A 288,358-nucleotide genomic window follows, 5' to 3' on the forward strand; every position below is an offset into this window, starting at 1 on the left:
TCTCGGAGGTACCGGGGATGGGCAGGGAGGCTGCGGAGCCTCCGACGGCCCCTGGGGAAGTAGCAGGCTCAGGCAGGGGTGAGGTATGGTGCTGATGGCTGCTGCTGCTTCTCTCCCTCTCCCAGAGGCCAGGCTGAGGATGTGGCCGTTCGCTCCCACCCCGGGGATGCCGTCGGCTGCACCTGCCTCAGGTGCAGAGAAACAGAGAAAAGGGAAACCATCTAGATGGAGGCAACAAAGGAAAGCCGAGGCATTATTGACGTTTGCTAGACAGAGACGGATTCACTGCGCTGACATTTCTCAGTTACATGAGAAGAAAGCTGAGCGGTAGATCGACCGGAGACATGTTCCCGAAGAGGGCACTTTGCGAATGAACAGCAGTGTGCGCGGCTTTCAGGAGCGTGCCTGAAAGGTGCCCAAACCAGCACAGCCTGTCTTCAAAAGCTAGTGCCTATGTGACTGCATTGATGCACGTTCCCGTGTCTGCGAGTGTATAGACGGCTGTTACGTGTTCACACAAAGGCAAATGGTCCGGTTCTTCTTCTGTGCGTGCACACGCGACTACGTTCTCGCTTCCCGACAGAGGTAGGTCTGTGCATGCAAAACTCCGTGGTAAAACGCGTCTGCATATGTTTTGGTAAACAGGCGAGTGTGCGCGTTCTGGCAGCGGCATCTACGCCGACGTCTCCACAGCTCCAGTTCTGAAAGCCCCGCACCCCAGGACTTGAATGTATAAAGAACCAATTGCACCGGTATGCGCAATCACATATTCAGAGGGATGTCTTTAATCTCACAGAAGCACGAACGTTTTTACGTTCAAGCGTATATCAGAAACAATGTGTGAACAGAGGAGCTGCTGGTATTTTCGCTGTTCGGCATGCTTCCTTGTAGCTCTCTTGAAGATCGCAGGCTTATGGGCTTGCTTTGCACGACTAGGTATAGGGAGAGAAAGAGAGAGCATCGGAAAACTTGCCTTTTGCCTTCTTCAGCACTGGAACCTAGTTGCTACGATTTCTGTTTGTCCACGTGCACACAGACTATTCCTCGCCGAAAACCACGCAGAAACCTATCCACAAGCACCCAGGTATGTGCAGCCACCACCACGGGTACGCACACGCAGCTAGAGAAAAGCACCCACCTTTTCACACACTGATGCGTAAGCAAATGCGTGGCCGCCAACGTGCACACATCCGCAAGCACGCCCACTCCCATCTATGGCCAGAAAGACGTAGGGGAAACGTGCTGACATGCCTGAGGGTAAACACATCCGTTGATGTAACGTGCACTGCACAAACGTATACGCAGCTGCACGAGAATACACATATGGAGGGTACCTGCAGATATGTGCTTGTTCTTGGACGACCCTCTGCGTGAAATCATTTGTGCCTACCAACGTTTGTCTGTCCACATGCGTGTGCCTTGATGCTGGCTCCATTCATGCTTAAGCTGGCGTGAGTGAGTGCACAGCTGCGCTGTTTTTTGGCGAGGTTCTGCGTGTTGCACACTGTTGCCCAGTCCTGCATATCTCATGCGGACCGATGCAAGGGAGCTCTGCTAGTAGGGGAACAAAGACAGTCGCATGTAGTACTGAACGCTGCTCCGTGGTGCAGCTCTCCTACGGTAAATGCTTCACAGTCGCCCGAGGAAAGACGCTTGGCAATCGATCTCCAAGAGAAACGAAACAGAGCATGCCATAACGCGAAAGAAGAGCACGGCATCTCTTCACAAGCTTATTCCCGATCCTTAGCTGAGGGCAAACACTTGTGTGCTTGTGGGAGAGCATGTGTCTTTCCTGTAAGCGTTTGGGAGTTTTGCGCAGGTCCATGTGGTGGGTTCGATAATCAACGTCTAGGATACCTGCAGACCGGTCCCTGTTTGTGTGGAGACAGTGTGCCTGAAAGTCTGTGTTCGTTAGCGCCTGCTGTATTTATGCGTCGCTCCACACGCGTGTGAGTCCATGTCTTTCTCTCCACGAGCATTTGGGTTGATTTCGTCACACAAGTGCGTCTGCACTAGTATTGAGCTCAGCGGAGTGTGTCTGTTGACACTTGGTGTGCGTTGGCTGTGCCTGTGTGTAACACAGCACAGTCATGACTGCTCAAGCGAACAGTGAAAAGGGAAACCATCTAGGTGGAGGCAACAAAGGAAAGCCGAGGCATTATTGACGTTTGCTAGACAGAGACGGATTCACTGCGCTGACATTTCTCAGTTACATGAGAAGAAAGCTGAGCGGTAGATCGACCGGAGACATGTTCCCGAAGAGGGCACTTTGCGAATGAACAGCAGTGTGCGCGGCTTTCAGGAGCGTGCCTGAAAGGTGCCCAAACCAGCACAGCCTGTCTTCAAAAGCTAGTGCCTATGTGACTGCACTGATGCACGTTCCCGTGTCTGCGAGTGTATAGACGGCTGTTACGTGTTCACACAAAGGCAAATGGTCCGGTTCTTCTTCTGTGCGTGCACACGCGACTACGTTCTCGCTTCCCGACAGAGGTAGGTCTGTGCATGCAAAACTCCGTGGTAAAACGCGTCTGCATATGTTTTGGTAAACAGGCGAGTGTGCGCGTTCTGGCAGCGGCATCTACGCCGACGTCTCCACAGCTCCAGTTCTGAAAGCCCCGCACCCCAGGACTTGAATCTATAAACAACCAATTGCACCGGTGTGCGCAATCACATATTCAGAGGGACGTCTTTAATCTCACAGAAGCACAAACGTATTTGCCTTCAAGCATATATTGTAATAAATTTTGACTTGAACTTAACTTGATGGATTTCAACGCAATAAGCAAAGACAGCGCAGGGCTGCTGAGGAGTCCCCGCTGCTCCAGTGGCGCGCGCGGGAAAATCTTATTCCGGAATTTTTATAAGGCCGGGTTCTTTGCTCAGGGTGCCATGTCACTCGTTCTTTCTGCGCATGTATCCTCTGTTGCCAGGCAGTTAATCTCCTATCTTCTCACCTACCCCTGCCCCCCCACCTTTAGAGGATCGAACATTTAAGGCAATTGCATAACAAAGGGCAGGGGCTTCCCGTGTTGCACAATAACCCCTGAGCGTTCCCTTTTAAGAAGCTTTAATGAACAAACATCTCTAACTCTTAGAATTGTTTATTACAACTCCCGCCTTTTCTTTTTCTACTTATTTTGTTCATTAAAGCGTTGTAATTCTTGACTACTTAATACAAATAACTCAGTATCATCTTGATTGGGTAACTGCTCATACTTTCCTTTAACTAATAATAAATGTGCTGCTTCTAGCCTGCTTCTCACAATATCTATTACTTTATTAAAAATACATGGTCCAAACATCAACACTAGCATTAAGAGAATCAATGGCCCTGCTATAGTAGAGAGGAGGGTTGTAAGCCAAGGTGATTGTCTAAACCAGGTTTCGTACCAACTCTGCCAAGATTCATATTCCCTTTTACGTTTTTCTATATTTTCTTGTAGCTTATTCATGGTGTTTCTTACTAGACCTGTGTGGTCTGCATATACACAGCATTCCTTCTTTAAAGCTGTGCAAAGGCCTCCTTCTTTGAAGAACAATAGATCTAATCCTCGCCGGTTTTACAAGACCACTTCTGACAAGGATCTGACTGATTTTTCTAGTGCAGTAATAGATTGCTCTATTCTTAGCAGATCCTCATCGACAGCTACTCTCAATGCTGCGAATTCTTGGTTTTGGTTGACTATTGAGGCAATTCCTCTTCCTGGACTTGCTACACTGAGGGCCATTATCATACCTAAGGTCAGAGCAGTGATCTGTTCCCTTTTAGTTAATCAGTGTGTAAAGACAGTTTCTAGTAGATATTCATATTCTTTCGGGTGATAAGTAATTTTAGGGATTACGACCACTTGTATACAAAATTCCTTCATGGTTTTTAGATAATTCATAGAAACACAAGGTGTAAGTCCGGTTTTTTAACATATCCACTTAGAATTATTGGCGGGTATTACCCAATCACCAGGCCTATTAGCTTTAAGGGTGCCATTTATACATAGATACCGTTTTCCAGGGGGTATTTGACCTATACATATTCCTTGCCCCTGGACTTGTTGCAACGATATTCCTTGAGTATTTTTTTCCCACCTACAAGACCCAGGATTTGATCCATTAGCGAGCTTTGGCATATTTCTTAGTCCAATAGCTTCGAAATATGGTGGTTTGGTGTTTAAGCATAACCAGCATTCTGCTGTTAAATTTGGGTGTGTTTTGTTAATCACCTGATAGCTCGCATTTATTAGAGTCCAAAGTGGGTTTACTTCTTCCGGTTGTGTAAATGCATCTATATCAGAGCTATCTGTCATTGTTATATTAAGTATCTTAGAAGTTTTATTTATCTCTAATTTCCCCGTTATTATCCCATTAGGGCCTATTGATTGGGATTTCCCTTCTGGGGCAGGTTCTTTTTGTATCTTTATAAGTGTCCCTTGATCAGTCCTAGTCTCCCAGATCCTTACACCCCAAGTTTTGCCAATTGACAACCCCTGGTCTTGCAGTTGCAAGACTGTAATTTCTAATGTTTTGCAATTCCCTGGGTCAGAACTACCATAAAGCGATGGGAGAGATTGTCGACAATCTCTAGGCCACCAGTTGACTTGGAGGTATTTATCCGGATTGGCAATGCTCCACGCTGTGGCTATTGTCTCACAACCCCAATAAGCACAATAATATTGATTAGGATAGTTGCAATATCCCTTTGCTGGATTGGAGCTAGGGCACCAATAAGTTGATACTGCACTTCCCCTTTTATGTGGAGGTTTGCAGTGATCAAAATTCCAGTCTTCCCCAGAACCTAAATGTCCTAATAAATCACAAATGGTTACGTTAAATGAGGATGCACCTACGGTTACATTTTCTTCAATCACACGACTTTCCTCTGCTTGAATTAAAGTCCACTTATACGGTCTATGTGCTGTTTCTCCATAGCTCAGCAATAATAGCAACAATAACATGGTGTACCAGATTGGGCTGCATTGACTCTGGCTCATGCCTCTTTGCTTTTTACTTAGTGCTTGGGTGTGCCGCTTAACATTGGGGTAGCTCGGCCAATATTTTGGCATAGTTCCACTCAGGCTCTTGTTTCCACTGTTTCTTATTCCTCCGCCTCGCCTGTCGACTCGGTTGCTTCGAGCCACGGGGTAAACCATCTTCTCGGCAGCAAGAATATTTTTCAGGAAACCCTGAATGCTTTTGCTCTCCATGCCTTTGTTTATACGCTTCCCAATTACAGTCTTTGACTATAGGAGAGTGGCACAGTATTTTCTTTACGGTAGTTCTACGGCACACCCTTGTTATTTGTATTTTAGAGGGGTTGGTTCATAAGGGTGAGGAGCAAAACCGCTCAGGCTATATTTCGTAGGTGTATATACACCACCAGTCAGGACTGTCGGGTTGGATCTCTTTTTCATGTGACTTTTTATTTCAATGCCAAACCTGTAATTTCTAATTCTATATTATAACATTGATTGCATATTCCTCTAGGGGAATACCGTCTATACAAAGCAACCACCAATTGTTTCGGCACACTATGCACCTAAAGCATATAAAAAGGTGTCCTGATTTTCTTAAAAACAAGATTCTCTTTCAGTGAATTTTGCCTGTCAGCTAAAGCCTTCATATTAACTGCATTTTCCTGGAGAACCAGACACATGTTTTGGTAAACCTAGCAGTGGAATGCAAACTTATTGATAAGCATGGATGGACATCTCACGAGAGGGGCAACGAGAAACCGGTGACCAAGAAACTGACCAACTGTGTATAACATTCCATTCACGTGAATACTTCATATAAAAGTGGGAGAACACGAGGATCTCGTCCCTTTTGCCTTTGCTTTTTCCCTTCTGCTTATGGCCGACATTAGGAGAGGACCTTGCTAGTTGTCCCTGTGAACTGAGGCCTAGTGAGAGACTGAATCCAGCTCCGGTTGGCTGCAGAGTCTAATCCAGGACTTTGGTTGACGGCTCTGCAGTTGCTGAGACTTTCAAGATTGGTTTTGTATATTTTGTATTATTTTCTCTATTCTTATTAGTAGCATTAGTAAAACATTGTTAATTTTTCCAACTCTCTTCTCTCTGTCCTTCTTTCCCTCCCAATCGCCTGTCCTGAGTGGGAAGGGGGGAGAGGGAGGGGCAAAAAAGGGGGAAGTGGAGGGGGAAAGAGGGGGTTAACAATACACCTGCCAGGGTTTTATTGTCACCCTGCAATCTTAACCCTCGACAGATAATTGGCGCCCAACGTGGGGCAAAGAGAAAGGGGTAAATTTGAAGATTTTTGGCTTTTCTACTGCTCTGACGTACCTTTCAAGTTTCTTGGCACGGTGCCAACTCATAGAGTTGTGATACTCGCACGTCTGTTTGCTTTGGATATTATTTAGTTGTATTAAGGCAAAGTGAATTACACTGATTTAAAGATGTTATGGCATAAGCTGTATCAGTTATTTTCTACATTGTGCTCACTGATACCATATCTGTGTTGGGCCTTCTTTTTAAATCAAATTATTCATTATATAACAACAAGGAACTGGACAATGGTCATGATGATACTGTTTGGTTTGGCACTGTTTTTTTTCATTATACTGCAGCTGCTAATGAATTTCTACTTGCCTCTGCTTTACCTTGAAAAGCCTCCAGGAGAGATTAAAGAGCAGTATGGCTCTGTGTTTGCTAATTGGTCGAGCGAATCTTTAGAAAGGCTGACTAACAATACTTTTGTTTTTTTGCTAGGACAGTTCGCAAATGTTTTAGAGAGTTTTGAATATCCTTGGAGTTTTGATAGAGCTGTGATGGTGTTATCTGGTTTGCTGAATGTGTGTCAGTTTGTGCTTCTGTTAAGAGAAATGGCGTTCAACAGGAGGTTTGCGTCTCTTTTTTGTCCTGAGATTTGCGGTGCATCTTCGGAAGCTTTAGCAGAAAGCACTCCTGGCCGCTCGAGAAAGAGCAAAACACAGAAAGCTGCCACTGCAGCCACTGCCCCCCCAATCGCAGCTTCACAGGCTGAAGCTACAGCTCCTCCGCAGAGTTCCTCTGCCAAGGTCACTGCAGATAACATTACTTCTCCAGCCAAAAGCTGTGCTGTTAAGAAAACCAGCTAGTGCAATTTACAAAGACATAGATTACAAATAAAATAAAAAAATCAGAATTAAATTTCACAAATGTTACATATATGACAAAAGGATCATGGCCTATTAAGACTTAAATTCATTCCCTGCATTTTCTTGATCAGAGTGACAATTGATACATAACAGTCAGTATATCAGTCTTCTAGCAATGTCATCATACTGTCCCACAATAGCCACAGGTTCTTTCATAGACAAATCTGCAAGTCCAGTCGAATGCAGTCAGCCTGTAAGGTTGTCATAAATTTATTCCTCAAAATTTCTAACTCCATTTTGGCTGCCATATTTATTGGATATTGTTTTCCCTTACCGGATCGAAGTCCTGTTTCAGATCTATCAGTGCAGTATTGGCTTTATCGAAACATTGGCTGTTAATACTAGTGGAAATACAGCATTCGAAATTTCCTTGGAGATTTCTCACTTGCAGCAAGCAGATCTGCACCATCCAAGCAGCTTCTTGTAGGCCATGCAACTAAACAGAATTCTCAGAAAGCATTATTTGAGCTTACAATTTACTTAACAAACCTTGACCCAAGAGAGGTATAGGACTTTCTGGCAACTACAAGAATTCATGTATCAAAACTTTGTTCCAAATTTGACATGCTATTGGTCCCAAAAAACAGCCTTTCTTTCATTCTCTCCCATGGCCTCAAAAACTAGTACGGTGAATTTACTGAGAAGTCTCTTACAACTAGTTACCACAGAATAAGTCTATTAAAAAAAAAAATTTGGTTTAATTTCCCAGCTTCATTAGAACTATGGATCCACTGGCAATGCCTTTAAAATTCAACCCTCAGACTCCTTCATGCAGTATGACAGTTCCCTAGCAGTAACATCGCTGGGGAGGGGGGAATAAAACCAACCTCTTGCCCCCATCTGAGATGGCAGGATCTCCAGCCCAGCATGAAAACGGATCAGTTTGAACTCCACATAAAACCAACCTGGCTCCACTCAACACCCAAATCAGTACCAGTATGACCCAGAGAAGCACTGAGCACTCTGACCCCCAAAAGCTGACCAGTGTGAAAAGACCGACCTCAGCAAGGAGGTAAAATGATGAGCTCTCTCCCCAGATGTGTCAAAACCTAGGAAAAAAGACAGAAGCAAAAAGAAACAACACCAACAACCCCTGATTCAAAGTCGAGAAGCAACACGGTGCCACAACCAGGATGGATGACAATGCTCTAGGAAAAAAAAAAAAAGAAAAGAGACAGAGCGGGGGGAGTAAAGCCCCCCTTTCTCCACTTAGCAGCAGGCAAACAGGTTTTTCCATATTTTTTTTTCTTCTTTCTCTTCTTGCTGCAGTTCAGATGTAGCCAAGGCCACGCAGCTGGCGTAATCGCTGGTACGAAGTGGGAGGCTCTGGCAAACTCCTCGATTGCAATGAGCTGAGTTTATCTTGCAGCTTCACACAGGCCCAAAATCCATGTTCAGGCACAGGCCTGGGATATGTTGCTTTTTTATTCTCCCATTTCACTCCAACCATAAACACACTGCATACACAATTCCAACCAGCTCAAGAGTTGCCACACACCTCAGCCCCATTTACCTTTTACGATTCACAGTTGTCAAAAAACAGTATATTAAGCATCAATCCATTATTCCATTTTCCTAAATCCAAATCAGTTCATATTCTAGCAGCTTTTAAATGCAACCTCATACAATACCAAGTTCACATCATAGCATTTAGGTGTTTGTTTGCTTGGTGGTTGTTTGTTTGTTTGTTTTTCTTTTTTGGGTTTTTTTTGGCAGTGGTTTTTTTTTTGTTTTAATGGTTTTTTTTGGTGTTTTTTTTTTTTTATGCAAAGGTGAGTTTAACAATTTAAGTTCTTTTCTGGTCTCAAAATTACTAGATAACAATATAAGCAATTACTTTAACGTGTAAGGATGCATCCTAAGGGGGAGCAAGGTGGAATTTTAGCAGTTTAACTGGTTCCCATTTTGTAATTATCTCCCCAAACAAAATTGTTTTGGTACCAAATAGAAATATGTGGGGATTTTTTTACACTGGCAGCATACCTCTGGCACATAACTTTAATGGTTCTGGACAATAAGGGAAGAATTTGCATGTTTCCTCATCTTTTTATTTAAATTACAAATATTTGACAAACTGCTTCTATCCTGGAGGATTTCAAAACACTTCAGATTTAAAATACAGCTCACTCTTTAAGAGAGCTTCTAACGCTTAGAGGAAATAGTTGAACATTGGTAGTTAAATAGTATACAGGATATAGTATACACACCCCCGTGGGAAAGGGGACAGAACAGGAAGAACAAATGCAAGAAAACTTGTGAGTCAAGATAAAGACAGCTGAGAAGGTGAAGGAAAGAGGGGAACAACAACAACAACAAACTCTACAAGAACACTGCAAAGGCAATGACTCCCTACCTCCTATAAGCAGAGCTTGCTGAGCAATGGTCAACATGGAAGGAAAAAAAAAAACTCATCTTCTTCTTCTGATATTTAATTATCAAAGCACTGAAAGGGGATCACAAACCACTATAACAAACACCATGATGACCCTAAACTCTAGAGTCAAAACAACAGAGACTTTATCATGCTTTTTTTTTTTTCCCACAAGTGACTTTATGATACACTTTGTTGAAAGAACTGAATAGTTCATTATCCAATACTTCTTTTGATACTTCTTTAAGTGTGGCACCTCAAGTTTTATTTATTACAGATCATGTAAACTTTGCCCTGAACAGGTACAGAATTACTTGTTTACTTATAAACTTAGTACTACTATTCTGACCTACCCAATATTTGATCATGTTGAAAGTATCACAGAATTCATTTTTCCAGTATTCAGGGGAGTAAAAGTAGTATTAGTATTCCTCTTTTGCCCATGGGAAAGATTACAGGGACTTGATTCAAACTACTACATGTGCACCAATTTTGTCAAGTCAATCTGAGCTACACAGAATCTGATTTATCAGGGTATTTACTTTTTTTTTTTTTGTTGTTGTAGAAAGTTTATATATGCTTTTATATATTCAAAGTCTATCTTCCATTAAAGTGAATAGCAAGAGAAAGTGCTGAGAGCTTCTGCAAATCTCCTCCCAAGTCGATATCAAGAAAATAAGGTGCTCCTCAGTGATGTTCCGGTTTTTAGATTATTTGTCTTGCATTCATCCCAGTGGGAGAAGAGTGACAAATGCAGGAGTGTGATCTAGTTCATCAAGATTTGTATTAAGACACTCGTCTTTTCTCATCCTGCTAGCTGAAATCAACACTTTGCTACTCTTTTAAATGTGATTTAACCACTGACCACAGGGGCCCATGCAGTGGTGGCAGAAAAATCGTACCTTGAAAAACAGTAAGTCCTTAATGCAGAACCAGAAAAAGGGTAAGACCTGCTAAAAACAGGGTGAGGCCTTAATGCAAAACTTGTCAACTGTGTCTCCTGATTTTGTTAAAAACCAAGTTTCTCTTTTAGTGAATTTGCCTGTCAGCTAAAGCTTTCATATTAGCTGCTTTCCCAAATAGCCAGATAGACACAGCAATGGAATGTGAGGTCATGGATGAGGATGGATGGATGTACATCTCACAAGAGGGGCAACGAGAAACAGGTGACCAGAAACTGACCAACAGAGTATAACATCCCATTCACGTGAATACTTCATATAAAAGTGGGAGATCACAAGGATCTCGTCCCTTTTTCCTTATGGCTGACATTAGGAGAGGACCTTGCTAGTTGTCCCTGGGAACTGAGGCCTCAGGGGGAAGGGGGAGAGGGAGGGGCTGAAGGGGGAAGTGGGGGGAGTTTTATTGTCACCCCGCAATCAAAACCTCGACACTGTGGAAATTTCACAACCACATAATAGTAAGAATGCTTAAAAATGGATGAGAAAAAGTATTTTTCTTTAGTTGTGTAATTTTAAAAAATAACATTTATTACAACTGAACACATAAAAAGTAAGTAGATAAGTAAAAGTCAGCTTTAGACAAGATGCCATTATGAAGATGCCATTCTGAAAAGATGCATCTAAGCCTTTATATTGGTGAAATAGAAAAGGTTTTTGGAATGGGAGGTTCCAGGCAACTTGATGTACTGATAGCAATTTTTAAAAATTAAATCTTTATTTATAGAAAACGGTTGGTTTAGGAATATTGGGAGAGGAATGGGATGATATCAAAAATACCAGTGCCAGCAGACTGGTAATGCTTTCGGTGGTGCCAGTTCCAGCCCTTCTCCTCAGTGGCCTCAGGCCTGCAACCCTCCAGGACCCAATGGAGAACAACCAGAAAGGGCATGAGTCGTGGTGGCCACTTAGAGTCCAGTTTTCCAGCCCTTGTTCCTCTGGCCATTTCTGCGGAACACAACAGGAAGGTTACATTCTGTATTGCTTTGCCCAGAGCTCCCCACTGGGAGCCACAGTTTGATATTAAGCCACTAGAGACTGTCCAGAAGAGGGCTGCAAAGTTGTGAAGGGTTTGGAGGGGAAGCTGTATGAGGAGTGGCTAAAGTCACTTGGTTTGTTCAGCCTGGAGGAGACTGAGAGGAGACCTCATGGGGCTACAGCTTCCTCACAAGGGGAAGAGGAGGGGCAGGCGCTGATCTCTTCTCTCTGGTGACCAATGACAGAACCCGAGGGAATGGCAGGAAGATGTGCCAGGGGAGGTTTAAGTTGGACATTAGGAAAATGTTCTTCCCCCAGAGGGTGGTGGAGCACTGGAACAGGCTCCCCAGGGAGGTGTCATGGCCCCAAGCCTGACAGTGTTCAAGAAGAGACTGGGCAAGGCCCTCAGACACATGGTGTGAACTGTGGGGTCGTCATATGCAGGGACAGTGTGAAAAATGCAGTTGTGATTCATGCTAAGATGTTTAATATTTACAGATATAACCAAATGAGGCACGGGCTCTGAACCTGGAAAAAGGTGGTTAAGTTCTATGTAAAAAGTTATGAAACTTGCTTATGAAGTTATATTGACAGAGGGAACTAACATTTGAAGGGTTAACTAAACTTATAATGGGTGCCTACTAACGAGCTAACACTTTAAGGCTTAGTCACACAATAAATGCTTAGTTTAGAGCTTTATGTTAAGAAGAACAGAACCCCATCGAATGCCAAGATAAGAAGTTTTACTGCACCTAGCTGTAAACTTGAGGAGACAAGATAACGAAGATTTACAGCAAAAGGGGGCGCCAGTCTGGTTTCATTCAACTTGGCAGCTTGGGTCCCAGTCAATTTAACATAATGAGCCAAAGGTAAAAAGTTCACTGTGATGAAGCTGAAGGAGCCTTCATCCAAAGACCCCCAAAGACCCCTCCTCAAATTCACCAAGTGGCACTGCGCAGGCGCAACAGGGGAGGGTCTATGAAAATGGTTATCTGAGACTCATTTTAATCAGAAGCGGGGAAAGGTTATGAATATGTATAGGCGTTCCTGGGGTCATTATGAATATGTAATACCTTACTGTATTTAAGCACACTTCTTATTGTTTAAAGGTGTGCGTGTTGGGCGGAGCGAATCCCCCGTGCACCCAGCGCTGTTTTGCTTATGCTCTAATGAACACGTGTTTAAGGAATACAAGGAATTGGATTAAATGGGGTTTTTTTATCCATAGAAAAAGCGTAAGTTATTTATTTCAATAGGAATTGCACTCTATGATCCTTGTGGATCACAGGACATTCTGTGATTCTGTGATTGCCCGGTCCATACCGCTCCCCAGCTGGGGGGCAGTACAGCCTGCAGATCCAGGGAGCCCCGGCTAAGCCTTGCTTAAAACAAACAAACAAAAAACAAAACAAAGTCAAAACAAACAAACAAACAAACAAACAGTTTTACATGAAGTGGCTCATGGTCTTCTTTTTTAAATATTGGCCTTTTGCCAATGGCAGGGCACCACCTTGCAGGGAAAGCAGAATTTCCTGGTCTCGGCACCCGCTTTCACAGCGGCCACCCGCGGGGCCCCTGGGCCGCCACGTTCACCCCAGCAGCGTTCCCGCTGGCAGAGCTCTCCTCAGAGCACCCAACCCCACACGGCCCACGACCACTAAGCAGCGGCTACAGCCCGCAGGCGGGCCACGGCTCCAGGACCCACCCGACAGGAGGAGCCAGCGGTCGGGAAACAGCCACAAGGCCGGGGCCGCCACCGCCCCCCAACCCAAGCACAGAGTTCGGCGGGCTGCGCCTGCGCCTGACCCCGTGGCCAATAGGAGCTCTAGAATCAGAATAAGAAGCGCTCCTGGCCGCGTATTCGGATGGGTTGTGATGCCTGTGCGAGACCCAGTCAGAGGCGGGATAGAGGCGGAGGGGGCGAGTCGGTGCGCAATTTGAATTGGCGTGGGGCGGGGTGGGAGTGTCTGACGGCGGTGGAAGTCGGGTTGGGGTTGAGGTGAGCAAACGTGCGTGTGCGGAGCGGCCGCTGTCATTCCCGCAGCGCCGCGGAGGAGCCCAGCCCGTGCGCCATGTCCCTGGAGGAGTCCCTGCGTCGGAGCAACGCCCGCTTCATGGCCACCATCAACAGCATCTTGGAGAGGGTGAGGGCCGCGCGCGACGCCGCGGACGTTGGATGGCGGGAGCCGTTGGCAGCGGCTTTTTGTTTCCGTCGCCGTCCTGAGGCGGGCTTGGCGGGGACGCTCTGTCAGCGGCGCGACCTTCAGGCTGCTGCCGCCCGGCCTCGCCCCTGCCTGTCTGAGGAGCGCCGTGCGCTTTTATGGTCCCTTTTGCCGAAATGGTGTGCGGCGGGGCCTGGCCGCCCTTGTGCGTCCCTCTGTCCGCCTCTGGCAGGCTGCCGGGCAGCGCGGCCCTCCCTGCCCGCCTCGCCTGGCGCGGTGGCCGGGCTCTCCACTCCGATCCTCCCTGGCCACCTCTTAAGTCCTGCTCTGTTAGTGCCGACACGTTCATTTTTCTTTCCGTGTGCTGATTTGCAGTAACTGGCACTGAACTCTCTTTGTCAATTAGTTACTTCTGGTGTCACAAGCTCCCGTTTTTCCTGGCTGCTGAAAGCAGCAGTCACCCGGGGCCTCACGCAGCTTCGCAGTTTGTGCTGAACTTTGGCGTGAGTAACACTTGCATCAGGGATTGCCAGTTTTTTTTTTTGAACTTATAAGTCCGAGTTGTCTTTGTAGTGCCCTTAATCCATTTTAGCTAGCATTAGATGAGGTATTTTCAAAAAAATTACAGACAGAAGTGAAACTCCCTCCACAAATCCTCCTTACTTCAGAGCTATTTTCTGCTAAAGATGTGAGAACCATACACCTCCATCCAGAGATGCACGTATTTATTCAGGGATGTCAGCTTTGCAGTTCAGATAAATGGTTTGTGTTAATGTCTAGGTGCTAGCATAAGGCTATATATATATATATTTATATATAAGGCCATATTTACATACAAAGCACCTATTACCATATCAATAAACATTCTTTGGAACCACTCTGACAGCAGAGGTAAGAACAGGAGTTAGCCTGTTAGTACCTCAGCAATGGTTTCCAACAACTTAAAAAAAAGCCACAAGACTCTGTTTCTAGAATGTTTTCCTCATCTCGCATTAGACTGGATGACATTTTCATATGTCATGACCTGTAGGTCTCTGGTAAGTGGCTGCTTCCAGTTACGACAGAGGGAGTTTAGAAGCTCTGTAATTAAGTAACTTAACCATTTTTGAGAACTCGCTGAAGCCTCATTTTGTCAGCAACTGGCTTATGCCTTGAGATTGAACAACTCATACATATGCTTAAAATATGTGTGTTTTTTCTAGGAATTAAAGTTTTGAGATTGCTAACTTCAGCCAATAGAGCAGCATGTGGATAATTTCATGTTTTGGTCAAAACAAAATTGTGTAAAAACAATACTTAAAATGCATGTTAAAAACACCACTGCAAGCATTTATTCTAATCTTTAATGGTCCTTTTTATTTAGTATAATCATCCTTTTGAAGATGATTTACTTATCTCCATGGAAACTCTCGCTTACAGTACGCCTGACGGTAAGAACTTCGTAAAGCTTCGATATTTACGTGCTGTGTATTTATACTTAGTCAAGCATGCAACTGGTGGAAGTTATATAACATTTGATGGCAGAAGATGCTGAATTTTGTACACTTTGGTGTGGCCTTACATATGTAAACTTTGAGGCATGCATGTAATACCTGGAGATTTTCTTTATATGCACCATTTTGGTCTATTGCGTGCTCTGTTTTAGACAACAGAAAAGAGTTATTAGCGTAGTTCAGGATAACAATGGTTAATATTTAGATGACTTGTAAGAAGAAGGATCAAAGTGAAGAAGACTGAGAGGAAACAAAGGAATGACACCTTCCTGTGTAACCTCATCTAGGTGTTCCTGCTCCGGCAGGGAGATTGGACTAGATGATCTTTTGAGGTTCTTTCCAATCCCTAATATTCTGTGATTCTGTGAATGGAGGTATTGGCAGGAAGTTGATACACATGAATGGACTGTGTAATTTCCTTTCCGCTTAGTATTCTGAAAGCTGCTCTGATAAGTTTCTCTTATGTCAAATGCCAGGGGGAACTGGGTGGATAGTCTCTTTAACTTTTCATTGAATGTTTCAGTGGTTAGCATAAATCTGTACCACATTGTGCTATGTCATATTTTTCCAGTGTTTCATTATAAACGTTGATCCGTTATAGAGTTGACAAGGCTTATGGAGAGTTTATTGGGGAAAAAAACCCTGTTGTTCTAAAACACTTTGCTTGGGGTTTTAGTAGGACTTATGACTTAGCGTCTTGGTGGCTTTACAGGGAAATGAAATGTTATACCAGTTTTTATTATCACTTAAGTGATAATTATGTTTCGTAAGTCACTTTATCAATTCTTGTAAAGCAGAACTTACCACACGTACACGTGATGTACTACCACAGTACCAAGCCTTATCTAGTCATTTCACCAAATATGATTTACCTTTTAAAGGCTTTTATAGACTGGGAAACTTGCATTTCATAGCATTTTGTATACGTTGTCCATCAAGAGAAGGAGAGGGTGGCATACAGCACTGTAATTCACAACCATTGATTTGTAAAGGCTGGTTATACTTTTGGTTTACTAACCTCTATTCAGTATGGATTTAATATGGATCTCAGTCCTGTCAAGCCTTAACTATGGCTTTAACTAACGTCAGAAACCATGTAGTCAGCATGCATTCAATAAAATTATAAGCGTAAAATAATTTGCTTTTTTTTCCCCTCTTCATGGCATGTGTGGCTGTAATGCTCCTTGGATTTTAGCTTAGTGTTGTTAGACTTAGCATGTGATTATTTAGTTGTTTAGTTTTGCCTGACTTCTCAATTAACTTAGAATTACAATTTTCTCTTGGCTTGTTTACCTGCGAGTTTTTGATTCTACAATTTTTTTGGAGGGTGTTCAGATTTGATAATGTGTTGTTACTATGTAATATCTTCTTCCTAAATGTTTATGTTTGTTAGAATGATACTGGGTATATATAGTGCTATAAGAAAAGCTGTGTTTATACTGATGTCTCTTGTTATTTCTAGGACCAAAATCATGGGAGGATGTGTCAACCGAGGACCTTAGAAAATGGCAGGAGGAAGTAGTTGAGGTAGCTATTAATGTAGTCCTACTATGCAGTTTGTAGTAATGTTTCTTTTTCCTTCATATATAATATCTATAGGAATAAATTCAAATCTTGCTGTGCCATATCATATTTGCAAGAGGTATTAATCAATTAATTCAACATCTGCCTTAAAACAGGGGTTTAGGATAAATTGGTTAAGACTGTCAGATGAGACAGACTAAAATAGATGACCATTTACCAGTGCTAAGCACCACTAGTAAACCTGGAAAAAATATATATGTTTTTTTTTTTTTACGTCCTGCCTGATGGGAATGTGTACTTTTGGATGTCATCAGAACATTGTCATTGAAGTTAACTGTTAACTGCAGTTAATTGTATTGAATCAATTTATCTTGGTTCAGGTAATCAGCTCTTCAATTCCAGAGGTTTTACTGGTTTCATCATTAGATTTGTTTTTTTTTTTCCTGCAAAATAATGCTACAGTAATTAAAGTATCTTTGCAGTCTCAGCACTTGCTGTCTTTGCCAGACTAAAGCCATTACTGTTGTGTGATCTGTATTTTTTTATTCTGAGTACTTACATTAAACAAGCAGTTACTTCTTTTACTATTTCCTGAACTCCCTCGTAAGAACTCAACAGTGAATTTATTCTAAATCTCAGTGTTTCTGCCGTAACTGCCAAAAGTCACCTTGTTGCTACGTTCCTAATATCTGCCTAAAAAGCTAAGTTATGTGGTGTGCCTTGGTAGTTAACACAGAAGCTGTTTTGAACCCCATAGAGTGAGGGGACAAGGGGTAAAATTCAGTCTTGGGAAACAAGAGAGTAGCTAATGGAGAGAGTAAAGGGGCTGTATTTCCCTTTCCTTTTCCACTCCTGGGTAATACCTTGTGCATCCTCTACTAATCCTTGCTGCACAACTTTACAGACTAAATACATTAAGGACTGTAAGAGGAATTATCTGTCTTAGCCTGGGCCAAGGTAGCTAAAGCTTACATCGTTGTAGCGATTTTAACAGCAATAGTATGACAAGAAGTAAGTGATCAGGTAACTTTTAACATGTATAGCATTTGTGGCTTTTCTGATCAGGCCGTGGGAAACCTGATGGAAACGGAATTATTATTTAGGAAGTGCCTAGTTGTGAGATGTACCAAAGTAAACAAAGGCATCCATTAATTACTATTCTAATATTCTTCTGATGTTTCTTCTTTTCCTGTTTCTAATTGCAGTGTAACAGAGGAAGTGAAAGGAATGCAGGTAAAGTGTTTAAGAAAATAAGTGCCATAGATTATCTTATCCAAAGAGTCTTGACTTAATAGAAGACATCCTGGTTTTATGCCAAACTCTCTAGGATACTCACTGTTTTTTGTGGGGGGAACCACACAAAGCCAATAATGTTCGTAATTAAAAGCTTCAGTAAATACATTATAATTGATATTGCTGCCATCACAAGTTGTTTAAAATAATCTCACCTGATCAATTAAACAGATAGCTTGTTGTTGTATATGTCAGTTTCGGCAGATGTTCATTGAATCTAAAAATTCCAGCCCTAAGTTACATGGATGTTCAGGTGGAGAGATTTGGAAGTTGCTAACTTTTTGAAATAATTAGATAAGCAGGCATATCAAAAAATGAGTCTTAAAAGAATCTCATTAAGTTGCATGATGAACTATCAAAAATTTAGCAGATTATTCTGTATACTGAATGAATCAGGCTGCCTGCAGGAAAAGGTTCATTAGAGACCAAGTATCACGATGAAAGTCAAATCAAGACTGCACAGCTAAGTGTCATTCTGATACTACTTAGGGTGATGTATGCCATATGAAGATTTTCTCATTGTTCTGAAAAGGTCCTGTATGTTCCAATAAAATACAAGTTTTTACTGGAATAAATGATTGGGGGGGAAAGCTGATGTGTAGTACAGCACAGATATGTTGGGCTTTATTTTCTTAAGGCTTTGCAGTCTTTTTTTTTCTTTGCTGTTGCTTATTTCATGACATTCATCTAAGAAACCCTTAGCTGAACATCTGAGGACAAAACACAATCTAGTGTCTCTGTCTCTCTATAATCCTACCAAAAAGGTTTTCCACACAGGCTTCAGGTATACTTTGAATCAGCGTATAATTAAAACGTTGAGCTGGGAAGGGTCTGATATAAAAAGATTCAGGTGGTCCAGGCCTTTGCCTCCAGCTTTTAGAAAATATATGCCGAAGGGTCTGAAAACTACAAAAAATGACTGGTTACAATCTGTGGTAAAAGTCGTAAAGTAAGCATCCAGCAGTGAACCCTTTGTTTAGTGACAGTCTTGAGTAGGGTAAACATAGCTGCTTAGCACATGTACTATTTTTATTATTTAAGTCACATGCATTCAATCATGCTGTATTTGACTAGAACATTGTTCTGTCACTTATCTGCTCTTTGTATCAGTCCTATGTAAGTTCTCCATTTGCAAAATGTCAATGTTAAATATTTTTCCAAGTAAGAGTATATACAAATGATCAATTAATGAGTTCGGGTATAATATTGGTCTGTGTCTTATCAAATTGAAATAGAATTATTTTGTTCCTCCTGTGCATGCTAAGAAATGTCAAAGCAAGATAACAGTGATTTTGAGGATGGACATTCAACGGGACATCAGGTATGGGCACCACATTCCGTCTACTGTTACAAAGCCTCTTCAGGAAAAAGTATTTATGTACTCAAAAGTTGAGAAAATAATCATGAACAGGTGATCCTGTACTATACCTACAGATTTTTAAAGGCCTGCTCATTGCTAAATTGAATCACTTTGTTCTCCTTAAGTAAGAACTTCTGAAAAAAAAAAAAAAAAAAATAAAATAAAAATGAGGTCTTAAAGTATTTTGCTGCAGTTCTACTGCAGCTCTTCAAATTTTTAGATACCTTATTAAACAATTGTTTTGTAGTTCCCCGCATGTAGTTGCATTATTTTAGGAAACATGTGTTTTTACTTGCTAGGTGTGCAGAATCATAGAATCATTTTGGTTGGAAAAGACCCTCAAGATCATTGTGTCCAACCATTAACCTAACTCTGTCACTAAACCATGTCCTTAAGAAGTTCATCTACACATCTTTTGAATGCTTCCGGGAATGGTGACTCCACCACTTCCCTGGGCAGCCTGACAACCCTTTCTGTGAAGAATTTTTTCCTAATATCCAACCTAAACCTCCCCTGGGACAACTTGAGGCCATTTCCTCTTGTCCTATCACTTGTTACCTGGGAGAAGAGACCAACACACTCCATGCAACAGCCTCCTTTCAGGGTTGTAGAGAGCGATAAGGTCTCCCCTCAGCCTCCTTTTCTCCAGGCTAAACAGCCCCAGTTCCCTCAGCCGCTCCTCATCAGACTTGTGCTCCAGACCCCTCGCCAGCTTTGTCACCCTCCTCTGCACTCTCTCCAGCACCTCAATGTTTTTCTCGTAGTGAGGGGCCCAAAACTGAGCACAGTATTCAAGGTGGGGCCTCAGCAGTGCTGAATACAACAGACTGGTTAATATAGCTTATGCTACCAGGTCTTAAAATTCCTTTAATGTTCTTTTAAGGAATCTCCTGAGACCTCTTGTGTGAATACATCTGATACAGGTGGGTGTTTTCATTTACTTTTTAGATATTTTTTTTTTGCTTTTTGAAACTTGTATTACTCATGATCTTTTTATTCTTGTGCATATGAAAACTTGCTATTTTGCATAAATTTAACTATGGCTAGGCAGTTACCAGCATGTAATGATGAACAAAGCAGCTGCAGTAAAATATGGTTAGCTGGTGTTTAAATACTCTGGTATATATTAGGTACTTCACACGCATAGCTGTCACCAAGGCAGATGATTGCTTCCTTCTTGAGGGAAAACAGAAAATAGCAATCATCTGAAATTTGTCCTCCTGTCATTTGAGAGTGTAATTTCAAATATGTATTTGAATGATAAAATAATTTCTGCAAAGTTAGAAAATGTAACCTTGTGTTTTCTCAACCCGTGTAGTGAAATACAGGAAACGAATTTCAGAGGCGTCTGTAGCTTAGCTTCTTTAAGTGTCCTTTGTGTCTTTTGCACTCATGGGATAAATGAGTGATGCAGTTCAGACTCTGGTAGCTTCATAGCAGTGTGCGATAATATGATTATCCACTCCTCCTCCTCCTCCTCCTCTTGTAAATGTTCTATGAAGAGACTGGAGAGGATTTATAGCAGCCTTGGTGAGTCCCAGCTATCTCCAAATGTAGTAGCTTCTTAGAGATGCTGGATTGGATTCCTCACTTAAAAATGGAATTCACCTAGGTGTTCTGGTTTGGGGGTTTGTGGAGTTTGGTTTGGTTTCTTTTTTTGTGTGTTTGGGTTTTTTTAATATACAAAAGGTTAGCAACAGGACATGCCAACTCTTAAGAAAAAAGAGTATTTCTAGCTGCTTTAGCTAAAATTTTAGTTTTAGCAGGTTTTTTCCATCTTTAGTATTGATTCAGAGACACTTTTTAGCGAAGGCAGTGTTTCTTCCAGGTTTTATACAGTACTTTTGTTCTGAAAGTATGCAAAGCCTATCAACAGCAGGTACAAATAAACCAAACAGCTCTCACCTGTACATGAAAGTATTGGTCTTCCCTTAATTGGGAAAATTATTAGGTCTACCTCCTTTGGTTTCACAGGAAGTAGCACAGCAAATTATAGTGATATCTGAACAATTCCCTGTATCTATTAGGGTAGTATCACAGAATAATTAATTTGGAGAGAAAGGGGAAAGTTCAATCTGCGTTGTGTATTTAAGTTCAGAAGATTGTATCAAAGTCAAAAGTTAATAATTACAGTTACCTCCCTACTAATATGTTCAACTCTTCTGTAAGATATCTCTTTTAGGTAGTGATATCTCTTTTAGATAACATTGTATTGAGTGCATTTCCAGTGAAATAACTTCCTGTATTATTGGTCAAATTTTTCAGAGAGAAAGGTGGAAGTTTTCATTTTTCCTCTCTCTCCTGCACTTGAGCAACAAAGGTGTTCCTGAATTTCCAGATTTGTGTGCCAGATTTGTGCCCAGTTCTACTGGATAAAGAATACTGAATGGCAGAAAGCGAGTATCAGCTGTTAGAGCAGCAATTGGAGGCTGAAACTTTTCCAGATGATAACATTAACATTTTCACTGCTTCCTCCACTATTGATGCTTGGTAACTGTTTTCCTGTGGATAAAGTGATAACTTTTTTTTCTTTTAGTCATGTGGGAAGAAACTTTGATAATCTGACAAGTATGGGTTTCAGTTCTAATAAAACAATTCTGCTGGGGTCAGGTAAACTGTCAAAGACGACCCTCCGTTTGCTCAACATTTTCACCAGATGATGTGAAATTGTGTTGTTTCCCACAAAGATACAGTTTCTTTCATATGTGTCTTTATTTTAGCTCTATGGCAGCAGGTGTCCACAAAGCTTTAGGTGACGACTGCAGTGACAGGGGACAAAAATGGAAGATGGGATAAGTTGGAATATATTTTCATTCGCTTTTTAATAATTTAGGGATAGTGTCAAGAGGCAGTGATGTCGTAGGTATCATAACCAGATCTTTCACTCTTTTTTTCCATTTTCAGGGGTATTCTCCTTTCCCCTTTCCCTCCCTGTGATGAACACGATCATGGGACAACGATATAACAGCCAGGGAATTTCAGAAATGAGAACTTAGAATGCAGCTACATGTTTTCTGGTCATGAAAGACTAAGGCTTTAGCTAGTGATGAATTGGAAGGCCTGATACACCTAGCAAAGAAATGCTTTATTGTGTTTCATTCACAAACATACCACATAGAATACCTAAAAACTAAGTTGGAAGATTTGGACTTGCTTTTTAATATTATTAAGTCTGTCTTATTTCTTGCCTTGGCAGTTCTAAGGCAGTCTTGACGAGAAGCAACTAGGAAAAGGAAGCATAGTAGAAGGTCCTCACTGTCTTTGTTGGGAAATTTAGGAATGTAGTAGGAAATAAGTGGGAATGATACCTTAATTAATAGTGAATCTTGCCGTTCAGTACTTAGAAAATATTTCCCATCTGAAATTGTTAGCGTAAATCTTGAAGAACTGGTTGCAAACAAGTTATCTCCACTCTTTGTTCCACTCATGCCACTTAGGACTCTATAAGCCATGCTTTTAAATTTGACTTGAAATGGAAAGGTAATACAGATAAACAGTTTTAGTGTAGAAAAGAGTTTTCTAAAATGAAACCTGTTAGCAAATGAGTCATACAGGGTGTGTTTAAAAACATTTCTGGTTTGGTTTTGAGTTCAACTAGGTTTTATGTAGTATTTATTTTCAAATTGTAGGTGAAGAAAGTGATACCGATACAGTTTCAGTAAGAAGAAAATTTCAAGACATTCACTTACAGGTAAAAATTTCTGATGTCTAACGCAACGGAATAATTTTATGTTCAATAGACGTGATTGAATTATTTGAATAGCTTACATATGCCTGTGGTGTTGATGCAGTCAGCAGAAGACTCCATGTAGCCTGCATATTAATGCGTATTTTCAGCAAGTATAACAAGAGAGAGGTTCAATAAATAATGTCATGAAGGCCAATATGAAGTAATATTTTGTCTTGGTATTATTAATATACCAGAGAAAGCAATACAATGTATTGCATAGAACAGGCAACTCTGAGAAAGGCTACGATAGGTATGGAAAAAGAATAACCACATGAATCACAAAATGAGAAAACTTATAAAAATATGGTCATTCACCTGAGAGCCTAACATAAAACAAAACACCATGTTACCTGTTTAAAAAAATAAATAAATAAATCTGAGATAATGGCTACCATAACAAAAGCAGACTGGAATATCCTGCTGTTGTTTCCCAAACTAGACTATGGGCTACCCAGAGTAGTTACACTGATGCGGAAAAGTACAACACACATTGTGTGTGTGCAGCCATACTAATCCTGTGTTCTGCTTGCTCAAATACCAATTACGAAAACTGAATTTACTGTCCTTGCTTGTTCAGCATAGTGCTAGGCATTGTCATGTCCCTGACAACAACTAATACAAACCACTTCAGAAAGCAAGAGTTTCACTAATGGAAAACATTTGCCGTTTATCACCAAATGCTTTTAGATTTTACATAGAGGTGAATTACAGAGTAGGCCTTAATTTGTATATGAACTCAGGGAATATTAATAATATATACAGAAAGATTTGCAGCTGTAATTACCAGTGATTTGTAACCTAACACTAGGACTCTTTTTTTTTTTTTTTTTTTTTTCTTTGTTGTTTGGGGTTTTGGGGGTTTGTATTTATCAGTAGGTCTTCTGAGGCAATGTGTGCTTTTTGCTGCATCAAGAAACTAGCTATTTATCTCTTTTTTTTTTAAATTGTCTTCACATACGGTTCCCTCTTGGGCTATTTTTAGCATAAAATGTCTTCATTAAAAATAAGTTCATGCAGGTTGGGTATCCTCATCTGAATAACAGTAGTTTGAAACAAATCTAAGTAATGTTGTTTGGGTTTGTCAGTGTCAGGATCTTCTGTGTTTTGAATTTAACTTTTTTGTTTTTTCTCCTCCCCCACTAAGAATGTGTATGTACGTGATGGGAAAATACAAGAGAAAGTAAAAGTGGATGTGATAGTTCAAGACAATGTTAGAAAAATTCCTGGATGGATTATGGTAACATATTTCACCTGTTCTAAGTTATTAGCTAAGTAGAATAAAGTAAGAGCTCTCTAACTGTGCAGCACCATGAATTCTAATACAACTTCTCTGCTGTTCTATCATTGTTCCTCTCTTGCTTGCTAATTACATAAATATCACAGCATCTCAGGTCTCTGACAGCAATGACTTGTAAGAAACAGTGCAGACTATATCCATTTTTTTTCTTTTTTTTCTACTTTGTTCTTTGAACCCTGAGGTGTGAGTTGATCCTCACTTCAGTAAGTTTTCTGAAAAGCCTAAATTTGAAGGTTGTAGAGAAAAAGAGAGTTTTAGCTTTATTTTGGGTTTGGGGATAAGGGAGGTTAGGGGCACGAAGGATTCTGTTACATGGTATGGCTTCTGTTTCCTACTCAAGTTGCCAGGGATGTATAAATTATCCAGGTGTATATATACATATATGTATATATCTCCATGTATGGATTCTCATATTTGGGAAAGGGATTAAACTATGACACATAACGTAGAAGTTGCAAAAATAAATAGCCTTTCCAAGATTAAACTGCTAACTCTTAAAAATTGTTACTGAAGTCTGACTAGACATTTTCTTCCTTGTCTGAAACTTACGAAGGCCCTTAGGACCATAACTATACAGGACCTATTATAGTAAGGAGAGAGTAGGAGAAGTCACACATAAGGTTTGGTTGTTACTTCTAATGTGCAAAAAATTGAGGATATTAGATTGTGTCTTCTGTTTGTTTTTCAGAGAGAATGTCAAGGTTCGTCCAAAGGTCTGCATTTAGCTTCACCAGTGCAAGAACTGATTGGTACAGCTAAATCTTTTGGAGGTTGGTCAAATATTTTAGTTACAAAACATGTTTCTATTAAAATTTATTAGAAATATTTAATGTATTGAAAACACAGAGGCACTGTTTATCCAACAGTAAAGTTCAACGGACTGGATTCTTGAAGAGAAGACAGACATGATTTTGCTTATGGCAAAATGTGTTTGAAAAAATAGAAAATAAATAACTTGTATACATAAAAGCAGCTTTTCTTAAATAGCCCCAGGAAAAAAGAAAATGCATAGTTACAAAATTCAGAAGCATTATGCTCCATTAAATGAAAGCGTAGTTTTTTGTTTCTGGAATGTCATGAATGGCTTTGGGTTGGCTGGTAACTGGTACTCAAAGTGGTACTTTACTAGTAAACTTCCTTTTTTCAGAAGTTCTCCAGACTTGATGCAAACCTAAAATAGAAGTTTGGTGTAAATACTTCAAGCCTAACAACTACAAAAAGCATTATGTTAATCATGCTTTATGGCAAGCAAAGCTGCGCTGGTACTAGCCAACTACAATGCTTTAAAGTAATATAAAAATAGAGTAACAAAACCTGTTGGATAAGGCTGTTCCTTCTGATCAGAAATCACGAAGAGCAAAGCAGTCTTCCTCTACAATGAAAACATTTTAGATCTCTGTCTATCTATCTATCAAGCTATTTTAAGATGGGGGGAGGGGCTCCAACACATCTCTTTTTTTTCTGTCTTCTGTAGTCTGTGAAATCAATATGGTTAGGAAAAACCTTTTATTTTTTTTCTTCCTAATAGATTGTATGTTAATAATCCATTTAGCCTGGCAAAAAAGCTTAATGAAATATGCTATTACAGTAAGGCTTGTTTCTAAGTCATATACATTAGTGGAATTGCCCTAGTAGATTTGGGGCTTTTTTTCTTCTTGTTTTGTTTTGTCATTAATTTGGTTGGGGTTTTTTAATAGGCAACCAAGCTGCTGTTTGCAGAAGGAAAGTAGAATTGTCAAATGAATGTTCTTCATCCAGACCTCCACAGTTAGGATTTTCTGATGTTCCCATATCAACAAAGACAATCACCATACCCAGGCATCAGACTTCCCCAGAACTGAATAAAACTTGGTGTGATAGTATCTTGGAAGAATACCAGTCTGCAGATGAGGGATGCTCCTGGAGCAATGTAACTCTTGCAGACTTGTATCCAGGGATGTTAGAGTTACTTACAAGGCTCATGACAAAGCAGACTTGGAGAAAAGAGTCAAAATACATGTTTGGACAATTAAGGCACAGAAGACACCCTTCTGGAAGACCAAAGCTCAATGTCACCTTAGTCAAAATAAGAGGGTTCAGACCTCCTAAACTGAAGCGAGCACAGCCTAGCATATGCAGCAGTAGACATGAAGACATCCAGAATCAAACTTTTGGAAATGAGAATAGAGAACTTCGTGATGACAAGAGGTCCATTAATAATTTGTCTGGTGTGGTACCTTATTCTTACATTGATACAAATGAAATCGAATTTTTCAGAGAGAAAGGTGGAAGTGTTCATTTTTCCTCTCTCTCCTGCACTTGAGCAACAAAGGTGTTCCTGAATTTCCCGTTTGGCCCTTAAAAACACTTCAGGGATCCCTGGAGCAGATACTTGATTTTTTTTTTCTGTTTTGTGCCGTGCCGTGATCCTCTGCTAATAACGTTCTAGTGATTTGAAGTATGATTGACAATACATTGAAAACATATTTAAAATTACACTTTTGTGATGTTTCACACCTAGAAGGATATTCAGTTTGTATGCAGATCAACTTGTTGTATGATACAACCTATTTCTAAGAACTTGTAATTGACATGATGGAGTCAACCATTCTTGGACACTTGAGTTACCTTTATACAAGAACCTCTCATTTCTATAGCAGTCTAGTAATTTCTGACCGTTTAGGGAGCAGTGTGCCAGATTTGTGCCCAGTTCTACTGGATAAAGAATACTGAATGGCAGAAAGCGAGTATTAGCTGTTAGAGCAGCAATTGGAGGCTGAAACTTTTCCAGATGATAACATTAACATTTTCACTGCTTCCTCCACTATTGATGCTTGGTAACTGTTTTCCTGTGGATAAAGTGATAACTTTTTTTTCTTTTAGTCATGTGGGAAGAAACTTTGATAATCTGACAAGTATGGGTTTCAGTTCTAATAAAACAATTCTGCTGGGGTCAGGTAAACTGTCAAAGACGACCCTCCGTTTGCTCAACATTTTCACCAGATGATGTGAAATTGTGTTGTTTCCCACAAAGATACAGTTTCTTTCATATGTGTCTTTATTTTAGCTCTATGGCAGCAGGTGTCCACAAAGCTTTAGGTGACGACTGCAGTGACAGGGGACAAAAATGGAAGATGGGATAAGTTGGAATATATTTTCATTCGCTTTTTAATAATTTAGGGATAGTGTCAAGAGGCAGTGATGTCGTAGGTATCATAACCAGATCTTTCACTCTTTTTTTCCATTTTCAGGGGTATTCTCCTTTCCCCTTTCCCTCCCTGTGATGAACACGATCATGGGACAACGATATAACAGCCAGGGAATTTCAGAAATGAGAACTTAGAATGCAGCTACATGTTTTCTGGTCATGAAAGACTAAGGCTTTAGCTAGTGATGAATTGGAAGGCCTGATACACCTAGCAAAGAAATGCTTTATTGTGTTTCATTCACAAACATACCACATAGAATACCTAAAAACTAAGTTGGAAGATTTGGACTTGCTTTTTAATATTATTAAGTCTGTCTTATTTCTTGCCTTGGCAGTTCTAAGGCAGTCTTGACGAGAAGCAACTAGGAAAAGGAAGCATAGTAGAAGGTCCTCACTGTCTTTGTTGGGAAATTTAGGAATGTAGTAGGAAATAAGTGGGAATGATACCTTAATTAATAGTGAATCTTGCCGTTCAGTACTTAGAAAATATTTCCCATCTGAAATTGTTAGCGTAAATCTTGAAGAACTGGTTGCAAACAAGTTATCTCCACTCTTTGTTCCACTCATGCCACTTAGGACTCTATAAGCCATGCTTTTAAATTTGACTTGAAATGGAAAGGTAATACAGATAAACAGTTTTAGTGTAGAAAAGAGTTTTCTAAAATGAAACCTGTTAGCAAATGAGTCATACAGGGTGTGTTTAAAAACATTTCTGGTTTGGTTTTGAGTTCAACTAGGTTTCATTTAGTATTTATTTTCAAATTGTAGGTGAAGAAAGTGATACCGATACAGTTTCAGTAAGAAGAAAATTTCAAGACATTCACTTACAGGTAAAAATTTCTGATGTCTAACGCAACGGAATAATTTTATGTTCAATAGACGTGATTGAATTATTTGAATAGCTTACATATGCCTGTGGTGTTGATGCAGTCAGCAGAAGACTCCATGTAGCCTGCATATTAATGCGTATTTTCAGCAAGTATAACAAGAGAGAGGTTCAATAAATAATGTCATGAAGGCCAATATGAAGTAATATTTTGTCTTGGTATTATTAGTATACCAGAGAAAGCAATACAATGTATTGCATAGAACAGGCAACTCTGAGAAAGGCTACGATAGGTATGGAAAAAGAATAACCACATGAATCACAAAATGAGAAAACTTATAAAAATATGGTCATTCACCTGAGAGCCTAACATAAAACAAAACACCATGTTACCTGTTTAAAAAAATAAATAAATAAATCTGAGATAATGGCTACCATAACAAAAGCAGACTGGAATATCCTGCTGTTGTTTCCCAAACTAGACTATGGGCTACCCAGAGTAGTTACACTGATGCGGAGAAGTACAACACACATTGTGTGTTTGCAGCCATACTAATCCTGTGTTCTGCTTGCTCAAATACCAATTACGAAAACTGAATTTACTGTCCTTGCTTGTTCAGCATAGTGCTAGGCATTGTCATGTCCCTGACAACAACTAATACAAACCACTTCAGAAAGCAAGAGTTTCACTAATGGAAAACATTTGCCGTTTATCACCAAATGCTTTTAGATTTTACATAGAGGTGAATTACAGAGTAGGCCTTAATTTGTATATGAACTCAGGGAATATTAATAATATATACAGAAAGATTTGCAGCTGTAATTACCAGTGATTTGTAACCTAACACTAGGACTCTTTTTTTTTTCTTTGTTGTTTGGGGTTTTGGGGGTTTGTATTTATCAGTAGGTCTTCTGAGGCAATGTGTGCTTTTTGCTGCATCAAGAAACTAGCTATTTATCTCTTTTTTTTTTTAATTTGTCTTCACATACGGTTCCCTCTTGGGCTATTTTTAGCATAAAATGTCTTCATTAAAAATAAGTTCATGCAGGTTGGGTATCCTCATCTGAGTAACAGTAGTTTGAAACAAATCTAAGTAATGTTGTTTGGGTTTGTCAGTGTCAGGATCTTCTGTGTTTTGAATTTAACTTTTTTGTTTTTTCTCCTCCCCCACTAAGAATGTGTATGTACGTGATGGGAAAATACAAGAGAAAGTAAAAGTGGATGTGATAGTTCAAGACAATGTTAGAAAAATTCCTGGATGGATTATGGTAACATATTTCACCTGTTCTAAGTTATTAGCTAAGTAGAATAAAGAGCTCTCTAACTGTGCAGCACCATGAATTCTAATACAACTTCTCTGCTGTTCTATCATTGTTCCTCTCTTGCTTGCTAATTACATAAATATCACAGCATCTCAGGTCTCTGACAGCAATGACTTGTAAGAAACAGTGCAGACTATATCCATTTTTTTTCTTTTTTTTCTACTTTGTTCTTTGAACCCTGAGGTGTGAGTTGATCCTCACTTCAGTAAGTTTTCTGAAAAGCCTAAATTTGAAGGTTGTAGAGAAAAAGAGAGTTTTAGCTTTATTTTGGGTTTGGGGATAAGGGAGGTTAGGGGCACGAAGGATTCTGTTACATGGTATGGCTTCTGTTTCCTACTCAAGTTGCCAGGGATGTATAAATTATCCAGGTGTATATATACATATATGTATATATCTCCATGTATGGATTCTCATATTTGGGAAAGGGATTAAACTATGACACATAACGTAGAAGTTGCAAAAATAAATAGCCTTTCCAAGATTAAACTGCTAACTCTTAAAAATTGTTACTGAAGTCTGACTAGACATTTTCTTCCTTGTCTGAAACTTACGAAGGCCCTTAGGACCATAACTATACAGGACCTATTATAGTAAGGAGAGAGTAGGAGAAGTCACACATAAGGTTTGGTTGTTACTTCTAATGTGCAAAAAATTGAGGATATTAGATTGTGTCTTCTGTTTGTTTTTCAGAGAGAATGTCAAGGTTCGTCCAAAGGTCTGCATTTAGCTTCACCAGTGCAAGAACTGATTGGTACAGCTAAATCTTTTGGAGGTTGGTCAAATATTTTAGTTACAAAACATGTTTCTATTAAAATTTATTAGAAATATTTAATGTATTGAAAACACAGAGGCACTGTTTATCCAACAGTAAAGTTCAACGGACTGGATTCTTGAAGAGAAGACAGACATGATTTTGCTTATGGCAAAATGTGTTTGAAAAAATAGAAAATAAATAACTTGTATACATAAAAGCAGCTTTTCTTAAATAGCCCCAGGAAAAAAGAAAATGCATAGTTACAAAATTCAGAAGCATTATGCTCCATTAAATGAAAGCGTAGTTTTTTGTTTCTGGAATGTCATGAATGGCTTTGGGTTGGCTGGTAACTGGTACTCAAAGTGGTACTTTACTAGTAAACTTCCTTTTTTCAGAAGTTCTCCAGACTTGATGCAAACCTAAAATAGAAGTTTGGTGTAAATACTTCAAGCCTAACAACTACAAAAAGCATTATGTTAATCATGCTTTATGGCAAGCAAAGCTGCGCTGGTACTAGCCAACTACAATGCTTTAAAGTAATATAAAAATAGAGTAACAAAACCTGTTGGATAAGGCTGTTCCTTCTGATCAGAAATCACGAAGAGCAAAGCAGTCTTCCTCTACAATGAAAACATTTTAGATCTCTGTCTATCTATCTATCAAGCTATTTTAAGATGGGGGGAGGGGCTCCAACACATCTCTTTTTTTTCTGTCTTCTGTAGTCTGTGAAATCAATATGGTTAGGAAAAACCTTTTATTTTTTTTCTTCCTAATAGATTGTATGTTAATAATCCATTTAGCCTGGCAAAAAAGCTTAATGAAATATGCTATTACAGTAAGGCTTGTTTCTAAGTCATATACATTAGTGGAATTGCCCTAATAGATTTGGGGCTTTTTTTCTTCTTCTTGTTTTGTTTTGTCATTAATTTGGTTGGGGTTTTTTAATAGGCAACCAAGCTGCTGTTTGCAGAAGGAAAGTAGAATTGTCAAATGAATGTTCTTCATCCAGACCTCCACAGTTAGGATTTTCTGATGTTCCCATATCAACAAAGACAATCACCATACCCAGGCATCAGACTTCCCCAGAACTGAATAAAACTTGGTGTGATAGTATCTTGGAAGAATACCAGTCTGCAGATGAGGGATGCTCCTGGAGCAATGTAACTCTTGCAGACTTGTATCCAGGGATGTTAGAGTTACTTACAAGGCTCATGACAAAGCAGACTTGGAGAAAAGAGTCAAAATACATGTTTGGACAATTAAGGCACAGAAGACACCCTTCTGGAAGACCAAAGCTCAATGTCACCTTAGTCAAAATAAGAGGGTTCAGACCTCCTAAACTGAAGCGAGCACAGCCTAGCATATGCAGCAGTAGACATGAAGACATCCAGAATCAAACTTTTGGAAATGAGAATAGAGAACTTCGTGATGACAAGAGGTCCATTAATAATTTGTCTGGTGTGGTACCTTATTCTTACATTGATACAAATGAAATCGAATTTTTCAGAGAGAAAGGTGGAAGTGTTCATTTTTCCTCTCTCTCCTGCACTTGAGCAACAAAGGTGTTCCTGAATTTCCCGTTTGGCCCTTAAAAACACTTCAGGGATCCCTGGAGCAGATACTTGATTTTTTTTTCTGTTTTGTGCCGTGCCGTGATCCTCTGCTAATAACGTTCTAGTGATTTGAAGTATGATTGACAATACATTGGAAACATATTTAAAATTACACTTTTGTGATGTTTCACACCTAGAAGGATATTCAGTTTGTATGCAGATCAACTTGTTGTATGATACAACCTATTTCTAAGAACTTGTAATTGACATGATGGAGTCAACCATTCTTGGACACTTGAGTTACCTTTATACAAGAACCTCTCATTTCTATAGCAGTCTAGTAATTTCTGACCGTTTAGGGAGCAGTGTGCCAGATTTGTGCCCAGTTCTACTGGATAAAGAATACTGAATGGCAGAAAGCGAGTATTAGCTGTTAGAGCAGCAATTGGAGGCTGAAACTTTTCCAGATGATAACATTAACATTTTCACTGCTTCCTCCACTATTGATGCTTGGTAACTGTTTTCCTGTGGATAAAGTGATAACTTCTTTTTCTTTTAGTCATGTGGGAAGAAACTTTGATAATCTGAGAAGTATGGGTTTCAGTTCTAATAAAACAATTCTGCTGGGGTCAGGTAAACTGTCAAAGACGACCCTCTGTTTGCTAAACATTTTCACCAGATGATGTGAAATTGTGTTGTTTCCCACAAAGATACAGTTTCTTTCATATGTGTCTTTATTTTAGCTCTATGGCAGCAGGTGTCCACAAAGCTTTAGGTGACGACTGCAGTGACAGGGGACAAAAATGGAAGATGGGATAAGTTGGAATATATTTTCATTCGCTTTTTAATAATTTAGGGATAGTGTCAAGAGGCAGTGATGTCGTAGGTATCATAACCAGATCTTTCACTCTTTTTTTCCATTTTCAGGGGTATTCTCCTTTCCCCTTTCCCTCCCTGTGATGAACACGATCATGGGACAACGATATAACAGCCAGGGAATTTCAGAAATGAGAACTTAGAATGCAGCTACATGTTTTCTGGTCATGAAAGACTAAGGCTTTAGCTAGTGATGAATTGGAAGGCCTGATACACCTAGCAAAGAAATGCTTTATTGTGTTTCATTCACAAACATACCACATAGAATACCTAAAAATTAAGTTGGAAGATTTGGACTTGCTTTTTAATATTATTAAGTCCGTCTTATTTCTTGCCTTGGCAGTTCTAAGGCAGTCTTGACAAGAAGCAACTAGGAAAAGGAAGCATAGTAGAAGGTCCTCACTGTCTTTGTTGGGAAATTTAGGAATGTAGTAGGAAATAAGTGGGAATGATACCTTAATTAATAGTGAATCTTGCCGTTGAGTACTTAGAAAATATTTCCCATCTGAAATTGTTAGCGTAAATCTTGAAGAACTGGTTGCAAACAAGTTATCTCCACTCTTTGTTCCACTCATGCCACTTAGGACTCTATAAGCCATGCTTTTAAATTTGACTTGAAATGGAAAGGTAATACAGATAAACAGTTTTAGTGTAGAAAAGAGTTTTCTAAAATGAAACCTGTTAGCAAATGAGTCATACAGGGTGTGTTTAAAAACATTTCTGGTTTGGTTTTGAGTTCAACTAGGTTTTATGTAGTATTTATTTTCAAATTGTAGGTGAAGAAAGTGATACCGATACAGTTTCAGTAAGAAGAAAATTTCAAGACATTCACTTACAGGTAAAAATTTCTGATGTCTAACGCAACGGAATAATTTTATGTTCAATAGACGTGATTGAATTATTTGAATAGCTTACATATGCCTGTGGTGTTGATGCAGTCAGCAGAAGACTCCATGTAGCCTGCATATTAATGTGTATTTTCAGCAAGTATAACAAGAGAGAGGTTCAATAAATAATGTCATGAAGGCCAATATGAAGTAATATTTTGTCTTGGTATTATTAATATACCAGAGAAAGCAATACAATGTATTGCATAGAACAGGCAACTCTGAGAAAGGCTACGATAGGTATGGAAAAAGAATAACCACATGAATCACAAAATGAGAAAACTTATAAAAATATGGTCATTCACCTGAGAGCCTAACATAAAACAAAACACCATGTTACCTGTTTAAAAAAATAAATAAATAAATCTGAGATAATGGCTACCATAACAAAAGCAGACTGGAATATCCTGCTGTTGTTTCCCAAACTAGACTATGGGCTACCCAGAGTAGTTACACTGATGCGGAAAAGTACAACACACATTGTGTGTGTGCAGCCATACTAATCCTGTGTTCTGCTTGCTCAAATACCAATTACGAAAACTGAATTTACTGTCCTTGCTTGTTCAGCATAGTGCTAGGCATTGTCATGTCCCTGACAACAACTAATACAAACCACTTCAGAAAGCAAGAGTTTCACTAATGGAAAACATTTGCCGTTTATCACCAAATGCTTTTAGATTTTACATAGAGGTGAATTACAGAGTAGGCCTTAATTTGTATATGAACTCAGGGAATATTAATAATATATACAGAAAGATTTGCAGCTGTAATTACCAGTGATTTGTAACCTAACACTAGGACTCTTTTTTTTTTTTTTTTTTTTTTCTTTGTTGTTTGGGGTTTTGGGGGTTTGTATTTATCAGTAGGTCTTCTGAGGCAATGTGTGCTTTTTGCTGCATCAAGAAACTAGCTATTTATCTCTTTTTTTTTTTTAATTTGTCTTCACATACGGTTCCCTCTTGGGCTATTTTTAGCATAAAATGTCTTCATTAAAAATAAGTTCATGCAGGTTGGGTATCCTCATCTGAATAACAGTAGTTTGAAACAAATCTAAGTAATGTTGTTTGGGTTTGTCAGTGTCAGGATCTTCTGTGTTTTGAATTTAACTTTTTTGTTTTTTCTCCTCCCCCACTAAGAATGTGTATGTACGTGATGGGAAAATACAAGAGAAAGTAAAAGTGGATGTGATAGTTCAAGACAATGTTAGAAAAATTCCTGGATGGATTATGGTAACATATTTCACCTGTTCTAAGTTATTAGCTAAGTAGAATAAAGTAAGAGCTCTCTAACTGTGCAGCACCATGAATTCTAATACAACTTCTCTGCTGTTCTATCATTGTTCCTCTCTTGCTTGCTAATTACATAAATATCACAGCATCTCAGGTCTCTGACAGCAATGACTTGTAAGAAACAGTGCAGACTATATCCATTTTTTTTCTTTTTTTTCTACTTTGTTCTTTGAACCCTGAGGTGTGAGTTGATCCTCACTTCAGTAAGTTTTCTGAAAAGCCTAAATTTGAAGGTTGTAGAGAAAAAGAGAGTTTTAGCTTTATTTTGGGTTTGGGGATAAGGGAGGTTAGGGGCACGAAGGATTCTGTTACATGGTATGGCTTCTGTTTCCTACTCAAGTTGCCAGGGATGTATAAATTATCCAGGTGTATATATACATATATGTATATATCTCCATGTATGGATTCTCATATTTGGGAAAGGGATTAAACTATGACACATAACGTAGAAGTTGCAAAAATAAATAGCCTTTCCAAGATTAAACTGCTAACTCTTAAAAATTGTTACTGAAGTCTGACTAGACATTTTCTTCCTTGTCTGAAACTTACGAAGGCCCTTAGGACCATAACTATACAGGACCTATTATAGTAAGGAGAGAGTAGGAGAAGTCACACATAAGGTTTGGTTGTTACTTCTAATGTGCAAAAAATTGAGGATATTAGATTGTGTCTTCTGTTTGTTTTTCAGAGAGAATGTCAAGGTTCGTCCAAAGGTCTGCATTTAGCTTCACCAGTGCAAGAACTGATTGGTACAGCTAAATCTTTTGGAGGTTGGTCAAATATTTTAGTTACAAAACATGTTTCTATTAAAATTTATTAGAAATATTTAATGTATTGAAAACACAGAGGCACTGTTTATCCAACAGTAAAGTTCAACGGACTGGATTCTTGAAGAGAAGACAGACATGATTTTGCTTATGGCAAAATGTGTTTGAAAAAATAGAAAATAAATAACTTGTATACATAAAAGCAGCTTTTCTTAAATAGCCCCAGGAAAAAAGAAAATGCATAGTTACAAAATTCAGAAGCATTATGCTCCATTAAATGAAAGCGTAGTTTTTTGTTTCTGGAATGTCATGAATGGCTTTGGGTTGGCTGGTAACTGGTACTCAAAGTGGTACTTTACTAGTAAACTTCCTTTTTTCAGAAGTTCTCCAGACTTGATGCAAACCTAAAATAGAAGTTTGGTGTAAATACTTCAAGCCTAACAACTACAAAAAGCATTATGTTAATCATGCTTTATGGCAAGCAAAGCTGCGCTGGTACTAGCCAACTACAATGCTTTAAAGTAATATAAAAATAGAGTAACAAAACCTGTTGGATAAGGCTGTTCCTTCTGATCAGAAATCACGAAGAGCAAAGCAGTCTTCCTCTACAATGAAAACATTTTAGATCTCTGTCTATCTATCTATCAAGCTATTTTAAGATGGGGGGAGGGGCTCCAACACATCTCTTTTTTTTCTGTCTTCTGTAGTCTGTGAAATCAATATGGTTAGGAAAAACCTTTTATTTTTTTTCTTCCTAATAGATTGTATGTTAATAATCCATTTAGCCTGGCAAAAAAGCTTAATGAAATATGCTATTACAGTAAGGCTTGTTTCTAAGTCATATACATTAGTGGAATTGCCCTAATAGATTTGGGGCTTTTTTTCTTCTTCTTGTTTTGTTTTGTCATTAATTTGGTTGGGGTTTTTTAATAGGCAACCAAGCTGCTGTTTGCAGAAGGAAAGTAGAATTGTCAAACGAATGTTCTTCATCCAGACCTCCACAGTTAGGATTTTCTGATGTTCCCATATCAACAAAGACAATCACCATACCCAGGCATCAGACTTCCCCAGAACTGAATAAAACTTGGTGTGATAGTATCTTGGAAGAATACCAGTCTGCAGATGAGGGATGCTCCTGGAGCAATGTAACTCTTGCAGACTTGTATCCAGGGATGTTAGAGTTACTTACAAGGCTCATGACAAAGCAGACTTGGAGAAAAGAGTCAAAATACATGTTTGGACAATTAAGGCACAGAAGACACCCTTCTGGAAGACCAAAGCTCAATGTCACCTTAGTCAAAATAAGAGGGTTCAGACCTCCTAAACTGAAGCGAGCACAGCCTAGCATATGCAGCAGTAGACATGAAGACATCCAGAATCAAACTTTTGGAAATGAGAATAGAGAACTTCGTGATGACAAGAGGTCCATTAATAATTTGTCTGGTGTGGTACCTTATTCTTACATTGATACAAATGAAATCGAATTTTTCAGAGAGAAAGGTGGAAGTGTTCATTTTTCCTCTCTCTCCTGCACTTGAGCAACAAAGGTGTTCCTGAATTTCCCGTTTGGCCCTTAAAAACACTTCAGGGATCCCTGGAGCAGATACTTGATTTTTTTTTCTGTTTTGTGCCGTGCCGTGATCCTCTGCTAATAACGTTCTAGTGATTTGAAGTATGATTGACAATACATTGAAAACATATTTAAAATTACACTTTTGTGATGTTTCACACCTAGAAGGATATTCAGTTTGTATGCAGATCAACTTGTTGTATGATACAACCTATTTCTAAGAACTTGTAATTGACATGATGGAATCACCCATTCTTGGACACTTGAGTTACCTTTATACAAGAACCTCTCATTTCTATAGCAGTCTAGTAATTTCTGACCGTTTAGGGAGCAGTGTGCCAGATTTGTGCCCAGTTCTACTGGATAAAGAATACTGAATGGCAGAAAGCGAGTATTAGCTGTTAGAGCAGCAATTGGAGGCTGTAACTTTTCCAGATGATAACATTAACATTTTCACTGCTTCCTCCACTATTGATGCTTGGTAACTGTTTTCCTGTGGATAAAGTGATAACTTTTTTTTCTTTTAGTCATGTGGGAAGAAACTTTGATAATCTGACAAGTATGGGTTTCAGTTCTAATAAAACAATTCTGCTGGGGTCAGGTAAACTGTCAAAGACGACCCTCCGTTTGCTCAACATTTTCACCAGATGATGTGAAATTGTGTTGTTTCCCACAAAGATACAGTTTCTTTCATATGTGTCTTTATTTTAGCTCTATGGCAGCAGGTGTCCACAAAGCTTTAGGTGACGACTGCAGTGACAGGGGACAAAAATGGAAGATGGGATAAGTTGGAATATATTTTCATTCGCTTTTTAATAATTTAGGGATAGTGTCAAGAGGCAGTGATGTCGTAGGTATCATAACCAGATCTTTCACTCTTTTTTTCCATTTTCAGGGGTATTCTCCTTTCCCCTTTCCCTCCCTGTGATGAACACGATCATGGGACAACGATATAACAGCCAGGGAATTTCAGAAATGAGAACTTAGAATGCAGCTACATGTTTTCTGGTCATGAAAGACTAAGGCTTTAGCTAGTGATGAATTGGAAGGCCTGATACACCTAGCAAAGAAATGCTTTATTGTGTTTCATTCACAAACATACCACATAGAATACCTAAAAATTAAGTTGGAAGATTTGGACTTGCTTTTTAATATTATTAAGTCCGTCTTATTTCTTGCCTTGGCAGTTCTAAGGCAGTCTTGACAAGAAGCAACTAGGAAAAGGAAGCATAGTAGAAGGTCCTCACTGTCTTTGTTGGGAAATTTAGGAATGTAGTAGGAAATAAGTGGGAATGATACCTTAATTAATAGTGAATCTTGCCGTTCAGTACTTAGAAAATATTTCCCATCTGAAATTGTTAGCGTAAATCTTGAAGAACTGGTTGCAAACAAGTTATCTCCACTCTTTGTTCCACTCATGCCACTTAGGACTCTATAAGCCATGCTTTTAAATTTGACTTGAAATGGAAAGGTAATACAGATAAACAGTTTTAGTGTAGAAAAGAGTTTTCTAAAATGAAACCTGTTAGCAAATGAGTCATACAGGGTGTGTTTAAAAACATTTCTGGTTTGGTTTTGAGTTCAACTAGGTTTTATGTAGTATTTATTTTCAAATTGTAGGTGAAGAAAGTGATACCGATACAGTTTCAGTAAGAAGAAAATTTCAAGACATTCACTTACAGGTAAAAATTTCTGATGTCTAACGCAACGGAATAATTTTATGTTCAATAGACGTGATTGAATTATTTGAATAGCTTACATATGCCTGTGGTGTTGATGCAGTCAGCAGAAGACTCCATGTAGCCTGCATATTAATGTGTATTTTCAGCAAGTATAACAAGAGAGAGGTTCAATAAATAATGTCATGAAGGCCAATATGAAGTAATATTTTGTCTTGGTATTATTAATATACCAGAGAAAGCAATACAATGTATTGCATAGAACAGGCAACTCTGAGAAAGGCTACGATAGGTATGGAAAAAGAATAACCACATGAATCACAAAATGAGAAAACTTATAAAAATATGGTCATTCACCTGAGAGCCTAACATAAAACAAAACACCATGTTACCTGTTTAAAAAAATAAATAAATAAATCTGAGATAATGGCTACCATAACAAAAGCAGACTGGAATATCCTGCTGTTGTTTCCCAAACTAGACTATGGGCTACCCAGAGTAGTTACACTGATGCGGAAAAGTACAACACACATTGTGTGTGTGCAGCCATACTAATCCTGTGTTCTGCTTGCTCAAATACCAATTACGAAAACTGAATTTACTGTCCTTGCTTGTTCAGCATAGTGCTAGGCATTGTCATGTCCCTGACAACAACTAATACAAACCACTTCAGAAAGCAAGAGTTTCACTAATGGAAAACATTTGCCGTTTATCACCAAATGCTTTTAGATTTTACATAGAGGTGAATTACAGAGTAGGCCTTAATTTGTATATGAACTCAGGGAATATTAATAATATATACAGAAAGATTTGCAGCTGTAATTACCAGTGATTTGTAACCTAACACTAGGACTCTTTTTTTTTTTTTTTTTTTTCTTTGTTGTTTGGGGTTTTGGGGGTTTGTATTTATCAGTAGGTCTTCTGAGGCAATGTGTGCTTTTTGCTGCATCAAGAAACTAGCTATTTATCTCTTTTTTTTTTTTAATTTGTCTTCACATACGGTTCCCTCTTGGGCTATTTTTAGCATAAAATGTCTTCATTAAAAATAAGTTCATGCAGGTTGGGTATCCTCATCTGAATAACAGTAGTTTGAAACAAATCTAAGTAATGTTGTTTGGGTTTGTCAGTGTCAGGATCTTCTGTGTTTTGAATTTAACTTTTTTGTTTTTTCTCCTCCCCCACTAAGAATGTGTATGTACGTGATGGGAAAATACAAGAGAAAGTAAAAGTGGATGTGATAGTTCAAGACAATGTTAGAAAAATTCCTGGATGGATTATGGTAACATATTTCACCTGTTCTAAGTTATTAGCTAAGTAGAATAAAGTAAGAGCTCTCTAACTGTGCAGCACCATGAATTCTAATACAACTTCTCTGCTGTTCTATCATTGTTCCTCTCTTGCTTGCTAATTACATAAATATCACAGCATCTCAGGTCTCTGACAGCAATGACTTGTAAGAAACAGTGCAGACTATATCCATTTTTTTTCTTTTTTTTCTACTTTGTTCTTTGAACCCTGAGGTGTGAGTTGATCCTCACTTCAGTAAGTTTTCTGAAAAGCCTAAATTTGAAGGTTGTAGAGAAAAAGAGAGTTTTAGCTTTATTTTGGGTTTGGGGATAAGGGAGGTTAGGGGCACGAAGGATTCTGTTACATGGTATGGCTTCTGTTTCCTACTCAAGTTGCCAGGGATGTATAAATTATCCAGGTGTATATATACATATATGTATATATCTCCATGTATGGATTCTCATATTTGGGAAAGGGATTAAACTATGACACATAACGTAGAAGTTGCAAAAATAAATAGCCTTTCCAAGATTAAACTGCTAACTCTTAAAAATTGTTACTGAAGTCTGACTAGACATTTTCTTCCTTGTCTGAAACTTACGAAGGCCCTTAGGACCATAACTATACAGGACCTATTATAGTAAGGAGAGAGTAGGAGAAGTCACACATAAGGTTTGGTTGTTACTTCTAATGTGCAAAAAATTGAGGATATTAGATTGTGTCTTCTGTTTGTTTTTCAGAGAGAATGTCAAGGTTCGTCCAAAGGTCTGCATTTAGCTTCACCAGTGCAAGAACTGATTGGTACAGCTAAATCTTTTGGAGGTTGGTCAAATATTTTAGTTACAAAACATGTTTCTATTAAAATTTATTAGAAATATTTAATGTATTGAAAACACAGAGGCACTGTTTATCCAACAGTAAAGTTCAACGGACTGGATTCTTGAAGAGAAGACAGACATGATTTTGCTTATGGCAAAATGTGTTTGAAAAAATAGAAAATAAATAACTTGTATACATAAAAGCAGCTTTTCTTAAATAGCCCCAGGAAAAAAGAAAATGCATAGTTACAAAATTCAGAAGCATTACGCTCCATTAAATGAAAGCGTAGTTTTTTGTTTCTGGAATGTCATGAATGGCTTTGGGTTGGCTGGTAACTGGTACTCAAAGTGGTACTTTACTAGTAAACTTCCTTTTTTCAGAAGTTCTCCAGACTTGATGCAAACCTAAAATAGAAGTTTGGTGTAAATACTTCAAGCCTAACAACTACAAAAAGCATTATGTTAATCATGCTTTATGGCAAGCAAAGCTGCGCTGGTACTAGCCAACTACAATGCTTTAAAGTAATATAAAAATAGAGTAACAAAACCTGTTGGATAAGGCTGTTCCTTCTGATCAGAAATCACGAAGAGCAAAGCAGTCTTCCTCTACAATGAAAACATTTTAGATCTCTGTCTATCTATCTATCAAGCTATTTTAAGATGGGGGGAGGGGCTCCAACACATCTCTTTTTTTTCTGTCTTCTGTAGTCTGTGAAATCAATATGGTTAGGAAAAACCTTTTATTTTTTTTTCTTCCTAATAGATTGTATGTTAATAATCCATTTAGCCTGGCAAAAAAGCTTAATGAAATATGCTATTACAGTAAGGCTTGTTTCTAAGTCATATACATTAGTGGAATTGCCCTAATAGATTTGGGGCTTTTTTTCTTCTTCTTGTTTTGTTTTGTCATTAATTTGGTTGGGGTTTTTTAATAGGCAACCAAGCTGCTGTTTGCAGAAGGAAAGTAGAATTGTCAAATGAATGTTCTTCATCCAGACCTCCACAGTTAGGATTTTCTGATGTTCCCATATCAACAAAGACAATCACCATACCCAGGCATCAGACTTCCCCAGAACTGAATAAAACTTGGTGTGATAGTATCTTGGAAGAATACCAGTCTGCAGATGAGGGATGCTCCTGGAGCAATGTAACTCTTGCAGACTTGTATCCAGGGATGTTAGAGTTACTTACAAGGCTCATGACAAAGCAGACTTGGAGAAAAGAGTCAAAATACATGTTTGGACAATTAAGGCACAGAAGACACCCTTCTGGAAGACCAAAGCTCAATGTCACCTTAGTCAAAATAAGAGGGTTCAGACCTCCTAAACTGAAGCGAGCACAGCCTAGCATATGCAGCAGTAGACATGAAGACATCCAGAATCAAACTTTTGGAAATGAGAATAGAGAACTTCGTGATGACAAGAGGTCCATTAATAATTTGTCTGGTGTGGTACCTTATTCTTACATTGATACAAATGAAATCGAATTTTTCAGAGAGAAAGGTGGAAGTGTTCATTTTTCCTCTCTCTCCTGCACTTGAGCAACAAAGGTGTTCCTGAATTTCCCGTTTGGCCCTTAAAAACACTTCAGGGATCCCTGGAGCAGATACTTGATTTTTTTTTCTGTTTTGTGCCGTGCCGTGATCCTCTGCTAATAACGTTCTAGTGATTTGAAGTATGATTGACAATACATTGAAAACATATTTAAAATTACACTTTTGTGATGTTTCACACCTAGAAGGATATTCAGTTTGTATGCAGATCAACTTGTTGTATGATACAACCTATTTCTAAGAACTTGTAATTGACATGATGGAATCACCCATTCTTGGACACTTGAGTTACCTTTATACAAGAACCTCTCATTTCTATAGCAGTCTAGTAATTTCTGACCGTTTAGGGAGCAGTGTGCCAGATTTGTGCCCAGTTCTACTGGATAAAGAATACTGAATGGCAGAAAGCGAGTATTAGCTGTTAGAGCAGCAATTGGAGGCTGAAACTTTTCCAGATGATAACATTAACATTTTCACTGCTTCCTCCACTATTGATGCTTGGTAACTGTTTTCCTGTGGATAAAGTGATAACTTTTTTTTCTTTTAGTCATGTGGGAAGAAACTTTGATAATCTGACAAGTATGGGTTTCAGTTCTAATAAAACAATTCTGCTGGGGTCAGGTAAACTGTCAAAGACGACCCTCCGTTTGCTCAACATTTTCACCAGATGATGTGAAATTGTGTTGTTTCCCACAAAGATACAGTTTCTTTCATATGTGTCTTTATTTTAGCTCTATGGCAGCAGGTGTCCACAAAGCTTTAGGTGACGACTGCAGTGACAGGGGACAAAAATGGAAGATGGGATAAGTTGGAATATATTTTCATTCGCTTTTTAATAATTTAGGGATAGTGTCAAGAGGCAGTGATGTCGTAGGTATCATAACCAGATCTTTCACTCTTTTTTTCCATTTTCAGGGGTATTCTCCTTTCCCCTTTCCCTCCCTGTGATGAACACGATCATGGGACAACGATATAACAGCCAGGGAATTTCAGAAATGAGAACTTAGAATGCAGCTACATGTTTTCTGGTCATGAAAGACTAAGGCTTTAGCTAGTGATGAATTGGAAGGCCTGATACACCTAGCAAAGAAATGCTTTATTGTGTTTCATTCACAAACATACCACATAGAATACCTAAAAATTAAGTTGGAAGATTTGGACTTGCTTTTTAATATTATTAAGTCCGTCTTATTTCTTGCCTTGGCAGTTCTAAGGCAGTCTTGACAAGAAGCAACTAGGAAAAGGAAGCATAGTAGAAGGTCCTCACTGTCTTTGTTGGGAAATTTAGGAATGTAGTAGGAAATAAGTGGGAATGATACCTTAATTAATAGTGAATCTTGCCGTTCAGTACTTAGAAAATATTTCCCATCTGAAATTGTTAGCGTAAATCTTGAAGAACTGGTTGCAAACAAGTTATCTCCACTCTTTGTTCCACTCATGCCACTTAGGACTCTATAAGCCATGCTTTTAAATTTGACTTGAAATGGAAAGGTAATACAGATAAACAGTTTTAGTGTAGAAAAGAGTTTTCTAAAATGAAACCTGTTAGCAAATGAGTCATACAGGGTGTGTTTAAAAACATTTCTGGTTTGGTTTTGAGTTCAACTAGGTTTTATGTAGTATTTATTTTCAAATTGTAGGTGAAGAAAGTGATACCGATACAGTTTCAGTAAGAAGAAAATTTCAAGACATTCACTTACAGGTAAAAATTTCTGATGTCTAACGCAACGGAATAATTTTATGTTCAATAGACGTGATTGAATTATTTGAATAGCTTACATATGCCTGTGGTGTTGATGCAGTCAGCAGAAGACTCCATGTAGCCTGCATATTAATGTGTATTTTCAGCAAGTATAACAAGAGAGAGGTTCAATAAATAATGTCATGAAGGCCAATATGAAGTAATATTTTGTCTTGGTATTATTAATATACCAGAGAAAGCAATACAATGTATTGCATAGAACAGGCAACTCTGAGAAAGGCTACGATAGGTATGGAAAAAGAATAACCACATGAATCACAAAATGAGAAAACTTATAAAAATATGGTCATTCACCTGAGAGCCTAACATAAAACAAAACACCATGTTACCTGTTTAAAAAAATAAATAAATAAATCTGAGATAATGGCTACCATAACAAAAGCAGACTGGAATATCCTGCTGTTGTTTCCCAAACTAGACTATGGGCTACCCAGAGTAGTTACACTGATGCGGAAAAGTACAACACACATTGTGTGTGTGCAGCCATACTAATCCTGTGTTCTGCTTGCTCAAATACCAATTACGAAAACTGAATTTACTGTCCTTGCTTGTTCAGCATAGTGCTAGGCATTGTCATGTCCCTGACAACAACTAATACAAACCACTTCAGAAAGCAAGAGTTTCACTAATGGAAAACATTTGCCGTTTATCACCAAATGCTTTTAGATTTTACATAGAGGTGAATTACAGAGTAGGCCTTAATTTGTATATGAACTCAGGGAATATTAATAATATATACAGAAAGATTTGCAGCTGTAATTACCAGTGATTTGTAACCTAACACTAGGACTCTTTTTTTTTTTTTCTTTGTTGTTTGGGGTTTTGGGGGTTTGTATTTATCAGTAGGTCTTCTGAGGCAATGTGTGCTTTTTGCTGCATCAAGAAACTAGCTATTTATCTCTTTTTTTTTTTTTAATTTGTCTTCACATACGGTTCCCTCTTGGGCTCTTTTTAGCATAAAATGTCTTCATTAAAAATAAGTTCATGCAGGTTGGGTATCCTCATCTGAATAACAGTAGTTTGAAACAAATCTAAGTAATGTTTGGGTTTGTCAGTGTCAGGATCTTCTGTGTTTTGAATTTAACTTTTTTGTTTTTTCTCCTCCCCCACTAAGAATGTGTATGTACGTGATGGGAAAATACAAGAGAAAGTAAAAGTGGATGTGATAGTTCAAGACAATGTTAGAAAAATTCCTGGATGGATTATGGTAACATATTTCACCTGTTCTAAGTTATTAGCTAAGTAGAATAAAGTAAGAGCTCTCTAACTGTGCAGCACCATGAATTCTAATACAACTTCTCTGCTGTTCTATCATTGTTCCTCTCTTGCTTGCTAATTACATAAATATCACAGCATCTCAGGTCTCTGACAGCAATGACTTGTAAGAAACAGTGCAGACTATATCCATTTTTTTTCTTTTTTTTCTACTTTGTTCTTTGAACCCTGAGGTGTGAGTTGATCCTCACTTCACTTTTCTGAAAAGCCTAAATTTGAAGGTTGTAGGAGAAAAAGAGAGTTTTAGCTTTATTTTGGGTTTGGGGATAAGGGAGATTAGGGGCACGAAGGATTCTGTTACATGGTATGGCTTCTGTTTCCTACTCAAGTTGCCAGGGATGTATAAATTATCCAGGTGTATATATACATATATGTATATATCTCCATGTATGGATTCTCATATTTGGGAAAGGGATTAAACTATGACACATAACGTAGAAGTTGCAAAAATAAATAGCCTTTCCAAGATTAAACTGCTAACTCTTAAAAATTGTTACTGAAGTCTGACTAGACATTTTCTTCCTTGTCTGAAACTTACGAAGGCCCTTAGGACCATAACTATACAGGACCTATTATAGTAAGGAGAGAGTAGGAGAAGTCACACATAAGGTTTGGTTGTTACTTCTAATGTGCAAAAAATTGAGGATATTAGATTGTGTCTTCTGTTTGTTTTTCAGAGAGAATGTCAAGGTTCGTCCAAAGGTCTGCATTTAGCTTCACCAGTGCAAGAACTGATTGGTACAGCTAAATCTTTTGGAGGTTGGTCAAATATTTTAGTTACAAAACATGTTTCTATTAAAATTTATTAGAAATATTTAATGTATTGAAAACACAGAGGCACTGTTTATCCAACAGTAAAGTTCAACGGACTGGATTCTTGAAGAGAAGACAGACATGATTTTGCTTATGGCAAAATGTGTTTGAAAAAATAGAAAATAAATAACTTGTATACATAAAAGCAGCTTTTCTTAAATAGCCCCAGGAAAAAAGAAAATGCATAGTTACAAAATTCAGAAGCATTACGCTCCATTAAATGAAAGCGTAGTTTTTTGTTTCTGGAATGTCATGAATGGCTTTGGGTTGGCTGGTAACTGGTACTCAAAGTGGTACTTTACTAGTAAACTTCCTTTTTTCAGAAGTTCTCCAGACTTGATGCAAACCTAAAATAGAAGTTTGGTGTAAATACTTCAAGCCTAACAACTACAAAAAGCATTATGTTAATCATGCTTTATGGCAAGCAAAGCTGCGCTGGTACTAGCCAACTACAATGCTTTAAAGTAATATAAAAATAGAGTAACAAAACCTGTTGGATAAGGCTGTTCCTTCTGATCAGAAATCACGAAGAGCAAAGCAGTCTTCCTCTACAATGAAAACATTTTAGATCTCTGTCTATCTATCTATCAAGCTATTTTAAGATGGGGGGAGGGGCTCCAACACATCTCTTTTTTTTCTGTCTTCTGTAGTCTGTGAAATCAATATGGTTAGGAAAAACCTTTTATTTTTTTTTCTTCCTAATAGATTGTATGTTAATAATCCATTTAGCCTGGCAAAAAAGCTTAATGAAATATGCTATTACAGTAAGGCTTGTTTCTAAGTCATATACATTAGTGGAATTGCCCTAATAGATTTGGGGCTTTTTTTCTTCTTCTTGTTTTGTTTTGTCATTAATTTGGTTGGGGTTTTTTAATAGGCAACCAAGCTGCTGTTTGCAGAAGGAAAGTAGAATTGTCAAACGAATGTTCTTCATCCAGACCTCCACAGTTAGGATTTTCTGATGTTCCCATATCAACAAAGACAATCACCATACCCAGGCATCAGACTTCCCCAGAACTGAATAAAACTTGGTGTGATAGTATCTTGGAAGAATACCAGTCTGCAGATGAGGGATGCTCCTGGAGCAATGTAACTCTTGCAGACTTGTATCCAGGGATGTTAGAGTTACTTACAAGGCTCATGACAAAGCAGACTTGGAGAAAAGAGTCAAAATACATGTTTGGACAATTAAGGCACAGAAGACACCCTTCTGGAAGACCAAAGCTCAATGTCACCTTAGTCAAAATAAGAGGGTTCAGACCTCCTAAACTGAAGCGAGCACAGCCTAGCATATGCAGCAGTAGACATGAAGACATCCAGAATCAAACTTTTGGAAATGAGAATAGAGAACTTCGTGATGACAAGAGGTCCATTAATAATTTGTCTGGTGTGGTACCTTATTCTTACATTGATACAAATGAAATCGAATTTTTCAGAGAGAAAGGTGGAAGTGTTCATTTTTCCTCTCTCTCCTGCACTTGAGCAACAAAGGTGTTCCTGAATTTCCCGTTTGGCCCTTAAAAACACTTCAGGGATCCCTGGAGCAGATACTTGATTTTTTTTTCTGTTTTGTGCCGTGCCGTGATCCTCTGCTAATAACGTTCTAGTGATTTGAAGTATGATTGACAATACATTGAAAACATATTTAAAATTACACTTTTGTGATGTTTCACACCTAGAAGGATATTCAGTTTGTATGCAGATCAACTTGTTGTATGATACAACCTATTTCTAAGAACTTGTAATTGACATGATGGAGTCAACCATTCTTGGACACTTGAGTTACCTTTATACAAGAACCTCTCATTTCTATAGCAGTCTAGTAATTTCTGACCGTTTAGGGAGCAGTGTGCCAGATTTGTGCCCAGTTCTACTGGATAAAGAATACTGAATGGCAGAAAGCGAGTATTAGCTGTTAGAGCAGCAATTGGAGGCTGTAACTTTTCCAGATGATAACATTAACATTTTCACTGCTTCCTCCACTATTGATGCTTGGTAACTGTTTTCCTGTGGATAAAGTGATAACTTTTTTTTCTTTTAGTCATGTGGGAAGAAACTTTGATAATCTGACAAGTATGGGTTTCAGTTCTAATAAAACAATTCTGCTGGGGTCAGGTAAACTGTCAAAGACGACCCTCCGTTTGCTCAACATTTTCACCAGATGATGTGAAATTGTGTTGTTTCCCACAAAGATACAGTTTCTTTCATATGTGTCTTTATTTTAGCTCTATGGCAGCAGGTGTCCACAAAGCTTTAGGTGACGACTGCAGTGACAGGGGACAAAAATGGAAGATGGGATAAGTTGGAATATATTTTCATTCGCTTTTTAATAATTTAGGGATAGTGTCAAGAGGCAGTGATGTCGTAGGTATCATAACCAGATCTTTCACTCTTTTTTTCCATTTTCAGGGGTATTCTCCTTTCCCCTTTCCCTCCCTGTGATGAACACGATCATGGGACAATGATATAACAGCCAGGGAATTTCAGAAATGAGAACTTAGAATGCAGCTACATGTTTTCTGATCATGAAAGACTAAGGCTTTAGCTAGTGATGAATTGGAAGGCCTGATACACCTAGCAAAGAAATGCTTTATTGTGTTTCATTCACAAACATACCACATAGAATACCTAAAAATTAAGTTGGAAGATTTGGACTTGCTTTTTAATATTATTAAGTCTGTCTTATTTCTTGCCTTGGCAGTTCTAAGGCAGTCTTGACAAGAAGCAACTAGGAAAAGGAAGCATAGTAGAAGGTCCTCACTGTCTTTGTTGGGAAATTTAGGAATGTAGTAGGAAATAAGTGGGAATGATACCTTAATTAATAGTGAATCTTGCCGTTCAGTACTTAGAAAATATTTCCCATCTGAAATTGTTAGCGTAAATCTTGAAGAACTGGTTGCAAACAAGTTATCTCCACTCTTTGTTCCACTCATGCCACTTAGGACTCTATAAGCCATGCTTTTAAATTTGACTTGAAATGGAAAGGTAATACAGATAAACAGTTTTAGTGTAGAAAAGAGTTTTCTAAAATGAAACCTGTTAGCAAATGAGTCATACAGGGTGTGTTTAAAAACATTTCTGGTTTGGTTTTGAGTTCAACTAGGTTTTATGTAGTATTTATTTTCAAATTGTAGGTGAAGAAAGTGATACCGATACAGTTTCAGTAAGAAGAAAATTTCAAGACATTCACTTACAGGTAAAAATTTCTGATGTCTAACGCAACGGAATAATTTTATGTTCAATAGACGTGATTGAATTATTTGAATAGCTTACATATGCCTGTGGTGTTGATGCAGTCAGCAGAAGACTCCATGTAGCCTGCATATTAATGCGTATTTTCAGCAAGTATAACAAGAGAGAGGTTCAATAAATAATGTCATGAAGGCCAATATGAAGTAATATTTTGTCTTGGTATTATTAGTATACCAGAGAAAGCAATACAATGTATTGCATAGAACAGGCAACTCTGAGAAAGGCTACGATAGGTATGGAAAAAGAATAACCACATGAATCACAAAATGAGAAAACTTATAAAAATATGGTCATTCACCTGAGAGCCTAACATAAAACAAAACACCATGTTACCTGTTTAAAAAAATAAATAAATAAATCTGAGATAATGGCTACCATAACAAAAGCAGACTGGAATATCCTGCTGTTGTTTCCCAAACTAGACTATGGGCTACCCAGAGTAGTTACACTGATGCGGAAAAGTACAACACACATTGTGTGTGTGCAGCCATACTAATCCTGTGTTCTGCTTGCTCAAATACCAATTACGAAAACTGAATTTACTGTCCTTGCTTGTTCAGCATAGTGCTAGGCATTGTCATGTCCCTGACAACAACTAATACAAACCACTTCAGAAAGCAAGAGTTTCACTAATGGAAAACATTTGCCGTTTATCACCAAATGCTTTTAGATTTTACATAGAGGTGAATTACAGAGTAGGCCTTAATTTGTATATGAACTCAGGGAATATTAATAATATATACAGAAAGATTTGCAGCTGTAATTACCAGTGATTTGTAACCTAACACTAGGACTCTTTTTTTTTTTTTCTTTGTTGTTTGGGGTTTTGGGGGTTTGTATTTATCAGTAGGTCTTCTGAGGCAGTGTGTGCTTTTTGCTGCATCAAGAAACTAGCTATTTATCTCTTTTTTTTTTTTTAATTTGTCTTCACATACGGTTCCCTCTTGGGCTATTTTTAGCATAAAATGTCTTCATTAAAAATAAGTTCATGCAGGTTGGGTATCCTCATCTGAATAACAGTAGTTTGAAACAAATCTAAGTAATGTTGTTTGGGTTTGTCAGTGTCAGGATCTTCTGTGTTTTGAATTTAACTTTTTTGTTTTTTCTCCTCCCCCACTAAGAATGTGTATGTACGTGATGGGAAAATACAAGAGAAAGTAAAAGTGGATGTGATAGTTCGAGACAATGTTAGAAAAATTCCTGGATGGATTATGGTAACATATTTCACCTGTTCTAAGTTATTAGCTAAGTAGAATAAAGTAAGAGCTCTCTAACTGTGCAGCACCATGAATTCTAATACAACTTCTCTGCTGTTCTATCATTGTTCCTCTCTTGCTTGCTAATTACATAAATATCACAGCATCTCAGGTCTCTGACAGCAATGACTTGTAAGAAACAGTGCAGACTATATCCATTTTTTTTCTTTTTTTTCTACTTTGTTCTTTGAACCCTGAGGTGTGAGTTGATCCTCACTTCAGTAAGTTTTCTGAAAAGCCTAAATTTGAAGGTTGTAGAGAAAAAGAGAGTTTTAGCTTTATTTTGGGTTTGGGGATAAGGGAGGTTAGGGGCACGAAGGATTCTGTTACATGGTATGGCTTCTGTTTCCTACTCAAGTTGCCAGGGATGTATAAATTATCCAGGTGTAGATATACATATATGTATATATCTCCATGTATGGATTCTCATATTTGGGAAAGGGATTAAACTATGACACATAACGCAGAAGTTGCAAAAATAAATAGCCTTTCCAAGATTAAACTGCTAACTCTTAAAAATTGTTACTGAAGTCTGACTAGACATTTTCTTCCTTGTCTGAAACTTACGAAGGCCCTTAGGACCATAACTATACAGGACCTATTATAGTAAGGAGAGAGTAGGAGAAGTCACACATAAGGTTTGGTTGTTACTTCTAATGTGCAAAAAATTGAGGATATTAGATTGTGTCTTCTGTTTGTTTTTCAGAGAGAATGTCAAGGCTCGTCCAAAGGTCTGCATTTAGCTTCACCAGTGCAAGAACTGATTGGTACAGCTAAATCTTTTGGAGGTTGGTCAAATATTTTAGTTACAAAACATGTTTCTATTAAAATTTATTAGAAATATTTAATGTATTGAAAACACAGAGGCACTGTTTATCCAACAGTAAAGTTCAACGGACTGGATTCTTGAAGAGAAGACAGACATGATTTTGCTTATGGCAAAATGTGTTTGAAAAAATAGAAAATAAATAACTTGTATACATAAAAGCAGCTTTTCTTAAATAGCCCCAGGAAAAAAGAAAATGCATAGTTACAAAATTCAGAAGCATTACGCTCCATTAAATGAAAGCGTAGTTTTTTGTTTCTGGAATGTCATGAATGGCTTTGGGTTGGCTGGTAACTGGTACTCAAAGTGGTACTTTACTAGTAAACTTCCTTTTTTCAGAAGTTCTCCAGACTTGATGCAAACCTAAAATAGAAGTTTGGTGTAAATACTTCAAGCCTAACAACTACAAAAAGCATTATGTTAATCATGCTTTATGGCAAGCAAAGCTGCGCTGGTACTAGCCAACTACAATGCTTTAAAGTAATATAAAAATAGAGTAACAAAACCTGTTGGATAAGGCTGTTCCTTCTGATCAGAAATCACGAAGAGCAAAGCAGTCTTCCTCTACAATGAAAACATTTTAGATCTCTGTCTATCTATCTATCAAGCTATTTTAAGATGGGGGGAGGGGCTCCAACACATCTCTTTTTTTTCTGTCTTCTGTAGTCTGTGAAATCAATATGGTTAGGAAAAACCTTTTATTTTTTTTCTTCCTAATAGATTGTATGTTAATAATCCATTTAGCCTGGCAAAAAAGCTTAATGAAATATGCTATTACAGTAAGGCTTGTTTCTAAGTCATATACATTAGTGGAATTGCCCTAATAGATTTGGGGCTTTTTTTCTTCTTCTTGTTTTGTTTTGTCATTAATTTGGTTGGGGTTTTTTAATAGGCAACCAAGCTGCTGTTTGCAGAAGGAAAGTAGAATTGTCAAACGAATGTTCTTCATCCAGACCTCCACAGTTAGGATTTTCTGATGTTCCCATATCAACAAAGACAATCACCATACCCAGGCATCAGACTTCCCCAGAACTGAATAAAACTTGGTGTGATAGTATCTTGGAAGAATACCAGTCTGCAGATGAGGGATGCTCCTGGAGCAATGTAACTCTTGCAGACTTGTATCCAGGGATGTTAGAGTTACTTACAAGGCTCATGACAAAGCAGACTTGGAGAAAAGAGTCAAAATACATGTTTGGACAATTAAGGCACAGAAGACACCCTTCTGGAAGACCAAAGCTCAATGTCACCTTAGTCAAAATAAGAGGGTTCAGACCTCCTAAACTGAAGCGAGCACAGCCTAGCATATGCAGCAGTAGACATGAAGACATCCAGAATCAAACTTTTGGAAATGAGAATAGAGAACTTCGTGATGACAAGAGGTCCATTAATAATTTGTCTGGTGTGGTACCTTATTCTTACATTGATACAAATGAAATCAAATTTTTCAGAGAGAAAGGTGGAAGTGTTCATTTTTCCTCTCTCTCCTGCACTTGAGCAACAAAGGTGTTCCTGAATTTCCCGTTTGGCCCTTAAAAACACTTCAGGGATCCCTGGAGCAGATACTTGATTTTTTTTTTTCTGTTTTGTGCCGTGCCGTGATCCTCTGCTAATAACGTTCTAGTGATTTGAAGTATGATTGACAATACATTGAAAACATATTTAAAATTACACTTTTGTGATGTTTCACACCTAGAAGGATATTCAGTTTGTATGCAGATCAACTTGTTGTATGATACAACCTATTTCTAAGAACTTGTAATTGACATGATGGAGTCAACCATTCTTGGACACTTGAGTTACCTTTATACAAGAACCTCTCATTTCTATAGCAGTCTAGTAATTTCTGACCGTTTAGGGAGCAGTGTGCCAGATTTGTGCCCAGTTCTACTGGATAAAGAATACTGAATGGCAGAAAGCGAGTATCAGCTGTTAGAGCAGCAATTGGAGGCTGAAACTTTTCCAGATGATAACATTAACATTTTCACTGCTTCCTCCACTATTGATGCTTGGTAACTGGTTTCCTGTGGATAAAGTGATAACTTTTTTTTCTTTTAGTCATGTGGGAAGAAACTTTGATAATCTGAGAAGTATGGGTTTCAGTTCTAATAAAACAATTCTGCTGGGGTCAGGTAAACTGTCAAAGACGACCCTCCGTTTGCTCAACATTTTCACCAGATGATGTGAAATTGTGTTGTTTCCCACAAAGATACAGTTTCTTTCATATGTGTCTTTATTTTAGCTCTATGGCAGCAGGTGTCCACAAAGCTTTAGGTGACGACTGCAGTGACAGGGGACAAAAATGGAAGATGGGATAAGTTGGAATATATTTTCATTCGCTTTTTAATAATTTAGGGATAGTGTCAAGAGGCAGTGATGTCGTAGGTATCATAACCAGATCTTTCACTCTTTTTTTCCATTTTCAGGGGTATTCTCCTTTCCCCTTTCCCTCCCTGTGATGAGCACGATCATGGGACAACGATATAACAGCCAGGGAATTTCAGAAATGAGAACTTAGAATGCAGCTACATGTTTTCTGATCATGAAAGACTAAGGCTTTAGCTAGTGATGAATTGGAAGGCCTGATACACCTAGCAAAGAAATGCTTTATTGTGTTTCATTCACAAACATACCACATAGAATACCTAAAAATTAAGTTGGAAGATTTGGACTTGCTTTTTAATATTATTAAGTCCGTCTTATTTCTTGCCTTGGCAGTTCTAAGGCAGTCTTGACAAGAAGCAACTAGGAAAAGGAAGCATAGTAGAAGGTCCTCACTGTCTTTGTTGGGAAATTTAGGAATGTAGTAGGAAATAAGTGGGAATGATACCTTAATTAATAGTGAATCTTGCCGTTCAGTACTTAGAAAATATTTCCCATCTGAAATTGTTAGCGTAAATCTTGAAGAACTGGTTGCAAACAAGTTATCTCCACTCTTTGTTCCACTCATGCCACTTAGGACTCTATAAGCCATGCTTTTAAATTTGACTTGAAATGGAAAGGTAATACAGATAAACAGTTTTAGTGTAGAAAAGAGTTTTCTAAAATGAAACCTGTTAGCAAATGAGTCATACAGGGTGTGTTTAAAAACATTTCTGGTTTGGTTTTGAGTTCAACTAGGTTTTATGTAGTATTTATTTTCAAATTGTAGGTGAAGAAAGTGATACCGATACAGTTTCAGTAAGAAGAAAATTTCAAGACATTCACTTACAGGTAAAAATTTCTGATGTCTAACGCAACGGAATAATTTTATGTTCAATAGACGTGATTGAATTATTTGAATAGCTTACATATGCCTGTGGTGTTGATGCAGTCAGCAGAAGACTCCATGTAGCCTGCATATTAATGCGTATTTTCAGCAAGTATAACAAGAGAGAGGTTCAATAAATAATGTCATGAAGGCCAATATGAAGTAATATTTTGTCTTGGTATTATTAGTATACCAGAGAAAGCAATACAATGTATTGCATAGAACAGGCAACTCTGAGAAAGGCTACGATAGGTATGGAAAAAGAATAACCACATGAATCACAAAATGAGAAAACTTATAAAAATATGGTCATTCACCTGAGAGCCTAACATAAAACAAAACACCATGTTACCTGTTTAAAAAAATAAATAAATAAATCTGAGATAATGGCTACCATAACAAAAGCAGACTGGAATATCCTGCTGTTGTTTCCCAAACTAGACTATGGGCTACCCAGAGTAGTTACACTGATGCGGAAAAGTACAACACACATTGTGTGTGTGCAGCCATACTAATCCTGTGTTCTGCTTGCTCAAATACCAATTACGAAAACTGAATTTACTGTCCTTGCTTGTTCAGCATAGTGCTAGGCATTGTCATGTCCCTGACAACAACTAATACAAACCACTTCAGAAAGCAAGAGTTTCACTAATGGAAAACATTTGCTGTTTATCACCAAATGCTTTTAGATTTTACATAGAGGTGAATTACAGAGTAGGCCTTAATTTGTATATGAACTCAGGGAATATTAATAATATATACAGAAAGATTTGCAGCTGTAATTACCAGTGATTTGTAACCTAACACTAGGACTCTTTTTTTTTTTTTTTTTCTTTGTTGTTTGGGGTTTTGGGGGTTTGTATTTATCAGTAGGTCTTCTGAGGCAATGTGTGCTTTTTGCTGCATCAAGAAACTAGCTATTTATCTCTTTTTTTTTTTTTAATTTGTCTTCACATACGGTTCCCTCTTGGGCTCTTTTTAGCATAAAATGTCTTCATTAAAAATAAGTTCATGCAGGTTGGGTATCCTCATCTGAATAACAGTAGTTTGAAACAAATCTAAGTAATGTTTGGGTTTGTCAGTGTCAGGATCTTCTGTGTTTTGAATTTAACTTTTTTGTTTTTTCTCCTCCCCCACTAAGAATGTGTATGTACGTGATGGGAAAATACAAGAGAAAGTAAAAGTGGATGTGATAGTTCAAGACAATGTTAGAAAAATTCCTGGATGGATTATGGTAACATATTTCACCTGTTCTAAGTTATTAGCTAAGTAGAATAAAGTAAGAGCTCTCTAACTGTGCAGCACCATGAATTCTAATACAACTTCTCTGCTGTTCTATCATTGTTCCTCTCTTGCTTGCTAATTACATAAATATCACAGCATCTCAGGTCTCTGACAGCAATGACTTGTAAGAAACAGTGCAGACTATATCCATTTTTTTTCTTTTTTTTCTACTTTGTTCTTTGAACCCTGAGGTGTGAGTTGATCCTCACTTCACTTTTCTGAAAAGCCTAAATTTGAAGGTTGTAGGAGAAAAAGAGAGTTTTAGCTTTATTTTGGGTTTGGGGATAAGGGAGATTAGGGGCACGAAGGATTCTGTTACATGGTATGGCTTCTGTTTCCTACTCAAGTTGCCAGGGATGTATAAATTATCCAGGTGTATATATACATATATGTATATATCTCCATGTATGGATTCTCATATTTGGGAAAGGGATTAAACTATGACACATAACGTAGAAGTTGCAAAAATAAATAGCCTTTCCAAGATTAAACTGCTAACTCTTAAAAATTGTTACTGAAGTCTGACTAGACATTTTCTTCCTTGTCTGAAACTTACGAAGGCCCTTAGGACCATAACTATACAGGACCTATTATAGTAAGGAGAGAGTAGGAGAAGTCACACATAAGGTTTGGTTGTTACTTCTAATGTGCAAAAAATTGAGGATATTAGATTGTGTCTTCTGTTTGTTTTTCAGAGAGAATGTCAAGGTTCGTCCAAAGGTCTGCATTTAGCTTCACCAGTGCAAGAACTGATTGGTACAGCTAAATCTTTTGGAGGTTGGTCAAATATTTTAGTTACAAAACATGTTTCTATTAAAATTTATTAGAAATATTTAATGTATTGAAAACACAGAGGCACTGTTTATCCAACAGTAAAGTTCAACGGACTGGATTCTTGAAGAGAAGACAGACATGATTTTGCTTATGGCAAAATGTGTTTGAAAAAATAGAAAATAAATAACTTGTATACATAAAAGCAGCTTTTCTTAAATAGCCCCAGGAAAAAAGAAAATGCATAGTTACAAAATTCAGAAGCATTACGCTCCATTAAATGAAAGCGTAGTTTTTTGTTTCTGGAATGTCATGAATGGCTTTGGGTTGGCTGGTAACTGGTACTCAAAGTGGTACTTTACTAGTAAACTTCCTTTTTTCAGAAGTTCTCCAGACTTGATGCAAACCTAAAATAGAAGTTTGGTGTAAATACTTCAAGCCTAACAACTACAAAAAGCATTATGTTAATCATGCTTTATGGCAAGCAAAGCTGCGCTGGTACTAGCCAACTACAATGCTTTAAAGTAATATAAAAATAGAGTAACAAAACCTGTTGGATAAGGCTGTTCCTTCTGATCAGAAATCACGAAGAGCAAAGCAGTCTTCCTCTACAATGAAAACATTTTAGATCTCTGTCTATCTATCTATCAAGCTATTTTAAGATGGGGGGAGGGGCTCCAACACATCTCTTTTTTTTCTGTCTTCTGTAGTCTGTGAAATCAATATGGTTAGGAAAAACCTTTTATTTTTTTTCTTCCTAATAGATTGTATGTTAATAATCCATTTAGCCTGGCAAAAAAGCTTAATGAAATATGCTATTACAGTAAGGCTTGTTTCTAAGTCATATACATTAGTGGAATTGCCCTAATAGATTTGGGGCTTTTTTTCTTCTTCTTGTTTTGTTTTGTCATTAATTTGGTTGGGGTTTTTTAATAGGCAACCAAGCTGCTGTTTGCAGAAGGAAAGTAGAATTGTCAAACGAATGTTCTTCATCCAGACCTCCACAGTTAGGATTTTCTGATGTTCCCATATCAACAAAGACAATCACCATACCCAGGCATCAGACTTCCCCAGAACTGAATAAAACTTGGTGTGATAGTATCTTGGAAGAATACCAGTCTGCAGATGAGGGATGCTCCTGGAGCAATGTAACTCTTGCAGACTTGTATCCAGGGATGTTAGAGTTACTTACAAGGCTCATGACAAAGCAGACTTGGAGAAAAGAGTCAAAATACATGTTTGGACAATTAAGGCACAGAAGACACCCTTCTGGAAGACCAAAGCTCAATGTCACCTTAGTCAAAATAAGAGGGTTCAGACCTCCTAAACTGAAGCGAGCACAGCCTAGCATATGCAGCAGTAGACATGAAGACATCCAGAATCAAACTTTTGGAAATGAGAATAGAGAACTTCGTGATGACAAGAGGTCCATTAATAATTTGTCTGGTGTGGTACCTTATTCTTACATTGATACAAATGAAATCAAATTTTTCAGAGAGAAAGGTGGAAGTGTTCATTTTTCCTCTCTCTCCTGCACTTGAGCAACAAAGGTGTTCCTGAATTTCCCGTTTGGCCCTTAAAAACACTTCAGGGATCCCTGGAGCAGATACTTGATTTTTTTTTTCTGTTTTGTGCCGTGCCGTGATCCTCTGCTAATAACGTTCTAGTGATTTGAAGTATGATTGACAATACATTGAAAACATATTTAAAATTACACTTTTGTGATGTTTCACACCTAGAAGGATATTCAGTTTGTATGCAGATCAACTTGTTGTATGATACAACCTATTTCTAAGAACTTGTAATTGACATGATGGAGTCAACCATTCTTGGACACTTGAGTTACCTTTATACAAGAACCTCTCATTTCTATAGCAGTCTAGTAATTTCTGACCGTTTAGGGAGCAGTGTGCCAGATTTGTGCCCAGTTCTACTGGATAAAGAATACTGAATGGCAGAAAGCGAGTATTAGCTGTTAGAGCAGCAATTGGAGGCTGAAACTTTTCCAGATGATAACATTAACATTTTCACTGCTTCCTCCACTATTGATGCTTGGTAACTGTTTTCCTGTGGATAAAGTGATAACTTTTTTTTCTTTTAGTCATGTGGGAAGAAACTTTGATAATCTGAGAAGTATGGGTTTCAGTTCTAATAAAACAATTCTGCTGGGGTCAGGTAAACTGTCAAAGATGACCCTCCGTTTGCTCAACATTTTCACCAGATGATGTGAAATTGTGTTGTTTCCCACAAAGATACAGTTTCTTTCATATGTGTCTTTATTTTAGCTCTATGGCAGCAGGTGTCCACAAAGCTTTAGGTGACGACTGCAGTGACAGGGGACAAAAATGGAAGATGGGATAAGTTGGAATATATTTTCATTCGCTTTTTAATAATTTAGGGATAGTGTCAAGAGGCAGTGATGTCGTAGGTATCATAACCAGATCTTTCACTCTTTTTTTCCATTTTCAGGGGTATTCTCCTTTCCCCTTTCCCTCCCTGTGATGAGCACGATCATGGGACAACGATATAACAGCCAGGGAATTTCAGAAATGAGAACTTAGAATGCAGCTACATGTTTTCTGATCATGAAAGACTAAGGCTTTAGCTAGTGATGAATTGGAAGGCCTGATACACCTAGCAAAGAAATGCTTTATTGTGTTTCATTCACAAACATACCACATAGAATACCTAAAAATTAAGTTGGAAGATTTGGACTTGCTTTTTAATATTATTAAGTCCGTCTTATTTCTTGCCTTGGCAGTTCTAAGGCAGTCTTGACAAGAAGCAACTAGGAAAAGGAAGCATAGTAGAAGGTCCTCACTGTCTTTGTTGGGAAATTTAGGAATGTAGTAGGAAATAAGTGGGAATGATACCTTAATTAATAGTGAATCTTGCCGTTCAGTACTTAGAAAATATTTCCCATCTGAAATTGTTAGCGTAAATCTTGAAGAACTGGTTGCAAACAAGTTATCTCCACTCTTTGTTCCACTCATGCCACTTAGGACTCTATAAGCCATGCTTTTAAATTTGACTTGAAATGGAAAGGTAATACAGATAAACAGTTTTAGTGTAGAAAAGAGTTTTCTAAAATGAAACCTGTTAGCAAATGAGTCATACAGGGTGTGTTTAAAAACATTTCTGGTTTGGTTTTGAGTTCAACTAGGTTTTATGTAGTATTTATTTTCAAATTGTAGGTGAAGAAAGTGATACCGATACAGTTTCAGTAAGAAGAAAATTTCAAGACATTCACTTACAGGTAAAAATTTCTGATGTCTAACGCAACGGAATAATTTTATGTTCAATAGACGTGATTGAATTATTTGAATAGCTTACATATGCCTGTGGTGTTGATGCAGTCAGCAGAAGACTCCATGTAGCCTGCATATTAATGCGTATTTTCAGCAAGTATAACAAGAGAGGTTCAATAAATAATGTCATGAAGGCCAATATGAAGTAATATTTTGTCTTGGTATTATTAGTATACCAGAGAAAGCAATACAATGTATTGCATAGAACAGGCAACTCTGAGAAAGGCTACGATAGGTATGGAAAAAGAATAACCACATGAATCACAAAATGAGAAAACTTATAAAAATATGGTCATTCACCTGAGAGCCTAACATAAACAGGTAACATGGTGTTTTGTTTTAAAAAAAATAAATAAATAAATCTGAGATAATGGCTACCATAACAAAAGCAGACTGGAATATCCTGCTGTTGTTTCCCAAACTAGACTATGGGCTAGTCATGCTTTTACACCTGTTGCAAACTGTTCTCTTGCAAGAGCATCAAATACTTTACTCATAAATCCTGAAAAAATAACTTCTGGAAGACAAATTCCTTTCGAGCACAAGCACTTATTTTTCTTGTTGTCTACAAAGCAGAGTCCTTCAAAGATGCCCCAGAAATACAATGATGCATTTGAAAAGCTCTACTACAAGCTGTGTCCCCAAGAAATCCAAAAGCCTTTCATATTGACAAGATCTCTTGCTAATTCACAGAACCTTGAAGGTAAAGGAAGATTAGTGAAGAGTAATTTAAGTCATTCTGTGAGGTCCCATACACAGTGTGATAGAGAATTTGACAGGATCTATGAGCAATTGTGTCGTGGGGGTGTTCCAAAACTTCCTGGGTTTCAGAGAGCTTCAAATTTAAAGAAGTATGGAGGAGTACAGATGTCTGAAACTGTAAATGCTCTGGTTAACTTGCCTGTTCAAACTTTATCTGCATCTCCCAGAGCTAAAAGACTGGGGTATTTCCAAAACGATCCTCTTTGTTCACCAGTAAAGCGACTGAGAGGTATACCGGAACGTTATCTATCTTCAACAAAATGTGAACAGATTGCTCACAGAAGAAACGCTGAACTTCAGACCGACGGCATGACGTTTTTGAACCTATACATTGTCAGTAACTCCAGCATTTTTGACAGTCACAACTGCCAGAGTCAGGTACTAAAGGACCTTGTAAAACTATAATATTGTGCAGTCTTTGATATTTGGAAAAGGGCTTAAAAATAGATTAGAGCTGGAAGCTGTTTAAACAAGTGGCAGCTTACTTCTTGTGCTATTTGGTCAGTAGAGTTGTTTTACATCTTTGGGGTTTGGGGGATTTTAATTTGCTAAAATATAAGTCGTATCAGGTCTCCTGGATCATGTGAGGAAGTTCACTATATTTAATAACCTTGAAAGTGGTTATACAATGCTCAATAATAGATTGTGTTTTAATGGACTGTGTCACTGGTTTAAATAATCTCAGACAGTGAGCCTGTTAATTAAGGTGGTGTCCTTCTGAAATGATAACACTTTGTAGGTGAACGAATTGAGGCGAACCAATTAAACTTTACCTGGTTCCACTGAAATCATTAGACTTGTGGATTTAAATATTAAATCCAGCCCTTATTTCCAGGTTCCCAGTCATTTCTTCTGAGGCAAGCTGTGACATAATACATGAGTTTTTCCATCGATGTAATCTGTTAATGCTTTATTCTCAGGGCTCTGGATTTCATGCTGTGTCAGATAAAACTTTTCTTGGTGTTCCTGGTACTTCCTTGCAAGGTTAGTTTCAGAGACTTTATGAATTACTGCTTTAGCAATCACAAGCTCTTCTTCAAGGGTAGATCTACAAATCTCAATAGACCGCTGTCTAGGTGACAGCTCTTCTTCCTCAGTAACAGTTGGGTATGTTCAAGTGTTCCTTTAAGGAATCTATACAGAAAAGGGTTTTCTGAATCACATGTAAACAGCAATTTAAGAAGCTTTTCTTTAGGTTAACTGGGACTTTTCCTGCTAAAGTGTTGCTTATACCCATTGGTTTTCTCCCTTCCTTTTTTCTATTTTATTTAAAATTTGCTGTTGCTTTTACTTTACATATCTACCTGTTCAGCAGGAAATGCATACTTTAATAATCCTACACTTGAGTAACCACGTGCTTTTGTTTGGATTCTTCATCTTTACAAAAACTTGCAATTGAGTTGTTGCATGCTACTGTCACTTGCTTAGGTGAATTAGATTGTTAGCCTGGATAAAAAGGCTTTTGCTAATTCAGGACAGTAGAGTTTTAGAATTTTCAAAACACACCACCAAAACTAGCTTAGTTTAAGATTCAAAAATGCTAATATTCTGATTTTCTTTTTAAAATCTAATTTTGGTTTAAAGCATGTCTGTAACATGACATGAACTTTTTTCCTACTAAGTAAAATGTTTGTTTTATTTTTATGAACCTTGTCATCAAGATAACAACTAACATGTAAAGGAAAATACTGAAGAAGATGCCTTGAAATATTGTCAACTGGTATACAGGAAGAGAATAGCAGAAGAAATGTACTTCTTTGCATGTTTCTTGCCTTGTTGCGTTTTCATTGATGGTTAATTGTAAATCATTTGTTTATTTGAGGTGGACATCTGTTTGTTTTGCCTTCCTCACATTTTAACTAATACTTTATGTATTATGTTTTTTTTTCTGGTATCAGCAGTTCCTTCTACGTTTTTCTAATGGCATAAGCATTTTTGCAGAAATATAGCTTATACTTAAGTACAGTGTGCAAAATGTATTGGAAATTAAGTTTTGCCAGCACCTTTTGCATTAGAATATTTTTGTAAGGAAACTTGCTCATTGAAGTATGCCAGTGAAGTATTACCCATGTCTTAACAGGCTAACATTTTAACAACATACAGTAGTGTCCATGCTACTCAGCATTGTTCTTACCCTTTTCATACTACTGTTTTCTACCACCAGAATCTGGGATTGCAGGTACCAACTCTGGTTGGCCTAGTGCAGTGAAGAATTACAGCAGTCCCAGAAATGCACAGTACTGTCGCAAAAGGTAAGTTCTTCCTCAAAAAGAAAATCCAAAAGAAATTCTTGGTGCTTTACATCTATATTAAAGGTGTGGAGGCTGTTGCTTACATGTGTCCTTCTAGAATGAAAATCAGATCGGATGCTTGGGAAAGCCCAAGCTAATCAGACCTGCAGACTCAAACACTGGGAAGCAAGTGTCTGGACAAAACTAGCCAGACTTCAGCATGGCTGGCCAGTGAACGTAAGGTAGTAAGATGGCTTGACTGAATAGTTACTCTAGTCCTTCTTTCTGTTCCTTGTAGACGCATTTATTATTTTAGATATAACTCAGATGGACTGTCAGCTGACAAGCTTCCTTGGGCCTGTAGTGTGTCGTTCTTGTATATGGTTCCAAGGAGTGAAGCTCTTGTTTAATGGCTACAGAGCCCTCAGAAGTTTTATGCTTAAGCCACGTGGCAAAATGCTGCATTTGTAAGGAATGGTGGTGGAAAGAAACCTGTATTGTCTTCCTGTCTCAAACTTGATAGACTTTCTGGAGAAGGTGATTATGAAAGACGTATTTCAGAAAAAGCAATGTTCATAACTAAAACTTTTCTTGAGCTCTGTGTGACTGCTGTTGTACAGCTATAGTGCTATACTGAATGGTCAGATGTAAACCAAAATGGTTCAAAATATGCCATTTCTTAAGTAATATGCAAGGAAATAATTACATTCTCACTTGTATCTTTCCTTTTTAGCTATTGGTGAATACATTCCGAGCTTACATCGGGAAGTTTAAGAGATACTTATGTAATTTAGGTTAAGAGAGTAGCGTTACGGAGACATTAAAAGGACATATGATGAAAAGTTTTCTCTCTAGCTGAGAGCACATAGGAATGTGGACAAGGAGTCCTGCTGCTGTTTACAGTCAAGATGTTCAGATATCTTGCTTTGATGATTTGTTTCAATTTCATTCTGTTCATCAGAGTTTTGGCAGGCATAGTATTTTTGTGTAATTTACTTTGTCATCTTAACAATTCTTTTCTATAGGGTATCCAGAAAATTAAGCTACACTGTGGGTAAAGATGACAAATCCCAGCAATCGCTTGGGTGACTTCCTGGTTGAAACCCACCAAGGAGCATTCATGGACTGCTACAGAAAAAACTTTGCTTTATAAAGTTTGGGTTTGTTTTGTTTTTCTTTCTTCTTCCAAGAATCAGGCATGTATTTTATGTACGTGTCATGCAGTTAGTCCTGTTTTATGCTTACCTGTAATGTAAGTCTTCAGGACTGGTTCATCCCTTCTGACAGGGTGCTTAGTCCTTTGGCTTCATCAGGTATTGCAGGGAATCAGGGTTCCGTTCTATGGCAAAGTTTAAATTTTGTAGTTAGTAGTGTTTGTTCTAACACTGTGATCAGTATTTTCTTGTTATCTGCTAATAAGCTTTGATTCTTAACATATTAGTCGTAAGATGAGAATCAAGCTCTTTTTGCTGGATTCCTGCCTCTTTGTGCTTTATAAGGGTATTGACACTACATGAAAATTTCTAAGCTGGGATGGATGATTGAAATGCAGTATTAGGCGCTATGACTTGTTATATGCCTGCTATGTTAAATTTTCTACATAGCTCACAGAGTGGATTGTTCAATAAAACTTAATATGTTTCAGTGAATTTGACAGTTATATTCTGTGTTCTGACAAAATATATGTTCTAAATAAAAACCCGTTCTCAACAACTATCTGCTTTCAACATTTTATTTCAGGTATGTGAATGCTCATGAGGAGTTTGTATCCCTACAGCAAATACATCAGAGTGATGTGGCTGGGTCCCACAGGTTTTCATTGCTGCATTGTTTGCCAGATAAACAGTGCCTCTGTGTTTTCAATAAATTAAATATTTCTAATGAATTTTAATAGAAACATGTTTTGTAACTAAAATATTTGACCAACCTACGTAAGATTAAGCTGTACCAATCAGTTCTTGCACTGGTGAAGCTAAATGCAGACCTTTTGACGAACCTTGAAAAACGAACAGAAGACACAATTTCTTGCACTTTTTTTCCTCAATTTTTTGCACATGAGAAGTAACAACCAAACCTTAGTTGTGACTTCTCCTAATCTCTCCTTACTATAATAGGTCCTGTATAGTTATGGTCCTAAGGGCCTTCGTAAGTTTCAGACAAGGAAGAAAATGTCCAGTCAGACTTCAGTAACAATTTTTAAGAGTTAGCAGTTTAATCTTGGAAAGGCTATTTATTTTTGCAACTTCTACGTTATGTGTCATAGTTTAATCCCTTTCCCAAATATGAGAATCCATACATGGAGATATATACATACATATATATATACACCTGGATAATTTATACATCCCTGGCAACTTCAGTAGGAAGCAGAAGCCGTACCATTTAACAGAATCCTTCGTGCCCCTAATCTCCCTTATCCCCAAACCCAAAATCAAGCTTAAACTCTCTTTTTTCTAACATTGTCTTGATCTATCACATCCACTTTTACTTTCTCTTGTATTTTCCCATCACGTACATACACATTCTTAGTGGGGGAGGAGAAAAAACAAAAAAGTTAAATTCAAAACACAGAAGACCCTGCCACTGACAAACCCAAACAACATTACTTAGATTTGTTTCAAACTACTGTTATTCAGATGAGGATACCCAACCTGCATAAACTTATTTTTAATGAAAATATTTTATGCTAAAAATAGCCCAAGAGGGAACTGTATGTGAAGACATATTAAAAAAAAAAAAAAAAAAAAAAAAAAGAGATAAAGAGCTAGTTTCTTGATGCAGCAAAAAGCACACATTGCCTCAGAAGACCTACTGATAAATACAATCCCCCAAAACCCCAAACAACAAAGAAAAAAAAAAAAAAAAAGAGTCCTAGTGTTAGGTTACAAATCACTGGTAATTACAGCTGCAAATCTTTCTGTATATATTATTAATATTCCCTGAGTTCATATACAAATTAAGGCCTACTCTGTAATTCACTTCTAGGTAGAATCTAAAAGCATTTGGTGATAAAAGGCAAATTTTTTCCATTAGTGAAACTCTTGCTTTCTGAAGTGGTTTGTATTAGTTGTTGTCAGAGACATGACAATGCCTAGCACTATGCTGAACAAGCAAGGACAGTAAATTCAGTTTTCGTAATTGGTATTTGAACAAGCAGAACACAGGAGTAGTATGGCTGTACACACACAATGTGTACTGTACTTTTCCGCATCAGTGTAACTACTCTGGGTAGCCCATAGTCTAGTTTGGGAAACAACAGCAGGATATTCCAGTCTGCTTTTGTTATGGTAGCCATTATCTCAGATTTATTTATTTATTTTTTTAAAACAAAACACCATGTTACCTGTTTATGTTAGGCTCTCAGGTGAATGACCATATTTTTATAAGTTTTCTCATTTTGTGATTCATGTGGTTATTCTTTTTCCATACCTATCGTAGCCTTTCTCAGAGTTGCCTGTTCTATGCAATACATTGTATTGCTTTCTCTGGTATACTAATAATACCAAGACAAAATATTACTTCATATTGGCCTTCATGACATTATTTATTGAACCTCTCTCTTGTTATACTTGCTGAAAATACGCATTAATATGCAGGCTACATGGAGTCTTCTGCTGACTGCATCAACACCACAGGCATATGTAAGCTATTCAAATAATTCAATCACGTCTATTGAACATAAAATTATTCCGTTGCGTTAGACATCAGAAATTTTTACCTGTAAGTGAATGTCTTGAAATTTTCTTCTTACTGAAACTGTATCGGTATCACTTTCTTCACCTACAATTTGAAAATAAATACTAAATGAAACCTAGTTGAACTCAAAACCAAACCAGAAATGTTTTTAAACACACCCTGTATGACTCATTTGCTAACAGGTTTCATTTTAGAAAACTCTTTTCTACACTAAAACTGTTTATCTGTATTACCTTTCCATTTCAAGTCAAATTTAAAAGCATGGCTTATAGAGTCCTAAGTGGCATGAGTGGAACAAAGAGTGGAGATAACTTGTTTGCAACCAGTTCTTCAAGATTTACGCTAACAATTTCAGATGGGAAATATTTTCTAAGTACTGAACGGCAAGATTCACTATTAATTAAGGTATCGTTCCCACTTATTTCCTACTACATTCCTAAATTTCCCAACAAAGACAGTGAGGACCTTCTACTATGCTTCCTTTTCCTAGTTGCTTCTTGTCAAGACTGCCTTAGAACTGCCAAGGCAAGAAATAAGACGGACTTAATAATATTAAAAAGCAAGTCCAAATCTTCCAACTTAATTTTTAGGTATTCTATGTGGTATGTTTGTGAATGAAACACAATAAAGCATTTCTTTGCTAGGTGTATCAGGCCTTCCAATTCATCACTAGCTAAAGCCTTAGTCTTTCATGATCAGAAAACATGTAGCTGCATTCTAAGTTCTCATTTCTGAAATTCCCTGGCTGTTATATCGTTGTCCCATGATCGTGTTCATCACAGGGAGGGAAAGGGGAAAGGAGAATACCCCTGAAAATGGAAAAAAAGAGTGAAAGATCTGGTTATGATACCTACGACATCACTGCCTCTTTGACACTATCCCTAAATTATTAAAAAGCGAATGAAAATATATTCCAACTTATCCCATCTTCCATTTTTGTCCCCTGTCACTGCAGTCGTCACCTAAAGCTTTGTGGACACCTGCTGCCATAGAGCTAAAATAAAGACACATATGAAAGAAACTGTATCTTTGTGGGAAACAACACAATTTCACATCATCTGGTGAAAATGTTGAGCAAACGGAGGGTCGTCTTTGACAGTTTACCTGACCCCAGCAGAATTGTTTTATTAGAACTGAAACCCATACTTGTCAGATTATCAAAGTTTCTTCCCACATGACTAAAAGAAAAAAAAGTTATCACTTTATCCACAGGAAAACAGTTACCAAGCATCAATAGTGGAGGAAGCAGTGAAAATGTTAATGTTATCATCTGGAAAAGTTTCAGCCTCCAATTGCTGCTCTAACAGCTAATACTCGCTTTCTGCCATTCAGTATTCTTTATCCAGTAGAACTGGGCACAAATCTGGCACACTGCTCCCTAAACGGTCAGAAATTACTAGACTGCTATAGAAATGAGAGGTTCTTGTATAAAGGTAACTCAAGTGTCCAAGAATGGTTGACTCCATCATGTCAATTACAAGTTCTTAGAAATAGGTTGTATCATACAACAAGTTGATCTGCATACAAACTGAATATCCTTCTAGGTGTGAAACATCACAAAAGTGTAATTTTAAATATGTTTTCAATGTATTGTCAATCATACTTCAAATCACTAGAACGTTATTAGCAGAGGATCACGGCACGGCACAAAACAGAAAAAAAAATCAAGTATCTGCTCCAGGGATCCCTGAAGTGTTTTTAAGGGCCAAACGGGAAATTCAGGAACTTCCACCTTTCTCTCTGAAAAATTTGACCAATAATACAGGAAGTTATTTCACTGGAAATGCACTCAATACAATGTTATCTAAAAGAGATATCACTACCTAAAAGAGATATCTTACAGAAGAGTTGAACATATTAGTAGGGAGGTAACTGTAATTATTAACTTTTGACTTTGATACAATCTTCTGAACTTAAATACACTTAGATAAATATACAACGCAGATTGAACTTTCCCCTTTCTCTCCAAATTAATTATTCTGTGATACTACCCTAACAGATACAGGGAATTGTTCAGATATCACTATAATTTGCTGTGCTACTTCCTGTGAAACCAAAGGAGGTAGACCTAATAATTTTCCCAATTAAGGGAAGACCAATACTTTCATGTACAGGTGAGAGCTGTTTGGTTTATTTGTACCTGCTGTTGATAGGCTTTGCATACTTTCAGAACAAAAGTACTGTATAAAACCTGGAAGAAACACTGCCTTCGCTAAGAAGTGTCTCTGAATGAATACTAAAGATGGAAAAAACCTGCTAAAACTAAAATTTTAGCTAAAGCAGCTAGAAATACTCTTTTTTCTTAAGAGTTGGCATGTCCTATTGCTAACCTTTTGTATATTAAAAAAACCCAAACACACACACACAAAAATAAATGCTCTCCAGTCTCTTCATAGAACATTTACAAGAGGAGGAGGAGGAGGAGGAGGAGGAGTGGATAATCATATTATCGCACACTGCTATGAAGCTACCAGAGTCTGAACTGCATCACTCATTTATCCCATGAGTGCAAAAGACACAAAGGACACTTAAAGAAGCTAAGCTACAGACGCCTCTGAAATTCGTTTCCTGTATTTCACTACACAGGTTGAGAAAACACAAGGTTACATTTTCTAACTTTGCAGCAATTATTTTATCATTCAAATACATATTTGAAATTACACTCTCAAATGACAGGAGGACAAATTTCAGATGATTGCTATTTTCTGTTTTCCCTCAAGAAGGAAGCAATCATCTGCCTTGGTGACAGCTATGCGTGTGAAGCACCTAATATATACCAGATCATGAGTAATACAAGTTTCAAAAAGCAAAAAAAAATATCTAAAAAGTAAATGAAAACACCCACCTGTATCAGATGTATTCACACCAGAGGTCTCAGGAGATTCCTTAAAAGAACATTAAAGGAATTTTAAGACCTGGTAGCATAAGCTATATTAACCAGTCTGTTGTATTCAGCGCTAGTGAGGCCCCACCTTGAATACTGTGCTCAGTTTTGGGCCCCTCACTACAAGAAAAACATTGAGGTGCTGGAGAGAGTGCAGAGGAGGGTGACGAAGCTGGCGAGGGGTCTGGAGCACAAGTCTGATGAGGAGCGGCTGAGGGAACTGGGGCTGTTTAGCCTGGAGAAAAGGAGGCTGAGGGGAGACCTTATCGCTCTCTACAACCCTGAAAGGAGGCTGTTGCATGGAGTGTGTTGGTCTCTTCTCACAGGTAACAAGTGATAGGACAAGAGGAAATGGCCTCAAGTTGTCCCAGGGGAGGTTTAGGTTGGATATTAGGAAAAAATTCTTCACAGAAAGGGTTGTCAGGCTGCCCAGGGAAGTGGTGGAGTCACCATTCCCGGAAGCATTCAAAAGATGTGTAGATGAACTTCTTAAGGACATGGTTTAGTGACAGAGTTAGGTTAATGGTTGGACACAATGATCTTGAGGGTCTTTTCCAACCAAAATGATTCTATGATTCTGTGCACCTAGCAAGTAAAGACACATTTTTCCTAAAATAATGCAACTACATGTGGGGAACTACAAAACAATTGTTTAATAAGGTATCTAAAAATTTGAAGAGCTGCAGTGGAACTGCAGCAAAATACTTTAAGACCTCATTTTTTTTTTTTTTTTTTTTCAGAAGTTCTTACTTAAGGAGAACAAAGTGATTCAATTTAGCAATGAGCAGGCCTTTAAAAATCTGTAGGTATAGTACAGGATCACCTGTTCATGATTATTTTCTCAACTTTTGAGTACATAAATACTTTTTCCTGAAGAGGCTTTGTAACAGTAGACGGAATGTGGTGCCCATACCTGATGTCCCGTTGAATGTCCATCCTCAAAATCACTGTTATCTTGCTTTGACATTTCTTAGCATGCACAGGAGGAACAAAATAATTCTATTTCAATTTGATAAGACACAGACCAATATTATACCCGAACTCATTAATTGATCATTTGTATATACTCTTACTTGGAAAAATATTTAACATTGACATTTTGCAAATGGAGAACTTACATAGGACTGATACAAAGAGCAGATAAGTGACAGAACAATGTTCTAGTCAAATACAGCATGATTGAATGCATGTGACTTAAATAATAAAAATAGTACATGTGCTAAGCAGCTATGTTTACCCTACTCAAGACTGTCACTAAACAAAGGGTTCACTGCTGGATGCTTACTTTACGACTTGTAGCACAGATTGTAACCAGTCATTTTTTGTAGTTTTCAGACCCTTCGGCATATATTTTCTAAAAGCTGGAGGCAAAGGCCTGGACCACCTGAATCTTTTTATATCAGACCCTTCCCAGCTCAACGTTTTAATTATACGCTGATTCAAAGTATACCTGAAGCCTGTGTGGAAAACCTTTTTGGTAGGATTATAGAGAGACAGAGACACTAGATTGTGTTTTGTCCTCAGATGTTCAGCTAAGGGTTTCTTAGATGAATGTCATGAAATAAGCAACATCAAAGAAAAAAAAAGACTGCAAAGCCTTAAGAAAATAAAGCCCAACATATCTGTGCTGTACTACACATCAGCTTTCCCCCCCAATCATTTATTCCAGTAAAAACTTGTATTTTATTGGAACATACAGGACCTTTTCAGAACAATGAGAAAATCTTCATATGGCATACATCACCCTAAGTAGTATCAGAATTACACTTAGCTGTGCAGTCTTGATTTGACTTTCATCGTGATACTTGGTCTCTAATGAACCTTTTCCTGCAGGCAGCCTGATTCATTCAGTATACAGAATAATCTGCTAAATTTTTGATAGTTCATCATGCAACTTAATGAGATTCTTTTAAGACTCATTTTTTGATATGCCTGCTTATCTAATTATTTCAAAAAGTTAGCAACTTCCAAATCTCTCCACCTGAACATCCATGTAACTTAGGGCTGGAATTTTTAGATTCAATGAACATCTGCCGAAACTGACATATACAACAACAAGCTATCTGTTTAATTGATCAGGTGAGATTATTTTAAACAACTTGTGATGGCAGCAATATCAATTATAATGTATTTACTGAAGCTTTTAATTACGAACATTATTGGCTTTGTGTGGTTCCCCCCACAAAAAACAGTGAGTATCCTAGAGAGTTTGGCATAAAACCAGGATGTCTTCTATTAAGTCAAGACTCTTTGGATAAGATAATCTATGGCACTTATTTTCTTAAACACTTTACCTGCATTCCTTTCACTTCCTCTGTTACACTGCAATTAGAAACAGGAAAAGAAGAAACATCAGAAGAATATTAGAATAGTAATTAATGGATGCCTTTGTTTACTTTGGTACATCTCACAACTAGGCACTTCCTAAATAATAATTCCGTTTCCATCAGGTTTCCCACGGCCTGATCAGAAAAGCCACAAATACTATACATGTTAAAAGTTACCTGATGACTTACTTCTTGTCACACTATTGCTGTTAAAATCGCTACAATGATGTAAGCTTTAGCTACCTTGGCCCAGGCTAAGACAGATAATTCCTCTTACAGTCCTTAATGTATTTAGTCTGTAAAGTTGTGCAGCAAGGATTAGTAGATGATGCACAAGGTATTACCCAGGAGCGGAAAAGGAAAGGGAAATACAGCCCCTTTGCTCTCTCCATTAGATACTCTCTTGTTTCCCAAGACTGAATTTTACCCCTTGTCCCCTCACTCTGTGGGGTTCAAAACAGCTTCTGTGTTAACTACCAAGGCACACCACATAACTTAGCTTTTTAGGCAGATATTAGGAATGTAGCAACAAGGTGACTTTTGGCAGTTATGGCAGAAACACTGAGATTTAGAATAAATTCACTGTTGAGTTCTTACGAGGGAGTTCAGGAAATAGTAAAAGAAGTAACTGCTTGTTTAATGTAAGTACTCAGAATAAAAAAATACAGATCACACAACAGTAATGGCTTTAGTCTGGCAAAGACAGCAAGTGCTGAGACTGCAAAGATACTTTAATTACTGTAGCATTATTTTGCAGGAAAAAAGAAAAAAAATCTAATGATGAAACCAGTAAGCCCTCTGGAATTGAAGAGCTGATTACCCCTGAACCAAGATAAATTGATTCAGTGCTTGTTAACTTCAATGACAATATTCTGATGAGATCCAAAAGTACACATCCCCATCAGCCAGGATGTAAAAAAAAAAAAACATATTTATTTTTTCCAGGTTTACTAGTGGTGCTTACCACTGGTAAATGGTCATCTATTTTAGTCTGTCTCATTGACAGTCTTAACCAATTTATCCTAAACCCCTAATTTAAGGCAGATGTTGAATTAATGGATTAATACCTCTTGCAAATATGATATGGCACAGCGAGATTTGAATTTATTCCTATAGATATTATATATGAAGGAAAAAGAAACATTACTACAAACTGCATAATAGGACTACATTAATAGCTACCTCGAGTACTTCCTCCTGCCATTTTCTTAAAATTTTATTGAATTGTCCTGGTTTTGTTAAAAACAAGTTTCTCTTTCAGTGAATTTTGCCTGTCAGCTAAAGCCTTCATATTAACTGCATTTTCCTGGAGAACCAGACACATGTTTTGGTAAACATAGAAATGGAATGCAAACTTATTGATAAGCATGGATGGATATCTCACGAGAGGGGCAACGAGAAACCGGTGACCAAGAAACTGACCAACTGTGTATAACAATCCATTCACGTGAATACTTCATATAAAAGTGAGAGATCACGAGGATCTCGTCCCTTTTGCCTTTGCTTTTTTCCCTACTGCTTACGGCCGACATTAGGAGAGGACCTTGCTAGTCGTCCCTGCGAACTGAGGCCTAGTGACAGACTGAATCCAGCTCCAGTTGGCTGCAGAGTGTAATTCAGGACTTCGGTTGCCGGCTCTGCAGTTGCTGAGACTTTCAAGATTGGTTTTGTATATTTTGTATTATTTTCTCTATTCTTATTAGTAGCATTAGTAAAACATTGTTAATTTTTCCAACTCTCTTCTCTCTGTCCTTCTTTCTCTCCCGATTGCCTGTCCTGAGTGGGAAGGGGGAAGTGGGAGGGGCAAAAAGGGGGAAGTGGGGGCGAAGAGGAGGTTAACAATACATCTGCCAGGGTTTTATTGTCACCCCGCAATCTTAACCCTTGACATAAATGCATGCTGACTACATGGTATCTGACGTTAGTTAAAGCCACAGTTAATGCTTGACAGGACTGAGATCCATATTAATTCCATACTGAATAGAGGTTAGTAAACCAAAAGTGTAAGCCAGCCTTTACAAATCAACGGTTGTGAATTACAGTGCTGTATGCCACCCTCTCCTTCTCTTGATGGACAATGTATACAAAATGCTATGAAATGCAATTTTCCCAGTCTGTAAAAGCCTTTAAAAGGTAAATCATATTTGGTGCAATGATTAGATAAGGCTTGGTACTGTGGTAGTACATCACGTGTAGGTGTGGTAAGTTCTACTTTACAAGAATTGATAAAGTAACTTACGAAACATAATCATCACTTCAGTGATAATAAAAACTGGTAGAACATTTCATTTCCCTGTAAAGCCACCAATACATTGCACACACAGGATGAGATTAATTACTTTCCTTTGTCATTCCCTAGCTTAGGAGTCACTCAGTTTACAACCATCTTCTAATTTCTTAATATGTAATTTTAAACTAGAAATAGAAGTAGCCTCAGACATTTTGTATTTGAGGTAATCACTAACCTGGAAAAATAAGGGTGTGTTCCTGTTATTTCAGTTTCATCGGGAGAAGATCAGTCTTTCAGCCAGTCTACCCAGTTGTTACTTTTGGCTGTTTGGAATTCCTGCAACACTTCACTAGACTGACAGGAGCCCTCAATTGCAAATAATTTCTTACACCACCCCTGTGAGAAAATGAGAGTGGCATTCAGCAGTTGCACATGAAAACTATCCTATAGCAGTAGTAACTGGTATATTTGATAGGGTATAACCAAAAATTTCAAACTCCATGACCTTAGGAATCACAAAGTCAATGAACGTTAGCTAATGCTTTTGCCCAGAGTATGCATTTATGCAGACTGCAAAGCAAGATTGTGCATCAAACTGTAAACAAGCAAAAGAAATGAAACAAGGAAAAACTATAATGTTAAAATGTTGATGTTAAGGAAACAGCAGCTGTCATTTGTCTTGTGTGACCTGAGAATGGCCTGTCTTTTCTGAGTGCTGCTCTGTACTTCTTTTTGGAAAGTACAAGTTACCCCATTGACTGGCAAAGCTCACCCAGCTGCACAGAGTGAGTTTGAAACCTGTGGTTCTTCTCAAGGTGAATATGGTGACAAAATCATTAGCCATTCTCAGTACACATCTACCTTAAATAAAACCTACCCCCCCTGTGATGATGATATAGGCAGCCCAGCTTCTCCAGACACTCACAGCTGGCATCTGCATCAATCTTGTTGACAAAGACACTTCTTGAGAGCAAGTGCTAGACTGTTTTTTTCTCTCCCAGGCGGGGCTTTGAAGCAAAAGCATTCCTGTGGGCTCTGGCAGTCCTCAGGATCAGCGGCTCAGCTCTGCCCCTTCACCGCTCGTATTTGCTAAGGGTTATAATGTAACATGAGCTAACATTAGGCTTTCTTTTTCTTTTTCTGCTGCCTATTAAACTAGCAAGAAGCATTCTGATAATCAGGTCAACTTACAATATACCTTCATGACTTCAAAGCACCTCCCCAACAACAAGTTGCAGCTTCACGTTAGTTAGAACAAGACTTTGGGGAGTCACACTTGAGAGTTTTTTTTTCATGTGCCACTTGTTTTCGCTGACACGCTTGATGAACACCTGATGAATTCAGAAGAATGACACCAATAGAAAATGGTGACCATAATGCATTTATCTCAAACAGCTGTGTATCAAATGATGCTTAAGTAGTTAAAGGAAATTTATGTTAATCAACTTACAAAAAACGAGATAGAATCTTATGACTAGTCCCAAACACATGTGGAGTTACCGTAGGTAAATGTTTTTTGATATGATGTGCCAGAGTGTTTACATAAAGCAGTAAAGATATTTGCTTCTTAATTACACAGGTTTCTGCTAAATGATTTTAGATCAAAGTGTGGAAAATTACCATGTCAGCTACTTTAAAATTTAGCTTAACAAAAAATGGCTAGGAATTTCCTTACATACATAATTTTTTTTAATACAACACAACACTCCTCCTGAATAGGTAATTCACTTCATATAATTACAGTTAGACAGACAAATTAGACAAGTTTAAATTGAAATATTCTCTTTAAAATGCCTTTATAAAAAAGAGTCTGTGTAGATAGATAGTTTTCATTTTTTCAAAGCCCATGACTTCGTTAGTTTAAAAACCCAGTTTAAACTAGCAATATGCGTTAGATCTTGACTACATACTCAGAATCACAAATCAAATTTACAGGTTCCGCCTTAAAAAGCTCTAAGTAATTTAAAGCTGTGCCAAATTCTGCTAATTGGGTTGAACCTTCAGTAATTTTTACAGAATGATGCCAGTCATTATCTTCACACCAAACCACTACAGCTTTATGAGACTTCCCAGAACCATCAACAAAAACTTTGCAAGTATGTAGGATCAGACCAAATACAAGTATGGCCTATGACCTTGTGGCAGATTGCAACCCCCCTCCCTCCTTCAGTATGGCACATCTCCCTCTTCCTCTGCTACTTGAGGCTAACAGCTTCTTTTGTTTGGCCCAGATCACCCTGGCTCCTGGGACATTAGAAGAAGGGAGTGCCAAGGCACACTGAGCCGCGCCCAGTGTGGGGGATGTTTGGAGGCTTCAGGGGCACCCACAGCCAGTGTGGGGGGTGCAGAGAAGCTTCTAGAGTGCCTACAGTCATATCTGATCAGATAAAAATGGGCCTCTCGTCGAGACCCAGCCCCATTTTGTGTGGGGGTCTCTCGGAGTACGAGCTTAGCCACTGCCGCCAGGAGAGCCCCCTCCCTGGGATGGAGACTCTGCTTGCCTTGCTGCCACGTGTGTAAGTAAACTTCTCGCAGGATTGCGAGTATATTTATACTTTTTGTGCACATATGCACGTATAACTTTCCGCGCTCCATATGAGCGCGTGTAAAATTAATCCTCGCAGAAACGCGGGTGTATTTTCTTTCCGTGCACATTTGCACAAGTACTTTATTTCCTCGCGCAATCGCGAGTGGCCGCCGAGAGCCCCTCGCACAATCGCGAGTGTATTTTCCTCCCGTGCTTCCACATAAGCACGTGTAGGATTCCGTGCACATTTGCACGTGTAAAATAACTCTCGCAGGACTGCGAGCGTATTATAAATTTACTCCCGCGGAATCGCGAGTGCACACTTTCCGTACTCACTACGAGTACGTGTATCTCTTTAAAAATAATCCGGCACTGTGTTCAGGCAAGTGTGTATTCCTCCGGGACTCAGGGACGGCTTCGGCATTGTTTTGAGTGAAGCCACGTGCATGCACTCTGTGGACCGCCCCTCTCAATAATTTCCTCAACTGATATCCGAACCTGTATTTAAGTCACTTTTGGAGTGCTAAAACCCTGTTCCTTGCCGGTCTACTAAAAGTTGTTTTTGGACCTTGTTGTCCCTTAAATTGACCTGTGGGTTGCCTCCGTGACAGACCTGATGTTAAAGACTTGCAGGTTCTGCAGCAATTTACATTTATGCATGCCAAAAGCTGTGCTGTTAAAAAAAAAAACAGCTAGTGCAATTTACAAAGACATAAATTACAAATAAAAAAAAAAAATCAGAATTAAATTTCACAAATGTTACATATATGACAAAAGGATCATGGCCTATTAAGACTTAAATTCATTCCCTGCATTTTCTTGATCAGAGTGACAGTTGATATATAACAGTCGGTATATCAGTCTGCTAGCAATGTCATCATACTGTCCCACAATAGCCACAGGTTGTTTCATAGACAAATCTGCAAGTCCAATCGAATGCAGTCAGCCTGTAAGATTGTCATAAATTTATTCCTCAACATTTCTAACTCCATTTTAGCTGTCATATTTATTGGATATTGTTTTCCCTTACCGGACTGAAGTCCTGTTTCAGATCTATCAGTGTAGTATTTGCTTTATCGAAACATTGGCTGTTAATACTAGTGGAAATACAGCATTCGAAATTTCCTTGGAGATTTCTCACTTGCAGCAAGCAGATCTGCGCCATCCAAGCAGCATCTTGTAGGCCATGCAACTAAAGAGAATTCTCAGAAAACGTTATTTGAGCTTACAATTTACTTAACAAATCTTAACCTAAGAGAGGTATAGGACTTTCTGGCAACTATAAGAATTCATGTATTAAAACTTTGTTCCAAATTTGGCATTCCATTGGTCTCAAAAAACGGCCTTTCTTTCGTTCTCTCCTATGACCTCAAAAACTAGCATGGTGAATTTACTGAGAAGTCTCATACAACTAATTACCACAGAATAAGTCTATTAACAAATTTTTGGTTTGGTTTTCCAGTTTCATTAGAACTACGGGTCTGCTAGGAATGCCTTTAAACTTCACCATCAGACTGCTCCATTCAGTATTACATCGCTGCAGTGGGGGGGGAGATGATTCACGCCATGTTGGGACCCCGCTGATTGAGGAACACTCCTCTTTCTCACAGCAGATTCTGTTCTCAGCTTCTCAAAGCGGCCTAGAGATTCCTTTGAGCCAGACTAATTCAGCAACAAATCTTTATCCATCAAAACCCCTCCACAGGGTAGTGGCAGCTATTATTGGAAAGATTCACTGTGGGACTGAGGGTACTTTATATAATTGGTCCAAGTTCTTTGGGATGCAAGACATTATTTGATCTGTTTTTCTTCTTACTGTTTTTGTTTGGTTTTTTTTTTTTTTTAATTATCATCCAGTTACTAGTAACAGTTTTCATAGGCTTGGTCTGTGCAGAAAACTAAAGATGGGTGATTCTCGTCTGTAAATATGATCTCATTTGCAGTGCGAAATGTATGCCTCGTGTGTCTTTCCCCTGTTTTTCTCTGTGTTTTTCAAGCCAAATTATCAAACATTTTTCATATTGGAATTTTCATAGGTTAGTCTGTTTCTGTGAAGTTAATAAAGCAAATGTCTAAATTTAAAAGAGAAAAAAAAATAAATTTTCCACCACCTGGAAGTATCCTGAGAGAGAAGCTGGAACTCAACTCAGGAAATCGATGCTAGAAATGCTTCAATTACAGACAAATTTCAGCTGAAGGTTGCATGCTTTTAGGCATCCAGGTATCTCAACAAAATATAAATTGATACAAAACCAGGCATTTATTTAAGGCATATAGATTTTGTGTTGGGCAAGAGAGAGCCAGTCAAACTCATGATTATCACGTGATGCCGCTTGTGTTTTCACTTGAATGATGTCCAAAATAAATACAAGTAATTCTTTACATAAGCCATGGCATTAGATGTAGGCTCAATTCAGCCTGATCTGCATGCCTGTGACCGAGCTTTATTATGCCATATGGATGGAAATGAGCTGTCTATAATTCTCCTGCTCCCTCATTAATGTCCCAGATGGAACAAAGGGTCGAGTCCGTGCTTAAATTCCTTGATGAACTACGACACTAATGCATGGTAGTTTTCATGATGAGCAGTGTGAAAATTTTTGTTATATATTGTCATGGGATACACACAAAAATTCTGAGACAGACCACATTACCCTAATTCAGAAATCCAAAATTAAACTTAGAGATACCTGTAGCTGGTTAACTGGCCTTTGAGGCTGGGACTTCATCTGCTCGTAACAACATTCCTCTATAGTTTATCAAAGTAGAAAAATGTTTTAGTTATTAAGGCACACTACTGAGTCTTAAAAGATCAAATTAACAGCTCCTCCCTGTTACAGAACCAACTTTGCCCAGTTTACTTTGGTAGAAGTTTGTTTTGGTTTGAATTCACACACAGATCTCTTTCTCTATTAACAGAAGGGCGAATAGCTAAGAAATTCAGACATGCATACTGTGAAAATGAAAAGCATTTTCTGTTCATATGGATGGAAAGTTTCTCATTATTCACTAAGTGGGTGTCATTTTAGACTGCTAGGAGTACATCTTGCAATTAGAGCGTAACCACATATTAATGTATTTTTCAGCACGGGCAAACTTATACTGGGCCACAAAAGAGGCTGTGAGTTGCAGCAGCTGGTGATTAAATTGTATTCCTGACTCTACTTCCAGTTTTCTGAAAAATCTGGTGTAAGTCATTTTTTCATCACGTATCTCATTTTAGCCATCAGTAAAACAGATTATTTCCTCACAGTTTTCAGACTTGTTCCAGCATATTTGTCAACATTGCTGATGATCTGTGGACAGCCACAACAGAGAACTGGCCTGTGTCTCTTTCTACCAGCTTGTGTGGGAGCATTGACTTTGGGCAGGGAGTAATATGTGTCTTAGATTGCTGTAACTGCATGGATGAAGCTGTTATTTCTACTGGTGCAGCTTTACATGAAGAACAGCTCTTGGTTTTGAGATATTTGGCTGAACAGGATCATTTGGACTGCAAAAAATCCAATTCAGTATGAGACCTGGTCTTAAAAAGAGTAGTGCAGTATGATGGTTTGCAGTTCTATCCCAAGCTGGTATTCTGTGTTGAGAAACACAGAAAGCGTTGGTCAGTCAGTTTTTAACTACACATTTATCACAGCCTCTGAACAGACATGTGTTCTCAAAGTGAAGCTTACCTAAAATATCTTGATTGAGATTGCCATAAACTGGGTCATCTTCTGTGTAGTAGCCATCATAGCTAGAAGGGCAATGGAAAAATACTTTTAATTCACAGAATATGCTTGATTTAGGACTTCACTATTAGACTTTAAACATTTTACACGCATGTGGCAGTAGCAAGCAGATTGTATGTGATCCGAAAAACAAGACCAAAAATATCGGGGTGGGGGGGGAAACAAGTGTGGGGACACAGCACAGAAATGGCTATGTGCATGTTCTGGAGAGAGATTTGTTATCTAGCCAAGAATAGAACTCTTCTTTCCTGGAACTTACTTAAGTATAAAGCTAATCTCAAGACCACTAAGCTACCATTTGATGTAGTTCTAGAGGTATTATTGATCACTGAAATGAACCCACTTCATGTCCTCTGAGCCCGCTTTGCAATACAAACTAAAGCACTAAATGGGTCTCTTGGGGCAATGTTCTTAAAAACTCCAGTCTTGATTCAACTAAAATGTTTACATTGACCCAACTAGAGAAGACCAAGGCAAAGTTCAGCTTTGAATTTTGAATGGTTTTCTGTGTTTTATCAGCCCGTGTCGCTTGAAAATATTTTTAACCATGTTTGTAAAATGGGAATTGTTAGTGGGAAGCACTGAGCAACCTTGTTCCTTTTGCATCCATGTACTGTGCCTTGTCAAGGGAATGAAATAATGGAATCGAACACCACTTTTACCGTGATATTTTTCAACTGAACAGGCAGCAGTAGACAGAGACTTCCCAACTTCAGGTAAATCTGTAATTGAGGATTGGTTTGGGGAAACAGGTGAAGGCTTTTGTATTTTTGTTTCAAGGGCCTTTTATATTTTGGTTGACATGAGACCCTTTCCATCTCTGTTTCTTAGAGTTTGGCCTATTTTTTTTTCTTTGGGATAAGAGAAACAGACTTGTAACAGATCATTAGGTATCCAGCAGCTGTATACAGACTCCATTTCATTGCTTTTGAACATCATGTATAAAATAAGGGTATGAAATGTAAATACATGTTTTTATATATTGTAACTTATTGTTTTCTGATATTTATCTTAAATCATTATAGACTTATTGAGTTTGAGTGATAGTAAATATTGTTTTATCTCTATATCTTGCACTTCAGTATACAAAATTATCATATTAACATGCAATTATTTAATTTTTGATGAAATGACTGGAGTACATCACTTCCATATCATTTTTTTCCTGTTTTCTTCGGATTTTTCTTTTCCATAACGAGCGTGCTCTCTGGTGTTTCCAGGCGGGCTTCATGACATATACTGGATTTTTCCCTATGCTGTCCCTCCAAAGCCGTCTCTCATTATTTATTGCTTATTACAACCTTTCAAGAAAGAAATATTTTATCAGTCTTACCTTGGACTGTTGTCTTCATAGTCCTTATACTTTTTAGATGGAAAATTTGTTAAAAAAAACTAAAGAGCAAATTAAACACGCTATTTCTAGAACACTTCAGATAATTGTCCAACTGACATGCTTTTGATTTCACCGTAGACAGTAAAATGGAATGCTCTTGGCTCTGAGGACCTTCATTTGTCCCCCTGCTTTTCTCAAATACTTGTGACTAATACAAGAAATGTTGGTGTGCTACCCTGTCCTGTGGCTGCAAAGTCCACATTAGTTTACAAGTCCCCCAAAATGTATTGTAACACCTGTGATTAATTTCTTATTTCCTCCTCCTGCTTCTACTTCATCTTTTTCTCCGCCTAGGGAGGTGCATCATGTGTTTATATTACAAGGCGAAGGGTTTATTTATTTTGCTAGTTCTGCTGCTTATATCTCTGAAAGAGGGGTATATATCCTGTGACCATGCAGAAAAAGAAACTGAGGCAGAGAGGCATTGGCTCCAAAGAGATTTGTTACTAGAGCTTGATTAATAACTCAGGAACGCTTGACTTTCTATCTTCTGCTCCAGAACTCCCGAATTTAGCACAGTAAGCTCCGATTACATGAGCAATGCAACATCAGCCAACCTTACCACAACCTTGCTCAGCATTAGTTTTGTAAATGACTGTGATTTTTCATCGTAGAAATCTCTGCCTAGCAGCACTAAAAGACAAACCAAAAAGGCACTCCCTCATCCCACAGCTCTCCAGCAGCTCTTTTAATATCCTGTCATATTCTAATTCTCTTGTACTTGGCGAGTTCAGTTTATAAACATAGGCGTGTTTATGTAGGTTATGTACGTATGTGTGTTTAACGTGATTGAACCCGCTAGTGTTTGCGTGAGCACCCATGTGCATATAGCACAGGTGCAGTTTTCCCTGTGGAAACGCACTTTTTCTCTGAATGGGCGTGGTGAGTGTTATAAATAAGAGCCAATAAATCGATTCTGCGTCAATCAATCGATTTTATTTAGCAAGCGGTAATTAGGCAAAACAGCACTGGGTGACCGGGGGAAGCTCAGTTCCACCAACAGGCACACCAAATCAACCTTTTGTATGTGCTTATATACGTTATGCGTTCGTTTACGTGCTGGGAATTTCCGCCTCTGGAACTTTTGTTATCTGTTGCAACATCCGAGCGCTTTGTTATCTGTAACACCATCTGGGAGTCCTATTATCTGTGGCACCATCCGGGAGTCCTGTTATCTATGACACCATCCGGTAGTCCTGTTATTTATGGCACCACCTGGTAGTCCTGTTATTTATGGCATTGTCTTTAACTACTACTACAAGGTTCTACAAAACATAATCAAACTCGCACAAGCACAGTTACTGCTTACAATAATATGCATAATACAATTGAATCCTACTCGATTTGTTCAACATTAAAAATTTTGACCATCACTTATTACAATTCCCCCCCTTTTTTTTTTTTTTTTTTTTACTCATTTATTTGTTGATCAAATTGAGTTACCGCTTTTCGGGCTAGTAAGGTCATTTCAGCTTCTTCATCAGTTCCATGTTTCTGTAGCAGCATAAGGTGTACCCGCTCTACACGGTTTTTAACTAGTCCAATAAATCGATTTAGGATACATCACATCTTCTTGATGATATAATATCCTTGGAATGATAGTAACTGACATGCAATACTCTCGGGAACTGTTAAACACTTTTAAAGACACACATGGAGTAAGTCCCGTCCTGGAACATATCCATTTTGTTCTATTCGGGGGAATAATATATCCTGTGGTTTTATTAAGGCTTGGTATGATATTCCCACAAAGTGGTCTCTTGGAATTTGGTACTTTACCTGTACAAGTCCCTATTCCAGTTACATGTTGCATAGTTATCCCTCTTTTCTGCTTTTCCCAGGGACATTGAATAGGCATAGACTCCTTGTTTATGGTATACCGACGATTATCCCGTATAGCTTCATAAAAGGGTGGATTAACATTATAACACAACCAGCAACCCATGGTTAAGTTGGGTTGAGTATAGTTTAGAGTTTGATAAGCAGCCAGAATAATTCCCCATAGAGGATTCAAAGATTCCGGGGCTTCAATATTCAGAGATTTCAAGGCTTCAGTGACAGTTTCCTCTATTACTATTATATTCTCCTTCTCTACTGTCTTTGTCTCCCTACCTAGAGGGGTCGGTTTAACTTCTTCTTTCTTTATGAGAAACATGCTTCCTCTATCAGCACCCGGTCGATAATATCGCATTCCCCAGGTTTTTCTAACAAACCATCCACTATGTTCAGGGTTTGTTATGTTAAGGAATATATATTCATACTCGCCATCACTGTCCCGCTCGTTTCAGTTGCGAGGATAACCGAGTTTTAGTCGGCGGCCTTGGTTCGAAGGAGGAATGCATCCTACAGGTCCCCATCCAACCTTTAAGAACTTATCAGTATTTGCCGGAGGAATTGGCCAGCTTGAGGCAATCATTTCACACCCCCAGTAAGAGCAGTAATAGTGTCCTGGAGTATTACAATACGAGGGCCCTGTGCTGGGGCACATATAAAACCCCATTTTGTTAAGGCATGGCTCAATCTGAACTAATTGGCATAAGGTTACAGTAAAAGAAGGTGACCCTGATGTGGTCTGTTGTTGTATTATCGTTTGGTCCTCCCATCGATAGAGGGTCCATTTAAAAGGTTGGTGAGAACTCCCCTGCTTTATTGCTATTATTACCGGTAAGGTAAGGAGGATTAGGGAGAGCAACCCGGCCCCTGGCTGGCTGAAAATCAGCCAGTGGAGGTTCATTTTGTTGAGGGTTGTTCTGCTTAACGGAGCTGCTTTATTTTAGAAGTCTTCGGAGGCACTTGCCAATCCCCACAAGGATACCCCTCTGCCTTGCCCTGGGCCTACTCTGTTGCTTCAGAGTAGCCGGATAAGTTATCTTCTCGGCAGCAGTTGTAGTCTTCAGGGGACTGCCTCCTGAATTCTCTCCTTGTTCTGTCACAACCCACTTTCCAATATTGAACCCAATAGGGCTATTTTCAAATACAAGGGTTTGGCCACTGTCCCGAATCCTCACAGGGTTTGGAACACTTCCTGTATCTTTTCTTACCAAAACGCTTCTTACACTTCCTCTTGGTTATTTCCCAAATGTCTGGACTTATCAGTGATTATTAATATCCTAATGGTGTCTAAGGTTTTTTTCCCAACACTCATTACACCATCGTTCAACATAAGGAAACTTTTTTTCACTGCTGTATCCCGCACCCGTGACACACACGACATACCCACGGATTGCATTGCTTACATACAGGACATGCAATGTGCGACTTATGTAATTCCTTACAATTGTCCATAAAAAGCCTAGTATCCAGGGCTATGCGTCACGTGTCTGTTTCCTCTTGAAGGTCAGCTTCAACTCATACAGTTTCCCAGTGACTTCCCAGTCTGTGTGCAGTATAGGACCTTTTACTCGACTAGCGTGTGTCCATCCTCTTTCCACGGTGCAGACTGTGATATCTGTGGTGAGTAAAACAAGGAAAGGTCCCTCCCAGGACGGGTTAGCGATGATTCCCTCCATGTTTTTATGAGTACTTGATTTCCTGGTTTGATACGATGTATTGCTATATCTAAAGGTGGTCTCTAGACCACCAGACCTCGCTTTAACAGTTCTTACGAAGCCACACAAACACAAAAGGGCCCGCGGGACTTCACCACACAACGCAGGAAGAAAAAAAAAAAAACAAAGAACATATGTGGCAGGGACAACACCTCCCCCCCCACTCTGCTCGGTCCCCTGGACAGGAGAAACGGCACAGGAGCCACAAAGTGACCTTAGACAGGTGCCACTGTTCACTGATCAACCAACTGCAAGTCTGGTTCGTGCTGCCAGAGATGCACTTTGCAGACCTACAAAACCCAAGAATTTGCCCCAAATATTTCTGCATAGCACAGCATCAAACACATCTTAGTATCTTATTCAGTCTGGAATTCACACCTCAATCTATTGCGATTATGGAAGCTACTGAAAAGTCAATGAAAGGGGTTCTATGAGAGTTGGTCCCCACACTGAACACTAAAACACATGTAAAATAAAAGGGGGCAAACTTCCAAGTCACGATTAGGGACGGTGATAGGTTTGACTTTTTTTCAGATTCACCTCCCATTAAAGCAAGAGAAAAGTGCAACTTTGCAGCATGTTTGTTCACGTCAAGTTTTGACTCAAGAACACATTTTGCAGTAACAAAATATGGTCTATAAAGTTGCAAAGTGCACAAGCTGAAGGCACAGAGTACAAGCACATAGGAAAACAGATTTCAAAATACAATGTAACAAAAAAGAAATCTGGTATTTAAAACTCCCTGACAGAAGATACATTTATATGGGACCAACTCTTAAAGGTGACAATTTTTAAACTAATGAACAAATATTGCACAATAACAAAGTTTTATTCTTATTAAGTAAAAGCTCCCGAAAATACCTTGAAGTTTAAAAACTAATACACTGACGTGTTAACTAGTTTTAAGAATGTCCTTAATATTAAGAAAAGAGTGCAAAAAGGATTCTTCCATTCTAACACTTTTTGGAAACTGCTGATTCCAGCTGCCCATTTCTTTTATTACCAGCAATGCAGCTTTCTTAGCTTCCTCATCTGCTAAATTATTCCCTCTTATTTGCGCGGAGGTTCCCTTCCGATGGCCCTTTACATAAACTACCGCAATTTGTTTGGGCCCTCTTAATGCCTCCAAAGTTTGCGTTATTAAGGTCTCATGTATTAATCCTTTACCCTGAGAATTCATCAGTCCCCTCTCTTCCCAAATTTTTCCGAACGTGTGAACCACCCCATATGCATATTTAGAATCTGTAAATATTGTTCCTCTCTTATCTTTTAACAACTGTAATACCCTCAATACTGCGAACAGCTCACAAGCCTGCGCTGACCATCCTGAGTTAAGGGGACCTGACTCCTTAGTTGTCCAGCTGTTTCCATCTATTATAGCGTATCCTGACTTCCTTTTCCCATCCACTACCCGTGATGATCCACATAAAAACTCCTCTTCTTCTTCTAAATCCTCTCTTACCTTGGTATAGTTTTACTTTCAATTCCCGATCTTTTATTTCTAAACTAATTCCCAATTCGACCATTAAATCCCTTCCTAATAGGTTATATTCAGCTTCAGGCACTAATAAAAGGGACCCTATCCCTATTCGGGATGGGGATTCTATTTCTACCCCTTTAATTACTAGTACAGAAAAGGGGTCTCCTTTTGCTCCTATTACTTCTATTTTCTCCGAAGATGGAGCACATCCCCGGGGCACAGTTTGGACAATAGATCTTTCTGCCCCCGAATCTACCAGGAATTCCATTTCCTGGCACTGGGGACCTAACTTTAATTTTATCAAGGGCTCTGTTGTTTTAGGAGTCCCCAGCAGATAGAGCCCCTGACACCCCTACTCAGCATAATACATTTTCTCATCCTGTATACGTTTCCTACAGCTCCTTCGCATATGTCCCTTCCTCTGACAGTAAAAATATTCGATTTCCTTCAAATCCTTCAGTCCGACTTGACTTCCCTGAGGTGGCCCATTCCCACCTATGCGTGGTGGCCCTCCCTTCTGTGGAGCCATCCTCTGTACCTCTCGAACTGCCGCTACTAAAATTTTAGCTTGCCTCTTCTGAGTCTCTTCCTCCCTTCTCACATAAACCTTCTGTGCTTCCCTTAGCAACTCATCCAACCCTTTCTCTTGCCAATTTTCCAATTTTTCTAACTTTTTTTTTTTTTTTTTTTTTTTTTTTAATATCCGGCCATGACTTCGCCACAAACTGTGTTTTTAAAAGAGCTTGCCTGACCGGTGTCATAGGGTCTATACCGTAATAAAGCTGCAAGCTCTTTCTTAGTCTTTCTAGCCATTCTGTGGGAGTCTCATCTTTCTTTTGTTGTTCTTTAAAGGCTTTATTTATGTTCTGCCCCTGAGGGACAGATTCCTTAATCCCTTGGACGATTATAGTGCGGAGATCTCCCATATGGCCCCTGTGTTCCGGGTTTTGATTATCCCAGTTAGGGCGCTGCTGGGGCCACTTAATGTCAGCACCCGGCCCTTGTTGGTGCCGTTGGTAAAGATTTAGGGCCTGACAAATCCAATTCTCATATGACCCAAAAATTGGCCAAAATAAATGATCTGGTCTAATCTGCTGGTTTCCCCAGCCATGCATGCAATAGTAAACCATCTTTTCCCTATTTTTGTTTCGCGTGCTAGACCTCTCCGTGGGTCCCTTCCCAGTGAACACAAGGCCCAATGAGGATTCTCGGGGAATATCTGGCAACCTCTCTGTGGGTCCCTTCCCCATGAGATCAGAAGGCTTGCCCTTCTTCTGTCCCATCTTCCGGAGTGTCTTCTTTTCACACACACACACGCACCCCTCGTTCGTGGCTCACGCCCTCGCGGGCTATGAGAACCGCACTACTAGAGAGTCCCGCCCTGCCTTATGGCAGGGTCCACACTCACTTCGCTTCCTCCCCAAGCCGGGGGGGGCGTCTCGTTCATGTACACTCCAGGATACCCACCCCAACCGAACGGAATCGCTTTCTATACTTACCCTCCCTGGGGTCTTCGTCCGGTTCTTCGTGCACAAAGGTTTAAGGGGTTCAATTCTTTTGCCTAATTACCTAAATTTAGGGTTCGGAGGTTAAGGTTTCAGGGCAATCCTCTGTCCACTCCAGGGCCGTCTGAAAACGGGACGGGGCGCCTCCCTGAAGTTTAAGAGTCCCTCCCAGAGATCCTTAATCCGAGTCACGGCACCAAAATTTGTTATAAATAAGAGCCAATAAATCGATTCTGCGTCAATCAATCGATTTTATTTAGCAAGCAGTAATTAGGCAAAACAGCACTGGGTGACCGGGGGAAGCTCAGTTCCACCAACAGGCACACCAAATCAACCTTTTGTATGTGCTTATATACGTTATGCGTTCGTTTACGTGCTGGGAATTTCCGCCTCTGGAACTTTTGTTATCTGTTGCAACATCCGAGCGCTTTGTTATCTGTAACACCATCTGGGAGTCCTATTATCTGTGGCACCATCCGGGAGTCCTGTTATCTATGACACCATCCGGTAGTCCTGTTATTTATGGCACCACCTGGTAGTCCTGTTATTTATGGCATTGTCTTTAACTACTACTACAAGGTTCTACAAAACATAATCAAACTCGCACAAGCACAGTTACTGCTTACAATAATATGCATAATACAATTGAATCCTACTCGATTTGTTCAACATTAAAAATTTTGACCATCACTTATTACAGTGAGGATGTGCAACTGAAATCTACAGAATTGCATGCATAAGAGAGGTTGCAATGGCATCATCAAATCTGTTGAACATCATAGTTAATTTTAACCGAAACAAGAGTATGACTGTAGTCACCCTCTAACGTGAATTAAACAAACCAGTTCCTTATTGTGACACATTGATTTAAGAGCTACATTCCCGCGATTGAGAGACGGGGACGCAGCTTGATGCAAGCAAGGTGTCCGCTTTATTGTATGGCAAACATACATTTATATAGTCTAAGGCACACATGTTTCATGCTGATTGGCTAATCACTTTAACAGACATTAAGCTAGCTAAGGCGGGAATCTTAGTCAGGCAGTGTTCGCATGGTAACAAGATCGTTATCTCGTAGTCACAAGCTGTCCCCCACTCCAGGGCTCCAGGGCTCCAGGGCTCCAGGGCGCAGGCACCCCCACCGACCACAAGCTCCCCGCCTCCAAGTCGCCTCACAACTACCGCAACACTTAACTTTATTCACACAACAAACTAGCCTATTAACTCCAAATACAGAAAACTAACTCACCAACTCTAAATTCAGACAACCCACATCTCCCCCTTTTTGTTTTAATTAACTGACCCTCCCAAGGTCGGCAAACGACCAACTCGAGGACATCTTGTTTCAGTAACAGCTCCGTACTGGGGGTTTTTGTAATTTCTTTCTTATCTTGGTCCGCTCCTTGCTGCACGAGGAAAATCTTGTTCATTGAAGCAGTTATTGATTTTTGCAAGCATTGTAACACACATGGGATTACTATTAATAATGCACAAATCATTAAAAGAACAGAAACTCACAAGCCCCTTAGGTTGTAATTACGCCAGCTCCAGTATGAGCGGTTGAGATTGCTTTCCAAGTCTGACTCGTTTACGTACCCTACAAAATCCATCAAATCTACATACGGGTATACAATTAAACATGTCCTAAACGGGTCACCTACTTGCGCTAAAGACAAACAAAAATCTGTAGTCCCGGTACGATTAGCCCAGGTAAGCCACACATTAGTACGAGGATCAACGTGGTGCAAATCAAAGCCCATACCAGCAGCTATAATCACAAGTAAAACAACTATTCTTTTGCCCATTTTCGTAATTGTTTGCTCTTCCTCCGTATACACTCTCTTTTTGTCTGTTCCCACTTTCCGGGGGTGACTACCTGTCGAGGGTTAAGATTGCGGGGTGACAATAAAACCCTGGCAGATGTATTGATAGCCCCCTCTACCCCCCACACTTCCCCCTCCCTCTCCCCCTTTTTCACTAAGGAGAGGCGATTGGAAGGAAAAGAAGCACAGAGTGAAGAGAGTTGGAAAAAATTAAAGATGTTTTACTAATGCTACTAATAAGAATAGAGAAAATAATACAAAATATACAAAACCAATCTTGAAAGTCTCAGCAACTGCAGAGCTGGCACCCAAAGTCCTGGATTAGACTCTGCAGCCAACCGGAGCTGGATTCAGTCTGTCACTAGGCCTCAGTTCGCAGGGATGACTAGCAAGGTCCTCTCCTAAGGTCGGCCATAAGCAGCAGGGAAAAGGGAAAAGCAACACGAGATCCTCGTGATCTCCCAGTTATATATGAAGTATTCACGTGAATGGAATGTTATACCCAGTTGGTCAGTTTCTTGGTCTCTTTCTTCTCGTCGCCCCTCTCGCGAGATGTCCATCTGTGCTTATCATTAAGTTTGCATTCCATTGATAGGTTTACCAAAACATGTGTCTGGTGCTCCAGGAACATGCAGTTAATATGAAGGCTTTAGCTGACAGGCAAATTCACTGAAAGAGAAACTTGTTTTTAACAAAACCAGGACATTCCACCCCTTATAATATGCCATTCACTGAATGCTTAAACCTTATCAATACAATCTATCAATATAATCTAATTAATCACTACTACTATATATATACACATATGCACATATATACACAGGAGTAATTAATCAGTGGACCATCCTTTGAAAAGTTCATTAAGTTCATTTTGTCACGACAGTCTCCCAGGGCAGGAAAAATGGTACAAGTGCATCTCATGACCACTGTTTGTGGGTTAAAGACATCAACTTCGAAGAAGTTGTCAGGCGCCACTCGAAGAAGCTAGCTCTGGTTTCATCATCACTGTTTTGATCTGAAAAACACTTATTAAACACTGTTAGCATGGCAATTCACATTATGCAGTTCAGTATTGCATATTTTCACCTAAACTCAAATCCCCTTGAGGTACACACCGAACTTCTCCATCCTTAAGCATCACCCACCAGGTGCTGCCAGGTCCCTGGGCAAAAACAATCCCACGAATGGGCTTGCCTTTGCCTGAGGCAGGAGTAACCCAGACTGCCTTTCCTAACATGTTTTTCATGTGTACTACAGGGACTTTATCTCCTTCTACAGTCCGTAGAATTTCTGATTGGGCAGGCCCGGCTCGATTGGTTGATCCCCTGGTGTTGACCAACCAAGTGGCTTTTGCTAAATGTGAGTCCCAATTTTTAAAGGTTCCACCACCAAGTACCTTTAGTGTAGTTTTTAGCAAACCATTGTACCTTTCAATTTTCCCAGAGGCTGGTGCATGATATGGAATATGATATACCCACTCAATACCATGTTCTTTGGCCCAATTGTCTATAAGACTGTTTTTGAAATGAGTACCATTGTCTGATTCAATTCTTTCTGGCGTACCGTGTCGCCAAAGGACTTGCTTTTCAAGGCCCAAGATAGTATTTTGGGCTGTAGCATGAGGTACGGCATATGTTTCCAACCATGCAGTGGTTGCTTCCACCATTGTAAGTACATAACGCTTACCTTGACGTGTTTGTGGAAGTGTAATATAATCAATCTGCCAAGCTTCTCCATACTTATACTTTAACCATCGCCCCCCATACCATATAGGCTTTAACCGTTTTGCTTGTTTGATTTCGGCGCAAGTCTCACATTCATGAATAACCTGTGAAATAGTGTCCATAGTTAAATCCACCCCTCGATCGCGAGCCCATTTATATGTTGCATCTCTACCTTGATGCCCTGAAGCATCATGGGCCCACCGAGCTAGGAAAAGTTCACCTTTATGTTGCCAGTCCAAGTCCACCTCAGCTACTTTAATCTTAGCAGCTTGGTCCGCTTGTTGGTTGTTTAGATGTTCCTCGGTGGCTCGACTTTTAGGGACATGAGCATCTACATGCCGAACTTTCACAGGCAGGCTCTCTAGCCGAGCAGCAATGTCTTGCCACAGTGTGGCAGCCCAAATGGGTTTACCTCTGCGCTGCCAGTTGCTTTTCTTCCATTGCTGTAGCCACCCCCACAAGGCATTTGCTACCATCCATGAGTCAGTATAGAGATAAAGTGTTGGCCACTTCTCTCGTTCAGCAATGTCCAAAGCCAGCTGGATGGCTTTCACTTCTGCAAATTGACTAGATTCACCTTGTCCTTCAGTGGCTTCTGTAACTTGTGGTGTGGGACTCCACACAGCAGCTTTCCACCTTCGATGTTTTCCTACAAGACGACAGGATCCATCTGTGAACAGTGCATACTGCTTATCAGTCTCTGAAAGAGTATTATACGGTGGTGCTTCTTCAGCACGTTTTACTTCCTCATCTGGAGACATCCCAAAGTCTTTGCTTTCTGGCCAGTCTGTAATCACTTCTAAGATCCCTGGGCGATTGGGATTTCCAATTCGAGCTCGTTGCGTGATCAATGCAATCCATTTACTCCACGTAACTTCGGTTGCATGATGTGGAGAGGGAACCGTCCCTTTGAACATCCAGCTCAGCACTGGCAGTCGAGGTGCCAGGAGGAGCTGTGCTTCAGTACCGATCACTTCTGAAGCAGCTCGAACTCCTTCGTATGCTGCTAGTATCTCTTTTTCAGTTGGAGTATAGTTGGCCTCAGATCCTTTGTATCCTCGACTCCAAAAACCTAAGGGTCGACCTCGGGTTTCTCCTGGTGCTTTCTGCCAAAGGCTCCAGGTAAGTCCATTATCTCCGGCTGCAGTGTAGAGCACATTTTTAACATCTAGTCCAGTCCGAACTGGTCCAAGGGCCACCGCATGAGTTATCTCACGCTTAATTTGTTCAAAGGCTTGTCGTTGTTCAGGGCCCCACTCAAATTGGTTCTTTTTACGAGTCACTCGATAGAGAGGGCTCACAATCTGGCTGTAGTCAGGAATATGCATTCTCCAAAAACCTACAATGCCCAAGAAAGTCTGTGTCTCCTTTTTATTAGTAGGTGGAGACATTGCTGCAATTTTGTTGATCACATCCATTGGGATCTGACGACGGCCATCTTGCCATTTTATTCCTAAAAACTGTATCTCTCGTGCAGGTCCCTTGACCTTGCTTCGTTTTATGGCAAAACCAGCATCCAAAAGAATCTGAATTATTCTCTCACCTTTCTCGAAGACTTCTTTCGCTGTGTCGCCCCATACGATGATGTCATCAATATATTGCAAGTGTTCTGGAGCTTTACCTTGCTCCAGCGTGGTCTGGATCAGTCCATGGCAGATGGTAGGACTGTGTTTCCACCCCTGGGGCAAGCGATTCCAAGTGTACTGGATGCCTCTCCAGGTGAAAGCAAACTGCGGCCTGCACTCTGCTGCTACAGGAATAGAGAAAAATGCATTAGCAATGTCAGTTGTAGCATACCACTTAGCTGCCTTTGACTCCAGTTCAAATTGCAGTTCTAGCATGTCAGGCACAGCAGCACTCAGTGGTGGCGTAACTTCATTCAGGCCACGATAGTCTACAGTTAGTCTCCACTCGTCACTAGACTTACGCACTGGCCAGATTGGGCTGTTAAAAGGTGAACGAGTCTTACTGATCACACCCTGGTTTTCCAATTGACGGATCAACTTCTGGATAGGAATCAAAGAGTCTCGGTTGGTGCGATATTGCCGGCGATGCACTGTTGTGGTAGCAATTGGCACCTGCTGATCATCAACCATCAGCAGTCCTACAACAGAAGGATCATCTGAAAGACCAGGCAAATCAGACAGCTGTTCAATTTTCTCAGTGTCCACAGCTGCTATACCAAATGCCCACCTATACCCTTTTGGGTCCTTAAAATACCCTCTCTTGAGGTAGTCTATGCCAAGGATGCACGGAGCATCTGGACCAGTCACAATGGGATGCTTTTGCCAGTTTTTTCCAGTTAGGCTCATTTCAGCCTCTACAACAGTCAGTTCCTGGGATCCCCCAGTCACTCCAACAATGTTGATAGATTGCGTTCCTTTATAATTAGAAGGAATTATCGTGCACTGTGCACCAGTGTCCACTAAAGCTTTGTACTCCTGGGGGTGTGTTGTACCAGGCCATCGTATTTGTACAGTCCAATAAACTCTGTTATCCCTTTCCTCCACCTGGTTGGAGGCAGGGCACCTCTAATTTCTGTTTTGCACAGTCTCTGGGTGTGAATTAGAGGTTCCTTCAAGAGCATCAGAATCTCTTCTGCTCCTTTTATAAACTGGAGCAGCCACCTTCCTAGGAGTTTTTCCTTTTAGCTCACGTACTCGTTCCTGAAGTTCTGAGGTAGGTCTTCCATGCCACTTATTCATGTTTTCTCCCTGCTCATGTAGGAAGAACCACAGTGAACCTCTTTTTGTGGGCTGCCTCTGTCCTCTCTCTCGAGATTGGAAACGCCTTTTCCTAATAGCTGAAACATAGGTTTGTGCAGGTCGTGAATGGTATGTGTCTTCTCTGAGTTCTTTGATTTCTTGCAATATCTTTTCAAACCGGTCATCAGATTTTTCACACAGTTTCTCTACAGCAGAGACACAAGCCCGTAGAGAACCAGCAAGGCTGTCCTCAAAGTTCCGAAGCTGCTCAATCATTTCATTAATCTCTTGTTGACCTCCAGCTGACCAGAACATTCCTGCCAATGACCTAGCATATGCAGGGGGTGCACTTTGTACAAATCTGCGCCACAGAGATCGTGTACAATTGATTTTATCTGGGTCTGTCCCCTCTTGGTTGTCTGATCCAAAATAGATGATCTCTCGCACAGCTAATTCTCTCAGGAACTGAATACCTCTCTCCATAGTATTCCATTTCCCTAACTTGGATATACAATCTTCCTTGTAGGGAAATCTTACTTTCATAGCTGCCAGGAGTCGGGTCCAGAGACTAGTGGCATTAGACTCTCTTGAAATTGCCCTATCAATGGTGGAATCTCTTGACAGAGATCCCAGCTGCCTGGCTTCACCACCTTCCAATTCAATTGTTTCTGCCCCATTGTCCCAGCATCGGAACAGCCAGGTTAAAATATTCTCGCCTTCACGGCGACTAAAGTCTTTTCTCATATCTCTCAGCTCACCTGGAGAAAAGGACCGAGTGGTGGTCACTTCATCTCCTCCCTGTCCTGATGGTGCACCTTGGGTTGATGTTGGCCCTGTGCCATCATCTGCTGCACGGGTAGTCTTTCTAGTGACTTTCTTACAACCAGCAACTGATGCTGATATGGGTTTACCATCATTTGATTTATTTCCAGAGTCTGAATGACTGTCACAGTGGTTACAGCAGCAACAGTGCCCAGTGTGTGAAGAAGGGGGGGCTGCCTTGTTAGCCTTTGAGGCTGGAGAAGTAATGTTATCTGCAGCGACCTTGGCAGAGGAACTCTGCGGAGGAGCTGTAGCTTCAGCCTGCGAAGCCGCCGTTGTGGGGGCAGTGGCTGCAGCGGCAGCTTTGGCTGTTTTGCTCTTTCTCGAGTGGCTCGGAGTGCTTTTTGCTAAAGCTTCCGAAGACGCACCGCAAATCTCAGGACTAAAAAGAGACGCAAACCTCCTGTTGAACGCCATTTCTCTTAACAGAAGCACAAACTGACACACATTCAGCAAACCAGATAACACCATCACAGTTCTATCAAAACTCCAAGGATATTCAAAATTCTCTAAAACATTTGCAAACTGTCCTAGCGAAAAAACGAAAGTATTGTTAGTCAGCCTTTCTAAAGATTCGCTTGACCAATTAGCAAACACAGAGCCGTACTGCTCTTTAATCTCTCCTGGAGGCTTTTCAAGGTAAAGCAGAAGCGAGTAGAAATTCATTAGCGGCTGCAGTATAATGAAATAAACCAGTGACAAACCACACAGTATCATCATGACCATTGTCCAGTTCCTTGTTGTTATATAATGAATACTTCGATTTAAAAAGAAAGCCCAACACAGATATGGAATCAGTGAGCACAGTGTAGAAAATAACTGATACAACTTATGCCATAACATCTTTAAATCAGTGTAATTCACTTTGCCTTAATACAACTAAATAATATCCAAAGCAAACGGACGCGCGAGTATCACAACTCTATGAGTTGGCACCGTGCCAAGAAAACTGAAAGGTACGTCAGAGCACTGGAAAAGCCAAAAAAATCTTCAAATTTACCCCTTTCTCTTGCCCCACGTTGGGCGCCAATTATCTGTCGAGGGTTAAGATTGCGGGGTGACAATAAAACCCTGGCAGATGTATTGATAGCCCCCTCTACCCCCCACACTTCCCCCTCCCTCTCCCCCTTTTTCACTAAGGAGAGGCGATTGGAAGGAAAAGAAGCACAGAGTGAAGAGAGTTGGAAAAAATTAAAGATGTTTTACTAATGCTACTAATAAGAATAGAGAAAATAATACAAAATATACAAAACCAATCTTGAAAGTCTCAGCAACTGCAGAGCTGGCACCCAAAGTCCTGGATTAGACTCTGCAGCCAACCGGAGCTGGATTCAGTCTGTCACTAGGCCTCAGTTCGCAGGGATGACTAGCAAGGTCCTCTCCTAAGGTCGGCCATAAGCAGCAGGGAAAAGGGAAAAGCAACACGAGATCCTCGTGATCTCCCAATTATATATGAAGTATTCACGTGAATGGAATGTTATACACAGTTGGTCAGTTTCTTGGTCTCTTTCTTCTCGTCGCCCCTCTCGCGAGATGTCCATCTGTGCTTATCATTAAGTTTGCATTCCATTGATAGGTTTACCAAAACATGTGTCTGGTGCTCCAGGAACATGCAGTTAATATGAAGGCTTTAGCTGACAGGCAAATTCACTGAAAGAGAAACTTGTTTTTAACAAAACCAGGACACTACCCAAATCTGCGGTATTTTAATGTCTTTGGCGCATTCAATCTTAGAATATAAAATGTCCCCAGACCTTTGTGCTACAATTTTCCCCCAATCGTTAGAATAATAATCATACCGGGGAGAATATTCTGTCTCTCTACCTGTTATCAATAACACCTGAACTGTATTCCACTCAATTGTTAGGCAGTTATCACACCAGCGTCCTACTGTATGGTGATTTAGCCACTGTGATTTTCCACAATTAGCACAAATTCTACAAATCCACGGATTACATTTTTCACATTGGAGACATTTAAGCTCCCATTTGTTAACCTCTGGAATAGAGTTCATTCAATTATTGATCGGTAGTGTCTTCTATATCAGTCGCAGGATCAGGACCAGGAATGTCTTCAGGAGGCTGCTGCAGTGTCTCTCGAAAAGGTCTCACGTTTTTAGCTGGAATCCAGCGGGGACCTCTTTCTGTGGAAACACAAGCATAGCCTCTTCACCACGTGACAAGGGGATAGGGTCCCATTATCTTACCTGTTTCGGGGTCCCGGATCAATACTGGCGGCTTAATCTTGGGTTCAAAAAGGGTGTTTGTGCTAAAATGACGAACTACTGGAGGATTGCTGTCTAATAGGGAACAATTCAAAAAGTTAAAAACATACAAGGCTTTCTGTATTCGCTCCTCTGGTGTAGCGGCTCCTATTCCCCCTTTTTGTTTTAATAACAGGCGTTTTAAGGTTTGGTGGGAACGTTCTATTAAAGCTTGTCCCGTAGGAGAGTGAGGGATACCTGTAACGTGTGATATACCCCAAGAGGCAAAAAAGGTTGTTAAGGTTTTAGATACATATGCGGGGCCATTGTCAGTTTTAATTTGAGAGGGTACCCCTAAAGTAGCAAAAGCGCGCATTAGATGTTTTTGCACATCACGTGCTTTTTCTCCTATATGACAGGAGGCAAATAACATTCCCGAAAATGTATCAATAGAGCAATGAACAAACTTTAAACGACCAAATTCAGCAAAATGAGTGACATCTGTTTGCCAGAGTTGAAGGCTCTGTAGCCCTCTGGGGTTGACTCCTTCTGCTATAGAAGGGAAAGAGTGCCTTTGACAATCAGGACACACCACAATGATATTATGGGCTTGTTGTATAGTGAGGTCAAATTGACGCTTAAGGCCTGCAGCGTTTTGATGAAAAAAGGAGTGGCTGAGTTTAGCTTGCGCTAATCGATCTGGTAACACCTGCACCGGTAGCGTAAGCAAATCCGCTTGTCGGTTCCCTTCTGCAATAAAACCCGGTAGAGAAGTGTGAGATCGAACATGCATAATAAAATAAGGGTGAAGACGGGAGTTTAACAGAAAGATGAGTTCTTGTAACAAATTAAACAGTGCCGTATGAGAAACATCTCGTAGAACAGAAGCTTCTGCTCGGCTAACAATTCCTGCAACATAAGCAGAATCAGTGATTATATTGAGAGGAATAGACCATTTTCGAAACACTCGAACAACTGCAGACAATTCTACTATTTGAGGAGAACCCTGTACAGTCTCTACATCTGAGTTCCACTGTTCCCGATGGTCATCCCACCAAAGGATAACAGACTTGTGAGATTTGCCAGACCCATCCGTGAATACAGTGAGGGCTTGTAAAGGCTGGTCACTCCGCTTTGGAATAGGTAAAAGGTGAAAATCAACGCTTAACAGTTTGTGAGAAGGCGGATGAGAAGTGAGTTGGCCTGCATAGCCAGTTAGAGCTATGCCTAGTGCATCTGATTGTTGTTGTAACCATTGCAGGTAAACACTTGTTACCGGCATACATATAAGGGCAAAGTCCGTGCCCGCCAGGGTAAGTAATCGCTGTCGAGCCCTGATGATTAAAGATGCAAACATCTCATGTTGGGTAGAAATCGTTTTTGTGGCTTGGTTAGGTAAAAAAATCCATTCAATGATCAGTAAAGGGTCCGTTTTCTGGCAGTCCCATTGGAAAATAAGTGCATGAGGCTGTCGAGCAGGGTTAAGGATGATTAATTGAAAAGGCAATTCTGGTTCCCATCGATGCGCTTGTCTGGAGGTAATCGCTGCCGCAGCTTTATGCAAGGAAGCTATGGCTTCAGGACTAAGAGTTTGCGGAGCGTTTAAGTCCGAGCTTCCTTTAAGCATTTCGAATAAGGGACGAAGATCCACGTTAGTGATTCCTAACAATGGTCTGACCCAATTGATTGTTCCTAACAGTTTCTGCACGTCATGTAAATTCTTTACATTCGCCTGTATTTGTAAAGGTTGCGGAGCAATAGTCTGAGCTCTTATACACCATCCTAAGTATTTCCAAGGTGGTATTTTTTGAATTTTTTCTGGTGCAATACAGAGGTCTGCTGATTTTACAGCAGCCACGACAAGGGCTACAGCTTCCTCCATGACTTCATGGTGCTGTGCTGCCACTAGGATGTTGTGGGTTATTTAGGCTTATAGGATATTAGCAAAAATATATATCTGTAGTCAATATGCTAGTTCTAGTTACTGGGCTTGCTGTGTCAGCATTACTGGGGGCTGTGGAAAGTTACAACATGTGGATGTAAGAACAAAGAACAGGAACTGGTGGTCGAGCAACAGGATCTTGTTACAGTGAGGAATGCAGAGCCTTCCCAGCACGTAGGGCACGTAGCCACAAGGAACTAAGATAAGATATGCATGCTCTCTTACTAACCTATCATGAGCTCAGCTTTTGTAATATGTATGAACTAATTAGTTGGTATACCAATCAGTATAATCCACGATAGTGATTGTAATGTATGTAACAGTATAAAAGGACTGTGTAAAGAACAATAAAGTGGACACTTTGCTTGCATCAAGTTGCGTCCCCGTCTCTCAATCGCGGCAAAATGGTGACCCTCGACGTGATCTTCGGTGAAGACTCCACCGGAGGCCGATAATCACCTATCTGGTGGCGTGCTGCGAGTCCCGCAGAACTGAGGACGCTGCTGAAAGAAGCAGGAAAAGCCGGCTACTGAAGTAATCACCCCCGTCTGGAACGAGAGGTGAGCTGCGGGAAACTTAACATGGGGAATCAGGCGAGTTCCCCTGAAAGAGACGTTTATGAACTAATGAAAGCTTTACTCAAGAAGCATGGGGGAAAAACCCTTTTGGGTCAGGACCTCAAGCTGATCCTTAAATGGGTCGAGGTTAACATCCCTACAGTTACTGCTTCTTCGATTTTTACCCGGGAACTTTGGGACGATGTGGGGGTGAAATTATGGGATGCAGCTACCTCTGGAGATGAGGAAGCGCAACATATGCTCCCACGCTGGAGAAAAATTTTTGAGACTGTGAAAGCGCAAGAGCAGAACCAACGAGGTTCAGAAGGGGAGACAAAGCCCTCTGCACCATCATTACCGTCACCACCCCCATTGGCCTGTGCAGCGGGGTATCCCCCGGAGGATGATCCCTTTGATCCCGGACCTGTTGATCCCGAAAAAGAACCCGATCTTTTCCCTCCTGATCCTCATAATGCCTGGGGAGAGATCAAACGCCAAGCATTAAAGGAGGGGGAGCTAGAAATAGCCAGAACTATAGTAGCCCCCGTTATATACCAAGGACGGGGGGGGGGCTCAGGCTCAGTGGGAAGCTCTTTCTTTTTCGGTCATTAAGGAGTTGCGTCGTACGGTTACTGAGCACGGGTTGTCTTCTCCTTATTTTGCAAGCCTTTTATCTTCTGTATTCGATACATATGTCATGACCCCACATGATTTAAAATCTCTCGCGCGATTGTTATTAACCCCAACGCAATATACAATGTGGGAATCTCAATGGAGGGCGGGGCTACAAGCAATTTTGTTGGGGTATGCAGGACATGCGAATGCTGCCCTAGCTGCCTTGACCTTAGAACATCTCACTGGGACTGGGCAACATGCAGACCCGGCTGGACAGGCAAGGGATATCCCCCGAGAAGCCTTAGAAGCAGTCCGGGAGGAAGCAAAAAGGGCCCTATTGAAAGTTCCTGATTCTCAAAAGCCTCAGAAAGCGTTTACTAATATCACCCAAGAGCCCCGAGAGCCGTATATGCAATTTATAGACAGGTTGAAACAAGCCTTAGATCGGCAGATAGATAATACCGAGGCTCGAGATATCCTATTACTTAAATTAGCAGTGGAAAATGCCAACGCTGATCGCAAAAAACTTTTAAAATCGCTTCCAAATCAAAACCCCACTTTGATTGACATGATTGAGGCGTGTAACAGAATTGGCACTATGGATCATAAATATGAGGCCATGGCTGCTGCTTTTGCGGCCATGCACGGCCCGATGGGCGCCGACCCACAGCGAAACTGCTATGGGTGTGGAAAGCCAGGACACCTTAAAAGAGATTGTCGCAACGCCGGGTTTGGGAGGAGACCCCCAGCACCTAGCGTTTGTCCCAGATGCCAGAAGGGACGGCATTTTGCAAACCAATGTAAATCTAAATTTGATGTGAATGGGCGTCCCATACCGGGAAACCGGCAGTTGAACGCGAACCCGCGGCGCGTGCAGACACAAGTTCCGCGGCCAGCCCCAGCTCCCCTGCAAGCGCGGGGGGAGGAGCGGGGGACCGGAGGGTTTCCAGTCTCTCTCCCGCAACAGCAGGGAGCGCCGGCCTGGACCTGGCAACCGCCCACACAGTAACGCTACTTGACTCCTCTGTTCACTTATTGCCTACCAAAGTTGCAGGTCCTTTCCCCCCCCGCCGCCTCCACTGACTGGCAAGTGGCGCTTGCTCCATGACCTCAGAAAAATTAATGACGCTATGGAAGATATGGGGGCCCTGCAGCCTGGGCTTCCATCACCTACCATGATCCCTCGAGATTGGCATTTAACCATCATAGACCTCAAAGATTGTTTTTTCAACATTCCATTGCATCCAGACGATGCCCCTAAATTTGCCTTTTCTGTACCAAGCGTCAACATGCAAGCTCCTTTGCAAAGATACCAGTGGGTTGTGCTACCGCAGGGAATGAAAAATAGTCCTACAATATGCCAATGGTATGTAGCAAAAATACTTAGTCCTGTCAGAACTGCAGTACCTGCTGCATTGTTATATCATTATATGGATGACATTCTAGTGGCAGCACAGCACCATGAAGTCATGGAGGAAGCTGTAGCCCTTGTCGTGGCTGCTGTAAAGTCAGCAGACCTCTGTATTGCACCAGAAAAAATTCAAAAAATGCCACCTTGGAAATACTTAGGATGGCGTATAAGGGCTCAGACTGTTGCCCCGCAACCTTTACAAATACAGGCGAATGTAAAGAATTTACATGACGTGCAAAAACTTCTGGGTACAATCAATTGGGTCAGACCATTGTTAGGAATCACTAATGCGGATCTTCGTCCCTTATTTGAAATGCTTAAAGGAGGCTCGGACTTAAACGCTCCGTGAACTCTTACTCCTGAAGCCATAACTTCCTTGCATAAAGCTGCGGCAGCGATCGCCTCCAGACAAGCGCATCGATGGGAACCAGAATTGCCTTTTCAATTAATCATCCTTAACCCTGCTCGGCAACCTTATGCACTTATTTTTCAATGGGACTGCCAGAAAACTGACCCTTTACTGATCATTGAATGGATTTTCTTACCTAACCAAGCCACAAAGACGATTTCTACCCAACATGAAATGTTTGCATCTTTAATCATCAGGGCTCGACGGCGATTACTTACCCTGGCGGGCACGGACTTCGCCCTTATATGTATGCCGGTAACAAGTGTTTACTTGCAATGGTTACAACAACAATCAGATGCACTAGGTATAGCTCTGACTGGCTATGCAGGCCAACTCACTTCTCATCCGCCTTCTCACAAACTGTTAAGCATTGATTTCCACCTTTTACCTATTCCAAAGCGGAGTGACCAGCCTTTACAAGCCCTCACTGTATTCACGGATGGGTCTGGCAAATCTCACAAATCTGTTATCCTTTGGTGGGATGACCATCGGGAACGGTGGAGCTCAGATGTTGAGACTGTACAGGGTTCTCCTCAAATAGTAGAACTGTCTGCAGTTGTTCGAGTGTTTCGAAAATGGTCTGCCCCTCTCAATATAATCACTGATTCTGCTTATGTTGCAGGAATTGTTAGCCGAGCAGAAGCTTCTGTGCTACGGGATATTTCTCATGCAGCACTGTTTAATTTGTTACAAGAATTAATTTTCCTGTTAGATTCCCGTCTTCACCCTTATTTTATTATGCATGTCCGATCTCACACTTCTCTACCGGGTTTTATTGCAGAAGGGAACCGACAAGCGTATTTGCTTACGCTACCGGTGCAGGTGTTACCAGATCGATTAGCGCAAGCTAAACTCAGCCACTCCTTTTTTCATCAAAATGCTGCAGGCCTTAAGCGTCAATTTGACCTCACTATACAACAAGCCCATAATATAATTGCGGTGTGTCCTGATTGTCAAAGGCACTCTTTCCCTTCTATAGCAGAAGGAGTTAACCCCAGAGGGCTACAAAGCCTTCAACTCTGGCAAACAGATGTCACTCATTTTGCTGAATTTGGTCGTTTAAAGTTTGTTCATTGCTCTATTGATACAATTTCCGGAATGTTATTTGCCTCCTGTCATGTAGGAGAAAAAGCACGCGATGTGCAAAAATATCTGATGCGCGCCTTTGCTACTTTAGGGGTACCCTCTCAAATTAAAACTGACAATGGCCCTGCGTATCTATCTAAAACCTTAACGACCTTTTTTGCCTCTTGGGGTATATCACACATTACAGGTATCCCTCATTCTCCTACGGGACAAGCTTTGATAGAACGATCTCACCAAACCTTAAAACGCCTGTTATTAAAACAAAAAGGGGGAATGGGGGCTGCTACACCAGAGGAGCGAATACAGAAAGCCTTGTATGTTTTTAATTTTTTGAATTGTTCCCTGTTAGACAGCAATCCTCCAGTAGTTCGTCATTTTAGCACAAACACCCTTTTTGAACCCAAGATTAAGCCGCCAGTATTGATCCGGGACCCCGAAACAGGTAAAGTAATGGGACCCTATCCCCTTGTCACGTGGGGAAGAGGCTATGCTTGTGTCTCCACAGAAAGAGGCCCCCGTTGGATCCCAGCCAAGAATGTGAGACCTTTTCGAGAAACATTGCAGCAGCCTCCTGAAGACATTCCTGGGCCTGATCCTGCGACTGATATAGAAGACCCTACCGATCAATAATTGAATGAATTCTGTTCCAGAGGTTAACAAATGGGAGCTTAAATGTCTCCAATGTGAAAAATGTAATCCGTGGATTTGTAGAATTTGTGTATTATTACTAACGATTCCATGTATTTTGCAGTGCTTACAAAAGTCGATAGCCGCTTCAGTAAATAAGATTTTTCTTGTGCAAGCACAAGACCTCCCAAAAACTCCCAGTACAGAAATGTTGGTGAAGCAAGACGTCCTCGAACTAGTTGGACGCCGACCGTGGGAAGAAGCAAATGTTTGAAAACAAAAAGGGGGAGATGTGGGTTATTTAGGCTTATAGGATATTAGCAAAAATATATATCTGTAGTCAATATGCTAGTTCTAGTTACTGGGCTTGCTGTGTCAGCATTACTGGGGGCTGTGGAAAGTTACATGTGGATGTAAGAACAAAGAACAGGAACTGGTGGTCGAGCAACAGGATCTTGTTACAGTGAGGAATGCAGAGCCTTCCCAGCACGTAGGGCACGTAGCCACAAGGAACTAAGATAAGATATGCATGCTCTCTTACTAACCTATCATGAGCTCAGCTTTTGTAATATGTATGAACTAATTAGTTGGTATACCAATCAGTATAATCCACGATAGTGATTGTAATGTATGTAACAGTATAAAAGGACTGTGTAAAGAACAATAAAGTGGACACTTTGCTTGCATCAAGTTGCGTCCCCGTCTCTCAATCGCGGCAGGATGTCATCCATGTAATGATATAACAATGCAGCAGGTACCACAGTTCTGACAGGACTAAGTATTTTTGCTACATACCATTGGCATATTGTAGGGCTATTTTTCATTCCCTGCGGTAGCACAACCCACTGGTATCTTTGTAAAGGAGCCTGCATGTTGACACTAGGAACCGAAAAGGCAAATTTAGGAGCGTCATCTGGATGCAATGGAATGTTGAAAAAACAATCTTTGAGGTCTATGATGGTTAAATGCCAATCTCTAGGGATCATGGCGGGTGACGGAAGCCCAGGTTGCAGGGCCCCCATGTCTTCCATAGCGTCATTAATTTTTCTGAGGTCATGGAGCAAGCACCACTTGCCAGTCAGTTTTTTAATAACAAAAACGGGCGAGTTCCAAGGACTCGTAGAGGGTACAATATGTCCCATAGATAGTTGTTCATTAACTATTTCTTGGAGGGCGTGAAGTTTTTCCAGCGGCAGGGACCATTGATCAATCCAAATAGGAGTATCTGTTTTCCAAGTTAACTTTAGGGTTTCACGCCCCTCAATGGCCCCACCTAAAAATGTGTCTGGATAGACATCCCCCACTGAGACAACACATCACGCCCCCACAAGACCATAGGTACTGGTAAGATAAACGGTTTGACTGAGGCAACTTGTCCTTCTGAATTTTGAACTTGTATTATTTCTGCGCTTTGGCGGCTAGCTCCATACCCCCCGATTCCTGCTAATGTCTGAGAGACATCAGCTAAAGGCCACCTAGAAGGCCACTTTGCTTGAGAAATAACGGTAACATCTGCACCTGTATCAATAATTCCACTTAACATGACTTGCTGACCTCTGCGAATGAGGGTGCATTGACATATAGGACGTTTTTGTGAGATAGCTTGAACCCATAAAATTAGTGGTTCTCCCGTAGATCCAAAACTTCCCTGTCTCTGTGGGAGCAATTGGTCAGGAATTGGGACATAGTCTTCCTTAGGGATCAGTATCAATTGTGCGATACGACTTCCCTCTGGCACTGTACAAGGAGGAAACGGGGTCCAGGCCATAATTTTAATTTCTGAATTACTGTCAGGATCGATTACTCCGGGCAATACAAAAAGTCCTGACAGAGTGGTGGACGATCTTCCTAACAATAAAGCTTGCGTTTGAGGGGGCAAAGGACCTGCAACTTTGGTAGGCAGTAAGTGAACAGAGGAATCAAGTAGCGTTATTGTGTGGGCGGTTGCCAGGTCCAGGCCGGCGCTCCCTGCTGTTGCTGGGCGGAGACTGGAAACACTCCTGTTTCCCCCCCCCGGCGTTTGTGGGGGTGCTGGTCGCGGAACTTGTGTCTGTGCGCGCCGCGGTCCCGCGCTCTGCAATCGGTTTCCCTGTATGGGGCGCCCTTGGGAATCATATTTAGATCTACATTGGCTAGCATAGTGGCGCCCTTTTTGGCACTTGGGACAAACTCCAGGTATTTGGGGTCGTTTCCCATCATTGGCACTAAAGCAATCTTTTTTAAGGTGTCCCGGTTTTCCACACCCATAGCAGTTTCGCTGTGGGTCGGCGCCCATCGGGCCGTGCATGGCCGCAAAAGCAGCAGCCATGGCCTCATATTTATGATCCATAGTGCCAATTCTATTACAGGCTTCCACCATTTCAATTAAGGTAGGGTTTTGATTTGGGAGAGACTTTAAGAGCTTTTTACAATCGGCGTTAGCGTTTTCCACAGCCAGTTTAAGGAGTAAAATCTCCCGAGCCTGTACGCTATCAACTTGCCGCTCTAAGGCTTGTTTTAATCCATCTATAAACTGCATATACGGCTCACGGGGTTCCTGAGTGATACTAGTGAATGCTTTTTGGGGTCTGCCAGAGTCAGGAACTCTCAACAAGGCCCTTTTCGCTTCTTCTCTGCCTGCTTCCAAAGCTTCCCGAGGAATGTCCCTAGCTTGGGCTGCCGGGTCCGAAAACTGCCCTGTTCCTGTGAGGTGCTCTATAGTCAATGCAGCTAAGGCGGCATTAGCATGTCCTGCATAACCCAGCAAAACTGTCTGCAATCCCGTTCTCCATTGAGACTCCCACATTGTATATTGTGTTGGGGTTAATAACAATCGCGAGAGAGATTTTAAATCATGTGGGGTCATGACATATGTATCGAATACAGAAGATAAAAGGCTTGCAAAATAAGGGGAAGACAACCCATGCTCGGTAACTGTACGGCGCAACTCCTTAATGACCGAAAAAGAAAGAGCTTCCCACTGAGCCTGAGCCCCCCCTCGTCCTTGGTATATAACGGGGGCTACTATAGTTCTGGCTATTTCCAACTCCCCCTCGTTTATCGCTTGGCGCTTAATCTTTCCCCAAACCTCATGAGGATCAGGGGGAAAAAGATCAGGTTCCTTTTCAGGGTCAATCGGACCCGGGTCAAAGGGATCACCCTCCGGGGGATATCCAGCAGCACAAGCTAACGGTGGCGCAGAGGGTTCCACCCCACAAGCGATTTTAGAAGGGCAGGGGGGAGGTGACTGAGCTCCCTCCTCGGAGCCTCGCTGATTTTGCTCTTGTGCCTTTATGGTTTCAAAGATTTTTCTCCAACTGGGGAGCATATACTGCGCTTCCTCATTTCCTGAGGTGGCTGCGTCCCATAACTTTACCCCCACATCGTCCCAAAGTTCACGCGTAAAAATAGAAGAAGTAGTCACCGCAGGGATCTTAACCTGCACCCATTTAAGGATTAACTTAAGATCTTGTTCCGAAAGAGTCTTTTTCCCATGCTTCTTAAGTAGAGCTTTCATAAGCTCGTAAACGTCTCTCTCAGGGGAAGACTCCTGATTCCCCATTTTGCTAGTTTCCCGCAGCTCACCTCTCGTTCCAGACGGAGGGATTGTTTGGCCGGCCGGCTTATCCTGCTTCCTTTCAGCAGCTCATTCCACGTTCTGCGGGACTCGCGACATGCCACCAGGTAGGTGGTTTTTCAATCCTCGGCGGTTTCGTCGCTGACGATCACGTCGGGGTCACCAATTTGCCGCGATTGAGAGACGGGGACGCAGCTTGATGCAAGCAAGGTGTCCGCTTTATTGTATGGCAAACATACATTTATATAGTCTAAGGCACACATGTTTCATGCTGATTGGCTAATCACTTTAACAGACATTAAGCTAGCTAAGGCGGGAATCTTAGTCAGGCAGTGTTCGCATGGTAACAAGATCGTTATCTCGTAGTCACAAGCTGTCCCCCACTCCAGGGCTCCAGGGCTCCAGGGCTCCAGGGCGCAGGCACCCCCACCGACCACAAGCTCCCCGCCTCCAAGTCGCCTCACAACTACCGCAACACTTAACTTTATTCACACAACAAACTAGCCTATTAACTCCAAATACAGAAAACTAACTCACCAACTCTAAATTCAGACAACCCACACTACATTAGCATCCCACGATGAAAAGCAATTTGGATTTTTTCAAAACAAACTAATTAAGCATAAAAAGTGTATGAAATCTGAAATTCAAATAAGCATTCAGGAATTTTGGGAAGATAAAATTTTCTCAAATGTATTTTGTATCAGTGCAGCTACTTAAAATTATTTTTAAACTAAAGTACGAATAATAACCAGTTACATGAAAAGTACACGTTAATAAAGGAAGTTACAGGTGTTAAAAATGTACATTAAAAATACAAATTTAGCCAAAACTTAATTCCTCAACTTGTACGTGTTCTGTTGGTTTTTCTTCAGAGAATGGACTCCGGTAGCTGTGTTTGGCAGTGGACTGGGCAGCTAGCAACCATTGTATAATCATACCTGGCTCCCCTAAACATGTTTAAAAGTTGCATGCTCTCTACTAGAATCATTCTTGCCGAAAGATAATTAATCCATTTGTTGGCTTGAAATCTTCAAGCAGTGATGGCTTTCTCTGCAAACACTTTAACCACTCAAACTCCATTCCTTACAGAGACAGTACTTACCTTGCTTCTTTTTCATATAGTGTGAAATGTTCAGTATCAACGAAACAACAAGAGCCAAACTCAGAAAGGCCAAAACTCCCCAGACAGAAAAATGGCAGTCCATTTCTGCAACCGAGAGAAAAGAATTCCATAGTTTGTGTTGTCAACAATTTTACTGTATTCTTTGTGGTGGGCTGATTTTTGCTTTCTGTAATTGAAGCTACTATTTTGTTGTTTACTCTGTGACAGCCATTGCTATACAAGCTAAATAATTAATATCAAACCCAGATGCTAAATAATAAGAGAGCAATGTCAATAAGCTGTTAACAGAACTACTATTTCATAGGAATTCGGCCAAAGGTTGGACTATTGGTTTACCTGTAAGATGCAGTAAAAGTCAGAAATCGATAAAGAAAAAAGTCAATAGCTTTGGAATTATTTTTGTAATTGTCTTTAACTTATTATTTACAGTAAATTTTGGGCTCAATTCTGGAGTTCGTGAATGTAGTTCTGAAGATTAATTCAGTCAAAACAACTTCACTGGAAATGTCTCTGAATAATAGCTAAGACCATCAGGATTTAAGAATCTCTGCAACAGATTTCAAAGGCTGGTTATGTCTTTTCTTGCATTTCCTATTAAAACCACTTGTACTCATATCCTTGCTCTCCTTCCTGAGAAAGTAGATGTTGTAGTGGCAAAGGAGGAGAAGTGGCTGGGAATCAGTAAACTACTACAGAGAAAAACCTGAACAGCTCCTGAAGAATCACTTGGGAAAAGGTGTGTCAACTTAAACAAATAAAGCCTCCTTTTGCACTGAGCTCGCCTCTCCTTGGAGCCATGTTAGAAATACAGGAAGGAACTCCCCCTGCACCAAGTGAATTTTGCCATTTAATTAATTCTTCGATTAACCTAACTCATACAGATTTTCCATCACAAACCATGCTGAAGAAAATAGCCTATTTGTGACAGTCTAGTGGCCAAAGTGATTGGCGTTGCTGCAAATGGCTTGTGAAAACCCTTCCTTTACAGAGGAAATGCTGAGCGAAATACATGAGTGAAAGGAGCTTGAAGCTAGATTTTTCACCTACCCTAGAGGCATGTTTTATATTTTTCTAGATTCATAGAGTTTGAAATAAAGCCCGGCCCCCAAAACTAAGGAATTCCACTAATATTGCATTAAAAGGTTTAGCTGGAACAGAGCAGTGAAGGGGAGAGACTAGATGGTACTCTCAGAATGAGATTAGAGCAGGTTCTTAACACACTTCTTTGGTTTTGCTGTAGCTGGATTCCTTCAGGGGGCTGATGTTTTGTTTGGTCCGTAAAGGAAAGCTGAGGTAAAAGAATACAGGAATACACGTTCCCGTGTTGCCAGCCACAGGTGGCGGAGGCAATGGATGTGCTCCTGCTGAGAAGACAGAGATTTTTTTCCCTGGTTGACTGGCTCCAGCTCATCTTGGGGACAGCCCCTTTATGGGCTTTGTTCCCTAATTATGCTGGGGTTGCAAAAGCTCTTTTACTTTTGTTTTATTTCAAGCCAGAGATGTATTTATGATGTTGAAACAAGAGAAGATAATCCTTGGTAGAAAAAAATCACAAATCACATGGAATTCTATGATGCAGGTTTCCTTCACGTCAGAACTCTCTTTTAAAAGGGACAAAACAGAGATGTAACTTTCTGACAGGCTTTTAGCTGTTTTTATCACATTGCACTTCCAGTGGCCATTTATACTTCCTTTTATATTAAACAACCAATTTCCAGTCCTTTCTTTTCTCCTAGAGTTCTCCCAAAGGTGTTTGAGGGTTCTCCATCACAGCAATACTACTTTTCATGTTGAGAGGCACTTTTTTACAAGGTACAGACATTCTTGAGGAGGGATGACACCTCCATGAAGCAGCTACATATCATTCTGATTTTTCAGAGAAGGAGTTAAAAGAAAGGGACATCATACCTTGAGAAGATGTTGTCAGGCCACGTCAAGAACCATCAGTGCTTGTAACGTGGTTAGTCTACAAGTAGTCACTCGGCATTTGCATCCTATGCAACCTGTCCAAAACTACGAGAAGTCTGTGTCAAAGGCAAGAGCTTTTAAGTCTCAAGTTAGTGCCTAAATAATAAGGGTCATCCTTGTCCTCCTTCCTTCTTCTCCTACAAAATCTCTTTATTTATTTTATTTTTTTATTTTTTTTCAGGGAACAAAACCGGTATTGTTGCATGAGAGAAGTGAAGCACGTGTAACTGAGATAGAAATTACAACCCTGCGATTCGTTTGAAAGAGAGTCAATACCTAAAATAAAGTTCTGATCTAAGTATATACCTTTTTCTGGATCCTGAATGCTGTCATTTATTTTTCTGATTCAGGAATCCATTTTTTCCCCTGGTGTTTCCAGGCAGAAGGAGAACTCTTAGTTTTACTTTTTTATTTTAATCTTTTCAGCCCTTAATTGAAGTGCAGGAGGAAAACAAATTTTTGATGACAAGTATTATTTTTGTGTTTCCGATTTTGAATTAAATTGGAATTCTTATCTGGAAAAAAGTAAAGGTTTGAAAAAAAAGTTGTTTTCTTTTTCAGTCTCAGGTTTAACATCTACAGTATTTGAGCAGTCCCACTTCTCTAGGACTTAAAAATATTCTAGCAAAACAAAAGGCATGAAACTTGTATTTCTAATACAACGTACCAATGTGTTGAACCTCACGATCTAGTTCTTTCTTAAACATGATTTAGGAAATTGCATAGGTGTGAGGAGATTAAGAAAACAATATTTATATGTATTCCTAGCTGAACACAACTGAGTTTATTTTTAAATTTATTTTCCACAACTCTGACTTAAACACCTGGTTGTATTTCAGGGGAATGTATACAAACATACGTGTGACTTCAGGTTGTTTTAGCTTTTGTCTTTGCCATAGGAGCTATTTGTTTGTCAGACAACACTAGTTGTATCTGAGAAACAACAGCAGTTTTCATTTACCCTATAAAACCATAGTAAAGGCATGATCAGAGACATACAGGTGCCACTCTGAGTTCTCTATGTTTTCCCAATGTCCGTTTCAAGTTAATCTTACTTTCCAAGTACAAAATACGCGAGATTTTGATTATATATCTTAGCTTTACAGATATACAACTCGCAGCTCTTTCCCACGTGTTCTTGTACTACCCTTACAGCTGTTGCCAGTTTGCTGTTTACATTTATAACTGAATACATTAAATATTTACTACTTTGGCAACAGCAGCAATAGAAGAAAAGCTGAATACCTGTGTGAAGAAAAAAATTCGCCTCCTCAGATAACTACACTGCTGTCCCTGTATGTATAATAGCAGATGCAACCCATGACGGTTAACTGGTTGTGCTGGTTGTTGATGGAGAGTGAGAAATAAACAGAAAGAGAAGTCTATTAGACTAATTATAGTCTGTTCTGAAATAGTCTCTTGTATTCTATACTCTAATTTTAATTATCATTCAAGTAATTTACTGTCAAATGTAGAAAAAGCAGATTATTATTTTTTATGTATTACATATTTCTTCCAAAGCTCCTGTAGCACTGTGTTCAGGGGCATTCTCACTCTATTGCAATCAAATTGCATATTTTTAAAAAAATTTGTTATATCTTTGAAAAAAAAAGTCCTAAGCAAAAATTAGGCCCCTGGAAATAGTACATTATGATTCTAATGGGATAAGCTCAAATTTCATCAGGGTTTTCTGTCATAGTCTATCTCCGATGGGGAAAAGCCAGAGCCATTGTAGTTTGTTCATAAGAAACTATATTGAAGCTATTCTTAGACTAATGCGCTCCTCTGTGAAAGAGTTCATCATATAGCCAAAGGTTTCATGAGAAGGACGATTCTCGTTTTATTGTTCCAAGCTGGGAAGTGTAAGTGGCAGAAGTACTATATTTAATCATTATAAAGGTGAGAGTGTTTTGACTATCTAATACCTGAATCTCTCTAGTATTAATTATATATTCCTGTTCTGCTGTTCTTTCACTTCTATTTGGAAACAGGGTCAAACTTGGAGTTGCACCCAAGTAAACACCTACCTTCGGTAATTTGCTCCATCTGGATGATGTTTTTACTTTTCTGAGCTTAGGGATGGAGTTACTCGTCTCCTCTTAGTATATTTTACAGTGCTGTAAACTATATTCAACAACAAAATACAGGCAAGTAAAAGACTTTCTAAAGACATAGTTACTTGTGCCTTTTCTCCTTTTTAAATCTATTATTGACGACTTTCTCTACCAACAGAGAAAAAACACGGGAACAAATAAACTTTTGGTCACTTGTCAGGTTTTCTCTTTGCAGGGCTCGTTATACTGTAATTGGAGGGGGATGGAGAGGAGGAAGCAAACCAAAAAGAATAACCAAACAAACAGAAGCCCCCCAGACATTCTAAACTTTCCTGGATTAGTTTATGCAATTCAATACTACTGCAACTCAAAGGAGAAGGTATAATCTTGTACTTACCTTTGGGGGCAGGGGACAGATTTAACAATTTGGGGCTAGAAATAGGTGTTTGTCCTCCTAACAGCATAAGAATAGGTAGCAGAAGTACTATGTTTGGTTCCTTCTTGTTCTAATGTATTTTGTTTAGAGAATCTCTCACAAAGGCTAACAGGAAGATACCATACTTCGACCAGTTTCTCCTACGGAAAAGGAACGTGAGGTGCGCAATATAGATACATGTCTAGCTGGACATGCCATCTATGGTATCGACTCATCATTCATACAAGCAGATTAATTACTTTGGTCGCTACCGGATTTAAAATGATCATCTGGAGCACAAAATTATTTGCTTCCTGTCCTTTCTGCAAATTTGTCAAGATGAGATAAAATTAGTGTTTTCCCCCCTCTCCAACTGAATGGTGAGATAAATAATATTACATACTAATGACCCTTAGATAAAGAAACCCATTAAAAGACTGATGAATGTTAAATTAGCATTAAACATGCTTCCACCTGTGTGAGTTTTTAAGGCAAGATTAATTCTCCGGAAAGGATTCCTTAAACTGCAATTAATTAGTGCATACTTCAGAAGGGAAGCGGCGCATTGTAAAATAAGCCTTCAGCACAGTAAATATATTAAGCACAAAACTAACACCAATCCTTAGTCTTCATTAATAAACCTTAATTAAGGAAGGTTTAAGCTGTCGATGATGACTCATCATCATCATGATTATTATTAATAATTTGAATTCAGAACCCTGACCAACTTGCTTGGAATGCTAGTGCTCTACCAGTGTGTTTTTACTGCTGATTTGTTCACAAGTTTATAATACTGAAAAGATAACACCCGTTTTTGTTGTTTCTAGGAATACTCCCCACCCTTTATCCAACAGACAATCAAGTTATGTTGGCAAACCTTGGATGCTCTTTTGTGTTGGACCTGGCAGCATGAATCTATCTCTACAGCTGCCACCAGTCTTTAAGGTCTCCAGCCTTTTTTTTTCCACCAGCTTTCTTAAAAACAGGAAGCGTGGTTCAGGCTTATGCAACCTCACTAGCAAACTGGCAGTCTCCTTCAGTGTTTGCCTCATTCAAATGTGTAATTTCCTTCAAAGGAATTTGAAATTCATTTGCATATGTAATTATGTATGTCTTTATTAGTGTATTTATTATCCACCTGCCTTGCCACAGAAGAGCATGTAGAGGAATATTAGTTCCATTTTATGTGATATAAACCTGCTTTTGTGATATTCACATGAGACCCACGCTCTAAGTCTTCCTGTTTGTGATGTTGTGTTGAATTCAACAAAAGTATTTAGATACCTCTTAAACTAAATTACAGATCTATATTACCTAGGTGTGCTATTTGACTCTTTATCTCTTGAGATTTCTAAACCAAGCCTGAAAGTTCATCTCCGAGAGAGACTATGGTTTAGCTGAAATAGGATTCAGAGGCATGATGCAAAAATGATACCATTGCCAGCTCTGGAAGGTCAGGTTAGGATATCATGATATGTTTCCTCTATTCTTTAAAGTCTATAAATCTGGACCCACAATCCAGAACATTTGTGGAAAGACAGGGTACATCAGCATGTGGCTTACGATGTGTATTTATCTTTAAAATTTAATGAAACATGCCCGTGTTTGGGTAGAGAAGCCATTGGAGTAGCTTCTTCCAGAGGAAGATTGCACTCTGAGCACCGTCAAAGAAGTTTTCTGTTAACTTCTGAGGCTATGTTTTTTTTCTGTTTTTTTGTTTATTTGTTTGTTTTTGCAGAGCAGATGATTTTATTTCCAATTGTGCACAATGTAGAAGGCGGAACGGTTTCTCAACAGAAAAAGTGAATCACATGACTACATTTATCTTTTTTGAATACCTACATTGAAATAGCCCTCAGTGTAGTCTAAGGAGCAATGTAAAACATTGTTCTTCAAGAAAAGTTCTTATGTGAGAATATAACCTGTGCAGTATACGCTTATTTCAGATGTTATTACTTTGGAAAATTATTTTTACATTAACTGCCTTAGATCAATGCTTAAGAAAAAATTTACTGGATTAGCATCCTATTTGAACATGAAGGAGCAGGTTAGTCTTGATTAATATAATATAACCTTCCATCTGAGTCCAAAGGTGATATAGACTCTTAACTATTTAGAGCTTTATCATAATGAAGAGAGTTGATGAGGAGAAATTAATATAAAAATGCTGAAAATTGTGGGAATTCTTCCGCTTTATACCGTTCTTGAGGTAGTAATTAACATGATGAAAAATCGCATGAAAATGACACTATTTTAAAGTGGACATAGCTTTGGCATCTGCCAGCAACTGAATTTAGAGACCACACTCATCAATACGAGTAGAATCAAAATTTCTCATCAATAAACCAAAAGGCATGGGTCCATCACATTTCACTGAAAACCAGGATATATAATAGAACTAGAACTCCTTTTGGTAAGTGATGCATTCTATCATCTGTAGTCTGAGCTGTGGCTTAAAGCAGGGAAGACATAGAGTTTTATGAAGTGGAGACTGCAATTCATGTGTTTGAAAGTAAAGGTTTTGTCACAAGCCCAGGGAAGGAGAAGGACTCAAGCAGTTATAAGGACTGGATTGAGTCATTCCATTTGTACGATCAAGTGAACAGAAGAGTCCTGGGGCCATCTGATAGGAGTCTGCACCTCAAGAGGAGGCCTCTTGTTAAGCAAAGAAGGATCTTGTACTGAAAGAGAAGCTGGGGAGAGTGGGAGATACGCATTGTAATACTGGAGACAGTTGCTTAGTTTCTCAGCTAAGAGCATGAGGAGAAAATCCGAGATCTGCAGAGGATTCAGAATGAAATTATTTGCTGCAGGCTGTAAAATCCATTGTGAATATAAAGGACTTCTTACTTTTCTTTCTTGTCCTTTATATCAGTGTTACATTAAAAAACTTAGTGAGCCAGTAGCGTGCTTAAAGTGCTGTTATTCGGGATGATAGAGACAAGGACAAATCAAGTCCAATTTTAGAAAGATGGGACATAAGGTAATATTATTCCATCCACATCTATTGTGCACAAAGACATTTCCTCTTCTTTTCAAAGTCCCCAAGCTATAAACTGCTGGGTGCATATTCTGGGAAAGTATCTCTGACTGCTTGGCTACTTATGTGATCTTTGGTAAACATATGCTGCTGATGTCTCCAAGGTAAGAACCTATGTCAAGTGGACATCTGACGTGGCTGGGAATAGCTGTTGGTATTTAAGTGCTTGGAGAAGGTAAATGGAGTATTATTAAATATTGACGTGCACAGCTGTATATGAAGGAGTAAGTCTGCTCAAATGGAGTCAAGCAAACAGTAGTGTTTGGCTAAAGGCTTACATGATTGAGTGAAGCTGACTGAGACAACACTTGACAAAGTAAAAAAAAAAAAAAAAAGAGCTTATGAGGTAGTATTTTGTTTGTTGTTTTAGAGAACGACAAGGAGAAGCATCCTAAAGTAGGCATGAAATACAGCTCTACCTTAGGGAGGAAAGGCATACTTAGAAAGAAGAGGGTAGGTCTCAAATTTCTTTCTTTGAGCTTAGCTAAGTCTTCCTAAGCTTGATATTAGTGTAGAGAAAGGGGGGCAGGGGAGAAGTATGTTATGGATGTAGGGGGGGGTGTTGCTTTTTTGTTTGTATGTTTTTGTCTTGAATATACATTGTGCCATCTACAGAGTGGAATAGTTAGAAAACCTGGAAGTGCCTGTGTTCAGTACTCATGTTCTAGTAGATGGTAACTCACACTTACTATGAAGTTCCTTCTACATGTGTGTTTATCCATCAGTGGTATATATGAAACTGGAAGGCTTACACTAAATTTTTGAGGAAGGAGATATGTGGCAGCAGCCAAACAGGTTAGATATCTGTATCTAACTTTTGTGATGAGATAGCAGAATGTTGCCATGGAGCATGGAGCTAAGTCAGTGGCTGACCAAGGAAAGATTATAATAGTGCTGAGATCCCAAGAGAGGAAGTGAGCCAGTTTCCAGAAGCAATACAGTTATCAGAATTTTTATATTTAAAGGGCTTTTCTGGTTGGGGATGAAGCATGGAAGGATGGAATGTTTTACTGTTGGTGTCTTAAAAAGGTAACAACACCCTTAGCAGTTGCCAGCAGGCTCTTCCAAGCCTGGAATTTGCTCTACATGAGCAGAAACCTCAAGGGAAAAGAATTTTCAGCCTTATTGACCTGAAAGCAGTTTCAGAGTTTTTTCCTTTCCTTTCCTCTACCCTAAGAAATCAAAAAGCTGTCTTGAATCCTTCCTCTCTGTTTTCAAAGAAGAAAGTGTTTTCTACGCCACTGCAAGAACTCTTGCTCCGAAAATGAGCGTTAAAACTAAATACTATATTTTTCAAGTGTATTTAAAGAAAATGCAAATTTAACAGGTAGCTGGCACAAGGCTTCAATGCATTGGACTTGATAAATCTGCATCTCTTATTTACTTAACAAGTAAATCTTGGGAGTTTTGCACAGGTCCATGTGGTGGGTTCGATAATCAACGTCTAGGATACCTGCAGACTGGTCCCTGTTTGCGTGGAGACAGTGTGCCTGAAAGTCTGTGTTCGTTAGTACCTGCTCTATCTATGCGTCGCTCCACACGTGTGTGAGTCCATGTCTTTCTCTCCACGAGCATGTGAATTGATTTTGTTGCGCATGTGCATCTGCGCTAGTATTGAGCTCAGCGGAGTGTGTCTGTTGACACTTGGTGTGCGTTGGCTGTGCCTGTGTGTAACACAGCGCAGTCATGATTGCTCAAGTGAACAGAGAAAAGGGAAACCATCTAGGTAGAGGCAACAAAGGAAAGCCGAGGCAGGATTGACGTTTGCTAGACAGAGACGGATTCGCTGCGCTGATATTTCTCAGTTACACGAGAAGAAAGCTGAGCGGTAGATCGACCAGAGAAATGTTTCCGAAGAGGGCATTTAGCGAATGAACAGCAGTGTGCGCAGCTTTCAGGAGTGTGCCTGAAAGGTGCCCAAACCAGCACAGCCTGTCTTCAAAAGCTAGTGCCTATGTGACTGCATTGATGCACGTTCCCGTGTCTGCAAGTGTATAGACGGCTGTTTCATGTTCACACAAAGGCAAGTGGTCCGGTTTTTCTTCTGTGCATGCACACGCGACTACGTTCTCGCTTGCCGACAGAGGTAAGTCTATGCATGCAAAGCTAAGTGGTACAACACGTTTGCATATGTTTTGGTAAACAATCGAGTGTGCGTGTTCAGGCACTTGCAGACGTCTCCACAGATCCAGTTCTGAAAGCCCTGCACCCCAGGACTTGAATGTATACACAACCAATTGCACCCGTGTGCTCGATCACATATTCAGAGGGACGTCTTTAATCTCACAGAAGCACGAACGTATTTGCGTTCAAGCGTATATCAGAAACAATGTGTGAACAGAGGAGCTGCTGGTATTTTCTCTGTTCAGTGTGTTGTAGTGCATTCTTTGTAGAAGGCACTAGATGGCAGCAAAGACCGTGAAATAATTAACCTCAGTCTAACCCTAGGTATTTGCAATTGTTTCTTACTATAGATGCATTGGATGTTAAAAATTCCCCCAAATTGTAATGAATCTGCAATAATTGTGTGAATACAAGCATCACAAGAGCATCCAGTTTTTGGAGCACTTATGGAGCGTGACAAAGCCAGACAGAGCCTGACAAAGCCCCACAGAGCCCAACAGGGCTTGGCAGAGCCTGATAGAAGTCGACAGGGCCCGACAAATACTGACAGCACTTGACAGCAAACAGTGGAGTCTGGCAGGGCCTGACAGAGGCTATCAAAGCACAACAGAGCCTGAAAGAGCTCAACAAAGCATTACAGAGCCCAACAAGGCCCAGGAAAGCTTGAAAGACCCCAACAGGGACAAACGGAGCCTGATGGAACCCGACCATACCCAACAGGGCTCCACAATATCCGACAGAGCCCTACAAATCCTGACATGGCCTAGCAAAGCCTGATAGACCCTGCCGAAGTCTGACAGAGCCCGACAAATCCTGCATAAGGGAAGAAAGCCTGACAAAGCCCGGCAAAGCTTGACAGAGCCTGACAGGTGTTGACAGAGCCTGACTAAGCCTCACAGTGCCTGACAACGCTCAACAGGGCCCACAGAGCCATGCAAATCCTGACAGAGCGCAACAGAGAACAACAGATTTCCACAAAGCTATATCGAGCAAGTCAAATCCTGACAGAGTGTGACAGGGCCCAACTGAGTAGGACAGAGCCCGTAAAGCTGGACACAGTTTCACATTGCCAAACAAAGCCTTACAGAGTCCCACAGAGACCAACAAAGCCTGACAGAGCCAGAGGATCCTGACAGAGCCCAGCAATCCCGACAGGGACAGACAAAGGCTGACAAGGCCTGACAGAGCCTGGGTGCTTGTGGAAAGGTTTCTGCCTGTTTTTCGGTGAGGAATGGTGTGTGTGCACGTGGACAAACAGAAGGCATAGCAACTAGGTTCCAACACTGCAGAAGGCAGAAGGCAAGATTTCCCACGCTCTCTCTTTCTCTCCCTATAACTATTAAACGTTGTAAGGAACTGATCTTTTACTTATGTGACTGTGTACTAGCTGCGGTTCCAGTAACATGGAGAGTTCGATCACCTGAGACATGAATCTCTGTTGCGCTTTGTCAGGCACTTTTTGGCTTAGTCGGGCCCTGTCAATACCTGTCTGGCTCTATCAGGCTTAGTCAGGCACTTTTGATCCCTGTCATACTCTGTCATGATTTGTTGGGCTTTGTCGGGTTTTCTTGCCATTATTCAGGCTTTGTTGGGCTCTGTCGGGCTTTCTTAGGGTCTATCGGGCTCTGTCAGGCCATGTCAGGATTTGTAGGGCTCTGTCAGATTTTGTCGGGCACTGTAGGGTATTGTCGGGCTCTGTCAGGTTCCTTTAGGGTTGTTGGAGTCTTTCAAGCTTTGTTTGGCCTTGTCGGGCTCTGTAATGCTTTGTTGAGCTCTTTCAGGCTCTGTCATGCTTTGATAGCCTCTGTCAGGCCCTGCCAGACTCCACTGTTCGCTGTCAGGCACTGTCAGGATTTGTCAGGCCCTATTGAGTACTGTCGGACTCTGTCAGGGTTTGTCACACTCCATAAGTGCTCCAAAAACTGGACACTCTTGTGGTGCTTGCATTCACAGAATTACTGCATATTCATTACACTTTGGGGGAATTTTTAACATCCAATGCATCTATAGTAAGAAACAATAGCATAAACCTAGGGTTAAACTGATGTTCCTTATTTCACGGTCTTTGCTGCCATCTAGCGTATTTTAGAGAGCATGCAGTCTGTTTCGGTGAGGCTTTTGAGGAGCTTCAAGTCTCAGCTGATCGACCTCTGCACGTTAGCAGCTCTCCTGGAACCGCAACTGGTACACAGTTGCATAAGTAAAAGATTGGTTTCTTACTTACAACGTTTAAGAGTTTTGCACAGTTACATGTGGTGGGCTCGACTATCAACGTCTAGGATACCTGCAGACTGGACCCTGTTTGTGTGGAGACAATGTGCCTGAAAGTCTGTGTCCGTTAGCGCCTGCTGTATCTATCCGTCTCTCCACAAGCATGTGACATGTCTTTCGCTCCACAAGCATGTGAGTTGATTTCGTCGCACATGTGCATCTGCGCTAGTGTTGAGCTCAGCGGAGTATGAAGGCCTACCTGTGAGAACGATGGAAGTAAAGGAGTATCCGGAGATGTTAAGGATGTACCCATGAGAGAGAAGGGAGTAGAAGAGTAACAATGATGATAGCAAAATCAGCCAGTGAGATGTTACTGCTGTAACTTGTAACCAATAATGAAGAGACACATTAATTGGTAAAACTGTATAAAAATGCACTTGTGGCAATAAAGGGCATCTACTACTTTCATCCTGGAAGAACTTGGTGTATGTCATTTGTCCGTCTCAACCACAACATATGGTGACCCCGACGTGATCCTGCATGAAGAGGATCTCGCATGAAGAAGAGACAGCAGTGAAGCTGTGACAGCCGGAGACGAGCTGTGGAGACGGAGCCCGGTACAGCTGATAGAGCAGCAGGGGGGAGCTGCCGAAGATCCGGATCCTTGAAAAGACACCACGCCAATAGTTGGTGAGCTACCGGGAACAGGGGGGGTGGAACTTATCTAAAGAAGATGGTATTATATTATCTACATGGAAGTTGCTTCTGAAGAAGCAGGGTATTAGCCTTCTGGAATTGACTTTTACGAAGGACTAAGTTACTATGGGGCAAAGCACTAGTGAAATATCCAAAGCAGCAACTGAACTGTTAATAACATGGCACTTGTTGCTAGAGACTTTGAGACGATTAAAAGAGCAACGGGAACATGCAGAGACAGTGGAGGGGGGTGGCTTCTCTGGACTAGATTTGTAAAAAAAAAAAAAAAAAAAAAGCACTGTTCCAAACCCCGAACCCACCTGTTACTAATGATTCTCCAGCACCGTTCAAGTCCACGTTATCTGATGACTTGGATGAAGATGAGGGTTTGCAGCATATTCTTGAAAAGTCAAAAGGAGTATGTATACAAGTTGCCCCGAGATCAGATAAAAACCATGAAAGACTCAAAGCAAAATTAGACCTATGCAATGTATCAGCTATAGATCATTTAGGACGGAACTATGGGGATTTGTTGAAAGGGGTGGGTATCCCACAGCTCTTGGAAGAGACACTAATTGGCACACCACAACTACAGGCACTGATAAGTTTCTGAAATCCTGAGGCAGTCAACAGACCTCGCATATCAAGCTATAGTAGAGGTGTCTGAAACCAACAAAGCAGCCAAATCGTTTATAACTACTATCAGGGTCCCAATGAGAATTACATGCAATTTATTGACCATCTTCAAGAGGCCATCAATAAGCAGGTTGAAAACTTAGAAGTTAAGGAAGCACGGGTGTTGAAATTAGCAGTAGAGAATGCTAATGTTTGCTATCAACATGTTATTTGCGAGTTTTACAGTACATATTACATGCTTCTGTGTATTGCCTCTCTGAAAATCAAGCAGCTTGTTAGGAATGTGAGTTAATTGTGTCACTGGTTGCTATTAGACTTGTTTCTTTGTGGTATAAGTACACCGTAAAAAACCTTCTCCCCACTTTTCCCACTCACACTGCAAGCAGCCCTGTGCTTTTCCCCCCTCCCTCCCTCTTCTCATGGCTTTTACTTACGAGATGGGGTCAGAAACTACTGTTTTCAGTTGTGTTCCTAAGAAATCGGTATTGGGAGGTGTTTTAAAACATAGGAAAGCACTTGGAAATATGAGGAAGGAAGACCTTGTGAGATGTTGTAATTAAGGGTGGCTGCTGTATAAGTTAAATGATTGGGAAAAGTGTTCAGAGTATAAAATCTTGAAGTATAACACTTTGTTGCAATTCATGTTGTTTTTAAGGCGAGAAGAGCAGGACAAAATAAATCTCTACAAGAGATCATTAAATCATTTCAGACAGTTTTACAGGTGGAACGGTTTGAACTTCAACAAGCTGAGACAGAATTAACTGATAACACACAGGTCAGAAAACTTGTTAAAGTCTGCAGGATGCTTTCCTTATTAACCTGTTTTCATTGTAGGTATCTGTTTAAGTATGTTACAGTTTTGGTAGGTCTTTGTTATATGGTACGATAAGTTCACAGACTGTTAAATCATGAGAATGCGTTGACTCAAAATGTGCATTTTGTGATAATACGGAAGATCATGAGTAATTTAGTTCTTTACTGCGTGAATGTGATGGTAAAATTTTTGTGTGTAGTAGCTGTTACTTTTCTTTCTAGAATGCTAGCTTTATTCAGGTATCCAGACTTGCGCAACTCTGTGATAGGCTATGTCTCATCTCGATGTGCTGGATTTGGCTCTTTTGTATGCACATCAAGTAAAGAATCCCGGTTTTGGAATAACAGTTGTAGCACACCAGATGAGACACTAATAAAAGCCTTGCCCAGTCCAGCTTGTTGCTGCGGGGGGGCGGGTGCCGATGAGGCTCCAGCGCACACTGACCTGTTTTGTCAGGGAGACCCAGCGGCACCTCTACCTGGCTGAGCAGTGATCGGCCCAAAGGTGCAATGCAAAAATCGAGATATTGTCTTGAATAAGTGTAACTGTGATCTATCTGCATATTTGAACTTGGTGTTTGGTTTTCATATCTGAGCTCAGCATTTTAATTTGCATATTTCTATTTGGTACTAAAAGAATTTTGTTTGGGGAGATAATTACAAAATGGAAACTGGTTCCACTGCTAAAATTCCACCTTGCTCCCCCTTAGGATGCATCCTTAGACATTAGAGTAATTGCTTATATTGTTATCTATTTAGAGCTTTATCATAATGAAGAGAGTTGATGAGGAGAAATTAATATAAAAACGCTGAAAATTGTGGGAAGTCTTCTGCTTTATACCGTTCTTGAGGTTGTAATTAACATGATGAAAAATCGCATGAAAATGACACTATTTTAAAGTGGACATAGCTTTGGCATCTGCCAGCAACTGAATTTGGAGACCACACTCATCAATACGAGTAGAATCAAAATTTCTCATCGATAAACCAAAAGGCATGGGTCCATCACATTTCACTGAAAACCAGGATATATAATAGAACTAGAACTCCTTTTGGTAAGTGATGCATTCTATCATCTGTAGTCTGAGCTGTGGCTTAAAGCAGGGAAGACATAGAGTTTTATGAAGTGGAGACTGCAATTCATGTGTTTGAAAGTAAAGGTTTTGTCACAAGCCCAGGGAAGGAGAAGGACTCAAGCAGTTATAAGGACTGGATTGAGTCATTCCATTTGTACGATCAAGTGAACAGAAGAGTCCTGGGGCCATCTGATAGGAGTCTGCACCTCAAGAGGAGGCCTCTTGTTAAGCAAAGAAGGATCTTGTACTGAAAGAGAAGCTGGGGAGAGTGGGAGATACGCATTGTAATACTGGAGACAGTTGCTTAGTTTCTCAGCTAAGAGCATGAGGAGAAAATCCGAGATCTGCAGAGGATTCAGAATGAAATGCTTATCAGCCTGAGCAAGAAGCTTACAAGGTGTTTCGGTGTTTTGTGCAGGTCCATGTGGTGGGTTCGATAACTGAGAAAAGTCAGCGCAGCGAATTCATCTCTGTCTAGCAAACGTCAGTCCTGCCTCGGCTTTCCTTTGTTGCCTCTACCTAGATGGTTTCCCTTTTCTCTGTTCACATGAGCAGTCATGACTCTGCTGTGTTACACACTGTGTTACAGCCAACTCACACCAAGAGTCAACAGACACACTCCGCTGAGCTCAATATTATGGCAGATGCACTTGTGCGACGAAATCAACCCACATGCTCGTGGAGAGAAAGACATGGACTCACACGCGTGTGGAGCGATGCATAGATACAGCAGGCACTAACGAAGACAGACTTTCAGGCACAACGTCTCCACACAAACAGGAACCGGTCTGCAGGTGTCCTAGATGTTGATTATCGAACCCACCACATGGACCTGCGCAAAACTCCCAAACGCTTACAGGAAAGACACATGCTCTCCCACAAGCACACAAGTGTTTGCCCTCAGCTTAGGATCAGGAATAAGCTTGTGAAGAGATGCCATGCTGTTCTTTCGCGTTATGGCATGCTCTGTTTCGTTTCTCTTGGAGATCGATTGCTAAGCGTCTTTCCTCAGGCGACTGTGAAGCATTTACCGTAGGAGAGAGGTACCACGGAGCATCATTCAGTACTGCCTGCGACTGTCTTTGTTCCTTTACTAGCAGAGCTCCATTGCATCAGTCCGCATGAGAAATGCAGGACTGGGAAACATTGTTTAACACGCGGAACCTCGCCAACAAACAGCGCAGCTGTGCACTCACTCACTCCAGCTTAAGCATGAATGGAGCCAGCACCAAGGCACACACATGTGGACAGACAAACGTTGGTAGGCACAAATGATTTCACGCAGAGGGTCGTCCAAGAACAAGCACATATCTGCAGGTACCCTCCGTATGTGTATTCTCGTGCAGCCATGTATACGTTTGTGCAGTGCGCTATACATCAACAGATGTGTTTACCCTCAGGCATGTCAGTACATTTCCCGTACGTCTTTCTGTCAAAAGGTGGGAGTAGGCGCGGTTGCGGATGTGTGCATGTTTGTGGCCATGCATTTGCTTACGCATCAGTGTGTGAAAAGGTGGGTGCTTTTCTCTAGCTGCGTGTGCGTGCACGTGGTGGTGGCTGCACATACCTGAGTGCTTGTGGATAGGTTTCTGCGTGGTTTTCGGTGAGGATTAGTCTGTGTGCACGTGGACAAATGGTCTTCACCAAATTTGCTTGCTAGCTGACGCTGCCATTAGAGGCTGAGCTGGTGAACAGAAGGGGGACTGACCTAATTAAAAAATAAATGAGGGTAAGGGAATAAAGATCCTCTTTTGATGTAAGCACCTTTAGTATAAAAAAGGAACAAGGAACAATAAAAAACTATTTAACTGCAAATGTTCAACTTTTTCCTCTAAGTGTTAGCAGCTCTCTTAAAGAGTGAGCTGTGTTTTAAATCTGAAGTGTTTTGAAATCCTCCAGGATAGAAGCAGTTGGTCAAATATTTGTAATTTAAATAAAAAGATGAGGAAACATGCAAACTCTTCCCATATTGTCCAGAATCATTAAAGTTATGTGCCAGAGGTATGCTGCCAGTGTAAAAAATCCCCACATAATTTTGCTTTGGGGACAGGGATAGAAAGAACATGTGAATGGATGCTAAGAATGAAAAGCTGTGCCTGAAGCCTGATGGGAGTTTAGTCAGAAAACTTGTTAAAGTCTGCAAGATGCTTTCCTTATTAACCTGTTTTCTTTGTAGGTATCTGTTTGTTACAGTTTTGGTAGGTCTTTGTTATATGGTACAATAAGTTCACAGACTGTTAAATCATGAGAATCTTTTGACTCAAAATGTGCATTTTGTGATAATACAGAAGACAATGAGTAATTTAGTTTTTTCTGTGTGAATGTGATGGTAAAATTTTTGTGTGTAGTAGGTGTTACTTTTCTTTCTAGCATGCTAGCTTTATTCCAGTATCCAGACTTGCACAACTCTGTGATAGGCTGTGTCTCATCTCGATGTGCTGGATTTGGCTCTTTTGTATGCACATCAAGTAAAGAATCCCGGTTTTGGAATAACAGTTGTAGCACACCAGATGAGACACTAATAAAAGCCTTGCCCAGTCCAGCTTGTTGCTGCGGGGGGGCGGGTGCCGATGAGGCTCCAGCGCACACTGACCTGTTTTGTCAGGGAGACCCAGTGGCACCTCTACCTGGCTGAGCAGTGAGCGGCCCAAAGGGGCAATGCAAAAATCGAGATATTGTCTTGAATAAGTGTAACTGTGATCTATCTGCATATTTGAACTTGGTATTTGGTTTTCATATCTGAGCTCAGCATTTTAATTTGCATATTTATATTTGGTACCAAAAGAATCTTGTTTGGGGAGATAATTACAAAATGGGAACCCGTTCCGCTACTAAAATACCACCTTGCTCCCCCTTAGGATGCATCCTTATACATTAGAGTAATTGCTCTTATTGTTATTTAATAATTTTGAGACCAGAAAATAATTGAAGTTGTTAAACTCTGTAAGACATTGCAAACGGTAAATGGGGCTGAGGAATGTAACTATTGCTCAGCTAATTAGAATTGCATATAGAGTGTATTATGGCTGGAATGAATTGGGAAAATAAAAAAGCAAAATATCCCAGGCCTGTGCTGTACTGTTTGAACATTTCAGGCCTGTATCAAGCTGCAAGATAAACTTAGCTCCCTGGCAGCTCCCACTTAGAACCAGCAATTAATGCCATCTGCGTGGCCTTGCCTGTATCTAAACTGCAGCAAGAAAAAAAGAAAAAATCAAAAAGAAGAAGAAAAACCTGGCTGCCCGCTTTTAAAGTGGTGAAAGGGGGGTTTTCTATCCCCACCCCCGCCACTGCAGCAATGTTATAATACTGAATAGGGCAGTCTGAGGGTGAAATTTAAAGGCATCCCTAGCAGATCCATAGTTCTAATGAAACTGAGAAATTAAACCAAAAATCTTTTAATCGACTTAGCTTGTGGTAACTAATTGTAAAAGACTTCTTAGTAAATTCACCGTGATAGCTTTTGAGATTGTGGGAAAGAAAGACAGACCATTTTTTGAAACCAATGGAATGCTAAATTTGGAACAAAGTTTTAACAGCTGAATTCTTCTATTTGCCAGAAAGCCCTATACCTCTTTTGGGTAAAGATTTGTTAAGTAAATTGTAATCTCAAATAATGTTTTCTGAGAATTGTGTTTATTTGCATGTCCCACAAGAAGCTGCTTGGATGGTGCAGATCTGCTTGCTGCAAGTGAGAAATCTCCAAGGAAATTTTGGATGCTGTGTTTCCACTAGTATGGGCAACCAAAGTATCGGTAAAGCAAACACTACACTGATAGAACTGAAACAGGACTTCGATCCGGTAAGGGAAAACAATATCCAATGTATATGACAGCCAAAATGGAGTTAGAAACTTTGATGAATAGAATTTATGACAACCATACAAGCTAACTGCGTTCGATTGGACTTGCAGATTCATATTGGCTGCATTTTTCTGAAGAACCAGATACACATTTTGGTAAACATAGCAATGGAATGCAAACTTATTGATAAGCATGGATGGACATCTCACGAGAGGGGCAGCGAGAAACCAGTGACCAAGAAACTGACCAACTGTGTATAACATTCCATTCACATGCATACTTCATATAAAAGGGGGAGATCACCAGGATCTTGTCCCTTTTCCCTTTTTCCTCATGGCTGACATTAGGAGAGGACCTTGCTAGTCGTCCCTGCGAACTGAGGCCTAGTGACAGACTGAATCCAGCTCCGATTGGCTGCAGAGTCCAAGCCAGGACTTTGGGTGCAGGCTGTGCGGTTGCTGAGACTTTCAAGATTGGTTTTGTATATTTTGTATTATTTTCTCTATTCTTATTAGTAGCATTAGTAAAACATTTTTAATTTTTTCCAACTCTCTTCTCTATGTCCTTCTTTCCCTCCCGATTGCCTGTCCTGAGTGGGAAGGGGGGAGAGGGAGAGGCAAAAAAGGGGGAAGTGGGGGGGGAGAGGAGGTTAACGATACATCTGCCAGGGTTTTATTGTCACCCCGCAATCTTAACCCTCGACAGGTAATTAGTGCCCAACATGGGGCGAGAGAAAGGGATAAATTTGGAGATTTTTGGCTTTCCTACTGCTCTGACGTACCTTTCAATTTTCTTGGCACGGTGCCAACTCATAGAGTTGTGATACTCACGCGTCTGTTTGCTTTGCACATTAGTTAGTGGTATTAAGGAAAATTGAATTACATTGATTTAAAGATGTTATGGCAAAAGTTGTATCAGTTATTTTCTACATTGTGCTCACTGATTCCATATCTGTGTTGGGGTTTCCTTTTGAATCGAAGTATTCATTATATAACAACAAGAAACTGGACAATGGTTCTGGTGATATTGTGTGGTTTGGCACTGGTTTATTCCATTATACTGCGGCCGCTAATGTATTTCTACTCATTTCTGCTTTACCTCGAAAAGCCTCCGGGAGAGATAAGAAGGCGGTACGGCTCTGTGTTTGCTAATTGGTCGAGCGAATCTTTAGAAAGGCTGAGTAACAATACTTTCGTTTTTTCGCTGGGACAGTTCTCAAATGTTTTAGAGAGCTTTGAATATCCTTGGAGCTTTGATAGAACAGTGATGGTGTTATCTGGTTTGCTGAATGTGTGGCAGTTTGTGTTACTGTTATAGAGAAATGAGGTTCAATAGGAGGTTTGCGTCTCTTTTTAGTCCTGAGATTTGCGGTGCGTCTTCGGAAGCTTTAGCAAAAAGCACTCCTAGCCGCTCAAGAAAGAGCAAAACACAGAAAGCTGCCGCTGCAGCCACTGCCCCCCCAATCGCAGCTACACAGGCTGAAGCTACAGCTCCTCTGCAGAGCTCCTCTGCCAAGGTCGCTGCAGATAACAGTACTTCTCCAGCCTCAAAGGCTAACAAGGCAACCCCCCCTTCTTCACACACTGGTCAATGTTGCTGCTGTAACCACAGCAATCACTGTGACAGTCATTCAGACTCTGGAAATGAATCAAATGATGGTGAACCCATATCAGCATCAGTTGCCGGTTGTAAGAAAGTCACTAGAAAGACTACCCGTGCAACAGGTGATGGCACAGGACCAACATCAACCCAAGAGGCATCATCAGCACAGGGAGGAGATGAAGTGACCACCACTCGGTCCTTTTCTCCAGGTGAGCTGAGAGATCTGCGAGAAGACTTTAGTCGTCATGAAGGCGAGAATATTTTAACCTGGCTGCTCCGATGCTGGGACAATGGGGCAGAAACAATTGAATTGGAAGGTGGTGAAGCCAGGCAGCTGGGATCTCTGTCAAAAGATTCCACCATTGATAGGACAATTTCAAGAGAGTCTAAAGCCACTACCCTCTGGACCCGACTCCTGGCAGCTATGAAAGTAAGATTTCCCTACAAGGAAGACTGTATATCCAAGTCAGGGAAATGGAATACTATGGAGAGAGGTATCCAGTTCCTGAGAGAATTAGCTGTGCGAGAGATCATCTATTTTGGACCAAACAGCCAAGAGGGGACAGACCCTGATAGAATCAATTGTACATGACCTCTGTGGCGCAGATTTGTACAAAGTGCACCACCTGCATATGCTAAGTCATTGGCAAGAATGGTCTGGACAGCTGGAGGTGTACAAAATATTACTGAAGTGATTGAGCAGCTCCGGAACTTTGAGGACAGCCTTGCTGGTTCTCTATGGGCTTGTGTCTCTGCTGTGGAGAAACTGTGTGAAAAATCTGATGACCGGTTTGAAAAGCTGTTGCAAGAAATCAAAGAACTCAGAGAAGACACATACCATTCACAACCTGTACAAACCTATGTTTCAGCTATTAGGAGAAGGCATTTCAAATTGAGAGAGAGAGGACAGAGGCAGCCCACAAAAAGAGGTTCACTGTGGTTCTTCCTGCATGAGCAGGGAGAAATCATGAATAAGTGGCATGGAAGACCTACCTCAGAACTTCAAGAACGAGTACATGAAATAAAAGGAAAAACTCCTAGGAAGGTGGCTGCTCCAGTTTACAAAAGGAGCAGAAGAGATTCTGATGCTCTCAAAGGAACCTCTAATTCACACCCAGAGACTGTGCAAAACAGAAATTAGAGGTGCCCTGCCTCCAACCAGATGGAGGAAAGGGATAACAGAGTATATTGGACTGTACAAATACGATGGCCTGGTACAACACACCCCCATGAGTACAAAGCTTTAGTGGACACTGGTGCTCATTGCACAATAATTCCTTCTATTTATCAAGGAACGCAATCCATTAATGTTGTTGGAGTGACTGGGGGATCCCAGGAACTGACTGTTGTAGAGGCTGAAATGAGCCTAACTGGAAAAAACTGGCAAAAGCATCCCATTGTGACTGGTCCAGATGCTCCGTGCATCCTTGGCATAGACTGCCTCAGGAGAGGGTATTTTAAGGACCCAAAAGGGTATAGGTGGGCATTTGGTATAGCAGCTGTGGACACTGAGCAAACTGAACAGCTGTCTGATTTGCCTGGTCTTTCAGATGACCCTTCTGTTGTAGGACTGCTGATGGTTGACGATCAGCAGGTGCCAATTGCTACCACGACAGTGCATCGCCGGCAATATCGCACCAATTGAGACTCTTTGATTCCTATCCAGAAGTTGATCTGTCAATTGGAAAGCCAGGGTGTGATCAGTAAGACTCGCTCACCTTTTAACAGCCCAATCTGGCCAGTGCGTAAGTCTAGTGACAAGTGGACACTAACTGTAGACTATCGTGGCCTGAATGAAGTTACACCACCACTGAGTGCTGCTGTGCCTGACATGCTAGAACTGCAATTTGAACTGGAGTCAAAGGCAGCTAAGTGGTATGCTACAATTGACATTGCTAATGCGTTTTTCTCTATTCCTGTAGCAGCAGAGTGCAGGCCGCAGTTTGCTTTCACCTGGAGAGGCATCCAGTACACGTGGAATCGCTTGCCCCAGGGGTGGAAACACAGTCCTAACATCTGCCATGGACTGATCCAGACCACACTGGAGCAAGGTAAAGCTGCAGAATACTTGCAATATGTTGACGACATCATCGTATGGGGCGACACAGCGAAAGAAGTCTTTGAGAAAGGTGAGAGAATAATTCAGATTCTTTTGGATGCTGGTTTTGCCATAAAACGAAGCAAGGTCCAGGGACCTGCACGAGAGATCCAGTTTTTAAGAATAAAATGGCAAGATGGCCGTCGTCAGACCCCAGCGGATGTGATCAACAAAATTGCACCCATGTCTCCACCTACTAATAGAAAAAAGACACAGACTTTCTTGGGCGTTGTAGGTTTTTGGAGAATGCATATTCCTGACTACAGCCAGATTGTGAGCCCTCTCTATCGAGTGACTCGAAAAAAGAACCAGTTTGAGTGGGGCCCAGAAAAACGACAAGCCTTTGAACAAATTAAGCGTGAGAGTAATCATGTGGTGGCCCTTGGACCAGTTTGAACTGGACTAGATGTTAAGAATGTGCTCTACACCACAGCCGGAGATAATGGACTTACCTGGAGCCTCTGGCAGAAAGCACCAGGAGAAACCTGAGGTCGACCCTTAGGTTTTTGGAGTCAAGGATACAAAGGATCTGAGGCCAACTATACTCCAACTGAAAAAGAGATACTAGCAGCATATGGAGGAGTTCGAGCTGCTTCAGAAGTGATTGGCACTGAAGCACAGCTCCTCCTAGCACCTCGGCTGCCAGTGCTGAGCTGGATGTTCAAAGGGACGGTTTCCTCTCCACATCATGCAACCGAAGTTGCGTGGACTGAATGGATTGCATTGATCACGCAACGAGCTCGAATTGGAAATCCCAGTCTCCCAGGGATCTTAGAAGTGTTTACAGACTGGCCAGAAAGCAAAGACTTTGGGATGTCTCCAGATGAGGAGGAAGTAAAATGTGCTGAAGAAGCACCACCGTATAATACGCTTTCAGAGGCTGATAAGCGTTATGCGCTGTTCACAGATGGATCCTGTCGTCTTGTAGGAAAACATCGAAGGTGGAAAGCTGCTGTGTGGAGTCCCACACGACAAGTTACAGAAGCTACTGAAGGACAAGGTGAATCTAGTCAATTTGCAGAAGTGAAAGCCATCCAGCTGGCTTTGGACATTGCTGAACAAGAGAAGTCGCCAATACTTTATCTCTACACTGACTCATGGATGGTAGCAAATGCCTTGTGGGGGTGGCTACAGCAATGGAAGAAAAGCAACTGGCAGCGCAGAGGTAAACCCATTTGGGCTGCCACACTGTGGCAAGACATTGCTGCTCGGCTAGAGAGCCTGACTGTGAAAGTTCGTCATGTAGATGCTCATGTGCCTAAATGTCGAGCCACCGAGGAACATCTAAACAACCAACAAGCAGATCAAGCTGCTAAGATTAAAGTAGCTGAGGTGGACTTGGACTGGCAACATAAAGGTGAACTTTTCCTAGCTCGGTGGGCCCATGATGCTTCAGGGTATCAAGTTAGAGATGCAACATATAAATGGGATTGCGATCGAGGGGTGGACTTAACTATGAACACTATTTCACAGGTTATTCATGAACATGAAACTTCCGCCGAATTCAAACAAGCGAAACGGTTAAAGCCTGTATGGTATGGGGGGCGATGGTTAAAGTATAAGTATGGAGAAGCTTGGGAGATTGGTTATATTACACTTCCACAAACACGTCAAGGTAAGCATTATGTACTTACAATGGTATTCCATATCATGCACCAGCCTCTGGGAAAACTGAAAGGTACAACGGTTTGCTAAAAACTACACTAAAGGCACTTGGTGGTGGAACCTTTAAAAACTGGGATTCACATTTAGCAAAAGCCACTTGGTTGGTCAACACCAGGGGATCCACCAATTGAGCCGGGCCTGCCCAATCAGAAATTCTACGGACTGTAGAAGGAGATAAAGTCCCTGTAGTACACATGAAAAATATATTACGAAAGGCAGTCTGGGTTACTCCTGCCTCAGGCAAAGGCAAGCCCATTCCTGGGATTGTTTTTGCCCAGGGACCTGGCAGCACCTGGTGGGTGATGCTTAAGGATGGAGAAGTTTGGTGTGTACCTCAAGGGGATTTGATTTTAGGTGAAAATATGCAATACTGAACTGCATGATGTCAATTGCTGTACTAACAGTGTTTAATAAGTGTCTTTCAGATCAAGACAGTGATGATGAAACCAGAGCTAGCTGCTTTGAGTGGCGCCTGACAACTTCTTCAAAGTTGATGTCTTTAACCCACAAACAGTGGTCATGAGATGCACATGAGATGTAACATTTTTTCCTGCCCTGGGAGACTGTTGGGACAAAATGAACTTAATGAACTTTTCAAAGGATGGTCCACAGATTAAGATTAATTACTCCTGTGTATATATGTACATATGTATATATATAGTAGTAGTGATTAATTAGATTGTATTGATAGATTGTATTGATAAGGTTTAAGTATTTCCGTGAATGGCATATTATAAGGGGTGGAATGTCCTGGTTTTGTTAAAAAACAAGTTTCTCTTTTAGTGAATTTGCCTGTCAGCTAAAGCCTTCATATTAACTGCATTTTCCTGGAGAACCAGACACATGTTTTGGTAAACATAGCAATGGAATGCAAACTTATTGATAAGCATGGATGGACATCTCGCGAGAGGGGCAACGAGAAACTGGTGATCAAGAAACTGACCAACTGTGTATAACATTCCATTCACATGCATACTTCAGATAAAAGGGGGAGATCACGAGGATCTCGGCCCTTTTCCCTTTTTCCTCATGGCTGACATTAGGAGAGGACCTTGCTAGTTGTCCCTGTGAACTGAGGCCTAGTGACAGACTGAATCCAGCTCCGATTGGCTGCAGAGTCCAATCCAGGACTTTGGGTGCAGGCTGTGCAGTTGCTGAGACTTTCAAGATTGGTTTTGGATATTTTGTGTTATTTTCTCTATTCTTATTAGTAGCATTAGTAAAACATTTTTAATTTTTTCCAACTCTCTTCTCTCTGTCCTCCTTTTCCTCCCAATCACCTGTCCTTAGTGGGAAGGGGGGAGAGGGAGAGGCAAAAAAGGGGGAAGTGGGGGGGAAGAGGAGGTTAACAAAACATCTGCCAGGGTTTTATTGTCACCCCGCAAACTAAACCCTCGACAACAGGTAATATACGGTAGCTGTACTACTAAAAATGTGGAGAATATACAGGAAAAATATGGTACATTAACCACTAAAATTGTGACGAATATACAGGCAAATAATGGTTGCTGTAGTGCTAAAAATGTGCCGAACATACAGGAAAAACACGGAAGCTACACCGCCAGAAATGTGGCAAACATACAGGTAAAATACGGCAGCTGCACCGCTGAAAAGGTGGTGAATGTACAGGAAAAATATGGTACCTTCACCACTGAAAATGTGAAAACATACAGGTAATATACAGGAGCTGCACCGCTAAATATATGGTGAATTTATAGGAAAAATATGGTACCTGCACCTCTAAAACTGTGACAAATATACAGGTAATATATGGCAGTTGCACCGCTATAAAACATGGTGACTATACAGGTAAAATACTGTACACGCACTACTAAAAATGTCGTGAACATTAGGGTAAAATACTGTAGCTGCACCAATAAAAAAGTGGGGAATATACAGGTAAACTATGGTAGCTGCACCACTAAAACTGTGATGAATATACAGCTAAAATACGCTACTTCCACCAATAAAAATGGGGAGAATATACTAGCAGAACACAGGAAACGCACTACTAAAATGCGGCAAATATACAGGTAAAATACGGTAGCTGTACCAATAAAAAACTGGCGAATATACAGGTAAAAAATGGCAGCTGAACGGCTTAAAATGTGAAGAACAAACAGGTAAAACATGCTAGCTGCATGGCTAAAATTTTGGCGAATATACAGGAGATATACGGTAAACGCACTGCTAAAAATGTGAAAACATACAGGTAAAAAACGTTACCTGCACTGCAAAATATGTGGCAGGTATACAGGCAATGTACGGTGTCACGGAGGCACCCCGTAGGTCAATTTAAGGGACAACAAGGTCCAAAAACAACTTTTATTAAACCGGTGAGAAACGGGGTTTTAGCACTCCAAAAGTGACTTAAATACAGGTTCGGATATCAGTTGAGGAAAATTATTTAAGAGGCAGCAACTAATACAACAGGCGGTCCACAGTGTGCATGCACGTGGCTTCACCCAAAACAATGCCGGAGCCGTCCCTGAGTCCCGGAGAAATACACTCTTGCCTAAACATGGTGCAGGATTATTTTTTAAAGAGATACACGCACAGGAAGCATACACTCGCGATTCTGCGAGGGTAAATTTATAATACACCCGCAATTCTGCGAGAGTTAATTTACTTACATGTGCAAGTGTGCACGGAATCCTACACGTGCTTATGTGGAAGCATGGGAGGAAAATACACTCGCGATTGTGCGAGGGGCTCTCGGCGGCCACTCGTGATTGTGCGAGGAAATAATTTATACACGTGCTCGTCTTGGGCACGGAAAGTTATGCGTGCAAGTGTGCACAGAAGGAAAATACACTCGCGATTGTGCGAGGAAATAATTTAAAGTACGCGTGCAAATGTGCACGGAAAGTTACACGTGCATATGTGCACGGGAGGAAAATACACCCGCGATTCTGCGAGGGTAAATTTTACACGCGCTCATATGGAGCGCGGAAAGTTATACGTGCATATGTGCACGAAAAGTATAAATATACTCGCAATCCTGCGAGAAGTTTTACTCACATCCGTGGCGGCGAGGCAAGCGGAGTCCCCATCCCGGGGAGAGGGGCTCTCGGCGGCAGCATCTTGCTCGTGCTCCAAGAGACCCACGACAACGGGCGGAGTCTTGACGAGAATCCTGTTTTTATCTGATCAGATCTGACTGTAGGCACTCTAGAAGCTTCTCTGCACCCCCACACTGTCTGTGGGTGCCCCTGAAGCCTCCAAACATCCCCCACGCTGGGCGCGGCTCAGTGTGCCTTGGCACTCCCTTCTCCTAATGGCCCTGGCCAGGGTGCTCTGGGGCCAAACAAAAGAAGCTGTTAGCCTCAAAAAGGCTAACAAAGAGGGAGATGTGCCCACTCCTTCCATACTGAAGGAGGGAGGGGGAGAGAGGGGGGGTTGCATTCTGCCACATACGGTACCTACACTGCTAAAAATTTCATGAAGATACAGGTAAAATACAGCACATGAACCACTGAAATTGTGACGAATATACGGGTAAAATACGGTAGTTGCACCGCTAAAAGTGTGATGAATATACTGGAAAAATATGGTAGCGTCAGCACTAAAAATGTGGATATGTACAGGAAATATACAGTAGATGCACCGCTAAAAATTTGGTGAATATATGGGAAAAATACGGTAGTTACACCACTAAAAATATGGTGAATATACAAGCAAAATATGGTAGCTGCACCGCTAAAGCTGTGACGAATATACAGTTAATATACGGTAGCTGCACCGCTGGAAATGTGGCGAATACACAGGTAAAATAGGGTACGTAAACCGCTAAAATTGTGGCGAATATACAGTTAAAATGCGGTAGTTACACTGCAAAAGATGTGGTGAATTTACAGGTAAAATACGGTACACACACTGTGTGTACACATACGCAGGCACGTTGCAAGAAGAGCCAGAGGCCATGAATGCATTGCAAAGAGCAAGTTTTATTTTAGTTACCTCTCTACTGGGGGATCTCCGAAGCCACACCTAAGCTCCCAGGCAGAGGTGACACAAGCGGGGAGGCAGGCGCTGGTGAATTCAGCCCTGCTGGAAGATCACTGGGCCACTGAGCTCGCCTGTATTTCAAGGCTTCAGGCAGGCGCAGCCTCCCGCTCTTTCTCAAAACAAAGCAGGAATCTCAGACATAGTGATTATCTGTCGAGGGTTAGGATTGCGGGGTGATAATAAAACCCTGGCAGATGTATTGTTAACCCCCTCTCCCCCCCTCCCCACACTTCCCCCTCCCTCTCCCCCCTTTTCACTAAGGAGAGGCGATTGGGAGGAAAAGAAGCACAGAGTGAAGAGAGTTGGAAAAAATTAAAAATGTTTTACTAATGCTACTAATAAGAATAGAGAAAATAATACAAAATATACAAAACCAATCTTGAAAGTCTCAGCAACTGCAGAGCTGGCACCCGAAGTCCTGGATTAGACTCTGCAGCCAATCGGAGCTGGGTTCAGTCTCTCACTAGGCCTCAGTTCGCAGGGACGACTAGCAAGGTCCTCTCCTAATGTCGGCCATAAGCAGAAGGGAAAAGGGAAAAGCCACACGAGATCCTCGTGATCTCCCACTTTTATATGAAGTATTCACGTGAATGGAATGTTATACCCAGTTGGTCAGTTTCTTGGTCTCTTTCTTCTCGTCGCCCCTCTCGCGAGATGTCCATCCGTGCTTATCAATAAGTTTGCATTCCATTGCTAGGTTTACCAAAACATGTGTCTGGTTCTCCAGGAAAATGCAGTTAATATGAAGGCTTTAGCTGACAGGCAAATTCACTAGAAGAGAAACTTGTTTTTAGCAAAACCAAGACACTCTCTACTGGGGGATCTCCGAAGCCACACCTAAGCTCCCAGGCAGAGGTGACACAAGTGACATAGCATTTAGGTGTTTGGTTGGTTGGTGGTTGTTTTTGTTTGTTTGTTTGTTTGTTTTAATGCAAAGCAGAGTTTAACAATTTAAGTTCTTTTCTGGTCTCAAAATTACTAGATAACAATATAAGCAATTACTCTAATGTCTAAGGATGCATCCTAGGGGGAGCAAGGTGGAATTTTAGCAGTGGAACCAGTTTCCATTTTGTAATTATCTCCCCAAACAAAATTCTTTTAGTACCAAATAGAAATATGCAAATTAAAATGCTGAGCTCAGATATGAAAACCAAATACCAAGTTCAAATATGCAGATGGATCACAGTTACACTTATTCAAGACAATATCTCGATTTTTGCATTGCACCTTTGGGCCGCTCACTGCTCAGCCAGGTAGAGGTGCCGCTGGGTCTCCCTGACAAAACAGGTCAGTGTGCGCTGGAGCCTCATCGGCACCCGCCCCCCCGCAGCAACAAGCTGGACTGGGCAAGGCTTTTATTAGTGTCTCATCTGGTGTGCTACAACTGTTATTCCAAAACCGGGATTCTTTACTTGATGTGCATACAAAAGAGCCAAATCCAGCACATCGAGATGAGACACAGCCTATCACAGAGTTGTGCAAGTCTGGATACTGGAATAAAGCTAGCATGCTAGAAAGAAAAGTAACACCTACTACACACAAAAATTTTACCATCACATTCACACAGAAAAAACTAAATTACTCATTGTCTTCTGTATTATCACAAAATGCACATTTTGAGTCAAAAGATTCTCATGATTTAACAGTCTGTGAACTTATTGTACCATATAACAAAGACCTACCAAAACTGTAACAAACAGATACCTACAAAGAAAACAGGTTAATAAGGAAAGCATCTTGCAGACTTTAACAAGTTTTCTGACTAAACTCCCATCAGGCTTCAGGCACAGCTTTTCATTCTTAGCATCCATTCACATGTTCTTTCTATCCCTGTCCCCAAAGCAAAATTATGTGGGGATTTTTTACACTGGCAGCATACCTCTGGCACATAACTTTAATGATTCTGGACAATATGGGAAGAGTTTGCATGTTTCCTCATCTTTTTATTTAAATTACAAATATTTGACCAACTGCTTCTATCCTGGAGGATTTCAAAACACTTCAGATTTAAAACACAGCTCACTCTTTAAGAGAGCTGCTAACACTTAGAGGAAAAAGTTGAACATTTGCAGTTAAATAGTTTTTTATTGTTCCTTGTTCCTTTTTTATACTAAAGGTGCTTACATCAAAAGAGGATCTTTATTCCCTTACCCTCATTTATTTTTTAATTAGGTCAGTCCCCCTTCTGTTCACCAGCTCAGCCTCTAATGGCAGCGTCAGCTAGCAAGCAAATTTGGTGAAGACCATTTGTCCACGTGCACACAGACTAATCCTCACCGAAAACCACGCAGAAACCTATCCACAAGCACTCAGGTATGTGCAGCCACCACCACGTGCACGCACACGCAGCTAGAGAAAAGCACCCACCTTTTCACACACTGATGCGTAAGCAAATGCATGGCCACAAACATGCACACATCCGCAACCGCGCCTACTCCCACCTTTTGACAGAAAGACGTACGGGAAATGTACTGACATGCCTGAGGGTAAACACGTCTGTTGATGTATAGCGCACTGCACAAACGTATACATGGCTGCACGAGAATACACATACGGAGGGTACCTGCAGATATGTGCTTGTTCTTGGACGACCCTCTGCGTGAAATCATTTGTGCCTACCAACGTTTGTCTGTCCACATGTGTGTGCCTTGGTGCTGGCTCCATTCATGCTTAAGCTGGAGTGAGTGAGTGCACAGCTGCGCTGTTTGTTGGCGAGGTTCCGCGTGTTAAACAATGTTTCCCAGTCCTGCATTTCTCATGCGGACTGATGCAATGGAGCTCTGCTAGTAAAGGAACAAAGACAGTCGCAGGCAGTACTGAATGATGCTCCGTGGTACCTCTCTCCTACGGTAAATGCTTCACAGTCGCCTGAGGAAAGACGCTTAGCAATCGATCTCCAAGAGAAACGAAACAGAGCATGCCATAACGCGAAAGAACAGCATGGCATCTCTTCACAAGCTTATTCCTGATCCTAAGCTGAGGGCAAACACTTGTGTGCTTGTGGGAGAGCATGTGTCTTTCCTGTAAGCGTTTGGGAGTTTTGCGCAGGTCCATGTGGTGGGTTCGATAATCAACATCTAGGACACCTGCAGACCGGTTCCTGTTTGTGTGGAGACGTTGTGCCTGAAAGTCTGTCTTCGTTAGTGCCTGCTGTATCTATGCATCGCTCCACACGCGTGTGAGTCCATGTCTTTCTCTCCACGAGCATGTGGGTTGATTTCGTCGCACAAGTGCATCTGCCATAATATTGAGCTCAGCGGAGTGTGTCTGTTGACTCTTGGTGTGAGTTGGCTGTAACACAGTGTGTAACACAGCAGAGTCATGACTGCTCATGTGAACAGAGAAAAGGGAAACCATCTAGGTAGAGGCAACAAAGGAAAGCCGAGGCAGGACTGACGTTTGCTAGACAGAGATGAATTCGCTGCGCTGACTTTTCTCAGTTATCGAACCCACCACATGGACCTGCACAAAACACCGAAACACCTTGTAAGCTTCTTGCTCAGGCTGATAAGCATTTCATTCTGAATCCTCTGCAGATCTCGGATTTTCTCCTCATGCTCTTAGCTGAGAAACTAAGCAACTGTCTCCAGTATTACAATGCGTATCTCCCACTCTCCCCAGCTTCTCTTTCAGTACAAGATCCTTCTTTGCTTAACAAGAGGCCTCCTCTTGAGGTGCAGACTCCTATCAGATGGCCCCAGGACTCTTCTGTTCACTTGATCGTACAAATGGAATGACTCAATCCAGTCCTTATAACTGCTTGAGTCCTTCTCCTTCCCTGGGCTTGTGACAAAACCTTTACTTTCAAACACATGAATTGCAGTCTCCACTTCATAAAACTCTATGTCTTCCCTGCTTTAAGCCACAGCTCAGACTACAGATGATAGAATGCATCACTTACCAAAAGGAGTTCTAGTTCTATTATATATCCTGGTTTTCAGTGAAATGTGATGGACCCATGCCTTTTGGTTTATCGATGAGAAATTTTGATTCTACTCGTATTGATGAGTGTGGTCTCCAAATTCAGTTGCTGGCAGATGCCAAAGCTATGTCCACTTTAAAATAGTGTCATTTTCATGCGATTTTTCATCATGTTAATTACAACCTCAAGAACGGTATAAAGCAGAAGACTTCCCACAATTTTCAGCGTTTTTATATTAATTTCTCCTCATCAACTCTCTTCATTATGATAAAGCTCTAAATAGATAACAATATAAGCAATTACTCTAATGTCTAAGGATGCATCCTAAGGGGGAGCAAGGTGGAATTTTAGCAGTGGAACCAGTTTCCATTTTGTAATTATCTCCCCAAACAAAATTCTTTTAGTACCAAATAGAAATATGCAAATTAAAATGCTGAGCTCAGATATGAAAACCAAACACCAAGTTCAAATATGCAGATAGATCACAGTTACACTTATTCAAGACAATATCTCGATTTTTGCATTGCACCTTTGGGCCGATCACTGCTCAGCCAGGTAGAGGTGCCGCTGGGTCTCCCTGACAAAACAGGTCAGTGTGCGCTGGAGCCTCATCGGCACCCGCCCCCCCGCAGCAACAAGCTGGACTGGGCAAGGCTTTTATTAGTGTCTCATCTGGTGTGCTACAACTGTTATTCCAAAACCGGGATTCTTTACTTGATGTGCATACAAAAGAGCCAAATCCAGCACATCGAGATGAGACATAGCCTATCACAGAGTTGCGCAAGTCTGGATACCTGAATAAAGCTAGCATTCTAGAAAGAAAAGTAACAGCTACTACACACAAAAATTTTACCATCACATTCACGCAGTAAAGAACTAAATTACTCATGATCTTCCGTATTATCACAAAATGCACATTTTGAGTCAACGCATTCTCATGATTTAACAGTCTGTGAACTTATCGTACCATATAACAAAGACCTACCAAAACTGTAACATACTTAAACAGATACCTACAATGAAAACAGGTTAATAAGGAAAGCATCCTGCAGACTTTAACAAGTTTTCTGACCTGTGTGTTATCAGTTAATTCTGTCTCAGCTTGTTGAAGTTCAAACCGTTCCACCTGTAAAACTGTCTGAAATGATTTAATGATCTCTTGTAGAGATTTATTTTGTCCTGCTCTTCTCGCCTTAAAAACAACATGAATTGCAACAAAGTGTTATACTTCAAGATTTTATACTCTGAACACTTTTCCCAATCATTTAACTTATACAGCAGCCACCCTTAATTACAACATCTCACAAGGTCTTCCTTCCTCATATTTCCAAGTGCTTTCCTATGTTTTAAAACACCTCCCAATACCGATTTCTTAGGAACACAACTGAAAACAGTAGTTTCTGACCCCATCTCGTAAGTAAAAGCCATGAGAAGAGGGAGGGAGGGGGGAAAAGCACAGGGCTGCTTGCAGTGTGAGTGGGAAAAGTGGGGAGAAGGTTTTTTACGGTGTACTTATACCACAAAGAAACAAGTCTAATAGCAACCAGTGACACAATTAACTCACATTCCTAACAAGCTGCTTGATTTTCAGAGAGGCAATACACAGAAGCATGTAATATGTACTGTAAAACTCGCAAATAACATGTTGATAGCAAACATTAGCATTCTCTACTGCTAATTTCAACACCCGTGCTTCCTTAACTTCTAAGTTTTCAACCTGCTTATTGATGGCCTCTTGAAGATGGTCAATAAATTGCATGTAATTCTCATTGGGACCCTGATAGTAGTTATAAACGATTTGGCTGCTTTGTTGGTTTCAGACACCTCTACTATAGCTTGATATGCGAGGTCTGTTGACTGCCTCAGGATTTCAGAAACTTATCAGTGCCTGTAGTTGTGGTGTGCCAATTAGTGTCTCTTCCAAGAGCTGTGGGATACCCACCCCTTTCAACAAATCCCCATAGTTCCGTCCTAAATGATCTATAGCTGATACATTGCATAGGTCTAATTTTGCTTTGAGTCTTTCATGGTTTTTATCTGATCTCGGGGCAACTTGTATACATACTCCTTTTGACTTTTCAAGAATATGCTGCAAACCCTCATCTTCATCCAAGTCATCAGATAACGTGGACTTGAACGGTGCTGGAGAATCATTAGTAACAGGTGGGTTCGGGGTTTGGAACAGTGCTTTTTTTTTTTTTTTTTTTTTACAAATCTAGTCCAGAGAAGCCACCCCCCTCCACTGTCTCTGCATGTTCCCGTTGCTCTTTTAATCGTCTCAAAGTCTCTAGCAACAAGTGCCATGTTATTAACAGTTCAGTTGCTGCTTTGGATATTTCACTAGTGCTTTGCCCCATAGTAACTTAGTCCTTCGTAAAAGTCAATTCCAGAAGGCTAATACCCTGCTTCTTCAGAAGCAACTTCCATGTAGATAATATAATACCATCTTCTTTAGATAAGTTCCACCCCCCCTGTTCCCGGTAGCTCACCAACTATTGGCGTGGTGTCTTTTCAAGGATCCGGATCTTCGGCAGCTCCCCCCTGCTGCTCTATCAGCTGTACCGGGCTCCGTCTCCACAGCTCGTCTCCGGCTGTCACAGCTTCACTGCTGTCTCTTCTTCATGCGAGATCCTCTTCATGCAGGATCACGTCGGGGTCACCATATGTTGTGGTTGAGACGGACAAATGACATACACCAAGTTCTTCCAGGATGAAAGTAGTAGATGCCCTTTATTGCCACAAGTGCATTTTTATACAGTTTTACCAATTAATGTGTCTCTTCATTATTGGTTACAAGTTACAGCAGTAACATCTCACTGGCTGATTTTGCTATCATCATTGTTACTCTTCTACTCCCTTCTCTCTCATGGGTACATCCTTAACATCTCCGGATACTCCTTTACTTCCATCGTTCTCACAGGTAGGCCTTCATACTCCGCTGAGCTCAACACTAGCGCAGATGCACATGTGCGACGAAATCAACTCACATGCTTGTGGAGCGAAAGACATGTCACATGCTTGTGGAGAGACGGATAGATACAGCAGGCGCTAACGGACACAGACTTTCAGGCACATTGTCTCCACACAAACAGGGTCCAGTCTGCAGGTATCCTAGACGTTGATAGTCGAGCCCACCACATGTAACTGTGCAAAACTCTTAAACGTTGTAAGTAAGAAACCAATCTTTTACTTATGCAACTGTGTACCAGTTGCGGTTCCAGGAGAGCTGCTAACGTGCAGAGGTCGATCAGCTGAGACTTGAAGCTCCTCAAAAGCCTCACCGAAACAGACTGCATGCTCTCTAAAATACGCTAGATGGCAGCAAAGACCGTGAAATAAGGAACATCAGTTTAACCCTAGGTTTATGCTATTGTTTCTTACTATAGATGCATTGGATGTTAAAAATTCCCCCAAAGTGTAATGAATATGCAGTAATTCTGTGAATGCAAGCACCACAAGAGTGTCCAGTTTTTGGAGCACTTATGGAGTGTGACAAACCCTGACAGAGTCCGACAGTACTCAATAGGGCCTGACAAATCCTGACAGTGCCTGACAGCGAACAGTGGAGTCTGGCAGGGCCTGACAGAGGCTATCAAAGCATGACAGAGCCTGAAAGAGCTCAACAAAGCATTACAGAGCCCGACAAGGCCAAACAAAGCTTGAAAGACTCCAACAACCCTAAAGGAACCTGACAGAGCCCGACAATACCCTACAGTGCCCGACAAAATCTGACAGAGCCCTACAAATCCTGACATGGCCTGACAGAGCCCGATAGACCCTAAGAAAGCCCGACAGAGCCCAACAAAGCCTGAATAATGGCAAGAAAACCCGACAAAGCCCAACAAATCATGACAGAGTATGACAGGGATCAAAAGTGCCTGACTAAGCCTGATAGAGCCAGACAGGTATTGACAGGGCCCGACTAAGCCAAAAAGTGCCTGACAAAGCGCAACAGAGATTCATGTCTCAGGTGATCGAACTCTCCATGTTACTGGAACCGCAGCTAGTACACAGTCACATAAGTAAAAGATCAGTTCCTTACAACGTTTAATAGTTATAGGGAGAGAAAGAGAGAGCGTGGGAAATCTTGCCTTCTGCCTTCTGCAGTGTTGGAACCTAGTTGCTATGCCTTCTGTTTGTCCACGTGCACACACACCATTCCTCACCGAAAAACAGGCAGAAACCTTTCCACAAGCACCCAGGCTCTGTCAGGCCTTGTCAGCCTTTGTCTGTCCCTGTCGGGATTGCTGGGCTCTGTCAGGATCCTCTGGCTCTGTCAGGCTTTGTTGGTCTCTGTGGGACTCTGTAAGGCTTTGTTTGGCAATGTGAAACTGTGTCCAGCTTTACGGGCTCTGTCCTACTCAGTTGGGCCCTGTCACACTCTGTCAGGATTTGACTTGCTCGATATAGCTTTGTGGAAATCTGTTGTTCTCTGTTGCGCTCTGTCAGGATTTGCATGGCTCTGTGGGCCCTGTTGAGCGTTGTCAGGCACTGTGAGGCTTAGTCAGGCTCTGTCAACACCTGTCAGGCTCTGTCAAGCTTTGCCGGGCTTTGTCAGGCTTTCTTCCCTTATGCAGGATTTGTCGGGCTCTGTCAGACTTCGGCAGGGTCTATCAGGCTTTGCTAGGCCATGTCAGGATTTGTAGGGCTCTGTCGGATATTGTGGAGCCCTGTTGGGTATGGTCGGGTTCCATCAGGCTCCGTTTGTCCCTGTTGGGGTCTTTCAAGCTTTCCTGGGCCTTGTTGGGCTCTGTAATGCTTTGTTGAGCTCTTTCAGGCTCTGTTGTGCTTTGATAGCCTCTGTCAGGCCCTGCCAGACTCCACTGTTTGCTGTCAAGTGCTGTCAGTATTTGTCGGGCCCTGTCGACTTCTATCAGGCTCTGCCAAGCCCTGTTGGGCTCTGTGGGGCTTTGTCAGGCTCTGTCTGGCTTTGTCACGCTCCATAAGTGCTCCAAAAACTGGATGCTCTTGTGATGCTTGTATTCACACAATTATTGCAGATTCATTACAATTTGGGGGAATTTTTAACATCCAATGCATCTATAGTAAGAAACAATTGCAAATACCTAGGGTTAGACTGAGGTTAATTATTTCACGGTCTTTGCTGCCATCTAGTGCCTTCTACAAAGAATGCACTACAACACACCGAACAGAGAAAATACCAGCAGCTCCTCTGTTCACACATTGTTTCTGATATACGCTTGAACGCAAATACGTTCGTGCTTCTGTGAGATTAAAGACGTCCCTCTGAATATGTGATCGAGCACACGGGTGCAATTGGTTGTGTATACATTCAAGTCCTGGGGTGCAGGGCTTTCAGAACTGGATCTGTGGAGACGTCTGCAAGTGCCTGAACACGCACACTCGATTGTTTACCAAAACATATGCAAACGTGTTGTACCACTTAGCTTTGCATGCATAGACTTACCTCTGTCGGCAAGCGAGAACGTAGTCGCGTGTGCATGCACAGAAGAAAAACCGGACCACTTGCCTTTGTGTGAACATGAAACAGCCGTCTATACACTTGCAGACACGGGAACGTGCATCAATGCAGTCACATAGGCACTAGCTTTTGAAGACAGGCTGTGCTGGTTTGGGCACCTTTCAGGCACACTCCTGAAAGCTGCGCACACTGCTGTTCATTCGCTAAATGCCCTCTTCGGAAACATTTCTCTGGTCGATCTACCGCTCAGCTTTCTTCTCGTGTAACTGAGAAATATCAGCGCAGCGAATCCGTCTCTGTCTAGCAAACGTCAATCCTGCCTCGGCTTTCCTTTGTTGCCTCTACCTAGATGGTTTCCCTTTTCTCTGTTCACTTGAGCAATCATGACTGCGCTGTGTTACACACAGGCACAGCCAACGCACACCAAGTGTCAACAGACACACTCCGCTGAGCTCAATACTAGCGCAGATGCACATGCGCAACAAAATCAATTCACATGCTCGTGGAGAGAAAGACATGGACTCACACACGTGTGGAGCGACGCATAGATAGAGCAGGTACTAACGAACACAGACTTTCAGGCACACTGTCTCCACGCAAACAGGGACCAGTCTGCAGGTATCCTAGACGTTGATTATCGAACCCACCACATGGACCTGTGCAAAACTCCCAAGATTTACTTGTTAAGTAAATAAGAGATGCAGATTTATCAAGTCCAATGCATTGAAGCCTTGTGCCAGCTACCTGTTAAATTTGCATTTTCTTTAAATACACTTGAAAAATATAGTATTTAGTTTTAACGCTCATTTTCGGAGCAAGAGTTCTTGCAGTGGCGTAGAAAACACTTTCTTCTTTGAAAACAGAGAGGAAGGATTCAAGACAGCTTTTTGATTTCTTAGGGTAGAGGAAAGGAAAGGAAAAAACTCTGAAACTGCTTTCAGGTCAATAAGGCTGAAAATTCTTTTCCCTTGAGGTTTCTGCTCATGTAGAGCAAATTCCAGGCTTGGAAGAGCCTGCTGGCAACTGCTAAGGGTGTTGTTACCTTTTTAAGACACCAACAGTAAAACATTCCATCCTTCCATGCTTCATCCCCAACCAGAAAAGCCCTTTAAATATAAAAATTCTGATAACTGTATTGCTTCTGGAAACTGGCTCACTTCCTCTCTTGGGATCTCAGCACTATTATAATCTTTCCTTGGTCAGCCACTGACTTAGCTCCATGCTCCATGGCAACATTCTGCTATCTCATCACAAAAGTTAGATACAGATATCTAACCTGTTTGGCTGCTGCCACATATCTCCTTCCTCAAAAATTTAGTGTAAGCCTTCCAGTTTCATATATACCACTGATGGATAAACACACATGTAGAAGGAACTTCATAGTAAGTGTGAGTTACCATCTACTAGAACATGAGTACTGAACACAGGCACTTCCAGGTTTTCTAACTATTCCACTCTGTAGATGGCACAATGTATATTCAAGACAAAAACATACAAACAAAAAAGCAACACCCCCCCCTACATCCATAACATACTTCTCCCCTGCCCCCCTTTCTCTACACTAATATCAAGCTTAGGAAGACTTAGCTAAGCTCAAAGAAAGAAATTTGAGACCTACCCTCTTCTTTCTAAGTATGCCTTTCCTCCCTAAGGTAGAGCTGTATTTCATGCCTACTTTAGGATGCTTCTCCTTGTCGTTCTCTAAAACAACAAACAAAATACTACCTCATAAGCTCTTTTTTTTTTTTTTTTACTTTGTCAAGTGTTGTCTCAGTCAGCTTCACTCAATCATGTAAGCCTTTAGCCAAACACTACTGTTTGCTTGACTCCATTTGAGCAGACTTACTCCTTCATATACAGCTGTGCACGTCAATATTTAATAATACTCCATTTACCTTCTCCAAGCACTTAAATACCAACAGCTATTCCCAGCCACGTCAGATGTCCACTTGACATAGGTTCTTACCTTGGAGACATCAGCAGCATATGTTTACCAAAGATCACATAAGTAGCCAAGCAGTCAGAGATACTTTCCCAGAATATGCACCCAGCAGTTTATAGCTTGGGGACTTTGAAAAGAAGAGGAAATGTCTTTGTGCACAATAGATGTGGATGGAATAATATTACCTTATGTCCCATCTTTCTAAAATTGGACTTGATTTGTCCTTGTCTCTATCATCCCGAATAACAGCACTTTAAGCACGCTACTGGCTCACTAAGTTTTTTAATGTAACACTGATATAAAGGACAAGAAAGAAAAGTAAGAAGTCCTTTATATTCACAATGGATTTTACAGCCTGCAGCAAATAATTTCATTCTGAATCCTCTGCAGATCTCGGATTTTCTCCTCATGCTCTTAGCTGAGAAACTAAGCAACTGTCTCCAGTATTACAATGCGTATCTCCCACTCTCCCCAGCTTCTCTTTCAGTACAAGATCCTTCTTTGCTTAACAAGAGGCCTCCTCTTGAGGTGCAGACTCCTATCAGATGGCCCCAGGACTCTTCTGTTCACTTGATCGTACAAATGGAATGACTCAATCCAGTCCTTATAACTGCTTGAGTCCTTCTCCTTCCCTGGGCTTGTGACAAAACCTTTACTTTCAAACACATGAATTGCAGTCTCCACTTCATAAAACTCTATGTCTTCCCTGCTTTAAGCCACAGCTCAGACTACAGATGATAGAATGCATCACTTACCAAAAGGAGTTCTAGTTCTATTATATATCCTGGTTTTCAGTGAAATGTGATGGACCCATGCCTTTTGGTTTATCGATGAGAAATTTTGATTCTACTCGTATTGATGAGTGTGGTCTCTAAATTCAGTTGCTGGCAGATGCCAAAGCTATGTCCACTTTAAAATAGTGTCATTTTCATGCGAATTTTCATCATGTTAATTACAACCTCAAGAACGGTATAAAGTAGAAGAATTCCCACAATTTTCAGCGTTTTTCTATTAATTTCTCCTCATCAACTCTCTTCATTATGATAAAGCTCTAAATAGTTAAGAGTCTATATCACCTTTGGACTCAGATGGAAGGTTATATTATATTAATCAAGACTAACCTGCTCCTTCATGTTCAAATAAGATGCTAATCCAGTATATTATTTCTTAAGCATTGATCTAAGGCAGTTAATGTAAAAATAATTTTCCAAAGTAATAACATCTGAAATAAGCGTATACTGCACAGGTTATATTCTCACATAAGAACTTTTCTTGAAGAACAATGTTTTACATTGCTCCTTAGACTACACTGAGGGCTATTTCAATGTAGGTATTCAAAAAAGATAAATGTAGTCATGTGATTCACTTTTTCTGTTGAGAAACCGTTCCGCCTTCTACATTGTGCACAATTGGAAATAAAATCATCTGCTCTGCAAAAACAAACAAATAAACAAAAACCATAAAAAAACCAAGCCCTCAGAAGTTAACAGAAAACTTCTTTGACGGTGCTCAGAGTGCAATCTTCCTCTGGAAGAAGCTACTCCAATGGCTTCTCTACCCAAACACGGGCATGTTTCATTAAATTTTAAAGATAAATACACATCGTAAGCCACATGCTGATGTACCCTGTCTTCCCACAAATGTTCTGGATTGTGGGTCCAGATTTATAGACTTTAAAGAATAGAGGAAACATATCATGATATCCTAACCTGACCTTCCAGAGCTGGCAATGGTATCATTTTTGCATCGTGCCTCTGAATCCTATTTCAGCTAAACCATAGTCTCTCTCGGAGATGAACTTTCAGGCTTGGTTTAGAAATCTCAAGAGATAAAGAGTCAAATAGCACACCTAGGTAATATAGATCTGTAATTCAGTTTAAGAGGTATCTAAATACTTTTGTTGAATTCAACACAACATCACAAACAGGAAGACTTAGAGCGTGGGTCTCATGTGAATATCACAAAAGCAGGTTTATATCACATAAAATGGAACTAATATTCCTCTACATGCTCTTCTGTGGCAAGGCAGGTGGATAATAAATACACTAATAAAGACATACATAATTACATATGCAAATGAATTTCAAATTCCTTTGAAGGAAATTACACATTTGAATGAGGCAAACACTGAAGGAGACTGCCAGTTTGCTAGTGAGGTTGCATAAGCCTGAACCACGCTTCCTGTTTTTAAGAAAGCTGGTGGAAAAAAAAAGGCTGGAGACCTTAAAGACTGGTGGCAGCTGTAGAGATAGATTCATGCTGCCAGGTCCAACACAAAAGAGCATCCAAGGTTTGCCAACATAACTTGATTGTCTGTTGGATAAAGGGTGGGGAGTATTCCTAGAAACAACAAAAACAGGTAAGTGTTATCTTTTCAGTATTATAAACTTGTAAACAAATCAGCAGTAAAAACACACTGGTAGAGCACTAGTATTCCAAGCAAGTTGGTCAGGGTTCTGAATTCAAATTATTAATAATAATCATGATGATGATGAGTCATCATCGACAGCTTAAACCTTCCTTAATTAAGGTTTATTAATGAAGACTAAGGATTGGTGTTAGTTTTGTGCTTAATATATTTACTGTGCTGAAGGCTTATTTTACAATGCGCTGCTTCCCTTCTGAAGTATGAAGCTGATAACTTACAAAGCAATTAGTTGTGCACTAATTAATTGCAGTTTAAGGAATCCTTTCCGGAGAATTAATCTTGCCTTAAAAACTCACACAGGTGGAAGCATGTTTAATGCTAATTTAACATTCATCAGTCTTTTAATGGGTTTCTTTATCTAAGGGTCATTAGTATGTAATATTATTTATCTCACCATTCAGTTGGAGAGGGGGGAAAACACTAATTTTATCTCATCTTGACAAATTTGCAGAAAGGACAGGAAGCAAATAATTTTGTGCTCCAGATGATCATTTTAAATCCGGTAGCGACCAAAGTAATTAATCTGCTTGTATGAATGATGAGTCGATACCATAGATGGCATGTCCAGCTAGACATGTATCTATATTGCGCACCTCACGTTCCTTTTCCGTAGGAGAAACTGGTCGAAGTATGGTATCTTCCTGTTAGCCTTTGTGAGAGATTCTCTAAACAAAATACATTAGAACAAGAAGGAACCAAACATAGTACTTCTGCTACCTATTCTTATGCTGTTAGGAGGACAAACACCTATTTCTAGCCCCAAATTGTTAAATCTGTCCCCTGCCCCCAAAGGTAAGTACAAGATTATACCTTCTCCTTTGAGTTGCAGTAGTATTGAATTGCATAAACTAATCCAGGAAAGTTTAGAATGTCTGGGGGGCTTCTGTTTGTTTGGTTATTCTTTTTGGTTTGCTTCCTCCTCTCCATCCCCCTCCAATTACAGTATAACGAGCCCTGCAAAGAGAAAACCTGACAAGTGACCAAAAGTTTATTTGTTCCCGTGTTTTTTCTCTGTTGGTAGAGAAAGTCGTCAATAATAGATTTAAAAAGGAGAAAAGGCACAAGTAACTATGTCTTTAGAAAGTCTTTTACTTGCCTGTATTTTGTTGTTGAATATAGTTTACAGCACTGTAAAATATACTAAGAGGAGACGAGTAACTCCATCCCTAAGCTCAGAAAAGTAAAAACATCATCCAGATGGAGCAAATTACCGAAGGTAGGTGTTTACTTGGGTGCAACTCCAAGTTTGACCCTGTTTCCAAATAGAAGTGAAAGAACAGCAGAACAGGAATATATAATTAATACTAGAGAGATTCAGGTATTAGATAGTCAAAACACTCTCACCTTTATAATGATTAAATATAGTACTTCTGCCACTTACACTTCCCAGCTTGGAACAATAAAACGAGAATCGTCCTTCTCATGAAACCTTTGGCTATATGATGAACTCTTTCACAGAGGAGCGCATTAGTCTAAGAATAGCTTCAATATAGTTTCTTATGAACAAACTACAATGGCTCTGGCTTTTCCCCATCGGAGATAGACTATGACAGAAAACCCTGATGAAATTTGAGCTTATCCCATTAGAATCATAATGTACTATTTCCAGGGGCCTAATTTTTGCTTAGGACTTTTTTTTTCAAAGATATAACAAATTTTTTTAAAAATATGCAATTTGATTGCAATAGAGTGAGAATGCCCCTGAACACAGTGCTACAGGAGCTTTGGAAGAAATATGTAATACATAAAAAATAATAATCTGCTTTTTCTACATTTGACAGTAAATTACTTGAATGATAATTAAAATTAGAGTATAGAATACAAGAGACTATTTCAGAACAGACTATAATTAGTCTAATAGACTTCTCTTTCTGTTTATTTCTCACTCTCCATCAACAACCAGCACAACCAGTTAACCGTCATGGGTTGCATCTGCTATTATACATACAGGGACAGCAGTGTAGTTATCTGAGGAGGCGAATTTTTTTCTTCACACAGGTATTCAGCTTTTCTTCTATTGCTGCTGTTGCCAAAGTAGTAAATATTTAATGTATTCAGTTATAAATGTAAACAGCAAACTGGCAACAGCTGTAAGGGTAGTACAAGAACACGTGGGAAAGAGCTGCGAGTTGTATATCTGTAAAGCTAAGATATATAATCAAAATCTCGCGTATTTTGTACTTGGAAAGTAAGATTAACTTGAAACGGACATTGGGAAAACATAGAGAACTCAGAGTGGCACCTGTATGTCTCTGATCATGCCTTTACTATGGTTTTATAGGGTAAATGAAAACTGCTGTTGTTTCTCAGATACAACTAGTGTTGTCTGACAAACAAATAGCTCCTATGGCAAAGACAAAAACCAAAACAACCTGAAGTCACACGTATGTTTGTATACATTCCCCTGAAATACAACCAGGTGTTTAAGTCAGAGTTGTGGAAAATAAATTTAAAAATAAACTCAGTTGTGTTCAGCTAGGAATACATATAAATATTGTTTTCTTAATCTCCCCACACCTATGCAATTTCCTAAATCATGTTTAAGAAAGAACTATAGATAGTGAGGTTTAACACATTGGTACGTTGTATTAGAAATCCCAGTTTTATGCCTTTTGTTTTGCTAGAATATTTTTAAAGTCCTAGAGAAGTGGGACTGCTCAAATACTGTAGATGTTAAACCTAAGACTGAAAAGGGAAACAACTTTTTTTTCAAACCTTTACTTTTTTCCAGATAATAATTCCAAGTTAAATCAGAATCGGAAACACAAAAATAATACTTGTCATCAAAAATTTGTTTTCCTCCTGCACTTCAATTAAGGGCTGAAAAGATTAAAATAAAAAATTAAAACTAAGAGTTCTCCTTCTGCCTGGAAACACCAGGGAAAAAAAAGGATTCCTGAATCAGAAAAATAAATGACAGCATTCAGGATCAAGAAAAAGGTACATACTTAGATCAGAACTTTATTTTAGGTATTGACTCTCTTTCAAACGAATCACAGGGTTGTAATTTCTATCTCAGTTACACGTGCTTCACTTCTCTTATGCAACAATACTGGTTTTGTTCCCTGAAAAAAAAAAAAATAAAATAAATAAAGAGATTTTGTAGGAGAAGAAGGAAGGAGGACAAGGATGACCCTTATTATTTAGGCACTAACTTGAGACTTAAAAGCTCTTGCCTTTGACACAGACTTCTCGTAGTTTTGGACAGGTTGCATAGGATGCAAATGCCGAGTGACTAGTTGTAGACTAACCACGTTACAAGCACTGATGGTTCTTGACGTGGCCTGACAACATCTTCTCAAGGTATGATGTCCCTTTCTTTTAACTCCTTCTCTGAAAAATCAGAATGATATGTAGCTGCTTCATGGAGGTGTCATCCCTCCTCAAGAATGTCTGTACCTTGTAAAAAAGTGCCTCTCAACATGAAAAGTAGTATTGCTGTGATGGAGAACCCTCAAACACCTTTGGGAGAACTCTAGGAGAAAAGAAAGGACTGGAAATTGGTTGTTTAGTATAAAAGGAAGGAAGGATAAATGGCCACTGGAAGCAGAATGTGATAAAAACAACTACAAGCCTGTCAGAAAGTTACATCTCTGTTTTGTCCCTTTTAAAAGAGAGTTCTGACATGAAGGAAACCTGCATCATAGAATTCCATGTGATTTGTGATTTTTTACTACCAAGGGTTATCTTCTCTTGTTTCAACATCATAAACACATCTCTGGCTTGAAATAAAACAAAACTAAGAGAGCTTTTGCAACCCCAGCATAATTAGGGAACAAAGCCCATAAAGGGGCTGTCCCCAAGATGAGCTGGAGCCAGTCAACCAGGGAAAAAAATCTCTGTCTTCTCAGCAGGTGCACATCCATTGCCTCCGCCACCTGTGGCTGGCAACACGGGAAACGTGTATTCCTGTATTATTTTACCTCAGCATTCCTTTACGGACCAAACAAAACATCAGCCCCCTGAAGGAATCCAGCTACAGCAAAACCAAAGAAGTGTGTTAAGAACCTGCTCTAATCTCATTCTGAGAGTACCATCTAGTCTCTCTCCTTGACTGCTCTGTTCCAGCTACACCTTTTAATGCATAAGTTAAATGCATAAGTTGAATGCATAAGTTAACGACAATTACAAAAATAATTTCAAAGCTATTGACTTTTTTCTTTATCGATTTCTGACTTTTACTTCATCTTACAGGTAAACTAATAGTCCAACCTTTGGCCGAATTCCTATGAAATAGTAGTTCTGTTAACAGCTTCTTGACATTGCTCTCTTATTATTGAGCATCTGGTTTTGATATTAATTATTTAGCTTGTATAGCAATGGCTGTCACAGAGTAAACAACAAAATAGTAGCTTCAATTACAGAAAGCAAAAATCAGCCCACCACAAAGAATACAGTAAAATTGTTGACAACACAAACTATGGAATTCTTTTCTCTCGGTTGCAGAAATGGACTGCCATTTTTCTGTCTGGGGAGTTTTGGCCTTTCTGAGTTTGGCTCAGTAGTGTGCCTTAATAACTAAAACATTTTTCTACTTTGATAAACTATAGAGGAATGTTGTTATGGGCAGATGAAGTCCCAGCCTCAAAGGCCAGTTAACCAGCTACAGGTATCTCGAAGTTTGATTCTGGATTTCTGAATTAGGGTAATGTGGTCTGTCTCAGAATTTTTGTGTGTATCCCACGACAATATATAACAAAAATTTTCACGCTGCTCCTCACGAAAATTACCATGCATTAGTGTCGTAGTTCATCAAGAAATTTAAGCACGGACTTGACCCTTTGTCCATCTGGGACATTAATGAGGGAGCAGGAGAATTATAGACAGCTCATTTCCATCCATATGGCATAATAAAGCTCGGTCACAGGCATGCAGATCAGGTTGAATTGAGCCTACATCTAATGACATGGCTTACGTAAAGAATTACTTGTATTTATTTTGGACATCATTCAAGTGAAAACACAAGCGGCATCACGTGATAATCATGAGTTTGACTGGCTCTCTCTTGCCCAACACAAAATCTATATGCCTTAAATAAATGCCTGGTTTTGTATCAATTTATATTTTGTTGAGATACCTGGATGCCTAAAAGCATGCAACCTTCAGCTGAAATTTGTCTGTAATCGAAGCATTCCTAGCATTGATTTCCTGAGTTGATTTCCAGCTTCTCTCTCAGGATACTTCCAGGTGGTGGAATTTTTTTTTTTTTTTCTATTTTAAATCTAGACATTTGCTTTATTATACTTCACAGAAACAGACTAACCTATGAAAATTCCAATATGAAAAATGTTTGATAATTTGGCTTGAAAAACACAGAGAAAAACACGGGAAAGACACACGAGGCATACGTTTTGCACTGCAAATGAGATCATATTTACAGACAAGAATCACCCATCTTTAGTTTTCTGCACAGACCAAGCCTATGAAAAATGTTGCTAGTAACTGGATTATAATTTAAAAAACAAACAAACAAAAACAGGAAGAAGAAAAAGAGATCAAATAATGTCTTACATCCCAAAGAACTTGGACCAATTATATAAAGTACCCTCAGTCCCACAGTGAGTCTTTCCAATAATAGCTGCCACTATCCTGTGGAGGGGTTTTGATAGATAAAGATTTGTTGCTGAATTAGTCTGGCTCAAAGGAATCTCAAGGCCACTTCAAGAAGCTGAGAACAGAATCTCCTGTGAGAAAGAGGTGTGTTCCTCAATCAGCGGGGTCCCATCATCGGACGTATCATCAGTGAGACTCCAGCGCATGGACAGCCCATGATACTCATTTAGCGAATCCATGCTTGGAGCGTGGACACGTGATTAGAATATAGTTGCATATATAAGGAGGCTTGTTTCTGTAATAAATATCTCTGCGTGATTCACATTGAATCAGAATGCTGAGTCCTTTTTCGTTCCAACACTACCCCAAGAACACGAGCCATTTACTGTTAGGTTATGTTGGTCTGTTTTCTGTGCTGCCACAGCTGAGTCATTTGTGCTTTTAATGAGCTAATTTGGGTAAACTTCAGCCACTATTATGATTACGGTGTAGACATACTCAAAGTCTTAGACATAACTTTAGAGCAAGCATAACTACTGAATGTTAAAGTGCATGTTCATCTAGGTGGAGTCTGCCCATCAGATGTGTTATGCCTCACTTGATCACAGTGTCAAGGGAAAACGCAGAAAGCCGAGGAGAAAGAAAGGCCCTTCATTAGAGGAGGATGAAGAAGAAAGATCATCTAACCCCACCATGATGGCTTCCAAAGTTAGCATTTATCTCAACAGTGAGCAGCTGGCTGCTGAAAACACAACAAACGTAGAAGCCATTCATGATGATCCCATGAGATGTATGGGCTTGATTCATACTACAAAGGAGAGAACATTTGAAGTGGCTTCATAAACCAAATATGTAATCATAAAGTGATATCTGCTTCTTCGTTCTGGAAAAACAGTGAATGATTAGAGGCAATACCCTGACAAACTGACATACCAAACCATGTTAGAAAATGGGTAAGTTAAGTGTTCTAAAGTGTCTTCCAAGCACATTTAGAGACTGAGCAAGAAATAAGATCCAGACTGCCACTTTGAAGGACCTGCCCTTCTGAAGACATTTTGGAAAGGAGTTGTAGAAGCTGGTATCTCAGCATTCACATGGTATTGATTCCAGTAAAATTAATCCTTAGTTTAAAACAACCATCAACTTTCAAACAGTCCCAAAAGACCTACCCTGTTGTCTGTAGAGCTCTAGCAGAGTATAACTACTCTTCTATATAGGTTTTAACACCACCTTTGGAAGGAAATTGTGTTTCATGCTTGCACACTTAACGATTTAGTTAAACTAAAAACCGATCATCTGTTCGACATTTTATACTTCCTTACGGTGATTGGTCTATGGTAATAACACAACATATCTAAAGCTAATTGGAGAATAAGTTAATAGCTTGTTTAAAGTAGTAATTGCACATCTTGCAAGATTTAACAATATCCTTATATATCTTTAGTTTCCTTCTCTGAGCAATACCAGGATATATCTCAAATCTCAACTCCTCTACTAATGTTATGTTGTATCCAGCCCACATTAAAGATATTAGCCAAATATCTGTAACATTAAATCTCCTAGGGAGGATTTTTTCCTTCTAATATTCTATGTGATGTTTAATATTCTGTGTGGGTTTTTCACTGCCATTGTTTCATCTATTTTACAAAAGTAGAAAGAGCCTTTTTATTTCCCCAAATAATTCACATATTGTGTGCACATTCATCTTAAGACTTTAAACTCATCAGATGGTAACCTTTTATAGAGTGGGGTTTTATTTTTATGTTCCAGGAGTCATTAAGTAGTAGAAGCAGGAAAGAGTAAGGCATCGTGATGTATTAGGCTAGTGCAAAAGGAATTGTGGCTTTCACACTGTTGAAATTTTCCGTTTGATATTGGGATACATTCTTAAATAAATGTGGTTATTTTATGCATCATTTTAATGTTATTTTCTTGATTTATGTTTTTTTTTCTTTTTTCTTCTGTTTTTTTTTTTTTTTTTTTTTTTGCTAATGACTTGTTACTTGCTATATATTTTATGTTTATTTTAGACTATGGAAATGTTAGACAAAAATCAAATTTGAGTGGTTTTCTTATTCAAGTTCAAAATGAGTCATAAAGCAGTGAAGACAGCTCACAACATCAACCAGGCATTTGGCCCAGGAACTGCTAAGGAACGTACAGTGCAATGGTGGTTTAAGAAGTTTCACAAAGGAGATGAGAGCCTTGAAGATGAGGAGGGTAGCGGCCGGCCATTGCAAGTTGACAATAACCAGTTCAGAGCAATCATCAAAGCTGATCATCTTACAACTACAGGAGAAGTTGCTGAAGAACTTAGCGTCAACCATCCTACAGTTGTTTGGCATTTGAAGCAAATTGGAAAGGTGAAAAAGGTGATGGATTGATGAAAAGTGAAATTTGTACAAAAACTGACGATGACCAGCTCTGTGGTTGGACAGAGAAGAACCTCCAAAAGACTTCCCAAAGCCAAACTTGCACCAAAAAAAGGTCATGGTCACTGTTTGGTGGTCTGCTGCTGGTCTGATCCACTACAGCTTTCTGAATCCTGGCGAAACCCAAAAAGTATGCTCAGCAAATCAATGAGATGCACTGAAAACTGCAAAGCCCGCAGCCAGCCCTTGGTCAATGGAAAGCGCCCAATTCCTCTCCAAGACAATGCCCAACCGCATGTTGCCCAACGCTTCAGAAGTTGAATAAATTGGGCTACGAAGTTTTGCCTCATCTGCCATAGTCGCCTGACTGTCACTTCTTCAAGCATCTTGACAACTTTTTGCAGGGAAAAAGCTTCCAATACCAGCAGGATGCAGAACATGCTTTCCAAGAGTTTGTCAAATCCCGAAGCATGGATTTTTATGCCGCAGGAATAAACAAACTTATTTATTATTGGCAAAAATGTGTTGACTGTAATGGTTCCTATTTTGATTTTTAAAGATGTGTTTGAGTCTAGTTATAATGATTTAAAATTCACAGTCCAAACCGACAATTACTTTTGCACCAACTAATAATGTGCCTACCTCTAAGTGTCAGAGAGTTCTGCCTTCTCAGAATAAGGATGTTAGAGCCTTTAAAATCCATGCAGAGCACAGTGTCAAGGAGTCTGAAAGTCTCAAGCACATAGAGCCCTGCAAGTGTTTCAGGTCCTGAAAAATAAAACCCTAAAAGCAGTTACAAGAAACAAACAAAAAAACCCACAGTACAAAGAACCAACACCTCTTGTAAAGGCAGAAGTGGGTGGACATATCCAGAGATGTGACAAATTTAACAAGGAAAAAAAAAAATAAATAGTTCTTTGACAGCCTGGTTCATGTTTTGTTTAGCTCATAGTTAACAAGCCTCTTTAACTTGCCTTAACTTCTATGCAAGACCAAAAGGCCAGCCCTTGCATCCAAAGCTGCCCAGTCTCACTGCCTGTCTTGGCTAGCACTTGCTTTTGTGTGCAGAAATCAAGTCAGTTTATGATTGGTTCTTAGGCTGCAGAAACCAGGCAGACTTGGAATTAAAGCAACCATATTATCATGGTCTTAGACTGACTACCATTGGATAAGCAAAAGTAAATACTGTCAAAGCATTGATAAAACCCATTTTAATGAAGAAACGTTAAATGACGACCCTTACTAAGAGCCTAAGCGGGGGGAAGGAGGATGGCAAATCCAATGCCAAAGATCCAAAGCTAAACACAGAGATATCAGTGCATGAGATACTAACTTAATTTAATTAGATTGGAAAGACTTCTACTTTGTTCCTTAGTAGCAGCAAAATAAGTAGTAAAATATTTATCATACAGTCTTGCTTAAACTTGCATATCAAAATTGTTTGAATACCATTAATATGCAAAACATTTATAGAAAATTTCCATTTAGCTGGCACCAATCAGATCCAATACTCAGCCCTCTGAGATGATTAAAAGAGAAAGCCATCTTAATCTCTCAAGCAAATAAACACATGCCCAAGAGTCCATTTTCTACTGTTTTCCAACATACAGCATCCCTCGTTTCATGTGTATTTTAATGCAACTTGTGTACATTTTGTATAAAAGTTGCTATTTCCCAATTTTCTCACAGCATTTGCACTCTTGATTATGCCTTTCCTCTAAAAATCTCAAAGCCAAAGAACTTCTACGGGTTACCCAGCTTCCATCCGTCATTTCAGCCTGATCATTAATTTAATGGAAATGAAGTACACACTCCTCTCATCCAAGTATACATAATACAGTAAGTCCACTTCACAGCCTTTAGGTGCATCTAGTTTCCTCTGTATTCATAGTCTCTACTGTTTAGTCTAGCTATTTATTTATGCCAATTTTCAGCAGCTGCTTTCCCTTGCAACATAGCTTGCTAAAAGCAGGGCACTTCTGTAAATATTCTCCTTCAATGCATGCTTCCCTTCCACATTCAGTGACTGCTTCCATTAAATTATTCACTGCTGCTCTCACAGACTCTCCCCGCTTCAGGATCATCTTTAATGGCCTATCAACTGTTTCCAACGAAATAGCGCTACCACATTCCAGATTTAGTTTTATTCCTTGAGCTCGTTACCCTCTGTCTGCTTAAATAAGCAACTTAATGACCTATTTTTCTTTTTCTTTTTTTTTTTTTTAAATGACTTTTGGGGATAGTTTTCAAATGACTACTGAATTCTTACATGAAATAGCACATTCAACATTGCTTCATCTTCATGTCATTGGAGAAAGACCTATATAAACTATCACAGATTAGTTAAATTCTAGCTTCAACTAATTACAACAAAATAAGGAGATACTAGGTTCTAGGTTTATACTGTCTCAGTAACCTAACCTGTTTTTCCAGTGCTCTTCATAAAAATTTTGAAGCAGAGGGAAGCAGTATGAAGCTGTTTTTATTAACAGTAAGCTTCGCATTCAAGTATCGTGCGGAAAGAGTAAACGACGAAACATGGTGGAAGAAGCAAAATTCGTTGGAAGGGAAGAAGAATGGAGCTCAAAACAGAAGAGAGATCAAGTATCACCACGAAATTTTGGTGAGTCTCACACAGGTATACTCCAGTAGTCATGATAGCATCTGACAATCACTGCAGATGCATCTGTTTAAACAGTATTGTTAGGAAAAAAACACCACAGACTTTTGGTTATATCATACTTTTAAGAGTCTTAAGACTCAAGTGGATGTCGGAGGATCAAACTGTAAAAATAATTGTGTAAGCTTCTCCCATTTTTCTTTGCTATTGCTAGCAATAAAAAGGGATGTGCTTACCTTCCAACAGCTCAAGGTTTTTCAAGAACCACCTCTTAAAATTATTTCAAAGTAATTTTCGTGGAGACAATGAACTATTGCTGTGTAGCTTAAACAAACTTACCTTCCTACTTTGGTAAGCCTATATTCAGGTTGCAGTGTAGACATCATATCTAGAGTCAGAACATGTCCAAAACCCAACTCCAGTTTACATTTAATTTACTTTAGAACAGAAAACATTGAGTTATGTAATCTCTCAGTATTCACAGAATCACAGAATCACAGAATCAACTGGGTTGGAAAAGACCTCAGAGATCATAGAGTCCAACCCTTGGTCCAACTCTAGTCCGTTTACTAGATCATGGCACTAAGTGCCATGTCCAATCTCAGTTTAAAAACCTCTAGGGACGGCGAGTCCACTACCTCCCTGGGCAGGCCATTCCAAAGCCTGACCACTCTCTCTGTAAAGAATTTCTTTCTAATATCCAGCCTAAATTTCCCCTGGTAGAGTTTAAGCCCATGCCCCCTTGTCCTATTGCTAACTGCCTGGGAGAAGAGACCAATCCCCACCTGGCTATAACTTCCCTTCAGGTAGTTATAGAGAGTGATGAGGTCACCTCTAAGCCTCCTCTTCTGTAGACTAAACAACGCCAGCTCCCTCAGCCTCTCCTCATAGGTCTTATGTTCAAGTCCCTTCACCAGTCGTGTTGCTCTTCTCTGGACCCGCTCCAGCACTTCAATGTCTTTCCTGAACTGAGGGGCCCAGAACTGAACACAATACTCCAGGTGTGGCCTCACCAATGCAGAGTACAGGGGAAGGATCACTTCCCTTGTCCTGCTGACCACGCTGTTTTTGATACAGGACAGGATACCGTTGGCCTTCTTGGCCACCTGGGCACACTGTTGGCTCATGTTGAGCTTCCTGTCAATTAGTACCCCCAGGTCCCTTTCTGTCTGACTGCTCTCCAGACACTCTGCGCCCAGCCTGTAGCGCTGCAGGGGGTTGTTGTGACCAAAGTGCAGCACCCGGCACTTGGCCTTATTGAACTTCATCCCATTGGAATCAGCCCATTTTTCCAGTCTATCCAGATCCCTCTGCAGAGCCCTCCTGCCTTCCAGCAGGTCGACACTCCCTCCCAGCTTGGTGTCATCAGCAAATTTGCTGATGATGGTCTCAATCCCCTCATCTAAATCATCAGTAAAGATGTTCAACAGGACTGGACCCAACACTGACCCCTGGGGAACACCACTAGTGACTGGCCGCCAGCTGGATGCAGCCCCATTCACCAGCACTCTCTGGGCCCGGCCCTCCAGCCAGTTCTTAACCCAGCGTAGAGTACACTTGTCCAAGCCATGGGCTACCAGCTTTTGCAAGAGTATATTGGTGTATCAAGCAATACTGGGAAATAACTACCTCAACAAATTCAAGGAGAAGGTAGTTCATAAAGCATATTTCCTACAGTTCATTCATGTCTGAAACTGGAAGAAAAATGAGCCACAAAAGCATTTCTAAAAGACAATCTTTTTTGCTGTTGTTGAAGGAAACATAATACACAAATTATGAGGGACAGAATGTGTGTGCATATTGCAGAAGTTCTTGTCTTACTGTAAACCTCACTGAAACTGGCTTCTTGTTCCTTTCAAGAAAAACACTTCAGATAACAAGATTTTGGTTTTAAGAGCTAAAATATCATAAAAACTCCTGTGTGCCCAGAAATGAAGTAAAGCCAAAGGAATGTGATTTTTTTCCTTTTCTGGAGCTCAGAAAGCTGACAAGGGGCAGGGTTGATAAAACAGAGTGTACTTGACCTGACACCACTAAAATAATCTCCTTGCCAAGAAATAATGCAGCAATGAAAACCTGTGGGACCCAGCCACATCACTCTGATGTATTTGCTGTAGGGATACAAACTCCTCATGAGCATTCACATACCTGAAATAAAATGTTGAAAGCAGATAGCTGTTGAGAACGGGTTTTTATTTAGAACGTATATTTTGTCAGAACACAGAATATAACTGTCAAATTCACTGAAACATATAAAGTTTTATTGAACAATCCACTCTGTGAGCTATGTAGAAAATTTAACATAGCAGGCATATAACAAGTCATAGCATCTAATACTGCATTTCAATCATCCACCCCAGTTTAGAATTTTTCATGTAGTGTCAATACCCTTATAAAGCACAAACAGGCAGGAATCCAGCAAAAAGAGCTTGATTCTCATCTTACGACTAATATGTTAAGAATCAAAGCTTATTAGCAGATAACAAGAAAATACTGATCGCACTGTTAGAACAAACACTACTAACTGTGGAGGGGTTTTGATAGATAAAGATTTGTTGCTGAATTAGTCAGGCTCAAAGGAATCTCAAGGCCGCTTCGAGAAGCTGAGAACAGAATCTGCTGTGAGAGAGACGGGCGTTCCTCAATCACTGGGGTCCTGGCGCGGCGTGAATCATCGGACGTATCATCAGTGAGACTCCAGCGCATGGACAGCCCACGATACTCATTTAGCGAATCCATGCTTGGAGCGTGGACGCGTGATTAGAATATAGTTACGTATATAAGGAGACTTGTTTCTGTAATAAATGGCTTTAGCGTGATTCACATTGAATTGACTTGTTTTGCTGAGCCCTTACTTCGCTCTAACAACTAACTACAAAATTTAAACTTTGCCATAGAACAGAACCCTGATTCCCTGCAATACCTGATGAAGCCAAAGGACTAAGCGCCCTGTCAGAAGGGATGAACCAGTCCTGAAGATTTACATTACAGGTAAGCATAAAACAGGACTAACTGCATGACACGTACATAAAATACATCCCTGATTCTTGGAAGAAGAAAGAAAAACAAAACAAACCCAAACTTTATAAAGCAAAGTTTTTTCTGTAGCAGTCCATGAATGCTCCTTGGTGGGTTTCAACCAGGAAGTCACCCAAGCGATTGCTGGGATTTGTCATCTTTACCCACAGTGTAGCTTAATTTTCTGGATACCCTATAGAAAAGAATTGTTAAGATGACAAAGTAAATTACACAAAAATACTATGCCTGCCAAAACTCTGATGAACAGAATGAAATTGAAACAAATCATCAAAGCAAGATATCTGAACATCTTGACTGTAAACAGCAGCCGGACTCCTTGTCCACATTCCTATGTGCTCTCAGCTAGAGAGAAAACTTTTCATCCTATGTCATTTTAATGTCTCCGTAATGCTACTCTCTTAACCTAAATTATATAAGTATCTCTTAAACTTCCCGATGTAAGCTCGGAATGTATTCACCAATAGCTAAAAAGGAAAGATACAAGTGAGAATGTAATTATTTCCTTGCATATTACTTAAGAAATGGCATATTTTGAACCATTTTGGTTTACATCTGACAATTCAGTATAGCACTATAGCTGTACAACAGCAGTCACACAGAGCTCAAGAAAAGTTTTAGTTATGAACATTGCTTTTTCTGAAATACGTCTTTCATAATCACCTTCTCCAGAAAGGCTATCAAGTTTGAGACAGGAAGACAATACTGGTTTCTTTCCACCACCATTCATTACAAATGCAGCATTTTGCCACGTGGCTTAAGCATAAAACTTCTGAGGGCTGTGTAGCCATTAAACAAGAGCTTCACTCCTTGGAACCATATACAAGAACGACACACTACAGGCCCAAGGAAGCTTGTCAGCTGACAGTCCATCTGAGTTATATCTAAAATAATAAATGCGTCTACAAGGAACAGAAAGAAGGACTGGAGTAGCTATTCAGTCAAGCCATCTTACTACCTTATGTTCACTGGCCAGCCATGCTGAAGTCTGGCTAGTTTTGTCCAGACACTTGCTTCCCAGTGTTTGAGTCTGCAGGTCTGATTAGCTTGGGCTTTCCCAAGCATCCGATCTGATTTTCATTCTAGAAGGACACATGTAAGCAACAGCCTCCACACCTTTAATATAGATGTAAAGCACCAAGAATTTCTTTTGGATTTTCTTTTTGAGGAAGAACTTACCTTTTGCGACAGTACTGTGCATTTCTGGGACTGCTGTAATTCTTCACTGCACTAGGCCAACCAGAGTTGGTACCTGCAATCCCAGATTCTGGTGGTAGAAAACAGTAGTATGAAAAGGATAAGAACAATGCTGAGTAGCATGGACACTACTGTATGTTGTTAAAATGTTAGCCTGTTAAGACATGGGTAATACTTCACTGGCATACTTCAATGAGCAAGTTTCCTTACAAAAATATTCTAATGCAAAAGGTGCTGGCAAAACTTAATTTCCAATACATTTTGCACACTGTACTTAAGTATAAGCTATATTTCTGCAAAAATGCTTATGCCATTAGAAAAACGTAGAAGGAACTGCTGATACCAGAAAAAAAAAAAAACATAATACATAAAGTATTAGTTAAAATTTGAGGAAGGCAAAATAAACAGATGTCCACCTCAAATAAACAAATTATTTACAATTAACCAGCAATGAAAATGCAACAAGGCAAGAAACATGCAAAGAAGTACATTTCTTCTGCTATTTTCTTCTTGTATACCAGTTGACAATATTTCAAGGCATCTTCTTCAGTATTTTCCTTTACATGTTAGTTGTTATCTTGATGACAAGGTTCATAAAAATAAAACAAACATTTTACTTAGTAGGAACAAAAGTTCATGTTATGTTACAGACATGCTTTAAACCAAAATTAGATTTTAAAAAGAAAATCAGAAGATTAGCATTTTTGAATCTTAAACTAAGCTAGTTTTGGTGGTGTATTTTGAAAATTCTAAAATTCTACTGTCCTAAATTAGTAAAAGCCTTTTTATCCAGGCTAACAATCTAATTCACCTAAGCAAGTGACAGTAGCATGCAACAACTCAATTGCAAGTTTTCGTAAAGATGAAGAATCCAAACAAAAGCATGTGGTTACTCAAGTGTAGGATTAATAAAGTATGCATTTCCTGCTGAACAGGTAGATATGTAAAGTAAAAGCAACAGCAAATTTTAAATAAAATAGAAAAAAGGAAGGGAGAAAACCAATGGGTATAAGCAACACTTTAGTAGGAAAAGTCCCAGTTAACCTAAAGAAAAGCTTCTTAAATTGCTGTTTACATGTGATTCAGAAAACCCTTTTCTGTATAGATTCCTTAAAGGAACACTTGAACATACCCAACTGTTACTGAGGAAGAAGAGCTGTCACCTAGACAGCGGTCTATTGAGATTTGTAGATCTACCCTTGAAGAAGTGCTTGTGATTGCTAAAGCAGTAATTCATAAAGTCTCTGAAACTAACCTTGCAAGGAAGTACCAGGAACACCAAGAAAAGTTTTATCTGACGCAGCATGAAATCCAGAGCCCTGAGAATAAAGCATTAACAGATTACATCGATGGAAAAACTCATGTACTATGTCACAGCTTGCCTCAGAAGAAATGACTGGGAACCTGGAAATAAGGGCTGGATTTAATATTTAAATCAACAAGTCTAATGATTTCAGTGGAACCAGGTAAAGTTTAATTTGTTCGCCTCAATTCGTTCACCTACAAAGTGTTATCATTTCAGAAGGACACCACCTTAATTAACAGGCTCACTGTCTGAGATGATTTAAACCAGTGACACAGTCCATTAAAACACAATCTATTATTGAGCATTGTATAACCACTTTCAAGGTTATTAAATATAGTGAACTTCCTCACATGATCCAGGAGACCTGATACGACTTATATTTTAGCAAATTAAAATCCCCCAAACCCCAAAGATGTAAAACAACTCTACTGACCAAATAGCACAAGAAGTAAGCTGCCACTTGTTTAAACAGCTTCCAGCTCTAATCTATTTTTAAGCCCTTTTCCAAATATCAAAGATTGCACAATATTATTGTTTTACAAGGTCCTTTAACTACCTCACTCTGGCAGTTGTGACTGTCAAAAATGCTGGGGTTACTGACAATGTATGGGTTCAAAAACCTCATGCCGTCGGTCTGAAGTTCAGCGTTTCTTCTGTGAGCAATCTGTTCACATTTTGTTGAAGAAAGATAACGTTCCGGTATACCTCTCAGTCGCTTTACTGGTGAACAAAGAGGATCGTTTTGGAAATTACCCAGTCTTTTAACTCTGGGAGATGCAGATAAAGTTTGAACAGGCGAGTTAACCAGAGCATTTACAGTTTCTGACATGTGTATTCCATCATACTACTTTAAATTTGAAGCTCTCTGAAACCCAGGAAGTTTTGGAACACCCCCACTACACAATTGCTCATAGATCCTGTCAAATTCTCTATCACACGGTGTATGGGACCTCACAGAATGACTTAAATTACTCTTCACTAATCTTCCTTTATCTTCAAGGTTCTGTGAATTTGCAAGAGATCTTGTCAATGTGAAAGGCTTTTGGATTTCTTGGGGACACAGCTTGTAGTAGAGCTTTTCAAATGCATCTTTGTATTTCTGGGGCATCTTTGAAGGACTTTGTCTTTTTGAAGGAATTTGTCTTTCAGAGGTTGTTTTTTCGGGATTTATGAGCAAAGTATTTGATGCTCTTGCAAGAGAACAGTTTGCGACAGGTGTAAAAGCATGACTATTGCCATAGGAACTGCAAGTAGATGAACACAACTCTGAGGTATCACCACAAGAAAAGTAATTTTTTTGAGTTTTACTCTCTTTTACCGGATGAAGTCCTGTTGACCCTGAACTGGCAGCAGACGTTATAAAACAGTATTCTGAAGGACACTGGTAAGCAAATTTTTCACTTTCTTTGCATTTTGGATTAAGTGAGACAGTAGTCTGTAACTCATCTTCAACTAGAAACGTCTCTCCCATTGTAGTTATAACATCAGGAAAAACAGTCCGTTTGGAGAATTTTGGGCCTTTTCTAGGTACTAAACTTGAGTCAGAGCAGTCCATTTTGATTTCATTTGTATCAATGTAAGAATAAGGTACCACACCAGACAAATTATTAATGGACCTCTTGTCATCACGAAGTTCTCTATTCTCATTTCCAAAAGTTTGATTCTGGATGTCTTCATGTCTACTGCTGCATATGCTAGGCTGTGGTCGCTTCAGTTTAGGAGGTCTGAACCCTCTTATTTTGACTAAGGTGACATTGAGCTTTGGTCTTCCAGAAGGGTGTCTTCTGTGCCTTAATTGTCCAAACATGTATTTTGACTCTTTTCTCCGAGTCTGCTTTGTCATGAGCCTTGTAAGTAACTCTAACATCCCTGGATACAAGTCTGCAAGAGTTACATTGCTCCAGGAGCATTCCTCATCTGCAGACTGGTATTCTTCCAAGATACTAGCCTTATCCAACAGGTTTTGTTACTCTATTTTTATATTACTTTAAAGCATTGTAGTTGGCTAGTACCAGCGCAGCTTTGCTTGCCATAAAGCATGATTAACATAATGCTTTTTGTAGTTGTTAGGCTTGAAGTATTTACACCAAACTTCTATTTTAGGTTTGCATCAAGTCTGGAGAACTTCTGAAAAAAGGAAGTTTACTAGTAAAGTACCACTTTGAGTACCAGTTACCAGCCAACCCAAAGCCATTCATGACATTCCAGAAACAAAAAACTACGCTTTCATTTAATGGAGCATAATGCTTCTGAATTTTGTAACTATGCATTTTCTTTTTTCCTGGAGCTATTTAAGAAAAGCTGCTTTTATGTATACAAGTTATTTATTTTCTATTTTTTCAAACACATTTTGCCATAAGCAAAATCATGTCTGTCTTCTCTTCAAGAATCCAGTCCATTGAACTTTTCTGTTGGATAAACAGTGCCTCTGTGTTTTCAATACATTAAATATTTCTAATAAATTTTAATAGAAACATGTTTTGTAACTAAAATATTTGACCAACCTCCAAAAGATTTAGCTGTACCAATCAGTTCTTGCACTGGTGAAGCTAAATGCAGACCTTTGGACGAACCTTGACATTCTCTCTGAAAAACAAACAGAAGACACAATCTAATATCCTCAATTTTTTGCACATTAGAAGTAACAACCAAACCTTATTTGTGACTTCTCCTACTCTCTCCTTGCTATAATAGGTCCTGTATAGTTGTGGTCCTAAGGGCCTTCATAAGTTTCAGACAAGGAAGAAAATGTCTAGTCAGACTTCAGTAACAATTTTTAAGAGTTAGCAGTTTAATCTTGGAAAGGCTATTTCTTTTTGCAAATTCTACATTATGTGTCATATTTTAATCCCTTTCCCAAATATGAGAATCTATACATGGAGATATATATCTACCTGGATAATCTATACATCCCTGGCAACTTGAGTACGAAACAGAAGCCATACCATGTAACAGAATCCTTCGTGCCCCTAATCTCCCTTATCCCCAAACCCAAAATAAAGCTAAAACTCCCTTTTTCTCTACAACCTTCAAATTTAGGCTTTTCAGGAAACTTACTGAAGTGAGGATCAACTCACACCTCAGGGTTCAAAGGGAAAAGTAGAAAAAAAAAAAAAAAACAGAAAAAAAATTTGGATATAGTCTGCACTGTTTCTTACAAATCATGTCTATTGAACATAAAATTATTCCATTGTGTTAGACATCAGAAATTTTTACCTGTAAGTGAATGTCTTGAAATTTTCTTCTTACTGAAACTGTATCGGTATCACTTTCTTCACCTACAATTTGAAAATAAATACTAAATAAAACCTAGTTGAACTCAAAACCAAACCAGAAATGTTTTTAAACACACCCTGTATGACTCATTTGCTAACAGGTTTCATTTTAGAAAACTCTTTTCTGCACTAAAACTGTTTATCTGTACCACCTTTCCATTTCAAGTCAAATTTAAAAACATGGCTTATAGAGTCCTAAGTGGCATGAGTGGAACAAAGAATGGAGATAACTTGTTTGCAACCAGTTCTTCAAGATTTACGCTAACAATTTCAGATGGGAAATATTTTCTAAGTACTGAACGGCAAGATTCACTATTAATTAAGGTATCGTTCCCACTTATTTCCTACTACATTCCTAAATTTCCCAACAAAGATAGTGAGGACCTTCTACTATGCTTCCTTTTCCTAGTTGCTTCTCGTCAAGACTGCCTTAGAACTGCCAAGGCAAGAAATAAGACAGACTTAATAATATTAAAAAGCAAGTCCAAATCTTCCAACTTAATTTTTAGGTATTCTATGTGGTATGTTTGTGAATGAAACACAATAAAGCATTTCTTTGCTAGGTGTATCAGACCTTCCAATTCATCACTAGCAAAAGCCTTAGTCTTTCATGATCAGAAAACATGTAGCTGCATTCTAAGTTCTCATTTCTGAAATTCCCTGGCTGTTATATCGTTGTCCCATGATCATGTTCATCACAGGGAGGGAAGGAGGAAAGGAGAATACCCCTGAAAATGGAAAAAAAGAGTGAAAGATCTGGTTATGATACCTACGACATCGCTGCCACTTGACACTATCCCTAAATTATTAAAAAGCGAATGAAAATATATTCCAACTTATCCCATCTTCCGTTTTTGTCCGCTGTCACTGCAGTCATCACCTAAAGCTTTGTGGACACCTGCTGCCATAGAGCTAAAATAAAGACACATATGAAAGAAACTGTATCTTTATGGGAAACAACACAATTTCACATCATCTGGTGAAAATGTTGAGCAAATGGAGGGTCATCTTTGACAGTTTACCTGTCCCCAGCAGAATTGTTTTATTAGAACTGAAACCCATACTTGTCAGATTATCAAAGTTTCTTCCCACATGACTAAAAGGAAAAAAAAGTTATCACTTTATCCACAGGAAACCAGTTACCAAGCATCAATAGTGGAGGAAGCAGTGAAAATGTTAATGTTATCATCTGGAAAAGTTTCAGCCTCCAATTGCTGCTCTAACAGCTAATACTCGCTTTCTGCCATTCAGTATTCTTTATCCAGTAGAACTGGCCACAAATCTGGCACACTGCTCCCTAAACAGTCAGAAATTACTAGACTGCTATAGAAATGAGAGGTTCTTGTATAAAGGTAACTCAAGTGTCCAAGAATGGTTGACTCCATCATGTCAATTACAAGTTATTAGAAGGAGGTTGTATCGTACAAGTTGATCTGCATACAAATTGAATATCCTTCTAGGTGTGAAACATCACAAAAGTGTAATTTTAAATATGTTTTCAATGTATTGTCAATCATACTTCAAATCACTAGAACGTTATTAGCAGAGGATCACGGCACGGCACAAAACAGAAAAAAAATCAAGTATCTGCTCCAGGGATCCCTGAAGTGTTTTTAAGGGCCAAAAGGGAAATTCAGGAACACCTTTGTTGCTCAAGTGCAGGAGAGAAAGGAAAAATGAAAACTTCCACCTTTCTCTCTGAAAAATTTCACCAATAATACAGGAAGTTATTTCACTGGAAATGCACTCAATACAATGTCATCTAAAAGAGATATCATTACCTAAAAGAGATATCTTACAGAAGAGTTGAACATATTAGTAGGGAGGTAACTGTAAACATTATGTTTTGACTTTGATACAATCTTCTGAACTTAAATACACTTAGATAAATATACAACGCAGATTGAACTTTCCCCTTTCTCTCCAAATTAATTATTCTGTGATACTACCCTAATAGATACAGGGAATTGTTCAGATATCACTGTACTTTGCCATGCTACTTCCTGTGAAACCAAAGGAGGTAGACCTAATAATTTTCCCAATTAAAGGAAGACCAATACTTTCATGTACAGGTCAGAGCTGTTCGGTTTATTTGTACCTGCTGTTGATAGGCTTCGCATACTTTCAGAACAAAAGTACTGTATAAAACCTGGAAGAAACACTGCCTTCGCTAAGAAGTGTCTCTGAATGAATACTAAAGAATGAATACTAAACCTGCTAAAACTAAAATTTTAGCTAAAGCAGCTAGAAATACTCTTTTTTTCTTAAGAGTTGGCATGTCCTGTTGCTAACCTTTTGTATATTAAAAAAAACCCAAACACACACACACAAAAAAAAAAAACAAAACCAAACTCCACAAACCCCAAAACCAGAACACCTAGGTGAATTTACAAGAGGAGGAGGAGGAGGAGGAGTGGATAATCATATTATCGCACACTGCTATGAAGCTACCAGAGTCTGAACTGCATCACTCATTTAAACCGAGTGCAAAAGACACAAAGGACACTTAAAGAAGCTAAGCTACAGACGCCTCTGAAATTCGTTTCCTGTATTTCACTACACAGGTTGAGAAAACGAGAAAACACAAGGTTACATTTTCTAACTTTGCAGCAATTATTTTATCATTCAAATACATATTTGAAATTACACTCTCAAATGACAGGAGGACAAATTTCAGATGATTGCTATTTTCTGTTTTCCCTCAAGAAGGAAGCAATCATCTGCCTCGGTGACAGCTATGCGTGTGAAGTACCTAATATATACCAGAGTATTTAAACACCAGCTAACCATATTTTGCTGCAGCTGCTTTGTTCATCATTACATGCTGGTAACCGCCTAGCCATAGTTTAATTTATGCAAAACAGCAAGTTTTCACATGCACAAGAATAAAAAGATCATGAGTAATACAAGTTTCAAAAAGCAAAAAAAAAAATATCTAAAAAGTAAATGAAAACACCCACCTGTATCAGATGTATTCACACAAGAGGTCTCAGGAGATTCCTTAAAAGAACATTAAAGGAATTTTAAGACCTGGTAGCATAAGCTATATTAACCAGTCTGTTGTATTCAGCACTGCTGAGGCCCCACCTTGAATACTGTGCTCAGTTTTGGGCCCCTCACTACAAGAAAAACATTGAGGTGCTAGAGAGAGTGCAGAGGAGGGTGACAAAGCTGGCGAGGGGTCTGGAGCACAAGTCTGATGAGGAGCGGCTGAGGGAACTGGGGCTGTTTAGCCTGGAGAAAAGGAGGCTGAGGGGAGACCTTATCGCTCTCTACAACCCTGAAAGGAGGCTGTTGCATGGAGTGTGTTGGTCTCTTCTCCCAGGTAACAAGTGATAGGACAAGAGGAAATGGCCTCAAGTTGTCCCAGGGGAGATTTAGGTTGGATATTAGGAAAAAATTCTTCACAGAAAGGGTTGTCAGGCTGCCCAGGGAAGTGGTGGAGTCACCATTCCCAGAAGCATTCAAAAGATGTGTAGATAAACTTCTTAAGGACATGGTTTAGTGACAGAGTTAGGTTAATGGTTGGACACAATGATCTTGAGGGTCTTTTCCAACCAAAATGATTCTATGATTCTGTGCACCTAGCAAGTAAAGACACATTTTTCCTAAAATAATGCAGAAGTTCTTACTTAAGGAGAACAAAGTGATTCAATTTAGTAATGAGTAGGCCTTTAAAAATCTGTAGGTATGGTACAGGATCACCTGTTCATGATTATTTTCTCAACATTTGAGTACATAAATACTTTTTCCTAAAGAGGCTTTGTAACAGTAGACGCAATGTGGTGCCCATACCTGATGTCCCGTTGAATGTCCATCCTCAAAATCACTGTTATGTTGCTTTGATATTTCTTAGCATGCACAGGAGGAAAAAAATAATTCTATTTCAATTTGATAAGTCACAGACCAATATTATACCCGAACTCATTAACTGATCATTTGTATATACTCTTACTTGGAAAAATATTTAACATTGACATTTTGCAAATGGAGAACTTACATAGGACTGATACAAAGAGCAGATAAGTGACAGAACAACGTTCTAGTCAAATACAGCAGACTAATTCTGATCAGAGATGCACATCTACCATATTGTTTTCTTCTTAACCCATGAAGCACTACAGAAAATAAAATTTACCCTTTTATCGGTTGGTATCACTTGTAGAAAAGGAAGACAACTGCAGACTTTTTCTGCATTTTTCTTGACGTGTGTTGAAAAGGATGAGAAAAAGATGAACTACTCCTGAAGCCTGAGGATGGAGCTCCAAACCTCTATTGCATCTTTTTAATTATTTTTGGCAAGGGGACATTCCAAAAGTGCTGTGCCTGTCTTCCTGCACAGATAGACCCACTCACAATCTTTTTGGGTTGTTCCCCCTCCATTTATCTCAGAAGCAGCAGAAGAAATATGAAGACCATAAGAGCTGCCTATTTCAGCAGAGATCTCTGTTTTTTACATTTGCTACCGCAACTCAAATGGATTTAAATAAAACCGACAAGACATCCACAGAGAAGCAGCCATCTTCAAATAAATGTGACTTCCACACAAGTTTATTTCATAATGATCCTCTAAGACAAATACTGTTGCTATTAAAATTAATCCGACTGAAAACTGTTTTGATATTGCAGAAAAATGTTACATTTCTAACCACTGCCTTGTTAGATGTAAAAACTTACCTATAGCAAGCCACAACCTCTCAAGTCTGTATAGAGTGAATATGATAAGGTGTGTATAAAAAAAAATATTGCTTAAATCTATTGCTAATGCTGCATAAATTACAGAAACTTAATCTTTCCCAAAAGAGAAGATCTGTATCCCCAAACATATGACTCTGCTGGTATTAAAGCTGTAGCAGGACTTCTCATGATTGAATGCATGTGACTTAAATAATAAAAATAGTACATGTGCTTAAGCAGCTATGTTTACCCAACTCAAGACTGTCACTAAACAAAGGTTTCACTAATAAGTATTTGGATCTCATAAAGATATTTTAAATGTTCACACTTAATAGCATAGAACTTTATGTATCCTAACTGAAAAGACATATCACTTAAGAATATAGAAGAACAGGTAAAATGTGTAGCTTTAATAATCCATAGCCAGAGCCTTTATTTCTTTTAAAGGGTTACACCAACCATAATCAGCCATTTCAAATGCTCACTCCATTTACTTTTGCATTTCAAATAAAAAAAAGTCAATACAATATATGATTTCCTTAAATTGAAAAAAATCTGAGATTCCATCTTTTATAGCATATATAAATATACAGGTATAAATACTAATCTGTAAAAGTAGGTTTTTCCTCATAACAAAAGCTGTTAACGCCTTCAATATTCAGTTAAATATATCTTCCCTAGCATAATTTAAAACATAACTAAATAATAAAGTCTTTGCTCAAGTTATATTCAAAGTCGGAAAAAATAAGACAGACATAGGGTTTTTTTGCTTTTCTACCTTATTTGTGATGCAGTACATTTAAAATTAATTAGATCAAGTCTTGATAGAGAGACAGAGACACTAGATTGTGTTTTGTCCTCAGATGTTCAGCTAAGGGTTTCTTAGATGAATGTCATGAAATAAGCAACACCAAAAAAAAAAAGAAATAAAGACTGCAAAGCCTTAAGAAAATCAAGCCCAACATATCTGTGCTGTACTACACATCAGCTTTTCCCCCCACTCGTTTATTCCAGTAAAAACTTGTATTTTTCTGGAACATACAGGACCTTTTCAGAACAATGAGAAAATCTTCATATGGCATACATCTCCCTAAGCAGTATCAGAATTACACTTAGGTGTGCAGTCTTGATTTGACTTTCATCGTGATACTTGGTCTCTAATGAACCTTTTCCTGCAGGCAGCCTGATTCATTCAGTATACAGAATAATCTGCTAAATTTTTGATAGTTCATCATGCAACTTAATGAGATTCTTTGAACACTCATTTTTTAATATGCCTGCTTATCTAATTACTTCAAAAAGTTAGCAACTTCCAAATCTCTCCACCTGAACATCCATGTAACTTAGGGCTGGAATTTTCAGATTCAGTGAACATCTGCCGAAACTGACATATACAACAAAAAGCTGTTTAATTGATCAGGTGAGATTATTTTAAACAACTTGTGGTGACAGCAATATCAGTTATAATGTATTTACTGAAGCTTTTAATTACGAACATTATTGGTTTTGTGTGGTTCCCCCCACAAAAAACAGTGAGTATCCTAGAGAGTTTGGCATAAAACCAGGATGTCTTCTATTAAGTCAAGACTCTTTGGATAAGATAATCTATGGCACTTATTTTCTTAAACACTTTACCTGCATTCCTTTCACTTCCTCTGTTACACTGCAATTAGAAACAGGAAAAGAAGAAACATCAGAAGAATATTAGAATAGTAATTAATGGATGCCTTTGTTTACTTTGGTACATCTCACAACTAGGCACTTCCTAAATAATAATTCTGTTTCCATCAGGTTTCCCACGGCCTGATCAGAAAAGCCACAAATACTATACATGTTAAAAGTTACCTGATGACTTACTTCTTGTCACACTATTGCTGTTAAAATCGCTACAAGAATGTAAGCTTTAGCTACCTTGGCCCAGGCTAAGACAGATAATTCCTCTTACAGTCCTTAATGTATTTAGTCTGTAAAGTTGTGCAGCAAGGATTAGTAGATGATGCAAAAGGTATTACCCAGGAGTTGAAAAGGAAAGGGAAATACAGCCCCTTTGCTCTCTCCATTAGATACTCTCTTGTTTCCCAAGACTGAATTTTACCCTTTGTCCCCTCACTCTGTGGGGTTCCAAACAGCTTCTGTGTTAACTACCAAGGCACACCACATAACTTAGCTTTTTAGGCAGATATTAGGAATGTAGCAACAAGGTGACTTTTGGCAGTTACGGCAGAAACACTAAGATTTAGAATAAATTCACTGTTGAGTTCTTATGAGGGAGTTCAGGAAATAGAAAAAGAAGTAACTGCTTGTTTGTCGAGGGTTAAGATTGCGGGGTGAAAATAAAACCCTGGCAGATGTATTGTTAACCCCCTCTCCCCCTCCCACACTTCCCCCTCCCTCTTCCCCCTTTTCACTAAGGAGAGGCGATTGGGAGGAAAAGAAGCACAGAGTGAAGAGAGTTGGAAAAAATTAAAAATGTTTTACTAATGCTACTAATAAGAATAGAGAAAATAATACAAAATATACAAAACCAATCTTGAAAGTCTCAGCAACTGCAGAGCCGGCACCTGAAGTCCTGGATTAGACTCTGCAGCCAATCGGAGTTGGATTCAGTCTCTCACTAGGCCTCAGTTCGCAGGGACGACTAGCAAGGTCCTCTTCTAATGTCGGCCATAAGCAGCAGGGAAAAGGGCAAAAGGGAAAAGCCAACGAGATCCTCGTGATCTCCCACTTTATATGAAGTATTCACGTGAATGGAATGTTATACACAGTTGGTCAGTTTCTTGGTCTCTTTCTTCTCGTCGCCCCTCTCGCGAGATGTCCATCTGTGCTTATCAGTAAGTTTGCATTCCATTGCTAGGTTTACCAAAACATGTGTCTGGTGCTCCAGGAAAATGCAGTTAATATGAAGGCTTTAGCTGACAGGCAAATTCACTAAAAGAGAAACTTGTTTTTAGCAAAACCAGGACATTGTTTAATGTAAGTACTCAGAATAAAAAAATACAGATCACACAACAGTAATGGCTTTAGCCTCATAAAGACAGCAAGTGTTGAGACTGCAAAGATACTTTAATTACTGTAGCATTATTTTGAAGGAAAAAAGAAAAAAAATCTAATGATGAAACCAGTAAGCCCTCTGGAATTGAAGAGCTGATTACCTGAACCAAGATCAATTGATTCAATGCTTGTTAACTTCAATGACTATATTCTGATGAGATCCAAAAGTACACATCCCCATCAGCCAGGATGTAGACAAAAAAATATTTATTTTTTCCAGGTTTACTAGTGGTGCTTAGCACTGGTAAATGGTCATCTATTTTAGTCTGTCTCATCTGACAGTCTTAACCAATTTATCCTAAACCCCTATTTTAAGGCAGATGTTGAATTAATTGATTAATACCTCTTGCAAATATGATATGGCACAGCGAGATTTGAATTTATTCCTATAGATATTATATATGAAGGAAAAAGAAACATTACAACAAACTGCATAGTAGGACTACATTAATAGCTACTTCATGTACTTCCTCCTGCCATTTTCTAAGGTCCTCGGTTGACACATCCTCCCATGATTTAGGTCCTAGAAATAACAAGAGACATCAGTATAAACACAGCTATTCTTATAGCACTATATATACCCAGTATCATTCTAACAAACATAAACATTTAGGAAGAACATATTACATAGTAACAACACATTTTCAAAACTGAACAGCCTCCAATACAATTGTAGAAGCAAAAACTCTCAGGTAAACAAGCCAAGAGAACATTGTAATTCTAAGTTAATTGAGAAGTCAGGCAAAACAAAACAAAACAACAACAAAATCACATGCTAAGTCTAACAACACTAAGCTAAAATCCAAGGAGCATTACAGTCGCACATGCCATGAAGAGGAGAAAAAAAGCAAATTATTTTACGCTTCAAATTTTATTGAATGCATGCTGACTACACGGTATCTGACGTTATTTAAAGCCATAGTTAAGGCTTGACAGGATTGAGATCCATATTAATTCCGTACTGAATAGACTTTAGTAAACCAAAAGTATAACCAACCTTTACAAATCAACAGTTGTGAATTACAGTGCTGTATGCCACCCTCTCCTTCTCTTGATGGACAACGTATACAAAATGCTATGAAATGCAATTTTCCCAGTCTGTAAAAGCCTTTAAAAGGTAAATCATATTTGGTGCAATGATTAGATAAGGCTTGGTACTGTGATAGCACATCACGTGTAGGTGTGGTAAGTTCTACTTTACAAGAATTGATAAAGTAACTTACGAAACATAATCATCACTTCAGTGATAATAAAAACTGGTAGAACATTTCATTTCCCTGTAAAGCCACCAATGCAGTGCACACACAGGATGAGATTAATTACTTTCTTTTGACATTCCCTAGCTTAGGAGTCACTCAGTTTACAACCATCTTCTAATTTCTTAATATGTAATTTTAAACTAGAAATAGAAGTAGCCTCAGGCATTTTGTATTTGAGGTGATTACTAACCTGGGAAAATAAGGGTGTGTTCCTGTTATTTCAGTTTCATTGGGAGAGGATCAGTCTTTCAGCCAGTCTACCCAGTAGTTACTTTTGGCTGTTTGGAATTCCTGCAACACTTCACTAGACTGACAGGAGCCCTCAATTGCAAATAATTTCTTACACCACCCCTGCGAGAAAATGAGAGTGGCATTCAGCAGTTGCACATGAAAACTATCCTATAGCAGTAGTAACTGGTATATTTGATAGGGTATAACCAAAAATTTCAAACTCCATGACCTTAGGAATCACAAAGTCAATGAACATTAGCTAATGCTTTTGCCCAGAGTATGCATTTATGCAGACTGCAAAGCAAGATAGTGCATCAAACTGTAAACAAGCAAAAGAAATGAAACAAGGAAAAACTATAATGTTAAAATGTTGATGTTAAGGAAACAGCAGCTGTCATTTGTCTTGTGTGACCTGAGAATGGCCTGTCTTTTCTGAGTGCTGCTCTGTACTTCTTTTTGGAAACTACCAATCACCCCATTGATTGGCAAAGCTCACCCAGCTGCACAGAGTGAGTTTGAAACCTGTGATTCTTCTCAAGGTGAATATGGTGACAAAATCATTAGCCATTCTCAGTACACATCTATCTTAATTAAAACCTACCCCCCCTGTGATGATGATATAGGCAGCCCAGCTTCTCCAGACACTCACAGCTGGCATCTGCATCAATCTTGTTGACAAAGACACTTCTTGAGAGCAAGTGCTAGACTGTTTTTTTCTCTCCTAGGCGGGGCTTTGAAGCAAAAGCATTCCTGTGGGCTCTGGCAGCCCTCAGGATCAGCGGCTCAGCTCTGCCCCTTCACCGCTCGTATTTGCTAAGGGTTATAATGTAACATGAGCTAACATTAGGCTTTCTTTTTCCTTTTCTGCTGCCTATTAAACTAGCAATAAGCATTCTGATAATCAGGTCAACTTACAATATACCTTCATGACTTCAAAGCACCTCCCCAACAACAAGTTGCAGCTTCACGTTGGTTCAGAACAAGACTTTGGGGAGTCACACTTGAGAGGTTTTTTTTCATGTGCCACTTGTTTTCGCTGACACACTTGATGAACAGCTGATGAATTCAGAAGAATGACACCAATAGAAAATGGTGACCATAATGCATTTATCTCAAACAGCTGTGTATCAAATGATGCTTAAGTAGTTAAAGGAAATTTATGTCAATCAGCTTATAAAAAACTAGATAGAATCTTATCTTATGACTAGTCCCAAACACATGTGGAGTCACTGTAGGTAAATATTTTTTGATATGATGTGCCAGAGTGTTTACATTAAGCAGTAAAGATATTTGCTTCTTAATTACACAGGCTTCTGCTCAATGATTTTAGATCAAAGTGTGGAAAATTACCATGTCAGCTACTTTAAAATTTAACTTAACAAAAAATGACTAAGAAATTCCTTACATACATAATTTTTTTTAATACAACACAACACTCCTCCTGAATAGGTAATTCACTTCATATAATTACACAGACAAATTAGACAAGTTTAAATTGAAGTATTCTCTTTAAAATGCCTTTATAAAAAAGAGTCTGTGTAGATAGATAGTTTTCATTTTTTCAATGCCCATGACTTCGTTAGTTTAAAAACCCAGTTTAAACTAGCAATATGCGTTGGATCTTGACTACGTACTCAGAATCACAAATCAAATGTAGAGGTTCCTCCTTAAAAAGCTCTAAGTAATTTAAAGCTGTGCCAAGTTCTGCTAATTGGGTTGAACCTTCAATAATTTTTACAGAATGATGCCAATTGTTATCTTCACACCAAACCACTACAGCTTTATGAGACTTCCCAGAACCATCAACAAAAACTTTGCAAGTATGTAGGATCAGACCAAATACAAGTATGGCCTATGACCTGATGTGAAAGACTTGCAGGTTCTGCAGCAATTTACATTTATGCATGCCAAAATCTGTGCTGTTAAAAAAAACCCCAGGTAGTGCAATTTACAAAGACATAGATTACAAATTAAAAAAAAAAATAAATCAGAATTAAATTTCACAAGTGGTACATATATGACAAAAGGATCATGGCCTATTAACACTTAAATTCATTCCCTGCATTTTCTTGATCAGAGTGACAATTGATATATAACAGTCGGTATATCAGTCTGCTAGCAATGTAAGCACACTATCCCACAACAGCCACAGGCTGTTTCATAAACAAATCTGCAAGTCCAATCGAATGCAGTCAGCCTGTAAGGTTGTCATAAATTTATTCCTCAACATTTCTAACTCCATTTTGGCTGTCATATTTATTGGATATTGTTTTCCCTTACCGGATCGAAGTCCTGTTTCAGATCTATCAGTGCAGTATTTGCTTTATCAAAACATTGGCTGTTAATACTAGTGGAAATACAGCATTCGAAATTTCCTTGGAGATTTCTCACTTGCAGCAAGCAGATCTGCGCCATCCAAGCAGCTTCTTGTAGGCCATGCAACTAAACAGTATTCTCAGGAAACGTTATTTGAGCTTACAATTTACTTAACAAATCTTAACGTAAAAGAGGTATAGGACTTTCTGGCAACTATAAGAATTCATGTATTAAAACTTTGTTCCAAATTTGGCATTCTCTTGGTCTCAAAAAAAAGCCTTTCTTTTATTCTCTCCCATGACCTCAAAAACTAGCATGGTGAATTTACTGAGAAGTCTCTTACAACTAATTACCACAGAATAAGTCTATTAACAAATTTTTGGTTTTATTTTTCAGTTTCATTAGAACTAGGGGTCTGCTAGGGATGCCTTTAAACTTCACCCTCAGACTGCTCCATTCAGTATTACATCGCTGCAGTGGGGGGGGAAAGAAAATCCCCCCTTTCACCGCTTTAAAAGCGGGCAGCCAGGTTTTTCCTTTTTTTTTTTTTTTTTTTCTTTCTCTTCTTGCTGCAGTTTAGATATACCCAAGGTCATTCAGCTGGCATAATGGCTGGTACGAAGTGGGAGGCTCTTCTGGGAAATTTCTCAGTTAAAACGAGCTGCACACAGGCCTGGGATATTTTGTTCTTTTGTTTTCCCTTTTCATTCCAACCATAATACACTTTATATGCAATTCCAAGTAGCTCAGCAATAGTTACATTCCTTAGCTCCATTTACCTTTTACAATTTACAGCAGATGTCAAAAAACATTATAATAAACATCAATCCATTATTCTATTCTCCTAGATCCAAATCAGTTAATATTCTAGCAACTTTTAAATACAACCTCTTCCAAATTCACATCTATCATAGCATTTAGGTGTTTTGGGTTTTCTCTGTTTGTTTTGTTTTTGTTTTTGTTTTCAAAGCAGAGTTTAACAATTTAAATGCTTTTCTGGTCTCAAAATTACTAGATAACAATATAAGCAATTACTCTAATGTGTAAGGATGCATCGTAAGGGGGAGCAAGGTGAAATTTTAGCAGTGGAACCGGTTCCCATTTTGTAATTATCTCCCCAAACAAGATTCTTTTGGTACCAAATATAAATATGCAAACTAAAATACTGAGCTCAGATATGAAAACCAAACACCAAGTTCAAATATGCAGATGGATCAAAGTTACCCTAATTTAAGACAATATCTCCATTTTTGCATTGCACCTTTGGGCCGCTTACTGCCCAGCCAGGTGGAGGCACTTCTGGGTCTCCCTCACAAAACAGGTCAGTGAGTGCTGGAGCCACATTGGCACCCGCGCCCCCGCCGCCGCAGCAAGCTGGACTGGGCAAGGCTTTTTTTTCTTTTTGAAGTGTCTCATCTGGTGCAGTACAGCTGTTATTCCAAAACCAGGATTCTTTACATGGTGTGCATACGGAAAAGCCAAATCCAGCACACCGAGATGAGACACAGCCTGTCACAGAGTTGAATGCTGAAATAAATACTAATAAATACTAATGCTTCCTTAGCGTCTAAGTTTTCAACCTGCTTATTGATGGCCTCTTGAAGATGGTCAATAAATTGCATGTAATTCTCATTGGGACCCTGATAGTACTTATAAACGATTTGGCTGCTTTGTTGGTTTCAGACACCTCTACTATAGCTTGATATGCGAGGTCTGTTGACTGCCTCAGGATTTCAGAAACTTATCAGTGCCTGTAGTTGTGGTGTGCCAATTAGTGTCTCTTCCAAGAGCTGTGGGATACCCACCCCTTTCAACGAATCCCCATAGTTCCGTCCTAAATGATCTATAGCTGATACATTGCATAGGTCAAATTTTCCTTTGAGTACCTCATGGTTTTTATCTGATCTCGGGGCAACTTGCACACATACTCCTTTTAACTTTTCAAGAATATGCTGCAAACCCTCATCTTCATCCGAGTCATCAGATAACGTGGACTTGAACGGTGCTGGAGAATCATTAGTAACAGGTGGGTTCGGGGTTTGGAACAGTGCTTTTTTTTTTTACAAATCTAGTCCAGAGAAGCCACCCCCCTCCACTGTCTCTGCATGTTCCCGTTGCTCTTTTAATCCTCTCAAAGTCTCTAGCAACAAGTGCCATGTTATTAACAGTTCAGTTGCTGCTTTGGATCTTTCACTAGTGCTTTGCCCCATAGTAACTTAGTCCTTCGTAAAGTCAATTCCAGAAGGCTAATACCCTGCTTCTTCAGAAGCAACTTCCATGTAGATAATATAATACCATCTTCCTTAGATAAGTTCCACCCCCCTGTTCCTGGCAGCTCACCAACCCGTACACATACTTAACTTTTAATGGCAACTCGTACACATACTTAAATTTTCAAGAAAAATGCTTCAAACCCTCATTCTCTTCCGAGTCATCAGATAACACAGACTTGAACAGTGCTGGAGAATCATTAGTAACTGTAACAGGGAGGTTTGGAACGGTGCACATTCTCGCCAATACTTTGTAGCATCATAATTATTCGTATAAGCTGAGTCCCCAAGCGCATCCCCTTTCCCGTCACGATCAGCATGACCGCATTGCTGACTGTTGGATTCACTCGCTAATAGCTGATCTGATCTTTCACACAGTTCTTTTGCCCAGTTCTTATCCAGCGACTCCTTCTGCTCTCTCGTAGGAGTTAGAGGAGTAGAAGGCGGTAAAGGCGGACATGAATCAGTAAAAGGACTGATATTACACTTATTTACAACTTTAGCATTCTCGGCTTTCACCAGTTCTTTTGACAAATTGTCTGATTCCAGTCCTTTAGACTTCTTGATCTCTCTAGAGTCGGGTAATGGTATAGGAGTCCATCCACTCGGTAATTTTCCTCCCTCCGCCCCAGACTGCTGTATCATCGGGGGTGCCGACGGCACAACAGGGGATGGAGTGGGGAGGGGGTCAAAAGACACGATCCGGGTAAACTTTATGGTTATTTTTAGGTTTGCTATCAGGCTGCAAGGCTGAAAAAATTTCGGCAACTGCAGCCCACTCAGCCTTAAAGTCTTTTAAGGTGGAAATTATAAGCTTCCATGTAGTCGCTAATGATTTAGTTTCTTTATCATCTCCATTGCTGACCTTATTCCATAATTTCTGCCCGTTATCGTCCCAAAGTTAACGTTTAAAAGCCTTCTCGTTTTCTCCCGGGTAGCCGTTAATTCTACACCAAATTAATAGTCTACATATGTTACTTTTTTCCTATGTAAGTCCTCTCATAGAGAGAATATGCAGGAGGAACTTAACTGCAGCTTGTGCTTCAGAGAACACGTTCTGCCCCATAACTTTACTCTTCCCTCCTCCTGCTCCCAGCCACTCACCTCTTCCCTTTGTTGCATCAAGGACTTTATTCCCGGGGCATCCTTACGCCTCCGTCCGGTCTTCAGTCCAGCTGAAGCCGCTCCTGGCTGGGCCACTCCAGGCTTTTCCCTGATTGTAGTGGTATGCCAGAGTATCACGTTGGGGTCACCATTTGTTGGAACGATAAAGGACTCAGCATTCTGATTCAATGTGAATCACGCAGAGACATTTATTACAGAAACAAGCCTCCTTATATATGCAACTATGTTCTAATCACGTGCCCAGGCTCCAAGCATGGATTCGCTAAATGAGTATCATGGGCTGTCCATGCGCTGGAGTCTCACTGATGATACGTCCGATGATGGGACCCCGCTGATTGAGGAACACACCTCTTTCTCACAGGAGATTCTGTTCTCAGCTTCTTGAAGCGGCCTTGAGATTCCTTTGAGCCAGACTAATTCAGCAACAAATCTTTATCCATCAAAATCCCTCCACAGGGTAGTGGCAGCTATTATTGGAAAGACTCACTGTGGGACTGAGGGAAATTTATATAACTGGTCCAAGTTCTTTGGGATGTAAGACATTATTTGATCTCTTTTTCTTCTTACTGTTTTTGTTTGTTTGTTTTTTAAATTATAATCCAGTTACTAGCGACATTTTTCATAGGCTTGGTCTGTGCAGAAAACTAAAGATGGGTGATTCTTGTCTGTAAATATGATCTCATTTGCAGTGCAAAATGTATGCCTCGTGTGTCTTTCCCGTGTTTTTCTCTGTGTTTTTCAAGCCAAATTATCAAACATTTTTCATATTGGAATTTTCATAGGTTAGTCTGTTTCTGTGAAGTATAATAAAGCAAATGTCTAGATTTAAAAGAGAAAAAAAAAATAAATTTTCCACCACCTGGAAGTATCCTGAGAGAGAAGCTGGAAATCAACTCAGGAAATCAATGCTAGGAATGCTTCGATTACAGACAAATTTCAGCTGAAGGTTGCATGCTTTTAGGCATCCAGGTATCTCAACAAAATATAAATCGATACAAAACCAGGCATTTATTTAAGGCATATAGATTTTGTGTTGGACAAGAGAGAGCCAGTCAAACTCATGATTATCACGTGATGCCGCTTGTGTTTTCACTTGAATGATGTCCAAAATAAATACAAGTAGTTCTTTACGTAAGCCATGACATTAGATCTAGGCTCAATTCAGCCTGATCTGCATGCCTGTGACCGAGCTTTATTATGCCATATGGATGGAAATGAGCTGTCTATAATTCTCCTGCTCCCTCATTAATGTCCCAGATGGAACAAAGGGTCAAGTCCGTGCTTATATTTCTTGATGAACTACGACACTAATGCATGGTAATTTTCGTGAGGAGCTGTGTGAAAATTTTTGTTATATATTGTCATGGGATACACACAAAAATTCTGAGACAGACCACATTACCCTAATTCAGAAATCCAGAATTAAACTTAGAGATACCTGTAGCTGGTTAACTGGCCTTTGAGGCTGGGACTTCATCTGCCCGTAACAACATTCCTCTACAGTTTGTCAAAGCAGAAAAATGTTTTAGTTATTAAGGCACACTACTGAGTCTTAAAAGATCAAATTAACAGATCCTCCCGGTTACAGAACCAACTTTGCCCAGTTTACTTTGGTAGAAGTTTGTTTTGGTTTGAATTCACACACAGATCTCTTTCTCTATTAACAGAAGGGCAAATAGCTAAGAAATTCAGACATGCATACTGTGAAAATGAAAAGCATTTTCTGTTCATATGGATGGAAAGTTTCTCATTATTCACTAAGTGGGCGTCATTTTAGACTGCTAGGGGTACATCTTGCAATTAGAGCGTAACCACATAATAAGGTATTTTTCAGCACAGGCAAACTTATACTGGGCCACGAAAGAGGCTGTGAGTTGCAGCAGCTGGTGATTAAATTGTATTCCTGACTGTACTTCCAGTTTTCTGAAAAATCTGGTGTAAGTGATTTTTTTCATCACGTATCTCATTTTAGCCATCAGTAAAACAGATTATTTCCTCACAGTTTTCAGACTTGTTCCAGCATATTTGTCAACATTGCTGATGATCTGTGGACAGCCACAACAGAGAACTGGTCTGTGTCTGTTTCTACCAGCTTGTGTGGGAGCATTGACTTTGGGCAGGGAGTAATATGTGTCTTAGATTGCTGTAACTGCATGGATGAAGCTGTTATTTCAACTGGTGCAGCTTTACATGAAGAACAGCTCTTGGTTTTGAGATATTTGGCTGAACAGGATCATTTGGACTGCAAAAAATCCAATTCAGTATGAGACCTGGTCTTAAAAAGAGAAGTGCAGTATGATGGTTTGTACTTCTATCCCAAGCTGGTATTACTTCTGTGTTGAGAAACACAGAAAGCGTTGGTCAGTCAGTTTTTAACTACACATTTATCACAGCCTCTGAACAGACATGTGTTCTCAAAGTGAAGCTTACCTAAAATATCTTGATTGAGATTGCCATAAACTGGGTCATCTTCTGTGTAGTAGCCATCATAGCTAGAAGGGCAACGGAAAAATTCTTTTAATTCACAGAATATGCTTGATTTGGGACTTCACTATTAGACTTTAAACATTTTACACGCATGTGGCAGTAGCAAGCAGATTGTATGTGATCCGAAAAACAAGACCAAAAATATCGGGGTGGGGGAAACAAGTGTGGGGACACAGCACAGAAATGGCTATGTGCATGTTCTGAAGAGAGATTTGTTATCTAGCCAAGAATAGAACTCTTATTTCCTGGAACTTACTTAAATATAAAGCTAATCTCAAGACCACTAAGCTACTGTTTGATGTAGTTCTAGAGGTATTATTGATCACTGAAACGAACCCACTTCATGTCCTCTGAGCCCGCTTTGCAATACAAACTAAAGCACTAAATGGGTCTCTTGGGGCAGTGTTCTTAAAAACTCCAGTCTTGATTCAACTAAAATGTTTACGTTGCTAGTTCTGCTGCTTATATCTCTGAAAGAGGGATATATATCCTGTGACCACGCAGAAAAAGAAACTGAGGCAGAGAGGCATTGGCTCCAAAGAGATTTGTTACTAGAGCTTGATTAATAACTCAGGAATGCTTGACTTTCTATCTTCTGCTCCAGAACTCCTGAATTTAGCACAGTAAGCTCCGATTACATGAGCAATGCAACATCAGCCAACCTTACCAAAACCTTGCTCAGCATTAGTTTTGTAAATGACTGTGATTTTTCATCGTAGAAATCTCTGCCTAGCAGCACTAAAAGACAAACCAAAAAGGCACTCCCTCATCCCACAGCTCTCCAGCAGCTCTTTTAATATCCTGTCATATTCTAATTCTCTTGTACTTGGTGAGTTTAGTTTATAAGCATAGGCCTGTTTATGTAGGTTATGTACGTATGTGTGTTTAACATGACTGAACCCGCTAGTGTTTGCCTGAGCACCCATGTGCATATAGCACAGGTGCAGTTTACCCTGTGGAAACGCACTTTTTCTCTGAATGGGCGTGGTGAGGATGTGCAACTTAAATCTACAGAATTGCATGCATAAGAGAGGTTGCAATGGCATCATCAAATCTGTTGAAAGTCATAGTTAATTTTAACTGAAACAAGAGTATGACTGTAGTCACCCTCTAACGTGAATTAAACAAGCCAGTTCCTTATTGTGAGTGACATATTGATTTAAGAGCTACATTAGCATCCCACAATGAAAAGCAGTTTGGACTTTCTCAAAACAAACTAATTAAGCATAAAATGTGTATGAAATCTGAAATTCAAACAAGCATTCAGGAATTTTGGGAAGATAAAATTTTCTCAAATGTATTTTGTATCAGTGCAGCTACTTAAAATTCTTTTTAAACTAAAGTACGAATAACAACCATTTACATGAAAAGTACACCTCAATAAAGAAGTTGCAGATGTTAAAAATGTACATTAAAAATACAAATTTAGCCAAAACTTAATTCCTCAACTTGTACGTGTTCTGTTGGTTTTTCTTCAGAGAATGGACTCAGCTGTGTTTGGCAGTGGACTGGGCAGCTAGCAACCATTGTATAATCATACCTGGCTCCCCTAAACATGTTTAAAAGTTGCATGCTCTCTACTAGAATCATTCTTGCCGAAAGATAATGAATCCATTTGTTGGCTTGAAATCTCCAAGCAGTGATGGCTTTCTCTGCAAACACTTTAACCACTCAAACTCCATTCCTTACAGAGACATTACTTACCTTGCTTCTTTTTCATATAGTGTGAAATGTTCAGTATCAACGAAACAACAAGAGCCAAACTCAGAAAGGCCAAAACTCCCCAGACAGAAAAATGGCAGTCCATTTCTGCAACCGAGAGAAAAGAATTCCATAGTTTGTGTTGTCAACAATTTTACTGTATTCTTTGTGGTGGGCTGGTTTTTGCTTTCTGTAATTGAAGCTACTATTTTGTTGTTTACTCTGTGACAGCCATTGCTATACAAGCTAAATAATTAATATCAAACCCATATGCTCAATAATAAGAGAGCAATGTCAAGAAGCTGTTAACAGAACTACTATTTCATAGGAATTCGGCCAAAGGTTGGACTATTGGTTTACCTGTAAGATGCAGTAAAAGTCAGAAATCGATAAAGAAAAAAGTCAATAGCTTTGAAATTATTTTTGTAATTGTCGTTAACTTATGCATTCAACTTATGCATTTAACTTATGCATTAAAAGGTTTAGCTGGAACAGAGCAGTCAAGGGGAGAGACTAGATGGTACTCTCAGAATGAGATTAGAGCAGGTTCTTAACACACTTCTTTGGTTTTGCTGTAGCTGGATTCCTTCAGGGGGCTGATGTTTTGTTTGGTCCGTAAAGGAAAGCTGAGGTAAAAGAATACAGGAATACACGTTTCCCGTGTTGCCAGCCACAGGTGGCGGAGGCAATGGATGTGCTCCTGCTGAGAAGACAGAGATTTTTTTCCCTGGTTGACTGGCTCCAGCTCATCTTGGGGACAGCTCCTTTACGGGCTTTGTTCCCTAATTATGCTGGGGTTGCAAAAGCTATCTTAGTTTTGTTTTATTTCAAGCCAGAGATGTGTTTATGATGTTGAAACAAGAGAAGATAATCCTTGGTAGTAAAAAATCACAAATCACATGGAATTCTATGATGCAGGTTTCCTTCATGTCAGAACTCTCTTTTAAAAGGGACAAAACAGAGATGTAACTTTCTGACAGGCTTGTAGCTGTTTTTATCACATTCTACTTCCAGTGGCCATTTATCCTTCCTTCCTTTTATACTAAACAACCAATTTCCAGTCCTTTCTTTTCTCCTAGAGTTCTCCCAAAGGTGTTTGAGGGTTCTCCATCACAGCAATACTACTTTTCATGTTGAGAGGCACTTTTTTACAAGGTACAGACATTCTTGAGGAGGGATGACACCTCCATGAAGCAGCTACATATCATTCTGATTTTTCAGAGAAGGAGTTAAAAGAAAGGGACATCATACCTTGAGAAGATGTTGTCAGGCCACGTCAAGAACCATCAGTGCTTGTAACGTGGTTAGTCTACAACTAGTCACTCGGCATTTGCATCCTATGCAACCTGTCCAAAACTACGAGAAGTCTGTGTTAAAGGCAAGAGCTTTTAAGTCTCAAGTTAGTGCCTAAATAATAAGGGTCAGCCTTGTCCTCCTTCCTTCTTCTCCTACAAAATCTCTTTATTTATTTTATTTTATTTTTTTTTTTCAGGGAACAAAACCAGTATTGTTGCATAAGAGAAGTGAAGCACGTGTAACTGAGATAGAAATTACAACCCTGTGATTCGTTTGAAAGAGAGTCAATACCTAAAATAAAGTTCTGATCTAAGTATGTACCTTTTTCTTGATCCTGAATGCTGTCATTTATTTTTCTGATTCAGGAATCCTTTATTTTCCCTGGTGTTTCCAGGCAGAAGGAGAACTCTTAGTTTTAATTTTTTATTTTAATCTTTTCAGCCCTTAATTAAAGTGCAGGAGGAAAACAAATTTTTGATGACAAGTATTATTTTTGTGTTTCCGATTCTGATTTAACTTGGAATTATTATCTGGAAAAAAGTAAAGGTTTGAAAAAAAAGTTGTTTCCCTTTTCAGTCTCAGGTTTAACATCTACAGTATTTGAGCAGTCCCACTTCTCTAGGACTTTAAAAATATTCTAGCAAAACAAAAGGCATAAAACTGGGATTTCTAATACAACGTACCAATGTGTTAAACCTCACTATCTATAGTTCTTTCTTAAACATGATTTAGGAAATTGCATAGGTGTGGGGAGATTAAGAAAACAATATTTATATGTATTCCTAGCTGAACACAACTGAGTTTATTTTTAAATTTATTTTCCACAACTCTGACTTAAACACCTGGTTGTATTTCAGGGGAATGTATACAAACATACGTGTGACTTCAGGTTGTTTTGGTTTTTGTCTTTGCCATAGGAGCTATTTGTTTGTCAGACAACACTAGTTGTATCTGAGAAACAACAGCAGTTTTCATTTACCCTATAAAACCATAGTAAAGGCATGATCAGAGACATACAGGTGCCACTCTGAGTTCTCTATGTTTTCCCAATGTCCGTTTCAAGTTAATCTTACGTTCCAAGTACAAAATACGCGAGATTTTGATTATATATCTTAGCTTTACAGATATACAACTCGCAGCTCTTTCCCACGTGTTCTTGTACTACCCTTACAGCTGTTGCCAGTTTGCTGTTTACATTTATAACTGAATACATTAAATATTTACTACTTTGGCAACAGCAGCAATAGAAGAAAAGCTGAATACCTGTGCGAAGAAAAAAATTCGCCTCCTCAGATAACTACACTGCTGTCCCTGTATGAATAATAGTAGATGCAGCCCATGACGGTTAACTGGTTGTGCTGGTTGTTGATGGAGAGTGAGAAATAAACAGAAAGAGAAGTCTATTAGACTAATTATAGTCTGTTCTGAAATAGTCTCTTGTATTCTATACTCTAATTTTAATTATCATTCAAGTAATTTGCTGTCAAATGTAGCAAAAGCAGATTATTATTTTTTACGTATTACATATTTCTTCCAAAGCTCCTGTAGCACTGTGTTCAGGGGCATTCTCACTCTATTGCAATCAAATTGCATATTTTTAAAAAAATTTGTTATATCTTTGAAAAAAAAAGTCCTAAGCAAAAATTAGGCCCCTGGAAATAGTACATTATGATTCTAATGGGATAAGCTCAAATTTCATCAGGGTTTTCTGTCATAGTCTATCTCCGATGGGGAAAAGCCAGAGCCATTGTAGTTTGTTCATAAGAAACTATATTGAAGCTATTCTTAGACTAATGCGCTCCTCTGTGAAAGAGTTCATCATATAGCCAAAGGTTTCATGAGAAGGACGATTCTCGTTTTATTGTTCCAAGCTGGGAAGTGTAAGTGGCAGAAGTACTATATTTAATCATTATAAAGGTGAGAGTGTTTTGACTATCTAATACCTGAATCTCTCTAGTATTAATTATATATTCCTGTTCTGCTGTTCTTTCACTTCTATTTGGAAACAGGGTCAAACTTGGAGTTGCACCCAAGTAAACACCTACCTTCGGTAATTTGCTCCATCTGGATGATGTTTTTACTTTTCTGAGCTTAGGGATGGAGTTACTCGTCTCCTCTTAGTATATTTTACAGTGCTGTAAACTATATTCAACAACAAAATACAGGCAAGTAAAAGACTTTCTAAAGACATAGTTACTTGTGCCTTTTCTCCTTTTTAAATCTATTATTGACGACTTTCTCTACCAACAGAGAAAAAACACGGGAACAAATAAACTTTTGGTCACTTGTCAGGTTTTCTCTTTGCAGGGCTCGTTATACTGTAATTGGAGGGGGATGGAGAGGAGGAAGCAAACCAAAAAGAATAACCAAACAAACAGAAGCCCCCCAGACATTCTAAACTTTCCTGGATTAGTTTATGCAATTCAATACTACTGCAACTCAAAGGAGAAGGTATAATCTTGTACTTACCTTTGGGGGCAGGGGACAGATTTAACAATTTGGGGCTAGAAATAGGTGTTTGTCCTCCTAACAGCATAAGAATAGGTAGCAGAAGTACTATGTTTGGTTCCTTCTTGTTCTAATGTATTTTGTTTAGAGAATCTCTCACAAAGGCTAACAGGAAGATACCATACTTCGACCAGTTTCTCCTACGGAAAAGGAACGTGAGGTGCGCAATATAGATACATGTCTAGCTGGACATGCCATCTATGGTATCGACTCATCATTCATACAAGCAGATTAATTACTTTGGTCGCTACCGGATTTAAAATGATCATCTGGAGCACAAAATTATTTGCTTCCTGTCCTTTCTGCAAATTTGTCAAGATGAGATAAAATTAGTGTTTTCCCCCCTCTCCAACTGAATGGTGAGATAAATAATATTACATACTAATGACCCTTAGATAATGAAACCCATTAAAAGACTGATGAATGTTAAATTAGCATTAAACATGCTTCCACCTGTGTGAGTTTTTAAGGCAAGATTAATTCTCCGGAAAGGATTCCTTAAACTGCAATTAATTAGTGCACAACTAATTGCTTTGTAAGTTATCAGCTTCATACTTCAGAAGGGAAGCAGCGCATTGTAAAATAAGCCTTCAGCACAGTAAATATATTAAGCACAAAACTAACACCAATCCTTAGTCTTCATTAATAAACCTTAATTAAGGAAGGTTTAAGCTGTCGATGATGACTCATCATCATCATGATTATTATTAATAATTTGAATTCAGAACCCTGACCAACTTGCTTGGAATACTAGTGCTCTACCAGTGTGTTTTTACTGCTGATTTGTTTACAAGTTTATAATACTGAAAAGATAACACTTACCTGTTTTTGTTGTTTCTAGGAATACTCCCCACCCTTTATCCAACAGACAATCAAGTTATGTTGGCAAACCTTGGATGCTCTTTTGTGTTGGACCTGGCAGCATGAATCTATCTCTACAGCTGCCACCAGTCTTTAAGGTCTCCAGCCTTTTTTTTTCCACCAGCTTTCTTAAAAACAGGAAGCGTGGTTCAGGCTTATGCAACCTCACTAGCAAACTGGCAGTCTCCTTCAGTGTTTGCCTCATTCAAATGTGTAATTTCCTTCAAAGGAATTTGAAATTCATTTGCATATGTAATTATGTATGTCTTTATTAGTGTATTTATTATCCACCTGCCTTGCCACAGAAGAGCATGTACAGGAATATTAGTTCCATTTTATGTGATACAAACCTGCTTTTGTGATATTCACATGAGACCCACGCTCTAAGTCTTCCTGTTTGTGATGTTGTGTTGAATTCAACAAAAGTATTTAGATACCTCTTAAACTGAATTACAGATCTATATTACCTAGGTGTGCTATTTGACTCTTTATCTCTTGAGGTTTCTAAACCAAGTCTGAAAGTTCATCTCCGAGAGAGACTATGGTTTAGCTGAAATAGGATTCAGAGGCACGATGCAAAAATGATACCATTGCCAGCTCTGGAAGGTCAAGTTAGGATATCATGATATGTTTCCTCTATTCTTTAAAGTCTATAAATCTGGACCCACAATCCAGAACATTTGTGGGAAGACAGGGTACATCAGCATGTGGCTTACGATGTGTATTTATCTTTAAAATTTAATGAAACATGCCCGTGTTTGGGTAGAGAAGCCATTGGAGTAGCTTCTTCCAGAGGAAGATTGCACTCTGAGCACCGTCAAAGAAGTTTTCTGTTAACTTCTGAGGGCTTGGTTTTTTTATGGTTTTTGTTTATTTGTTTGTTTTTGCAGAGCAGAAGATTTTATTTCCAATCGTGCATAATGTAGAAGGCGGAACGGTTTCTCAACAGAAAAAGTGAATCACATGTCTACATTTATCTTCAGAATGAAATGCTTATCAGCCTGAACAAGAAGCTTACAAGGAATAAACTCCTTTGGAGATAATTAGGGGCATAATGGAAAGGTGAACACTGAGAATGCAGCAAAGGATTTCTGGGTTTGTGGTCCTGGTGGTGTGTTAATAAATCTGCTCTCCAAGAGCAAATCACTGTTGTACAGTGTCAGCTTTGACTGGCTACAGAAGCAAAGTCTATTGGACTGGACACGAGCTTGGTATGCTATTTTGAGCAGCCTGCAACAGAATGGAAGCTCTGTTCAATAGCAAGAAATTATTTGCTGCAGGCTGTAAAATCCATTGTGAATATGAAGGACTTCTTACTTTTCTTTCTTGTTCTTTATATCAGTGTTACATTAAAAAAATTAGTGAGCCAGTAGCGTGCTTAACGTGCTGTTATTCGGGATGATAGAGACAAGGACAAATCAAGTCCAATTTTAGAAAGATGGGACATAAGGTAATATTATTCCATCCACATCTATTGTGCACAAAGACATTTCCTCTTCTTTTCAAAGTCCCCAAGCTATAAACTTCTGGGAAAGTATCTCTGACTGCTTGGCTACTTATGTGATCTTTGGTAAACATATGCTGCTGATGTCTCCAAGGTAAGAATCTGTGTCAAGTGGACATGTGACTTGGCTGGGAATAGCTGTTGGTATTTAAGTGCTTGGAGAAGGTAAATGGAGTATTATTAAATATTGATGTGCACAGCTGTATATGAAGGAGTAAGTCTGCTCAAATGGAGTCAAGCAAACAGTAATGTTTGGCTAAAGGCTTACATGATTGAGTGAAGCTGACTGAGACATCACTTGGCAAAGTAAAAAAAAAAAAAAAAAGAGCTTATGAGGTAGTATTTTGTTTGTTGTTTTAGAGAAAGACAAGGAGAAGCATCCTAAAGTAGACATGAAAGACAACTCTACCTTAGGGAGGACAGGCATACATAGAAAGAAGAGCGCAGGTCTCAAATTTCTTTCTTTGGGCTTAGCTAAGTCTTCCTTAGCTTGATATTAGTGTAGAGAAAGGGGGGCAGGGGAGAAGTATGTTATGGATGTAGGGGGGGCTTGTTGCTTTTTTGTTTGTATGTTTTTGTCTTGAATATACATTGTGCCATCTACAGAGTGGAATAGTTAGAAAACCTGGAAGTGCCTGTGTTCAGTACTCATGTTCTAGTAGATGGTAACTCACACTTACTATGAAGTTCCTTCTACATATGTGTTTATCCATCAGTGGTATATATGAAATTGGAAGGTTTACACTAAATTTTTGAGGAAGGAGATATGTGGCAGCAGCCAAACAGGTTAGATATCTGTATCTAACTTTTGTAATGAGATAGCAGTGCTGCCATGGAGCATGGAACTAAGGCAGTGGCTGACCAAGGAAAGATTATAATAGTGCTGAGATCCCAAGAGAGGAAGTGAGCCAGTTTCCAGAAGCAATACAGTTATCAGAATTTTTATATTTAAAGGGCTTTTCTGGTTGTGGATGAAGCATGGAAGGATGGAATGTTTTACTGTTGGTGTTTTAAAAAGGTAATAACACCCTTAGCACTTGCCAGCAGGTTCTTCCAAGCCTGGAATTTGCTCTACATGACCAGAAACCTCAAGGGAAAAGAATTTTCAGCCTTATTGACCTGAAAGCAGTTTCAGAGTTTTTTCCTTTCCTTTCCTCTACCCTAAGAAATCAAAAAGCTGTCTTGAATCCTTCCTCTCTGTTTTCAAAGAAGAAAGTGTTTTCTATGCCACTGAAAGAAGACTTCTGAAGACTAGCTTAACTCTTTCTCAGAAAATGAGCGTTAAAACTAAATACTACATTTTTCAAGTGTAATTAAAGAAAATGCAAATTTAACAGGCAGCTGGCACAAGGCTTCAATGCATTGGACTTGATAAATCTGCATCTCTTATTTACTTAACAAGTAAATCTTGGGAGGTTTGCGCAGGTCCATGTGGTAGGCTTGATAATTAACGTCTAGGATACCTGCAGAACGGTCCCTGTTTGCGTGGTGACAGTGTGCCTGAAAGTCTGTGTTCGTTAGTACCTGCTCTATCTATGCGTCGCTCCACACGCGTGTGAGTCCATGTCTTTCTCTCCACGAGCATGTGAATTGATTTTGTTGCGCAAGTGCATCTGCACTAGTATTGAGCTCAGCGGAGTGTGTCTATTGACACTTGGTGTGCGTTGGCTGTGCCTGTGTGTAACACAGCACAGTCATGACTGCTCAAGTGAACAGAGAAAAGGGAAACCATCTAGGTAGAGGCAACAAAGGAAAGCCGAGGCAGGATTGACGTTTGCTAGACAGACGGATTCACTGCGCTGACATTTCTCAGTTACACGAGAAGAAAGCTGAGCGGTAGATCGACCGGAGAAATGTTTCCAAAGAGGGCATTTAGCGAATGAACAGCAGTGTGCGCGGCTTTCAGGAGTGTGCCTGAAAGGTGCCCAAACCAGCACAGCGTGTCTTTAAAAGCTAGTGCCTATGTGACTGCATTGATGCACATTCCCGTGTCTGTGAGTGTATAGACGGCTGTTTCATGTTCACACAAAGGTAAATGGTCCGGTTTTTCTTCTGTGCGTGCACACGCGACTACGTTCTCGCTTGCCGACAGAGGTAGGTCTATGCATGCAAAGCTAAGTGGTACAACACGTTTGCATATGTTTTGGTAAACAATCGAGTGTGCGTGTTCAGGCAGCGGCATCTACGCAGACGTCTCCACAGATCCAGTTCTGAAAGCCCTGCACCCCAGGACTTGAATGTATAAACAACCAATTGCACCCGTGTGCACAATCACATATTCAGAGGGACGTCTTTAATCTCACAGAAGCACGAACGTATTTGCGTTCAAGCCTATATCAGAAACAAGGTGTGAACAGAGGAGCTGCTGGTATTTTCTCTGTTTGGTGTGTTGTAGTGCATTCTTTGTATAAGGCACTAGATGGCAGCAAACACCGTGAAATAATTAACCTCAGTCTAACCCTAGGTATATGCAGTTGTTTCTTACTATAGATGCATTGGATGCTAAAAATTCCCCCAAATTGTAATGAATATACAATAATTGTGTGAATACAAGCATCACAAGAGCATCCAGTTTTTGGAGCACTTATGGAGCATGACAAAGCCAGACAGAGACTGACAAAGCCCCACAGAGCCCAACAGGGCTTGGCAGAGCCTAATAGAACTCCACAGGGCCCCACAAATCCTGACAGCACTTGACAGCAAACAGTGGAGTCTGGCAGGGCCTGACAGAGGCTATCAAAGCACGACAGAGCCTGAAAGAGCTCAACAAAGCATTACAGAACCCAACAAGTCCCAGGAAAGCTTGAAAGACCCCAACAGGGCCAAACAGAGCCTGATGGAGCCCGACCATGCCCAACAGGGCTCCACAGAATCCAACAGAGTCCTACAAATCCTGACAGAGCCTGGGAAAGCCTGATAGACCCTGCCTAAGTCTGACAGAGCCTGATAAATCCTGCATAAGGGAAGAAAGCCTGACAAAGCCCGGCAAAGCTTGACAGAGCCTGACAGGTGTTGACAGAGCCTGACTAAGCCTCACAGTGCCTGACAACGCTCAACAGGGCCCACAGAGCCATGCAAATCCTGACAGAGCACAACAGAGAACAACAGATTTCCACAAAGCTATCCCGAGCAAGCCAAATCCTGACAGAGCGTGACAGGGCCCAACTGAGTAGGACAGAGCCCAGTAAAGCTGAACAGAGTTTCACATTGCCAAACAAAGCCTGAAAGAGCCAGATGAGCTTGACAGAGCCCAGCAAACCCGACAGGGATAGACAAGGCCTGACAGAGCCTGGGTGATTGTGGAAAGGTTTCTGCCTGTTTTTCAGTGAGGAATGGTGTGTGTGCACGTGGACAAACAGAAGGCGTGGCAACTAGGTTCCTACACTGAAGAAGGCAGAAGGCAAGATTTCCCACGCTCTCTTTCTCTCCCTATAACTATTAAACGTTGTAAGGAACCAATCTTTTACTTATGTGACTGTGTACTAGTTGCGGTTCCAGTAACATGGAGAGCTCGATCACCTGAGACATGAAGCTCTTCAGAAGCTCCTCCAAAACAGACTGCAATATGCAATTATTTCTTTATTCAGATGCGTTGTATGTTCAAAGTTACCTCCCACTCTCTCTCAAAACAAAGCAGGAATCTCAGACATAGTGATAAGGTGCCTAGAGTTTCTCACAGGCCTATGTTATCTAACACAGAGGTTCTACTCATCAAGCACACAAGGTCAGTAAAACAATTAGCGTGAACTATGTGCTTTTTCTACAGACAGGTGCAAGTCACTTGAGCGTATTTACGTTTAACTAACCTCCTCGCCAAATCTTCCACTATATCCCCATTCACCACATTTTTAGCAGTGTGCATATTCCAGTAAAATAAGACAGCTGCACCAATAAATAACTAGCAAATTGTCACGGAGGCACCCCGTAGGTTAATTTAAGGGACAACAAGGTCCAAGAACAACTTTTATTAAACTGGTGAGAAACAGGGTTTCAGCACTCCTCCACCACCAGCACCACCACCACCAGCACCACCAGCACCAGCACCACCAGCACCACCAGCACCACCAGCACCACCAGCACCAGCACCACCACCACCAGCACCACCACCACCAGCACCACCACCAGCACCACCAGCACCACCACCACCAGCACCACCAGCACCACCAGCACCACCACCAGCACCACCACCAGCACCACCACCACCAGCACCACGACCACCACCACCAGCACCACCACCACCACCAGCACCACCACCACCAGCACCACCACCACCACCACCAGCACCACCAGCACCACCAGCACCACCACCACCACCACCACCACCACCGTCCTCCCCCGGGCTCACCTTGATTCCTCAAGGCACCCAAGTTCTCCCCAGGGCTTGTCTCATTTCCCCAGGGCTCCCAAGGCCTCACTTGATCTGCCTTGGTCTCCCCAGGACTCTGCAATGCTCTCCATGGGTCCCCAAGCTCACCTCATCTACCCAGGGCTTGTCTGTATTCCCCAGGAATCCCCCCTTCTCCCCAGGACTCCGTTCCCCAAGACTCTCCAGTCCTCCCCAGGTCTCCTCCATTCTCCCAAGGGCCATGGTCCCCCAAAACTCATCTCAGATCCCCAGGTCATGCCGAGGTTCCCCAAGGCTCCCCAGTCATCCTCAGGGCTCCTCGTCGGCTCCTTTCAGCTCCTTATTCCTCCCCAGGGATTGCGCTGGCTCCCAAGGATTCCCCATCTTCCTCTCTGACACCACAGGCTAACTCACCTTCTTACTGCATTCAGTTCACCTCCTCTGTCACTTTTTGGTGTGCATCATCATCTTCTTCTTCTGAAAAAGATCATTCAACAAGTACGGTACGTGAATGTGGAAAATATAGACGTAAAAATACGGTAGCTGTACCAATAAAAAACTGGCGAATATACAGGTAAAAAATGGCAGCTGCACAGCTTAAAATGTGAAGAACACACAGGTAAAACACGGTAGCTGCATGGCTAAAATTTTGGCAAATATACAGGAAATATATGGTAAACGCACTGCTAAAAATGTGAAAACATACAGGTAAAATACGTTACCTGCACCGCAAAATATGTGGCAGGTATACAGGCAATATACGGTACTTACATTGTTAAAAATTTCACGAAGATAGAGGTAAAATACAGTACATGAACCACTGAAATTGTGGCGAATATACAGGTAAAATACGGTAGTTGCACCGCTAAAAGTGTGATGAACATACAGGAAAAATATGGTAGCTTCAGCACTAAAAATGTGAATATGTACAGGTAATATACAGTAGATGCACCGCTAAAAATTTGGTGAATATATGGGAAAAATACGGTAGTTACACATCTGAAAATATGGTGAATATACAAGCAAAATATGGTAGCTGCACCGCTAAAGCTGTGACGAATATGCAGTTAATATATGACAGCTGCACCGCTAAAAACGTGGCGACTGTACAGGTAATATACTGTACACGCACTACTAATAATGCGGTGAACGTACGGGCAAAATACTGTAGCTGCACGAATACAAACAGTGGCGAATATACAGGTAAGATATGGTAGCTGCACCACTAAAACTGTGATGAATATACAGCTAAAATACACTACTTCCACCGATAAAAACGTGGAGAATATACTAGTAAAATATAGGACACGCACTACAAAAAAAGTGGCAAACATACAGGTAAAATACAGTAGCTGTACCAATAAAAAACTGGCAAGTATAGTGGTAAAATACGGTAGGTGCACCGCTGGAAATGTGGCGAATACACAGGTAAAAAGGTAAAATAGGGTACGTAAACCGCTAAAATTGTGGCGAATATACAGTTAAAATACGGTAGTTACACTGCAAAAGATGTGGTGAATTTACAGGTAAAATACGGTACACGCACTGCTAAAAATGTGGCGAATATTCGAGGCTTGCGAGGGCGAAAACTCATGGACTCCACACAATTCAATATGAATTCAAGCGAAGCCATTTATTACAGAAACAAGCCTCCTTATATATGCAGTTTTTTCCTGATCACACGTCCACGCTCCAAGCATTCATTAGCTGATTGAATATTGTCCATGTTCATGAGCTGTCCACACGCCCGAGTCTCACTGCTAATAGGTCTGTTGATTTACATCTTTTTGAGGCCCTGAGGCCTCACTCCCACAGCAGGTGCTGTTCTTCAGCCTTCGAGCTGCCCTTGAGATTCCTTTGGCTAGTTCAGAAATAAATCTCCATCTAATAGAAACCCATCCACACAACAACCTCAAGAAAATTCCACAAATCTCCCACTATTTCCCCTTTTTGTTTCTGAACCAGCCAGGCCTTGTTTACAATGCGCGGAATCATATTTGAAATACACTGCAGCATACAACATATGATTAACAACAATGATTACAGTTACATATAATGTAGCTAAGCCTTACATAATAAGATCAAACAACTACCCACCATTTGTCAAACCCTAATTCTACTATGACAATCTTATTAACGTGCTGGTTTAGTTTTCTAAAGTACTATGAATAGATCCAGAATGATTAAACAAGTTAATACAACATCTTGCTCTTAAATTCATCACAACCATGTCCTTATGATAACAACAAAAATCTCTAGCAACATGATTTTGAAGGGTAACATGCCTAATACCATCAACATCTACTATTAACTGAGTTAGTATCTCAGAAGTTAGATTAGCCTGTTTAAAAGACCAATAGCTTAACTTTGATATGTCTCCTAAAGCTTTACCAGCTGCTAGACTAGGGAGGAGGAGTGCAGTAGATACTATGGTAGGAATGTCTCATAATTTTACCTCATTTTTGCATTGACTATCTAAGTGTAATATCACCCTTTTGGCTCTCCTGCTGTTTGTTCAAATTGCCATTCTCCACAGAAGGTACACCACCTGCTTGCTAATAGGCTTCTGGACCACCAGGTCTGTGAGCATCTATAACACTGAATTAGGATCCATGGTTTACATCTGAAACAGTCCTCACAACTTATCTCCCTCCTGTCCGTCTGCATCCATTAAGTCTTTGTCGTCTTTATTCAGCCATGGCTTAACCCATTTCGCAGGAATCCACTTCGATCCTTGGCCTGTAATGACACAAACATAACCTTTTCCCCAGGTTATCAATTGATGTGGCCTTTTCCATTTACCATTAACTAGTGATTTGACCATAACTAATGCAGGTTCTTTCTGATTTAGCATGGTTTTGGGTCATACTTGCAAAGTGTTTCATCACAGGGCAAATTTAGGCTGCACCACTTACATATAAGTGATTCATCACATACAATGCTTTTGACAATTGGGTTTGTGGTGTTTTCCCTACTTCTCCCCCCTTTTTGTTTAAAAAAAATTCCAAAACAGTTCAGAATCAGATGTGTGTGTTGGACCTTGACTATGTACTCAGAATCAGAAATCAAATTTAGAGGTTCCTCCTTAAAAAGCTCTAAGTAATGTAAAGCTGCGCCAAGTTCTGCTGATAGGGTTGAAACTTCAATAATTTTTACAGAATGATGCCAATCGTTATCTTCATGCCAGACCACTACAGCTTTATGAGACTTCCCAGAACCATCAACAAAAACTGTGCAAGTATGTAGGATCAGACCCACTAAAAGTATGGTCTGTGACCTGATGTTGAAGACTTGCAGGTTCTGCATATATTTACATTTCTGCATGCCAAAAGCTGTACTGGTAAAAAAAATCAGCTAGTGTAATTGACAAGGACGTAGATTGCAAATAAAAAATCAAAATTAAATTTCACAAACAGAACATGTATGACAAAAGGATCATAGCCTATTAAGACTTAAATTAATTCCCTGCATTTCTTGATCAGAGTAACAATCGGTATATCAGTCTGTTAGCAATCTCATCATGCTGTCCCACAATAGCCACAGCTTGTTTCTATGTTGTAGCTATAAATAGAGAAATCTGCAAGTCCAATCGAATACAGTTAGCTTTTAAGCTGGCCATAAATTTCTTCCTCAAAGTTTCTAACACCATTTTGGCTGTCATATTTATTGGATATTGTTTTCCCTTACCAGATCGAAGTCCTGTTTCAGATCTATCAGTGTAGTATTTGCTTTATCGAAACATTGGCTGTTAATACTAGTGGAAATACAACATTCGAAATTTCCTTGGAGATTTCTCACTTGCAGCAAGCAGATCTGCACCATCCAAGCAGCTTCTTGTAGGCCATGCAACTAAACAGAATTCTCAGAAAACGTTATTTGAGCTTACAATTTACTTAACAAATCTTGACCCAAGAGAGGTATAGGACTTTCTGGCAACTACAAGAATTCATGTATCAAAACTTTGTTCCAAATTTGGCATTCTATTGGTCTCAAAAAAAAGCCTTTCTTTCATTCTCTCCCATGGCCTCAAAACCTAGTACAGTGAATTTACTGAGAAGTCTCTTACAACTAGTTACCACAGAATAAGTCTATTAAAAAAAAAAAAAAATTTGGTTTAATTTCCCAGCTTCATTAGAACTATGGATCCACTGGCAATGCCTTTAAAATTCAACCCTCATTCTCCTTCATGCAGTATGACAGTTCCCTAGCAGTAACATCGCTGGGGAGGGGGGAATAAAACCTCCCTCTTGCCCCCATCTGAGATGGCAGGATCTCCAGCCCAGCATGAAAACAGATCAGTTCGAACTCCACATCAAACCAACCTGGCTCCACTCCACACCCAAATCAGTACCAGTATGACCCAGAGAAGCACTGAGCACTCTGACCCCCAAAAGCTGACCAGTGTGAAAAGACCGACCTCAGCAAGGAGGTAAAATGATGAGCTCTCTCCCCAGATGTGTCAAAACCTAGGAAAAAAGACAGAAGCAAAAAGAAACAACACCAACAACCCCTGATTCAAAGCCAAGAAGCAACATGGTGCCACAACCAGGATGGATGACAATACTCCAGGACAAAAAGAAGAGACAGAGCAGGGGGTTTAAAGCCCCATTTTCCATTTTTTTTTTCTTCTTTGTCTTCTTGCTGCAGTTCGGATGTAGCCAAGGCCACACAGCTGGCGTAATCGCTGGTACGAAGTGGGAGGCTCTGGCAAACTCCTCAATTGCAATGAGCCGAGTTTATCTTGCAGCTTCACACAGGCCTGAAATCCATGTTCAGGCACAGGACTGGGATATGTTGCTTTTTTGTTCTCCCATTTCACTCCAACCATAACATACTACATACACAATTCCAACCAGCTCAAGAGTTTCCACATTCCTCAGCTCCATTTACCTTTTACAATTCACAGATGTCAAAAACCAGTATATTAAGCATCAATCCATTATTCCATTTTCCTAAATCAAAGTTCATATTCTAGCAGCTTTAAAATACAACCTCATACAATACCAAGTTCACACTCATCATAGCATTTAGGTGTTTGGTTGGTTGGTGGTTGTTTTTTCGTTTGTTTGTTTGGTTTTGTTTTTTGTTTTTTTTTGGTTTTTTTCAAAGCTGAGTTTAACAATGTAAGTTCTTTTCTGGTCTCAAAATTACTAGATAACAATATAAGCAATTACTCTAATGTGTAAGGATGCATCCTAAGGGGGAGCAAGGTGGAATTTTAGCAGTGGAACCGGTTCCCATTTTGTAATTATCTCCCCAAACAAAATTCTTTTGGTACCAAATAGAAATATGTGGGGATTTTTTACACTGGTAGCATACCTCTGGCACATAACTTTAATGGTTCTGGACAATATGGGAAGAGTTTGCATGTTTCCTCATCTTTTTATTTAAATTACAAACTGCTTCTATCCTGGAGGATTTCAAAACACTTCAGATTTAAAACACAGCTCACTCTTTAAGAGAGCTGCTAACGCTTAGAGGAAAAAGTTGAACATTGGCAGTTAAATAGTATACAGGATATAGTATACACACCCCTGTGGGACAGGGGACAGAACAGGAAGAACAAATGCAAGAAAACTTGTGAGTCAGGATAAAGACAGCTGAGAAGGTGAAGGAAAGAGGGGAACAACAACAACAAACTCTACAAGAACACTGCAAAGGCAATGACTCCCTACCTCCTATAAGCAGAGCTTGCTGAGCAATGGTCAACATGGAAGGAAAAAAAAAACTTCTTCTTCTGCCTAAGTTTTTACTGCTGAGCATGACATTATATGGCATGGAATATCCTTTTGGTCAATTTGGATCAGCTGTCCTGCTGTGTCCCCTCCCAACTTCTTGAACAGCCCCAGCCTACTCATACTCACTGCGGGGGGTGGGGGGGGGGTTGGGGGGGGGTAGAGGGGTAGAGAGCAGAGTGGGGTAAAAGAGAAAGCCTCATGTTTGCAAGCACTGTTCAGCAATAGTCACATAATTAATATCTTGCCAACACTGTTTTAACCTCAAACCCAAAACACAGCACCACACGGCTGCTATGAAGAAAGTTAGCTCCATCCCAGCCACACCCAGTACACAAGGAAACTAAACAGCAAAGTCCCATTCTGGCAGAGGACTGATTAGACTGGAACTGATTAAATTACTTCTTCACAAAATTAAACATGCTCTTGAACAACTGAGTTCAGTAAACAAACTTCAGAGAATGAGCAGCCCAGGAAGGGCAGCCTTAGAGCCTGCTCCGATTCCCTTCCAGCAGGCCTGCACCCCATGTTTGGAAATATAGAGCCAAATAATGTTACTCTGCCCAGTACCACGTTTTCGAGCTTAGCAAAGTATTTGACTTGACGGGGAAGATTTGTGATGGCTTCCTGATGGCCAGCCATGGTAGGTTTGGTTTCTTTTATGTTTTGTATAAACAGAGTTATGAGTGGTTGGGTGTGTTTAATTATTATAAGGTTTGGAAACAGTTGTCCGTTTAACAGACACTCATGCAGGGACTGCCTTCCGTGAAAGAAGAAATTTGTGGCTTTGGTTAGAGTAAAATACCATTTTCTGTCCTACCTCTAGAAGAGCAGGGAAGGTAGGACTCCTCGCAGAGGCGATGGTACATGGCACCTGCTGCAGCACCTGGCCTGTGCTGACTAATTTACCACGATGTTTTCCAGTGATGCTCATGCTCCCTTTACCACAGGCTACCAGCTCTTCCACAGCTACTCCCCTCTCCACACTTCTCAGTCGTTTTTCACAGCCTCTGAATCTCTAATTATATTCACTGAGTTGACACAATCTGAGCTGTGCAAGGGTTTCTGGAAAAGAGCAGTTATTTTATGCTTTCATACTCCCTTGTACAAAGGGAGCAGCGTGCAATCCCAAAGAAATGTACTGAAGAGACATGAGTTTGTCATTTCAAGAGTCAATGTGATGTTTTGGCTGTATCTGAAGATCAACATTTACAGAGAATGGATGTGTAAATCACTTTTTTATATGGTTCTTCAGACATTATTTACTATTCCAGATGCCTACATACTCAAAGATATTGACTGTAAGAGTTCAGAGTAGAATAGTAAAAATGATCACTTAGTGCAGATATTTTGATTTATAAAAAAGTGATTAAATGATTAAAGGGATAAAATGCAGCTTGGGGCTGGACCAACTGATGAGCTAGAGTGGGCACAGCCCTCTGCAGATATGAATAAAGACCATAAATAAAACAAGTACATATGGCAGCATACCACGGGGTAAGCAGTGGCACACAGAACTCAGTCCCACAAATTATTCTTCTGTAAGCCAAATTAATCCAAGAGAAGTTGAGGTTAGATCTTCTGTCAATCACTTCTGTGCAGACCTACTCAACAGAATTGCAGAAAATGTGGAGCTTGGACAGAACAGAGGACAAGCTTCTAGCATTACACAGGCACCAAAGGAGTTTTCTTCTTGAAATGCCTGCGTTTCTGCATCATATTAATTAACAATATCATCTTTTATAGCCAAAAAGTGGCACAATGTTCATCGTTTACTTAATCATAAGATTAAAAAGATGCTGGCTGTCTTCACACCCTAAGAAATTTCCTGCTGATGTCAGTATGGCCTTTCCCAGTGGCAGAGCAAGAGTGAGAACCGATTTAAAAGCAAAGCCTCAGAAGTCTGCCTGTGCACTGATGGTGGGACCAGGACATCTTCATCTCTCTGCTGGTACCGTCCAAAACCCACATTTCCTCATGCCGCAGACTGCGCAGTTACAGCTCTACAACCTAGCCATCCCCACTCACATGAGGACTGCAAACCACTCCTCACAGTACTCAGTTTACTCGTGACTCCAGAAATAGTCTTAATGATTTATTGAGTATCTTTATGGGAGTAGAACATAAGACAAGGTCCCTTCCAATCCCTACAACAGAGACTTTATCATGCTTTTTTTTTTTTCTTCACAAGTGACTTTATGATACATTTTTTCCCATGGGAATAGCACTTTGTTGAAAGAACTGAATTGTTCATTATCCAATACTTCTTTTTATACTTCTTTAAGTGTGGCACCTCAAGTTTTGTTTATTACAGATCATGTAAACTTTGCCCTGAACAGGTACAGAATTACTTGTTTACTTATAAACTTCCTACTGCTATTCTGACCTATCCCAATATTTGACCATGTTGAAAGTATCACAGAATTTATTTTTCCGGTATTCAGGGGAGTAAAAGTAGTAGTAGTAGTATTCCTCTTTTGCCCATGGGAAAGATTGCAGGGACTTGATTCAAACTACTACATGCGCACCAATTTTGTCAAGTCAATCTGAGCTACACAAAATCTGATTTATTCAGGGTATTTAGAATTTTTTTTTTTTTTGTCGTCATAGAAAGTTTATATATGCTTTTATATATTCAAAGTCTATCTTCCATTAAAGTGAACAGCAAAAGAAAGTCCTGAGAGCTTCTGCAAATTTCCTCCCAGGTGGATATCAAGAAAATAAAGAACATGCAGTTAGGCGATCCTCAGTGATGTTCTGGTTTTTAGATTATTTGTCTTGCATTCATCCCAGTGGGAGAAGAGTGACAAATGCAGGAGTGTGATCTAGTTCATCAAGATTTGTATTACCACACTCATCTTTTCTCATCCTGCTAGCTGAAATCAACACTTTGCTACTCTTGTAAATGTGATTTAACCACTGACCACAGGGGCCCATGCAGTGGTGGCAGAAAAATCGTACCTTGAAAAACAGTAAGTCCTTAGTGCAGAACCAGAAAAAGGGTAAGACCTGCTAAAAACAGGGTGAGGCCTTAATGCAAAACTTGTCAACTGTGTCTCTTGATTTTGTTAAAAACCAAGTTTCTCTTTTAGTGAATTTGCCTGTCAGCTAAAGCTTTCATATTAGCTGCTTTCCCAAAAAGCCAGATACATGTTTTGGTAGACACAGCAATGGAATGTGAGGTCATGGATAAGGATTGATGGATGTACATATCACAAGAGGGGCAACGAGAAACAGGTGACCAGAAACTGACCAACAGAGTATAACATCCCATTCACGTGAATACTTCACATAAAAGTGGGAGATCACAAGGATCTCGTCCCTTTTTCCTTATGGCTGACATTAAGAGAGGACCTTGCTAGTCGTCCCTGGGAACTGAGGCCTAGTGACAGACTGAACCCAGTTCTGGTTGGCCGCAGAGTCCAGTCCAGGACTTCGGGTGCCAGCCCAACATCTGCCAGAGCAGTTGCCGGGACTTTCAAGATTAGTTTTGTATATTTGGTATTCTTTTCCTCTATTTTATCAGTAGCATTAGTAAAACATTTTTAATTTTTTCAACTCTCTTCTCTCTGTCCCTCTTTCCCTCCCGATCGCCTGTCCTCAGTGGGAAGGGGGAGAGGGAGGGGCTGAAGGGGGAAGTTGGGGGGAGAGGGGGTAAACAATACATCTGCCAGTTTTATTGTCATCCCGCAATCAAAACCTCGACACTGTGGAAATTTCACAACCACATAATAGTAAGAATGCTTAAAAATGGATGAAAAAAAGTATTTTTCTTTAGTTGTGTAATTTTGAAAAAACACAGTATCACAGTATCACAGTATGTTTGGGATTGGAAGGGACCTCAAAAGATCATCTAGTCCAATCCCCCTGCTGGAGCAGGAACGCCTAGGTGAGGTCGCACAGGAACATGTCCAGGCGCATTTTGAATGTCTCCAGAGAAGGAGACTCCACAACCTCCCTGGGCAGCCTGTTGCACTGCTCTGTCACCCTCACTGAGAAGAAGTTTTTTCTCAAATTTAAGCGGAACCTCTTGTGTTCCAGCTTGATCCCATTACCCCTTGTCCTATCATTGTTTGCCACCGAGAAGAGCCTGGCTCCATCCTCATGGCACTCACCCTTTATATATTTATAAACATTAATAAGGTCCCCCTTATTCTCCTCTTCTCCAAGCTAAAGAGCCCCAGCTCCCTCAGCCTTTCTTCATAAGGGAGGTGCTCCAGTCCCTTAATGATCTTTGTTGCCGTACGCTGGACCCTCTCCAGCAGTTCCCTGTCCTTCTGGAACTGAGGGGCCCAGAACTGGACACAATATTCCAGATGGGGTCTCACCAGGGCGGAGTAGAGGGGAAGGAGGACCTCTCTCGATCTACTAACCACCCCCCTTGTAATACACCCCAGGATGCCATTGGCCTTCCTGGCCACAAGGGCACAGTGCTGGCTCATGGTCATCCTGTTGTCCACCAGGACCCCCAGGTCCCTTTCCCCTACACTGCTCTCTAATATGTAATTTCCCAACCTATACTGGAACCTGGGGTTGTTCCTGCCCAGATGCAGGACTCTACACTTTCCCTTGTTAAATTTCATTAGGTTATTCCCCACCCAACTCTCCAGCCTGTCCAGGTCCCACTGGATGGTAGCACAGCCTTCTGGCGTGTCAGCCACCCCTCCCAGCTTAGTGTCATCAGCAAACTTGCTGATAGTACACTCTATTCCCTCGTCTAAATCGGTAATGAATATATTGAATAATATTGGCCCCAGTACTGACCCCTGAGGCACTCCACTAGATACTGGCCTCCAACTAGACATAAAATAACATTTATTACAACTGAACACATAAAAAGTTAGTAGATAAGTAAAAGTCAGCTTTAGACAAGATGCCATTATGAAGATGCCATTCTGAAATGATGCATCTAAGCCTTTATATCGGTGAAATAGCAAAGGTTTTTGGAATGGGAGGTTCCAGGCAACTCGATGTACTGATAGCAATTTTTAAAAATTAAATCTTTATTTATAGAAAACGGTTGGTTTAGGAATATTGGGAGAGGAATGGGATGATATCAAAAATACCAGTGCCAGCAGACTGGTAATGCTTTTGGTGGTGCCAGTTCCAGCCCTTCTCCTCAGTGGCCTCAGGCCTGCAACCCTTCAGGACCCAATGGAGAACAACCAGAAAGGGCATGAGTCGTGGTGGCCACTTAGAGTCCAGTTTTCCAGCCCTTGTTCCTCTGGCCATTTCTGCGGAACACAACAGGAAGGTTACATTCTGTATTGCTTTGCCCAGAGCTCCCCACTGGGAGCCACAGTTTGATATTAAACCACTAGAGACTGTCCAGAAGAGGGCTGCAAAGTTGTGAAGGGTTTGGAGGGGAAGCTGTATGAGGAGTGGCTAAAGTCACTTGGTTTGTTCAGCCTGGAGGAGACTGAGAGGAGATCTCATGGGGCTACAGCTTCCTCACAAGGGGAGGAGGAGGGGCAGGCGCTGATCTCTTCTCTCTGGTGACCAGTGACAGAACCCGAGGGAATGGCAGGAAGATGTGCCAGGGGAGGTTTAAGTTGGACATTAGGAAAATGTTCTTCCCCCAGAGGGTGGTGGAGCACTGGAACAGGCTCCCCAGGGAGGTGTCATGGCCCCAAGCCTGACAGTGTTCAAGAAGAGACTGGGCAAGGCCCTCAGACACATGGTGTGAACTGTGGGGTTGTCATATGCAGGGACAGGAATTGCACTCTATGATCCTTGTGGATCACAGGACATTCTGTGATTCTGTGATTGCCCGGTCCATACCACTCCCCAGCTGGGGGGCAGCACAGCCTGCAGACCCAGGGAGCCCTGGCTAAGCCTTGCTTAAAACAAACAAACAAAAAACAAAACAAAGTCAAAACAAACAAACAAACAGTTTTACATGAAGTGGCTCATGGTCTTTTTTTAAAATATTGGCCTTTTGCTGACGGCAGGGCACCACCTTGCAGGGAAAGCAGAATTTTCTGGTCTCGGCACCCGCTTTCACAGCGGCCACTCGCAGGGCCCCTGGGCCGCCACGTTCACCCCAGCAGCGTTCCCGCTGGCAGAGCTCTCCTCAGAGCAACCAACCCCACACGGCCCACGACCACTAAGCAGCGGCTACAGCCCGCAGGCGGGCCACGGCTCCAGGACCCACCCGACAGGAGGAGCCCGCGGTCGGGAAACAGCCACAAGGCCGGGGCCGCCACCGCCCCCCAACCCAAGCACAGAGTTCGGCGGGCTGCGCCTGCGCCTGACCCCGCGGCCAATGGGAGCTCATGGTGGGACACTGTTGCTAAGTAGAACAGAGACTTCGCGCCGCGTCCAACCCCCGATTCGCTGCGAGCCCCGTAGCCAATGGGAGGACCTTGAGGCGAACTGGCGGTGAGGAGGGGGTGGGTGCTCGGCAGCTCTAGCAGCCAATCAGAATAAGAAGCGCTCCTGGTCGCGTACTCGGATGGGCTGCGGCGCCTGTGCGAGACCCAGTCAGAGGTGGGGTAGGGGCGGAGGGGGCGAGTCAGTGCACAATTTGAATTGGCGTGGGGCGGGGTGGGAGCGTCTGACGGCGGTGGAAGTCGGGTTGGGGTCGGGGTGACCAAACGCTCACGGCTGGGTGCGTGTGCGGAGCGGCCGCTGCCATTCCCGCATTCCATGCTCCAGCCCCTCCTACCTCCCCCCCTTCAAGCAGGACAAGGAGTAAAACTATGAGTCAGGAGTAGCTAGAGGGTGAGAGTGAAGGGAAATTATACCCTCTTAGAGAAGTGCCTATGGGGGTAATGTAGGGGGCATAGGGTTTGTAACGGCACCCTTAAACACTGGAGATGTCAGGAATTTCAAAAAGGATATGGGGAAATTATTAGATGATCCAATAGGTGTGTCAGAAGGGCTGGACCAATTTTTAGGCCCCAATATATATACCTGGGAGGAACCTCAGTCTGAGTATTTTATTTACTACAGAAGAAAGGGAAATGATTCGAGTGGCAGGTATGCGAGATTGGGAAAGGAGACACCAACAAGGACCCCAGGGGGACCTAAAATGGCCAACCCAGAGACCTAATTGGAATTCCCAGGACCCACAGGGGAGACAAAATATGATAGATTTAAGGGAAATGGTTATACAAGGTATCCGAGAGGCAGTCCCTCGAGGACAAAATATTAATAAAGCCTTTAATGAGTACCAAAGGCAGGATGAATCCCCCACAGATTGGCTGGAATGACTTAGAAAGAGTATACAGATGTACTCGGGATTAGATCCCGAATCCCCTGTGGGTGCCACATTATTGAAAACTCAGTTTGTAGCTGAATCTTGGGGGGACATAAGAAAGAAATTAGAAAAGATAGATGATTGGCAAGACAGGGGATTACAGGAGCTTCTGAGGGAAGCACAGAAGGTGTATGTGAGAAGGGATGAGGAAAAGCAGAGGGCAAAATCAAAAGTCTTAGTAGCTGCAGTGAGGGAGTGCCAGAAAAAGGAAGATAACATGCCACTTAGGGAAGAACAGAATTCACAGAGAGGGAGAGCAGCCCCAATAAACTGGATGCCTAGGAACAGACCACAGGGAAGGTCAGCCCCAGTAAACAGCGTATCAGTTAACACAGGTCAACGGGAAAGCATTCCTACTTGTTATTATTGTGGGAAAAAGGGGCATATACAGCGGGTGTGTCTAAAAAGGGAGAAAGATGAGAAAATGTTTATTATGTTAGGGGCCAAAGCGACTAACGAGCCCTTGATAAAACTTAAAATAGGCCCCTCTCATGAAGAAATAACATTTTTAGTAGATACGGGAGCAGAAAGATCCACAGTACAGCAACTTCCTAAAGGATGCTCATTAAGTAGAAAAACTGCTTTTGTAGTTGGGGCAAAGGGAGAACCCTTCAAGGTCCCTGTTTTATGTGATGTAGAAATAGAATCAGAAAATCGAATTTGCCTTAATGATTCGTTGTTAGTTTCTGAAGCTGAGAATAATTTGCTGGGGAGGGACTTGATTGTAGCTTTAGGGCTGACCATAGGGGTCGAGCAGGGGGAGTTGAAAGTAAAGATTTATACCTTAACCTCGAATGATGAAACAGAGATCAATCCTGCTGTGTGGTCAGCCCCTGAAACCGTGGGAAAATTAGAAATAGAACCTATAAGGATAGAAGTAATAGACCCGGACACTCCAATTCGAGTGTGCCAATATCCTATTCCCCTGGAAGGAAGTAAGGGATTAAAACCTGTAATAGAAAGGTTGCTAAAACATGGCACCTTAGAGCCGTGTATGTCTCCCCATAATACCCCAGTCCTGCCAATCCAAAAGGCAGACGGGACATACAGACTCGTTCAAGATTTAAGAGCAGTAAACCAGCGAACTAAAACCCGATTTCCTGTAGTGGCAAACCCGTATACGTTATTAAATCAGATATCTCCCGAAAATATTTGGTATAGTGTAGTGGGCCTAAAGGATGCGTTCTGGGCTCGTCCTCTAGATGAAAATAGTAGAAATTATTTTGCATTTGAGTGGGAGGACCCTGACACGGGGAGACAGCAACAGTTAAGGTGGACTGTGCTGCCCCAGGGATTCACTGAATCTCCCAACCTGTTCGGACAAGCACTGGAAAAATTATTGTTAGAATTTGAATCACCTTTGGGGGTAAAACTCATACAATATGTAGACGATTTATTAGTTGCTGGAAAGGAAGAAGAAGCAGTGCGAACAGGGACTATTAGATTACTCAATTTTTTGGGGGAAAAAGGACTGAGGGTTTCAAAAAGCAAGTTGCAGTTCGTGGAGCCAGAAGTATTTAGGACACTGGCTAGTGAAAGGGCAGAAGAAGTTAGACCCAGACCGAGTGTCAGGGATTATAGCCTTGCCTGCACCAAAAAGTAAGCGAGAAGTCAGGCAATTGCTGGGATTATTAGGATATTGTAGACAGTGGATAGAAGGCTATAGCGAGAAAGTAAAATTTTTATATGAGAAACTAGCAATGAACTCACTCAAATGGAGTGACAAAGATGAAGAACGTTTGAGAATATTAAAAAACTCTCTGATGACAGCCCCTGTTTTAAGTTTACCTGATGTAGGGAGACCATTTCAGCTTTTTGTAGAAACAACTAACCAAACTGCATATGGAGTACTGACCCAAGATTGGGCAGGGAGCAAGAAACCTATAGGGTATTACTCGAAATTATTAGATCCTGTAAGCCGAGGATGGCCTACATGCTTACAAGCTTTAGTGGCAGTAGCTTTGTTGGTGGAGGAAGCTAAGAAAGTAACATTTGGGGGGGAATTAACTGTTTATACCCCACATGATGTAAGAGGGATCTTACAACAGAAAGCAGAGAAATGGTTAACAGATAGCAGGATGCTGAAATATGAAACCACTCTCCTGAGCTCCCCTCGCTTAGAGCTGAAAACAACGGGAGCTAGGAATCCAGCACAATTCCTATTTGGAAATGTAGCTGAATCTTCTAAACATGATTGTGTGCAAGTGATAGAATTACAAACTAAAATCAGACCCGATTTAGAAGAAGAGGAATTAACAAAAGTAGAAAAGTATTTTACTGATGGGTCTTCGAGAGTGGTAGACAGGAAACGAAAATCAGGATATGCGATAGTAAATGGAAAAACTATGAGCGTTCTCGAGTCAGGATCTTTAAGCCCTGCGTGGTCGGCGCAGGCTTGTGAACTTTTTGCTCTATATCGAGCATGAAAACTTTTAAGAGGGAAAGAAGGTACCATATATACAGATTCCAAATATGCTTATGGAGTGGTGCACACATTTGGAAAGCTTTGAGAAGAGAGAGGGCTCGTTAACACTCAAGGAAAGGGGCTAGTACACCAAGAGTTAATAATCAGAGTGTTGCAAGCCCTGAGGGAGCCTTCAGTGATAGCAGTGGTTCATGTAAGGGGGCATCAGAGAGGAACAGGATTAAGAATTAGAGGGAATAATTTTGCTGACCAAGAAGCCAGGAAAGCAGCAGTGCTACCTTTAAAACCAGTTGTTTTACAGCCTCTGAAAGAAGGATCAGAAAGTACGGGAGAGAAGTCGTTCACTCCAAAAGAAATGCAAGAATTAGAAAAGATAGGAGCACAATTTAAAAATAATAAGTGGATATTACCAGATAATAGAGAAATGGTTCCAAAAAGTTATGCTAGGGTAATTTTACACCAGTTGCATCAGAGAACTCATTGGGGAACCCGAGCATTGGGTGATCAATTTCTTAAGTATTTTGGGTGTTTTGGGATATATGAACTAGCGAAACAAATCACCCACGGGTGCATGACTTGTCAAAAGATAAATAAAGGAAACATGAGGCGGGCCCAAGCAGGGGGAAGAAAAACTGCCTATAGACCTTTTGAAAGGATCCAAGTAGATTATACAGAACTTCCAAAAGTGGGACGGCACAAATATCTGCTAGTTATAGTGGATCAATTAACACACTGGATTGAAGCCTTCCCAGCAGCGAGAGCTAATGCTCTGTTTGTGGCCAAGATATTGTTAGAACAAATCATCCCCAGGTTTGGGATGATTTTGGCCATTGATTCAGATCAGGGAACGCATTTTACATCTAAAATACTAAAGGCTGTAGTATCTGCTTTAGGCATAGCCTGGGAATATCATACTCCATGGCATCCCCAGAGTTCCGGAAGGGTAGAAAGAATGAATCAGACTCTGAAACAACAACTATCTAAACTGATGATTGAAACTCAATTATCTTGGATAAAGTGCTTGCCTTTAGCTTTACTGAACATAAGGACAATGCCTAATTCAGACACTGGCCTTTCCCCTTATGAAATGTTGTATGGCATGCCGTTTACTCAGTGGATGCCAACATCCCCTCCTGAAATTGAAGCTTTATCTTTCCAACACTATGTGATCATGGTAAACAAAAATCAAAATGAACTAAGAGAGAAAGGGATTTTAATTCAGACTCCGCCTTTAGGGTTTCCAATTCATAAACTACAACCTGGGGATAAAGTACTAATTAAAACCTGGAAAGAAGATACTCTAACTCCATGATGGGAGGGGCCTTTTCTTGTTTTGTTAACTACAGAAACAGCGGTTCGGACTGCAGAGAAAGGATGGACACACGCCTCTCGAGTTAAAGGACCCCTGACAGAAGAAAGAACCTGGAAAGTAACTCAAGGACCAGGGGAATTGAAATTGAAATTGAAATTAACATGGGATCGGTGATGTAACTACTATCAGTATTGTTCATGTGAATGTCCAGTATAAATGAAAATCAGAATGTCTTAATAGTTAAGCATGTTGAACTAAGTTGTATATATAATTCTCTTATCTGTATTTGATGTTTAGGTTGTAATGAACTGTGATATAAGCATATCCACAAAGGGAAATTACCAACAGGATTGTGTAATAAGCATTTAAGGATAGAAGATAAGGAAACCAAAGCTAGGTTGAGAATTCTAACAGTCACTGGAAGAATACAAAAAGAATAGTGAAGAATGATGGGAGGTGTTTACTAAAGGGGTGTATGGGAATTTAGAGAGTCCACCAGTGATAGGAAGAATAGAGTGTAAAAAGAGAAATCAAATTTCGTGTTGTCCTGTTGCTCCTGGGAACTGAAGGCCAAGAGTTTGGAATACGATAAAAAGTCATCACCTTATGGCAAAAATAGGAAAGGCGGGGACACTACCCTTGCTGCTGAGAAGATGATGAACTCGGCTGCCAGCTGCAACCTGGTAGGCCAGAGAGGCAGAGGGTGTAGAAACCTGGACCTGATCCTCTTGCTAGGAGTGGTGACTTATTGTTCCCAACTTAGCCTGGCCAATCCCTGTACCAAGTGCTATGAGCGCGTGAGAATAGGACGACTGACACAATATGTTCTCAATTATCACACTCATGTTAATTCTGGATGTTATGATAGAACAAAATTGAAAAAATGTGAAATCCAAGTGTGACAGATTGCAATTCCCCCTCCCTCCTGCAGCACGGCACGTCTCCCTCTTCCTCTGCTATTTGAGGCTAACAGCTTCTTTTGTCTGGCCCAGAGCACCCTGGCTCCTGGGACATTAGAAGAAGGGAGTGCCAAGGCACACTGGGCCGCGCCCAGTGTGGGGGATGTTTGAGGGCTTCAGGGGCACCCACACTCAGTGTGGGGGGTGCAGAGAAGCTTATACAATGCCTACAGTCAGGTCTGATCAGATAACAAAACGGGACTCTCGTCGAGACTCCGCCCATTGCCGCGGGTCTCTTGGAGCACGAGCTTAGCCACTGCCGCCACGAGAGCCCCCCTCCCCGGGATGGAGACTCCGCTTGCCTCGCCGCCACAGGTGTAAGTAAAACTTCTCGCAGGATTGCGAGTATATTTTCTTTCCGTGCACATTTGCACAAGTACTTTATTTCCTCGCACAATCGCGAGTGGCCGCCGAGAGCCCCTCGCACAATCGCGAGTATATTTTCCTCCCGTGCCTCCACATAAGCACGTGTAGGATTCCGTGCACATTTGCACGTGTGAAATAACTCTCGCAGGACTGCGAGCGTATTATAAATTTACTCTCACGGAATCGCGAGTGCACACTTTCCGTACTCACTGCGAGTACGTGTATCTCTATAAAATAATCCCACACCGTGCTTAGGCAAGTGTGTACTCCTCCGGGACTCAGGGACGGCTCCGGCATTGTTTTGGTGAAGCCACGTGCATGCACTCTGTGGACCTCCTGTTGTATTAGTGGCTGCCCCTCTCAATAATTTCCTCCACTGATATCCGAACCTGTATTTAAGTCACATTTGGAGAGCTAAAACCCTGCGCCTCGCTGGTCTAATAAAAGTTGTTTTTGGACCTTGTGGTCCCTAAAATTGACCTGTGGGTTGCTTCTGTGACACCAAGGGCAGAAGTTATGGGTAGCAACTAATCTAGGGAAAGGTGGACTCGGTGTAGGCTCTGTCTCCTGCCCTAGGGGAGAACAGAGTATCTGTTTTTCACAAACTGGTATGTGGGGCTATTCAGATGGAGGGGGAGTGCAAGATCAGTATAAGGAGGAGTTAGTTAAGAGTGCTACTCAGGAATTGAAAAGAAGGCGAGAGAAACAGAAAGTGGTACAGAAAAGCAGTGATTGGTATGAAGAAATCAGGCAAAAAAGACAAGGGATTACAATTACCAACAGTAGGGAAAAACCTGTTTATAGACCTTATGGAAAAGATAGCCTGGGAATTAAATGTCACATCATGCTGGATATGTGGGAGGTCTCAAATGGCAGAACTCCTCTCCTTGGAGAGGAGAGAGTGTAAGCCCAGAAGGATTACTGGTATGGAACAGAATGCATGTAACTCGAGAAAAAAGACCAGAAGGATGGGTATTAAGTCACTTAATAATAGGGCAGATGTGCATATCAAGGGATGATGGTAAACGAGATTTTGCTGAATACGTTGGACAAACCCCTTGTAAGTTAGTGTTGCGGGCAAATTCATAAAATACTTCTATTCCTCCCACTTGGTGGCCAGGTCCACCTAATGGATATTGGTCTCGAAATTGTAGCCTGGGAAATGAAACGATAGGCTGGAAGAATCAAAGCAAAGCAAACCCCTTTGAGGAAATTGGGGATTTAAGGAGATATTGGCAGAATCCTGGCTCTACCGATATAAACGAACCATGGAAAGCCCCTGATGGATTATTTTGGATATGTGGGAATAGAGCTTATAATGAGTTAATGCCTAGGTGGAGAGGGTCCTGTACAATAGGGATAATTCAACCAGCATTTTTCCTTTTACCAAAGGATAAAGGGAGTCATCTGGGGAAACCTCTGTACGAAACTTTAAACAGAGAGAAGAGGGGTTTAATAAATGTCCCCATAGGAGGAACGCAAACTTGGAAAGCTGATGAATGGCCTGCGAAAAGGATAATTGAATACTATGATCCAGCCACCTGGGCCCAAGATGGAAGCTGGGGATACCGTACCCCAATATATATGCTAAACCAAATTATCCGGTTGCAAGCAGTGGTTAAAATAACAAGCAACTGGACAGCTGAGGCACTGAATCTTATAGCAAGACAATTGTCTCAGACCAGGGCTGCAGTGTACCAAAATCGGGTAGCCTTAGATTATCTTTTAGCTGTTGTTTGGAAATAGATGATAATGGGGAAGCTATAATGAAAATAGCGGAGGAGATAAAACGAGTTGCACATGTACCAGTACAGAAATGGAATTCTATACTTACTAGCCATTGGTGGGATAACTTATTTGGGGGAGCCTGGTGGAAGAAAATAGGGTTCATGATATTATGCGCATTTCTGGGTTTACTGATGTACCATGTATGATCCCATACTTTATTCGGTTAATACATTCAGTAGTCCAAGGCATGCAAATCTCAGCTATGCCTATAGATCCTGAAATGGCAACAAAAGGAATGGGGCATAAATTGATGATTTTAAAAGATAACACCAAACTGGACCTAGCTGCCGCTAGGCAGGTGCTGGCTAACTTTGAGGCCAAAGCACGAATCAATAGGATAAAAAGAAAAAGGGGGAATTGTGAAAAATGCGTTTGTGATTCGTGCTAAGATGTTTCATGTTTACAGGTATAACCAAATGAGGCACGGACTCTGAACTTGGAAAAGGGAAAGGTGGTTAAGTTCTATGTAAAAAGTTATGAAACTTGTTTAGGAAGTTATATTGATAGAGCGAACTAACATTTTAAGGGTTAAGCAACTATATAATAAGGGCCTACTAACAAGCTAACATTTTAAACCACATAATCAATATCTAGTTTAGAGCTGTATGTAACTAATTGTGCTAAAAAAAAAAAAAAAAAAAGCAGGACTTCATTAAATGACGAGATAAGAAGTTTTACAGCACCAGCTGCAACCTTGAGGAGACAAGATAGCCAAGATTTACAGCAAAAAGGAGGCACCAGTCTGTTTCCAGTCGGTTTGGTAGCTTGGATTCCAGCCAGTTCCTCCTAATGAGCCAAAGGTAAAAAGTCCACTGTGACGAAGCTGAAGGAGCCTTCATCCAAAGACCCCTAAAGACCCTTCCTCAAATTCACCAAGTGACATTGCGCAGGTGCAACAGGGGAGGATCAAGGAGGGGAATATGTAAATGTTATCTGAGACTCATTTTAATAAAGGGTGGGAAAGGTAACGAATATGTATAGGCGTTTCTGGGGTCATTATGTATATGTAATACCATACGGTATTTAAGCACATTTCTTATTCTTAAAAGCGTGCGTGTTGGGTGGAGTGAATCCCCCGCGCACCCAGCGCTGTTTTGCTTATGCTCTAATGAACACGTGTGTAAGGAATACAAGGAATTGGATTAAACGTTGTTTATCCATAGAAAAAGCGTAATTATTTCAAGGCTATATTTATATATATATATTTATATATAAGGCCATATTTACATACAAAGCACCTATTACCATATCAATAAACATTCTTTGGAACCACTCTGACAGCAGAGGTAAGAACAGGAGTTAGCCTGTTAGTACCTCAGCAATGGTTTCCAACAACTTAAAAAAAAGCCACAAGACTCTGTTTCTAGAATGTTTTCCTCATCTCGCATTAGACTGGATGACATTTTCATATGTCATCACCTGTAGGTCTCTGGTAAGTGGCTGCTTCCAGTTACGACAGAGGGAGTTTAGAAGCTCTGTAATTAAGTAACTTAACCATTTTTGAAAACTCGCTGAAGCCTCATTTTGTCAGCAACTGGCTTATGCCTTGAGATTGAACAACTCATACATATGCTTAAAATATGTGTGTTTTTTCTAGGAATTAAAGTTTTGAGATTGCTAATTTCAGCCAATAGAGCAGCATGTGGATAATTTCATGTTTTGGTCAAAACAAAATTGTGTAAAAACAATACTTAAAATGCATGTTAAAAACATCACTGTAAGCATTTATTCTAATCTTTTATGGTCCTTTTTATTTAGTATAATCATCCTTTTGAAGATGATTTACTTATCTCCATGGAAACTCTCACTTACAGTACGCCTGACGGTAAGAACTTCGTAAAGCTTCAATATTTACGTGCTGTGTATTTATACTTAGTCAAGCATGCAACTGGTGGAAGTTATATAACATTCGATGGCAGAAGATGCTGAATTTTGTACACATTGGTCTGGCCTTTCATATGTAAACTTTGAGGCATGCATGTAATACCTGGAGATTTTCTTTATATGCACCATTTTGGTCTATTGCGTGCTCTGTTTTAGACAACAGAAAAGAGTTATTAGCAAAGTTCAGGATAACAATGGTTAATATTTAGATGACTTGTAAGAAGAAGAATCAAAGTGAGGAAGACTGAGAGGAAACAAAGGAATGACACCTTCCTGTGTAACCTCATCTAGGTGTTCCTGCTCCGGCAGGGGGATTGGACTAGATGATCTTTTGAGGTTCTTTCCAATCCCTCACATTCCGTGATTCTGTGAATGGAGGTATTAGCAGGAAGTTGATACACATGAATGGACTGTGTAATTTCCTTTCCGCTTAGTATTCTGAAAGGTGCTCTGATAAGTTTCTCTTATGTCAAATGCCAGGGGGAACTGGGTGGATAGTCTCTTTAACTTTTCATTGAATGTTTCAGTGGTTAGCATAAATCTGTACCACATTGTGCTATGTCATATTTTTCCAGTGTTTCATTATAAATGTTGATCCATTATAGAGTTGACAATGCTTATGCAGAGTATATTGGGGAAAAAAAACAAAACCCTGTTGTTCTAAAATACTTTCCTCGGGGTTTTAGTAGGACTAATGACTTAGCGTCCTGGTGGCTTTACAGGGAAATGAAATGTTCTTCCAGTTGTTATTATCACTGAAGTGATGATTATGTTTCGTAAGTTACTTTATCAATTCTTGTAAAGTAGAACTTACCACACGTACACGTGATGTACTACCACAGTACCAAGCCTTATCTAATCATTGCACCAAATATGATTTACCTTTTAAAGGCTTTTACAGACTGGGAAAATTGCATTTCATAGCATTTTGTATACGTTGTCCATCAAGAGAAGGAGAGGGTGGCATACAGCACTGTAATTCACAACCGTTGATTTGTATAGACTGGCTTATACTTCTGGTTTACTAACCTCTACTCAGTATGGAATTAATATGGATCTCAGTCCTGTCAAGCCTTAACTATGGCTTTAACTAACGTTGTTTTTGTTTTGTTTTGACTGACTTCTCAATTAACTTAGAAGTACAATTTTCTCTTGGCTTGTTTACCCATGAGGTTTTGCTTCTACAATTGTTTTGGAGGCTGTTCAGATTTGATAATGTGTTGTTACTATGTAATACGTTCTTCCTAAATGTTTATGTTTGTTAGAATGATACTGGGTGTATATATAGTGCTATAAGAAAAGCTGTGTTTATACTGATCTCTCTTGTTATTTCTAGGACGAAAATCATGGGAGGATGTGTCAACCGAGGACCTTAGAAAATGGCAGGAGGAAGTACATGAAGTAGCTCTTAATGTAGTCCTACTATGCAGTTTGTAGTAATGTTTCTTTTTCCTTCATATATAATATCTATAGGAATAAATTCAAATCTTGCTGTGCCATATCATATTTGCAAGAGGTATTAATCAATTAATTCAACATCTGCCTTAAAATAGGGGTTTAGGATAAAGTGGTTAAGACTGTCAGATGAGACAGACTAAAATAGATGACCATTTACCAGTGCTAAGCACCTCTAGTAAACCTGGAAAAAATTTTATTTTTTTTTTTTACATGTGTACTTTTGGATCTCATCAGAATATTGTCATTGAAGTTAACAAGCATTGAATCAACTGATCTTGGTTCAGGGGTAATTAGCTCTTGAATTCCAGAGGGCTTACTGGTTTCATTATTAGATTTTTTTCTTTTTTTTTTTTTTTTTTTTTCCCCCTGCAAAATAATGCTAAAATAATTAAAGTATCTTTGCAGTCTCAACACTTGCTGTCTCTGCCATACTAAAGCCATTACTGTTGTGTGATCTGTATTTTTTTTATTCTGAGTACTTACATTAAGCAAGCAGTTACTTCTTTTTCCTGAACTCCCTCATAAGAACTCAACAGTGAATTTATTATAAATCTCAGTGTTTCTACCATAACTGCCAAAAGTCACCTTGTTGCTACATTCCTAATATCTGCCTAAAAAGCTAAGTTATGTGGTGTGCCTTGGGAGTTAACACAGAAGCTGTTTGGAACCCCACAGAGTGAGGGGACAAGGGGTAAAATTCAGTCTTGGGAAACAAGAGAGTAGCTAGTGGAGAGAGCAAAGGGGCTGTATTTCCCTTTCCTTTTCCACTCCTGGGTAATACCTTGTGCATCATCTACTAATCCTTGCTGCACAACTTTACAGACTAAATACATTAAAGACTGTAAGAGGAATTATCTGTCTTAGCCTGGGCCAAGGTAGCTAAAGCTTACATTCTTGTAGCGATTTTAACAGCAATAGTGTGACAAGAAGTAAGCGATCAGGTAACTTTTAACACGTATTGTATTTGTGGCTTTTCTCATCAGGCCGTGGGAAACCTGATGGAAACGGAATTATTATTTAGGAAGTGCCTAGTTGTGAGATGTACCAAAGTAAACAAAGGCATCCATTAATTACTATTCTAATATTCTTCTGATGTTTCTTCTTTTCCTGTTTCTAATTGCAGTGTAACAGAGGAAGTGAAAGGAATGCAGGTAAAGTGTTTAAGAAAATAAGTGCCATAGATTATCTTATCCAAAGAGTCTTGACTTAATAGAAGACATCCTGGTTTTATGCCAAACTCTCTAGGATACTCACTGTTTTTAGTGGGGGGAACCACACAAAACCAATAATGTTCATAATTAAAAGCTTCAGTTAAATATATCTTCCCTAGCATAACTTCCCAGAGAACCTACTCCAATTTTAAGAACTTAGAGCAAATGTTAATTTCATGCAAACCAGGCTTCATTCTTAATTGATCCAGATAGAATGCAGTCCTTCCTAGAAGTTTGTGTCCACACTTCAGATAGTAGATTAAAGAGCCTGTACTTAAAAGAAGAAATTTGTTAACTCCGTGTTTTCTATAAACGTTGCATTTAGTGGTATTTTCATTATTTTACTGTTTACTCTGAACAGTGTTCATGGAGACCAAGTGAGTTACTTGTACTGCATCCAAAAACTTGCCTGTTATACGTGGGCAAAGGTTTGTGTTCTGTGGCTGCTACAGTCATTAATGAGGGAAATAAAGAACAGGAGAACTACAGAATCAAGAGTGAAAATTGTTACTCCTGGAGCAGGCCACCTGGTGTTGCCTTGGCAAGCTTGGACAATTTAAAGCTCTCTGAACATTTCAAATATTATCTTCCTTCAACTGATGACACAGATGCCACCTGCATCACTGGATCCTTCAGACACTGTGGCACCTGCCGCTCTGTATGACCTTGAGCATGTTGGAAAGGTCAAAACTTCTCAGAATCAATTCCATTAGGTCCTCATCTCTTTCCACACTCTGGATAAATTCTTCTAGAGTGAGCTACCCTAAAAGGAAATCAAATACCTCTTTGGAGCTGAGGGTTAGCCCCCAGCCCCACGCTCCTTCTCACCTCTAGCCCAGCTCAACGCAAGTGCTCCGATCCTTTTCATAAAACGCTGCGGAAGCGACTGCCCAGATTCCCTGCCCACAGCTGCTCCATCCCAAATAACTGCACAACCTTAGCCTACACAATCTATGCATATCAACCTATTAACAACCATGGACGCTTAGCGCTATTCCACCAGCCACAACTCAACGCCTCCAGGCAGAGCAGTTCCAAGCCAAACGCGCACGTGCACGCAGTCCCTTAAACTGGATGGCTAGAAAGCAGAGCTGCCAACGCAGCCCAGAACGACACCATAAAACACAGTCGACTGGAGAAGTCCAAGGCGCAAGACCCACCCACACTTTCCGCTCATTAAGCAAGAACACCAGCTCCCAATTGGCACTAGGCCAATCAGCACTGGCATTCCAGAGCCCAGGAACGCACCTGAGAAGACTGCCCTGCCCCTCGAGCACAACAAGTGCCAGCATCGTCTAACAGGTGCAAGGCAGGCTTCGTAAACTACTCAACAGTGCAGACACACAGGCTGGAGCAGCCCTGCCCAGCACAACCTGGCATCATGCTGAATTGTTCCCTGCCCCGTTTTCCTGCCTAAAAGGGACTGTTCCGGGATGGCCCTCTCCCCATGTCAACTTTCAATATATTCATCAATGACTTGGATGAGGGAAGAGAGTGTACTATCAGCAAGTCTGCTGATGACACAAAGCTCAGAGGAGTGGCTGATACGCCAGAAGGCTGTGCTGCCATCCAGCGACACCTGGACAGGGAAAAATTTAATGAAATATAACAAGGCAAAGTGTAGAGTCTTTCATCTGGGTAAGAACAACCCCAGGTTCCAGTATAGGTTGGGGAATGACCTATTAGAGGGCAGTGTAGGGGAAAGGGACCTGAGGGTCCTGGTGGACAGCAGGATGACCATGAGCCAGCACTGTGCACTCGCGGCCAGGAAGGCCAAGGGCATCCTGGAGTATATTAGAAGGGGAGTGGTTAGTAGGTCCAGAGAGGTTCTCCTTCCCCTCTACTCTCCCCTGGCGAGACCACATCTGGAATACTGTGTCCAGTTCTAGGCCCGTCAGTTCAAGAAGGACAGGAAACTGCTGGAGAGAGTCCAGCATAGGGCAACAGATATGAATAAGGGAGTGCAGCAATGCCCTTATGAGGAAAGGCTGAGAGAGCTGGGTCTCTTTAGCTGGGAGAAGAGGAGACTGAGGGGTGACCTCATTCATGTTTACAGATAGATAAAGGGTGAGTGTCATGAAGATGGAGCCAGGCTCTTCTCGGTGACAACCAATGATAGGACAAGGGGTAATGGGTACAAACTGGAACACAAAAGGTTCCACTTAAATTTGAGAAGAAACTTCTTCTCAGCAAGGGTGACAGAACACTGGAACAGGCTGCCCAGGGAGCTTGTGGAGTCTCCTACTCTGGAGGCATTCAAGACCTGCCTGGACACCTTCCTGTGTAACCTCATCTAGGTGTTCCTGCTCCGGTGGGGGGCTTGGACTAGGTGATCTTTCACGGTCCCTTCCAATCCCTAACATCCTGTGATTCTGTGAACTTTAAACCCCTTCCTGCAATTCCCAGTCCCCCCAGCCCCTGTCCCTCCACTTAGCTTTCAGAGGGCTAAGGGACTATACCCATCCTCAAGAAAGGAAAACACCACATGGGCTAAGGGGGACCTTCCTGTAATTGCCAGGTGCGTCTTCAATATCCGCAATAAAGGGATATAAAACAAATAAATAAAAAATAAAACCAACAACAAAACATACTACACATACTAAGCAAAGCAAAAGCCAAACCAAGCCCACTGACAAGCATCCTTTCTGTCATATATGCTGCTGAACCTGGCTTGGTTCTGAAGCTTTTACCTCAAATAGACACCTCTGCTTCTCCAGCTCAGAACCTGCAAACTACTGCAGGAACAAAAGAACAGCAGAACACCAACAGCAAAGCAGCCCAGGAGCAAAATGAGCTCCCTCATGAGAGGCTGTGGATCATATCACCAAGGCCTCTTCCTCCTCCCCCTTACCCCAATCACCTGGACCTTTACTGGAAATGACAACACCTGCCCTTTTCCTACAACTACATCTATCACATCTGCAATGTGACTGAGTAAGGATTTAAATTTCAGTTTTCTAGGGCATAGAGAGAAAAAGATATCATACTAAGCTGTATAAAAAGCTAGCTGATTAAATGCAGTAACTATATTATTATTGAAATTATGTACTTACATTTCCTTAAAAAAAAGAATCAAAATGCTATTGCATTACATTGAATTTCTAGCAAGACCACACATCCTACCTAACTTCTACCAGAACTATGTTCTGGGAAGGACTGAAGGACAGAGCAGACTTAGATTCCATAAGAATCTCTTCTAAAAAGTAAACTAGGGCTTGCCTTGCCTCTCCAGGACTCCCAAGGCCTCCCCTCATCTTCCAGGACTCTCCAGACCCTCCCTCCCTAGGTAGGGCCTCATCTCCCTAGGGCTCCCTTGAGATCCACAGTCCTCCCCCGGGCTCGCCTTGATTTCTCAAGGCACCCAAGTTCTCCCCAGGGCTTGTCTCATTTCCCCAGGGCTCCCAAGGCCTCACTTGATCTGCCTTGGTCTCCCCAGGACTCTGCAATGCTCTCCATGGGTTCCCCAGGGCTTGTCTGTATTCCCCAGGAATCCCCCCTTCTCCCAGGGACTCACTTCCATTCCCCAAGACTCTCCAGTCCTCCCCAGGTCTCCTCCATTCTCCCAAGGGCCACGGTCCCCCAAAACTCATCTCAGCTCCCCAGGTCGTGCCTCAGTTCCCCCAGTCATCCTCAGGGCTCCTCGTCGGCTCCTTTCAGCTCCTTATTCCTCCCCAGGGATCGTGCTGGCTCCCAAGGATTCCCCATCTTCCTCTCTGACACCGCACGCTAACTCACCTTCTTACTGCATTCAGTTCACCTCCTCTGTCGCTTTTTGGTGTGCATCATCATCATCTTCTTCTTCTGAAAAAGATCATTCAACAAGTACGGTACGTGAATGTGGCAAATAAACTGGTAAAATATGGTACGTGAACCACTAAAAACGTGACAAAAACACAGGTAAAATACAGCAGCCGTAAAGCTAAAACTGTGGCGAACACACAGATAACATACGGTACTTCCATCGCTAAAAATATGAAAATATACAAGTAAAACAGGATAGCTGCACCACTAAAAATACGGCGAATATACAGGTAATATACGGTAGCTGCATCAATAAAAACTGGGGAATATACAGGTAAAATACGGTAACTGCAAGACTAAAAATGTGAAAATATGCGGGTAATATACAGAAGCTGCACCGCTAAAAATTCAGAGAATATACAGGAAAAATATGGTACATTAACCACTAAAATTGTGACGAATATACAGGCAAATAATGGTAGCTGTAGTGCTAAAAGTGTGCCGAACGTCCCAGAAAAACACGGAAGCTACACCGCCAGAAATGTGGCAAACATATGGGTAAAATATGGCAGCTGCACCGCTGAAAAGGTGGCGAATATACAGGAAAAATTCAGCACCTTCACCACTAAAAATGTAAAAATATACAGGTAATATACAGGAGCTGCACCGCTAAAAATATGGTGAATGTATAGGAAAAATATGGTACCTGCACCGCTAAAACTGTGATGAATATACAGGTAATATACGGCAGTTGCACCGCTGTCAAACGTGGTGACTATACAGGTAAAATACTGTACACGCACTACTAAAAATGTGGCGAACATACGGGTAAAATACCGTAGCTGCACCAATAAAGAAGTGGGGAATATACAGGTAAACTATGGTAACTGCACCACTAAAACTGTGATGAATATACAGCTAAAATATGCTACTTCTACTGATAAAAATGGGGAGACGATACTAGCAAAATACAGGAAACTCACTACTAAAAATGCGGCAAATATACAGGTAAAATACGGTAGCTGAACCAATAAAAAACTGTCGAATATACTGGTAAAATATACAGGTAAAAAACTGGTGAATATACAGGTGAAAAAGCTGCATGGCTTAAAATGTGAAGAACATACAGGTAAAACACGGTACTGAATATACAGGAGGCCTGGAGATTTACCATGGGTCAGAAAATGACTGTGCTAGCATCCCACACAGTGTCTAACAAGATGGTGTAGAAATTATCGTCACTAACATTGTCAACCCAGCTTCTTTCCTCAGTGGTAACTTTGGAGAACCAGTTCATCATGACTGCCTGGAGACCATCGAAGCAACATAATCCAATAGACCAGATCTAAAAGACATTCCTATTGAAAACTCTGAAAACGGAAGCAGCTAACCGTGAGGCTTGTGCATGTGCACAGAGCAATTTGGAAAGAAAAGGGACTTTTGAACTCTCAAGGCAAACATATCAAACATGCGGAGGAGATATTGAAACTACCGGAAGCAGTTCAACTTCCTAAGAAAATGGCAACCATGCATATTAAGGCACACCAGAAAGTGAGCTCGGAACCAGAAAAGGCTGGCGGACAGAGAGGCAAAACAAAAAGCTAAGCAAAAGGTAAAAACAGAAAGTGCTCTAGTCCTTGGCGGGCAGGTCTCTTTAAAAGGTAAGCCAGAGTATACTAAAGAGAATCGAAACTCATCATAGATTTAGAGGAATCATATAATAAGGAAGGGTGGGTTCACATCCCCCAGGGAAAACTTATTGTCCCCTTTCACCTAGTTTGGCCTTTAGTAAGGGAAGAACATAAGAAAGGATTTTGGGGAGTAGAACCACTATGCAAACATTTGATTAGGGAAAAAGGAGCTAGAAATTTGTATATCACTGTAAAACAGGTGACAGCAGTGTGATCTTTGCCTCCAGACTAATCCCAAAAATATGCCCAAGCTAGAAATGGGTCAAATGGGGAAGCGGAATGCGCCTGGACCACAATGGCAAATTGAGATTTCAGAACTCCCAGGAAAAGGGGGGTACCGATATTTGTTGGTATTAACTGATACTTTTTCAGGTTGGCCAGAAGCATTCCCTACCAGGACAGCAAAAGTTTAGGAGATGACTAGAACATTGATCCATGAAATAACACCAAGGTTTGGAGTTCCAGCTGTTATATCCTCTGATAGAGGGCCACATTTTATTTATGTGTATGTGAAGTCTTTTGCAGAGAACTTTGGAATCATAATAGGAAGGTCCGTTTCAAGACCTCCTGATATCCTTCATTGCTACCAATATTAGAGAACAGAATGCCTGGATTCATCATTCTAGAGTGAAGAAAGCCTGTGAAACACCATGGAGGGTAATCCGGGTGTAGGTAGTTAGGGTCTGGCGGCCGGAAGATCTCGCACTGTACGGAAAGATAGTAGCCCCTCCCTAGACAGGTAGGAGTGTGTGATGTAAGCAAACGGAAGTGACGTTGTAAACTCAAGGTATATAAACCTGTGTTACCTGCCAATAAACGCCATTTGCCATCCACCACATTGGTGTCTGCGAGCTGATGGACCGAGCGACCTGGGGTTGGTCGCCGTGCTGTTCCTGAACCAGGTCGCTACTGCCTCCTAGAGGCAACAAGTGGTGCCGAAACCCGGGAAAATCGCTTGGACTCAGGTGAACAGCGGCCGGAGCGGTAGGACCAGCCTGGCGGGGAGGACGCTTCCGGAGCCGCGAGGAGGATGGAAGCCCTCGTGAAGGTCGTATCTCAATTACATAAGCAATGGGGTATTGATTGTAAGCCTAAAGACTTTACTCTTGCAGTTGCGAGGCTTTTGCAAATCGGGGTCATGGATATTCTCCACCCTGAGGCGTGGGACAAGTGCACTAAAGCGTTTGCCGAGGAAACGATGTCCTCGGGCTGTGGGAAAAACCTTAAGTCGTGGGGGAAAGTTGTACAGGCCCTGCGGAAGGCCATGCAGGTGCAGGAGACCTGGAAGGCAGCACAGGCTTGCTTGTGGGCCACCCCGCAACTGGGGGTCGGGGCGGCTACGCAGACCCCGCACCCCCCAGATAATGACGATACTGCCGAGCCCAAAGATCTGCGAGAGGGCGAAACCCCCCCCAATCCCCGAACCCCGACCCGCTCACGGAGGCGCAGGAGTGAGCTAAATCCTTTTGGGGCGGGTTAGTTGAGGAAGCCAGGCGCGCCGCTGAGAAACCAGGGTCTGAGGAAGTCTGGACGAGACCCCCGCCATATGCCCCCCAAGATGGCCCCCAACGCGTGGGCGGGGGGCGGGACGAAGATGCTCTTGGCGGGAATGTGGAGGTAGTTTTGGACCTGGCTGGCGCGCGCGAGCGGGTGGAAGAGAACAATAGAGAAAATAGCTTTGGGGGCGGTGGAGGCATGGACAAGGGGCGAAGAGCCGACCAAGGTGTTCATCTGGAGAGGTGCCACTGGGGGGTGGACACCTCCCCGAGCAGAAGGCGGGGCGAGCCAAGAGGGAGGGAACAGCCCGCCCAGAAGGGTAGTGGGCGGGGCTGGAGCAGAGAGCGGCCCGCCCACAAGGGTGGTGGGCTGGGCCGGAACTCGGAAGTAACCGGTCAGTCAAGTTCCGGTTCCAGATCAGATACGGAAGTGACTGATCAGTCGAGTTCCGACTCCGATTCAGATACGGATTCATATTCGGAGGAGGAAATGGGGACAAACAGAATTAAAAGCAAAAATATCCCCTTCTGAAATAAAGCGGAACCGCGAGGGGAAAAAATTCCTCTTACGGATTGGAGGAAGATTAAGATAGCGTGTGCCAACTGGGCCCCATCGGCCGTGCTGGCATTCCCGGTCCGCGTGTCGGACGGGGGACAAAGGGTTCACACACCGATAAACCCTAAGGATATACAAGCAATTGTTAAAGCCATCGCAGATAAAGCGCTTAATTCTGCCATGGTCTCCACCCTCATAGACGGTGTTTTTGGGGGAGACAACATGCTCCCGTTTGATATTAAACAAGCCTGTAGGCTGTTCTTTGACTGAGCAGGGATGATTGTTTTTAAACAAGAATGGGAGGACAACTGTACGAAACAACTGGCCCAAGTAACTGGGGCGGATCACCCGCTACATGGTTCTAACCTGCAGCGGCTAATGGGCTCGGATCCGACAATGATCACCCCCCAGTTACAGGCCCAGGGCTTGCGGGCCCAAGAAGTCACGGCAACTACACGTGCAGCCAGAGAGGCTATTCACACAGCTTGTAGAATTATTGCCAAACCATCGCCATGGTCAACAATAAAACAAAGTGAAAGCGAGAGCTTCACGCAATTTGTAGATCGCCTCCAGGCAGCGATCGACTCCTCGACACTGCCTTCGGAGGCAAAGGGCCCAGTCGCAGCAGAATGCCTACACCAGCAGTGCAATTCAACAACCAAAGATATTTTGCGATCACTGCCAGCAGGGTCCAGCATCGCGGACATGATTAAACATGTTGCGAAAGAAGAGCACCTAGCCCCGATCCAGGCATCTGTTCGCACCGCAATAACTAACATGATGGTATGTTTTAAATGTGGCCAGGCAGGCCATGTCACAGCAAATTGCCCTCAGTTGGGGGATCCGTCAAGTCCGTCAACAGCGCTCCCCTCACACCAAAACCGACCCAAAGGACCGTGCTGGGCCTGTGAAAAGAGGGGGCACTTCGCCAGGGAATGCAGATCTAAGACCCAGGGAAACGGGTGGGGGAGAGGGCAATTGGGCCGTGCACAGCCCTCTCCCACTTGGGATATGAGGCGGCCCAATTACGCCAACCCCACATGGAGTGCGGTGCTCCCGAACCCAGTGCTTCCAAACCCGGTGCCCCAAAAACTGGTTCCCCTGAATCCACTGCCCCCTCAAGAGGTGACCAACCTTACAGCACAACCGGCTGTCCAGCCAAACCTGCCTTCATCTCAGGGACAGCAAGCACCACCCCCTGGGGGCGAGACCCCAGGGTGGCTCTGGCCGTAACGTGTGATAGCCCGCCAGTGGTGTGGGGGATCTGCTCCCTTTATAATACCCCAAATAGCACCACCATTAGTGTCCCCTTCTTGATCGATACCGGAGCAGATGTTACAGTTATCCCTGAGGCAAACTGGCCTCCGTGTTGGGAACTGGAAGATGCTCCAATGGTGGGTGGAGTTGGGGGACTAACCTGAGCTCGGAAGAGTGTTCAATTGGTTGCAATCACAATTCACACAGAAAAGGGACCAGAAAAAAACATTATTCTCTTCCCGTATGTCTTGCCAGGAGTCCCACCCCTGTTGGGAAGGGACGCTTTAGCCCTATTGAAAACCAGGGTGACAAATTTACTGTGAGGGCCACTGCCGCATACCCACTTCCACCGATCAAACTGACATGGAAATCGTCCGATCCAGTGTGGGTCGAGCAGTGGCCCCTATCAAAGCCTCGAATGGATGCTCTTCTCGAGTTAGTCGACCGCGAACTGCAACGGGGTCACATAGAGCCTTCTACCAGCCCTTGGAACACTCCTGTTTTTGTAATACCCAAGCGAACCGGTGAAGGGTTTCGTCTCCTCCATGATCTGCGTGAAGTAAACAAGACAATTCAACCAATAGGTCCTGTTCAAACATTGCTGCCCATGAACTCTATGATACCAGAGGGGCAACCTTGCTCCGTTCTTGATATTAAAGACTGTTTTTTCTCAATACCTTCACATGAAGAAGACAAGGAGCGGTTTGCTTTCTCTATCGTGTTTCCAAACAGTCAACGTCCTAACCTACGCTTCCAGTGGAAAGTGCTGCCTCAAGGAATGATCAACTCGCCTACCATCTGCCAGATCACGATGGATCGGGCGCTGACACCAGTTTGGCGCAGTGACCCGACCACGACAATCATTCAATACATGGATGACATCCTTATCGCCACATTTTTAGTGCTGAAGCTACCATATTTTTCCTGTATGTTCATCACACTTTTAGCGGTGCAACTACCGTATTTTACCTGTATATTCACCACAATTTCAGTGGTTCCTGTACTGTATTTTACCTGTATCTTTGTGAAATTTTTAGCAGTGTAGGTCCCGTATATTGCCTGTATACCCGCCACATATTTTGCGGTGCAGGTAACGTATTTTACCTGTATGTTTTCACATTTTTAGCAGTGTGTTTACTGTATATTTCCTGTATATTCGACAAAATTTTAGCCATGCAGCTACCGTGTTTTACCTGTATGTTCTTCACATTGTAAGCCATGCAGCTTTTTCACCTGTATATTCACCAGTTTTTTACCTGTATATTTTACCAGTATATTCACCAGTTTTTTATTGGTTCAGCTACCATATTTTACCTGTATATTTGCCGCATTTTTAGTAGTGCGTTTCCTGTATTTTGCTAGTATCGTCTCCCCATTTTTATCAGTGGAAGTAGCATATTTTAGCTGTATATTCATCACAGTTTTAGTGGTGCAGTTACCATAGTTTACCTGTATATTCCCCACTTCTTTATTGGTGCAGCTACGGTATTTTACCCGTATGTTCGCCACATTTTTAGTAGTGCGTGTACAGTATTTTACCTGTATAGTCACCACGTTTGACAGCGGTGCAACTGCCGTATATTACCTGTATATTCATCACAGTTTTAGCGGTGCAGGTACCATATTTTTCCTATACATTCACCATATTTTTAGCAGTGCAGCTCCTGTATATTACCTGTATATTTTTACATTTTTAGTGGTGAAGATGCTGTATTTTTCCTGTATATTACCTGTATATTCGCCGTATTTTTAGTGGTGCAGCTATCCTGTTTTACTTGTATATTTTCATATTTTTAGCGATGGAAGTACCGTATGTTATCTGTGTGTTCGCCACAGTTTTAGCTTTACGGCTGCTGTATTTTACCTGTGTTTTTGTCACGTTTTTAGTGGTTCACGTACCATATTTTACCAGTTTATTTGCCACATTCACGTACCGTACTTGTTGAATGATCTTTTTCAGAAGAAGAAGATGATGATGATGCACACCAAAAAGCGACAGAGGAGGTGAACTGAATGCAGTAAGAAGGTGAGTTAGCGTGCGGTGTCAGAGAGGAAGATGGGGAATCCTTGGGAGCCAGCACGATCCCTGGGGAGGAATAAGGAGCTGAAAGGAGCCGACGAGGAGCCCTGAGGATGACTGGGGGAACTGAGGCACGACCTGGGGAGCTGAGATGAGTTTTGGGGGACCGTGGCCCTTGGGAGAATGGAGGAGACCTGGGGAGGACTGGAGAGTCTTGGGGAACGGAAGTGAGTCCCTGGGAGAAGGGGACTGCACTGTTGAGTAGTTTACGAAGCCTGCCTTGCGCCTGTTAGACGATGCTGGCGCTTGTTGTGCTCGAGGGGCAGGGCAGTCTTCTCAGGTGCGTTCCTGGGCTCTGGAATGCCAGTGCTGATTGGCCTAGTGCCAATTGGGAGCCGGTGTTCTTGTGTAATGAGCGGAAAGCGTGGATGGGTTTTGCGCCTTGGACTTCTCCAGTCGACTGTGTTTTATGGTGTCGTTCTGGGCTGCGTTGGCAGCTCTGCTTTCTAGCCATCCAATTTAAGGGACTGCGTGCACATGCGCGTTTGGCTTGGAACTGCTCTGCCTGGAGGCGTTGAGTCGTGGCTGGTGGAATAGCGCTAAGCGTCCATGATTGTTAATAGGTTGATACGCATAGATTGTGTAGGCAAAGGTTGTGCAGTTATCTGGGATGGAGAAGCCGTGGGAAGGGAGTCTGGGCAGTCGCTTCCGCAGCATTTTATGAAAAGGATCGGAGCCTTCTGGGAGGGGCTGTTGGGTGGGATGGAAGGCGGTCTAATCTGTAAGGTGTTAAGGCTTGTATGGGTGGGTCTTAATGTTTGGACTGTTTTTTGAATGGCAGGCTGTAGCTGGACTCCAGGTGGTGTTTCTAACTGGAAAGCAGACCTCTGGAATGGTTGATCTCTTGATTGTCAGCATCCGGGTGACTTGTTTGATGCACATTTTTTCAGAGGTCAGGGGACAACATGTGCACAAAAGAGCGACAGAGGAGGTGGGTGGAGCACTGTAAGAAGGTGGGTTGGTGAGCGGTGTCAGAGGGAAGGTGTGCCAGGTGCCTCTGTATAAATTTGCTTGATTGCTTCACACCTATTAAACAAAACAATGAGGAAACGTGGGTATCGGCACTGCAGCTACTAGGGCAAGGTGAGCATTGAGCGCAGGGCTGAAGCAGCAGCTCGTTTTTAGGGGTTGTGTTGCTGGTGCAGGTATGAGCATCCTTTGGTTGTGTTTCACAGATGGTGCCTGAGCCTCCACGTGGTCGAGTGGCAGCCCGTAGGGCTGGGGCCAAATGGGGGAGTGGCCAAGGTAAAGGAGCGCGAGGTGGGACTGGCTGGGGGCAAGCTGTGCTTTTGGGCAGTGTCTGAGGATGTGCCTTTGTTTTGTTTTTGCAGGTGCTGGACACAAGCCCAGAGGGGTGAAGGCACACACCAACCAGCCGCTGAGAAGGTGGGGCGCTCCTCGTTGTTAAGGAGCAGGGCCTTTTCTGGTGAATTAGTGAAGCGTTTCCTTCTTGCTTTGCAGGCTGCCTTTGGAATCAGTTGAGCACTTGCGCTGAGCTGGGCTAGAGGCCAGAAAGAGCGTGGGGCTGGGGACTTGTCCCAAGCAGTACAGGCATTTTTTTTTTTTTTTTTTTTTTCTGTCTTAGGTTCCCATGAGTGACAAGGGCTTCAGCAGGTGAATGGAATGCCATGGGTGTTTTGCGCAAGTGGCTGTTGTGGAAATAGTTAAACAGGGCTAAACAGGGAGATTCTGAATGAAATCAGAAATAAGAAGAGACTTTACCGACTGTGGAAAAAAGGGCTGGCTACTTATGAAGAATTTATGGAAATAGCTAGATCATATAGAAAAAAAATCAGGGAAACAAAAGTGCAATTTGAAGTTAATTTGGCCAATTCTGTCAGGGATAATAAAAAGTCCTTCTTCAAATATGATAATAACAAAAGGAGGGGCAAGGAAAACCTCCATTCTCTGTTGGACTTTGAGGGAAGTATAGTTAACAAAGATGAGGAGAAAGCTGAGGTACTTAATACCTACTTTGTCTCATTTTTTACTAGTAAGACAGGTGGCCCTCAGGACAACTCATCTCTGGAGGTGGTTGACAGAGATAGGAAGCCAAATAGGCCCCTTGTATTCCAGGAGGAAATAGTTGGTGATTTACTGAGCCATCTGGATCCTCACAAGTCTATGGGACCAGATGGGATCCATCCTAGGGTGATGAGGGAGATAGCAGAACAACTTGCCAAGCTCCTCTCCATCTTCCAACAGTCCTGGCTCACTGGGGAGGTCCCATATGATTGGAAATTGGCCAATGTTACCCCAGTCCACAAAAAGGGCTGCAAAGCTGACCCTGGCAACTACAGGCCTGTCAGCCTGACCTCGGTGCCTGGCAGGGTTATGGAGCAGATCATCCTGAATGGAATCACACAGCACCTTCAGGATGGACAAGCGATCAGACCCAGGCAGCATGGGTTTAGGAGGGGCAGGTCCTGTCTGACCAACCTGATCTCCTTTTATGATCAGGTGACTCACCTGGTGGATGAGGGGAAAGCTGTGGATGTGGTCTATCTGGACTTCAGCAAGGCCTTTGACACTGTCTCCCATAATATACTCCTGCAAAAGCTGGCAGCCCATGGCTTGGACAAGTGTACTCTACGCTGAGTTAAGAACTGGCTGGAGGGCCGGGCCCAGAGAGTGCTGGTGAATGGGGCTGCATCTAGCTGGCGGCCAGTCACTAGTGGTGTTCCCCAGGGGTCAGTGTTGGGTCCAGTCCTGTTGAACATCTTTATTGACGATTTAGATGAGGGGATTGAGACCATCATCAGCAAATTTGCTGATGACACCAAGTTGGGAGGGAGTGTCGACCTGCTGGAAGGCAGGAGGGCTCTGCAGAGGGATCTGGATAGACTGGAAAAATGGGCTGATTCCAATGGGATGAAGTTCAATAAGGCCAAGTGCCGGGTGCTGCACTTTGGTCACAACAACCCCCTGCAGCGCTACAGGCTGGGCGCAGAGTGGCCGGAGAGCAGTCAGACAGAAAGGGACCTGGGGGTACTAATTGACAGGAAGCTCAACATGAGACATCAGTGTGCCCAGGTGGCCAAGAAGGCCAACGGTATCCTGTCCTGTATCAAAAATAGCGTGGTCAGCAGGACAAGGGAAGTGATCCTTCCCCTGTACTCTGCATTGGTGAGGCCACACCTGGAGTATTGTGTTCAGTTCTGGGCCCCTCAGTTCAGGAAAGACATTGAAGTGCTGGAGCGGGTCCAGAGAAGAGCAACACGACTGGTGAAGGGACTCGAACATAAGACCTATGGAGAGAGGCTGAGGGAGCTGGGGTTGTTTAGTCTAGAGAAGAGGAGGCTTAGAGGTGACCTCATCACTCTCTCTAACTACCTGAAGGGAAGTTATAGCCAGGTGGGGATTGGTCTCTTCTCCCAGACAGTTAGCAATAGGACAAGGGGGCATGGGCTTAAACTCTGCCAGGGGAAATTTAGGCTGGATATTAGAAAGGAATTCTTTACAGAGAGAGTGGTCAGGCATTGGAATGGCCTGCCCAGGGAGGTGGTGGATTCGCTGTCCCTGGAGGTTTTTAAACTGAGATTGGACATGGCACTTAGTGCCATGATCTAGTAAATGGAGTAGAGTTGGACCAAGGGTTGGACTTGATGATCTCTGAGGTCTTTTCCAACCCAGTCGATTCTGTGATTCTGTGAAATAGTTATCACTGACGGATGTGGTAGTTATTGCTGGCACTGACTGGCTCTTCTTGTTTTTTGTTTGTTGCTGTTGCAGATGTTTTAAAGGAGTCTGGTGACTGCAGGAAGATGCCCACTAGACGATGCGGTGTTTCTTTTTGTTGCGGATGGATTCAGACCCATGCCTCTCTGAAAGCTAAGTGAAGGGACCAGGGCAGGGGACGTGCTGGGAATTGCAGGGAGAGGTTTTAAAGTTGGTGTAAGAGATTGTCCGGTCCAGGTACAGTCCCGTTTTGCCACGTAACTAGTGGTGCAGCTACGGTATTTTACCTGTATTTTCGCCACATTTTTAGTTTTTCACGTACCTTATTTTACCTGAACATTCACCACATATTTAGCAGTGCACGTGCCTTTTTTCACCTGTATATTCGCCACATCTTTATTGATGCAGCTGCCGTATTTTACCTGTATATTTACTACATCTTTAGCAGTGCCTGTCCTGTGTTTTACCTGTATATTAGCCACGTTTCTAGTGGTGTAACTTTACCTGGATGTTCGCCACATTTACAGCGCAACAGCTACCATATTTTACCTGTATATTTGCTTTATTTTCAGCGGTGCAGCTACTGTATTAAACCTGTATATTCGCCAGTTATTTATTGGTGCAGCTGTCTTATTTTACTGGAATATTCACCACATTTTTAGCGGTGTGTATGGGGATATAGCGGAAGATTTGGCGAGGAGGTTAGTTAAATGTAAATACGCTCAAGTGACTTGCACCTGTCTGTAGAAAAAGTACATAGGTCACGCTAATTGTTTTACTGACCTTGTGTGCTTGATGAGTAGAACCTCTGGTTAGATAACGTAGGCTTGTGAGAAACTCTAGGCACCTTGTCACTATGTCTGAGATTCCTGCTTTGTTTTGAGCAAGAGCGGGAGGCAATTTTGAACATACAACGCATCTATAGGAAGAAATAATTGCGTATACCTAGGGTTAGACAGGTGATCCTTATTTCACAGTCTTTGCTGCCATCTAGCTTATTTACAGAGAATGCAGTCTGTTTCGGCGGAGTTTCTGAAGAGCTTCATGTCTCAGGTGATTGAGCTCTCCATGTCACTGGAACTGCAACTAGTACACAGTCAAATAAGTAAAAGATTGGTTCCTTACAATGTTTAATAGTTATAGGGAGAGAAAGAGAGAGCGTGGGAAATCTTGCCTTCTGCCTTCTTCAGTGTTGGAACCTAGTTGCTACGCCTTCTGTTTGTCCACGTGCACACACACCATTCCTCACCGAACAACAGGCAGAAACCTTTGCACAAGCACCCAGGCTCTGTCAGGCCTTGTCAGGCTTTGTCTATCCCTGTCAGGCTTCCTGGGCTCTGCCAGGCTCCTCTGGCTCTGTCAGGCTTTGTTGGTCTCTGTGGGACTCTGTCAGGCTTTGTTTGGCAATGTGAAACTCTGTCCAGCTTTACTGGGCTCTGTCCTACTCAGTTGGGCCCTGTCACGCTCTGTCAGGATTTGGCTTGCTCGGGATAGCTTTGTGGAAATCTGTTGTTCTCTGTTGTGCTCTGTCAGGATTTGCATGGCTCTGTGGGCCCTGTTGAGCGTTGTCAGGCACTGTGAGGCTTAGTCAGGCTCTGTCAACACCTGTCAGGCTCTGTCAAGCTTTGCCGGGCTTTGTCAGGCTTTCTTCCCTTATGCAGGATTTGTCGGGCTCTGTCAGACTTCGGCAGGGTCTATCAGGCTTTGCCAGGCTATGTCAGGATTTGTAGGGCTCTGTTGGATTTTGTGGAGCCCTGTTGGGTATGGTCGGGCTCCATCAGGCTCCGTTATGCCCTGTTGGGGTCTTTCAAGCTTTCCGGGGCCTTGTTGGGCTCTGTAATGCTTTGGTGAGCTCTTTCAGGCTCTGTTGTGTTTTGATATCCTCTGTCGGGCCCTGCCAGACTCCACTGTTAGCGGTCAAGTGCTGTCAGGATTTGTCGGGCCCTGTCGAGTTCTATCAGGCTCTGCTAAGCCCTGTTGGGCTCTGTGGGGCTTTGTCAGTCTCTGTCTGGCTTTGTCATGCTCCATAAGTGCTCCAAAAACTGTATGCTCTTGCGATGCTTGTATTCACACAATTATTGCAGATTCATTACAATTTGGGGGAATTTTTAACATCCAATGCATCTATAGTAAGAAACAACTGCATATACCTAGGGTTAGACTGAGGTTAATTATTTCACGGTCTTTGCTGCAATGTAGTGCCTTGTACAGAGAATGCACTACAACACACCGAACAGAGAAAATACCAGCAGCTCCTCTGTTCACACCTTGTTTCTGATATATGCTTGAACGCAAATACGTTCGTGCTTCTGTGAGATTAAATATGTCCCTCTGAATATGTGATTGCGCACATGGGTGCAATTGGTTGTTCATACATTCAAGTCCTGGGGTGCGGGGCTTTCAGAACTGGATCTGTGGAGACGTCTGCGTAGATGCCACTGCCTGAACACTCACACTCGATTGTTTACCAAAACATATGCGTACGTGTTTCACCATGTAGTTTTGCATGCACAGACCTACCTCTGTCAGGAAGCGAGAACGTAGTCGCGTGTGCACGCACAGAAGAAGAACTGGACCATTTGCCTTTGGGTGAACATGAGACAGCCATCTATACACTCACAGACACGGGAACGTGCATCAATGCAGTCACATAGGCACTAGCTTTTGACGACAGGCTGTGCTGGTTTGGGCACCTTTCAGGCACGCTCCTGAAAGCTGCGCACACTGCTGTTCATTCGCTAAATGCCCTCTTCGGAAACATGTCTCCGGTCGATCTACCGCTCAGCTTTCTTCTCGTGTAACTGAGAAATGTCAGCTCAGGGAATCCGTCTCTGTCTAGTAAATGTCAATCCTGCCTCGGCTTTCCTTTGTTGCCTCTACCTAGATAGTTTCCCTTTTCTCTGTTCATTTGAGCAGTCATGGCTGTGCTGTGTTACACACAGGCACAGCCAACGCACACCAAGTGTCAACAGACACACTCCGCTGAGCTCAGTACTAGTGTAGATGCACTTGTGCGAGGAAATCAACCCACATGCTCGTGGAGAGAAAGACATGGACTCACATGCATGTGGAGCGACGCATAGATACAGCAGGCGCTAACAAACACACACTTTCAGGCACACTGTCTCCACACAAACAGGAATCGGTCTGCAGGTGTTCTAGACGTTGATTATCGAACCCACCACATGGACCTGCGCAAAACTCCCAAGATTTACTTGTTAAGTAAATAAGAGATGCAGATTTATCAAGTCCAATGCATTGAAGCCTTGTGCCAGCTGCCTGTTAAATTTGCATTTTCTTTAATTACACTTGAAAAATGTAGTATTTAGTTTTAACGCTCATTTTTGGAGCAAAAGTTAAGCTAGTCCCCAGAAGTCTTCTTTCAGTGGCATAGAAAACACTTTCTTCTTTGAAAACAGAGAGGAAGGATTCAAGACAGCTTTTTGATTTCTTAGGGTAGAGGAAAGGAAGAAACTGTGAAACTGCTTTCAGGTCAATAAGGCTGAAAATTCTTTTCCCTTGAGGTTTCTGGTCATGTAGAGCAAATTCCAGGCTTGGAAGAGCCTGCTGGCAACTGCTAAGGGTGTTGTTACCTTTTTAAGACACCAACAGTAAAACATTCCATCCTTCCATGCTTCATCCACAACCAGAAAAGCCCTTTAAATATAAAAATTCTGATAACTGTATTGCTTCTGGAAACTGGCTCACTTCCTCTCTTGGGATCTCAGCACTATTATAATCTTTCCTTGGTCAGCCACTGCCTTAGCTCCATGCTCCATGGCAACACTCTGCTATCTCATCACAAAAGTTAGATACAGATATCTAACCTGTTTGGCTGCTGCCACATATCTCCTTCCTCAAAAATTTAGTGTAAGCCTTCCAGTTTCATATATACCACTGATGGATAAACACACATGTAGAAGGAACTTCATAGTAAGTGTGAGTTACCATCTACTAGAACATGAGTACTGAACACAGGCACTTCCAGGTTTTCTAACTATTCCACTCTGTAGATGGCACAATGTATATTCAAGACAAAAACATACAAACAAAAAAAGCAACAACCCCCCCTACATCCATAACATACTTCTCCCCTGCCCCCCTTTCTGTACACTAATATCAAGCTAAGGAAGACTTAGCTAAGCTCAAAGAAAGAAATTTGAGACCTACCCTCTTCTTTCTAAGTATGCCTTTCCTCCCTAAGGTAGAACTGTCTTTCATGCCTACTTTAGGATGCTTCTCCTTGTCGTTTTCTAAAACAACAAACAAAATACTACCTCATAAGCTCTTTTTTTTTTTTTTTTTACTTTGTCAAGTGTTGTCTCAGTCAGCTTCACTCAATCATGTAAGCCTTTAGCCAAACATTACTGTTTGCTTGACTCCATTTGAGCAGACTTACTCCTTCATATACAGCTGTGCACGTCAATATTTAATAATACTCCATTTACCTTCTCCAAGCACTTAAATACCAACAGCTATTCCCAGGCAAGTCACATGTCCACTTGACATAGGTTCTTACCTTGGAGACATCAGCAGCATATGTTTACCAAAGATCACATAAGTAGCCAAGCAGTCAGAGATACTTTCCCAGAAGTTTATAGCTTGGGGACTTTGAAAAGAAGAGGAAATGTCTTTGTGCACAATAGATGTGGATGGAATAATATTACCTTATGTCCCATCTTTCTAAAATTGGACTTGATTTGTCCTTGTCTTTATCATCCCAAATAACAGTACTTTAAGAATGCTCTGGCTCACTAAGTTTTTTAATGTAACACTGATATAAAGGACAAGAAAGAAAAGTAAGAAGTCCTTTATATTCACAATGGATTTTACAGCCTGCAGCAAATAATTTCTTGCTATTGAAGAGAGCTTCCATTCTGTTGCAGGCTGCTCAAAATAGCATACCAAGCTCGTGTCCAATCCAATAGACTTTGCTTCTGTAGCCAGTCAAAGCTGACACTGTACAACAGTGATTTGCTCTTGGAGAGCAGATTTATTAACACACCACCAGGACCGCAAACCCAGAAATCCTTTGCTGCATTCTCAGTGTTCACCTTTCCATTATGCCCCTAATTATCTCCAAAGGAGTTTATTCCTTGTAAGCTTCTTGTTCAGGCTGATAAGCATTTCATTCTGAATCCTTTGCAGATCTCGGTTTTTCTCCTCATGCTCTTAGCTGAGAAACTAAGCAACTGTCTCCAGTATTACAATGCGTATGTCCCACTCTCCCCAGCTTCTCTTTCAGTACAAGATCCTTCTTTGCTTAACAAGAGGCCTCCTCTTGAGGTGCAGACTCCTATCAGATGGCCCTGGGACTCTTCTGTTCACTTGATCATACAAATGGAATGACTCAATCCAGTCGTTATAACTGCTTGAGTCCTTCTCCTTCCCTGGGCTTGTGACAAAACCTTTACTTTCAAACACATGAATTGCAGTCTCCACTTCATAAAACTCTATGTCTTCCCTGCTTTAAGCCACAGTTCAGACTACAGATGATAAAATGCATCACTTACCAAAAGGAGTTCTAGTTCTATTATATGTCCTGGTTTTCAGTGAAATGTGATGGACCCATGCCTTTTGGTTTATCGATGAGAAATTTTGATTCTACTCGTATTGATGAGTGTGGTCTCTAAATACAGTTGCTGGCAGATGCCAAAGCTATGTCCACTTTAAAATAGTGTCATTTTCATGCGATTTTTCATCATGTTAATTACAACCTCAAGAACGGTATAAACTGGAAGAATTCCCACAATTTTCAGCGTTTTTCTATTAATTTCTCCTCATCAACTCTCTTCATTATGATAAAGCTCTAAATAGTTAAGAGTCTATATCACCTTTGGATTCAGATGGAAGGTTATATTATATTAATCAAGACGAACCTGCTCCTTCATGTTCAAATAAGATGCTAATCCAGTAAATTTTTTCTTAAGCATTGATCTAAGGTAGTTAATGTAAAAATAATTTTCCAGAGTAGTAACATCTCAAATAAGCATATACTGCAAAGGATATTTTCTCACATAAGAATTTTTCTTGAAGAACGTTTTACATTGCTCCTTAGACTACACTGAGGGCTATTTCAATGTACGTATTCAGAAAAGATAAATGTAGTCATGTGATTCACTTTTTCTGTTAAGAAACCGTTCCGCCTTCTACTTTATGCACGATTGGAAATAAAATCTTCTGCTCTGCATAAACAAACAAATAAACAAATCCATAAAAAAACCAAACTTTCAGAATTTAACAGAAAACTTCTTTGACGGTGCTCAGAGTGCAATCTTCCTCTGGAAGAAGCTACTCCAATGGCTTCTCTACCCAAACACGGGCATGTTTCATTAAATTTTAAAGATAAATACACATCGTAAGCCACATGCTGATGTACCCTGTCTTCCCACAAATGTTCTGGATTGTGGGTCCAGATTTATAGACTTTAAAGAATAGAGGAAACATATCATGATATCCTAACCTGACCTTCCAGAGCTGGCAATGGTATCATTTTTGCATCGTGCCTCTGAATCCTATTTCAGCTAAACCATAGTCTCTCTCGGAGATGAACTTTCAGGCTTGGTTTAGAAATCTCAAGAGATAAAGAGTCAAATAGCACACCTAGGTAATATAGATCTGTAATTTAGTTTAAGAGGTATCTAAATACCTTTGTTGAATTCAACACAACATCACAAACAGGAAGACTTAGAGCGTGGGTCTCATGTGAATATCACAAAAGCAGGTTTGTATCACATAAAATGGAACTAATATTCCTGTACATGCTCTTCTGTGGCAAGGGAGGTGGATAATAAATACACTAATAAATATATACATAGTTGCATATGCAAATGAATTTCAAATTCCTTTGAAATAAATTACACATTTGAATGAGGCAAAAACTGAAGGAGACTGTCAGTTTGCTAGTGAGGTTGCTTAAGTTGATACCATAGATGGCATGTCCAGCTAGATGTGTATCTATATTCCGCACCTCACGTTCCTTTTCAGTAGGAGAAACTGGTCGAAGTATGGTATCTTCCTGTTAGCCTTTGTGAGAGATTCTCTAAACAAAATACATTAGAACAAGAAGGAACCAAACATAGTACTTCTGCTACCTATCCTTATGCTGTTAGGAGGACAAACACCTATTTCTAGCACCAAATTGTTAAATCTGTCCCCTGCCCCAAAGGTAAGTACAAGATTATACCTTCTCCTTTGAGTTGCAGTAGTATTGAATTGCAGAAATTAATCCAGGAAAGTTTAGAATGTCTGGGGGGCTTCTGTTTGTTTGGTTATTCTTTTCGGTTTGCTTCCTCCTCTCCATCCCCCTCCAATTACAGTATAATGAGCCCTGCAAAGAGAAAACCTGACAAGTGACCAAAAGTTTATTTGTTCCCGTGTTTTTTCTCTGTTGGTAGAGAAAGTCGTCAATAATAGATTTAAAAAGGAGAAAAGGCACAAGTAACTATGTCTTTAGAAAGTCTTTTACTTGCCTGTATTTTGTTGTTGAATATAGTTTACAGCACTGTAAAATATACTAAGAGGAGACGAGTAACTCCATCCCTAAGCTCAGAAAAGTAAAAACATCATCCAGATGGAGCAAATTACCGAAGGTAGGTGTTTACTTGGGTGCAACTCCAAGTTTGACCCTGTTTCCAAATAGAAGTGAAAGAACAGCAGAACAGGAATATATAATTAATACTAGAGAGATTCAGGTATTAGATAGTCAAAACACTCTCACCTTTATAATGATTAAATATAGTACTTCTGCCACTTACACTTCCCAGCTTGGAACAATAAAACGAGAATCGTCCTTCTCATGAAACCTTTGGCTATATGATGAACTCTTTCACAGAGGAGCGCATTAGTCTAAGAATAGCTTCAATATAGTTTCTTATGAACAAACTACAATGGCTCTGGCTTTTCCCCATCGGAGATAGACTATGACAGAAAACCCTGATGAAATTTGAGCTTATCCCATTAGAATCATAATGTACTATTTCCAGGGGCCTAATTTTTGCTTAGGACTTTTTTTTTTTTTCAAAGATATAACAAATTTTTTTAAAAATATGCAATTTGATTGCAATAGAGTGAGAATGCCCCTGAACACAGTGCTACAGGAGCTTTGGAAGAAATATGTAATACGTAAAAAATAATAATCTGCTTTTGCTACATTTGACAGTAAATTACTTGAATGATAATTAAAATTAGAGTATAGAATACAAGAGACTATTTCAGAACAGACTATAATTAGTCTAATAGACTTCTCTTTCTGTTTATTTCTCACTCTCCATCAACAACCAGCACAACAAGTTAACCGTCATGGGTTGCATCTGCTATTATACATAAAGGGACAGCAGCGTAGTTATCTGAGGAGGCGAATTTTTTTCTTCGCACAGGTATTCAGCTTTTCTTCTATTGCTGCTGTTGCCAAAGTAGTAAATATTTAATGTATTCAGTTATAAATGTAAACAACAAACTGGCAACAGCTGTAAGGGTAGTACAAGAACACGTGGGAAAGAGCTGCGAGTTGTATATCTGTAAAGCTAAGATATATAATCAAAATCTCGCGTATTTTGTACTTGGAACGTAAGATTAACTTGAAACGGACATTGGGAAAACATAGAGAACTCAGAGTGGCACCTGTATGTCTCTGATCATGCCTTTACTATGGTTTTATAGGGTAAATGAAAGCTGCTGTTGTTTCTCAGATAAAACTAGTGTTGTCTGACAAACAAATAGCTCCTATGGCAAAGACAAAAACCAAAACAACCTGAAGTCACACGTATGTTTGTATACATTCCCCTGAAATACAACCAGGTGTTTAAGTCAGAGTTGTGGAAAATAAATTTAAAAATAAACTCAGTTGTGTTCAGCTAGGAATACATATAAATATTGTTTTCTTAATCTCCCCACACCTATGCAATTTCCTAAATCATGTTTAAGAAAGAACTATAGATAGTGAAGTTTAACACATTGGTACGTTGTATTAGAAATCCAAGTTTCATGCCTTTTGTTTTGCTAGAATATTTTTAAAGTCCTAGAGAAGTGGGACTGCTCAAATACTGTAGATGTTAAACCTGAGACTGAAAAGGGAAACAACTTTTTTTTCAAACCTCTACTTTTTTCCAGATAATATTCCAATTTAAATCAGAATCGGAAACACAAAAATAATACTTGTCATCAAAAATTTGTTTTCCTCCTGCACTTCAATTAAGGGCTGAAAAGATTAAAATAAAAAAGTAAAACTAAGAGTTCTCCTTCTGCCTGGAAACACCAGGGAAAATAAAGGATTCCTGAATCAGAAAAATAAATGACAGCATTCAGGATCAAGAAAAAGGTACATACTTAGATCAGAACTTTATTTTAGGTATTGACTCTCTTTCAAACGAATCACAGGGTTGTAATTTCTATCTCAGTTACACGTGCTTCACTTCTCTTATGCAACAATACTGGTTTTGTTCCCTGAAAAAAAAAAAAATAAAATAAATAAAGAGATTTTGTAGGAGAAGAAGGAAGGAGGACAAGGATGACCCTTATTATTTAGGCACTACCTTGAGACTTAAAAGCTCTTGCCTTTGACACAGATCTTGTAGTTTTGGACAGGTTGCATAGGATGCAAATGCCGAGTGACTAATTGTAGACTAACCACGTTCCAAGCACTGATGGTTCTTGACGTGGCCTGACAACATCTTCTCAAGGTATGATGTCCCTTTCTTTTAACTCCTTCTCTGAAAAATCAGAATGATATGTAGCTGCTTCATGGAGGTGTCATCCCTCCTCAAGAATGTCTGTACCTTGTAAAAAAGTGCCTCTCAACATGAAAAGTAGTATTGCTGTGATGGAGAACCCTCAAACACCTTTGGGAGAACTCTAGGAGAAAAGAAAGGACTGGAAATTGGTTGTTTAGTATAAAAGGAAGGATAAATGGCCACTGGAAGTAGAATGTGATAAAAACAGCTACAAGCCTGTCAGAAAGTTACATCTCTGTTTTGTCCCTTTTAAAAGAGAGTTCTGATACAAAGGAAACCTGCATCATAGAATTCCATGTGATTTGTGATTTTTTACTACCAAGGATTATCTTCTCTTGTTTCAACATCATAAACACATCTCTGGCTTGAAATAAATCAAAACTAAGAGAGCTTTTGCAACCCCAGCATAATTAGGGAACAAAGCCCATAAAGGGGCTGTCCCCAAGATGAGCTGGAGCCAGTCAACCAGGGAAAAAAATCTCTGTCTTCTCAGCAGGATCACATCCATTGCCTCCGCCACCTGTGGCTGGCAACACGGGAAACGTGTATTCCTGTATTCTTTTACCTCAGCTTTCCTTTACGGACCAAACAACACATCAGCCCCCTGAAGGAATCCAGCTACAGCAAAACCTGCTCTAATCTCATTCTGAGAGTACCATCTAGTCTCTCCCCTTGACTGCTCTGTTCCAGCTAGACCTTTTAATGCATAAGTTAAATGCATAAGTTGAATGCATAAGTTAACGACAATTACAAAAATAATTTCAAAGCTATTGACTTTTTTCTTTATCGATTTCTGACTTTTACTGCATCTTACAGGTAAACCAATAGTCCAACCTTTGTCCGAATTTCTACGAAATAGTAGTTCTGTTAACAGCTTATTGACATTGCTCTCTTATTATTGAGCATCTGGTTTTGATATTAATTATTTAGCTAGTATAGCAATGGCTGTCACAGAGTAAACAACAAAATAGTAGCTTCAATTACAGAAAGCAAAAACCAGCCCACCACAATGAATACAGTAAAACTGTTGACAACACAAACTATTATATTATTTTCTCTCAGTTGCAGAAATGGACTGCCATTTTTCTGTCTGGGGAGTTTTGGCCTTTCTGAGTTTGGCTCTTCACTGCTTGGAGATTTCAAGCCAACAAATGGATTCATTATCTTTCGGCAAGAATGATTCTAGTAGAGAGCATGCAACTTTTAAACATGTTTAGGGGAGCCAGGTATGATTATACAATGGTTGCTAGCTGCCCCGTCCACTGCCAAACACAGCTACCTGAGTCCATTCTCTGAAGAAAAACCAACAGAACACGTACAAGTTGAGAAATTAAGTTTTGGCTAAATTTGTATTTTTAATGTGCATTTTTAACATCTGTAACTTCCTTTATTAACGTGTACTTTTCATGTAACTGGTTGTTATTCGTACTTTAGTTTAAAAAGAATTTTAAGTAGCTGCTCTGATACAAAATACATTTGAGAAAATTTTATCTTCCCAAAATTCCTGAATGCTTATTTGAATTTCAGATTTCATGCACATTTTATGCTTAATTAGTTTGTTTTGAAAAAGTCCAATTTGCTTTTCATCGTGGGATGCTAATGTAGCTCTTAAATCAATGTGTCACTCACTATAAGGAACTGATTTGTTTAATTCACGTTAGAGGGTGACTACAGTCATACTCTTGTTTCAGTTAAAATTAACTATGACTTTCAACAGATTTGATGATGCCATTGCAACCTCTCTTATGCATGCAATTCTGTAGATTTCAGTTGCACATCCTCACCACTCCCATTCAGAGAAAAAGTGCGTTTCCACAGGGAAAACTGCACCTGTGCTATATGCACATGGGTGCTCAGGCAAACACTAGCGGGTTCAGTCATGTTAAACACACATACGTACATAACCTACATAAACAGGCCTATGCTTATAAACTAAACTCACCAAGTACAAGAGAATTAGAATATGACAGGATATTAAAAGAGCTGCTGGAGAGCTGTGGGATGAGGGAGTGCCTTTTTGGTTTGTCTTTTAGTGCTGCTAGGCAGAGATTTCTACGATGAAAAATCACAGTCATTTACAAAACTAATGCTGAGCAAGGTTTTGGTAAGGTTGGCTGATGTTGCATTGCTCATGTAATCAGAGCTTACTGTGCTAAATTCGGGAGTTCTGGAGCAGAAGATAGAAAGTCAAGTGTTCCTGAGTTATTAATCAAGCTCTAGTAACAAATCTCTTTGGAGCCAATGCCTCTCTGCCTCAGTTTCTTTTTCTGCATGGTCACAGGATATATATACCTCTTTCAGAGATATAAGCAGCAGAACTAGCAACGAAAACATTTTATTTGAATCAAGACTGGAGTTTTTAAGAACATTGCCCCAAGAGACCCATTTAGTGCTTTAGTTTGTATTGCAAAGCGGTCTCAGAGGACATGAAGTGGGTTAGTTTCAGTGATCAATAATACCTCTAGAACTACATCAAACAGTAGCTTAGTGGTCTTGAGATTAGCTTTATACTTAAGTAAGTTCCAGGAAAGAAGAGTTCTATTCTTGGCTAGATAACAAATCTCTCTTCAGAACATGCACATAGCCATTTCTGTGCTGTGTCCCCACACTTGTTTCCCCCCCCACCCCGATATTTTTGGTCTTGTTTTTCAGATCACATACAATCTGCTTGCTACTGCCACATGCGTGTAAAATGTTTAAAGTCTAATAGTGAAGTCCTAAATCAAGCATATTCTGTGAATTAAAAGTATTTTTCCGTTGCCCTTCTAGCTATGATGGCTACTACACAGAAGATGACCCAGTTTATGGCAATCTCAATCAAGATATTTTAGGTAAGCTTCACTTTGAGAACACGTGTCTGTTCAGAGGCTGTGATAAATGTGTAGTTAAAAACTGACTGACCAACGCTTTCTGTGTTTCTCAACACAGAAGTAATACCAGCTTGGGATAGAACTGCAAACCATCATACTGCACTACTCTTTTTAAGACCAGGTCTCATACTGAATTGGATTTTTTGCAGTCCAAATGATCCTGTTCAGCCAAATATCTCAAAACCAAGAGCTGTTCTTCATGTAAAGCTGCACCAGTTGAAATAACAGCTTCATCCATGCAGTTACAGCAATCTAAGACACATATTACTCCCTGCCTAAAGTCAATGCTCCCACACAAGCTGGTAGAAACAGACACAGACCAGTTCTCTGTTGTGGCTGTCCACAAATCATCAGCAATGTTGACAAATATGCTGGAACAAGTCTGAAAACTGTGAGGAAATAATCTGTTTTACTGATGGCTAAAATGAGATACGTGATGAAAAAATGACTTACACCAGATTTTTCAGAAAACTGGAAGTACAGTCAGGAATACAATTTAATCACCAGCTGCTGCAACTCACAGCCTCTTTCGTGGCCCAGTATAAGTTTGCCCGTGCTGAAAAATACCTTATTATGTGGTTACGCTCTAATTGCAAGATGTACCCCTAGCAGTCTAAAATGACGCCCACTTAGTGAATAATGAGAAACTTTCCTTCCGTATGAACAGAAAATGCTTTTCATTTTCACAGTATGCATGTCTGAATTTCGTAGCTAGTCGCCCTTCTGTTAATAGAGAAAGAGATCTGTGTGTGAATTCAAACCAAAACAAACTTCTACCAAAGTAAACTGGGCAAAGTTGGTTCTGTAACCGGGAGGATCTGATAATTTGATCTTTTGAGACTCAGTAGTGTGCCTTAATAACTAAAACATTTTTCTACTTTGATAAACTGTAGAGGAATGTTGTTACGGGCAGATGAAGTCCCAGCCTCAAAGGCCAGTTAACCAGCTACAGGTATCTCTAAGTTTAATTCTGGATTTCTGAATTAGGGTAATGTGGTCTGTCTCAGAATTTTTGTGTGTATCCCATGACAATATATAACAAAAATTTTCACACAGCTCCTCACGAAAATTACCATGCATTAGTGTCGTAGTTCATCAAGGAATTTAAGCACGGACTCGACCCTTTGTTCCATCTGGGACATGAATGAGGGAGCAGGAGAATTATAGACAGCTCATTTCCATCCATATGGCATAATAAAGCTCGGTCACAGGCATGCAGATCAGGCTGAATTGAGCCTACATCTAATGCCATGGCTTACGTAAAGAATTACTTGTATTTATTTTGGACATCATTCAAGTGAAAACACAAGCGGCATCACGTGATAATCATGAGTTTGACTGGCTCTCTCTTGTCCAACACAAAATCTATATGCCTTAAATAAATGCCTGGTTTTGTATCGATTTATATTTTGTTGAGATACCTGGTTGCCTAAAAGCATGCAACCTTCAGCTGAAATTTGTCTGTAATTGAAGCATTCCTAGCATTGATTTCCTGAGTTGATTTCCAGGTTCTCTCTCAGGATACTTCCAGGTGGTGGAAAATTTTTTTTTTTTTCTTTTTAAATCTAGACATTTGCTTTATTAACTTCACAGAAACAGACTAACCTATGAAAATTCCAATATGTAAAATGTTTGATAATTTGGCTTGAAACACACAGAGAAAAACAGGGGAAAGACACACGAGGCATACATTTCGCACTGCAAATGAGATCATATTTACAGACAAGAATCACCCATCTTTAGTCTTCTGCACAAACCAAGCCTATGAAAAATGTTGCTAGTAACTGGGTTATAATTTAAAAAACAAACAAACAAAAACAGTAAGAAGAAAAAGAGATCAAATAATGTCTTACATCCCAAAGAACTTGGACCAATTATATAAAGTACCCTCAGTCCCACAGTGAATCTTTCCAATAATAGCTGCCACTACCCTGTGGAGGGGTTTGATGGATAAACATTTGTTGCTGAATTAGTCTGGCTCAAAGGAATCTCAAGGCCACTTCAAGAAGCTGAGAACAGAATCTGCTGTGAGAAAGAGGTGTGTTCCTCAATCAGCGGGGTCCCCACATGGCGTGAATCATCTCCCCCCCACTGCAGCGATGTAGTACTGAATGGAGCAGTCTGAGGGTGAAGTTTAAAGGCATCCCTAGCAGACCCGTAGTTCTAATGAAAATGGAAAATTAAACGAAAAATTTGTTATTAGACTTATTCTGTGGTAATTAGTTGTAAGAGACTTCTTAGTAAATTCACCATGCTAGTTTTTGAGGTCATGGGAGAGAACGGTTTTTTGAGACCAACAGAACGCTAAATTTGGAACAAAGTTTTAATACATGAATTCTTGTAGTTGCCAGAAAGTCCTATACCTCTCTTAGGTTAAGATTTGTTAAGTAAATTGTAAGCTCAAATAACATTTTCTGAGAATTCTGTTTAGTTGCATGGCCTAGAAGAAGCTGCTTGGATGGCGCAGATGTGCTTGCTGCAAGTGTATTTCCACTAGTATTAACAGCCAATGTTTCGATAAAGCAAATACTGCACTGATAGATCTGAAACAGGACTTCGATCCGGTAAGGGAAAACAATACCCAATAAATATGACAGCCAAAATGGACTTAGAAATGTTGAGGAATAAATTTATGACAACCTTACAGGCTGACTGCATTCGATTGGACTTGCAGATTTGTCTATGAAACTACCTGTGGCTATTGTGGGACAGTATGATGAGATTGCTGGCAGACTGATATACCGACTGTTCAATTGTCACTCTGATCAAGAAAATGCAGGGAATGAATTTAAGTCTTAATAGGCCATGATCCTTTTGTCATATATGTACCATTTGTGAAATTTAATTCTGATTTTTTCTTTTTTTATTTGTAATCTATGTCTTTGTGAATTGGACTGTCTGGTTTTTTTTTAACAGCACAGCTTTTGGCATGCCTGAATGTAAAATGCTGCAGAACCTGCAAGTCTTTAACATCAGGTCATAGGCCATACTTGTATTTAGTCTGATCCTACATACTTGCACAGTTTTTGTTGATGGTTCTGGGGAGTCTCATAAAGCTGTAGTGGTTTGGTGTGAAGATAACGATTGGCATCATTCTGTAAAAATTATTGAAGGTTCAACCCAATTAGCAGAACTTGGCACAGCTTTAAATTACTTAGAGCTTTTTAAGGAGGAACCTCTAAATTTGATTTGTGATTCTGAGTACGTAGTCAAGATCCAACGCATATTGCTAGTTTAAACTGGGTTTTTAAACTAACAAAGTCATGGGCATTGAAAAAATGCAAACTATCTATCTACACAGACTCTTTTTTATAAAGGCATTTTAAAGAGAATATTTCAATTTAAACTTGTCTAATTTGTCTAACTGTAATTATATGAAGTGAATTACCTATTCAGGAGGAGTGTTGTGTTGTATTAAAAAAAGTTATGTGTGTAAGGAAATTCTTAGCCATTTTTTGTTAAGCTAAATTTTAATGTAGCTGACATGGTAATTTTCCACACTTTGATCTAAAATAATTTAGCAGAAACCTGTGTAATTAAGAAGCAAATATCTTTACTTCTTAATGTAAACACTCTGGCACATCATATCAAAAAAAAATTACCTACAGTGACTCCACATGTGTTTGGGACTAGTCATAAGATTCTATCTAGATTTTTATAAGTTGATTGACATAAATTTCCTTTAACTACTTAAGCATCATTTGATACACAGCTGTTTGAGATAAATGCATTATGGTCACCATTTTCTATTGGTGTCATTCTTCTGAATTCATCAGCTGTTCATAAAGCATCTCAGTGAAAACAAGTGGCACATGGAAAAAAAACTTTCAAGTGTGACTCCCCAAAGTCTTGTTCTAAACCAACATGAAGCTGCAACTTGTTGTTGGGGAGGTGCTTTGAAGTCATGAAGGTATATTGTAAGTTGACCTGATTATCGGAATGCTTCTTGCTAGTTTAATAGGCAGCAGAAAAGGAAAAAGAAAGCCTAATGTTAGCTCATGTTACATTATAACCCTTAGCAAATACGAGCGGTGAAGGGGCAGAGCTGAGCCGCTGATCCTGAGGGCTGCCAGAGCCCACAGGAATGCTTTTGCTTCAAAGCCCCGCCTGGGAGAGAAAAAAACAGTCTAGCACTTGCTCTCAAGAAGTGTCTTTGTCAACAAGATTGATGCAGATGCCAGCTGTGAGTGTCTGGAGAAGCTGGGCTGCCTATATCATCATCACAGGGGGGGTAGGTTTTATTTAAGGTAGATGTGTACTGAGAATGGCTAATGATTTTGTCACCATATTCACCTTGAGAAGAACCACAGGTTTCAAACTCACTCTGTGCAGCTGGGTGAGCTTTGCCAATCAATGGGGTGATTGGTAGTTTCCAAAAAGACATACAGAGGAGCACTCAGAAAAGACAGGCCATTCTCAGGTCACACAAGACAAATGACAGCTGCTGTTTCCTTAACATCAACATTTTAACATTATAGTTTTTCCTTGTTTCATTTCTTTTGCTTGTTTACAGTTTGATGCACTATCTTGCTTTGCAGTCTGCATAAATGCATACTCTGGGCAAAAGCATTAGCTAACGTTCATTGACTTTGTGATTCCTAAGGTCATGGAGTTTGAAATTTTTGGTTATACCCTATCAAATATACCAGTTACTACTGCTATAGGATAGTTTTCATGTGCAACTGCTGAATGCCACTCTCATTTTCTCGCAGGGGTGGTGTAAGAAATTATTTGCAATTGAGGGCTCCTGTCAGTCTAGTGAAGTGTTGCAGGAATTCCAAACAGCCAAAAGTAACAACTGGGTAGACTGGCTGAAAGACTGATCTTCTCCCAATGAAACTGAAATAACAGGAACACACCCTTATTTTTCCAGGTTAGTGATTACCTCAAATACAAAATGTCTGAGGCTACTTCTATTTCTAGTTTAAAATTACATATTAAGAAATTAGAAGATGGTTGTAAACTGAGTGACTCCTAAGCTAGGGAATGTCAAAGGAAAGTAATTAATCTCATCCTGTGTGTGCACTGTATTGGTGGCTTTACAGGGAAATGAAATGTTCTACCAGTTTTTATTATCACTGAAGTGATGATTATGTTTCGTAAGTTACTTTATCAATTCTTGTAAAGTAGAACTTACCACACCTACACGTGAGGTACTACCACAGTACCAAGCCTTATCTAATCATTGCACCAAATATGATTTACCTTTTAAAGGCTTTTATAGACTGGGAAACTTGCATTTTATAGCATTTTGTATACGTTGTCCATCAAGAGAAGGAGAGGGTGGCATACAGCACTGTAATTCACAACCGTTGATTTGTAAAGGCTGGATTATACTTTTGGTTTACTAACCTCTATTCAGTATGGAATTAATATGCATCTCAGTCCTGTCAAGCCTTAACTGTGGCTTTAACTAACCTCAGATACCATGTAGTCAGCATGCATTCAATAAAATTTTAAGCGTAAAATATTTTGCTTTTTTTTTCCCCTCTTCATGGCATGTGCGACTGTAATGCTCCTTGGATTTTAGCTTAGTGTTGTTAGACTTAGCACGTGATTTTTTTGTTGTTGTTTTGTTTTTGTTTTGTTTTGCCTGATTTCTCAATTAACTTAGAAGTACAATTTTGTCTTGGCTTGTTTACCCATGAGGTTTTGCTTCTACAATTGTATTGGAGGCTGTTCAGATTTGAAAATGTGTTATTACTATGTAATATGTTCTTCCTAAATGTTTATGTTTGTTAGAATGATACTGGGTATATATAGTGCTATAAGAAAAGCTGTGTTTATACTGATCTCTCTTGTTATTTCTAGGACCAAAATCATGGGAGGATGTGTCAACCGAGGACCTTAGAAAATGGCAGGAGGAAGTAGTTGAGGTAGCTATTAATGTAGTCCTACTATGCAGTTTGTAGTAATGTTTCTTTTTCCTTCATATATAATATCTATAGGAACAAATTCAAATCTCGCTGTGCCATATCATATTTGCAAGAGGTATTAATCAATTAATTCAACATCTGCCTTAAAACAGGGGTTTAGGATAAATTGGTTAAGACTGTCAGATGAGACAGACTAAAATAGATGACCATTTACCAGTGGTAAGCACCACTAGTAAACCTGGGAAAAAATAAATAAGTTTTTTTTTACGTCCTGGCTGATGGGGATGTGTACTTTTGGATCTCATCAGAATATTGTCATTGAAGTTAACAAGTATTGAATCAATTTATCTTGGTTCAGGTAATCAGCTCTTCAATTCCAGAGGTTTTACTGGTTTTATCATTAGATTTTTTTTCTTTTTTTTTTTTTTTCCTTCAGAATAATGCTAAAGTAATTAAAGTATCTTTGCAGTCTCAGCACTTGCTGTCTTTGCCAGACTAAAGCCATTACTGTTGTGTGATCTGTATTTTTTTATTATGAGTATTTACATTAAACAAGCAGTTATTTCTTTACTGTTTCCTGAACTCCCTAGTAAGAACTCAACAGTGAATTTATTATAAATCGCAGTGTTTCTGCCATAACTGCAAAAAGTCACCTTGTTGCTACGTTCCTAATATCTGCCTAAAAAGCTAAGTTAGGTGGTGTGCCTTGGGAGTTAACAGAGAAGCTGTTTGGAACCCCACAGAGTGAGGGGACAAGGGGTAAAATTCAGTCTTGGGAAACAAGAGAGTATCTAATGGAGAGAGCAAAGGGGCTGTATTTCCCTTTCCTTTTCCACTCCTGGGTAATACCTTGTGCATCATCTACTAATCCTTGCTGCACAACTTTACAGACTAAATACATTAAGGACTGTAAGAGGAATTATCTGTCTTAGCCTGGGCCAAGGTAGCTAAAGCTTACATTCTTGTAGTGATTTTAACAGCAATAGTATGACAAGAAGTAAGTGATCAGGTAACCTTTAACATGTATTGTATTTGTGGCTTTTCTCATCAGGCCGTGGGGAACCTGATGGAAACGGAATTATTATTTAGGAAGTGCCTAGTTGTGAGATGTACCAAAGAAAACAAAGGCATCCATTAATTACTATTCTAATATTCTTCTGTTGTTTCTTCTTTTCCTGTTTCTAATTGCAGTGTAACAGAGGAAGTGAAAGGAATGCAGGTAAAGTGTTTAAGAAAATAAGTGCCATAGATTATCTTATCCAAAGAGTCTTGACTTAATAGAAGACATCCTGGTTTTATGCCAAACTCTCTAGGATACTCACTGTTTTTTGTGGGGGGAACCACACAAAACCAATAATGTTCATAATTAAAAGCTTGAGTAAATACATTATAATTGATATTGCTGTCATCACAAGTTGTTTAAAATAATCTCACCTGATCAATTAAACAGATAGCTTTTTGTTGTATATGTCAGTTTCGGCAGATATTCATTGAATCTAAAAATTCCAGCCCTAACTTACATGGATGTTCAAGTGGAGAGATTTGGAAGTTGCTAACTTTTTGAAATAATTAGATAAGCAGGCATATTAAAAAATGAGTGTTTAAATACTCTGGTATATATTAGGTGCTTCACACGCATAGCTGTCACCAAGGCAGATGATTGCTTCCTTCTTGAGGGAAAACAGAAAATAGCAATCATCTGAAATTTGTCCTCCTGTCATTTGAGAGTGTAATTTCAAATATGTATTTGAATGATAAAGTAATTTCTGCAAAGTTAGAAAATGTAACCTTGTGTTTTCTCAACCTGTGTAGTGAAATACAGGAAACTAATTTCAGAGGCGTCTGTAGCTTAGCTTCTTTAAGTGTCCTTTGTGTCTTTTGCATTCATGGGATAAATGAGTGATGCAGTTCAGACTCTGGTAGCTTCATAGCAGTGTGCGATAATATGATTATCCACTCCTCCTCCTCCTCCTCCTCCTCCTCCTCTTGTAAATGTTCTACGAAGAGACTGGAGAGGATTTATAGCAGCCTTGGTGAGTCCCAGCTATCTCCAAATGTAGTAGCTTCTTAGAGATGTTGGATTGGATTCCTCACTTAAAAACGGAATTCACTTAGGTGTTCTGGTTTGGGGGTTTGTGGAGTTTGGTTTGGTTTGTTTTTTTGTGTGTGTGTGTGTTTCGGTTTTTTTAATATACAAAAGGTTAGCAACAGGACATGCCAACTCTTAAGAAAAAAGAGTATTTCTAGCTGCTTTAGCTAAAATTTTAGTTTTAGCAGGTTTTTTCCATCTTTAGTATTCATTCAGAGACACTTCTTAGCGAAGGCAGTGTTTCTTCCAGGTTTTATACAGTACTTTTGTTCTGAAAGTATGCAAAGCCTACCAACAGCAGGTACAAATAAACCAAACAGCTCTCACCTGTACATGAAAGTATTGGTCTTCCCTTAACTGGGAAAATTATTAGGTCTACCTCCTTTGGTTTCACAGGAAGTAGCATGGCAAAGTACAGTGATATGTGAACAATTCCCTGTATCTATTAGGGTAGTATCACAGAATAATTAATTTGGAGAGAAAGGGGAAAGTTCAATCTGCATTGTATATTTATCTAAGTCTATTTAAGTTTAGAACATTGTATCAAAGTCAAAACTTTACAGTTTACAGTTACCTCCCTACTAATATGTTCAACTCTTCTGTAAGATATCTCTTTTAGGTAATGATATATCCTTTAGATAACATTGTATTGAGTGCATTTCCAGTGAAATAACTTCCTGTATTATTGGTGAAATTTTTCAGAGAGAAAGGTGGAAGTTTTAATTTTTCCTCTCTCTCCTGCACTTGAGCAACAAAGGTGTTCCCGAATTTCCCTTTTGGCCCTTAAAAACACTTCAGGGATCCCTGGAGAAGATACTTGATTTTTTTTTTCTGTTTTGTGCCGTGCCGTGATCCTCTGCTAATAACGTTCTAGTGATTTGAAGTATGATTGACAATACATTGAAAACATATTTAAAATTACACTTTTGTGATGTTTCACACCTAGAAGGATATTCAGTTTGTATGCAGATCAACTTGTTGTATGATACAACCTATTTCTAAGAACTTGTAATTGACATGATGGAGTCAACCATTCTTGGACACTTGAGTTACCTTTATACAAGAACCTCTCATTTCTATAGCAGTCTAGTAATTTCTGACCGTTTAGGGAGCAGTGTGCCAGATTTGTGCCCAGTTCTACTGGATAAAGAATACTGAATGGCAGAAAGCGAGTATCAGCTGTTAGAGCAGCCATTGGAGGCTGAAACTTTTCCAGATGATAACATTAACATTTTCACTGCTTCCTCCACTATTGATGCTTGGTAACTGGTTTCCTGTGGATAAAGTGATAACTTTTTTTTCTTTTAGTCATGTGGGAAGAAACTTTGATAATCTGACAAGTATGGGTTTCAGTTCTAATAAAACAATTCTGCTGGGGTCAGGTAAACTGTCAAAGACGACCCTCCGTTTGCTCAACATTTTCACCAGATGATGTGAAATTGTGTTGTTTCCCACAAAGATACAGTTTCTTTCATATGTGTCTTTATTTTAGCTCTATGGCAGCAGGTGTCCACAAAACTTTAGGTGACGACTGCAGTGACAGCGGACAAAAACGGAAGATGGGATAAGTTGGAATATATTTTCATTCGCTTTTTAATAATTTAGGGATAGTGTCAAGTGGCAGCGATGTCGTAGGTATCATAACCAGATCTTTCACTCTTTTTTTCCATTTTCAGGGGTATTCTCCTTTCCCCTTTCCCTCCCTGTGATGAACACCATCATGGGACAACGATAGAACAGCCAGGGAATTTCAGAAATGAGAACTTAGAATGCAGCTACATGTTTTCTGGTCATGAAAGACTAAGGCTTTAGCTAGTGATGAATTGGAAGGTCTGATACACCTAGCAAAGAAATGCTTTATTGTGTTTCATTCACAAACATACCACATAGAATACCTAAAAATTAAGTTGGAAGATTTGGACTTGCTTTTTAATATTATTAAGTCTGTCTTATTTCTTGCCTTGGCAGTTCTAAGGCAGTCTTGATGAGAAGCAACTAGGAAAAGGAAGCATAGTAGAAGGTCCTCACTGTCTTTGTTGGGAAATTTAGGAATGTAGTAGGAAATAAGTGGGAATGATACCTTAATTAATAGTGAATCTTGCCGTTCAGTACTTAGAAAACATTTCCCATCTGAAATTGTTAGCGTAAATCTTGAAGAACTGGTTGCAAACAAGTTATCTCCACTCTTTGTTCCACTCATGCCATTTAGGACTCTATAAGCCATGCTTTTAAATTTGACTTGAAATGGAAAGGTAATACAGATAAACAGTTTTAGTGTAGAAAAGAGTTTTCTAAAATGAAACCTGTTAGCAAATGAGTTATACAGGGTGTGTTTAAAAACATTTCTGGTTTGGTTTCGAGTTCAGCTAGGTTTTATTTAGTATTTTTAGTATTTTCAAATTGTAGGTGAAGAAAGTGATACCGATACAGTTTCAGTAAGAAGAAAATTTCAAGACATTCACTTACAGGTAAAAATTTCTGATGTCTAATGCAATGGAATAATTTTATGTTCAGTAGACATGATTGAATTATTTGAATAGCTTACATATGTGTCGCGGTTGAGACGGACAAATGACATGGACCAAATTCTTTCAAGATGAAAGTAATAGGTGCCATTTCTTGCTACAAGTCATTTTTATACAATTCTACCAGTTCATGTGTCTTTTCACTATTGGTTACAAGTTACAGCACTAACATCTCTTTGGTTAATTGGTTACTTTTTCTGTCATCCATGTTATTCTTCTATCCCCTTCTCTCTCACGGGTACAACTCCATATCTCCGGATACTCCTTTACTCCCATCCTTCTCAAGGGTAAATCTTAATACCTTCAAGGCTGATCTCTACTCCCATATTTTCTGTCAAGGATTCCACAGACCCGCTGCAGTTTCCCACAATTCCCCCTTTTTTTATTTGTGCTAAAAATGCTGCCCTCATTGTCCGCTGCAGGGCCCTTTGCAGCAGAGAAATCATGCATGGCAACATTAGTAACACAACCACAACAATCATCAAAACGATCAGTCCTGTTTTCACTACTGATAACAACCAACCTGAAAGCCCCCAGCTACTAAAAAATTTATTTAACCAATCCCATCCATCATCAACTTGTAACTTTTGTACCCCTTCTTTCAACAATTGTATGCTTTTATGAATTGACTCAGAATGATCTGACAAGTTCATACAGCACATACCATCAAAATCTTCACACCCGTGCCTTTGAGCTAATAACAAAATTCTATTGTAGCTCTCTTCTGCAGTGTAGCATGTCTTACAGAATCTACATCTAACAAAAGTCCACTTAAAGCCTTAGAAGTTCTGTTAGTTTGCTTAGCTAGCCAACAATCTAATTTTTCTAAAGTATTTAGAGCTTTAGCTGTGCCAACACCAGGTACAAGAGATCCTAAAACCCTTAATCCTGATCCCCAAGAATCTACTCTGTCATCACATTTTGACTTATATGCATGCAAAAAACATTTTTCCCGTGTCGCTTTTCTGTGATCTGCTATCATGGATACATTGGGCATTAAGAGAGTTAATCGTCCCAAACTACATGGTCCTCCAACAACATTAGAAGGAATTCCTGGCCAGGCTCTATCTCCGCAGATCAAGAATACACCGTACGGGAGTTTTCGGGGTCGCTGTCCCACATTGTTAACAACACCCCTTGGATTCTTCGGCGATGCATTGCACCAACGAGTTTCATTTCTGTAGTCATGAAGGGTAGCATTAACATTTTGCAATCTTATCCATTCATGCTTTAGCATATTGTCCTGGCACTTTTCACAAACCAGATGGATACAAGCATCCATGGGCACAGATCCCAGCAATTCCAGTTCCTGTGGTTCAATGTCTATTTCCGGGAGACAGTTAATCCAAAGTGCCATGTTAGTATTATTACAGTTTGTTGCAATGCCTCTGCACCGACCACTATTTTGAAACAGTTGTGTGATGCTGCTGTAGTCATCAAGGGGGATGCCAACCAAGCATGTGTGGAATGGGTTTTCCGGAGATGCCATAGCTAGGCATATGGAGTCCTGGCCAGTCATGTTGGCTAAAGTAATCCACATGTTAGTTTTTGTCTGTGCAGGCATCCAAGATGAAGCAGCTGCAGCAATCGTCATTAGGAAGGCAACACAGGTTTCACATTTCACGCAGGCAACCATTGTGGTCCTTAATCTGTAGAGACACAAGCATAGCCTCTCCCCCAGGTTAATAATTCATGTGGACCCGTCCATTGTCCTGTGCGCAAATCCCGCACCAACACTTTTGCCCCTGGACCCACCCTTTCTTGAGCCACTAAAGAGGAAAAGTGACGTAGAATGGGCGGCATCTGGGCATCATCAGAAACCTGCAAAAAGTTTAAAACATATGTGACTTTAGCCAAGCGTGCATCAGGTGGTTCACCCAACATTCCCCCTTTTTGTTTTAAAAGAAAACGCTTGAGTGTTCCATGAGCACGTTCCACAATACCTTGCCCTGTGGGAGAATGAGGAATACCTGTAACATGAGATACTCCCCAGAGCTGTAGAAATGAAGCAACTTTTCGGGATACATATGCTGAGCCATTGTCTGTTTTTACCTGTTGCGGAACGCCCAAGAAGGAAAATGCACGCTGCCAATGGCGTATTACATCTCGTGCAGATTCTGCAGTATGAGCAGTGGCAACGATAGCAGAAGAAAAGGTGTCTATAGAGACATGAACATACTTCAAGCGCCCAAATTCAGGTACATGTGTAACATCAGTTTGCCAAATTTGCAAGGCTCGAAGGCCACGGGGATTGGTACCATAATAAGTAGGAATATGCTGACCTTGACAATCAGGGCACGCAGCAATAATAGCACGTGCCTCAGAATTTGAAATGCCAATGTGTCACCTCAAGGCACGATAGCCTTGATGATAGAAATGATGTGACTCTATTGCCTGTTGTTTAACATCAGGAACAGGTCCTAAAGTCACTGCTGAAACTAGAGAATCTGCTTTTGCATTTCCTTCTATTATGAAACCTGGTAACGTAGTATGACTTTTAACATGCATGACATAATATTCATGATGACGCTTCTGAATTTCAAGCCATAACAGTTTTAAAATACTAAATAACTTTTCATTAGACACATGTCCCAATACAGCTTTATCCAACCATTGTACAAGCCCAGCCACATAAGCAGAATCTGTCACAATATTCACAGGGCCAGGAAAGGCCTGAAACGCCATGGTCACTGCTCTAAGTTCAACCACTTGTGGTGATCCTTCCTGATATTCTACTTGATGTCGCCACTGTGGCCCATCCTTCCAAACAATGGCTGCCTTGCCCGTCCTTCCTGATCCATCTGTAAATACTGTAGGTCCATTTACTGGGCTCGATTGATTCAATTGCTTCTGACCAAATCTTACCTGACTGCCTAATTTAATCACTGGATGTGAGGGCAAATGATAACTGATTTGACCCGTATAATTCATCATAGCTGCTTGTAGTGCAGAACTATTAGCCATACACCACTCAAAATAATCACTTTGCACAGGAAGCGTGATCGTTTCTGGATCTCTTGCCATTAATTCCATGCAACGTAATCTGATTTTAATAATTACCTGAGCCACCAGTTCAAAAAGACCTGGGGCTGTCTTTTTTGATTTGGCTGGCAAAAAGACCCACTCTAAAATATGTAGAGGATCTCCCCACTTCTCATGCTATTGTGCAATCATAGCAAAAGGAATGCATTGATCAATCAAAACAATTGCTTGTACAGACACTGTCAAATCAATTCTCCATACGTGCTTACTACTGATTGCTTTTCAGTTTTCGCAATGACCTGCTGTGCTTCTGTTGTCAAAGTGCGAGGGGCAGAAATATTAGTGTCTCCTCGCAAGAGATCAATCAATGGCTGCAATTGAGAAGAGGGGATTCCTACATAAGGCCTTACCCAATTGATCATTCCTGCCAATTTTTGCACATCATTCAGTGTTTTGATTTTTACTTGCAGTTTTATAGGTTGTGGTATCACTGTCTGATCCAAAATTTTCATGCCCAAATAAAGCCATGGCTGTTGTCGTTGCACCTTCTCAGGTGCAACAACCAGCCCATACTGATTTAATGACTCACGTGCTGTATTTTCCATTTCACTCAATTCTTGTGGCGTTGCTGCGGCCAACAAAATGTCATCCATATAATGATAGCAATACCCTGATGGAAACAAAGCACGTACTGGATTCAGAGCTTTTGCCACATACCATTGACATATGGTAGGTGAATTTTTCATCCCTTGTGACAGCACTTTCCAATGATACCTTTTCACTGGCTCTCCATTATTTACAGATGGAACAGTAAAGGCAAACTTTTCCATGTCTTGTTCTGCTAAAGGAATAGTAAAGAAACAATCCTTCAAATCTATTACAACAATTTCCCATTGCATTGGAATCATTGTAGGAGAAGGTAAACCTGGTTGCAAAGCTCCCATAGTTGCCATAACCTCATTAAGCTTTCGTAGGTCATGTAATAATCTCCATTTTCCAGACTTCTTTTTGATAACGAACACAGGAGTATTCCAAGGGCTATGTGAGACCTCAATGTGTCCCGCAGCTAGCTGTTCCATCACAAGAGATTGCAGGGCTGTAAGTTTTTCCTGAGCAAGGGGCCACTGATTGACCCATACTGGTCTTTCAGTTAACCATCTTAGTGCTAAAGTGGGCCGAGAAACACCCTGCATCACAGTGACCCCTGCTAAAAATCCATAGTTATCCATACTCCCCACTGCCCTAGGCAATCCCTCCCCCATAAATTCAGCGGGGCTGGGGCCACATAAGGTCTCACTGTAGCCCTTTGGTTTTCAGGATTAGCAATCACTATTGGTTTAGCTGACATCAAACTGTTTGCGACTCCACCCAGTCCCATCACACCTACAGTATTTGAAACCAAAGGCCAAGAAGGAGGCCAGTCCTGTTGTGAAATTATAGTGACATCTGGTCCTGTATCAAGCAGTCCAGTAAGGGTCACCTGGCTGGGAACAAAAGCATTCATTATGAGTGTACAAACCATTTGTGGCCTTTTCTCTGACACTGTTTGAGACCAAAAAATAAGTGGCTTTCCAGTTGAACCAGGTCCATTGTCCCCACGAAGAACTTCCTCAGTCCTAGGAACAGAACTCAAAAAGGGCACAAATTGAGCTAAAAGCGTTCCTTTTTGTGTTGTCACAGGTGGTGTCGCTGTGGAAACCAAGGCACAAATTTGTCCTGTGTAGTCCGCATCAATAACCCCCACGTGTACCATTAATCCTCGCAGGGTACTACTTGATCGTCCTATTAACAAAGCACTCAGTCCCCTGCCAATTGGCCCCCAAGCATCCAGGGGCACTTTATGCACCTCTTGAGTTGTTATAGTTACTGTGTGGGCAGTGGATACATCCATCCCAGCTGCTCCGCTGGTTTTTCCTGATAGTGTGTCGCAGAAGACTGCATGTGCACTGACCCCAGAAACGGATTGCCAGGGTTGCAAAGCATTGTTGAAGGAGGTATTTATGTCTGCACATGCCCCTTCGCACTCTTCTTGTCGTTTCCCTGTGGCAGTAGCTGTCCATTAGAATGATACCTAGAATGGCACCGCTTAGAAAAATGTCCCTTTTTTCCACATTTGAAGCAAATTACTGAGGCTGTATCATAGACAGGTGTGTGTACAGCTTTTGAAGCCTGTTTGTTTGTACGTGGACTGATGAGTCTTACATGACCATTCCGACCGCGTTCATAGCACTTTTGATATTGTATTTTAGCTGCTGCCATAGCAGCAGCAAGTGCAGTCATTTTATGTTCCACTAAACCGACCTTGGCACAAGCAGTAATCATTGCTTCTAAAGTTGGATCCCCTGGCAAAGTTTCAATCACTTTTTGGCAATCTGTATTAGCATTTTCATGAGCTAGCTGTTTTACTAGCAGTCCCCGGACATTCGCATCGAACACCTGACGTTCGACAGCCGCTTGTAATTTTTCAACGAAGGAAAGAAACGGCTCTTTAGGACCCTGCTTGATAGCGGTATATGTCTGTTTTGGTTCTGCCAGCTCTGCTGTTCTAATTATAGCCTGGATCCCTATGGCCTTCACTTGCTCAAGCACTAGAGGAGGCCATTGTGCTTGAAGTCTCAGATCAATATACGGCCCCGAGCCCATCAATACATCCACACCAGTAGCAGAACGGGGATCAGTGTCTGGGAAGTGTATGTTTATCACTGCTTGTGCCTCAGCCCTTTGCTGCCAAATACTTTGAAACACTGAGAGCTGTACAGGTTGAAAAATAACCTGAGCTAACTGAGAAACATCGTAGGGAGTCATAGCTTCCATAGATAACAAACGTAACAGCTGCATAACCACAGGGGAGTTAGGCCCGTACTGAGCAGTGGCTTTTTGCAAATCTTGAATTACTTTCCAGGAATATGAAACGTGCTCATGGGGCTCCCCCCCTGCAGGGTTACGGTATATGGCGGGAAATGCCATAGATTCAACAGGTTCAATGGGTGGCGGCTCAGTAACTGGGGTAGGAACCGATATAGTTTCTGATAAATCCCAGTCCCCAATTTCCAGAGCTTTAGCCTTCACCCTCTTCCAGAAACGCACAGGGTCCCGTGGTTTAACCGTAATCGAAGCTGGGGGTAAATCCCAGCTTTTTGGTAAGTTCGGTTTACGCTCTGAAACTCTACCCCCACTCTCAGGAATTTGCTCTGCAACCGCGTGGGAGGGGGGCGAGTGCAGGCTGGGGGGACCCAAATTTATAGGAATTACGTTATTTGGCTCGGTCTGGCTCACCACAGGGGGATCCTCCCCACCTAAATCTCCAGGCAAGGGGGGACAGGAAAGAAAATGTCCATTTTTTTCTTCCGTGACTGATAGCGGCGGGGCAGAGGGTTGAACTGTGATTAATGGCGGTGACGCAGATGGCAGAACCGCGGTTGATGATGGTAGAGCAGAGGTTTGAGCCGTGATTGATGACGGCGGAGCAGTGGGTTGAATGCACTGCTCTGACCGGTGCTCCAGGGGCCCCTCCCGAGATCGTATATAACCCAACGCTGTTTTTTCATGTGAGTCTTTCATAGCTTTTATCTGATCTCGGGGCCACACATATGTATACGACTCATAATTTTTTTCTGATCTCGGGGCCACACATACGTACGCTCCTCCTCTATTCCTTTTAACTTCCCAAGAAAGTGTCGCGGATCCTTATCCGTGTCAGATAATATGGACTTGGTCGGTTTTGGCGAATCTTTAGTAACAGGAGGGGTCGGAGTAGTACTTAATCTTGCCTTTTCCTCCGAATCTGGCCCAGGAGAGTCAGGAAGACCATCCCCCTCCACCACCTCTGCCTTATTCTGTTGCTGTTTTAACTCTTTCAGAGTATCTAATAACAAGCGCCACGTCGTTAACAGTTCATTTGCTTCCTTGGACCCTTGGGTAGCACTATCAAACAGTTTATCTCCCAAGTCCATCCATTGTGACACACTAAATGCTGTCACAGGATTAACCTCTAAACCTTGTGCTTTGCCCCATAGTAACATTTTTCTTAAAGTCAGTTCCGGAAGGCTAACACCCCGCTTCTTCAGAAGCAGCTTCCATGTGGATAATATAGTACCCTCTTCTTTAGATAAGTTTCCCCCCATGTCCCCGGTAGCTCACCTACTCCTTAGCGAGGTGTCTTTTCAACGATCCGGATCTTCGGCAGCTCTCCTCGGCTGCTCTTATCAGCTGTACCGGGCTCCGTCTCCACAGCCCTTCTTCGGCTGTTCACAGCTTCACGCTGTCTCCTTGTCATGCCAGATCCTCTTCAGGCAGGATCACGTCGGGGTCACCAGATGTCGCGGTTGCGACGGACAAACGACATGGACCAAATTCTTTCAAGATGAAAGTAATAGGTGCCATTTATTGCTACAAGTGCATTTTTATACAATTCTACCAGTTCATGTGTCTTTTCACTATTGGTTACAAGTTACAGCACTAACATCTCATTGGTTAATTTTTCTGTCATCCATGTTATTCTTCTATCCCCTTCTCTCTCACGGGTACAACTCCATATCTCCGGATACTCCTTTACTCCCATCCTTCTCAAGGGTAAATCTTAATATCTTCAAGGCTGATCTCTACTCCCATATTTTCTGTCAAGGATTCCACAGACCCGCTGCAGTTTCCCACACGCATGCCTGAGGTGTTGATGCAGTCAGCAGAAGACTCCATGTAGCCTGCATATTAATGCGTATTTTCAGCAAGTATAACAAGAGAGAGGTTCAATAAATAATGTCATGAAGGCCAATATGAAGTAATATTTTGTCTTGGTATTATTAGTATACCAGAGAAAGCCATACAAGCCATTCCAACCATGAAACAGGCAACTCTGAAAAAGGCTACGATAGGTATGGAAAAAGAATAACCAGATGAATCAAAAATGAAAAAACTTATAAAAAATATGATCATTCACCTGAGAGTTTAACATAAACAGGTAACATGGTGCTTTGTTTTTTAAAAAAATAAAAAAATCTGAGATAATGGCTACCATAACAAAAGCAGACTGGAATATCCAGCTGTTGTTTCCCAGACGAGACTATGGGCTACCCAGAGTAGTTACACTGATGTGGAAAAGTACAACACACATTGTGTATGTGCAGCCATACTAATCCTGTGTTCTGCTTGCTCAAATACCAATTACGAAAACTGAATTTACTGTCCTTGCTTGTTCAGCATAGTGCTAGGCATTGTCATGTCTCTGACAACAACTAATACAAACCACTTCAGAAAGCAAGAGTTTCACTAATGGAAAACATTTGCTGTTTATCACCAAATGCTTTTAGATTTTACATAGAGGTGAATTACAGAGTAGGCCTTAATTTGTATATGAGCTCAGGGAATATTAACAACATATATATAAAGATTTGCAGCTGTAATTACCAGTGATTTATAACCTAACACTAGGACTCTTTTTTTTTCTTTGTTGTTTGGGGTTTTTGGGGTTTGTATTTATCAGTAGGTCTTCTGAGGCAGTGTGTGCTTTTTGCTGCATCAAGAAACTAGCTATTTATCTCTTTTTTTTTTTTTTTTTAATTTGTTTTCACATATGGTTCCGTCTTGGGATATTTTTAGCATAAAATGTCTTCATTAAAAATAAGTTTATGCAGGTTGGGTATCCTCATCTGAATAACAGTAGTTTGAAACAAATCTAAGTAATGTTGTTTGGGTTTGTCAGTGTCAGTATCTTCTGTGTTTTGAATTTAACTTTTTTTTTTTTCTCCTCCCCCACTAAGAATCTGTATGTACGTGATGGGAAAATACAAGAGAAAGTAAAAGTGGATGTGATAGTTGAAGACAATGTTAGAAAAATTCCCGGATGGATTATGGTAACATATTTCACCTGTTCTAAGTTATTAGCTAAGTAGAATAAAGTAAGAGCTCTCTAACTGTGCAGCACCATGAATTCTAATACAACTTCTCTGCTGTTCTATCATTGTTCCTCTCTTGCTTGCTAATTACATAAATATCACAGCATCTCAGGTCTCTGACAGCAATGATTTGTAAGAAACAGTGCAGACTATATCCAAATTTTTTTTCTACTTTGTTCTTTGAACCCTGAGGTGTGAGTTGATCCTCACTTGAGTAAGTTTTCTGAAAGGCCAAAATTTGAAGGTTGTAGAGAAAAAGGGAGTTTTAGCTTTATTTTGGGTTTGGGGATAAGGGAGATTAGGGGCACGAAGGATTCTGTTACATGGTATGGCTTCTGTTTCCTACTCAAGTTGCCAGGGATGTATAGATTATCCAGGTGTATAGATATCTCCATGTATAGATTCTCATATTTGGGAAAGGGATTAAACTATGACACATAATGTAGAATTTGCAAAAATAAATAGCCTTTCCAAGATTAAAGTACTAACTCTTAAAAATTGTTACTGAAGTCTGACTAGACATTTTCTTCCTTGTCTGAAACTTACGAAGGCCCTTAGGACCATAACTATACAGGACCTATTGTAGTAAGGAGAGGGTAGGAGAAGTCACAAATAAGGTTTGGTTGTTACTTCTAATATGCAAAAAATTGTCTTCTGTTTGTTTTTCAGAGAGAATGTCAAGGTTCGTCAAAAGGTCTGCATTTAGCTTCACCAGTGCTAAATCTTTTGGAGGTTGGTCAAATATTTTAGTTACAAAACATGTTTCTATTAAAATTCATTATAAATATTTAATTTATTGAAAACACAGAGGCACTGTTTATCTGGCAAACAATGCAGCAATGAAAACCTGTGGGACCCAGCCACATCACTGATGTATTTGCTGTAGGGATACAAACTCCTCATGAGCATTCACATACCTGAAATAAAATGTTGAAAGCAGATAATTGTTGAGAACGGGTTTTTATTTAGAAAATATATTTTGTCAGAACACAGAATATAACTGTCAAATTCACTGAAACATATAAAGTTTTATTGAACAATCCACTCTGTGAGCTATGCAGAAAATTTAACATAGCAGGCATATAACAAGTCATAGCGCCTAATACTGCACTTCAATCATCCATCCCAGTTTAGAATTTTTCATGTAGTGTCAATACCCTTATAAAGCACAAACAGGCAGGAATCCAGCAAAAAGAGCTTGATTCTTATCTTGCGACTAATATGTTAAGAATCAAAGCTTATTAGCAGATAACAAGAAAATACTGATCACAGTGTTAGAACAAACACTACTAACTACAAAATTTAAACTTTGCCATAGAACGGAACCCTGATTCCCTGCAATACCTGATGAAGCCAAAGGACTAAGCGCCCTGTCAGAAGGGATGAACCAGTCCTGAAGATTTACATTACAGGTAAGCATAAAACAGGACTAACTGCATGACACATATATAAAATACATCCCTGATTCTTGGAAGAAGAAAGAAAAACAAAACAAACCCAAACTTCATAAAGCAAAGTTTTTTCTGTAGCAGTCCATGAATGCTCCTTGGTGGGTTTCAACCAGGAAGTCACCCAAGCGATTGCTGGGATTTGTCATCTTTACCCACAGTGTAGCTTAGTTTTCTAGATACCCTATATAAAAGAATGGTTAAGATTATAAAGTAAATTACACAAAAATACTATGCCTGCCAAAACTCTGATGAACAGAATGAAATTGAAACAAGTCATCAAAGCAGGATATCTGAATATCTTGACTGTAAACAGCAGCAGGACTCCTTGTCCACATTCCTATGTGCTCTCAGCTAGAGAGAAAACTTTTCATCCTATGTCATTTTAATGTCTCCGTAATGCTACTCTCTTAACCTAAATTACATAAGTATCTCTTAAACTTCCCGATGTAAGCTCGGAATGTATTCACCAATAGCCAAAAAGGAAAGATACAAGTGAGAATGTAATTATTTCCTTGCATATTACTTAAGAAATGGCATATTTTGAACCATTTTGGTTTACATCTGACAATTCAGTATAGCACTATAGCTGTACAACAGCAGTCACACAGAGCTCAAGAAAAGTTTTAGTTATGAACATTGCTTTTTCTGAAATACGTCTTTCATAATCACCTTCTCCAGAAAGGCTATCAAGTTTGAGACAGGAAGACAATACTGGTTTCTTTCCACCACCATTCATTACAAATGCAGCATTTTGCCACGTGGCTTAAGCATAAAACTTCTGAGGGCTGTGTAGCCATTAAACAAGAGCTTCACTCCTTGGAACCATATACAAGAACGACACACTACAGGCCCAAGGAAGCTTGTCAGCTGGCAGTCCATCTGAGTTATATCTAAAATAATAAATGCGTCTACAAGGAACAGAAAGAAGGACTAGAGTAGCTATTCAGTCAAGCCATCTTACTACCTTACGTTCACTGGCCAGCCATGCTGAAGTCTGGCTAGTTTTGTCCAGACACTTGCTTCCCAGTGTTTGAGTCTGCAGGTCTGATTAGCTTGGGCTTTCCCAAGCATCCGATCTGATTTTCATTCTAGAAGGACACATGTAAGCAACAGCCTCCACACCTTTAATATAGATATAAAGCACCAAGAATTTCTTTTGGATTTTCTTTTTGAGGAAGAACTTACCTTTTGCGACAGTACTGTGCATTTCTGGGACTGCTGTAATTCTTCACTGCACTAGGCCAACCAGAGTTGGTACCTTCAATCCCAGATTCTGGCGGTAGAAAACAGTAGTATGAAAAGGGTAAGAACAATGCTGAGTAGCATGGACACTACTGTATATTGTTAAAATGTTAGCCTGTTAAGACATGGGTAATACTTGACTGGCATACTTCAATGAGCAAGTTTCCTTACAAAAATATTCTAATGCAAAAGGTGCTGGCAAAACTTAATTTCAAATACATTTTGCACACTGTACTTAAGTATAAGCTATATTTCTGCAAAAATGCTTATGCCATTAGAAAAATGTAGAAGGAACTGCTGATACCAGAAAAAAAAACATAATACATAAAGTATTAGTTAAAATTTGAGGAAGGCAAAATAAACAGATGTCCACCTCAAATAAACAAATTATTTACATTTAACCAGCAATGAAAATGCAACAAGGCAAGAAACATGCAAAGAAGTACATTTCTTCTGCTATTTTCTTCTTGTATACCAGTTGACAATATTTCAAGGCACCTTCTTCAGTATTTTCCTTTACATATTAGTTGTTATCTTGATGACAAGGTTCATAAAAATAAAACAAACATTTTACTTAGTAGGAAAAAAAGTTCATGTCATGTTACAGACATGCTTTAAACCAAAATTAGATTTTAAAAAGAAAATCAGAAGATTAGCATTTTTGAATCTTAACCTAAGCTAGTTTTGGTGGTGTATTGAAATCCAGAGCCCTGAGAATAAAGCATTAACAGATTACATCGATGGAAAAACTCATGTATTATGTCACAGCTTGCCTCAGAAGAAATGACTGGGAACCTGGAAATAAGGGCTGGATTTAATATTTAAATCAACAAGTCTAATGATTTCAGTAGAACCTGGTAAAGTTTAATTTGTTCGCCTCAATTCATTCACCTACAAAGTGTTATCATTTCAGAAGGACACCACCTTAATTAACAGGCTCACTGTCTGAGATTATTTTAACCAGTGACACAGTCCATTAAAACATAATTTATTATTGAGCATTGTATAACCACTTTCAAGGTTATTAAATATAGTGAACTTCCTCACATGATCCAGGAGACCTGATACGACTTATATTTTAGCAAATTAAAATCCCCCAAACCCGTAAAACAACTCTACTGACCAAATAGCACAAGAAGTAAGCTGCCACTTGTTTAAAAAGCTTCCAGCTCTAATCTATTTTTAAGCCCCTTTCCAAATATCAAAGACTGCACAATATTATTGTTTTACAAGGTCCTTTAGTACCTGACTCTGGCAGTTGTGACTGTCAAAAATGCTGGGGTTACTGACAATATATGGGTTCAAAAACCTCATGCCGTCGGTCTGAAGTTCAGCGTTTCTTCTGTGAGCAATCTGTTCACATTTTGTTGAAGATAGATAACATTCCGGTATACCTCTCAGTCGCTTTACTGGTGAACAAAGAGGATCGTTTTGGAAATTCCCCAGTCTTTTCACTTTGGGAGATGCAGATAAAGTTTGAACAGGTGAGTTAACCAGAGCATTTACAGTTTCAGACATCTGTATTCCTTCATACTTCTTTAAATTTGAAGCTCTCTGAAACCCAGGAAGTTTTGGAACACCCCCACTACACAATTGCTCATAGATCCTGTCAAATTCTCTATCACACGGTGTATGGGACCTCACAGAATGACTTAAATTACTCTTCACTAATCTTCCTTTACCTTCAAGGTTCTGTGAATTTGCAAGTGATCGTGTCAAAGTCAAAGGCTTTTGGATTTCTTGGGGACACAGCTTGTAGTAGAGCTTTTCAAATTCATCTTTGTATTTCTGGGGCATCTTTGAAGGACTCCGCTTTGTAGACAACAAGGAAAATAAGTGCTTGTGCTCGAAAGGAATTTTTCTTTCAGAGGTTATTTTTTCGGGATTTATGAGCAAAGTATTTGATGCTCTTGCAAGAGAACAGTTTGCGACAGGTGTAAAAGCATGACTATTGCCATAGGAACTGCAAGTAGATGAACACAACTCTGAGGTATCACCACAAGAAAAGTAATTTTTTTGAGTTATAAAACAGTATTCTGAAGGACACTGGTAAGCAAATTTTTCACTTTCTTTGCATTTTGGATTAAGTGAGACAGTAGTCTGTAACTCCTCTTCAACTAGAAACGTCTCTCCCATTGTAGTTATAACATCAGGAAAAACAGTCCGTTTGGAGACTTTTGGGCCTTTTCTAGGTACTAAACTTGAGTCAGAGAAGTCCATTTTGATTTCATTTGTATCAATGTAAGAATAAGGTACCACACCAGACAACTTATTAATGGACCTCTTGTCATCACGAAGTTCTCTATTCTCATTTCCGAAAGTTTGATTCTGGATGTCTTCATATCTACTGCTGCATATGCTAGGCTGTGCTCGCTTCAGTTTAGGAGGTCTGAACCCTCTTATTTTGACTAAGGTGACATTGAGCTTTGGTCTTCCAGAAGGGTGTCTTCTGTGCCTTAATTGTCCAAACATGTATTTTGACTCTTTTCTCCGAGTCTGCTTTGTCATGAGCCTTGTAAGTAACTCTGACATCCCTGGATACAAGTCTGCAAGAGTTACATTGCTCCAGGAGCATTCCTCATCTGCAGACTGGTATTCTTCCAAGTTTTATTCAGTTCTGGGGAAGTCTGATGCCTGGGTATGGTGATTGTCTTTGTTGATATGGGAACATCAGAAAATCCTAACTGTGGAGGTCTGGATGAAGAACATTCATTTGACAATTCTACTTTCCTTCTGCAAACAGCAGCTTGGTTGCCTATTAAAAAAACCCAACCAAATTAATGACAAAACAAAACAAGAAGAAGAAAAAAAGCCCCAAATCTATTAGGGCAATTCCACTAATGTATATGACTTAGAAACAAGTCTTACTGTAATAGCATATTTCATTAAGCTTTTTTGCCAGGCTAAATGGATTATTAACATACAATCTATTAGGAAAAAAAAAATAAAAGGTTTTTCCTAAACATATTGATTTCACAGACTACAGAAGACAGAAAAAAAGAGATGTGTTGGAGCCCCTCCCCCCATCTTAAAATAGCTTGATAGATAGATAGACAGAGATCTAAAATGTTTTCATTGTAGAGGAAGACTGCTTTGCTCTTCGTGATTTCTGATCAGAAGGAACAGCCTTATCCAACAGGTTTTGTTACTCTATTTTTATATTACTTTAAAGCATTGTAGTTGGCTAGTACCAGCGCAGCTTTGCTTGCCATAAAGCATGATTAACATAATGCTTTTTGTAGTTGTTAGGCTTGAAGTATTTACACCAAAATTCTATTTTAGGTTTGCATCAAGTCTGGAGAACTTCTGAAAAAAGGAAGTTTACTAGTAAAGTACCACTTTGAGTACCAGTTACCAGCCAACCCAAAGCCATTCATGACATTCCAGAAACAAAAAACTACGCTTTCATTTAATGGAGCGTAATGCTTCTGAATTTTGTAACTATGCATTTTCTTTTTTCCTGGGGCTATTTAAGAAAAGCTGCTTTTATGTATACAAGTTATTTATTTTCTATTTTTTCAAACACATTTTGCCATAAGCAAAATCATGTCTGTCTTCTCTTCAAGAATCCAGTCCATTGAACTGTACTGTTGGATAAACAGTGCCTCTGTGTTTTCAATAAATTAAATATTTCTAATAAATTTTAATAGAAACATGTTTTGTAACTAAAATATTTGACTTCTCCTACTCTCTCCTTACTACAATAGGTCCTGTATAGTTATGGTCCTAAGGGCCTTCGTAAGTTTCAGACAAGGAAGAAAATGTCTAGTCAGACTTCAGTAACAATTTTTAAGAGTTAGTACTTTAATCTTGGAAAGGCTATTTATTTTTGCAAATTCTACATTATGTGTCATAGTTTAATCCCTTTCCCAAATATTAGAATCTATACATGGAGATATATATACACCTGGATAATCTATATATCCCTGGCAACTTGAGTAGGAAACAGAAGCCATACCATGTAACAGAATCCTTCATGCCCCTAATCTCCCTTATCTCCAAACCCAAAATAAAGCTAAAACTCCCTTTTTCTCTACAACCTTCAAATTTAGGCAAACACAGAAGATACTGACACTGACAAACCCAAACAACATTACTTAGATTATTTTCAAAGTACTATTATTCAGATGAGGTTACCCAACCTGCATAAACTTATTTTTAATGAAGACATTTTATGCTAAAAATAGCCCAAGAGGGAACCGTATGTGAAGACATATGAAAAAAAAGAGATAAATAGCTAGTTTCTTGATGCTCAAAAAGCACACACTGCCTCAGAAGACCTACTGATAAATACAAACCCCAAAAACCCCAAACAACAAAGAAAAAAAAAAAGAAAAGAGTCCTAGTGTTAGGTTCCAAATCACTGGTAATTACAGCTGCAAATCTTTATATATATATTATTAATATTCCCTGAGTTCATATACAAATTAAGGCCTACTCTGTAATTCACCTCTATGTAAAATCTGAAAGCATTTGGTGATAAACGGCAAATGTTTTCCATTAGTGAAACTCTTGCTTTCTGAAGTGGTTTGTATTAGTTGTTGTCAGAGACATGACAATGCCTAGCACTATCCTGAACAAGCAAGGACAGTAAATTCAATTTTCGTAATTGGTATTTGAGCAAGCAGAACACAGGATTAGTATGGCTGCACACACACAATGTGTGTTTTACTTTTCTGCATACAGTGTAACTACTCTGGGTAGCCCATAGTCTGGTCTGAGAAACAACAGCAGGTTATTCCAGTCTGCTTTTGTTATGGTAGCCATTATCTCAGATTTATTTATTGTTTTAAAAAACAAAACACCATGTTACCTGTTTATGTTAGGCTCTCAGGTGAATGATCATATTTTTATAATTTTTTTCATTTTTGATTCATCTGGTTATTCTTTTTCCATACCTATCGTAGCCTTTTTCAGAGTTGCCTGTTTCATGGTTGGAATGGCTTGTATGGCTTTCTCTGGTATACTAATAATACCAAGACAAAATATTACTTCATATTGGCCTTCATGACATTATTTATTGAACCTCTCTCTTGTTATACTTGCTGAAAATACGCATTAAAATGCAGGCTACATGGAGTCTTCTGCTGACTGCATCAACACCACAGGCATATGTAAGCTATTCAAATAATTCAATCACGTCTATTGAACATAAAATTATTCCGTTGCGTTAGACATCAGAAATTTTTACCTGTAAGTGAATGTCTTGAAATTTTCTTCTTACTGAAACTGTATCGGTATCACTTTCTTCACCTACAATTTGAAAATAAATACTAAATAAAACCTAGTTGAACTCAAAACCAAACCAGAAATGTTTTTAAACACACCCTGTATGACTCATTTGCTAACAGGTTTCATTTTAGAAAACTCTTTTCTACACTAAAACTGTTTATCTGTACTACCTTTCCATTTCAAGTCAAATTTAAAAGCATGGCTTATAGAGTCCTAAGTGGCATGAGTGGAACAAAGAGTGGAGATAACTTGTTTGCAACGAGTTCTTCAAGATTTACACTAAAAATTTCAGATGGGAAATATTTTCTAAGTACTGAAATGCAAGATTCACTATTAATTAAGGTATCATTCCCACTTATTTCCAATCAGTTCTTGCACTGGTGAAGCTAAATGCAGACCTTTTGACGAACCTTGACATTCTCTCTGAAAAACAAACAGAAGACCGCAACTCAAATGGATTTAAATAAAACCGACAAGACATCCACAGAGAAGCAGCCATCTTCAAATAAATGTGACTTCCACACAAGTTTATTTCATAATGAACCTCTAAGACAAATACTGTTGCTATTAAAATTTATCCGACTGCAAACTTTTTTGATATTGCAGAAAAAAAGTTACATTTCTAACCACTGCCTTGTTAGATGTAAAAACTTACCTATAGCAAGCCACAACCTCTCAAGTCTGTATAGAGTGCATATGATAAGGTGTGTATAAAAAAAAAAAAATATTGCTTAAATCTATTGCTAATGCTGCATAAATTACAGAAACTTAATCTTTCCCAAAAGAGAAGATCTGTATCCCCAAACATATGACTCTGCTGGTACTAAAGCTGTAGCAGGACTTCTCATGATTGAATGCATGTGACTTAAATAATAAAAATAGTACATGTGCTTAAGCAGCTATGTTTACCCGACTCAAGACTGTCACTAAACAAAGGTTTCACTAATAAGTATTTGGATCTCAAAAAGATATTTTAAATGTTCACACTTAATAGCATAGAACTTTATGTATCCTAACTGAAAAGACATATCAGAATATAGAACAGGTAAAATGTGCACAGTAGCTTTAATAATCCATAGCCAAAGCCCTTTTTTTGAAAGGGTTACAGTAACCATAATCTCAGCCAGTTCAAATGCTCACTCAATTTACTTTTGCATTTCAAATTAAAAAATTCAATATAATATATGATTTTCTTAAATTGAACAAAATCTATGAGATTCCATCTTTTATAGCATATATAAATATACAGGTATAAATACTAATCTGTAAAAGTAGGTTTTTCCTCATAACAAAAGCTGTTAACGCCTTCAATATTCAGTTAAATATATCTTCTCTAGCATAACTTAAAACATAACTAAATGATAAAGACTTTGCTCAAGTTATATTCAAAGTTGGAAAAAATAAGACAGACATCGGGGTTTTTTGCTTTTCTACCTTATCTGTGATGCAGTACATTTAAAATTAATTAGATCAAGTCTTCATAGCATTAAATAGACTTCAAGTCAATTCCTTCAATAAGAACTGCTAAGGTATTCAGACCTTAGGTCAACACACAAAGATTAACAAAAACTTACTTCTGAAAGACTTCCAACACTGTATCTTTTTAAAAAACTAACTGCTGGATGCTTACTTTCCGAGTTTTACCACAGATTGTAACCAGTCATTTTTTTGTAGTTTTCAGACCCTTCGGCATATATTTTCTAAAAGCTGGAGGCAAAGGCCTGGACCATCTGAATCTTTTTATATCAGACCCTTCCCAGCTCAACGTTTTAATTATACGCTGATTCAAAGTATACCTGAAGCCTGTATGGAAAACCTTTTTGGTAGGATTATAGAGAGACAGAGACACTAGATTGTGTTTTGTCCTCAGATGTTCAGCTAAGGGTTTCTTAGATGAATGTCATGAAATAAGCAACACCAAGAAAAAAGAAAAAAAGTCTGCAAAGCCTTAAGAAAATAAAGCCCAACTGTTGAGGGTTAAGATTGCGGGGTGACAATAAAACCCTGGCAGATGTATTGTTAACCCCCTCTCCCCCCTACTTCCCCCGTTTTGACCCTCCCTCTCCCCCCTTTCCACTAAGGAGAGGCGACTGGGAGGAAAAGAAGGACAGAGAGAAGAGAGTTGGAAAAATTAACAATGTTTTACTAATGCTACTAATAAGAATAGAGAAAATAATACCAAATATACAAAACCAATCTTGAAAGTCTCAGCAACTGCAGAGCCGGCACCCAAAGTCCTGGATTAGACTCTGCAGCCAATCGGAGCTGGATTCAGTCTTTCACTAGGCCTCAGTTTGCAGGGACGACTAGCAAGGTCCTCTCCTAATGTTGGCCATAAGCAGAAGGGAAAAAGGGCAAAGGGACGAGATCCTCGTGATCTCCCACTTTTATATGAAGTATTCACGTGAATGGAATGTTGTACACAGTTGGTCAGTTTCTTGCTCACTTGCTTCTCGTCGCCCCTCTCACGAGATGTCCATCCGTGCTTATCAATAAGTTTGAATTCCATTGCTAGGTTTACCAAAACATGTGTCTGGTTCTCCAGGAAAATGCAGCTAATATGAAGGCTTTAGCTGACAGGCAAATTCACTAAAAGAGAAACTTGTTTTTAGCAAAACCAGGACATTCCACCCCTTATAATATGCCATTCACTGAATGCTTAAACCTTATCAATACAATCTATCAATACAATCTAATTAATCACTACTACTATATATATATATACATATGTACATATATACACAGGAGTAACTAATCAGTGGACCATCCTTTAAAAAGTTCATTAAGTTCATTTTGTCACGACAGTCTCCCAGGGCAGGAAAAATGGTACAAGTGCATCTCATGACCACTGTTTGTGGGTTAAAGACATCAACTTCGAAGAAGTTGTCAGGCGCCACTCGAAGAAGCTAGCTTTGGTTTCATCATCACTGTCTTGATCTGAAAGACACTTATTAAATACCGTTAGTATGGCAATTCACATCATGCAGTTCAGTATTGCATATTTTCACCTAAACTCAAATCCCCTTGAGGTTCACACCGAACTTCTCCATCCTTAAGCAGCACCCACCAGGTGCTGCCAGGTCCCTGGGCAAAAACAATCCCAGGAATGGGCTTGCCTTTGCCTGAGGGAGGAGTAACCCAGACTGCCTTTCCTAACATCTTTTTCATGTGTACTACAGGGACTTTATCTCCTTCTACAGTCCGTAGAATTTCTGATTGGGCAGGCCCGGCTCAATTGGCTGATCCCCTGGTGTTGACCAACCAAGTGGCTTTTGCTAAATGTGAATCCCAGTTTTTAAAGGTTCCACCACCAAGTGCCTTTAGTGTAGTTTTTAACAAACCATTGTACCTTTCAGTTTTCCCAGAGGCTGGTGCATGATATGGAATATGATATACCCACTCAATACCATGTTCTTTGGCCCAGTTGTCTATAATACTGTTTTTGAAATGAGTACCGTTGTCTGATTCAATTCTTTCTGGCTTACCGTGTTGCCAAAGGACTTGCTTTTCAAGGCCCAAGATAGTATTTTGGGCTGTAGCATGAGGTACGGCATATGTTTCCAACCATCCAGTGGTTGCTTCCACCATTGTAAGTACATAATGCTTACCTTGATGTGTTTGTGGAAGTGTAATATAATCAATTTGCCAAGCTTCTCCATACTTATACTTTAACCATCACCCCCCATATCATACAGGCTTTAACCGTTTCGCTTGTTTGATTTCAGCGCAAGTTTCACATTCATGAATAACCTGTGAAATAGTGTCCATAGTTAAATCCACCCCTCGATTGCGAGCCCATTTATATGTTGCATCTCTACCTTGATGCCCTGAAGCATCATGGGCCCACCGAGCTAGGAAAAGTTCACCTTTATGTTGCCAGTCCAAGTCCACCTCAGCTACTTTAATCTTAGCAGCTTGATCCGCTTGTTGGTTGATTAGATGTTCCTCAGTGGCTCGACTTTTAGGCACATGAGCATCTACATGCTGAACTTTCACAGGCAGGCTCTCGAGGCGAGCAGCAATGTCTTGCCACAGTGTGGCAGCCCAAATAGGTTTACCTCTGCGCTGCCAGTTGCTTTTCTTCCATTGCTGTAGCCACCCCCACAAGGTATTTGCTACCATCCATGAGTCAGTGTAGAGATTAAGTATTGGCCACTTCTCTCGTTCAGCAATGTCCAAAGCCAGCTGGATGGCTTTCACTTCTGCAAATTGACTAGATTCACCTTGTCCTTCAGTGGCTTCTGTAACTTGTCGTGTGGGACTCCACACAGCAGCTTTCCACCTTCGATGTTTTCCTACAAGACGACAGGATCCATCTGTGAACAGTGCATACTGCTTATCAGCCTCTGAAAGCGTATTATACGGTGGTGCTTCTTCAGCACGTTTTACTTCCTCCTCATCTGGAGACATCCCAAAGTCTTTACTTTCTGGCCAGTCTGTAATCACTTCTAAGATCCCTGGGCGATTGGGATTTCCAATTCGAGCTCGTTGCGTGATCAATGCAATCCATTTACTCCACGTAACTTCGGTTGCATGATGTGGAGAGGGAACCGTCCCTTTGAGCATCCAGCTCAGCACCGGCAGTCAAGGTGCCAGGAGGAGCTGTGCTTCAGTAACGATCACTTCTGAAGCAGCTCGAACTCCTTCGTATGCTGCTAGTATCTCTTTTTCAGTTGGAGTATAGTTGGCCTCAGATCCTTTGTATCCTCGAATCCAAAAACCTAAGGGTCGACCTCGGGTTTCTCCTGGTGCTTTCTGCCAGAGGCTCCAGGTAAGTCCATAATCTCCGGCTGCGGTGCAGAGCACATTTTTAACATCTAGTCCAGTCCGAACTGGTCCAAGGGCCACTGCATGAGTTATCTCACGCTTAATTTGTTCAAAGGCTTGTCGTTGTTCTGGGCCCCACTCAAATTGGTTCTTTTTACGAGTCACTCGATAGAGAGGGCTCACAATCTGGCTGTAGTCAGGAATATGCATTCTCCAAAAACCTACAATGCCCAAGAAAGTCTGTGTCTCCTTTTTATTAGTAGGTGGAGACACTGCAGCAATTTTGTTGATCGCATCCATTGGGATCTGACGACGGCCATCTTGCCATTTTATTCCTAAAAACTGGATCTCTCGTGCAGGTCCCATGACCTTGCTTCGTTTTATGGCAAAACCAGCATCCAAAAGAATCTGAATTATTCTCTCACCTTTCTCAAAGACTTCTTTCGCTGTGTCGCCCCATACGATGATGTCATCAATATATTGCAAGTGTTCTGGAGCTTTACCTTGCTCCAGCATGGTCTGGATCAGTCCATGGCAGATGGTAGGACTGTGTTTCCACCCCTGGGGCAAGCGATTCCACGAGTACTGGATGCCACTCCAGGTGAAAGCAAACTGCGGCCTGCACTCTGCTGCTACAGGAATAGAGAAAAATGCATTAGCCATGTCAATTGTGGCATACCACTTAGCTGCCTTTGACTCCAGTTCAAATTGCAGTTCTAGCATGTCAGGCACAGCAGCACTCAGTGGTGGTGTAACTTCATTCAGGCCATGATAGTCTATAGTTAGTCTCCACTCTTTACTAGACTTACGCACTGGCCAGATTGGGATGTTAAAAGGTGAGCGAGTCTTACTGATCACACCCTGGCTTTCCAATTGACGGACCAACTTCTGGATAGGAATCAAAGAGTCTCGGTTGGTGCGATATTGCCGGCGATGCACTGTCGTAGTAGCAGTTGGCACCTGCTGATTGTCAACCATCAGCAGTCCTACAACAGAAGGATCATGTGAAAAACCAGGCAAATCAGACAGCTGTTCAATTTTCTCAGTGTCCACAGCTGCTCTACCAAATGCCCACCTATACCCTTTTGGGTCCTTAAAATACCCTCTCCTGAGGTAGTCTATGCCAAGGATGCACGGAGCATCTGGACCAGTCACAATGGGATGCTTTTGCCAGTTTTTTTCCAGTTAGGCTCATTTCAGCCTCTACAACAGTCAGTTCCTGGGATCCCCCAGTCACTCCAACAATATTGATGGATTGCGTTCCTTGATAAATAGAAGGAATTATTGTGCACTGAGCACCAGTGTCCACTAAAGCTTTGTACTCCTGGGGGTGTGTTGTACCAGGCCATTGTATTTGTACAGTCCAATATACTCTGTTATCCCTTTCCTCCGTCTGGTTGGAGGCAGGGCACCTCTAATTTCTGTTTTGCACAGTCTCTGGGTGTGAATTAGAGGTTCCTTCGAGAGCATCAGGATCTCTTCTGCTCCTTTTGTAAACTGGAGCAGCCACCTTCCTAGGAGTTTTTCCTTTTATCTCACGTACTCGTTCTTGAAGTTCTGAGGTAGGTCTTCCATGCCACTTATTCATGATTTCTCCCTGCTCATGTAGGAAGAACCACAGTGAACCTCTTTTTGTGGGCTGCCTCTGTCCTCTCTCTCGAGATTGGAAACGCCTTTTCCTAATAGCTGAAACATATGTTTGTGCAGGTCGTGAATGGTATGTGTCTTCTCTGAGTTCTTTGATTTCTTGCAACAGCTTTTCAAACCGGTCATCAGATTTTTCACACAGTTTCTCTACAGCAGAGACACAAGCCCGTTGAGGACAGCCTTGCTGGTTCTCTAAGTTCCGGAGCTGCTCAATCACTTCAGTAATATTTTGTACAACTCCAGCTGACCAGACCATTCCTGCCAATGACTTAGCATATGCAGGGGGTGCACTTTGTACAAATCTGCGCCACAGAGATCGTGTACAATTGATTCTATCTGGGTCTGTCCCTTCTTGGTTGTCTGATCCAAAATAGATTATCTCTCGCACAGCTAATTCTCTCAGGAACTGAATACCTCTCTCCATAGTATTCCATTTCCCTAACTTGGATATACAATCTTCCTTGTAGGGAAATCTTACTTTCATAGCTGCCAGGAGTCGGGTCCAGAGGGTAGTGGCATTAGACTCTCTTGAAATTGCCCTATCAGTGGTGGAATCTCTTGACAGAGATCCCAGCTGCCTGGCTTCACCACCTTCCATTTCCATTGTTTCTGCCCCATTGTCCCAGCATCGGAGCAGCCAGGTTAAAATATTCTCGCCTTCACGACGACTAAAGTCTTTTCGCAGATCTCTCAGCTCACCTGGAGAAAAGGACCGAGTGGTGGTCACTTCATCTCCTCTCTGTGCTGATGGTGCCCCTTGGGTTGATGTTGGCCCTGTGCCATAATGTGCTGCACGGGTAGTCTTTCTAGTGACTTTCTTACAACCGGCAACTGATGCTGATATGGGTTCACCATCATTTGATTAATTTCCAGAGTCGGAATGACTGTCACAGTGGTTACTGTGGTTACAACAGCAACAGTGACCAGTGTGTGAAGAAGGGGGGGCTGCCTTGTTAGCCTTTGAGGCTGGAGAAGTAATGTTATCTGCAGCGACCTCGGCAGAGGAACTCTGCGGAGGAGCTATAGCTTCAGCCTGCAAAGCCGCCGTTGGGGGGGCAGTGGCTGCAGCGGCAGCTTTTGCTGTTTTGCTCTTTCTCGAGCGGCTAGGAGTGCTTTTTCTAAAGCACTCAGGACTAAAAAGAGACGCAAACCTCCTGTTGAATGCCATTTCTCTTAACAGAAGCACAAACTGACACACATTCAGCAAACCAGATAACACCATCACAGTTCTATCAAAACTCCAAGGATATTCAAAGCTCTCTAAAACATTTGCGAACTGTCCTAGCGAAAAAACGAAAGTATTGTTAGTTAGCCTTTCTAAAGAATCGCTCGACCAATTAGCAAACACAAAGCCGTACTGCTCTTTAATCTCTCCTGGAGGCTTTTCAAGGTAAAGCAGAAGCAAGTAGAAATTCATTAGCGGCTGCAGTATAATGAAATAAACCAGTGACAAACCACACAGTATCATCATGACCATTGTCCAGTTCCTTGTTGTTATATAATGAATACTTCGATTTAAAAAGAAGGCCCAACACAGATATGGAATCAGTGAGCACAATGTAGAAAATAACTGATACAACTTATGCCATAACATCTTTAAATCAGTGTAATTCACTTTGCCTTAATACAACTAAATAATATCCAAAGCAAACGGACGCGCGAGTATCACAACTCTATGAGTTGGCACCGTGCCAAGAAAATTGAAAGGTATGTCAGAGCAGTAGAAAAGCCAAAAATCTTCAAATTTACCCCTTTCTCTGGGCCCCACGTTGGGCGCCAAATATCTGTCGAGGGTTAAGATTGCGGGGTGACAATAAAACCCTGGCAGATGCATTGTTAACCCCCTCTCCCCCCCCACTTCCCCCGTTTTGCCCCTCCCTCTCCCCCCTTTTCCACTAAGGAGAGGCGACTGGGAGGGAAAGAAGGACAGAGAGAAGAGAGTTGGAAAAATTAACAATGTTTTACTAATGCTACTAATAAGAATAGAGAAAATAATACCAAATATACAAAACCAATCTTGAAAGTCTCAGCAACTGCAGAGCCGGCACCCAAAGTCCTGGATTAGACTCTGCAGCCAATCGGAGCTGGATTCAGTCTCTCACTAGGCCTCAGTTTGCAGGGACGACTAGCAAGGTCCTCTCCTAATGTCGGCCATAAGCAGAAGGGAAAAAGGGCAAAGGGAAGAGATCCTCGTGATCTCCCACTTTTATATGAAGTATTCACGTGAATGGAATGTTGTACACAGTTGGTCAGTTTCTTGCTCACTTGCTTCTCGTCGCCCCTCTCGCGAGATATCCATCCGTGCTTATCAATAAGTTTGAATTCCATTGCTAGGTTTACCAAAACATGTGTCTGGTTCTCCAGGAAAATGCAGCTAATATGAAGGCTTTAGCTGACAGGCAAATTCACTAAAAGAGAAACTTGTTTTTAGCAAAACCAGGACACCAACATATCTGTGCTGTACTACACATCAGCTTTTCCCCCCAATCATTTATTCCAGTAAAAACTTGTATTTTATTGGAACATTACTTAGAGCTTTTTAAGGAGGAACCTCTAAATTTGATTTGTGATTCTGAGTACGTAGTCAAGGTCCAATGCACGTATCTGCTTCTGAACTGTGTTTTTTGTTTTGGTTCTGTTCTTTTCTAAAACAAAAAGGGGGGAGAAGTAGGGAAAACACCACAAAACCAATTGTCAAAAGCATTGTATGTGATGAAATACTTTGCAAGTGTGAAAAAAACCTAATTAGTTATGTGAAAGAACCTACATTAGTTATGGCCAAATCACTAGTTAATGGTCAACGGAAAAGGCCACATCAATT

General features: G+C 40.5%; 1 protein-coding gene and 1 long non-coding RNA gene across 6 annotated transcripts; one reads left to right on the top strand and one right to left on the bottom strand.

Moving 5' to 3' along the window:
• The first annotated feature begins 13,236 nt into the window (after positions 1 to 13,236).
• On the top strand, positions 13,237 to 65,185 carry LOC135577516 (uncharacterized). 5 transcript variants are annotated; one of them, XM_065047650.1, is made up of 33 exons: positions 13,237 to 13,599; positions 14,981 to 15,047; positions 16,573 to 16,637; positions 17,840 to 17,867; positions 19,193 to 19,248; positions 20,171 to 20,210; positions 22,917 to 22,978; positions 24,162 to 24,254; positions 25,003 to 25,084; positions 28,270 to 28,331; positions 29,504 to 29,596; positions 30,341 to 30,422; positions 33,610 to 33,671; positions 34,857 to 34,949; positions 35,698 to 35,779; positions 38,967 to 39,028; positions 40,212 to 40,304; positions 41,053 to 41,134; positions 44,323 to 44,384; positions 45,559 to 45,651; positions 46,397 to 46,478; positions 49,667 to 49,728; positions 50,906 to 50,998; positions 51,747 to 51,828; positions 55,018 to 55,079; positions 56,258 to 56,350; positions 57,096 to 57,177; positions 60,366 to 60,427; positions 61,053 to 61,182; positions 61,456 to 61,619; positions 62,162 to 62,225; positions 63,406 to 63,493; positions 64,498 to 65,185. In XM_065047650.1, the coding sequence occupies exons 1-33, from the start codon at positions 13,528 to 13,530 to the stop codon at positions 64,559 to 64,561; spliced, it is 2,559 nt and encodes an 852-aa protein (XP_064903722.1). In that variant the 5' UTR covers positions 13,237 to 13,527; the 3' UTR covers positions 64,562 to 65,185. The 5 variants fall into 5 exon arrangements, with proteins under 5 accessions (XP_064903722.1, XP_064903723.1, XP_064903725.1 ...); XM_065047651.1 differs by having other exon boundaries at positions 61,056 to 61,182; XM_065047653.1 differs by lacking the exons at positions 61,053 to 61,182; positions 61,456 to 61,619.
• A 735-nt stretch (positions 65,186 to 65,920) lies between these two features.
• Positions 65,921 to 170,081, bottom strand: LOC135577522 (uncharacterized). Its single transcript, XR_010469304.1, has 3 exons — positions 169,935 to 170,081; positions 67,191 to 67,252; positions 65,921 to 65,996 (listed from the first exon to the last, which is right to left on the bottom strand). It is a non-coding gene; the product is annotated as an uncharacterized LOC135577522 (long non-coding RNA).
• Positions 170,082 to 288,358: the final 118,277 nt, after the last annotated feature.

Source organism: Columba livia (genome assembly GCF_036013475.1).
Source record: "Columba livia isolate bColLiv1 breed racing homer chromosome W unlocalized genomic scaffold, bColLiv1.pat.W.v2 SUPER_W_unloc_5, whole genome shotgun sequence".
Taxonomy (NCBI): Eukaryota; Metazoa; Chordata; class Aves; order Columbiformes; family Columbidae; genus Columba; species Columba livia.

Bases quoted from the DNA above. Each gene is read 5' to 3' on its own strand.
- LOC135577516 (XM_065047650.1), top strand. From the start codon at position 13,528: ATGTCCCTGGAGGAGTCCCTGCGTCGGAGCAACGCCCGCTTCATGGCC. The intron at 28,332-29,503 runs GTAAAAATTTCT...TCCCCCACTAAG, and splicing joins TTCAAGACATTCACTTACAG to AATGTGTATGTACGTGATGG. The intron at 40,305-41,052 runs GTAACATATTTC...TTTGTTTTTCAG, and splicing joins AAATTCCTGGATGGATTATG to AGAGAATGTCAAGGTTCGTC.